This window comes from Ursus americanus, chromosome 22 (assembly GCF_024610735.1).
Source record: "Ursus americanus isolate L20-20 chromosome 22, mUrsAme1.1.p, whole genome shotgun sequence".
Taxonomy (NCBI): domain Eukaryota; kingdom Metazoa; phylum Chordata; class Mammalia; order Carnivora; family Ursidae; genus Ursus; species Ursus americanus.
This window is the reverse complement of record NC_142148.1, coordinates 18,177,781-18,464,155: the sequence shown is the minus strand read 5'-3', so window position 1 is coordinate 18,464,155 and position 286,375 is coordinate 18,177,781. Positions and strand designations below refer to the sequence as shown.

Sequence of the window (286,375 nt, the reverse complement as noted above, 5' to 3'; positions counted from 1 at the left end):
CAAAGATGTCCAAATTCCTAACTGTTCTAGAAAAAAAAATGTTTTTTAGGATACCTGTAAGCTCATTAAATCATTTCACCTGGAAAAGAAGTTTAAAGTTCTGTGTATTTCCCGTTATCTTTCTGTATCAGACAAGAGTATTACATGAGATTTAGAAAAGTAGTTTTCAAGTTTTCCTGAACAGGTAGATTTGTCAGTGACTAGAAGTGTTCATGTTCTGTTCAAGAGATCATGTGACAATAGCTAATTCAAGTTATTTGCTTGAAATGGTTTAAATCCTTGAACTGAATTGCCTGAAATAAAGAGTGTAAAATCACCATCTTCATAAATTTGAAGAACTAAAATCTTAGAAATTAGACTCAGTACTTAAAGTCCTGCAAAACTAATTTTGTGGAGTAGTTTAAATATATTACTATTGTTACTGCTTCCAGGCCATGAAGTGTCTTGATATGAAAGCTGTTAAACTCCTCAGAGAAGGGTTCAGAGTATGTAGTGGTATTACTTATAGTGTTTTGAATATGGAAAAGTAATAGAGACTAATGTTAGACTGAACATGCCTTATTCTTATAATCAGTGCGTTTTCACAAGAATGAATGCAATGTCACTAGTTCTTGCTGTTTAACATCAGAAATGAAGAAGCAAGAGTCTCTCAGGGAATTGATCTTATCTCAGGATCTATTTCTTAATTTTTCATGGTTCCAGTTAACCAGGAAAGAAAACAAAAGCAGGGAGGAGGAACATAAGTTGTCTAGTCTTTGTAACTGCTGGCTTGTTATACTTGACTTCAGGCAGAAAGCTCTCTAAGGCCAGACCTCCCCCCGCCGCAGCTCTGAGCGGTCTCCCAGTTAGTGCCCTATGTGCATGTTCCGCTGGTGGTGGTTTGACCATAATTACTAATTTTTTCCCCTTAAAAATCAAATCCCTCCTTTCTCCCTTGAATATAGTGTGATATAAAAATAGGCACTTAAGCAGAATTTTATAGTCCTTTACAAATGTTAACACCTTCCTAATCTCAGAATGTCAGGAAAGTTGTCTGTTAGCAGAAGTATACTTGTTTGCTCTGTAGAAAATCGGATTCTAGTTGGACAAACAAGCCAAAATTTTTCCTCTTACAGTCTTGAAAATACTATAGAACTTCTTTAGGACTGGAGCTAACCTGTGGAATTGTTAGATGTCAGATAGAGTTTGTATTGAGCTCAGGTTTTTAGGGCAATAGTTTAAGGTTACGGCAAGGTATGATTCAATTGGGTCCATAAGTGGCTGAAAACAGTAGGAGTGTTGGTACAAGACTACCAGAGTTTTAAGCAGAATCCATACTGGTGGCACATAATGTAAATATGCATGCCAGTGGGTGCTATTGTACAAAAGAGAAGATAACTTTGTTAAGTGCACTTATTGAAAACTTGATTAAAAATTTAAAAATGTCCTTCTGCAGCAACTCTGTTTCCCAGAAATAAAGTTCAGTGTGTATTTTTCTCCCATAAGTCTATAGTCCTGTTTTGTTCTGTTCAGGTATTCCTTTCTTCTCTGGAGTACCTCCTAGTCTTTAGAATTTGGTACGGTTTGGATAAGTATGCCTGGTACTTCTCCATTTTACTACCTATTTAGGAAGGCACTGATATTGTAAACTCCTTCAGGATTAGCAACATCTCAGAGCCTATTTCCGTATTAAAGGCATAGTTATGGATGTTCCCCTTCCATTTTCCTGCGTCTGTCTACAGTCACCACTTAATCCCAGGTCAGAAGCAACCACTTTTCTCTGGCTTTGAGCTTCTCTCGCCCTCTTCTTCCAATTTTTTATTCTGGACTGGAAAAATTAACATGTTTTGCTTATTTACTAGGAAGTGTAAAAAGAACACTATCTCATCCTGTATGGGTAGTACGATGCTTTCCACAAATGTTTAAATTGTGAAATGGGAACCCCTCTCTTTCTAGCTCATTAGCTGGTTGAAAATCAAGTGAGAAAAAGTGAGAGCTTTATACTAAGTTTTCTTTCTTTCTTTTCTTTCTTTCGTTTTTTAAGTAATCGCCACACCCAGCATGGGTCTCTAACTCACAACCTTGCAATCAAGAGTCACATGCTGCACCAACTGAGCTGGCCAGGGGCCCCTACACTAAGTTTTCTTTGTTCTCAAACTAATCTGCTTAAGAATCACCTGGGAGCACTTGGTAAAAATACATATTCCTAGGCCTCTTAAGTTTATTCTTTAGTGGCACGGGCAGAGAAATCTTTTTTTTTTTTTTTTTTTTTTAAAAGAGCGAGAGCACTTAGGGATGGGAAGGGGCAGAGGGAGAGAGAGAGAGACTCTTAAGCAGGCTCCATACTAGGCGTGGAGGGGCTTGATCTGATAGCACAACCAGAGCCAAAATCAAGAGTCGGACACTCAACCGACTGAGCCACCCAGCTGCCCCAGATATCTGCATTTTTAAATATTTATTTAACAGCCCTCGATGATTCTGATTAATACAGCTGACCACAAATTATCTTTAGAGAAATTGATCCGTCTGGACTTTACTATCTTACTTGACTAAGATGTATGTTTTGCTTTGTTTGGTTAAGGTATTCCATTGGTTAAGCTATTAAGTTTATGGTTGATTTTGTTTTTGTTTTGGAAGGACCAGAGCAGTGTTTTTCAGTATATGTTTATAGAAGCTTGATATTTATCCTCAATATCTTCTACCTTTCAATGAGTATTTGCCTAAATAGTAGAGATGGTTAACTGCTTTTGCAGCTCTTTTACTATGTATCTCATCAGAATCCTAATCCTTTCTCCTCCTTCATGTTTAGCAAGCCATTATTTGATCCTGATGTCATCTTTTAGGATTGGGTGACTAAGCAGAGCACAAAGAGCAAGAGGTTGTTTTCATACTGATATCCCTACAATGGTTAAGGCAGAGCATTAGAAGGTAAGTGGAGGTATTGGCACAGTTTAAAATGTGGGATGCTGAAGATCTTATCTATGGCAGTCACTACCTTTAGATTAAGTTAGTCTTTAGCTACTGATGGCACTGATTGACAGGGGAGGATTCGAATGGAGCAGTGGTTCCTGAACTGTGTTTTCCTGATCAGCATTGTCTGAGAACTTGTTGGAAATGCAAATTCTTGGTCTCATCCGGACCTCCTGGCCCAAACTCTGGGAGTGGGGCTTAGTCAGCTAGGTTTTAACAAGTCAACCAAGGTGATGTGATGCACACTAAGTTTCAGAACCAGTGGAATAAATAAGATTTGAAGTTCACCTTTTCCTGTTGAGCCTCACATTTTTATTTTATTTTTTAATATTAATTTTTTTCGAGCCTCACTTTTTTTAGTAGGAATGAAAGACCGTGGACAAAAAGTTCACTTGCTTACCATTGAAATGCAGACTTCAGAACTAGATAAACTTGGTTAGCTGGGTGTCCCTAAGCAAGTCACAACTCTGATCCTAGTTTCTCATCTGTAAAAGTAGAAGGATAATAGCTATCTCAGAGTCATATAAAAGAGCCCCTAAGAATATCTGGTAGTACTGTACCCCAAGGTCAAATAATTGATGAGAATAAGATAAATTGATCAAAATAAGCTTCTGGTCAATTTTTTAGTCCTGACATTCATATGAAACTTAGAACTAGTTTTGTAGTAATTCAACCTCTTAAGCAGTATTCCTTGTTTTGTAGTTTTTGTATTTGTTTTTTTACAAGGCCCATGGCTAGGCCTCAGTACTTGTTCAAATACTTACTCTTCATTACAGTTTTGAAGTTGGAGTAATTCATAATTGGAGTATAAAAAGTAGCCTGTTAAATGAATTGCATTAGAAAGGCTTCTGAAGAACATTTGTGTGTTCAGGCTTACTCTTTCTCCAGCTAGTTGCCCAGAGAATGGCCTGTGCATTTCAAGTACCATCAGTAGTGATAAATCAAAACAAAGAGGGCCCCTTAGTTGAACTGGTAATAGGATGCATGAAACAGTGCATCAACACCCTTGACTCCTGTATGGGCAGACAAGTTGTAGACTTTGGGGCATTTTGAGGCCCATGCTCTGTTGAAAACAAGGGCAGCTTAGGCTGAGCTGTGGATTTCTATGTAGCATAGACAGGAGGTTTGTAGTCACTTTCACTATTTCCCAGGCATTAAGGGCTCACTTAATAGAAACAAAGGAGGACAAGCCTGCAGGAATGGGCCTGTCCTAATTGAGTTGGCCTGGGAAGGTACATTTTCAGGTTAGACAAGTCCTTTTTCCCTTTTAAGTTTTGCCTCCTGGGAAAGAAGAAACATTTTCAGTCAGGGATGTCCTTGTGAAAACATGACTCACTGCAGAAGAGTATATGAAATATAAATGCCCATTTTAGGGGTTTTGTAACTGGTTAATTACTCTCAGAGTAAAACATTCTAACTTCGTCTTGTATTTAGAGAACAAAGGTGAGTTCGTTAAATGGGATTTGCCATACTTCTGGCACCTAAAATAATTGCTCTACTAGGTTTGACTTACACCTCAGTGGACTAATACCTTAGTTGCAGTGTTCTCTGGGAAGCACTCTTTGAGGCTCTGATTCTCCAGGGACTATGTGCAGAAGTGGCCTGCTTTTGAGATGGCCATTTTAGCCAGGAAAACTTTTGGCCAGCCTTGAGGAATTACACAGCATTGTACCTTGCCATGTAGGGAAAAGGTCCTGGACTGGCCTCCAGCAGGGGAGTTGGTGGTGGGGTGGGGAGTTAGGACGAGGGAAGTCTTACTCCTGGCTTTGCCAGTTGTGACCAGAGTGAATCATGCAACATGGTGCCTCATGCTGTCCCAGCCAGTGAAAGGAAGATGTTGACCTGGATCCAAGCTTTTCAGTCACTGCTGTCCTGGTAGAACTTTCTATCATGATAGAAATGTTCTGTATCTGTGCTGTCCTATGTGGTGGCTGCTAGCCAAATGAGACTTGAGCTCTTGAAATGTGGCTAGTGTGACCAAAGAACTTAAAATGTTTATTTTACTTAAAGTAGCTACATGTGGCTAGTGGCTACTATAATTGGACAGCATAGCTCTAGATAAAATTTAGATGAGAATAGAGAGATTTAGGTTTAGATTTTGCTTGGAATATGGGTGCTTGGGGCACTTGGAACTTAAAAATTCAAAAGAGGTGTGAATTTGTGAGTCTGAATAACAGTCTTCCTTCTGTATATCTACATTGCCTTACCTGGATGACCTGCTAAGAGGACTTATGACTGGATGCACAGCTGTGTTTTTAAGAGCAGGTGGAAGTTTAGACAGTTCTCCATTTTACTTGACCCCTTTAGTATTGCACAAAGGTGAACATTTAAGGTCCTTTGGATTGAGTAAATTGTCATTTTATCTCGCAACTCTAGAAGATAAAGTATCATGTCTATTTTGTAGTTGACAAAACAGATTAACTTAAATTTATATACACCTTTATGGATCATTATCCTTTAAAATGATTGGGATTTGTCTACATTTGAAATTGCAAGTTTTTAGCATGTTGCTATAACAAGAGGTTTGTATTTGTTAAATTGTAGTCAATAAGTGAATGTCTGACTATAAGTGGAAGAAAATCTAAAATTGTGTAGGCAGGGGCTCCTGGCTGTCTGTCTATAGAGCATGGGACTCTTGATACTGGTGTTGTCAGTTTGAGGCCCACGTTGGGGGTAGAGTTTACTTAAAAAAAAAAATTGTATAGGCAAACAAACAGCACCCAAGAGATTAACTCACCCCAAAGTGTTGCTTACAGTAAGAGCAGATCAGAACTCAGTTTCTACAGCCTAACTGGGGTCTTCCTCTAATTTGCATGCTCATAGTGAATGTCGACTGCATCTCACTTAAAAGTACTCTGGTCCACAGTTAGACAGTATTAGTCTAATCGCCCAAAATGGGACTGTAGCCTTGGCTACTGTGAGGACCACCGACATAGTGGACATGTGAAGTCTCAGAGAATAACTTGGATGAATTGCTTTAAGACCAGGAACGGATCCATTTTGCTCCAGCTTTAGCTTCAAATTATGGTCATTTATTTTAGAGGTGAGAAGAGGAAGTGGACTAGGCATGAAATAAATAGCAGATAATTTGAACATTTACTCTTTCCACTTTACTTTTGAAGAAACTGAGATTCAAGGCTTTATAGTTGTATGAAAACCACAGAGCTGGAAGACTAATCTAGGCCTGTCTGATGCCACATCCTGAGTTCTTAAAGGTGACACAAAACAAGGTAAAGGGAAACCTGGGTGACTCAGTTGCCTCCTGAGAATTCTGGGCTATAGCGGAGCTACCCATGTAGTTATCAGACTAAAGGCTGTCAGAGTACTCACCTTCATTTACAGTGGATCTTTACCAGACTATTATCATTGACTAGCAGGCTCTGCTGAAATGTATGTATGTATGAGAGAGAGAGAGCGCGTACAAGTAGGGGGAGTGGCAGGCAGAGGGAGAAGCAGGCTCCCTCCTGAGCAGGGAGCCTGAGGCAGGACTCAGTCCCAGGACTCTGGGATCATGACCTGAGCGGAAGGCAGATGCTTAACCGAGTGAGCCACCCTGAGCTACCCAGGCGTCCCTCTGCTGAAATTTGAACTAATGTGTAATCCTTTCCCTATTAAGGAACGTCTGCCTGCCTGTGTAGAAAAGACCTGAGAGTAATTTATTTTTTAGCAGTTCAGCTTGTACTTGGAGCCAGTTATTCCAGAAATCAGTAAAACCTCCTTTTATCTGAGTACCCAAGGAAAAGGATCTTGTTAACCAAGGATTAAGTAGACCCTCCCACCCCCTTATTTTAGAAGGATCTCTGAAGCCTGCTCATTTACAAAGGAATTTCATCAGAGTTGGTTAGCAGTATGTGAACAACTATGATGTTGTTCCCACCTCAAGGGGGATAAATAACAAATTTAACTAGCTTGCTGCTTAAGAAGCAGAAATAGCAGTGGGCTCATCATTGGCCTCCCCTTCAGAGTATCATTCATGCGATTTACTTTATCTAGTTAAGCAGAGTAGGAGTAGATTTTAACTACTTTTAAATTGTGTTGATTAATGACCATTCATGGGCTCTTTAAAGGAAGGAGAATGGTGGGAGCTGGGCTTAGTGTGAATATCGTTTAGGAGAAAGCTTAGGAATTAGAGAGGAGCCACAGGTAAAGTTAAAGCAGGGAGGGTATTTACTTACACACTGAGCTTGAGAAAGGCACCTCTTCCCAGGGTACATTGGGGTTCGTTTCAAAAAGAATGTTGTTAAATACACCAGAAACTAATGTTATATGTCAGTTATACCTCAGTTTGAGAAAAAAAAAAAAAAGGTTATTTCATGACACAGGGAAATTATATGAAACTCAAATTTCACTGTCCATAACTAAAATTTTATTGCAGTGTAGCCATGCTCATTCCTTTACGTATCATCTGTGGCTGCTTTTGTGCTACAGTGGCTGTTGAGTTCCTGCTGCAAAAATCGAATGGGCTGTAAAGCCTAAACTACTTACTACCTGTCCCTTTACAGAAATATGTTGCTGACCCTTGGGTTGGTGAGTAGGGCCAGTTGCTCACCTGACTGAGTGGCGCTTGTATGTGTCACAGGAAGCTCACAAGACTCTTCATATTACTTGGTAGCCTGGATCTCCCAAAGGAATCTGTGTAAGCCAAGTGTCAAAAGTTTACTGTGAGCTTGCAATTTCATTAAGTCTTAATCCATTTTTTTCTTACTCATTTTCCCAACAGAGTCCTACTAGCTGGACTCAAGTTACCTGTCTCTAAGCATGGCTCTGCCCACTATTGTCCAAACAACAAAGAAAATTTATATTCTAAAGAACTTGACTACCCTACTCCTTATCTAAGCTGTGTTACCCCTTATGTAGTTCTTCCTTCTTCCTCTCAAACAGGGGCTGTTAGAGTAGCAGGTGAAAATAACCTCTTTACTTCCTCAATTGTAGAGACTCAATATTCTCAGCTGTACAAAATAAATAAATAAAGTCCCCAGGGACTGACTCAGCACCTTGTGCCTGTCTTTTAAAGGAATGGAGGAGACCCAGTTGAAATAGAAAGTGGAAATAAAATCAGTAGCATGCCCATTATTGCAGGTGGCTGGTATTTGGTATTAATTATTGCTCAAAGGACCAAGAAACAACAAGGCAGAGTTTTTCAAACTGATTCTGGGCAGTATAGATTATAGTCACCTGGAGAGTTTGTGTTAAAATATACATATCTGGGGATGATCTAAGTCCCAGGTGTCAGGAAAATTTAAGAACCACTGGTCTCAAGCATTTAAATTTTTTCTTTTTACCTTAATCTGTTTCAACTTTGAACTAAAGCAACTTTTTTTCCCTAAAGATTTTATTTGAGAGGGGGGCAGAGGGAGAGGAAGGGAATCCTCAAGCAGACTCCCCACTGAGCTCAGAACCTAAGGCGGGGCTCGATTCAGGGCTCGATCTCAGGACCCCGAATCGGATTCTCAGGAATCTGAAGCCGACTGAGAGTGGAGCCCAACGCAGGGCTTGATCCCGCAATGTTGAGATCATTTCTTGAGCTGAAACCAAGAGCCAGACGTTTAACCGACTGAGCCACTCAGGCACCCTGAATAAAACAATTCTTAGAGGTCATAGGATTCTTTTGACTAGAAGTGTAGGCGTCAGTAGAGGTCATTTTGCAGATTGGAAAACAGACCAGAGTAGAGAAATAAATTAAGGACCCCATTAGGACACTGCATAAAAGACTCAGAATTGCTCTAAGGAATTGACTTTTAAAATATGTGGTTTAGTTCTGGCATAATAATATAACAGTGAGCAGTCTGTTCTGGACCCTAATTGTGTCTACAAACTATAGCTCAGAAGACCTTATATTTAATTAGGTAACATATATTTTTTTGAAGACAATTTGGTGGTCCCATCACTGAAATATGAGTTCTTTTTAAAAATGTTAATGTAATTCATTAGTCCCTGGGAATGAGAACCAGAGGAAGGGAGGAAGATGAACTTGAATTTAAGGAGCATAATGGAAGGAATAGGATGGGAGAGAAGGTTGTAAAATAAGTTAAAATAGGGTGCATAGACAGGAAGAGGCTGAAAAGACAGATTAAGGTAATTGTAGTGTTGTAAAAGCATAAAAGAAGTCCAAGAAATTTAAATGCGGAAGTTGACTGACTGGAAGAGAAAACATCCTCTGACCATTTAACCCTTTTGTGTGTGTGTGGGACTGAGCCCTAAAGCAAACCAGTTGGCTGTCTTTTCATGACAAGGTCCTTTAAAGACAATGTCTGGTCACTACTCTCACAGAGTTGCTGATGTTTAAGAACGATGGTGGGTTCTCTTAAGGATTTTTAAGTCAATCTGTAGCATTTCTTCTGAACATGTAGACACTTGGAAAAATGTTGTGACAGTTTTTGAAAATTAGAAATTGTGTTGCACAGCTGATAAAAATGAAAATTCTGGGCTTCTGCCTTTGAGCAATTCTGTGTTTTTCTAATGCAGTGTACTTCTAAGTTTCTGATGAAGTTTTTACCAAACAGTTGGTAAAATAGCAATTTGCAAAATAATTGGCAAGTTTCATTTGATTAAGTTTGACCCTTTTACTTGGCCTCCATAATTTATTATGAAGTTCTTCTCTAGCTGCAACATATTAAAGTCTGATCCTGGAACTTCACAGAGCTGTTAGGGAGACCCTTTTGCCTCTTCCCTTTCCACAGTTACTCATTTAATAGCTGCTGCTGTTGGGAAGGATTAGGGTGTTTATTATGCCCTTTATGGAACTTTATGAGGGCAGAGACTTGGTATTGTTCACTGTTGTATTCCCACACCTAGAACAATACCTGACACAGAGTTAACAGTCAATAAATATTCGAATGAATGAATATTATGAACCCCAGCTTCCTCGAGGGAAGAAGAAATACACTTCCATCTGCCATCTTCTCAGCTGGAGCTGGTTTTTGTTTTATCAGCTTGAGAGTACTAGCCCTTAAAAGGGGAACCCCATTAGTGTCAATAATAAATGAGTCTGTGACAAGAGGTCTTATTTATATATAGTACACATTCGGGGAGAACAAATGATAATTTCGACTTTAAAAATTGGAAATGTTACTAGTCCCTTCCCTCATTCTTGATTTTTTTAGAACTGAGTCCTACCAGCGTTTTTCTTGTAAATTCCAGAGCTCTTTGAGCTTTTGTCCTGCTTACTTTGAAATTCTACTATGACCTGGAATTTTGGAAATGTGCTCATTGAGAATCTCTATAAAATAGTGATAAGGACTCTTCTGGGGGCTACAGATTGAAATCGCCCACCATTAGGATGGATCACGGTTTCCTAGATTGAAACCGATCACAACTGGTAAAGTCCAAATTTAGACAGCTGTGGTGGGGGAAATGAAGGGTAGAATTCTTGCATCCCTCAATCAGTTTCCCTTCTAGTGGGCTTTCAGGCTTCCTAACTGCTTTTAGTTTGGCATTGAGTTCCTGGGGAGATTCACACACCCCTGATACTGACCGCACTCCCGAATGCCAGTCTTTATCACCAAAACCAGCTTGTTATCTGTCCTAGACAAAAACAGTCTTTAAAGTGTGAGAACATACTGGGCATAGAGTGTTAAGTAGGAGTGTTGATTCTGTTCAGACTCCAGCTTCTGGGGATGTGGTATCCATGGGTTTGAAAGTCAGAGAGTAAGGAGAAGATGCAAGGATTTATCCTAGTAAATGTGATTTAATAAATGAGCAGCAGGTGATGAGTATCTTCTTTAGAAATTAATTTCTTCACCCAGCGCTTTCACCCAAATGGTTCCCGTGCTCACCTTCCTCATGCAATGGTTGTGTATTTCTTTTCTTTTTTTTTTTAAGATTTTATTTTTATTTATTTGACAGAGATAGAGACAGCCAGCGAGAGAGGGAACGCAAGCAGGGGGAGTGCGAGAGGAAGAAGCAGGCTCATAGCGGAGGAGCCTGATGTGGGGCTCGATCCCATAACGCCGGGATCACGCCCTGAGCCGAAGGCAGACGCTTAACCGCTGTGCCACCCAGGTGCCCCCTGGTTGTGTATTTCTGTGTCAAAGATGAGCACAGGTTATCTTTGACAAAGTTGCCTCCTTGGGGAAGGCAGGCAGCTTTTGGTGGATAACTATTCCTTACCCCCATCCTTCATACACTTGATGACTATCTTTGGAGGAGAACCCCATCATATTACACAGCTGTTTTAAGTCTCAAAACTTGTCATCAAAGGTCACTGTAAATGACGTCTGGCTCAAAGCATGGCACAGAGCTCTTCTTTTATACCAGAAAATTCTCTGCTTTTGTTTACAAGGAAGCAGAGGATTCTTCTCTTCTGCGCTTATCTGATTACTCTAATAGTTTAGGAGAATGGTGTAGTGGCAGAATGCTTTAAGATCACGGAATAAAATGATCGGTAATCTTTGCCAATTCCATAGCCTCTTCTCTAAGTGTAAATGTTTATGCTGGGGTTGAATAACAATTACATTAGAGACCGTGCTTGGCAATACTGTAAACCACCTTGATTGCAGCTAAACTAATGCAAATGTTTCTATGGGAGTGGTGTTAACTGGTGTTATCAGTGCATCCCTTAAAACTTGTAGGTAGGTTTTTTTAGGCTTCTGGGTGTAGGATTGTTAGAGCAAGCCAGTTGCATTTATTCTTAAGTGCTTTTCTTTCCTGTATCTGTAGACAGGTAAGAAAATTAGATAGCCTTTTATTCGTCATTGGCTTGGGCAAGGTGAATTGGCACGGTTGCTGCTTTAAATGCACGTATAGAACCTGAACTCTGAGTTATTTGGAATGATTGGGTAGGCTTGATTTAGTTCTATGTAAGTTAATCATGAAGAGGGTTCAGTAATAGTTGTACTTTGTTGACAGTTTGTAATTTTGTGGAGATGAGCCAGGAATTCCATTACAACCATACACAAGGATTTTGACTGCCTTTTGAAAGAAAATTCCTTAGGGTCACTTAAATATTCTGAGCCCCAGTTTCTTCATCCATAAGAGAGGTGAGTTTACTGAGGTCACAGGTATCTAAGTTGATGAACAGAGATTTGAAGCTCTAAATCAGTGACTTGTGCTGCCTTCTTATAGACCCAGTAGTTAAGGGACTTTTATCCAGGGTCATACAATAAGTGAACAAGGACTCGAATCGGGTATTTTTCACTGTGTTGTTCGAGCTTCCTTCAGAAGTCTTTTCCAGCATTCTGTGCTACTCTGTAATGTCTGTAATTGGCATTAGGGTTTAGCCGTGATCTTTCGTGCTAACTGCATCATTCTTGAACATATTTTTTTATTTTTATTTTTTAAAGATTTTATTTATTTGAGAGAGAGAGCACGCAGGGGAGAGTGCATGAGCAGGGGAGAGGGGCAGAGGGAGAGGGAGAAGCGGACTCCCCGTTGAGCAGGGAGCCCGATGCAGGGCTTGATCCCAGGACCCCATGATCATGACCCGAACTGAAGCAGCCAGTTAACCGACGGAGCCACCCAGGCGCCCCATTCTTTAACATATTTAACAAAGTGTTTTGGTTTCTTTTTTCATATACTGTGTGTATGTATCTGGTTTCCCTAGTAGGGAGTGAACCCTTCATCTTATGCCTGGTTTGACACTGATTTGGCTACTTAGAGCTGACTCTGTACCTGGTTTCCAAACCTGCAGCTTCATTGTGAGCCTGGGATTAGGCTAGCTTTTAGGGAGTTTATAACAGTTGGATTGAGTTTTGTTGGATTTATTTGATACTGAAGTTTCTTACTCCTAGGTGTTTTGTTTCCATTCTCTCTAAGTTGAGGATTAGGACTCTAAAGCTACAAGAGGTAGGAGTGCATCTATAGCCTTTTTTAAGAAACTGCTTTTGGGACACATGGCTTTCGAGAGGCAAATTATATATAATGCTGGGATTTTTTTTTTTTTCTTTCTTTCTTAGATTTATTCATTTGACAGAGAGAGCGCGCACAAGCAGGGGGAGCAGCAGGCAGAGGGATCGAGCTGGGTGGGGAGCCTGCTTTGGGGCTTGATCCTAGGACCCCGAGATCATGATCTGAGCTGAAGGCAGACAATTAACTGAGCCACCCAGGCACCTCAGGATCTTATTTTTTAATATGTCCCTTGCAAGAATCTAGTCTACCATTTCCTAGCTGGCAGAAAGTGTATCTCAGTTAATTTTGCTCAATCATGAGAAGATGAGATTTTCAGCAAAAAAAAATCAAACCATAAATAGTAATTGACAGTTGACTTTAATTGCCCATCTGCCAAGAATGCCCTCTCCTACTTTGCTAATTCCTTCTTTGCCTTTGGTAAGACTTAGCTTAAACACTACTTCCTTCAGGGAGCCTGTGTTCACTCCTCACTGCCCTCTTGGACCCAGGCTCTTTATTTCTTCTTGTTCTCTGGTGGAATCAGGCTGTTTCCCCTCATCGTTCTACTTTTTACTTTACAAAAAGAGGCATTAAGCTTAGATTCAGTTATTTTTACTCTTAAGACTCTTTTCAAAATGTCCATAAATTAAGTAATTCTGCTTTACTATCCTTTCGGAAAAATAGCAGGAGGGCAGAAAAGTAGAAAATTCTGCCCTTGTATAAGAAATGAAGGTCCTGACACCTATATGTTTCATGAATAGACATTTGGGGAATGTCTATTACCTTTATAAAAAGTGTGTGTAGTTTCTGAATACAGGAGTGTCGTGATGCAATGAAAACCGTTACTTTAATGTTAATCATTTGACGTTTGAGATTTTGGGGTTAGGAAAGGAATTTTAATCCATTTCAGCAAGTCTCAAATTCAGAAAGGTTTCTTCTCGGGGCGCCTGGGTGGCACAGCGGTTAAGCGTCTGCCTTCGGCTCAGGGCGTGATCCCGGCGCTATGGGATCGAGCCCCACATCAGGCTCCTCCTCTATGAGCCTGCTTCTTCCTCTCCCACTCCCCCTGCTTGTGTTCCCTCTCTCGCTGGCTGTCTCTGTCGAATAAATAAATAAAAAATCTTTAAAAAAAAAAAAAAAAGGTTTCTTCTCTGTTGACTTAATTTTTCTCGCCTTCACGTATGCATAGAGCAGCATAAATTTTCTGCCTTGGAAGTGTATCTTCAGACTGAATTCCTACGTATGGATTGCTGGGTCATCAAAAGAGATTGTGTTTGTTAGTTTGTTAGACAGTGCCAAATTCCCCCTCCACAGGGGTTATATGAACTATATGAATGTTCTCAGTTTGTTGAGAGAGGCAAAAATGTGTCTCACATTTGAAATTGGCACCACCCAGAGTTGTGGAAACCAGAGATGACCCATGAGGCATACTACCTCACAGAGAGTATGCACTTAGTGGGAGATAGCTATTACTCTTTTGTCTTTTGTGAAATGATGCTATTTCCTTATCGTAAGAGTGGTAAGAAAATTGAGTAAAACAGTGTTTCTAAGTACTCTAGCATGGTTCTAGCATATAAATTAGTGCCCCTTTTCTCTTGAGTGCCTTGGGCCATGGTTGTTTGGCTTCATATCGTAATTACCCTGCTGGATTGTCAGCTCTGTGAGGGTTGAGTTCACGTCTGATGAGTCTTTAGCAGGGCACTTTGGATTTAAGAAGATACGAAAAACAGTTGTAAACTGAATTAACCCTAAGAATATAATTCTGAATCCAGTAGTAAAAGATTTCCTTTTCTTTTGCACATTAACCGGCAAGTCCTTATGTTATGCTAGCAGCAGTTTTTCCTGAGAATACGTCCTGAGAAAACACAGATGCTTTCCTCTCTTGTCATTTGGAAGTCTCTTTACTTAAAATCTTTATTAACCTCAAGGAACACATTAGATAAGAATAACAAAAGATGTTCCTATTCTAGCTATTCATTTACCTACTTATCCTTATGGAGTAACTTCAATTAAGTTAGAGTGAAAGGAATTCGTTGTTATATGTCTTCTGTTTTCTTAGGGCTGCCTTATTTCAGGGGTCTTCTCCCATGTCTTCATCTCAAATTTTTTAATGCATGCATTTGGAACAGTTGTCAGGTTATTAGGTGACCTGAATTCACAATGAATGAGGTTTTCTGCTGATTTTATATGCAGTAGCTGCATCTTTCATTTCTAATCTATCAGTCAAGTTCAACACAGTTCTTTTTGACTTAACAGATGCTTGAAGTGGCAAGATCCTTTCTCCAAAACATTTTTTTAAAAGATTTTATTTATTTATTCGACAGAGATAGAGACAGCCAGCGAGAGAGGGAACACAAGCAGGGGGAGTGGGAGAGGAGGAAGCAGGCTCACAGCAGAAGAGCCTGATGTGGGGCTCGATCCCATAACTCCGGGATCACGCCCTGAGCCGAAGGCAGACGCTTAACCGCTGTGCCACCCAGGCGCCCCTCTCCAAAACATTTTAACAGTCTAATCTTAGATGAATTCCAGTTAAGGGGAAAGGGTACATACTTACTTGAAGTAATCTTTAAGGCCATTCATCTACTGTCTATAAATATTTTTACTGTGAGGGATATAGATCAGTTTGCTCTTATTGGCTTCACTTTCTCACTTACTGGCTTCTCTCTTGACCAGCATCTTTAGTCAGATGTTCTACTGTTGTCTTAACTGTACAATCTATGACTTCAGTTAGCTTCATCATTTCTCCAGTCTTTTCCTCCTCTCCCCCATCTTTGTTCTGCACAGCTTCCTGTGTCTGCGAAAGTACCTTGTTCCGCTAATCACTTGGACCCAAACACTTTGAGTCTTCTTTGATTCTTCCTCTGAATTTATTTATTATACACAACCAGTTTATGGAGTTCCTGGAAGACTGCTTAAAAAACCGGTAGCTAGGGGTGCCTGGGTGGCTCAGTCGTGAAGCATCTGCCTTCTGGCTCAGGGTGTGACCCGAGGGTCCTGGGATCGAGCCCCGCATCGGGCTTCCTGCTCCACTGGGAGCCTGCTTCTTCCTCTCCCACTCCCCCTGCTTGTGTTCCCTCTCTTGCTGGCTGTCTCTCTCTCTCTGTCAAATAAATTTTAAAAACCCAAAAATCCGGTAGCTAGTTATTTTGCTTTTACCTTTCTACCCACATTGCCCTTCAATTAATCTTCCTTAAGTATGGCTTTTATTTTGTTCTGTTTTTGCTTGAAGTGGCTCCTGTCATCCTTAGAGTAGGAAACCTTGCTCTTGGGTTAATGTTATCTACCAAACTTTATCTTTCTCTTCCTGCTCCTTAACGCAAATCCTCTCTTGGACTAAGCTAGTCTTTTCCTTGTTGTATCCTTATGTAATAAGAAAAAATAGGGATTGGAAGGGAAGAAGCTTAAAGATAGCGTTTAGCTTTTTGTTATTAAAAGCTTCAAACATGAACAGCCGTAGAGAGAGTAAAATAATGAACTCCCTGTATGTCTTATACGTATACCCCACTTCTGCCCCACTTTTTGCCAATCTTGTTTTATCTTTCTCCATATCCCCCAGATTTTTTCCGGGGGGGGGGAGGTTCTGAGGATATTTTAAAGCAAATTCCAGACATCATTCACCTGGAAGTACTTCTGTATGCATCTGTAGGGGTTATTTCTCTATCAGTTTACCCTAGTGTAGATCATCTCTACATTTCTCTGTCAGTTGGTAATTTCATTTGTTTATATGATGTTGGTGTTCTGTAGTCACCCCATTTTGTTTTACTTGTCATTTCTTCTTAGAGGACTGAGCCTGCCGTGGAGCTATACTATGGCCATTCAGATATTTGAAGTTGTGATATATTAAACTTTTTGGTACCTGTCACATCACACATAGCACAGTTTGAGCATATGACAGACATGTACTACCTTCTTTTGAAATTAAGGGCACTTGGGATTCACATCTTTGACCTAGGTCATATTTGTATCCCTGGAATTAGTCAGCTACAGCCTTAAGTTTCTTACCAGACATTTTGGTTTTGAGTTTTTAGATTAGCATTTGCTTTAAAAGACTTGGGGACCTGGCTCTAAAATCAGTTTTGAAATTTTGTGCCCTTAAAAAGAGAAGGTTAGAGACTAGGTATCTGAAACCTACCTGAAATTACTTTCAGTTCATCTTTTACTTATTAACCTTTTTCTTTAAGTTTAAATGCTTTTTAGTGAATTAAACTGCCTTTTCCTTATATACACATGTAGTTGTCAAATCTTTGATAAGTCTTGGTGATTTTTTAAAATAACTTATTTTTTATTGTAAAAGTGATTCATCATGGGGGAAAAGTTGGAAAACAAGGCAGAGTATACACACAAAATCTCAGTTTGCTCATAAATTTACCACCCACAGATAACTACTTTTAACATTTGGGTGTCTGTCTTCTAGTCTTTTTCATATTGTTTGTTTATGTGTTTGTTGAATTATGCACAGAGCAATTAAAAAAAATTATGTCCCTGCCATACTCTTGGGCCATAATAGCAGATCCTGATGTTCTGTTTCTTATTTGTTAAATCTGACCTATAAACAAATTCAAATAACACAGATTTCATTCCAGGTTGTAGAGATAGTGGCTATGTTTTGTTATTATTATGGTTAAGTCCTTAGTTTGGGGCATATGTCATATAGGTATATATTACTGTCAAGTGAACAGGGGCCACCACCTTTGTGTATTGGATTGACTTAGCATTTTACAATTCTAGACTTGAGACTTTTAGAAGTTAGAGGATTCTCTATGCTACATGGAAGATTGGGTTCAAGTCCTGATTTTTTTTTTTTTTTTGACACCATATGATTTTATTTTTCCCAACTCTGTGGGATGAAAATTTCTTATAGCTAGGGACATGGTCATCAAATTTTTGTTTCCTTAGGGTCTGGCACAGAATAGATGCTTAGTGGATTATGTCAAATGTGACTTTTTTTTGCTGTGAGCCAGGAAAGGGATGAGTACATACACTACCTATACATTTTTATTAGTTATCTGTTGTTACACAAAACGTGTTACCTCAAAGTTCACAGCTTAAAACAACAAACACTTGTTTTCTCATATAGTTTCTGTGAGCCAGAAATCCAGGAACAGCTTCGCTGGGTGATTTTGGCTTAGGGTCTGTCATGAGATTGCAGTTGTCCAAAGACTTTACCTGAAACTGGAGGACCTACTTCCAAGATGGTTTACTTATATGGCAGTTTCTCACCACATGGGCCTCTCCACTAGGGCTGCTTGAGTGTCCTAACAGTATGGCACCTGGCTTCCCCCAGAGCAAGGAGAAAGATCCAGGGCCTTTTATGACCTGGTGGCAGAAGTCACATACTGACATTTCCATCTTACCCTGTTTTTTTAGGAATGAGTTTCTAAGTCTAGCCTGTACTCAGAGAAAAGAAGATTAGGCCATACATCTTGGACAGAGGAATATCAAAGTATCTGTTGGACTGTTAGATTTTAAAACCATCACACATGTGTTGGGTATATAAACTTCCAGTTGATTTATATTCAACATTGGGGTGACCCTCAGCTCAGTGAGCCACATTTTTAATAGGCTCTTGGGATAATTGTGATACACAATAAATTTGAGAGTCACCAACATAAATACGTGGACAGAGAGACCATGTTCATGGATCAAAAGACACAACGTTTTGATGTCATTTTTCTCCAAATTGTCCTATGAACACAAACTTCCCAGCTGGCTTTTCTTCTTTTTGGAAATTGGCAAACTGAATCTAAAACTTCTATGAAATGCAGAAGACACAGAATAGCCAAAACAGTTTTGAAAAAGAACAAGACTAAAGTAGTCTTATAACCTGATTTCAGAACTAACTGTGAAGCTATAGTAATCAAAATAGTGTGTGTTTGTGTATGGGTAGAATAGAGTCCAGAAATAGACTTGCGATAATGTGGCCACTCCATTTTCAGTAGATAGGCCAAAACAATTCAGTGGGAGAAAAGGGCCATCTTTTCAAAAAATGGTGCTACAATTGGACATCTTTATAAATTAAAAAAATGTACCCTATCCTTTACTTCTGTAAAACTCACAGTATTTTTTGTGAACAAAAATTCATAATATATATATCTAACAAAAAAATTATAATTACAGTGTATAAAGAACTCTTACTAAACTCAGTAATAAGACAAATATTTTAAAAATGAGCAAAAGATTCAGAGATATGTGATCAAAGAAGAGTGGCCAATAAGCAAATGGAAAGATGCCCATTATTTAATTAGGAAACTGGATTAAAACAGCAGTGAGATAGCACTACATACCTGCTAGAATGGCTGAAATTAAAGATTGATAATACAAGGTGTTAGAGTATTTATAGCAGTTGGAAATCTAACGCATTTTGGTGGGAATGTATCATAGTACAACCAGTACAACCATTTTGGAAAACAGTTTGGCAGTTTTGTATAAAGTTAAAGTTACACTTACCAAATGACCCAGTGATTTCACTACTAGGTATGTACCAAAAAGAAATGAAAACGTGTCTACACAAAGACTTGTATCTGAATGTTCATAGCAGATTTATTCATAATAACCAATGCCTAGAAACGACTCAAATGTATGTCAACAAGTGAGTGGATAAGTAAATTGCAGTATATCCATAACAGTGGGATTCTACTCAGCTGTAAAATCTTAACCAACTACTGATACATCCAGCAGCATGGATGAATGTCAAAAATAACATGCTAAGAAGTCAGACACAAGAGTGAATCCTGTAGGATTTCATTTATATAAAGCTTTGGGCATAATCTAATCTACAGTGCTAGCAAATTATTGGTTGCTTTGTGTGGGGGTGAAAAATTGGGATTGACTGGGGATGGCATAAGGGAAACTTTCTCGGGTGATGTATCTTTGAAATGTATATATTTTACTGCATAGAAATTATACTTTATTATAGTTGATTAAGAAACATATCTCTTAGGGTGCCTGGGTGGCTCAGTCCACTAGGCGTCTGCCTTCGGCTCAGGTCATGATCCCAGTGTCCTGGGATTGAGCCCCGCATCGGGCTCCCTGCTCAGCGGGGAGCCTGCTTCTCCCTCTCCCTCTGCCTCTCCCCCTGCTTGTGTTTGCTCATGTTCTCTCTCTGTCAAATAAATAATAAATAAAATCTTTTAAAAATAAATAAATAAAAACATATCTTTTTAAAAAATATCTCGAGGTTTGGATTTTTCCAGAACTTACATAGATAACCATTTGACCTTGAGAGTCAGTGTTCAAGATTTATCCTTTTGTATCATTTATGATTTAGTCTCAGTAGTACCAGATCTAGGGAGAAGAATGCTAAACTATTGCTTCCTTTTACAGTAGAATTAATTCCCTTTTCCCCTTCATGTTTGTAACACTTGTCTTGGTTTTATTTTTATTTTATTTTTTTAAAGACTTTATTTATTTATTCGACAGAGATCGAGACAGCCAGTGAGAGAGGGAACACAAGCAGGGGGAGTGGGAGAGCAAGAAGCAGGCTCATAGCGGAGGAGCCTGATGTGGGGCTCGATCCCATAATGCCGGGATCACGCCCTGAGCCGAAGGCAGACGCTTAACAGCTGTGCCACCCAGGCGCCCCTGTCTTGGTTTTAGAGGCAGGGTAACGGAATGCCTTGTCTGAGCAGCTTTGTGAAACCTTTCCATCCAGTGAAATGTGCTCTTATGGCTACCTTGCCGTTTGAGTCCTGTGCTTTTTGACCAGCTTGTCAAGGTAGGTGAGCAGGAGATAGCTCATGACTCCTCTTAACTGACTCATCTCTTACGGTTGCAGATTCTCATAAACACAAAGATAAACACAAAGATCGAGAACACCGGCACAAAGAGCACAAGAAAGACAAGGAGAAGGACCGAGAAAAGTCCAAACACAGCAACAGGTAAGGGTTAAACCAGCAAGTCCCTCATCATTTGGCAGTGGGTTGACTGGCTTGGCTCACCTGGAATAGGACTGAACTTGAGACACAGGTAAATAGCATGGATAGCAGAGTCTGTATTTGATTCCAGAGTTGCTAAGAGTATAAACTTGATAATTCAGGCCTTACTGGGGATGTTGTTGTTCAGAACAAGATGTACAAAGCAAGTATGATTAATTTTCCTTCAATATGTAGCTCATTAAAAATAAAATTGGTGGGGGGAGGCGCCTGGTGGCTCAGTTGCTTAAGCATCTACCTTCAGCTCAGATCATGATCTCAGGGCTCCCTGCTCTGCAGGGAGTCTGCTTCTCCTTCTCCCTCTGCTCTTCTCCCCACTCATGCTTTCTCACTCTTTCTCAAATAAATAAAATTTTTTAAAAAAGTAAAATGGGGGGGGGGCCACCTGGGTGGCTTAGTTGGTTTAGGGTCTGACACTTGATTTCATCTCAGGTCATGATTTCAGGATTGTGAGATTGAGCCCCGCTTTGGGCTCTGTGCTGGGCATGGAGCCTGCTTAAGATTCTCTCTCTCCTTCTTTCTCTGCCTGTCTCCCTCTCAAAAAAATACATATATATAATTTTTAACTAAGTCAGCTGTGGATTGATTGTAACACATGATATCCATTGAACTTGCCTTGAGAAAAGATGACTGGATTGGTGACTGGATATATGTATATATTTTTATTCTTTCTGTACTTTAGTGGGTATAAATTAAAAATTCTTACCTTGGGCTTCTATGATCTTTGAGCCCCTAAAATCATAGGCAAAAAGTTGGGTATATGAGATTTTTCTGGAGAGAGCATTCTTAGTTTCATCAGATTATCAGAAGTGTTCAGCTCTCACAGAAGCTAATGACCACCAATATAAATGAAACTCAGTAGTGCTGCCCTGGGATTCAGGCCTCAGAAAGATGTTTTCTTCTTTGTTTTGCTCCCATTTTTTGCTGCAGGAAGCAAGTGGTTAAACCCAAAGACTTAGGGTATCTTTGGATATGGGACCCCTTGTTGAAAATAAGGACTTAATGCTTCCATTTTGAGTTAAAGGCGGTTGTTGGGGAGAATGCTATCTGTTATCCCCAGAGTGGCCTAAGTTTTGTTAAAAGGGAATGTAAAGATTAGTCTTGCATTTGAACAAGTGCCTCCAGCCTAGAGTCTCTTAGAACTGCTTCATTAGCTTGGCTTATTGTCTACAGACAAGTTAAAAGTGAGAATTGCTTTCTAAGTCTGTTCTTTTTATGAACCATTAAAAATTTTAAGATATTTCTAATGAATTCTTTTTATGAATAAGTCTTTATGAATCATTAAAATAACCAGATTTTCTCTAGTGGGGACATTACTTTATGTATCATCTACCACTCCTGTGTCTTTTTTCCCCTCACCACTCACTCATTTCTTACGACTCTATCATCTAGTTTTCATTTTCATTACTCTGGTGAATTTAATGCCAGTAGTTGAAACCAGTCTCAGTTCACATGTATCTTTTCTTCTCCAGTTTATAGTTCTTCAGCCCATATTCATATCTACCAAAGTAGATTTGAGAGTAAAGAATATTGCCAAGAATAAAGAAGTTCATTTCATAAAGATAAAAAGGAACCAGTTAGGAGGACATAACAATTATAAATGTTTATATACTAATATCAGAGCCTTAAAATACATGAAGTAAAAACTGATAGAACTACAGAGAGAAATAGACAATTTATATTTACAGTCAAATTTTACTGCCTCTTTCTCAATTGACAGTATAAGCAAGAGAAAATCATTACGATGTAGAAGACTTGAACATCACCAACTAACTTGATTTGAATGAAATTTATAAAATATTCCACTCAGCAACAGCAGAATACGGATTTTTGGCACATGGAACATTTGCCTCGATACTCCATATTCTGGGCCCAGCCCTCCTCCTTAAAACCACTTGCCTTGCTTTTCATGCCTCTGTCCTTTTCCACCTTTCTGGCCACCTTTCTCATCTCTTCCTTACAGTGCACATAGCAGTTCTCTGTCTTTGGGTCTTTCTTTCTGCTACCTCTCTTGCCATTGACACTTCTCTCATATTCCATATCCAGTCTCGTGGAACTTCTCAGTTCCTCAAACACAACATGTTTTCTGATACCCCCAGGCCTTTAAACATGCTATTACTGGTTCTGGAGTACTCTGTTGCCCTCTTAATATCATCCTTTTTGTTGCAGCTTAGACTTGACTTCTTTTAGGTGTCCTTTCTGCCCACCCCCTCATATTGAGTGACACTTCTGTGTGTTCTCTGGCACCTTGAATATATTCTTATCATAGTAATTGCCAAGTTGCATTGGTGTTGTGATTATCTCTTTACTTCTCTGTATTCCTCTTTAGACTTTTAAGGTCTCTGAGAGCAGAGTTGAAGTCTGTTTCATTCATTTTACATTCTCAAGGCTTAGTATGGTATCTGGCAGATACCTGGCACTTAACTAATCTGTATGTATTAAATAAGTGAGTGGATGACCTGTGGGTACACTAATTACCATCTTCTGTCTTCTTTTCATGTAGTCTTAATGTACAGGATTGTTTCCCTTGGCCATCCCATTTTGCAAACAAGTTTTTACTGTTTTTGGTAAAATATACATAACGTGTTTTGCTGGGGTTTTTGTTGTTTTGTTTTGTTTGTTTGCCATTTTGAAGTGGCATTAAGTATATTCACGGTATTGTACAACCATCACCAGTGTTCATCTTCAGAAGTATTTTCATCATCCCAAATAGTCTCCGAGCCCGTTAAACAATACCTTCCCATTCTCCTCCCACCCCCCCCCCCCCATCCCTTGGCACCTTCTAGTCTACTTTCTGTCTCCATGAATTTACCTCTTCTAGTATCTCATGTAAGTGGTATCACAAAATATTTATCCTTTTTGTGTCTGGCTTATTTCCCTTAATCTTAAGGTTTTCAAGGTTTATCCACGTTGGCGCATATCAGGATTCCATTCCTCTTTTATGGCTGAATAATACTCCCATTGTGTGTCTACACCACATTTAAAAAATCTCTTGGTGTGTTGACGGATCTGTGGGTTGTTTCCATCTTTTGGCTATCATGAATAACACTGCTTTGAACATGGGTGTGCAAGTATTTGCGTCTCTGCTTTCAATTCTTTGGTTAAATACTTAGGAGTAGAATTGCTGGATCATGTCAAACAAGTACTTTTATTCTGCCTGCCATGTTTATCCTGTGCTGGTTGATGTGAAGTACCAAAAAAAATGAGGTAATCTTTGACCATGAAGAACTTCATCACCCGAGGAAAATGCTTATAAAGAAATGCTAATTTCTGTGTTGTCATGAATCTGTCCAAAAAAAAACTTTACAAAAAATAAAGGCTAATATTTAAAACATAAACTTTTAAATTTCTCTGGCACATCTGATTTCACCAACCAAAAAAAAAAATTTTTTTTTTAAAGATTTTATTTATTTATTTGACAGAGAGACAGCCAGCAAGAGAGGGAACACAAGCAGGGGGAGTGGGAGAGGAAGAAGCAGGCTCCCAGTGGAGGAGTCTGATGCGGGGCTCGATCCCATAACGCCAGGATCACGCCCTGAGCGGAAGGCAGACGCTTAACGACTGAGCCACCCGGGTGCCCCTCACCAACCAAAATTTATCATTCTGAGAGAAAAGATTAGGTAGAAGTGGTGTAAAAGGCTTTGGGATATCAGTTAGGTCCTGCTCTGTTTTACCAAAAATAAAGGATATGGTTTTGGTGTCATTTTTCTTGGAAGGTCCCATTGTAGCTTAATCACCTTCATCTAGAAGAAAGCCTCATCCTGGTCCATCAGCTTAGGTTAGGTTCCCGCATATTCCCGCATATGAATACACGCTTCAGAGGGGACCTAGGGGAGTCAGTAAAAAAGTCAGTATAAAAGCTCTTTAACTGTGAACTGTTTCACAAATACTAGGAGGTGGTATTTTGTACCTTTATCAAGCATACTTTTCTAAGATTATAGCATAGGCAAATGCAGGAATTTGTTCTAACACAATTTTGTGCCTTTTAGTATTTTCTTCATTTCTAATCAGAATACTTAAGAAATAATAACCTGTTTGCCAAGAGGCATTGGAAAAACCTGGCCTGGGTTGCTGTTTACACATGACTAAGTCTAGCCCTGAATCTCTAATTCACATGTGAGTAAGTTTAAGACAGTTTAACCAGATGATGTGTTGTAAACAGACTTTCAAATACTTCCTGTTTTGACCTCTACTGATATTGCAACAAACAAGTGTATTGGTTATATATCTATATTTCAATACAATCCTATACACTGTGTTCCTTTTTAAGTGACTTCTGATCTTCTAGTAGTTTTGGGCTTCTTCATTTTCCTTCTGTAGCAGATTAAAGAAACTTTGACCATTGTTCAGTCACCCCTGAGGAGCCCACGATATTTAAGGTTTAATATGTTCTCTTAAAAAAATGCTTATTTTTAGAGGCACCTGTGTAGCTCAGTGTGTTAAGTGTCTTACATCGATTCAGGGCGTGATCCTGGAGTACCAGGATTAAGCGGTGTGTCAGGCTCCCTGCTCAGGGGAGTCTGCTTCTCTGTCTCCCTCTGTTCCTCCCCCCACTCATGCTCTCTCTTTCTCTCAAATTAAATAAAGTCTTTTTTAAAAAAAATGCTTCATCTTATTCCAGTATTTGCTGATCAATCTGGCATGATTTTGTTGTTATTACAAGAAAACAGGTTTTATACTAATGTGTTTCCATGTCTTTCCTCCTCTGCTAGTATATTAGCATCAATCATTTCTCAGGCTACACTTAGGACACAAATCCAGGAGGCTTCTTTCTCCCACATAGTAACATGTGCTGCATACTTAGAATGTCAGAGAATGGGAAACTAACCTTTCTGCTGAGAGAGAATGGGATATGGACCCATCCCTCAAGAGATCCCATCTTATTCAGATACTTTCTCCTGTATTGTTCTTACTTAAGGTACAAAATAAGGGAGAGGGTATTAAAAGATCATTCTGTCTTATCTCTCTGTGTGGTCAGGAGTCCGAAGTGACATACCTGAAGTCACATGGTGGTGTGTTAGCAGAGCAAGGATGAGAGACCAGGGCTTCTGAGTTGTTGTCTGTTTTTCTCCACTGCGTTATTCCTTTCAGTAAAAAGAAAAAAATCTTCCCTAAGAAAGGTTAGTTGTGTAGCTAAACTGTGTAAATGCAAGCACCTCCTTCTCATATGCATGTAGTTGGCAGCTCAGATGTTAAAATGCCAGATCCTTTCAGGCACTGCCTGTTTCTCTTCGGGCCCTGAGTCCCTGAAGGTTTTGGCAATAGTTTCATTAAATTCTGACCCCGTGAAAACCCCATCTCTGACTATTGCCTTTTTGGCCTGTAATATTGCAGGAAGAGTTTCCAAAGTCAAATAAAAACAATTTTTTCTAGTATTTGACATTGCTTCTTTCTGTTAGCATTAATATCTAGTACTTCAGGTCCTTTTAAAAAATACATAAAGCCTCCCAAACGAAACAAAAGGAATATTCTTTCTAGATGCTTAGGAATCACTGGGCTTCGCTTGTAGGATCTTACCAGATACTTTTCTTGAAAAGTTGCATTCTTAGCCATAAATTATCTTCAGTACTAAACCTTATATAAACAACATTATTAAAAGCAATTGTGGGGAGGTTGGTTTTAGAAATAAAGGACTTCATATGTGAAAAACAAGATTCTTCCTGCTGGTCCCCCCCCCCCCCCCCCCGCTAGTTTTTGACTGTGTGTCTCTTGCCAGTTGTAAGCCTGGCACTCAGGCTGGAGTGACAAATGTGTGGAAAGCCAGGGAAGACAGAAAAGCACTGCTGTGAAATAGTAAGGGAAGTGCTTTTCCAGCCATGTCGGCAGTGCTAATCTGTGCAGTCAGTGCGAGAAACGTCTGAGGATAAGGATGCTTTTGGTTTCTGCTTTCCTTTCAGTTCCAAATTCTACCTGAATTAGAATTGAGAGAATGTAGGATCCTAGGAAAATGCACTGGAATTAAGCAGCCAGTTCTCAGGGGAAGTTTTTCTTAATAGAACCAAATTTAAAAGACATTTTTGCTCCCTTATTTGTGAGCTATTTGCCCAAGCCTTTCATTTATCTGCACATCCCTATATCAACGTGTCTGGGGGGAGAAATGGACAGTTAACCTGAGCAGGTAGAGAAGTTGGGTAGTTTAGAAAGGAGGAAACTAAGTACCATCACCATTCACGTGGGACTCAAAGTGATATAGTGAAAAGCACACAAAAATAGAAGTTGAGAGGCCAGGTATTATCATTTACTAACTGTGTCCTATATTTTGCTAGTTGTGTGTCCTAGTTCAAGCCGTTTAACTTCTGGGTCTCGTTTTCTGTTTTGGTCAGGTGTTGATAGCAGTATTGGTCTGGTCCAGCTTTTGTTTGTTGGGGAGAGTTCAGTGGAATTATGCAGATGAAAGCTCTTTGGAAACAGTAACATACTAAATAATTGAAATGATGGTGGTGGTAATTACCATAAATCCTAGTAGAGTATTATTCAGATAAATTAGAGCTGCCAATTTTGGTAATCTTTTAATCTAATTTAGTAGTTACTTATTGATAACATCCAATTTGGAGCCCTAGTTTTCAGTTATATCTAGCTGTATTATATTGAACTATACTCTTTTTTTTTTTTTTTTTTTTAAAGAGTTCACGGTAGAAAGGGTATTTGAGCCGGCCACTGGAAGATAGTTAAGATCTTGACAAGGGAAGGTGATGGCTAGAAAGATGGCATTTCCAGACAGTGAGAAAAGCAATACAAAAACATGGACACTCTGTAATGTACTTTGCTCTGGGAAGAATCCAGTTAGGTGGACCCAGGGTTAACGGAAGGTGGGATAGAATATGGGGCCCAAAAAAGCAGGTCGAGGCAAAACTATTAAATGTTACTTCACAAAGTTGGGACTTGAATCTGAAGGGAGCAAGAAGCCATTGAAAATAATTGAGAAAGGGAGATGGAGGACTTACCCACCAACGGCATGAGGGGTCTATAAATAATTTCTAAAATTCCATTCCACTCGAAGTTTTCATAATTCTTGTGATTTTGTTTAGTAACCTGTAATGGTGATGTGCATTAGGAAATCTTCATTTCTTAGAGCCTTTCAGGAACTGACTGTTGCGTTCTTTTCCCAGAGACAACTTTTGAATTTACCTAGAATTTTTAATTTAGCAAATGTTATTTAAGCCATAATTGCCTGCTTTTCTTGAAGGGGCCATGAATCTCTCCTCCCTCCACAGCTTGAAAGCTCTTGAACCTCTTCCGTAGGAATCCCCTGTGATCCCATTGGTTTGGACCCTGCTAGGCTCTGCTGCCCTGAGGAGTGGGCCAGTAGCGGGATGTTATTCTCTTAGCCATTAGTGGCTAAGTCTTATTCTCAGAAGATAGAAAGCCTCCTTCTGTCTCTGGCAGTGTTTCTTTTTTGTTTTTTTGAGAAGTCATGTAACAGAATAGTCGAGTGCATGACTCTGGAGCTAGGTTGCCTGAGCTTAAATCCTTGTTACCGCTCATTAGAGGTATTTCCTTGGATGAGTTACTTAACCTTTCTTGTGTCTGTTTCCACATCTGTAAAATGAAGATACTAATACTTACCTCAGAGTTTTGTTACGAGGATTTTAAACTATTTAGAAGAGTGTGTGACACTTAATGCTATTCAAATATCTGTTAAGTATTTTTTTTTATTGGTGATAGAGGACAAGACTTTGTTTTCCTTAATAGATTTAAATGGTTTCCCACAGCCAATATCCTAGCTTCCCAGAATATCAGACACAGGTTTGTTGTTGTTGTTGTTTTTCCCCTAAAGGGGTAGCAAGTGCCTTCCTAGGCCAAAAGGAGAATACTTTTTCCTCCTAGCTTCCTACTGCCATCTCCCTACTTCTACACTCTTGCCTCATGTCTTACAGGAACCCTGGTCAACCTTCTTTGTTTGCTCAGCCTCAGCAGAAGTCACAGACCAGAGGTTTCACTATCACTTTAAAAATAGCACAGGTTACCTTTTTCCTCAGTGGAATTTAGCTAAATGAAGCATAAGACAGGCATGAATACTCTGGAGATGTGGCTTTGAATCTTTCCATTTGTTCTCTTTGGCATTGACTTTTGCTTGTCCAGGCTCTGCTAGTGTGGTGGATCTTATTCCCAGACAGACTTGAGCCCTGAGCCAAGAAGTCAGCTCCTGAACCTGGCCAATAGTTGATATTTTCTCTCCCAGAGTTCTAACAGTGAAACTCATATTTCATCCAAAAATGTGACCATTGCAGAGGTTCTAGGAATGCTACTATTTGTATTTTGGCCTTCAGTGTATCCCAGACTACACTCATTCTTAAAATGTATTTCTTCTTCTCCTTCTTCTCCTCCTCCTCCTCCTCCTCCTCCTCCTCCTCCTCCTCCTCCTTCTTCTTCTTCTTCTTCTTCTTCTTCTTCTTCTTCTTCTTCTTCTTTTTTTTTAAGATTTTATCTATTTGAGAGAGAGTGAGTGAGAGAGACAGAGCATGAGCAGAGTGGGGGGAGGGTAGAAGTCAACTCCCCGCTGAGCAGGGAGCCTGACAGAGGGCTTTATCCCAGGACCCTGGGATCATAACCTGAGCTAAAGGCAGATGCTTAACCATCGAGCCACCAGGCACCTCAAAATATATTTTTTCTTCAGATATTTGGGTTTCTTCCTGTGGGTGGTAGTAAGCTTTCTTCTGGTTTATTCTTCTTCTGTAGCCCCACTGAAGCTTTTCTAGTGCTTCAGTCATCTGTGCACTGCCTCTGAACTGGCCAGTATTGTAGCCTTCAGTTGTACTGAAGCTTATTTTGTGACTTTCACATATTGTGTCTATTATGTATGGAAAAGTGGCAGGATCAGTATAAAGAAGAGGGTAACATCTCTTAAAACAAACAGTCAACATACGAACTCCTCTTCTACCTTGGTCAGACTTTATGTCAATTCGTTATCAGTGGAAAAGATGCTGCTCTTTAAGCCACCATGAAAGTCAAACTAGTTTTAAGCCTTTTGGAAAAAGAGGTACACTTTAGGAAATCTCGAATGATGATGATGAGTCCATCTAACTGATCACAGATTGGCTCTATTTTCTACCACTGGCCAAATCCTGCCTCTAACCTTCCATGGTGCACAGCCTTAGACATGGTTCTGTGTCACAGGACTTTGTCCCCCAAATGCATTTGCTACTTACTTGAGGTAGATTTTCTAGGAAAGACTGACATTGGGTCTTGCTCTTTGCCAGCCCTCCTGCTAGTATGGGAGTTATGGATGAGGGGGTAAGACTCCCAGTACTCTGTGCTCTATTTCTGGAGGCAGGGACAGGAACGCATTTGACAAGTACACTTGTTAGTATCGTGTTCAGGACTTCATAAACCCAGTTAAGTCTACAGTGGGATGCCTTGTGCCACAAGATGTCCTCAGTCCTGAATCATCTGAACTCGCTTAGTATATAAAAATCCATACCTGCTCTCTTTTATCTGAACAGTTGGGAATAGAGGAGAGTGGTTTCCTTTGGAAAGGCACATTGATAGTTCCATCTCATTCTGGTCTCTGATTAATTATGACCTATAAAAGGGTTACTACTCTAGCAGGAACTTTGAATTTCCTGAATAGATTTCTCTCTGGTTAGTAGGCAGAGGAAGTATGATTGACTTTTTTCACTTTCCTGGGGGTGGCCTGGGTACTGTGTCATTGCTTTGTCATTTGCTGACTTCTTCCCTGATCTCTGTTTGGTGTGATAATGAACAGCAAAGCTGAAAACTCGAGGGCTGTGTATGTACTTACAATGCTGTGTATACAGGTAGGTGCCCCAGAAGGCCAGAAAGCCAGTTGCTAGTGAAGCAGACCAATGTTCTTTCTAGGAATTGCTTTCATTGAGAAAGAGAATGGGGGAAGGTAGAACAGAGAGGAAGATCGAGCATTCCTAAACTTAGATTCCTGAATCAACCGTGTATAGTTTCATGGGAAGACAAAATAAGGAGCAGCTATCCCAAAGGGTTTATCATTTCAGATATCCAAGATCTTTGTTCTAGAAAGTTTATACTTGATGGTAAAATAAAGTTTTGACCTTATATGTCAAATCTCAGACTTGCCATGCATTTGTCTCCAACACCAGTCTACTTTAAGTGGTAGGTATCAGTTTCATGGACATGTGATGGTACTGATTTAGCAGAAAGTGCTCTGAACTTGGAGATGGAAATACTGAGTTAAATCCAAATGCCAGCTTCCCTTCTTTCTAACATTGTAACTTTGAATTAGACTTTGAACCACTGTTTCTAAATCGGTCTAAGGGGACAATAAAATCTTCCTCACAAGAGTGTTGTGAGGATTGAATGGAATAATGTATATAAAAACACCAAGCACAATGCTTTCTTATAAAGTGGGAGTCTTTCTTACTGTTTATGTGGGGAGGTATTTATCCATCAGTATTGTGGATGTAATTGTTCCAAATTGTGTAGATGACCATTAATTCCTTCTACAATTAATGTTTAAAATGCACAATGCTTGTGTAATGGAATAGTAAGCTCACACACCTTACTGGTAATAGGATTTCATACATGTAAGCTATGATCTCATATGTGTAAACTCCTGAAGAATCCGTTGGAATCTCGGCAACTTTGCTGTTTCATCAGTCATTCTAAAGCTGGAGAGTTTAATGAGAACTGGAAATAAGCGTGCTAATGAAGTTGGGAGCCATTTTTCTACAAAGTACAGGATAATTTTTTGGTAAAACATTGCATTTTGGTAAAAACAGATTACCAGAATACGCTGAGTGGAGAGTGACATTGTAATTGTACTGAGAACAAGAAGCCTGGTGGGAAACTTGGTGCTGGAACTAGGCGCAGCCGTCATGAGTTAACAGGAAAAGTTTGCTTATGGAGAAACCTGTTCTTCATTATGTGGCACATCTAAATAATGTCCTAATAAGAGCAACATAGAGGGAGGAGTATAGAAACAAGGGAAAGTGGGCATTGTTTTCTTTCCATCTGACAGTTCCTGAATCTTCCTAAACCTGTAGTCCTTTTTCTTCTAGTCCCTCTGTCCTCCTGCTTCTGCTTATTACCCAAATGCCTATCTTGAGTTGAGACTCTTTTCGTGCACAGAGATGTATGTGACAGCAGATGCTTTTCTGATCTAGGTTCTGTGGCTCTCACGTAACTGGTTGCCATCATTTGTTTCTCCCTTTTTTGCCTTTGATGTGCCCAGGTGTGCTGGCGAAATGTCTTTAGAACAAACTCCATGAGATAGACATAGCCTTATGAGCTCATTGCTGGTAAAATCTACTTTTTCTGGGCTGAAGGCTAAATGTGACAGATGGGAAATGCAATCTGTGGTGGCGGGAAAGGCAGGAACCGATGCTGACGATTGGCCTGTCTCTGTCAGCTGGGGTTGCTGCCAGCTCTCCTGCGTCTGGGGTGGGCTCCCCAGTTCATAGCATTTGAATTCAAGTCCCTTTTGTTAACTTGTGGAATATGTCGGTTGGTGCAGTGGACAGGTTCCTAAACTGCCTGCCCAGTGCACTGAAGAAAACAGTTCTCCAGTGTTCTGCCACCCTAAACTATAGCTTGTGATTTTTGCTTATTGCCTCTTTAGTCTTTGTCCACATGCACACTTTTATATGGTTGCAGTCCCTTTATATATTCCCGTTCCTCCATGCATGGCCATAAACATTGTCCATATATATTCATAGGGCTCACAAAGTGTAGCATAAGAGCTATGTAATTAGATACATCACAGGTTCCCCATTTTGTTCCTTACTAAGGTTGTATCTCCTTTCTTGGTGGTTTTTGTTTGTTTGTTCTTACTTGTTTTTTGTTATGGAAAACATCAAAATGAACATCATTTGTAATGTTATTTTCCAAAGAAATTTCCAGGAGCTAGATCCTGGGGTATGAGCCTTTTTAATGGCTCTTGCTTTCTAATGTCATATTTAGTTTTCCAGAGGAGTAGTGCCTTTACAGTGCTTACCAGTATGTCCACAAACCCCTTTAAAAGCAAGGCTTTTAAACCTTTAGCGCAGGACATGTCTTTACTTTTAGCTAGGTCTTTTCTTATTGTGAAGGAAGGACCAAGCAGGGTTTATAAGCGCCATCTAGAAGTAACTAGCTTTTCCTAGTTAAAGCTAGCAGGAAACATCTACTGTGTTGTTGGGCTGTTCACTGCGCAGAGCCACCAAATGCATTTTTTGTGTGTGAATTGTTTTTATTTTCTCACATCAGATTTGAAAGCTCAGTTTAGAGCTTTCATCCGTCATAGTTTTTGCTGGTAGAATGTTGTAGAAACAGTGGGCTTACTGTATATTCTTAGTCACTTAAAAAAAAGTCCTGGTATGTTTAGAATGACTACGTTTCTCTATTTGGTTCCTTTGCTCCTTCAAAAAAAATAAAAACATCAAACAAGATAAAGTCCAGTTGCCAAGAGCCTCTACTTGAACCTCTCTGTCAGTACTGTTTATTTAAAGCATTGTAAGTTTCCATGGTTTCATGTTATCCTAGGCTATCTTGTGAGTTGATCTTGTGAAATAAACCCTTGTGGTCCCTACTCTGGGCTAACTCTTTGTGTCTTTTTTTTTTTTTTTTAATTTTTTAAAACTTTTTACAGCGAACATAAAGATTCTGAAAAGAAACACAAAGAGAAGGAGAAAACCAAACACAAAGATGGAAGTTCAGAAAAGCATAAAGACAAACATAAAGACAGAGACAAGGAAAAACGAAAGGAGGAAAAGGTACAGAATTTTCCAGTGGGGAAGGAAGAGCTGTGGGTTTCACTTTTCATTTTCTTTATCTTTAAAAGCAAGTAATAAAAGTACCCTCACTGCACAGTAAGATCTCTTGGCCTTTGAGTGAAAAGGTCTCTGTCAGGAGACTTCAGCATCAGTCATAAACTATGAAAACCAAAGCCCTTTACCACTGGATTTCACAAGACCAGATCTATCCATATCATTATCTTACTTTAAATGGCAAATGGGTAAATTAAGAATGTAAGGTTTCTAGAAATGCCATTGTTCTTTTATGGGGAAAATTCTGGTTTTGGGAGAAGGCCTAGGGCCATGTTGGTCTTCTGTTGAATGAGGTCCTTCCTGAGTGGAAACTTAGTGATGCTGGTGCTTTTGTGGCTTTTGGTTCCAGCATAACTAGTATAAGCCTTCTCAAAATCTCTAGGCTCATCTGGCGACAAATGAGGGGTATGGTGTGTAGACTTTAAAAAAAAATCGTTTTGAGGCACCTGGCTGGCTCAGTCAGAAGAGCCTGTGTGATTCTTGATCTCAGGGTCATGAGTTTGAGCCCCAAGTTGGGTGTGGACGTTGCTTACATAAATAAAAAACTTTAAAAGTTTTTTAATCTTAAATAGAAAAATAAAAATAAAAAAATATTTTTAGTTTCTAAGAAAGTGATTTTGGTACTTGATAAATTCAGGCAATATGAAATAGGGAATATGATGAAAATTACACCTTCCTTGGGGCGCCTGGGTGGCTCAGTCAGTTAAGCATCTGACTCTTGATCTCAGCTCAGGTCTTGATCTCAGGGTCGTGAGTTAAAAAAGAAAAGAAAAGGAAATTACACCTTCCTTTTACCCCTTGCTCATTGTCCTTTATCTTTCTCTTTCTGGAGGTAGCCACTATACTGACTATTTTTTTGTATTCTTCCAGAGATACCATATGTGTGTGTGTGTGTGTGTGTGTGTGTACATGCATGTGCATACATATATATGTGTATCCTTTTGTATGTCTGAAGATTTTTGAAAGACCAAGTGTCTGGGAAAGGAGGGGGAATGTGAGTGTACTTTGCCTAAATCAGAGAAGGCAGGAAACAGACTATTCCGTTTTGTTTTGTTTTTTATTTTCTCTGCACTACCAAGGGCAAGTCCTTGAGAGATAGAGTATATTTATTGGGGGGGGGGGGGACCTGCCATCATTTAAAGGTAAAAAGCTGCCATTTTGAGGGGAAACACTTCTCAGTAAATTGGATGATTCACCCTGAAGAACTGTAAAAAACGAGTCTTAGGAAAATGTGAAGACCTTTGCTTCACTTGTTCAGTTTTGCTAATAATACGAGTAAGTCTGCAATCAAGATGTTCCAAGAATTGAGGCCAGATGTTCTCAAATGAGAGAGAGGCTTTTTCTTTAGTCCCTTCAAGGTACTAATCAGTTACTATTATTTTCAGGTTAGAGCCTCTGGGGATGCAAAAATAAAAAAGGAGAAGGAAAATGGCTTCTCTAGGTAAGACTCTTCTACCTTGACTGCTCTTTCTCTTGGCCAGCTGTGCATGTTGTAGTGTTGTCTGAACTTACCTAAAATGTACTGACCTGGCCACCTCTAGGTTTCCATGGAGGTTTGCAGTGAGAGGACTTGGTCTAAGCTAATTTGCCCATCTCTGAAGTGTCATTTAGTGAAACTGACCAGCACATTTCCCAGAAGGCTATTTTGAGTGGAGAAGATTGACAGGAAGAAATTTCTAGAATTCAGATACAATTTACATACCAGAAATTTCACCCTTTAAAAGTGTACAGTTTATTGGTTTTTAGTGAATTCACAAGGTTGTACTACCTTGCCCTACCCTACTCTTAATTTCAGAACATTTTCATCTCTCCCAAAAGAAACATCATAGTCAGTAGTAATTATGGAGTATCCTGAAAAACCCTATTTTGAATTCCTCCTTAGTAATACAATATTCCTTCCCCCATCTGCCCCCCCAACGTAATCCACAGTTTTGCTTTCTGTGGTTTCGTTTAGCCATGGTCAGCCACGGTCAGGAAGTAGGTGATCTTCCTTCTGACATTGTCAGAAGGTCGGTAGTAGCTTAATGCTATGCCACAATGCCTGTGTCATTCACCTCACTTCATCTCATCACGTAGGCATTTATCACACATCACAACAAGAAGGGTGAGTACAGTACAATAAAATATTTTGAGTGAGGAAGGGACCATGTTCTCATAAATTTTATTATAGTGTATTGTTCTGTTTTTATTATTAATCTCTTGCTATTCCTGATTTATAAATTAAACTTAACCATAAGTTTGTATGTATAGGAATAATTATGGTATATATATAGGGTTCAGTACTTCTCATAGTTCCAAGCATCCGCTGGAGGTCTTGGAATATATGCCCTGCGGAAAAAGGGTGACTACTGTATTCTGAGGCTCATCTATAGTCTATAGAAGCTTACTTGGTCTACGTTTTAGGGATACGTGTAGAGTTGAGTAGAAATACATGATCTCTTTTCAAGAAGAGGAAAATGCATACAATCCAGAGGTCAGTTTTTCTGTACTATTTTTGCCATTTTGATTGTTTTCCTCATCTGCCTCAACTCCCTAAAAAAACCCCAGTTTCATAAGTTTATGTTCATATATTTTCACTTGCTCCATTGAATGACAGGATGGATTTCCTAGGAGATGTTGGAGGGGTTTGCATATTGACTAGAATAAAGTGTTGGGGTGTTTTGCTTCCTTGAAAATCTGAACTATCAGTTTCATTTGGGAACATTTTTTAAAATTCTGCCATGTACTCTGAGTCCCTTGACTAGGAGAAATAGGTGCCCTCTTCAGGCATGTTTTGTAACTGTTTTAGGAATGCGGAATAATACAATTTAAGAAGCATTAGAGCTGCAAACTACCCTAGGTGTTCTGATTTCTTAGATAAAGTGAGTACAGGGTGGCTATTTTCTGCCAAGAGACCGCCTCGGACTTTTATAAACTAACACTAAGGTATGAATAGACTTTATGGACTTGTGTGTCGTCCAGGATTCAGTTTCAGACTTTCCACGTTAGAAGATCAGGAATGCAGTCTTCCAGGCACGGGTCTCTGTATTCCCTTTGCTGGACTGCTTGCTAGCTTTTGCATGTTTGTCTTTGTAGACAATCCAGATTTTACTGGGCGGAACACAGTTTTCTGATAAATTGTTTTAGAAGTTCTTCCTTCAGGCCTAGTAACTCTTCCCACATGTTAACTTCACCCATGACAGTACTAGGATCTAACATTTACTTAACTAGTTGGGTCAGTGGCACTGTTGCTTTCCTTCTGGTACAAAGAGTTTGGAGATACTGGACTCGATGCTTTGCTAGTGATTTCCATGGTAAGGGGAAGCAGCTATAGAGATTGGCATTTGAGGAATGTGCAGAAGTAAGAAAAGCTAATCTCTTTAAACATTCAGATTCTGAGTCAAGCAAAGGGATCCAGTATGCTTAGGGAGTTTGGGGGGTGGTGGCATTGAAACCCCACAAATATCTTGACTGTTCTTGGCAGCTGAATCTGGATGCTTATCCTTTGGACCCCATAGAGACGGACAGTTTCATGTTGGGAGGCATTCTCTGTACTGAGTTATTTAGCTTCATAGGTGCTTCTGGCTGTGAATGGTGAGGTTCTGCCTAGATGTGTCAGGCCAGGGAACATCCCAAGGCTGCGATGATTGCTGGTCCCATGGGTTTTTGTTTTTGTTCTTTTCCTCCACTTGTTCCTTCCTCTTTCTGGTTCAAAATAGTTGTCTAACAGAATGATCTTTTTATATTCATAAGGCAAAACGTCTTAATAAAAATAGGGCAAGGCACTCTTCTGTGTATAAAGTAAGTAAACCAAGGGAGGAAGTTGAACAATGACTAGACTTGGTTTGGAACGGCTTCAGTTTGTTTATGGCCTCTTCTCTCATTTAGCATATGCCCTTCTTTTGTTGTAATGTCAGCTTAGTTATTTTCCCATGTAACTAAGGTTAGTTTCCATTAGAACTTTGAAGTTCAAGTTTGGGAAATAAATTTTTATTCCCTTCCATATAAAAGCTATATTTAGCTTTTGGAGTACTAAAATAGTCAGTTTGGATCATTTGAGGATTTAGATACATAGTAGATCCCTTGAGGATTTAGATATATAGTAGATCCCTCCTGCAAGGTGAGGGAACAATTTAAGTTTGTTCCTGTTGTGGGTTGGGTGGTGCTGGCAAAGGCAGCTAAGATACAATAGAAAAGAATACTGATTTAGATTAAGGAGTCCTGATCCCAGATCTTGATATTGCCTGTTCATCTATAAAGTGAGGACAGTACTGTCTACTTCACGGGGTTTTAGTGAGATATTAAGTGAAAAGAAGTGCTTAGAGAAAACCTTTATAATGTGTACAAATGCATGCTGTTAATCCTTATATTAGCTCCTTCTCAGTGAGATGATTTATTCCTACTTTAGATTATTTAACATAATGTAGATGTTCCCAAACTCATTAGTTTTTTTTTCCTCTTTAGTCCACCACGAATTAAAGATGAACCTGAAGATGATGGCTATTTTGCTCCTCATAAAGAGGACATAAAGCCTTTAAAGAGACCTCGAGAAGAGGATGAGTGAGTATTTTTTTTTCTTTGATTTTTGAAAACAAAAAGGATTTGTTTAAAGAATAAATGTGATGTAGGTCTCTCCAGTACACAGAAAAACTGCATTAATTGACTTCAGTCATTTGGAATTTGTGATTAATGGACTGGGCAACGTATTTATCTTTGACTTATGAGATGCAGGGTTTGCTAAGCAAATAAGTCGTGTATCTGAGGCTTAGATGGAGAATATACATTTTTATTATTTTTTCATATTAAAAAGGTAATGCCTGTTTATTATAAGAATTTCAAATAATACAGAATTCATAAAGAATATTTAAATTATTTAAGTTGCCTTAAATTTATTATCACCTACCACAGATAATTTTTCACTGTTAAAGCAATTTTTCCTAGCATCTGTGCCTGCCAGTGAATCCTAAGTGATGGTTCAGTGTATAGAGATAATAAAATTGCTCTTATGACAGTTATTTGAGGCTTATGTGTACCTCTTTCTCAGATTCCGTGAGGTTAAGTTCTATTCCTTATGTTCAATCTTGTATAGCTTATTATGCTTCAGGAATCTACAGAGGATTTATGGTAGAAAGTGGATGAAAGAGAGGAAATACTTGGTGAACTCATTTGTATTCATTTAGAATGCATACAGTATTTCTTTCCTCCCCTTTCCAGCCGAATATTATTTGTGGTAGCCATTGTTGCACTGGGCATTTGGTTCCCAGACTTTCATCTTCTGGTGGTGTCTGTTCCCATAGATAGCCTTCCACTCCCCTTCTCTTCTAGGCCTGTGTATAGTCTGAATTGTTTGTTTTGTTCTGTGTAGGACTATAACTGTTGGTCCTTGGTCAGGCCATCTTTCTCCATTCCTGTTCTGACTGTAGAATGTCCGCTCAAGAATAATGGTCATACCTGCATTGGAAGCCTCTAAGAGGAGTTTTGGAGATCGTGATCTTGTTGGTGAAAAGTACTATGTCAAAGTTGTGTTAATTGCATATTCGTATTCCCCTTTGTAGTGCCGATTATAAACCTAAGAAAATTAAAACAGAAGATATCAAGAAAGAGAAGAAACGAAAACTGGAAGAAGAAGAGGTTAGTACAGAGACTGTGGCCCTTGGAGGCTTGGGTTTGGCGTAGGGAGTCTTCCGTAAAATAACTTTTGAAGGCAGATGAGTTTTAGGGAATGTATTGGTCTGTGGTAGAGGAAACGGTGAGAAAAACTCGTAGATGTGTAATGGTGGCCGTGGCACTGAGTTTTAAGATCTCTCTTAGCCTTCCAAGGTGTCTACCCATAGTGCTGCTGCCAGCTGATGTTTTTGGAGAAACTACACCATTTTCATACATGCAGAGGAAGTGTTAACAAGAAATAATACTTTGGCTTTCAACCTGGAAGAGTTTTCCCTAAGATTGTTTTTTAGCACTCATATCTAGCAATGCTTGCTCATCACTCACTTTGGGTAACTGTGTGTTTAAAGTCCTTTAATTGGGTGCCCCTTGGACATATGATGAAACCCAAGCTCTTTACCACATACCACAACTCCTCCCAGTCTGACCTCTGCATCTGGTGCCTTCCTTCATCTTGTGCCTCTTCTCTAAATTAGCTTGTTCAGCCACACTGGCCTCCTTTGTTTCTTTTCCACACTGGATTCTTCTGTGCTTCAGAGCTTTATGTGGCACATGCTGTTCCCTCTGTCTGGAACACACATGCTCTTCCTCCCTTCTGGCTTATCACCTTCCTTAAAATCTCAGCTCAACTCAAGTACTTTTCTAGGGGCTCTATTTTATGGTTGTGGTAGGTTTAAAAATACAATAATATGATTCCTTTTGACACTTGCTGTTTCTTGTACTAAAGAGTTGTTAGCAAGTAATTCAAGAGAGGGATGTCAGAAATTCACAGGAGTCTTAATCTTGCACTCTCCTAAGAGAAGGGGTTGAGTGAGTTCTTAGCTCTTGTGGTGCATTTGTGGTTAGCCTCGGTCATGGGTAAAGTGGATTCACAAATATTAAGTCAATAGCTCATCGAAATATGAGAAGTAAAGATAGTGATAGTAGGGAGCAGTGAGTTTTAAGGGTATTGCAGTAGTAGTAAGAGTGATAATAACAAAATCAAATGTAATAGATGCTTACCATGTGCCAAACACTATTAATGCTTTATATGAATCATTTCATTTAATCCTTACAACAGCCATTAAGAGGTAAATATTGCTACTGTCTATTCTCTGCATTTTATAGATGCAGAAGCTGAGGTATAGAGAGGCTGAGATCGTTTGCCTGAAGTCACACAACTACTAAGTAGTAAAGTCAGGATTTGATCCCGTGTAGTCTGATGCCGGAACCAGTGTCCTAGCTACATGTTATTCTGTCTCCTGTGTGATTTTGCTGATCTTTTAACTCCTCAGGAAGGAAGAGGGTCTTTAATGAAATCACATTAAGACTATTAATGAAGGGGTACCTGGGTGGCTCAGTCAGTTGAGTGTCTGCCTTTGGCTCGTGTCATGATCCTAGGGTTCTGGGGTCGAGCCCATGTTGGGCTCCCTGCTCAGTGGGGAGCCTGCTTCTCCCTCTCCCTCTGCTTGTGCTCTCTCACTCTGTCAAATAAATAAATAAAATCTTTAAAGATATATATTAATGAGTAGGTGAGCCATAGAGAGATGGTCAGGTCCTAGATTTAGAGAACTGGTTTTTCTGACAACTAGTCTGTTCTTGGCAGTTCCAGTTTATGAGCACCAACTCAAGGAGTTAAGAGTAAAACATAAAAACTCCAGTTTTATGTAGATGATCAGTACAGACTAGTCAGTAAAGAAGTGTAAAACTTCAGCTTTCCATGCTTTCTGTATGCCCTTAAGCCTTTGTTCCGTTAATGTAAAATACTACCTTTCTCTGAGTTCGGAAGAGTTAGTAATAACTATTTTAAACCATTTGGGAAAAAAGGACACTTTTTTTTTTTTTTTTTCTTTTCAGCAGCCCTCTCCCTGCAGGGGGGAAAAATGCAAGCTGAAAGACTTAGAATTAATACACGGTCTTCTTATGGCTGGGACCCTAGATGGCGGGAGCAGTCCTGAAACTTCACTCACTGGCTATGGTTTTTTTTCATTTCTGGGAATTGTTCTGAAGTTTCTCAGTGACTGATTATCCCATTTTGAGGCTTGAAAATATACAGTGTAGCCAGTAGTTTCCTGATGGGACCATCTGTATGCCTGTTCAGAAGCTGTTCAGAGAGAATGTCTTAACTGAATAACATTTCCCTTTCCTGTGGTGTGTTTCAGGCTAAATAGTAAACATTATCTGAATTAATATGATTCTCTAGTACTTTCTTCTCCCCAAAATACTTGTATATTGGTATTCTCCGTTCCTATTTTAAAATATGTTTAATATTGTAGTCATTCCCTTCCTTCTACCCCAAAGATCATTTGCTTTAAAGTCCTGAGTTATCTGGATTGCTGTCCTGTCATGTAGTCCTAGAATGTTTTTATATTCCAGTCATTCCCATGAGTCACACTATGATTTTTCTGGTAAACTTGGGCTCTCTTCATGGTCAGTAGCAACTATATGACCTTGTTTGAACAGGTGAACAAGCTTCCGTTTCAGAGTTTTACTTGATTATAACTGCATATGTCAAATCAAAGTGTTTATATAAAGGTCTTTCAAGCTCTGCCATTCTGTCACTGATTTTAAGATGACTCAAAACCACTTTTCATAGCTATATAAAACTTGTTGAATAAAAAGTGATCTTGGATAGTTAAGACAAAGGAAAATATTCTTTAAAAGAGTTTATATCATGTGCGGCAGGACCCCCACTTGTTGAATAGCACATTTTTGTCTGGATGTACGTGTTTCGAGATTTATCTCCTATGTTAATTATATTTGTGCCACAATGACAGCTCATGTGGGGTCATAGTTCAAAGAAGATCCATAAAGAAATACTATCATAGGAATTGGTAATTATTTTAGGACCTCCTCAGCACTTGTTTACTGCTTCCTGACTTTGTGTATGCAAGCAACAGTGATAGGAAGTATTCCCCCACAGCCTTTCTCAGATTCAGTCAGGAATTTCCTTTCAAATTATATATCCTGTAAATACAAGGTCTCCTGTTCCCATTATTTGATGGTGTTCGAAGAGGTTTAAAGATGAATAGATCTAAAAACAAGTGAGGATAATACACTGGGATTACTCTCTATAACAGTGCTTTCCCAAACATTCCTCTGAGGCTAAAAAAATATATAATTTCCCAGGCTCTTCCCATGCAAAATGAGTGTTTTTAACTACTTTCTCAGGTAATCATTTGTCAGGGAGTTTTGGGAAATACTGCCCTAGAGAAAAAGACCAATAAATTTTCACTCCTCTGTCAAGTTTGAGAGCATTAGATTTTAAGAACCTCTCCAGTTTTAATATTCTGTGATTCCAGTTTTTCTTCCTAATGGCCCCTCAAAACTAACTTATATGTGGTTGGTACTTACTTAATTGCTTTCTTACCATGTTTCTTTGTAGGACGGTAAATTGAAAAAACCCAAGAATAAAGAGAAAGATAAAGATAAAAAAGTTCCTGAGCCAGATAGCAAGAAAAAGAAGCCGAAGAAAGAAGAGGAACAGAAGTGGAAATGGTAACATCGCAGCACTGGGTTACAGTGTCAGCTCTCGGATTCCACAGCCTATTTAAACAAGAGTGTTATTAAAATTTAATAGCCTGATGTTTGGAGGAGGAGGGAAGTACTTAAAAAATCTCTCCAGAATAACAACATTCTGAAATAAGTTTTCCAGTTCATAGTGAGAAGGCTAACTAGCTCTCAGCCTATTGGATCTAAAAACTAGGTCCTGCCCTGTTGAACAGAATGAACTATGGAAGTAAACTGCATGTGTCTGTAGGAATATGAAGAAAGTTGCATTTGAAATGATAGGGAATGGGGCGACTGGGTGGCTCAGTCGTTAAGCGTCTGCCTTCAGCTCCGGGTGTGATCCCAGGGTTCTGGGATCGAGCCCCGCATCAGGCTCCCTGCTCGGCGGGAAGCCTGCTTCTCCCTCTCCCACTCCCCCTGTTTGTGTTCCCTCTCTCACTGGCTGTCTCTCTCTGTGTCAAATAAATAAAATCTTAATAAATAAATAAATAAATAAATAAATAAATAAATAAATAAATAAATAAAATGATAGGGAAAAAATTAAAAAATGACAGGGAAAAGACGGATTATTTTATAAATCCTGTTCAGGAGACTGCCTATTTGTTTAAAAAAATAACCTCCACAAGAAAATCTGGATGAATATTTTAAAATTGTGGAATAATGAAGACCTTTGAGGCAGGACATGTGACCAGAGCCATAAGGAAAAGATTTACAAAAGATTTACAAAATCGATACATCAAAATTAAAGTGTTGTATGTGGCAAACAAACTCATGCCATTAAAAAAAAAAAGGGAAAATATTTGCACTACAGAGGGCTAAGATTCTTAATGTGAAAAAAAGGTCTTTTAAAAATGAAAAGAACAGTCCTAGAAAAGTGATCAGTAAACATCTTAAAATATGGGCAAAGAAAAATGCCAAGAAAATAATGAATGATAAATCATTTTGTGTAATGTCTCTTAGATTAGGAAACATTAATGAATATCAGAATATCTAGAGTTGTGACTGAGAAAACAGGTGTCCTCACTGGGAGTGAAGATTCAGTCTTTATGGAGGAGACTAGCAATAGCAGGTTACTTTTGAGATGTGTGTGTAGGTGGGAAATTTTGTTTTTTATTTAATAAATTCTGGTGTTTGGAATTTTGAAATTAAGTATTTTTAATACTGGTACTTCTTAAAACTTTGTATGATTTAACTACTGTACCAATTATACATGATTTGTATTTGTGTTGAAAAGAGTCAAATGATCCAGAGGTGTGTAAGTTAGAAAAAAATGATTTCTTTTTCCAATTCCCATTTTTAACCTTTTCAGCTTTGAGGTAACCACTATTCATAGTTTGGTATGTAGACTTCCAGACCCATTTGTGTGCATTTACTCTGTGGCTTTTATAATTTAGAACAGTAATCTCCCCAGCATAGCATGCCTGAGAAAAAGGGAGAAATCAGTGACCAGGGAGGGGTCTGAGAGGAGCAGAGCTGCAGTGGCAGAAGTGCTCAACCAAGTTATGTAATTGGCATTGTTGATGTGACACATATGGGGTTAAAATGAAAGTGTGGAAAAGGAAAATCACAGAGCAAAGGAATCCTGGGCCTTTCCAAAGCAGAATCAGGAAACAAAAGGAGGGGCGCCTGGGTGGCACAGCGGTTAAGCGTCTGCCTTCGGCTCAGGGCGTGATCCCGGCGCTATGGGATTGAGCCCCACATCAGACTCTTCTGCTATGAGCCTGCTTCTTCCTCTCCCACTCCCCCTGCTTGTGTTCCCTCTCTCGCTGGCTGTCTCTATCTCTGTCGAATAAAATAAATAAAATCTTTAAAAAAAAAAAAAAAAAGGAAACAAAAGGATAAGTTTTTATTTTCTTGTTCTTCCCTCCCCCCCCCCATTTTTTCCTTTGGAACTAATCAAAGGTTTTCAGAGATAGAATATTCACCTTTAATAAAACAAAATTTTTTAAAGATTTACTTATTTATTTTTAGGAAGAGCGGGGGGAGGAGCAGAGGGAGAGGTGGGAGAGAGAGAATTTCAAGCAGGCTCCCCACCAAGTGCGGAGCTCGACACAAGGCTCAATCTCATGACCCTGAGATCATGGCCTGAGCTGAAGTCAAGAGTCGGACGCTCAACCAACCGAGCCACCCAGGTACCCCTCAAACAATTTTTGAAGATAAAATGAAATGCCCCCCTCCTTTTTTGTTTTGAGAGGGAGAGCAGAACCAGAAGGAGAGAGAGAATCCTAAGCAGGTTCCTGTTAAGGAGCCTGTCGTGGGGCTCCATCTCATGACTCTGAGATGATGACCTTGAGCCAAAATCAAGAGTCAGATGCTTAACTGAGCCACCCAGGCACCCCAAGATAAAATGAAATGATTATGTAAATTAGGGGGTATTAGAGGAGTCATGAGAATGGTGGGTTAGTAATTCATCAGTCTTTTATGTCTGGCAGGGTTCTTTGGTGGGTGCTCAATAAGTGTTTGTTGAATGAACAAGATTATTTCCTTATCAACACTAGCTCCCTACTGTCTTCTCTTTCTTCGGAGCCTTGGCTCTTGTCGGACCCTGAAGCAGATATACTCTTATCCTGGTCCAGCCTTGTGTGGAATTAGATACCCTGGAAGGGTCTAATAAAGTAATTTTGCTTCTGTGATTGAAATCCTTATCAGTGTTGCCACACATTAATTCTGAGAGACCATAACCTTTGATTTTTATTCTTATTTTAGTTTAAGTGGGATTGGTTAGTCTTTAAAGATGATTGGTTTGGTGGGGGGGTCAGCAGTCTTTTCTACAGCCTCCAATGCATGCTATCCTCAAGTCTGATTGTTAAATTTTGTGCTTTCTTAAGCACGTTGCTTGATGGCACACTGTAAGTTTTTATAAGTAGAGAACAAGAATGATCATCCTCTTAGCTGGTAGCTTGCCCTTTCTTCCTGTCATGGTAGGCTGCCTGCTGTACTCTGAAGTCAGTGGTCCAGTTCTCAGTGACTGCCACTGACAGCCTAGTCAGGGAGTGAAGTGGCATGGCAGATAGTCTCATTTTTTTAATTATTCCTCTTGCTCTCCCACTAAAAGAGACATACTTCATCAGTTTGGCAAACATGCAGATCTTTTGCTGCCCTCCAAAGTCTACAGATTTGTTAATGTTGCCAAAAAGAAACCAGCAAAACTTTGATCTTTATCTCCTCTTTGGTAATTGTGGAGAAGTGAAAATGGTTCAGATCCCATCTGGGTTTCTTTATTGTATCACATTTCCCCCATAGAAACAGTGTTAAAATTATTGGTGGTATGCTCAGGCTTGTGGGAAAACTTTATTAACCGAGATCCCCATTTTCATTGTAGGTGTGTGGAGTTTTAGGTTGGCCTTGAGTTAAATATACTTTTGTGTCAGGGCTGACCAGTTGGAACAGAAGTCCCATGTTTATTCTTCACACAAAGACTTAGAACCTGGGGAATTCGTTGCTGGGATTAGGTGACTTTTAAACAGAGGTTTCAGTCTCTTTTGGCAAAGGCAAAATGCTGTAAGAGGTTAGGGTTATAATGTAAGGAATTAGTGTTGAAACACCAGGACTCTCAAAAGCAATTATTAATAGTGATAAGAAATTTATGGGATATGGATTGATACTCTTCTCAAACCAGAGAAACTGTCCTTGATTCTAGAGATTAGCTCCAGGAAAGCTATAGTATGTGAGCTTTATTTCTGAATTTAAAAAATCTTAAATATGCATTTTACAGTGTATTGTGAGGTGCTTATTAACTGCAAAGGAACTTGATTTCAAACAGCATATGGATGTTTACCTTCCTCTCTTACACCAGTTTCTAGCACTCTCCACCTTCCCCTTTTCGAGCATATTTTACTGTCAAGTTGAAAACTGTCTTGAATTCATAAGCCTGCCATAGAGAAGTCATTTTGGTGTCTAAGTACATGTTTTTCTTAATTTTGCTGGTGAGCCATTGATGCAGGCTTAAAAGAGCAACACTACTGTTTTTATTTGTATAGTAATAGTTGTTGATCCAATGATATCAGCCTCTTGAAGGATACTTTCTGTTTTAACTGAAGTTTAGTGTTAAGGGATTGAATTTATTTTAATTAAGTGGTAAGGAAGTTACTGTGAGTCCTCAGGATTAACATGTTGGAATAGGAAGAATTATAAAAACAGTTTGGAGTCTTAATTAAAAACCACTGGAGTTGATGAAGAATGGAACCAAGTCCTAGTATAAGGGAAAACAAGGTGCTCTGCACCTCCTCACATTTACTTTGTGACTGCTTCACATAGGTTTCTTGTAGCACATACGTGCCTACACACATCATACATACAGATACACATACATGTGAATTTTCTCTGATTTGGAGTATAATAGACTCTGGGATTTGGATGGGTCCCTGCATCTAGGCCTTTCCTATGGCGGTATCTAGTTGGGAGATCCTTCCAGTTTCATACGTAGAGTGGTAGGTTGGTTACTGAGGATAATGCTCCTTCTAGATTTAAGATTTTGTTAAATCTTGACTTGGAGGTTTTTTTTTTTCTAATTATTTTTAATTGTTGTAAAACATAAAAACATTGAATTTATCATATTAACCATCTTTAAGTGGGCGGTTAAGTGTATTAAGTACATTCACATCGTTGTCTGACCCTTACCACTACCATCCATCTCCAGAACTCTCTTCATCTTATAAAACTGAAACTCTGTTAAATGGCAACTCTCCCTCATTCCCCTTTCCCCTCGACCCTGGTAACTACCCTTCTGCTTTTTGTCTCTGTGAATTTGATTACTTTACATACCTCATGTAAGTGAAAATATACAGCATGTGGCCTTTTGTGACTGGCTTATTTCGCTTAAGAAAATGTCCCCTGTCCTCCAGGTTCATCCAGAATTTCCTTCTTTTCTAAGGCTGAATAATATTTCATTGTATGGAGAGACCACATTTTGTTTATCCATTCATCTATTGATAGATATTTAGATTGTTTCAACCTTTGAACAATTGTAAATAGTGCTGCTATGAACATTGGAGAATAAGTATTTGTTTAAATACCTGCTTTCAGTTGTTTTGGTTATATTCCTAGGAGTGAAATAGCTGGATCATATGGTAGTTCTGTGTTGCACTTTCCAGCAGTCATTCACTGTACTGATTTCCACAGTGGCTGTGGTTTACATTCTCGCCAACGGTGCATAAGGGTTCTAATTCCTCCACATCATAGTCAACACTTGTTATTTCCTGGTCTGTTTTGTTTTTATAATAGTCATCCTAATAGGTGTGTGCGGTATCTCATAGTTTTGATTTATATTTCCTAATGATTGGTAATTGAGCATTTTTTTCAGATGCTACCTGACCATTTGTATATCTTTGGGGAAATGTGTATTTGAGTCCTTTGCCGGTTTTTAAAATCGGGTCGGTTCTTTTGTGGTTGAGTTGTAGTTCTTTATTCTAGATGTTAGTCCTTTATCAGATATATGCTTTGCAAATCTTTTCTCTCATTTGTGGGTTGCTTCATCACTCTTATGTCCTTTGATGTACAGTTTTTAACTTTGTAGTCCAGTTGATCTTTTTCTTTTGTCACCTGTGCTTTTGGTGTCTTGTCTAAGAAATCATTGCTAAATGCAAAGTCATGAAGCTTTTGCACTGTGTTTTCTTTTAAGAGTTTCATAGTTTTAGCCTTTGTGTTTGGGTCTCTGATCCATTTTATTTTTTTATATAGTGTAAGGTAAGGGCCCAGCTTTATTCTTCTGCATGTGAATATCTAGTTTTCCCAATACCACTTGTTGAAGAGATTCCTTGGTCCATTGAATGGTCTTCGCACCCTTATCAAAATCATTTGACCATCTATGTTGACTTTGTTTTTATAGTGATGCTCTTATTATAGCATTTTGATATGTATAATTTTATTTAACATTTCTGAACTTTGTTTAAAACATTGGAGTTAGAAAAAAAGTATTGGAGTTAAAAGATGATAGGAAGTAATAGAATATGCATAATTAGCCTTTAGAAGGTTTCTATAGAACTTTAGGGCTTTTAATTTTAAAGTAGAAATAGAAGATTAGAATCTGTGAAGTTTTAAAATACCCTGTCTGTAAGACAGCTGACTCACAAAAAGAAAATGGCGGTGATGATGAGAAGGTCTGTCTAATTCCAAAAAAGAGAAAGACTTAGAGACATGTCAGCCAGTTGCAGTGCATGATCCTTAATTGGATCCTGGCCTATAAAATACATTTTGAATGTAATTCAGAAATTTTTAATACGGTCTAGGTATTAGAATGATGCTAATTTTTTTGGATGCGATAATAGTATTGTAGTTCTGTAACAGAATATCCTTATTTTTACAGACATTTGCTGAACTATTTAGAGGTGAGGTATCATATCTGCAATGTACATTGCTGAAATGGTTCAGCAAAAGATAGGAAACTTAGCATAATATTAACAATTGTTGAATGTAAGTGGTGGGTATATGGTGTTCCTTTTATTTGTCTTTGTTTTTCTGTATGTCTAATCATTTTTAAAGTAGAAAGGTTTTTTAAAACCTGTTTCCACAAAACTTTACATTCACTTACCAGGGTCTGCTAGATAGCTTTAGCTAACCCATAAGTACCCTAAACTCAGTATACCCCAACCGAACTATTATTTCCCCAGTCTTCTGTTGTATTATGTACTTTCTTATAGGTTTGTTTTTCCCCTACCTTCACCTGCCATCTCCATTCCCAGGAGGCCTTTTTCTATGTATCAGCAGCTAAATAATGCCTCTGCCATGTATACCATTGAGGTAAAACAGCTGTTTCCATTTCCATATCCCCCAGTTTTTGCTAAGCTCCTTGAGTGGGGATCCCTTGTATCCAGTCTTAGAACTGAACTGTTGAACTGTATTTTCCTGCATTCACCTGAGTATTCCATTTTATTTGTTGTGAGTGTTGGATTTTTCAAAGTGAAGAATAATGGTAATTTTGATCAGGCCTTGATGGGGCCCAGAGTTATTCTAGAGCACCAATCAATTGAGCAGATTAATTATTTGGGCATTTATTAGGTGATCACTAAATGAGGTTATACTTTTTCTTTTAAAGGTGGGAAGAAGAGCGCTATCCTGAAGGCATCAAGTGGAAATTCCTAGAACATAAAGGCCCTGTATTTGCTCCACCATATGAGCCTCTTCCAGAGAGTGTCAAGTTTTACTATGATGGTGAGTTGTTCCAAGGTTGTCTAACTCTTGGCCAAGAAAAGAGTCTGCTTCTATTTAGGAATAGAGAATGAGGAAGGATCTTGTGCTATATAATCCTTTCTGTTTATTTCATTTTGTTTTATTGTCCTTGTGTGGTTTGGGGGAAGGGTCATCAGGTGTTTACTTAACTCTTAAAGGCCTGTTTGGTGATGAAGAAGTACCTTGAGAAAGAGGCTGTTAATGTCTTAACTGCGTGGTCCCAAAAATGTCCATCTACGTAGGTCACAGTACTTGGTCCCCGTAGTTAAATGTTTTTATCTGAACTCCATTTCTGAGGAGCTACTCTTTGTAAGATTTATTAGAAGAGCCTTACTTGAATGGTAGTATTTTACTTCAGCGATAAAATGTAAGCTGACAAGCTGTTCATGATGAGAAATAGTACTAGTATTTGGTTGAAGATTAATTAGCCCTCAGCTTCTAGGTAGGTAGGGCTGGTAAGTGTCTGTCTCTAATTGTATGTGTAGCACAACACTATGTCTTTATGTGCAGTCCAATTTTATGGGCTGCTGTGAAGCAGCACCCTGCCTGGTTCTCTTAGAACACTCAGAATTGTCCATTAACTGCCATTGGTATTTTTGTCCTTGAGTAGAAGAATCTAAGAGTCTGTCTTGGGTGCTTTTAAACCAAGTGGTCTGCTGACCAAACTTTGAGAAATACTGGGCAGGAAAACTGCTGAAAGGCATCAGTGGTGAACACTTAAGAGAGTTCTGGTGCATCTCTTTTTCCACCAGCAGTGACCTTAGGGCCACAGATACTTACAGATAAAGGCAGTAGTTTATACTGAAAGGTTGGGTCTTGCACATGGACATGTCAAACTTGGCAAGCTGTAATTCATTTTTTTAAAACGCTGTTTATTCAGTGTGCCTGTGTTTGACATCAAGACCCAGCAGTGGACAATACTGACGAATCCCTGATTGCATGGCCTTAATGACAAATGCTTGCATCAGATAAACATTCTGACTAGTGTTGACCATAGCACACAGGACAAGAGTTCTATTAGCCCTTGTAGTTGGTCATTCCTGGGATGCTCAACTATGACTCCAAACCCAAACTCCAATGAGGAAGAAGAGCCTAGAACCTTGAAGAAGACAATCCTGAAAGTCCATGTATTCTGTAGCTCAAGTCTAGGTTTACCAAGAGCTTTAGAAAGCTCAACTAGTAAAGCCCCACTTTGAGGTTCAAAATGATTTGAAGGAAAGCTAGATTCTCTAGTCTCTGGGTTCTCTCTCTCTCTCTTTTTATTTTTAAAAAGAATTTTATTTGTTTTAGAGTGAGAGGAGGGGGAGGGGCAAAGGGAGAGGGGAGAAAGAATCCCTAGCAGACTCCACACTGAGCACAGAGCCTGCGCAAGGCTCAATTTTACGACTCTGAGACCACAACCTGGGCCGAAACCAGGAGTCGGACACCTAACCAACTGAGCCACCCAGGCACCCCTGGGTGTTTCTTTTCAAGATGAGAAGCCAAGCGCTGAAACAGGCATCACTGGTCACTATGGTCCCTTCCTCCACTCTTGCTCAGTGCTCCATTATAGGAACTCCAGCTATATCATTTCCTCAGTAGGGTTTCTTACTGGGATTTCTTCCCTTTGCTTGTGTAAACTCCCACTCTGTAGTAAGTCAGGATGTTGTATTTGAATTATTAGTCCAAATTGATACTATAAGTCCTGCCTGCTCTCTAGGAAAGAGAGTGCTCAGACTCCTTTGGACCTGCGGGGGAGGTGGGGCACAGGCTGGCTGAAGCAGTGACTTGTCTCTGCTGAGAACTTCCAGTTTCCAGCTCTGACTCAGCAGTTTCTTCTTCCTGGAGCTCAGTCTTTTCCATAAAGTGCTCCCATTGCCAGGAACCTTCAAGTCATTCTCCCACCACTCTGCTGCTGGGGGAGCTGTCATTTCCTCTTTTGACGGCTCATGTAAAACAGGAGGCATCAAAATTGCTTCCTCTATTGGTACAGAATTCAGTAAAATTGCCCAAAGAGTCTCCATTTTTTTGTTTTTCAAATATTTGTTGATACCAGTTTATATAAGCCAAAAAGACCCAAGAACAGTTAAATTCTTTCTTGCCTTTTATTTTATTTCATTTATTTTATTTTTAAAGACTTAAATGTTTTCCTTTATATTAGAAAGAAGGATGTTACAACTTTACTGGCAACTCTAGTTCAGACCTGAGTTGGGGAGATCCAAAGAAGTGCAGGAAACCCTTGAAAGCTAATAACCCTATCCTCCCCAAAGTGTCTTCTTGCAAAGGCAGGAGCTTGGTGTGGGGGTTGAAAGGGGAAAGTGGCGCCACCTGTTGGCCATTTGAGTTACGGATTTCAAGCAGGTTCTTCCTGACTACCCTGACAATTTCAATTTTGTGCCACAATTCCCTTCATCCCTGCAATTAGGGATGATAACTTCCCAACCATCATGAAATCTTCTGAGTTTTGAAATGAGTGGATTTCTGGTTAAGTTTTAGTTTTCTATAATGAAAGTGAAAATCCTTGGTGAATTATTAGTACCTATTTAATAGTAAGGCAGTAGAATGGTGTTTAACCTCATTTTAGGTACAAATTATTATGCCATGGATTAGTTCCAGATGGTGTTGTAAAGTTAGATAGTCAAGAAAAAATGGAAATTGGCCCTAAGAGTACTATTAAAAATATTCTATTTGAAAAGTAGAGTAAACTCCCAAGTACTTTCCTTTATTGCTTTATTACTAATTAGCTATACACAAAACCCCTAGGCCGCATTCAGATTTACTTTAGAAGTTAGGAGTTTTCATTGTGTAACATCAGGATTCCTTTAGAACAGCTTTTACTAACATGTACACACTACCAAGAACCCCAGTCATCCCTTGTGATCTGTATGAGTCTTACTTCCCTGAAAGAGGCAACCTCATAGTGCCTATATTCCAGAGCAACCATCTCAAACTCTGCTATGCACATGAGCCACCTGGAGGTCTCTTAAAATGCACTTGCTGAATCTGTAGATCTGGGGTGGGGCCTGAGATTCTGCATTTCTTTTTTTTAAGGTTTGTTTGCTTATTTATTTGAGAGACTGAGAGCGTGGGTGGGGAGGGGCAGTGGCGGAGTCTTAAGCAGACTTCCCACTGAGCATGGAGCCTAAGGCGCAGGGCTCCATCTCAGGACCCTGAGATCACGACCTGAGCTGAAACTGAGAGCCGGATGCCCAACTGATTACGCCACTCACGTGCCCCAAAGATTCTGCATTTCTGACAACTCCCACGTGATGCCAATGCTGCTGGTCTGTGAACCACACTTTAAGTACAAAAGTTCTAGAGGAAGGTCTTATTTAGATTTTTCATGTGGGATATCTGGGCTTGCCTGCTATGGATATATATTATTTTATTCATATTCCACCCACCTAACTTCGAAGAAGAAAGATGCCTATTTCTTTTCCCCACAATTCCTTTCTTCCACTCTCTGCCCTATCCCTTCCTCCCCTTCTTGAACAGAGGCTGCTTAGCTTAGCAGTGGCAGGAGTCCCTCTGAGGATTTGATTTTTAAAAACCATTGAAGAGGTGTAAAGGACCCTGCTTGCTGAAAGGAAAAGGAAGAGTGGCTGGGCCTCCCCCAGCTCATCCCTGTCCTGAGCAGGCACCTGGGAACAGTTTACTGGCATAGTCTCCAAAGAATGACCCAGGTAAATATCTGCTAAAGAGAAGGAGAATTCATACAACTAGATATAAATCAGTGTATTGTCTTTGTTGTTGTTGTTGCCATGTGTCACCAGACCTTTGTGTACCTTGGGAAAGGAAAACCATCAGTTAGAAGACTTCTCCAGAGCTCAGTATTTATACGCAAAACATGAATTATACACCTCAATTTTTGGAACCGCTTTTTCCTCTAGGTAAAGTCATGAAGCTGAGCCCCAAAGCAGAAGAAGTAGCTACCTTCTTTGCAAAAATGCTCGACCATGAATATACTACTAAGGAAATATTTAGGAAAAATTTCTTTAAAGACTGGAGAAAGGTATTGTAGCCCATGTATTAATATCCTAGCACCTTGCAGAAGTATTAATCAAGTACTAAATTAATAAACTGTAACTTTACAAAAAATTCCGTGGTGTAAAATTTGAGCTTTATGAATTTTACTGTATTTAAAGGTTTTTTTCCCCCTATTCATTCACTATAATATATAGGGTTTCTATCCAACAAGGATACTTATATTTCTTTCTTCTCACACTCTCATATGGCTGCAGGAGGAAGTTTATTAGGCCAAACAAAAAAACCTTAGCCCTGGCTGAGCAGAGGAAAGTTTGTCTCTGCAGGACTGCCTGTCCTCTGTCTGCTGTTGCAAAGAGACATGTTAATGTGATGTCCCGTTCCCTTTTGATTCATTCTTACTTGCTTTTGGTACTTTCTGCTCTTGAAATCACATTTCCTACATCTGTCTAGGTGATTTTAAACAATCTCATTCTCAATTTGGATTATGTGGACAGAGGCTGAGCTGAAGCTTACCTTCTGAATAGCTCTGGAAATAACATTTAATAAGTGAGTAGAGCAGGGATAATGTTTCTAAGAGAGAATGAGTATGGAAATATTTCTCTCATTACTAAAGCAAATGATATATATTCATGTTTCTCCAACTGTGGGATACATATGCTTGCGGATGTGGCAGGGTGTAAGGAGCCCAAGAAATTACAAAAGAGTTCCATACCTTTTTCAAGGAAAAATCATGTAGAGCATTTTTCTATTAAATATTTTATAATAGAACAAAGTAATAAAGTTATGTTTCTTTTTTTTCAAAACTCATGAATTTAGATGGACTGACTACCTCTTTAGACACCTTTGGCTGAAAAAAATGGTGCTTTGCTGTAATCACAAAGAAACCTATGGGGTAAATTGTGTATTTACCTTCTTCTTCTGTCTCCCCCCCCCCTTTTTTTTGACTAGGAAATGACTAATGAAGAGAAGAATATTATCACCAACCTAAGCAAATGTGATTTTACCCAGATGAGCCAGTATTTCAAAGCCCAGACAGAAGCTCGGAAACAGATGAGCAAGGAAGAGAAACTGGTACTACAGAATTTCTTAAACCTCTGGAGAACTTTGGAATAGTGTTTAGTTCATCTTATTTTCTTCTTGGTTTTTACAATACAGATTTTACTTTAGTAATTTCACATGGCTCTATACTAAAGATTTAGGATTCTTGGCCTAGTGAAGTTTAAATTTTCTTAAGGGTTTTACATAGACTAAAAATTGTGTATAATAGTCACTTTATTTAATGGCTCAACGTAAGAACCTGGTGCTCTTGTGACCTAAAATCCAGTCCATAACTCCAGTAATATAGTATTTAAAGATGGGCAGACCGATGCAGTGGCTCCTGGATTTTAGGGTTTTAAGACAGCAACAATAATACTGCCTGTGTACCTCCCTGTTCTTGGTCTCTTTTACCCTGCAATCTAGCCATGCTCATCCATCTCCATCTCCACTCCAGAAGGATCTTTCCAGTATCCAGTGGGATGTCATTTTCTTCTAGGGTACCTGTAGGCAAACTATAGGCTGCCTATTTTTATTAAAAAGTTGTATTGGAACACAACCACATCTACTTGTTTACATATCATCTATGGCTGCTTTCATGTGACAGTGGCAGAGTTGAGTAGTTCCAACAGAGACTGTATAGCCCTCAAGCCTAAAATATTTTCTATCTAGAAAAGGTTTGCCAACTTTTGTTACAGAGAAATCCAGGCTAGAGTTTCTTTGTCTTGTCTGTGTCCTTTTTTTTCCCCCCAGGCTGGAGGTCCAGAAGTAATGGATTTTAAGGAATTTTAAAACTCTAAAGTTTCAGTACTTTAAGGGACTTGCATGTTTATGCAATTTAGGCCTTTGTATTCATTCTATAATTCATTGTTTGATGGTGCCAACTTAGCTGTAGTTTAAAAATTATGAGTTACTATAAGAATGATAATTGCATCAGACTTTTCAGTCTCAGTTTAGTCTTCTCAATATTCCAAATTAGTGAAACTTGGTTTATTCTTTACTTCAGGGGTGTTTTAAAACTTAAAAACCACTTTGGAGGGGCGCCTGGGTGGCACAGCGGTTAAGCGTCTGCCTTTGGCTCAGGGCGTGATCCCGGCGTTATGGGATCGAGCCCCACATCAGACTCCTCCACTGTGAGCCTGCTTCTTCCTCTCCCACTCCCCCTGCTTGTGTTCCCTCTCTCGCTGGCTGTCTCTATCTCTGTCGAATAAATAAATAAAATCTTTTAAAAAAAAAAAAACGCTTTGGAGCTTTGTTCTTGCAAATAGCTATCCAAAGATAGGGAGGTTTCACAAGTATCACCTCGTCAGAGCCCTGGCCAAGGACACCTGCTGCCAGCAAGTTCTGAATCTGTTCCTACCCACAAGGCAGCAAGACTTAGTTAAATTGAATTTCTTAAGTGTAATATGAAGTCAGAGTCAGCAGAGGGTAAGGAGGCTCCATGTTCCACTCCCACACTTTTTTTTGGAGCAAGGATCGCAAAGTACACAATGTATGTACCCATATACCTAGGAAAGAATCTGTGACAGGTATGTTTCAGCTTGAAAGACCATCTGAAATGCTGTTCAACTAAATGTGTCTGGAACCTATTAGAAAATATGGAGATGGGGCGCCTGGGTGGCACAGCGGTTAAGCATCTGCCTTCGGCTCAGGGCGTGATCCCAGCGTTATGGGATCGAGCCCCACATCAGGCTCCTCCGCTGTGAGCCTGCTTCTTCCTCTCCCACTCCCCCTGCTTGTATTCCCACTCTCGCTGGCTGTCTCTATCTCTGTCAAATAAATAAATAAAATCTTTAAAAAAAAAAAGAAAAGAAAATATGGAGATGTTCTTTATGAGTCCTGTCATAGATTCTTCCCCATCTGCCATTCTGACACTACTCAACAAAATGATGTTAATTGTTTAAGTTATATTTAAAAATACCTAGGTAACGTGTTCTCACACATAAATCCTTTAAAATAAGAAAATCAGCTTTGAATCTGTAGTTGGATCAGTCCTCAAAGGTAGATATTTTGGGGAATTTTATTGTACTTAAAGTTTGAAAACTTTATTAGAGGTTATCCTTATTGCATTCCTCTCTTTTTCAAAAAAAATTTTTAAGAAGTTTAAGTAATCTCTGCACACAGCGTGGGGCTCAAACTCATGACCCTGGGATGAGGAGTCATATATGCTCTTCCAGCTGAGCCCGCCAGATACCCACATTTGCATTTATTTGTTAGTGATTTTTTTAGACTTTTCTGTACCTTGAACTGTTCTCTAATAAGAGATAAAATATGAATAGGGAACAGCAATTTGAGCCCATTTTGAGTACTTCCTTGCTGTGTTCCAGAAAATCAAAGAGGAGAATGAAAAATTACTGAAAGAATATGGCTTCTGTATTATGGATAACCACAGAGAGAGGATTGCCAACTTCAAGATAGAACCTCCTGGGCTTTTCCGTGGCCGTGGCAACCACCCCAAGATGGGCATGCTGAAGAGACGGATCATGCCTGAGGATATCATCATCAATTGTAGCAAGTGAGCACAGTTCGTTGTTTGGGCCAGAAATCAAGGTTGGAGGGGGTTCCTTTGTTCTTGGGAGTACTGTTGCTGGGATTGTTCCACAGGCTACACAGAGCTGTTGGGAACAACGTGGTATCTCCATGTACAGATCTCCAAGTACTTCTCAGTTACTGACTGGTGATGAGGAGGAAACATGGGAAATACATGCTCAACAGATTATCCACTTTAGATCACGAAAAGTGAAACTGTCCCTTGCTTCTCCTCATTTCACTGCCCTCCTGCTTTGTTATTTCCACAGAGATGCCAAGGTTCCTTCTCCTCCTACAGGACATAAATGGAAAGAGGTCCGACATGATAACAAGGTTACTTGGCTGGTCTCCTGGACAGAGAACATCCAAGGTTCCATTAAGTACATCATGCTGAACCCCAGTTCACGAATCAAGGTAAGGGGTAGCTAAGAGCTACACCTGTTAGTGGGGCTGATCTCTTGTTGAAATGTAGTGTTCTTGGTCTCTAGAATCACTGTGACAAATTACAAACTCTCCAGAAAGCATCTTCATGCTTAGCATTATCTGGTGACCTTCCTAAGAAATATCCATTTTCTGCATCACATTATAGTTGGATTCATTTATTAATTCACAAATATTTACTGAGATTCCAGTATGTGCCTGGCACAGTGTATGCATGATGTTAGGAATTGTGTTGGTTAACAAAACAGATGCAGTCCCTGCCTTCATGTTGCTTACTGTCTGGTGGTTGGAGTGTGATAAAGAATACAATAAACGTGGGGCACCTGAGTGGCATAGTCAGTTGAGTGTCCAACTCTGCGCTCAGCGCGGAATCTGCTTGGGACTCTATCTCTCTGAAAAAATCTTCTTAAAAAAAAAAAAAGAATGCAGTAAATGTAAATTGGCCTCTATAGCTTTCTTCCTTACCTTTCTTGGCTCTGAGGAAGGGAACATGATTGCTCTAAATCCAGAAGTTGTAAAATCTAGAGTCTTACTTACTTCTGGCTTCCCAGGATTTCATCTGGGTAGGTTCTGCCAGGAGTAAATGGGATGATGTGTGTGAAAGCACATTGTAAACTGTTGTATACCCATGTGTTGCTGTTTATTACTACTATTATTGAAAGGGGAAAGCTGTCTTGGAAGGGCACTCAAGTTCTTATTAGCCTGCTAGGCATATCCTGCTTGGGAGAGTCCCATGAACTTCCTACCTCATATGTACTATGGAAATGTGCATAGCAACCTAAAAGAGAAATGAGCTCAAAAGAAAACAGCCAAGGAATTAGTTCTTTGTAGACTATGACTGTTAACATGCAGGGGACTGGGACTTAAAGACCTTGGTTTTTATTTTGTATTTTTATTGGTTTTATTTTTAAAAACCAAAAATCTTGGTTTTTAGGTTATTAAATACCTGTTAAGACATGAAAGCTGCACCTCAAAAGGCTGTGTCTTGTCGACACTAAACTACACATTCTCTTAACTTAGAGTTCTTTGTTCTAATATGAAAAAGACCAACTCTGTATTTTCTGGCATTCAGTTAGAAATGTCACTTTTTCGGGGCGCCTGGGTAGCGCAGTCGTTAAGGCGTCTGCCTTCGGCTCAGGGCGTGATCCCGGCGTACCGGGATCGAGTCCCACATCGGGCTCCTCCGCTGGGAGCCTGCTTCTTCCTCTCCCACTCCCCCTGCTGTGTTCCCTCTCTCGCTGGCTGTCTCTCTGTCACATAAATAAATAAAATCTTTAAAAAAAAAAAAAAAAAAAAAAAAAAAAGAAATGTCACTTTTTCTAGTTTAGAGTAAGTATGGAATCAGAGAGAAAATCTTTATGAGCAGAAGTCCTCTAAAGAAATGTCCTCTTCTTCAGAAATAAAGGTGGATGAACAGTGGTTTTAGCTCTCACAGAACTCCTAGGCTAGTGGGCAAATTGGGTAAGAATTCAATTGTATTAGAAGAAAGGTAAGCATTAAGTATTTTTAGATAAATACAGCAGTTATTCCCAGCACTTAGAGATCAGGAATAACTTTATGAAGGAAATTAGATTACAGTTAGATCTTAAAAAGAGAGAGGTATTCCAAACAGCATTGTGTCATTACGGACAGAGAGGGAGAAGTATAAAAAGGAGTAACAAGAATTAGCAAGTGGTGATGTTTGCACAACATTGTAAATGTGCTATAAATGTCACTAATGGTAAATTTTACGTGTATTTTACACAAAGAAAAAAAAAACAAAATAATGGATATTAGATTACTTGTAAGTGTTTTCACCTAAGTTGACATTGGATTATCTTAGCAACCGTACCAGATACACTAATGCCACTGTTTTATAGATAAATTTGGTCTCTGAGAAGCCAGAAAACTTGCCTACAACCCAGTAGTTAGTAACTCTGACTTAGATCTTTAGCCTCTTGGTGCCTTCCTGTGATACTCTAATGCCAAATTGTGGCCAGCCTTAAGCGTCGTGCTATAAAGAGTCTGGCCCATATTCTGCGTCTGGTGGAGAACCATTGAAGGGCTTTGAACAGAGGAGTGTCTTGAACATAATAACCCCATTTCCGCAAGATTCACAGGCTTTATATGCATTCGTACCAGTAAACATAAACTCTTGTAGATGATGCAAAGGAAAAGTGCAGGGTACCATTTGAGAGTATACCAGGGTATCTGATTTGGCCTTGGGTTCAGGGAAGGCCTTTCTGAGGAAATAACATTTAAGATAAGACTTACAAGATGATTAGGATTTATCCATGGAAAGGAGAGGGGAATGGGTGTTCCAAAGAAAATAGCCTTTTGAAATCCCTGAGGTGAGAAAGAGTTTCGTGGTCTTGAGGACTGAAAGAAGGGCAGTGTAGTTGAAGTACAGTGAGCAAGAAAGGGGCATGAGGAGGAGGTTAGAGGGAGAAGCAGGCCAGATCTTCAGACTCTTCCTTAAAATTGTTTATATTATCCTAAATCCAATAGGATGGTACTGGGTTCTAACAAGGGGAACAATACCAGATTTGTGTTTTAGAAACCTGTGACGTAACTGATCATTCTGAGTGCTAAACTCTATGGCGATTGGATAGGACACACACCAGAAATAGGGATATCAATAGGATGCTGTTATAGTCCTCTAGGAAGCGAATGGTGATGGCTTGGACAAGATGATGTCGGTGCGGGTGGAGAGAGGTGAACAGATTCCAAATACATGTATGCTGCATTCTCTTACACCTGGGATTTAACTTGATTGTAGGAGAGCCTCCAAGGGTTGACATCTTTGTTGTTGATAGGCCAGGTGGAGGACCTCCAGGGCCTGAGAGCCACCAATTTATTCTTGACAATATCCAGATAACTCCCATATACTGTAGGGATTTGTGCAGGTTTTTGAATGGTGGTTATGGTAATGAACCCAGAAGACATGCACATGTAGGCCCTGCCTAGAATTTTATACCCAAGACAGGGAATCTTCTCAGCCGGGTTGGGATCCTAAGAGTCATGAAGATGGTTAAAGACTTGGGAAGTCATTCTTACTGTTAAGAGAAAAAGAAATGTGATTTCTTCAGCTTTTGCCAGTACTTGTTGGCTGTTTCCTGCTCAGCAGAGCAGTAGGAACTTCAGAGGTCAGGATCTGACAGTGCTTTGAATAGTCTTTAAATGCACTGCCAGCAGGAGAAGCATTCTATCCATAAAAATAGGGGGTTAAAAGCATTAGGGCTTTTATTTTTTATGAAATATTTCAAATACATAGGAAAAGATAACAATACAGAGAAAGCTCATGCCCACCATCTGGCTGTGTCAAACTTTAACATCATGTCCTATTTATTCAGTTACTTCATTTTGTAAGAATATTCTGATAAACATAGCTGAAGCCCCCTATGTATTGTTCACCTCCTTCCCTGAAGGTTACTCTAACGAACTTAAGGTTTTCATTCTTGTATATATTTTTGTATTAAATTGGGTATGTTACTGAGATCATTCTACAACTTACTTATTTCACTCGGCTTTGGTTTTGATATTTTTATCTTGACATATACTTCTAATATATGTTTTATTTGCTAGATGGTGTTCTGTTTTATAAAAAAAACTTATTTTGTCAAGAGACATTTAGGGTTGTTTACAGTATTTTGTAATGAACACTGCTGGAATAAATGCATCTATCTTCCTTGTATATATGGATGAAAATTTCCCTTAAGGATTCTGCATTACATATTTTCAAATTGTTCTCTAAAGTGCCTTACGAGTTTACATCACCACTATTCCCCCAACAGTATGCACACGTTTCTGTCTTCATATCCTTGCCAACATTTCTAAAGTTTTGCTTTTTGCATTTGGATCTTTGATCTACTAGAATGTATTTTTGTGTATGGTATGAGATTGAGCTCTAATATATTTTTTCAAATGAATAACCAGTTGTCCCAGAACTATTTAGTTATATTACCCTCTCTGTTTATATATCACATTTCTACATATATGTCAGTCTGTTTATGGGCTCTCTGTCCTGTTTAATTTGTTTGTCTATTTCTTCTTCAATAGCATACTGTCCTAACTGTTGTAGCTTTACTGACTAGGACAGATTTCCTTCATCTCATTCTTCAGAATTGTCTTGGCTGTTCTTGGCTCTCTGCTATTTTGCATTCATTTTGAGATAAATTTGTCACGTTCTAATAAAGACTATTGAGATTTTTATTGTATTGAATTTATAAATTAATAGGGGGGAAATTGACATTATTGAGTCTTCCAGTCTGTGAACATGTTATACTTCTCCATTAATTCATGTCTTTGAGTACACCAGCTAGTATTGCTTTATGATTTTCTCCATAGTTTTACATATTCTTAAAACGTTTTTTTCTTAGAACCCTTATAGTTTTTAGTGCTTATATTGAATGTGATTTTCTTTCTACTACACTTCTACTATTACTAGAGTGGTAATGCTGTTGATTTTTCAATATTGAGTTTGTATCTGACAACATTGCTGAGCTCTTACTCTAGAAGTGCCTGTGTCTTTTGGATTTTCTATATAGACAAGTAAATCACCTGTAAATCATTTCCACTCTTATACCTCCCTCTTTTTTTTTTTTTTTTTTTTTAAGAGAGGGAGGGAGGGAGATAGGTGGAGGTAGGGGCAAAGGGAGAGGGGGAGAGAAAAATCTCAAGGAGAGTCCTCACTGAGGGAAGAGCCTGACACAGGGCTCAGTTTCAGGAACCTGAGATCATGACTTGAGCTGAAATCGAGAATTGGATGCTCAACCAGCTGAGCCACCCAGATGTCCCTGTATCTCATAGGGACATCTTTTGCTTCAGGTTTTACTTTTTATTTTAAAAGAACCCACAGTCATCCATAAAACCCTAATCCTTTCTCCAGTTAGCAGTTGTCACAATGAGATATTTGATAAATTTCTGTACTCAGTACCTTCCCTTTAGGTTTACTTTTCTTGTTGAAGCACACTGCTCACTGTTTGTTTAGTGAGGATCTATAGGTAGCAAATTCTCCCTTTGTTTCACTGAAAATTTCATTTTCATCCTCATAATGTATCTTTTCTCCAGTAAAGAGTGTATCTTTATTATTTTGTTTCTCACTGTGGATATATTTGTATAGATACTTAGAGACTATGAGTCAGACAACTAATGTATTTTAACCTGTAAACTTTTGACTGGGAGGTAGTTTTTGTCCATGTATCATTCCGTTTTGCTTTTTGCTCTCCATTTCTCTGCTTCTTCCTCCTAGGAGTCTTCTAGCCCTGTTCAACCCAAGCTAACACAGGCGCCCTGGCTTTAGCTCTCCTCATCTTGCTTGGAGCACTTTCATTGCTATATGTTTGGAACAACGTAAGGATTAAAGCATGATTTCACTTACCTGATCTGACCCAAAAGTCTATAAAGATAAGTTTTTGTAGTAGAGAGTGAAGGGTGGTAATTGGTGGTTTTACTTCCTGGCAGACTTTAGATCCAAAACATGGAAGACTACTGTCCTGGGGCTTTGTTCTATACCTTTCTGCTCAGCCTCCAGAGACTTCTCCTATTCTAAGATTCTTTGCTTGCTTTTCTGTCTATATTTTACTTATTCACTTCCCCCATGTAATATTATTGTACCATTGTACCCCATCTCTGCTCCATTAAGAAATTTAGCATCAAATATGATGTGACTTAGAGATTTTTGATAATTTGAAAAATTGGGTAATCAAGAGTTAAAAAAAAAAAAAAGAAAAGAAAGCACAACTGAAGTGTCCCTTTAATGTCCCCCTTTCTGGAAGCTTGGATTCCTTGCAGTCAGAGCTGGGTTTATAGTACAGGTAGCCTCACAGGTCATTGAAAGGATCAGGACTTTTGAGAGCATAGGAATGTGTGCTCCAGGTAAAGACTATCCTGAACTCAAGACTATCCTGAACTCATTCACATTTTTCTGGCTTATCCTGGTTTGTTCTACTTTATTCAGACATCTTCTTGCAGGTGTTTCCATTCCCTTCCTCTTCCACTCTGTACTTGGGCCCACAGAATCTGAAATAGCAGGAAAATGGCAGTCAGCCTTCTGGAACCAGTAGTTTCAACAAAGCTCTCTGATTCCAGATAAACCATAGATCCAGAGGTTACAAAACAACTGTATGTTAAAGGTACTCAACTGTTAAGTCCAGCCCACTGCCAAGGTTGGAAACATTATGTAGTCTCATAACCTGTAACGTAACGTTTAGTAAAAGTGAGGTTCTTCAACCAGTCTTAACTTTACAAATAAAATTTGTCCTTTTTTTCTTTAAATGAAGTACAACAAACTTCAGAATCTGTTGTCGATATTACATTGCATTCAGTGCTACTAAAATATTCTTAGGGTGAAATACCCATTTCTGCCTTTTCTCTCTTTAGAGCTTATAATTCTGTGAGGTTTTGGAGATGTATATACCAACAACCTTTTAAATGTAACCATCTGGTTGTTGAAGGGCTGGATTGAGAAAATGTCCTTTTAAAACTATATATGCTTAGGAAGCTCTTGATTTTGGTGTTTTATTAGAAAGAGAAAATAAGACATATGCTTATTTTTTAAAAATTCTGAGCCTGACTTCTTCTGCAAAATTCTAAAGTATAAGAAATAAAACACTAGAACTTCTAGATGATATCATGGTAGAACATTTTCATGACCTTGGTGTAGATTTCTTAGGACACAAAATAAACACTAATGGTAAAAAAAACAATTGACAGAGTGGAGTTCATTAAAATTAAAAACTTACATTCAACAGAGGACACTGTTAAAGACAGGCTGGGAGAGAATATTGGCAGCATGTATATCTGACAGAAAACTTGTATCCAGAATACACAAAGGATTCTATAACTCAATAATAAAAGACAAAAATCCCCCGTAAAAAAGTGAAAGACTGGAACAGATGTTTACAAGATAGAGGAATGGCCATTTTTATAAATAAGCACATGACAGAGCTGTCAACGTCACTATCAGTGGAATGCAGATTTAAACCACAATGAGATGCTAATTCCAGTTCTAGGTATTTTTGCCCCAAATCAAATTGAAAACTTATGCCCACAAAAAGACATGTACAAGAATGCTTATAGCAGCACTATATTTGTGCAAGTCTCAAACTGGAAACATTATAGGGGTCCATCAACGGAATAAACACATGGTCTCATTAGAGACATTAGGGATAGTTATAGATGACACCATATATACCATCAGTTGAAAGGAGTGAACTGATAAATGCAGCAACATGGATGCATCTTTTTTTTTTTTTTTTAAGATTTTATTTCTATAAGAGAGTGCTGGGGGAGGGGCAGAGGGAGAGAGAGAATCTCAAGCAGACTCCACGCTGAGTGTGGAGCCCGACATAGGGCTCAATCGCACAACCCTGAGATCATGACCTGAGCCTAAATCGAGTCGGACACTCAACCAACTGAGCCACCCAGGGACGCCAACATGGATGAATCTTAAAAACATGGTGAGAAACCCAGACACACGAGTCTATACTATATGATTCCATTTATATAATACTCTAAACTAGGCAAAACCAATCTATGATGATAGAAATCAGATTAAAGGAACAGTGGTTATTTAGTCGGTGATTAACTGGGAAGGGGCATGAGGGAACTTTCTCGAATGATAGAGAATATTCTCTGTCTTGATGGGGTAGGGTTACATGGGTTATGAATTGTCAAAACTGATCAGACTGTATGCTTAAATCCGTATGACATAAAATCTTTTTTAAAAGATTTATTCAGAATGGAAAATGAATAGGAAATAGTGGAATAAAAAAAAAAAACAAAAAACAAAAAAAAAAAAGGAAATAGTGGAATAAAATGCACTACTTATATCTGGAAAAGAATTTAAATATATAAAGACCTCTATATATCAGCAATAAAAAGACAGACTTTTTAAAAATGGGCATGTTTGAAAAGCTGGTTGGATTTTCTCTTAAACATGGTATTATTATATAGGGCCAGTTTGTTGTATCTTTTGTTTAAATGATAGATGTTTGGAGTTCAGAATGCCAGTCACCCCTTATTTGGTATTTTACACAATGGTGAGCCTAGCATTGGGTGTAGAGACTACTTAAAAAAAAAAAAATCAATCAATCTTAAAAAAAAAAAAAAGAGCCACTTAAGAATATTGGCAAATGTCATTCCCCAAGACAAATCTCTGAGAGAGGATTAGAGAGTAGGATTTCGCTCATCTCCCACTTTGTATCCTGAATCCAGATCCTGACCCCATTTACCCACCGTGCTTAATGAGTAAGCAGTTATATTAGAAACAGAAAATATGGTAAGCCCGCTAATTAGAAAAAAAAAAAAATCATTCAAAGAATGTCCTTTTTAACTAAACCAAATTAGATTCTATCCAGTTTGGATAGGGGAAGATGGGAAGGGCCTAAAGGCAGTCCCCCTATAGTAGTCACCTTGTTTTACTGAGTTGGTTTTGATGAAGACCTTGTCTGGAAGACTGAAATGGGTATTTTATCTTCTAGTAGTCTGAGAAAGCTTGTTCAAGTGCACTTAACTGTCTGGATTCTGTTTAGAGAAACTGAAGGCAGCAGGGATAAGCGTACTTCCTGGAGGCCAGCCTTCCCCTATACCTAGACAAGGTGGCTTCTGCCCCTGGCCCCATCTCTGTATCCTTATTTGAGAGAATCCTGGGTCCTTGTGTCAAGAGCCCAGCCAGCCGGTGAAGAAAAGTTGGTTTTGTGGTATCCTCTGTGAATGATTTATTTGTTGGGTTTTTCTAAACCTTGTTTCCAGTGGCATGACTAAGGAACTGTGCAATTTGGGACTTTGAAGACTTGGAGTCAGGCTTTGGTAGGCCTGTGTGCTTTAGTGATGACCAAGAGCCCACTCCTGAGCTAGAGACTGTAATACTGAAGATTAGTCTTTCTTGTCTAATCTTGCATGTGTGTGTGTATGGGGGGGGCATGATTGTCATGGAAATTTATTATTGACTTGTACATGAGGACAGCTGGTATCACACCTTTCTCTTCACCCTCTTAAATATCAATATGTACTTAGAAAAAAATCAGTGAGAAATTTTCAGTTTCCCATTGTCAGGAAATAGAACTTAGATATTTCTTCTTAGATATTGTGTCACCAACTGCTAAATCGCCCACCCACAGCAACAAGTAGTTACTGAACCTCTTGTTTTGTAGCCAAACAAGTACATACAACTTGGCCACACACAGTTGTGGGAGAGTGCTGATGAATCCTTAGCGTACCAGGGTAAGCTTGCATTTCTGAGCCTTGTTAGATCTAAAAGTAGAAGGTATTTCTTGGTTTCACATAGCCCACTTTCCTGCATGCTCAGAAGGCTAGTTACCTTGACCACAGTTCTTATGCTTCAAGGACCACATGTCCCGTGTCAGGTGGGAACTAGGCACATGTGGGTAGAAATCACTACCCCTTTCTCTTGTTGTGGTTGGGGGAATTAAGAGCTGAGATTCTTGGGTTCTTAAATTCCATCCCTCTATTCATGTCATATACTCTTGTTTTAGGCCTTAGAATACTCCCTGCCCCTTTTGGGATTTCATGAATTTTTTTTTTTTCCTTTCTTACCTTTCGCACTTAACATTAGTATCAGTCCTTGCTTGTGAATCTGTTTCCATTCAACATGGTAGGAGAAATAATCTTCTGTCACTGTTGATTAGATTCAGTCATTTCATACCATTTTAAAAATACTTCATTGGCATTAGAATCAGTTTTTAAACCTTGTAGCAAAAACTCTAATGTTAAAAAAAAAAAAAAAAGTCTTCCCAGTAACTGTTTCCCTCAATCTAATCAAGAATACTTTTAAATGCAGAAGTTAGAAAATGGTGAATAATTACCACTGTTCCTGGAAGTCTTTGTGTTTCTTAGTAATTATGTGTTGTCATCTTTGGTTCTGCTTTCCCTGACAGTCCATCAAACTGAATGGTTGTCTTGGATTTAATGAAATTCAGTCCTAGCAGAAAACTGCTATTGGGTCACAGACTCCACAGCAGAGTAGTGATGCTGATATGGGAATGGGGATGTTTATAGCCTTTGTATTGACAGAAGTCACTTTTTGGATGTGCCATGTGGGCTTTTCCCAAGAATATAAACATTTTACAGAATGAAAGCCAGAAGCTTTCTTAGCGATTAGACAGGAGCCATTTGGGCTTGACAGTGAAAGGGGACAGCATGAGTTCTCATCAGGTTAGATGCTCTAAAATTTCTCTTCAGTACTCTTCTTTTTCTGCCTTGCTTCAGCTCAGGTTCCTTCTTTTTGGTTCAGAGCTCTGAACTTAGATATTCAAAGTCTATTTTTCCTCTGCTGTCCCTAAGCAATCCACATTTGGGGTTGGGTCTTTGCAGGGTGAGAAAGACTGGCAGAAATATGAGACCGCTCGGCGACTGAAGAAGTGCGTGGACAAGATCCGGAACCAGTATCGAGAAGACTGGAAGTCCAAAGAAATGAAAGTCCGGCAGAGAGCTGTAGCTCTGTACTTCATCGACAAGGTGAGCATCTTCCTGTCACATTGCCTGATATGTTCAGCTTATCAAAGATGTTGGGATTGTTTACTCCTCCAGGCCTTGTGTTAGAACTGGAGAAGCACCAGTCTCTGGTCCAGTAAGGAAGGTGGAGGCATTCGGAGTCTGCTGCTGTCCGAATCTGAATCTGCCAGAAATACTATGATGTTTTCAAACTCTTTTTGACTATAAGCCACCAAAAAAAATTTATTTTACATCGTGACCCAATAGACATAAATATATTTGTATTTATGTGTAACTGAAATAGAAGTTGCACAAAACAATGTTTAGCCTTTCTTTGAGTGATAAATTCTGACATTTTAAATTCTGTTTCTTGTTTTTTTTTAAAGGATGATTTATAACCCTTAAAATTGGTTAAACAATCCATTAATGTATCACAACTACAGTTTGAAGGACAATGTTCTAGAGGAGATCAGTTTGTCAGTACCTTTTTGAAGATTTTGGGTTTTTTCCCAGTTTTGCTCTGCTTAGCACAAATTCTGAATTGTCTCAAAAATTGAGCAAAATTAAGAGACTATTGAGTTTGATTACCCAGAATGGGAATACTCCTTCGATTTTTTGCTTTATTTAAAAAAAAAAAAAAATTCTGCCTTTCCTCCATCCCCATTTGAGAGAACAGAGGAGGGAGAAGCTTGGTTTTCTGAGAAAGGATAATATCACTATGATTCTCCATACTTCATTTTATAGAGGAAGAAGCAACGGTGTAGAGTCCAGAATTCCCAAGCCTTGCAGACTGATGCTCTGTCTCCAGAGAGAGTTGGGAGACTTCTGGTTCGGGTTTCTTAGATCCTATGAGATTTAAGTTATTTCATTTGCTGTCATTTTTCCATCTCTCCCTGGACAGCTTGCTCTGAGAGCAGGCAATGAGAAGGAGGAAGGAGAAACAGCGGACACTGTGGGTTGCTGCTCACTTCGTGTGGAGCATATCAATCTGCACCCAGAGTTGGATGGTCAGGAATACGTGGTAGAGTTTGACTTCCTTGGGAAGGACTCAATCAGATACTATAACAAAGTCCCTGTTGAGAAACGAGTAAGTTACTGTGGCCTTTGCTCTCTGACCTTTTTTTTTTTCTTTCTTTCATTCATTCAACATTTATTGAGTGCTCTTTGTATGCTCTTCACTTTGCTGGACACTAGGAAAATGATTTGAAAGAGAGGGGAGAGGTGTTGTTGGATGTCCCATGACATCTCCCTTTAGTCCCTCTCCCTCACCCACCACCGCATGCTACACCTTCCTGGAGATGGGGGTGCCATGTCCTATAGTAATATTCAACAGAACATGCTGTAGAGAGTTGGCCCTCATGGCAAATTTCAGCATAAGATTTAACTCACCTTATTGTAATGATTCAACCACGTTTCAGTACCCCATGGTCATGTTGCACATTGTCATTTTCATAGCTTTGCTTCAACCTCTCCCCAACTCTTGACTGAGAACAGTAGCCCTTTCGTCCCCAGATCTCTGAGCCCATGGCCAAAGAGGGCACTGCAGCTCCATGTTTCCCCCCGAGTATTGGGCTTGAACCAGAGACCTACAGGGTGCCAGGCCTCCATAATCCAGCCCTTTAACAGTCTGATGTTTAATCAGTCATTAGGTTTTGCTAGCTGTGGCAGTGGTCCATACTAAACAAGGCTAAAGAGACATGACAACTAAATGAAATACCTCACCTTAGATTGGGTTCCATCCTGGGGAGGTAGAGGACATCATTAGGTCAGCTGACCAAATTGGAATGTGAACAGTAGATTATAAAGTATATATGCATGTAAATTTATGAAGCTGCTAAGTACTGTATGTATGTAAGGGAGTATCTATATAGAAATTCTTAGGAAATACATGAGATATTTAGGGGTAAAGGGCTATATATAATACAAGTAACCATAAATGGTTCAGGACGAATAGCTACGTGTAAACACACACGTATGTAGAGGGAAGTGAGGCAGACATGTACTGTGCAAAGTGAATGATGTGTAAAATATTAATGATTGGTGAACCTGGTAAAGGATGTGGGTGTGCCTTGGGCTTTTTTATTTTCAAGTTTTTGTAAACTTGCAATTATTTCCAAAGTAAAGACTTTTTAAATAATAGGTTCTACTTATTTCTTTTAGGTTTTTAAGAACTTACAGCTATTTATGGAGAACAAACAGCCTGAGGATGATCTTTTTGATAGACTCAATGTGAGTGGACAGAGTGCACTGGGTTGAAGGAGGGGCCCAGCCAGAGCCTCCTCACAAGCTCCTAAAGGAGAGGTTTGCCTGGGGGTGACTTGGACTCTCCCTTCAGTCTGTCCTGTGGCATCCTATATACACTCTTCCTCCCGTAGGCACACAGTGAATCCATGACCAAAGCCCTGAGACAGGGGGACAAACCCTGCCTTTTATTCTCTTGTGGCTCTTGCAGAGTCTTCTCTTGGCTGGATGCCCAGCCATTGCCGCTGGAGACTGAAGGCCTCTCCCTGATATCTTATCAGGGAAAATCTTAATAGGGAAGGACAACATTGCTTTATTGGCCTGCTTAAGATTAAAGTACTTCATATAGGGAGGTATCATGCAAGCCTATGTTTTGGAATTCTTTTCTCTCTCTCTCTCTCTCTCTCTCTCTCTCTCTCTTTTTTTTTTTTTTTGTGACTTCCCACTGGCAGGGCCGTAAACTTGGCAAAATTGAGATTACACTGGCATAAATGTCCTAGAGCTCGCCAGAAGGGTCAGAGTGGTATGGCTTTTGCCTAAATCCCAGTATCCTCTCTGTGCTTTGTCTCCTCCAGACTGGTATTCTAAATAAGCATCTTCAAGATCTCATGGAGGGCTTGACAGCCAAGGTATTCCGTACCTACAATGCCTCCATCACGCTACAGCAACAGTTAAAAGAACTCACAGCCCGTAAGTACTGCTTGGCCAGACGGGCCTGCACCCTTCCTGGTATGTCCATTGCCCTTGCTCAGTTAAATCCTAGATCTATTCTGCTTTTTCCCCTTAACTTTATGACTGGAAACTTTTCCTTCCATACCTCTAATAGAGAGCCGAGGCTTAGTTGTATAAACATAAAGTCAATGCAGTTTCCCTCTTCCTACCCCAACTTCAAAATTAATCTTCATGGAATGCCGACAGAAGCTTTCTATCTGCTTTGAAAATGCTTACATTTGATGTTTTATATGTGTGTTATTTGAAAACTCACAGGTGAAGACATAGTGCTATGATGTTTGGTTAAATTGGAGAGAATAAGGTTGTCATGGTTATTTTTTAAAAATAGGAGCACATCCTTCCCCTGAGGTTTCTGTCACTTTTCCTTCTTAAGATAGTATGTAATATTCTCCTAAAAACTAGGTGCAGAAGGTACAACCAAGATCCACAGGTTTTTTTCCTAGAGCCCAGTCATTGGTAAATTCCCCCTGTCCTCTGTAAGTATGTCAAATGGCCTTAGAATATGAGCTGGAAAATCCAAAGAGGATATTTTGAGAGTCAGTATTTTAGGGTGGGATAAAAGATGCCATGTGACATAAGTAAAATATTCCTCATGCTTTTAAGTTTTCTTTGTAAAACAGATAAACTGCCTTGTGGTTTTAAAATGTAAAACTTGTGATCCTTTTGTCTTACCCTCCTCTACAGACCTTTTCTGTCCCAATTCCACATTTTCTTCAGGTTACATTGGGTGGCTAGGTGGGGGAGGCAGCCTTTGAGACAAACAGAAGATGACTCTTGACTCTCAGGTTTTGACCTTGTGTCTTGGGAGAACTGGATCATCAGAGTGAGATGAGGGCCAGCAAAGTCATGAGGGAGAAGCGTCGGGGAAGCATGTTGTGTATTCTTCTCATGTATACATACTGACTCTTTTACCCTCCTGTTCTTTCTTCACAGCGGATGAGAACATCCCAGCAAAGATCCTATCTTACAACCGTGCCAACCGAGCTGTTGCAATTCTTTGTAACCATCAGAGGGCACCGCCCAAAACTTTTGAGAAGTCCATGATGAACTTGCAGTCTAAGGTACTGCAGGTCTGGATGGAGGGGTAGCAAAATTCAGGGAACCCCATCTGCTGTGGACAGATAATCTGCAAACTGGAGGCCTTCTGGGCTGGGATATGAGGAGGCCAGTTCTAGGTCTGTTCTGGAAGACAGTCCATGCTAAAGAGAAACAAATGGAAATATTCTAGGAGTTATCCCCATCAAGATACTGAGTATCAGTACCCATTGTTTAGGAAGTCTCCATTCTGTGAACAGAAGTCGTGCACTGGCCACTTCCTGTTTTGAAAAACTAAGTTTGATGTACCCTCTTTGAAATATTGCTAATTATTGTCCTTATTATAAATGAGGATAATGGATATAGAGTCTTTACAATTCCTTGCCATAGCCCAGAAATACAACTATTTCCAAATTAGATTGTTTCAAGTCGAAAAGATGATGAAACAGTGATCTTTAATTGCCCCCTTATCCTGGCACAACTATTTTTATTTCTACACATTCCACATGAATCATATTTTTATGTAGCTCATCATCAAATGTCTGTTGAATACTGGCTTTGTGCCAGAGTTGCTGCCCTAGAGGGAGAGACTGACATGCAAACAAGTAGATGCTGTTCCTCCTCCATGTGCCCTCCTCCCTATGACTCTGCCTGGTACTGCACTTGTTGTAAGCCACAAGGCACTAAACATTTGGGTGGTTGGTATTTCTGTGTTAGCAATAGCTACATAACTAACCTATTCCAGTGCACTAACTCGCAATAGAATTTGCAGTATTTCACTCTAGAGCAGACACCCAGGGTCACAAAGGACCAATTATTTTGGAATATACTTAACCAAATACATTTTAAAAAGTCTGTGATGTGCTTCCTTATTAAGTAAGATCTTAAGGTGGGTCTGATAATGACTGTAAATTTCAGGCATAGTAATGAATACGTGAATGATACTTCAAGGTTTCTGCCATAATTACAGTGATACGGAAATATCTCTACATATATTGGTGGTGAAATCTTAGGTACTACTGGTGTTACTGTGGTTTGTTGCCCACACTCATAATTGAAGAAGAAATGGTGACTTTCAAATAGAGGTTAGTGAACTTACAGATGTAATTCTTTCTATCCACATTCACAGAATTCTGTACTAGGACAAATGGAGTTAAAAATGGCTACTATACAGTGAGGCTACATACACATTTCCAGGTCCACCATGTTTTCCTTCTATTGAAATTTCTTTAAGAGAAATACCCTGTAGTAGTACATCTGGGTCAAAAAATATCCACAAGCTGCAGTTCATGCTACAGGAGCCATCTGGTTTTCCTGAAGGGATGCATATGTGCACAGTAAATGAATATACACCCCTAGACCTCTCCGATCCTTAGACCATATGGTTGGCAGGCAAAGAACCCTATAGGCCACCCTTCCTAGCAGCTCCCATTTGCTGCAACTCTATTAAATGGTCATCTGGTATCATTTATTCTCCCCATGTTATTATTCCAAGCCAGAAATAAAAAGCATGAATATTCAGGTGCTGTTTACCCAATTCAGACTACCCCTCCCTGGAGCATGAGGAGTTATTTTGTTGATCTTACTCTGGAACCACTGTTTGGGCAGCCCAGGCTGCCTGCCAGACGAGCCCTCCAAGCCCAGGAACCCTCTCCTGTGTGCCCACAAAGCAAACACACGCCCCTGTTTGCCAAGTGAATCAATGGAGTCTTTGATGCTTTGAGAGAATTTGAAACAGCCTGCCAATTTAGCATCCACAGAAATGGTTAAAAGATTGTGGTTTGTTACATTTCTAGCCTGAGAAGAATCTGGCTAGTGGTGTCTGTGATGCTTTTGTATATAGAATCCATTTCTTCAGCTTGACTTTGGACAACATAGATGTTGGAAGTAAGCCATTTATAGTAAAATGCATTTAATGATTCTCTCACAATGGTGGCCTCTGTTTCTAGTCTTGGGCTGTCTGTGTATACCTAACAGACAATTCTAGGCTGAGAGTAACAGCCCAATGTGTGTTGAATCAGGCAAGTATTTATTTACTCTGCAGAGGTTCCCTTGACCTCGCAGGTTAGCAAGGCAATAGCACGTCTGAGGTTCTGCCCCCAGCAGCATGAGCTTGACTGTTTCGGGCTCTGGTTTCATGGTGTTGCCTGCTGCTGTGCTTAAGCAGGAACTAAGAACTTGGGTTTTCCAGAGGTATTTCAAGGGTTCTATAAGCAAGAAAGGCTGGAGTTGCCCTTGTTTTCTTCCTTTATAGAAAGTGCTCCATAGCTAAAAATGTTTTCAGACCTCTGTTTCTGAGTGATAACTACTTCAGTTTCCTTGCCATCTCAGCTCTCTCTTCTTTTAAAAACAGAATGCTAAAGCCAAGGCATGCCATGTATAGGTTTGAACAGATTGGCTGAGCTGTTTGCTTCCTGAGTATTTCAGTTGCCATTTTAAGTCCCTTAGGTATTCTCTTCAGTGCATCCTTTTTTTCTTGAGAAGCTGGCGGCTCCTTCCCAGAGTACTGGCAGAAGCTGAGGAATGAGCTACGTTCAGTAGCTGTAAGGATCCTGTCTCAGCTTCATAAAGAGTTCTCTCGTGTAGTATTCTTAGAATGAAGGCTACACCCTGGCACAGGATCCATTCGATAAACAGCTTTCATTTGTAGCCCTCCTCCCAGGTGTCCTATGACTGAAAGATTAGCACGTTCCCAGTCCTGACAGGTTCTTTAGCCTGAGCTTCTGGATTGAGGGGGTCCTGGGTCACTGCCTATAGAAGGATCACTTATTTCTTGAGGGGTCAGTGAAAAACATAAATGGCCAAATAGCAGTCAAATTCAGCAGTCACTGGACATCTGCCCTGTGCCTTCAAGAAGCCACCGCTGGGGGTTTTTACTTGGCACGCCACTCTGCCTGCCTAGTGGACACAACTTCTGGTTTCATCTCTGGTGGGGCCTGCCTTTTTTTCTCTCTGGGCTGTCTGGGCTGATTTTCTTAAACCTTACTGTTTTTCCTCACCTAGATTGATGCCAAGAAGGAACAGTTAGCAGATGCCCGGAGAGACCTGAAAAGTGCTAAGGCTGATGCCAAGGTCCTGAAGGATGCAAAGACCAAGAAGTATGTACCTAGTGTTGTGCAAAGCTGGGGCTTGGTTGACAGAAAAGTGGGGACAGTATCAGAGGCCTTGGGGCCCCAGCCTGTCTAGGATTTCTGAGTGGTGTCTTTTGGAAATCTCTGTATTTAGGGCTTTCCTGCTTTTGCTGCCCCTGCATGGCAGGGTGGGGTTGCAGTGTTCTTGTCCAGAGGCTAGGCCTGGTTCTTGAATGACTTCCATTCTTCCAGGGTGGTAGAGTCAAAGAAGAAGGCTGTGCAGAGACTGGAGGAGCAGTTAATGAAACTCGAAGTGCAGGCCACAGACCGAGAAGAGAATAAACAAATTGCTTTGGGAACCTCCAAACTCAATTATCTGGACCCGAGGATCACAGTGGCTTGGTAAGCACTGAGCCCTTCTTGAGTCCCAGCTGCTGGCTTGAAAAGGGTGGTGGAGTGGGGGAGGGGTGAGGAAGGGGGTTCAAGAGCATTGTGGGCCTTCGCATGCCATTCCTGCACTTCACACTTTAAATCCTTTGGGAAACCCTTGCCTTTCTACTATGCATACTACAGATGCACTAGAACATCCTGAATGACCCTAAATGGTCAGTAATGTTATACTGCCTTGGAATGTATGTCTGTTTTTAAAAGGCATTTGCAGCCCCTACCTCTATGGAACTTTAGGACAAGAATGGGAATTCTTAGCCCTTATTAAAGGAAAGCTATAAAAGAGCCCATCTGTCTACACTTGAACAAAACTTTTCAGTAAAATTTTTTTAAAAGTGAAGGAGGAAAGGAACAAGCAGGAAAAAAAAAAATGAGAATATAGATCTCAGCAACCTACAGAGTTAGAGGAAGCTTATAACAAAGGCTGATAAATTCTCTATTTGTGTCCCCTCTTGCCTCACAGTCCTAGAATGACATCCAAGATAAGTGGCTTTTACTTTTTTGAAGATGCTTATTGAGTTCTAGGTGTGGGTGGAAGAATCCATCTCAGTGGCACCTGCTCCTCTGGGTCAGGGGTTCCACCCGACTCTTGCACCCTTTTTACTCTCTTTGCCCTGTTGGGTGCTAGAGGTTGGGTTAGCTTGAGGGGCAGTATGCTCAGTGGTTAAGAGCATGGACTCAAGCCAGACAGCTTGGGTTCAGTTTTAGCTCCATGCTCTAGCTGCATGAGAATGTAAGCAAACTGCTCAGCTCCTTCTCTTGGTTTTTTCACGTGTACCTTTTTCATTAGTGCATCTGTAGGAGCATCTACTTTGTTAGAGGTCATTCTCATGATTTAAATGAGCACGTGATGCTCTTAGAATATGTCCAGCATACTCTTAAAATTCATTCTCACCAGATGGACATGAAGTGGGAGGCACATTCAAGCCCTCTACCCTGGGTCTGGGCTGTTGCTACCTGAGACACTAATCCTCCTCTTTCTCCTTTGTGTGCAGGTGCAAGAAGTGGGGGGTCCCAATTGAGAAAATTTACAACAAAACCCAGCGGGAGAAGTTTGCCTGGGCTATCGACATGGCTGATGAGGACTACGAGTTCTAGCCAGTCTTGAGGGGCAGGGTTCTGTGAAAAGGAACAGTGTGGTTTGGGGAAGATGGATAAACTGTGAGCCTTGCTTACCCTCACACCTGAGGGAGAGAGGCGGCAAGTCTTAACAAACCAACATCTTTGAGAAAAGATAAACCTGGAGATATTATAAGGGAGAGCTGAGCCAGTTGTCCTATGGACAACTTATTTAAAAATATTTCAGATATCAAAATTCTAGCTGTATGATTTGTTTTGAATTTTGTTTTTATTTTCAAGAGAGCAAGTGGATGGGAATTTGTCAGAGTTCTGCCAGGCAAATTCACTGTTTCACTGAAGCATTTGGATTCTCTTAGCTACTGTATACGAAGTCCGATTATATTGGTGCGTTTTTACAGTTAGGGTTTTGCAATAACTTCTATATTTTAATAGAAATGAATTCCTAAACTCCCTCCCCTTTCCCCCATTTCAGGAATTTAAAATTAAGTAGAACAAAAACCCAGCGCACCTGTTAGTGAGAGTTGTCACTATCTATTGTCATGGGAATCAATTTTCATTAAACTTGAAGCAGTCGTGACATCGGCAGTGTTTTGGTTCAGACACCTATTCACAGAAAAGCATGATGGGAAAATATTTCCTGACTTGAGTGTTCCTTTTTAAATGTGAATTTTTATTTCTTTTTAATTATTTTAAAATATTTAAACCTTTTTCTTGATCTTAAAGATCGTGTAGATTGGGGTTGGGGAGGGATGAGGGGTTGAGTGAGTCTAAAGATAATGAAATAATCAGTGACTGAAACCATTTTCCCATCATCCTTTGTTCTGAGCATTCTCTGTACCCTTCAGGTATCCATCTTTTTCATTTTAAACCCAGTCTTTCACTTGAAAGATTTTATTGTGTAAAAAGTTCCACAAGTCAATAATTTAGAGGAAAATGAGTATTTGGTCCAAAAAAGGAAAAATAATCAAGAATTTAGGGCTTTTATTTTTTCTTTTGTAATTGTGTAAAAAATGGAAAAAAAAACATAAAAAGCAGAATTTTAATGTGAAGACATTTTTTGCTATAATCATTAGTTTTAGAGGCATTGTTAGTTTAGCGTGTGTGCAGAATCCATTTCCCACATCTTTCCTCAAGTATCTTCTATTTTTATCATGAATTCCCTTTTAATCAACTGTAGGTTATTTAAAATAAATTCCTACAACTTAACGGAAACCTAGTGTCTGCTTTTCTGTTACCCCCAGGGTCCCAGGCCTGACCGGGGCTACAGGGCTGGGACTCTGTGTGGGATGTGGTCTCACTGTTCAGCTCAGCAAGGGTGGCTCCCTCCCCAGGAGCTGGGGCTGGGCTGGGCCTGGAAGGGGCTGCATCTGTCCTGCTGTGGATGTGGGTCAGAGGGGAGCCAAAGTCCACATCCTCTAATAAAAGCAGGCCCAGGAAGTGAGGGAGGATATAGAAAATCTATAAGAACAGGTGGGGTACAATTCCGTGGAGCCTAGGGTAGGTAATGTTTATTGAGCAAGATGGAACGCATGTATTTGGGAGGCAGATTCTCCACTTCCATGTGTGCTGGCCAGAAGCAGCAGGGAGCTGGTTTGGGTTTGCTTGTGTGGCTAAGCTTACAGTCAGGAAGGCAGGAATTCAGGGAACTAAGCCAATTTCTAATCCAGTACTCACTGGATCCCAGAAGCCCAAATGTAGACTCCCTGTGTTGACTGGTTAATTGAAAAAGAGAGTGGTCTAAGACCACTCCCCAGGGCTCCTGTACCCATGTTGGTAGGGTCCATTCAAAAATGGTGAGTGGGTGAAGGGTGAGTTATCCTGGCCAAACGGAGCAGGAAGGCCAGTGGTCAGAATTGGTCACTTAGCCCTAGGCCCTCTGACTTGCTAGCATGCACAGGTATGTTCTGGGAGGAGAGCCATCTCCTTGATGGTCTCTTAACTCCCTGGGGCTGGGGGCTGGGCTGGTGCTGGCCCACTGAAGAGAACCCTGGAAGGTCCTGCATTTCATTGGCCAGTGAGGGAGGGAGCATTCATGCCAGGGAATAAAGGAGGTTATGTAGCCATCAGTGCTTTGGAGCAAATTACAGCCAAGTTTTGTAAATTCTGTGGTGTTGAGGTAGCTAAACCATTGAACATAAAGAATGGCAACACAGAGGCTCTTGAAATGATACACTTCATGGCTGGGGGGTGGGTGATGAGAATTTGGACCTGAGGTTTGGGACCTGAGCAGGACTGTCCACAACCAGGGGACAACCCTTGGTCCAGAACTAGAAATTAGGGACAGGAGGCCTTGGAGGCATAAGATTTTACTGATGAGGAGAAACTCATGCCTACCTTTCCCAGCAGGGATCTTCCTACAAATCCTCTGAGGGCAGGGGCACGGCAACTAGATCCTGGTCAAGAATGATTGTGAAGGGCACTCTTGGTGGTGGCAGACCTGGGAGAGCAGAGGATGGGAAGCTGACCTGGCCAGTGGGGATGAGGAAAGAGGTTGGACAGGTAGGTGACGGCCAGATGGGACAGGCCCTGAAAAATGCTTGAGCACGGAGCTAGGAGAAACCCACCCCTCGCTTACTCCTCCAGTAGGTTGGTTCCCTCCTCACACTTCCAGCCTTGTCCAGAAGCAGAAGCCTGATATGTAGAGTCTGAAAAACTCCTAAGGGGCTCTTCTGTGATGTTCAAGTCCAGCTGTGGGCAAATCAGGATGGCTTCCATGTGCCAGGTATCTGGGGGCTTGCTTGGCTCCTCTTTCCCTTACCCCCTGCATCTGCTCAGCAGCTCCCGTCCATTCTCTTGTCAAATCCACCTTAGGCCTATGTCACATTTAAAAAATGAAAAAAAAAAGTCTCACAACTCCCAGCTGTTCCCAGCCACTACCCCTCCGTCTCCCATTTTACATAGAAGTGCCTGGAGTGAGTCATCCGCCCTTCCGGGTCATGCCTCCACCCACTGCAACCAGCTTCTATCCCACCTTGACCCCGAATCCCCCCTCCATTCTGACCACAGTCACCAAAGAAGTGTGACCAAACCAATAAATGGGCTCTGCATTGTGTATCTTTAAGGTCTTTTTGGCACTAGACACTTAACCACTCTTCCATTTAATAGCTCTATTGAAAACACTTGACCTATCATAAAATCCACCCATTCCAAGTGTATTTTTAGTAACTACTGAGGGCTATGGCCATCACCATAAATCCGTTTTAGTATATCATCCTCCCCAGTAAGATCCCTTGTGCCCACTTCAAGTTAATCCCCACTCCCACCTCCAGCCTCCACTAATCTACTTTCTCTATAAATTTATGTTCTCTGGTGGACATCACACACAAATGGAGTGGTACAACATGTGAGTACTCCCCTCTCCAAGCACGTCTCTCTAGTTTCCATGATGGCACCCTCTCCTGGGTTTACTCCTGTCTCTCTCAGGCTGCTGCGTCTTGGTCATTTCCCCTCTCAGGTCCTGGCTGCTGTGGCTCTCTCCTCTGCACAGAAGAATTGGGCCTAGTGGATTTCATTTGCACAGAGGGCGACGGCTCCCAGACCTCCACCTCCAGACTAGACCCCTTTCCTGAGCTCCAGACCCATGCTGGAGCTGCAGGGGAGGTCCCCAAGCTACTCAATCTCAAATCTCTGGAACTGAGCTCAGGACCAACTACTCTGCAGCCACTGGGCTATTTCACATCTCAGGGAAAGGCACCACCATTCACTCTGCCCCTTGCTCCTTTCTTTCTCTTACCTCCACATCCAGTAAATTACCAACTCTGAAATCACCTCCTAAATGCTGTATACACCAAATATAGGTATTTCTCCCACAAAAATCTTCATAAAATTTTTTTTACTCAAAAAAGAGTTTACTTACATTTCAGTCTTTACAAAATCCCTCATATAACGGGATGCTCTCTCACCTTGTTTTGAACCAAAAAGCACTTTTTGGAAAAAAGACATTACCCTGAAATGACCTCAGTCAAGCTAGTTTTGGACGATTATAAGTAGTCCCCTGACAAAATCAGTAAACGAAGCAAAGAAATTTACCACAGACTTAGTAATTATTTCTCACAATCCCAAGTATTACATATAAACAAGCCTCTTAAAGGACACTAATAGCAAGACAGCATTGTTTTTTTTTAGGCTTGGTAATGGTATGAAGATCTATCTATCTATCTATCTATACACATACACACTTAAAATTTGTGTCAAAATAATATGGAAGGGGTTAGTGGGTGGAGTTTGACATGAAACAAGAGTGCCCATCAATTCATAATTGAAGCTGGCTGATGGGTACAAGGAAGTTCACTGTACTCTCTTGTCTACACTTACATACATTTGAAATTTTCCATAAAATTTTTAATGCAATACAGTAAGTAGTTATTATGCAGGTCATTAATATATACCTATGGGAGAAATGAAAAGAAAGCTGTTTTAATGTCACAAAAGATAATTATGCTTAGATTAAAATTTCTAGTAATAGCATCACATACTGACTCGAAAAGTATTTTCAACAACACGAATGAGTCTCAAAAACATAATGAACATAGACCACGGTTACATACTCCTTGATTCCATTTATGTGAAATTCTAGAATAGGCAAAAACTACTCTGGAGTGATGGAAAGTACGTTAGTGATTGCTGGACGGGAGGGCAGGGGAGACTGACTACAAAAGGGGCACTGAGAAACCAGGGTGATGGAAATGTTCTGTACCTTGATTGGGTAGAGGTTACATGAGGGCATACATTCGTCAAAGCTCACCATTTTTTTTTTTAATATGTAAGTTATTCCTCAGTCAAGCCAATTTTTCAAAAGTACTCAAACAATTTAGAAAGCAGTGAAGGTGATGTGCCTTCAGAAATTATATTAGATGACTCAAAGTAGCTCACCTGGTGACAACTACATAGAAATCAAATATTCATAGAGAGTTCGAACATAAGTTTATTACCGCAAATGTGAGAGCGGGGAAAAATAAATATTCATAAATTAATATACTGTTTTAAATAATATGTGATTTAGTATATGTTTACATAACTAAATAAACTGTTATATTGGCCATCTGAATCATGCGTCTCTAAAAATGTTTCTATTTTAGTTGTAAAGAAGCCGCAGAACATCTGGAACGTCCTTATTGCAAAAACAAGTGATCACCTTATACTGGGAGTTGCCATATCTTCAGGCATATACATGATCTCTCACTTAACCTCTACCATCACATCTCTTCTCAGTGCTCCATGGGCCCTTCTTGCACTGAATTGTCATCTGTTGACAAATGTCTGTTGGCATTTCTCTACCCGCAAGTGAAGTGAGAACTTGGTCTGATTCATCTCCACTGTCTTACTACCGTAGAGGAGCATCAGGAGAGTTTGTTAGAAGAACAGAAGAGAAAGCAGAAAAACAGCAGGTCAGCCTGGGTCCGGGCCAGTGGCTAGCAAGGGCTTGCCCCCTCTCTTATTAAAGTGAAGCAATTACAGGATCCCTGCCACCTCCCTGAACAAGGTACATCTGGGGCCCACTCTTAAGAGCCCATCAGCAAAGGGGAAGTAGAGTCTGCAGAGAGAGCAGAGTTCTTGCAGTGGCTGGGGCAGGCCTGGTTTTGCCTTGAGTGACAGAAAACATGAGGCTCTGGAGGGGCTGAGTGTCCATCCCAGGTCCAGAGGGAAGCAGGAAAACAGGACCTAAAAAGCGTGTTGAACATTCCTGGGGCGCCTGGGTGGCTCAGTCATTCAAGCGTCTGACTTCAGCTTCAGGCCATGGGATCAAGCCCCACGTTGGGCTCTCCACTATCGGGGAGTCTGCCCCTCCCCATGCTCGTTCTTTCTCTCTCTTTCAAATAAATAAAATCTTAAAAAAAAAAAAAGCAGCAGCAGCAGCATGAGATCCAACAACTAAGTTGGAGCCATAGATAGATATTGGGGCCAGATGTTAAGAGCCTGAACTGCAGGTTGTGGGGTGGAGCTCAAGGTGCAGTGAGGTGAGTATTAAGTACCAGCTGTGTACGGAGGTACAGGTTAGCCTGCTCAAACTCAGATGAGCTGGTCAGTCACCTAACATTAAGAAACTACCAAACAAAAATTTTAAAGAACAGTTTTAAAGAAAAAAGATAAAGTTTTATGTGAGTAAACAAGACTATAAGTCTATAACTCTGCCTTTCAGTTGTGGAAGGGGCTTCATTGAACTGTACTTTTATATTATCCCTTCTATATTCATGCAGGGTCATTACGGGGAACAAATGAAAACTGCATATCTGTTGGGAACGTTCTCCTCTATCTCAATCAAATAAGTGTCCATATGAGAAACTTCTTTTATAATTTAACCCCAAGACAATTTTTCTCCCCCAGGGAATCAGTTAACAGAATAAGAAGTTTTTGCTTTGGCTACCAGGAAGTTCAGCCACATTTGATTCTCAGTAACAGCAGTCGTGTTAACCCATACTAACTACATTATATTCCTCCTTCTTATAGTAGCCTATTCCAATTCTACAGTGCAATATTTTTGTCCTTTGTTTTAAATACTCTAAACCTTTTTAAAGGACTGGAAAGGAATACATATGAGGCGGGCACAGCAATGAGCCACTGAGATTCTCCTTCAAGGAAGCCCCTGTTGCCCCAACTTCTGGGAGACCTGTCAGCCCTCAGAGATCGCCTCAGTTCCAGAAAGCCACGTGACTGAGGCTGTGCTCTTCCCAGGGCTGATTGAAGTGGGATTACGCAGGCCCAGCCATTTCAAGCCAACACCAGACAACAGCGCTCCCTGGCAGTTGGCTGAGGCTGTCGCCAGGACTGCATCACAGTTTAACTTCTCCCTTGGCCCTCTCCTGTTTCCTTCTCTCTCTTCCACAGTGTTGATCCCAACAGCCCTCCCTATCAAGCATTCTACACACTACCCTCTGCCACAGAGTCTGCTTCCCAAAGAACCTAATCTGTGACATTTAACCAAATACAGATGGCCCCTGATTTATGATAGTTTGACTCACGATTTTTCAGCTCAACGATGATGCAAAAGTGATATGCGTTCAGTAGAAACTGTACTTTGGATTTTGATCTTTTCCTGGTTAGCCATATGCAGTGCGATCCTCTCTTGTGATGCTGGGCAGCGACCATGACTCCCAATCAGCTATGTAATTAAGAAGGTAAATAACCCATACACTTACAACCACTCTGCACCCGTACAACCATTCTGTTTTTCACTACAGTATTCAGCAAATTACATGAGACATTCGACACTTTATTATAGAACAGGCTTTGTGTTAGGTGATTTTGCCCAACTGTAGGCTAATGTTAGTATTCTGAGTACATTTAAGGTAGGCTAGGCTAAGCTATGATGTTCAGTAGGTCAGGCACAGTAAATGCATTTTCGACTTACTGTATTTTCAACTTATGATGGGTTTATTGGGATGTAACCCCATCATAAAGCAAGGAAGATCTATAACTAAAAATAGAAAACACGTCAGGTAGGGGTATTACGGAAAGGGGTGAGAATACACAACAAAATAGTTCATACCTACACGGGAGGCAACATTAGCATTGACTCTGGAGCCAGGCTGCCTGAGTTTGAATCCCATCTCTCAGCTGTGTGTCCACGTCTTTTAATCTATCTGTGCCTCAGTTTTTCCATCTGTAGATTGGAAATAATAAAAATACTTATCTCATAGTGCTGTAATAAGTAAATGAGCAATGTGGGTAAAGCAGTTATATAGGACTTACTATATGCCAAGTGCTGTTCTAAGTGTTCGGTAAATAAACACCTATGAAGTCAGGGCCAGAGGGGCATCTGAGCTGGGACCCTTACCCAGAATCCAGACACACCTGGTATGGTGTGGGCTGCGGCATGTTGAAGCACGAGTGCTGACAGAAATAGACCCAAGCAGGGCTAGCCTGGGTGATGTCAGGGCGTGTGTCTTGTGTGGGTTCTGGGCTGCTCCCTCCAAGCCAGCGCAGCTGCACGCTTTGCCAGTAACACCCACGTACCCATATATATGCTGAGCTGGGGGAAGCCCAAACCAGCCACACCCTCTGCATGCCCTGCTTTTCCTGAATCTCTTTTGGTGGAGGGAGGCACCTGAGGCCTGAGATGTGAGCTCAGAAGTCCCAGGAGGAAATGGGGCCTTTTTTCTGATTAAGGGCCTGGCAGCAGACTGAAAATATGAGCTCCTGTTGACAGAGATTTCTGGAACCCCTGGGGGCCTGGCCCTGGAGGCAAAAGCAAAAGCAAGGAAGCATGGTCTGTGTGCTAGGAAGCTCTCAGAAAATGGAGAAACAGAGATTTTAAAAGTGTATCACAGCCTGCAGGCTGCCCAAGTCAGCACAAGAAGCTCAACGAGGACTGTAGCACTTAGGAGGCGGTGCCCAGGACAAATGGACAAGATCAGATAAGCAGGCAGAGGCCCCACTCAGTCCCCACCTGTTTTCCTGGCTTCATACCTGCCGTGCCCCCCCTCGATTAGTAAACTTTAGCCTTCTTAGTCCTACACTCATTAAGCTCTTTCTGGCCTGAGGGCCTTTGTACATGTTGTTACCTCTGACTGGAAAGTACTTTCCTCCAACCCACCTCTAATAATTCACCTGGCCAGCTACTCACATCCTGTAGACCGCTGCTGAGTCCTAGAGAGGCCTTCCTCTTCTACTAAGAGAGAGTGAAAGTAAGTGTCCCTCATGTTTTATCTCGTAGCCCTCTGTGCTCTTCCTTCCTACCTGCCATCCTGTCCCTACATCACACTGTTTATCTGTTTAATGTCTGAATTCCTGGAGGGTTGGTGCTGGATTTCTCTTTCTCTACGAACCCAGGGTACTAAGGCCCAGCACAGGGCAGCTCAGGGGCAGCACCACTTTAAGCCCAAGGCAGCCCAAGCCATACTCTATGAGCACTCACGTTCTGTGAAAGTTCCCTGTGCCCAGGGCCAGCCATGCTCAGGGCCTCCCCTCACCTGTACTGACTAGCCAGCTAGCCTCTGTGCCCACTGACTGCTGACCACCAGGACCTACTTAAGGCTCTCTTATAAAGCAAAAAAATGCATGGACTCATGACAGACCTGAGTTCAAATTCCCACTTGTTACTTATGTGGTCTTGGGGCAAGTTGTAGAACTTATCTGAATCTCAGGTTCCTTTCCTCATCAGTAAATTGGGGACAATGATCCCCAATTAGAAGGTAATTATGAGGGGGGCACCTGGGTGGCTCAGTCGTTAGGCGTCTGCCTTCAGCTCAGGGTGTGATCCCAGCATTCTGGGATCGAGCCCCGCATCAGGCTCCTGCCCTGGGAGCCTGCTTCTTCCTCTCTCCCACTCCCCCTGCTCATGTTCCCTCTCTCACTGGCTGTCTCTTTCTGTCAAATAAAATAAATAAATAAATAAATAAATAAATAAATAAATAAATAAATAAATAAAGTAATTATGAGGATCAGGTGTGACCACACCTGTAAGCCTTGTAGCGCTAGGGCAGGCACTGGGTCAACTCTAGTGCCCTCCCTCCCACTTTAAAGGGTGGGCACTAGGTGGCAGTCCATCTCAATCAGTCCACCTCCCCCAGGTGGCTGAAGCCTACAAAATTTCTCAGCTTCATGCTGGATTCTCAGCTTCCTAGGGGCCACACTTGAGGGAATCTAAACACAAACCCACACAAGTTACCACTGCAGCAAGACAAAGTCAGAGGCAGCCCCAGACAGTAGTCACCACCCAGCTGGGTAGGTTGTCTGAGCACACACTCATATACTCACAAATTCCAGAAACTTGGATCTTTTTCTGGCATCAGCTGTGTGCTCTGCTGGGCCTCTGGCCTCTGAAGTTGCCTTGCTTTGCTTGACTCGACATCTGTCAGACCGGCTCCACTGTGACCACAGGTGTCTTCCGTTTGTGACCAGGGCAGCTACGCTGCAGGGGCAAGCCTACGGAATGGCTTCAGGAAGACAGAGTGAATTATTCAAGTAACCACTAAAAGGCCTTGTGGCTGGAGCATGGAGAGTGAAGGGGAGGTAGTACAGACAAACTGGGAGAGAGAAAAAGGGGCCTGACTATACAGGACCAGTTGGGATCGGAGGGAGTATGGATGTTAAGTGCAATAGGAAGTCATGATGGGTTTGAGGCCAGAGGTAGGGGATTGCGATTTAATTTCTTTTCAAAGATTAAAGCATGAAGAATAGATGCAGTCAAGATCAGGAAGAGTAAATAGTCTGGATGAGAAAAGATGGACGTCAGGCTTGTGGGTGAAGTGGAGATAGTCAACGGTAGAGCAAACAGGCCTTGCTAGATTTGCTGGGTGGTTGAGGCCGACAGAGGAATCAAGGCTACCTCCAAGGGTTTTGGCCCAAGCACCTTAGAAGACTTAGTGCCGGGTTCCGAGAAAGTGGACACTGTGGGAAGAGCAGTTTGAGGAGGGAGGTGAGACGCTCGTGGTAAGTGGGGGCGTGGAACCGACAGTGGGATGAAGGGGAGATACAGATTTGGCGCTACGGATGCCTGGGTCTGGGGGTGAAGCCACGCGAAAGGTCGGGTCGCCTTAGGAACTAGCTCAGGACCCAGCCCAGAGGAAGAGAAGCTTCTGGGACCGACCGAAAGGCAGCGGCCTGTGAGGCAGGAGGAAAACACAGGGAGTTGGGCCACGAAAACCAAAGCTCCGGAGAGCATTTGCAAGAGGGGCGCGTGGAGGCGGAGCGTGAGATGGGGCGGGCAGTGGCTGATGAGAAGCCACAGAGATGGAGGCCACCGGGGGCCACACGTCTAAAGGCCCTACAGGGGACGCTTAGGCCTGGGGGCTTCTCCGAATGACGGGTCCGTAGAAGGCCACACTGGCCGCAGGGGATGGACGGACAGGGGTCGGGCCGTCGCAGGAGCGGCCTGAGGGCCAGCCCTGCGCAGCCGAAAGGGAGGGGCGGGACAGGCCTGCTGTCCATCAGAGCCCGCCGGCCAATCCGCAGGCTGCTCCGCCCCCGCCCCTCCCCGGAGAAGGCGCTCAGAGGACCCGCCTCCGCCACCGCCGCCGCCGCTGCCGCCGCCGCGGGTGTGAGGCGGCCGGGCCTGGCCTGGCTGGCTTCCTCCGCCGGGCAGCCCGCCCAGGTAACCGGGTTTGGCCGGCGGGCCTGGGGGCGCTCTGCACCCTCGCCTCTTCTCCCGGCCGCCGCGCGGGGAGCCGGGTTGAGGAAAGGGCTGCGGCTGGGCCTGTGCGGGACAGTGGGCTGGGCGGCCGCCTGTGCGTGTGCGACTGACTGACGGGCCGGCGCGGGGCTGCCGCGCGTGACGGGGTCGCTCGGGGCAGCGTGAGGAAGCTCTGCGGGACGGAGAAACGGGCTGGTTGACCGCGAGCGGCGCGCGCGCTCCTGCCGCCAATCGGCCCCGCGCCCCCGCCCGGGGCCTGTCCGGGGGTCGCGGGGCGCAGGCGCGGCGGGCGGCGGGCGGGGGTCCTCTCCACCGGCGCGCGGGCGCCTTTGTTCCCGGCGCGCGGGCCGGGGCGGGGCCTGCAGAGCCGCCCCGCCCCCCGCTCAGGCCCCGCCCCGTCTCCGCCCGCAGGACCCGCCGCCGGGCCCGCTCGCCGGCCGCCTCAGCCGCCGCCGCCTGCTCCCGCCGGCCGGGCCTGCGCCGCCGCCGTCGCCGCCGCCGTTCCCCCCCCTCCACTTCCACCCCCAGTGCAGAAGCCATGGCGGGCGCCGCGTCCCCCTGCGCCAATGGCTGCGCGCCCGGCGCGCCCTCGGACGCCGAGGTGCTGCACCTCTGCCGCAGCCTCGAGGTGGGCACCGTCATGACTTTGTTCTACTCCAAGAAGTCGCAGCGGCCGGAGCGGAAGACCTTCCAGGTCAAGCTGGAGACGCGGCAGATCACGTGGAGCCGTGGCGCCGACAAGATCGAGGGGGCCAGTAAGTGCGCCCCCTCCCCGGGGCCCGCTGCGCGCGGGGGCCGCGGGAGTCCGCGGTCGGCTCCCGCGCGCCCCGGCCGCTGCTGGAGTGACTTGGGTAAACTTTCGGGCCCTCCCCCACAGCCTCCGGGCCCGCCCCCGCTTCGGCCCCGGTGGTCACCGGGGGCGGGGGGCATCCGGGTCCTCAGTCACCTGACAGGACACCCCCTCCCCCGGCCCAGGGGGGAGTGTTCCAGGCGCTTTGCCCAGAGGCCTAAAACTCATAGCCGGTTGGAGACCGGCGGCGCAAATATCGGGTTCCCCCTGCCCCGGGTGTGGTGTTGACCCAGGCGAGGGAAGCCCAGGCTGCGTCAGCCCACCCAGCCCCAGAATCCGGAGCCAGACCAGACGGTCACCACCCACCACCTTTTATACCAAGAGTACTCCTGGTGAAACTTTCTGGGCCCCCGGGTTGGGCTCCATTTGCAAAGGAATCTTTGGGTTCCCTGAGTAGAACTTAGATGTTGGGGTAGGGTTGGTTTTGGATCAGAGCCAGACCTACTCTTCTCTCGGGGAGAGGGTGGAAGGTGGTCCTGTTTGGTTTGGAAAAGCCAGAGAGAAGGCAGTGGTTTTTTCCCGCTGCCGCTTTTGTCTTGAAGCTGAATTTTAGAGGTCTGCGTGGGTGGGCAGACATTCAGAGCCAAGACAGGGACTCTTGGTAAAGGGGTCAGGCTCCCCTTGCCCTTGGAAGCACATTCTCAAGACGTTGGCCCAGAAAGGCCAGCCTCAGTGCCTTGGAGTCAGGTACTTTGTTCAAGAGTGTGCAGCCGATTTGGGGTCTAGCCCTATGTGTCCTGCACCCTGTGTCCAATGGCTGCAGGGAGCCGGGAGTAGCTACTTTTGGTTTCCTGCCTCTTTGCCTTTTCAGGCTTGAGCTTGGTTGCTTTGGGACAGGTCTCAGTTGGGAGGAGGGAGTTGGGGGATTTTGAAAAACCCAGATCTTTCAGTGTTATGACACTTAGTTCATGCCTGTGCTGTGGCCAGATGGGCACCCAGCTCTGCCCTCCATACCCCCCACCTTCAAGTGTGAGAGGTAGTGTGTCTGCAACCCTAGCTTGTGGGTTGCTTCCTGTAAGGACTCCCCTAGAGACTGGTGTTAGAGCCAGAGCCAGAAGCAGGTCCATGTGGAGGAGGGGGGTCAGGAAGTGACACCCCCAAGGGAGGGTCCTACAGACCTCCTTGGGTATGGTATGTATATGTGTAGATGGGCGAGGAGATTGGGAGGAAGGAAAGTCTTGTGGTGAGGCAGCCATCCTTGACTACAAACTCCAGATCTGATACAGCTGCTGAACTTAGAAATGGCAGCTGCCTTTCTCTGTGCCTCCATCAGCCCTGTCAGCTATGGAGAAAATTTTAGCGATTTGAGAGGCTGGATTCCAAAGTTGTGGAAGGACAGACATTGCAGGGACCCAGATAGTCCTGGGGACATCACCCAGGCATCAAGACTCCAGGCACAGCCCCTTCCTTGCTTTTATGGTGCTCCCTGTGCTCTGCTCAGTTGGTGGCACTGGCCGGCGGTGGAACGATAGAGATTTCCTGGGTAACTAACAGGCTGCACTTCAAACCATGCATGTGATCAACAGGCGGTAAGTGCAGCACTGTGGTTGAAGGCAAGGCTGGATTCGAAGCCCATATATTAGTTGTGGGCCAGTTACTCATCTAGCCAGTTATTTTCTCTGAGCTTAGTTTCCTTATCTGTAAAACAGGAGTGGTAATGTATACATTATATATGGTTGCTCTGGAGATTAAATGAGAATTATCCTAAAACCTGTAGCACAGTGCCTGATACATTGTAAACATTTAATAAATGTAAGCTGTTTTTAATAACAATAGAAATAATAGACTATGACTGCCCTCCATCCTGGACTGTGAATGTTGAGGGAGGTGGAGTATGGCTGTAGGAGAGCCTGAGGGTATAGAAAGGGAGGAGGATGGGAACCAAGTTCACATTTCACTTAGATCACTACCCGGAAAAAGGGAGGAAATGGTTTTGTTTTGCTTCAACCCATCTCCTCACCGACCTACCTATCATATATAGAACAGTACCTGACAAAGTAGAATTTGTGGAGTAAATCTGTGGAGATTTGCACACCTGACTCCCGGGTGTAACTATCTTGTTTGTAAATTGGGGCCTGAACAGGAGGGAGGGGTGTGGAGAGAGAAGAGTCTAGTCCATAGTGTCTCAGGTCTTCAGGGGATGGTGACAGGAATGCAGAGGACCCGATGGCCCCAGCTAGAGAAGTACATATTCAGTGATCTCGTCAGCTGGGGGTGTAGGCAAAGATATAGGAGCCTTGGCCCTTTGATTTTGGAGGTCCAGATTAAAAGGCTGAGTGAAAATGCTAGTAGATGCTTGTGTAGGGTTCACACCTTATTGATGGGTGCTGATCCCTGCAGCTCCCCTCTACAGGCTCTGAGGAAGCTTGGGCTGCCAGCTGTGTCCCCTGCCGTCTGGCCTTTTCCTGCTGACTCTGTCAGGGTTCTCCGTAGTGCTTGTAGCCTGGCCAAGGAGAGAGGCACTTCTGCCCCCAGGGTGTCTGTGGACCCAAAGGAGGGGTGCCGTGGTTCAATGAAAATGCACAGCACTCGTGGGACAGGCCTCATTCTGACCTGACTCTGTGCCTTCTCACTTTGCCCCTTGTGAAATGGGGCTGACACGTGCTGATTTCTAGGGTAGTAGTTGGGCTCAAAAGAGGGGTGGGGAAGTGCTTTGGTACTAGTTGTCATGGTGATGTGACAGGAACCAGGTTGATGTTTGGCTTTTTATGTTGCAGATACTGACATGAATACAAAGCAATTACAGACTTCCTGCTGAGTGCTACAGAGACTTTTCATCATATTTTCTTGGCTGTTTTCTTGGCTAATCTTCACAAGGGTCCTGAGTGGGGGGGCTGTGTCTGGAGTCCCACCCCATTTTACAGATGAGGAAATGGAAAATACAGGGAGTGAATTGTGCCATGGGGTGATAGTGCTAGTATGTGACAGTCTCCGCTGGACCCAGCTCTGCAATCATTGGCTGGCCATCCCAAGAGGACTCTCAGCCCCAGGGTTGTGCTGCCGGTGCACCTGCCTCAGGCCCCTTACCCAGTTGCTCCTCTAAGGAGAAATTTTTGTGCCTAGACCTGCATTATAGACCCTCCGCTCCTCTAGGTTCTGGCTCCACACTCTTCCTTCTGATGCTTTTCTGGGGTGAGCACGTTCAGTCAAGGGTCATTGTAGGCAGCACGGCCTGGGTGGAAGCTCCTTGGAGAGCTCTGAGTGACAGCCATGCTCATCTGCGCGGACTTGTGGAGCCTCATGCTTCCACTTTGATTCTTCCCTACTCTTCTACATGCTAGGCCTCCTTAGGTGGTGAATGAAAACAGGTCCTTGCCCTCAGGGAAACAGATGATGATAATTCCTAGTCGTACCTTTGATAGGGTGGGGAGGTGGTGGCAGAAGAGAGCAAACTGCTCAGACAAGGCAGTCAGGCTCAGAGAGGAGGTGATATTGGGACCAGTTGTCTGGGGCTTGACCTCTGTGTCTGTCAGGCTGGTGAGGAGACAGACCACGAGGCTTGCTCTGCTAACTGGGCCCAAGGTGCCTGAGGTAGGCAGGCTGGGTGTCGTGGGGGTTTTCTTTGTACTGGTTGATTGCTCCCAGTGGGAAAGGGGCAAGAACACGTGTCCGGATCTCCAGAGCTAGCCATCCCTGCCTATGTGTTTCCTGTCTGACTGTAGTTTTTCCAGGGGAAGTCAGACCTCTTAGTGTTTCCTCAACGCCCAAGGCTTACCCTGATGTGTGGGTTTCCAGACCAGCTCTGCCAGGCCCCCCGTCCAGCTGGGGCTCTCTCTTTCCTGTGAACCTAGGAAAGGGGCCTGTTTCACAGATGACTGGAGAAGCTGAGCACACCCAACATTGCCCCTCCTCCATACACACCTCCAGCTGAGGAGAGTCCTAGGAGAAGTGGGGGTACAGTTGGAGGAGGGATATGTTCTTGTACACCTTGTGGAGTGCTTTGTTCTCCACAAAGCTCTGTGTGAGAGTGTTTGTGGATGCCATGCTTCCCTGTTTGGGGGAGAGTGTTGTCTTTGAGAACAGTATAGTAACAGGTAACAAGATTCTAGGCAGAGCCAGGGATAAGGAATGGCCGTGAGCAGTCGTTGGTAATTGACCCACTGGAGGTTTGTGGCTTTAGACTCAGTCCGATTTGGGTTCAAGAGACCGTGTGTGTGTGTGTGTGTGTGTGTGTGTGTGTGTGTGTGTACACGTGTGTGTAGGTGCACACATATGCACAGATGCATAGGCTTGAGTCACTGGTCAGAGATCTTGGCCACTAACCTTGTTTTGTGCAGCCTCTTGGAATGAGGGACATTTATTCAATAAATATTGTTTGAACACCTCTTATTTGCCCAGTGCTAGGCACTAAGGGTGAGTAAGACATGGACTGTGCCATTGAGGAACTCCCACATTCCTAGAAGAGACAGAATTGGGAACGTGTAATTATAACCGTGTGTGCTATGTACCATAATAAAGGTCTATACCAAGAGCTCTGTGAGTGCAGAGTAGCAAGCTCTGCTTAGTGAGCTGGGGTTGTGACAGAAGAGAGCCAGGAAAGGCTTCTGGGGGTGGGGGGTGACCTGTGAGCTGTGCCTTGACTGACGGAAGAACTTGCCTGTGCTTGGGTTGAGCACGGGGGATCCCTGTGCAGGGGTCAGTTATGCGTTTAATGTGGTAGAGGTAAGGCTGGGGCTGGTTGGGAGCAGTTTAGGGAGAGCCACAGGGTGCCATGCTCTTGGGTTTTGCTCCGTCCTGTCAGCACAGGCTGAAGTGAGGCTGTCTTGTGTTTTATCTCCGAGAGGTTGAGGGAAACCAGTAGAGCGACTGCAGTTTGCCGGAGAGAGCTGATGAGCGGGGGCAAGACTTCCTCTTGAGGCCAGGTAGGGACGCAGCAGCGGTGGAGGGCTAGGGGCTGGGGCTGGGGGGATGAGCCAGTGGAGCACAGTGTTTTAACATTTGGATTCTGAAGTCACACTGCCTGGGTTGTGCCACTTACTTGCTCTGTGACCTTGAGTGTGTGACTGGGCTCTTTGTCTGCAAAAGGGGGACATAGTAACAAACCGCATTTGTCTCATAAGGGTTTTGTGAAGATTTGAGGCAGATCTTCATAGAGTGCTTCACAGGGAGTGTGGTGCAGTGGGAGCTCTGACGAGGAGGATGAGGATTATGTTCCCCGGGAGGACCCAGGAGTGGAAGGGAGCCGATGTACCCATCCTATTGAGGGGCTGGAGCCTGACCACCAAGCCCTTTGATTGGGAGATGAGGAGCCCACCCATTTTCTCGCTCCAGGCTCTCAGCAGCCCCGCTGTTGTTGGGGCTCTTTCCTGCTGCTGACTTTTGCAAGGTGACAGAGCAGTTGGCTGAAAGCAGCTGCTGTGGTATCATATTAGCCTATTTCTGTGTGCCTTGTGCCGATAAATGCTATCTGAGCACATCGATTTGGAGACCCCTTTCTTCTGGGAAGTGCTTTAATGCTCCCCCCTCAGTATGATAGGGCCTGTCTCTACCTCTCCTGTCACTATTCCTGTCGGTCTTCATTAACTCATGGCATCTCTTCCTATTCAGTGTCCTTTCCTCTGATGTGGCTTCAAAGAGGTCAGAGATGGATAAGCTAGAGGGGGAAAGTGAGACCCAGTGTTGCAAAGTCCTGATATTAGGGGATAGGAGACTTTTCCCCCCTCTCTCTATTCCCTTAGAATTGGAGAAGTCAGTGGGGACTTGGAGGAGAGTCATGGGAGAAATGGAGGTGGGGTAGGAGGAGGGGACTGAGCTGGTGCTCTGTGCAGAGTGCTTTGTTCAGAGAGGCATGGTGCCCATGCTTCTTTGAGAGCAGTATAGTAACAGATGACAAGACTAGGCAGAGCCAAGGTGGTGAGTGGCCTCAAGCGGCTGTTGATGCTTGGACACTGTATGACTGAAAATTTATGGCTAGAATCAGATTTGGGTTCAAGTCTCAGCTCTTCCTGTGATCTTGGACAAGTAACTTTGACCTATGTGAAGCTGGTTTTCAATTGTACAAGTAATTTCTTCCTCACAGAGCTGTATATTAAAATAGTCAAATGAGGTTGTGTATGAGAGTAAGAGATTTTATGTGAAAGTGCTCTGCACAGCATTTGGCACTTGTGGGCACTTAATAAGTATTTGTTTCCTTTGCTTTTGCCTTAGCTAACTATAGAGCTCCAGTTCTTTCCCCCGCCAGGTGTGGCCACTGGTGGCTGCTCTGACAGCCTGGGCTGGAAGTCTGTTTCCTGCTTGTTTTCTTTGTTCCCTCCCTGAGTCTGTACACTGAGGACTGGAGCATGAGGAGAATTGGTATTTCCCTAGTGCAGCAGAGTTCATGGAGCATAGTCTCACTTGTGGTATTGTTTGAGTGCCCCCACAGCTCCGTGAACCGAGGGAGGGCAAGAATGGTTAGCTCTCTCTTAGAGATGAGAAACCAAGGCCCCAAGGGTAAGGTCACACAGCAAGTTCATGGCAATGCTGGGATCAGAGCCTAGGATCTCTGATTCCCACTACAGTATTCAGTTATTTTTCCACTCTTCAGAAAATGACAAGAAGATAGACTGTTCTGTAGGACCGGCATGTTTTCTTATGTGGACAGAGTGATCTGATCTCCAGTCTTCCCTCTGGCCAGATGTGCTGTTTGACCAGCCCAGGCTTCTGTCCATGGACAAATTGAATTTAGACCCTCCATCTGGATTATCTGCTGCCTTCCTCTTGCCATGGCACCCCCATCAAGATGCTTTCCTGTGCTCTTGCTGGGGGTGAAGATAGCAGGTGATCTGAGGTAGGAGGACAGAAGAGCCCTGCTCTGACCTGTTGTGACTGGCTCATGATGATGACTGCACCTGAGCCTCTGCAAGGAGACGGGGACCTGGAGCTCCATGCTCTAGGTACTCTGAGAAGAGCTTCTCCAGGACCTTGATGACAAGCTCAAGTGCATACATTCATCCCATGTGTTTCTTCATTTGCCCGTGTTTACTGTGGGCAAGCCGCTGTGTGTTAGGCCTGCTAAGCTGAACGTGAGAACTGCAACCTCTGGCTTGTTCCAGTGATAGTAGGTGTCTACCCTGGTGTGCTTTATCACTATAGCTACTCTTTCCTTAAAACAACAGTGAAAAGCCCCCAAACTCCGGCCTTCTTGGGCCTTGTGGCACACTGAACAAGCAGGATGCCACTGTGCTACCCTGGCTTTGGACTCTGGCATTGCTGATGTGCCAAGCACCGTGGAGTCCAGTAAAAAACGTAAAGGTTAAGATAGGTATAGCCAAACAGGACATCAGCAACCAGACAGAAAAAATAATTACAGGGCCTGGGGAGTGCTGTGGAGGAACCAGAGGCCGTTCTGTCAGTCAGGAGAGGTGAGGGGGCTCTGATAATGAGCAATCCAGATCTCTTTCAGTTGCAGACAACAACTAAGGCTCATTTTTAACTTATACTACATCTGTGTGACCACGACAAGCCACTGTGCTTGGTTCTGGAGAATGGCTTCAGTGGCTCTGGGTCCACCTCCTGGTGCAGGGCCCAAACACTGGGCAAACTAGGCTGGAGAGGGCTTCGGACAACAGGCTGGGGAGGAATTCATTTCCGTTGCTTGGCGTGGGCAGTGTTGCGGGTGGCTCTGCTGTTGTGGCAGACAGACTGCTGCCCGCGTGACTGGGCTCTCTGTAATAGGTACCTTTGTGTTCAGACTTGAGGTATTCTATCTGTGCCCCTGCCTAATTGTCATCTCCCTGCTGTGCCCCTCCTTGAGCTGCCCCTGAGCGTAGTCTGTTGAGGCCACGGCTTTCCTGCTCTCAGCCCCGAGGTAGAGCCTCTCGTTGCCTCCTCATAGCTGCTCCCAGAGCTCTTTTGCTGGGTATGCTGGTGCCTCCACAGGGAGCCTTCAGGAGAAGGGAAGAAGGAGGGAGGGAGACAAGTGTGGGAGACGGGTCTTCTGTGACTACTCTGGGGTTGGGGCCATGGAGTTGGTTACTTTGGGGGAGTCTGTGGTCCTAAGAGATAGGGCTCTGAGAATCTCTGCTTGCTGTCCTCATTTAGCTCTTAACATTCTCCCTCCTCTCCTTATAACACTAGTTCCTTTTGAGGTGGTGCTTGGCTAGCCTTTAAGAGGCTGCAGTGGCCGTGTGCCCAGGCACAAGTACTAGCTCTCTCCCCCACTCATCACCTCCTAGGAACTGGGCCCATCCTGGGGGAAGCAGGGAGGGCTCCTTTTTATAGCCACATGTAGGCTTTGTGTATAGGCTCTGCTGCTTCCTTCCGGGCCCTTCCCGGTGTTGGCGGGTGGCCTTGGCTTCAGCAGGACTCAGGATGCAGAATAAATGGGCGGGGCTTTCTCCTGCAGAAGACTGGCATCTCCTTTTCTGAGCCCATGCTTGGCACAGAGGAGGCTGGGTTAGCAAGCAAGAAAAGGAGGTGGCTCGATCTTTGATCCTGGGAAGCTTGCACTCTAGAACATACAGAATACCATGAAAGCCCAGAGGCAGCAGGAGACAGTTGTGCCTAAAGTATTGTAGGCTGAACCTAAGGGTCCAGACACAATCAGCTTCCTTTCTGTTGCAGCCCATCCTGCCCTTGTGGAGTCCCTCCCCCTGCTGCCTGGCAAGCCAGCATTGGTTAGAGAATCTGTACAGAGGCTGTGAGGTGCCTGGGAGCAAGGCGTGGGCATGGTGAAGAGTGGGTGGTCTGACGGAAGCTCCAAGCCCTGGCAGTGAACACTGACCAGACTGGTGAGGGGCTGGGCCACATTAGGTTTGACCACTTGTTTGTGTGAGATCTAATTCTAACTCAGTAGGGGTGGGCCGTTCACTTTGGGGTTGGCTTCCTGTTTTCTTGGACACCTGGGGCTATGGCTGAGCTGAAATGTCCTGAGGGAAGTAGTTGTTTAAGGGATGCTCCCAGGTCACAGTGTCCTTGGCTTGGCCTTGTCCGTGGGGGGGAGTAGGGCATTGACCACACTCGGCTTCTGGCTGTGAAGCTGTGAGTATGTGGTGGGTGAATTTTAGCCCCATGGGACTGAGTGACTTCAGCCCCAGGCCCCAAGAGTACGGGCCAAGTTCATAGAGTGACTAATCCTGGGAAGGAGAGCAGGAGCTGGCCACAGGTCCCAAAGGCTTTTCAGCCTACTTGGGGGCAGGAGGTCAGCTGGGAGGTTGGGTAGTGATGGGGTGTGGGGGCTCTGCAGACCACTCTTCCCACCCCTCCACCCCCCCCCGCCCCCGTTCCAGCTGATGGCCCTCCCCTGTTGGGAGGCAATTCTCCTCTTCCTACCCTAATCACTCTACCTGAAGCAGTAATTGAGTATAATGCGCCTGTGGCCTTTCTTGGGAACTCTTAGCATACCCACCGAGAAGGTTAGAAAGGGTAGCATATGTCACTTTGTCAAGGATTTTACTAGGGGCCTCTTGAGGCTAGCAGTGAAATACAGAGAATATCCCCTGTAGTGACAGCGGAATGCCTGGAGCCTGGACCATTTTCACGAGGCTGTCCTCCTGGGCCCTGGTGTAAGAATTGGCCCACACTGGAAGGGTGAGGCTCTGTAGGCTAGAGTGCGTGGCAGCAAGGAGCCTGTTAGGGGAGGTGAGGCCAGAAAGTGTCTTAAGAGGCTACAACTAGGAAATTAAAATCAGGATTGGAAGTCCTAAGGTAGCCATTCCTCTTGACAGGGGAGGCAACTTTGAAGAGTCCTAGCTGGGCTTCCTGGGGAGGCAGTGAGTTCCCAATCATCTTGGAGTGAGGTCAGAGGCTAGATCATACATCAGGGCCTTGCCTGCCTGGGAAGCAAAAGGAGGACAAGGAAAATGCCTTGGCTTGGGCTGGCATGGCCCGGAGGGAGTGTGGCCAGATGCTGAGGAGAGGCTGGGCCCAGCAGCTCTGGAATGGGAGAGGCCTAGTGGGGTGCACAGAAGAGGATGTCTGAGCCAACAGACCTTGCCTTCATGACTTCCTTCATTGCTTAGCACATCTCCAGACTCCTGGTCAAGGTTGACTCTGCTGGGGGTCTAAGGGTTGGCCCCAAACCTCCCTCCCTTCCCCCGAGGAGGAGCAGGGTGTGTGGTGGTGGTAACATGGAAACCAAAGAGGTGGGGAGCCAGGGCTGGCATGGGGCTCCACAAGGAGCTCTGCAGAGGAGGCCTCTGCTGTCCGCCTCCCACTTCAGCCTTCCCTTAGATCTCTAGCCAGAAGCTCCTATTGTTTCTTTGGGGGGAGGGGCAGATTTTCCTAATGCATTCTATTTCCTGCAGGCCCTGGAGCCTTAAAGCTGACAGGCATGGTCCATGCCCTCAAGGAGCTCACACTCCATTGGAGAAGATGTCAGGCAGATAGCTTTAAAATACACACAAGGTTCCCACTCATCTAAGTGCTTAGTAAACATGTTTGTGACAAATAAAGCCAGTATTGGGACTTGTCTAGGGATTAGGTTGGGGATAGTGAGAGAAAAGGAGGTGCTAAGGATGGTTCTAAAGTTTCTAGTTTATGTACCTATTGGGAGGTTATGCTGTTAGCTGATCTAAGAGGTGTGGCAGGAGACGTGGGTTTTGGTGAGAGAAGTGTTGAAGAGTATGTTTGAGGGAATGGGTTTGGTTTGAGGGGTTGACTTTGAGGTGTTTTTGAGGCAAGCGGGTGCAGGTGGCAAGTAGGCAGGTGGACCGAAGGACCTGAAGCTTAGAGGTGGGGATGCATTGTTTATAAGAGGAGGCAGTGGAATCTGTGGGCATTGATGACTGACCGGGAGGAGGTAGAGCATTAGGGGAAGAGAGGACTTTGGCCTCAGCCTTGACAAAGGCCAGCATGTAATGCGGATAGGCCTGAAGCCCAAGAAGAAGGGGGAAACCAGGAGAAGTCCTGACGGAGAAGCCAAGGGCAGAGCTTCAAGCCAAGGGAGGGTGTGGTCAACCATGTAGATTGCTCTGAGGGAGTCAGGAAAGAGGAGGATGGAAAAGTGATTTTATAGTCAGTGTTCTTGTTCCCCAGGTAGCCTAAATATACTTGGGCGGGGGGGGGGCATGCGCACTTCATTGAACTTTTGAGGTCCTGGACACTTCTGGGAGCTGGCCTTCCTGGGTCCTCAGCCTCTTCTGTAGCTGGGGGCCAGGCACACACAAGACATCTAGAAAAAACTTGGGAAGCCTCAGCCTTCAGTGGAGGCAGAGGTCTGAGTGCATAGGACCTCTGCCCTGGGGGCTGACCCATGAACTATCTGGGGAGTTATTTAGGCCTGGGCAGCAAAGTTGGGACAAGACCTTGTCCATACTTCAGCTTTTCCCCATTGTGGGAAAGGCCCGCTATAGGCCCAGTGTCCTTCCCCCTCTTCCATGAAAGTGAATGCCTCCCCCCGCCCCACCTAAAAACCAAACTGCTCCACTGATGTCTTAGCTTCCATGATCCCCTCTGCCTGACATGCGCTGTCAGCCCTCCAGACCTGACTTCTGCAGAGCAATCTGAGAAATCCCAAGGAGCGCTGCTCACTTTCTCTGTGCTCCCAGCACCACAGACATCTCCCTGTTGTTCCATCTTTGCACGACCTCATAGTTATCTACTTCCCCATCTGTTTCCTCCACCAGCCAGGGGCTTTTCTGAAGGACTGGAACTCAAGTGCCGTATTCATCTCTGTTTACCCAGGACCCAACCCGGGGCCTGACACTGAGGAGATAGGTGCCTAATATGTGTTTGATTAGATGATGGAATGAATGAACAAGGTAATAGGCAACTGCTAAGCTCTCTCCCAGCTTTGAGTTCTCTGGGTGGGGCCTCCTTTCCCTTCCTTCCTTTGGGGCCTGGGCATGCTGTTCCCACCTCTAAAATGGGTGGGTTTAGTCTAGCGTCCTAGGCAAGAGGGCCGCCTGCCTGGGTGGTATGAAGGCTCTGGGGCCATGCAGAAGGTCCCAGTTCTGCCATGAACCACCATGTGACCATGACAAGACCCTTTGGAACCTCCATTTTCTCATTGCTCCAAAGAGGAGATTCATCTAGAATCTAGATTATAGATGATTCATGTGCTGGCAAGGATCCTTTACAGCTGTAACCTGAAGCAGTTAGTACATACGGGTTCAAGGTCCCATGTAGGAGGACCCCACAGACCTCCATCCAGCTGTCCGAATGGCCTTTTCCTGTTTATCAAGGTGGGAGAGGGCCAGATGCCCGGTCAGGCCTGGCTGCTCTTCTCGGTCAGGTGTTTAGGGAGCAGTGACTGATGGAACTCCAGCCAGAAGCACATGCTGAGCTCTGCCCCCATACACCCTGGGAAGGGACTGTGGCCTCTCTCCCCTGTTGCTACGCAGGAATGGTAAAGAGATAAGCCCCATTCTCACCTTTTCTTTATTGCATGACCCTCTGACCCCAAGTCTCCCAGCCTCCAACCTTGTCTATAAAATGGGGATAGATAGCTATCTACCCCTCTGCTTGTGACTTCCTCTCTGGTGGGATCTGGGAGCTGCTTCTGATGCTTTCTGTTGGGAGATGCTCTCTGCCTCAGAACAGAGAGGGGAATGGGGGCGGGGGGACGACTCTCACTCCTTCCAGAGGCCTTGGGCAGCATAGGAACTGCTGGCCCATCCGATGCCCGTGGTTCCAGCTGTGTTAGGTCCTTTTGCCACCTGTGCCTAGGTTCTGTCCTTTCCTCTCCTTGAGTCACCTCCGTCTTTCCCTTCAGAGGTCTGAGGGCTCTATAAAAGCTGTATCTTCTAGTTGGTACAGCTACTCTGGGGGCAGAGCCCCCTTGTCTTTGGCTCCCCTGAAGGGGGCTCTGGGGTGCAGTGCCGGCCCTACCCTTGGGGCACTGTGCAGGAACCTGTGTGTAAGATGGTGGGAGTAGAGGGCCAGGAATTGGCCACAGAGCATTGCTTCCCTTTGTGGCTTCCTTTCTCCCTGTTGGCATCCTTTGAGGGAGAAGGCTCAGCTCCATTTGTGCTCCCTTGCCCTGGGCGTGTAGTCTTTGGAGGGTGATGAAAGGTGGCTGACTTCAGGGGTGGGGGCAGCTGGGAATGGCCCGTCTGTTTATCCCAGGCTGTGCTTGGAGAGGGTTATGAGGAGAGCATCTTGGGGGAAGTTTTTTTGTTTGTTTGTTTTGTTTTTTTAAGATTTTATTTTTAAGTAATTCCTACACCCAACATGGGGCTCAAACTCATAACCCCAAGATCAGGAGCCACATGCTCTACCAAATAAGCCAAGTGCCCCATTTGGGGGAAGATTTGCACACCTCTCCTGACCCCTGGGACTCTCTCTTCTGCATCTCCTGGTGGCCTTGGCTTAGAGCCAAGCAGGGCAGGGTGCTGAGGGAGCCCCGCCTTTTCTGCTCCTCAAAGCTCCATGAACTTTCCATGGTTCCCACCAGCTGCAGGAACCTTTGTGCAGGGACTTCCCAGTGTTTCCAGAGTGCCCTGGCCCCCAGAGGCCATGCCCCCACCCCCATGCCCCAACTATGACTGGTCTTTCTTTTTTCTATCCCCAGAGTAAACCTCACCAACTTTTGCATTTGCATATTTGTTGTAGCTCCTCAGCTTTGTTGACCTACTGCACCACCTCTTCCAGGAAGCCATCCCTGATACCATCTTTGAGCCTCTGTGGCCTTTGCTGCCTTTGTTAGATAATGAACTCTGGAATCTAACTCTTGTGTTCATTCCTGCTCCTTAGCACTCTGTATACATTTTGAAGCCTCGCTAGGACCTGAATTTGGGGAACGGAGAGAAGAGTTGAATGTAGCTTCTTCCTTCAAGAGTTAGCTCATAGGCCAGTGACCTAGATCCCTGGAAGCACTAGACAATGTGACAAGAGTGGCAGAGCACCAGCTACGCCACTGGCCTGGGCCTGGCACTTGTAGAGGCTTGGAGGGAGGGGCATAGGCTGAGAGCTGATGGGCTGCGGTCCTTGTAGCTCATTGCCTTGATTGGACTTGGCCTTTTGAGGAGGGCTGGGCTTTCCGCACTTTCCCCCAGTGCCCTTTGCAGGGCTGGGCACCTGGGCCTAAGGGGATCTGGGGGTTCACATCCCATGAGTTTGGGGTAATGAAAACCCCCAGATGGGAAGGACCTGTTCAGGTAACATTCACTTACCTCTTTCAAGCTCTCTAGTTAAAAGACAAAACAAAATGCTTCATGTTTACCATGATTTGAAATTTTTTTTAATTGCAAAATGTATGTGCATGTATTTCTGTATGGTAACTTCTGCCGTTTACATCGGTTAGCTTACGTACTTTGTAAAAGAAAAAAAATGCTCTCTTGAGAAAAATATTTCGGTGAAAGCATGTTTCATGTCCAGAAATTTGTGATATGTGCCACTTCCTTCTGGTTTTTTGTTGTGCTGCTGGTGGTGTTCTTGGTTCTATTGTTCATTTGCGGGGAGGTTAATTTTCAGTATATCCTCCTGTCTCTTTCTGGTGAGATCACTTTGGTGTCTCTTCCTGACATCTCATAGTCGCTCAGTGAAGAAGGGGCCAAGAGTGGTGATCCTCTTTTGCAGATGGGGGAAATGAGGCTCAGAGGTGAGGCTGTGCCTCCCACTTGCCTTGCCAGTGCTTGGTGCTCATGGGTCTTCTCTGTACATCCTCCTTGCCTGGTGGGTGGTTAATTGGCCAGTAGGTTTGAAGGACCTCTGTCTGTGTAGGGCTGTTTGGAAGGTGGCTTCACTGGTGACAGGGGATGCTAGGATACTGGTTCCTGACCAAGAAGTTTGGGTCTAATTTAGAATCTTGGATTTGATGCTGGGCTCCCTTCTATCCCTTCCGGGGCCTGCCATAGTCAGAGTCTGCTATGGGGCAGGATTGGCTGACTCTCATGAACCATACTCATTAAGGTACCCTGGAAGAGGCTTGGTGCCCCACCCTCGCTTACCTCCTTTCTCTTCCCTGGGGGGAACTCTGCCTGGTCTCCAGGAATGCTGCCTGTCTGCACCGCCCTGCCATGGCTGTCCTGGTGCACTGGGCTGGAGGATGACTGGTTACGGCACTTGTGGCTCAGCCCGATGTCTGGGAGGGGTTGGGGAGCAGGATTCTAAAACCAGAAGCAGCCCTATCCTTGGAAGGACCTAACATAGACAAGTCCTGTAGGGTCATTGTCTTCAGTCCCTTCCCAGACTGCAGACTGGCTGGCTGCCATTGAGCTTGTCCCTTTCATGGCACGCTCTCCTCAGCCAGTGGAGTAGGTGCTGTCCCAGGCTTGGGGACCTACTTTCCTGCAAAGGCAAGTTCTGAGCTGGCCCTGAGAGCAGCAGCAGTACTCTTTGTTGCTGTCTAGGTGCCTGCCTCCCAAAGTGCTTGGGATCAATTATGTGGCTCAGATGAGGAAACTAAAGCTCTTAAAGGGAAAGCGACCCTCCATTACTGGTACATCCCGAAGGCAGTTGCTCTCCAGGCCTGACTGACCCGGTCACTCTGCTTTGAGTAATTGCTGATCTCTAGTTTCCATGGTCTCCGGCAAGGAGCCTATCCCTGGGCTAAGAGAGGAGACAAGGGAGGGTTTCCTTGCCTGGTCCTGGAAGCTTTGGTTTTGCAAATTTGGTCTTGTGGCATTCTGCCTCAATGCTTAGAGCTGGCCCTTGCCACCAAGCAATGGGCATGTTTTCTTCCGCATAAAAATCAAAACAAAGCAATCCAAGGTTGGCAATCCAAGGTTGGGGGTGGTCAAGGCAGGCCGGGCTTGACTCTGTGAATATCTTTATGTCTGTTTGCATGTGAATGGTTAATGGCTGTCCCACCCCTAACGAAAACCTTCACTTGATTCATGACCTGCCAGAGAGGCCTACCTATATGCTTGGAAATAGGATTTGAAAATTGATCTTTGTGATTTCAGTCTGTTAGTCTCCCATTCTAATACCCCACCCTTTGTGAGGTGGTGGGGTGCACATGCCTCAGACTCCTGATGAGTGTGCAGGTGGGGTGCTGTGGCCGCAGCTGGCCTGGTGCTGCAGGCTCAGGAAGCTGCCTCTGGCTTAGAGCATATCTGCACGCACTGATCTGAACTCTGGCCCCAGGAACCCCACTCCTCCGTGGTGCCCCATCCCTGTGAGACCCCTTTTTGAGTTAGGGAAATGGCTGCTTGGATTCTTTCCCTTGGGCCAAGGCAGCTACGGCCTAGCTTAACCTCTCCTAGGTTTGGGCCCAACCCCAGCAAAGCCCTGGCAGGTGGCTGCAGTTGTCCCCCATGCTGCTTGTCTCTCTGGGCCTCGAGTTGATGCACTAGGCACACAGGCCAGGAGTCTCTCTCCTTCAGACATCACTGGGATCGTTGGTTCCTGACAAGGTCCTTTCTGCCACCCTGTGGGGTAAGAGGAATTCCTAGTTTACTAATGGGGAAACGGAGGCCAAAAGAGTGAGGGCCTGCCTAGGTCTGCACAGCTAGGATTTAAGACCTGCGTGGTTCTCCTCTGCTAGGCATGGGCAGCCTTTAGGAAGGGGAATGGTCAGGGCAGGCTTCCTGAAGGAGTGGGAGGGGACAGGTTGCCACCAGAACCCCCAGGCTTCTGCCCAGAGCACCAGGCAGCCTGGCCATCAGAAGGTCCTCAGCCCTCAGAGCTGGCCTGTGATGCCAGTCCCTGGCCCAGCATGGGTACTCCCTCATTACCCCGAAGCCTCTTGAGGAGGGCTGGTCTCTGTATCTTTATGAGAGTGTGTGGGTGATTAAATGCCCAGGCAGCTTATCTTGTCACCGTGTACCATGGCCATGCTTGGCATGGTGATACTCATGCCATTCCTGAAGTGTGGGCCTCAGGGACCCGGTCCTTGGAGGAATGAACACACCATGCCTCTGGATGGGCCAAGCTGGCTGGGTGGTGGCTGATGGAACCCTAGGCCCTCTGAGGCTGGAGTGAGTTTGAAGATGGCCCTTTGTCATTGGTGAAGCCGTACACTCTTCTGCTACACAGGAGGCTAGCCTGGCCCCCTGTTTGTGGGATCCCGTCCTTGTCCCTTAGAGAGTTCCCCTTTCTCACTTCCCTGTCTCCAGCCTAGCAAGGACCTCTCAGTACCCTGGCTTTTCTTTTCCCCAGTGTTCCTTGAACGTTGTTTTCCCATGGTTCTGAGTGGGGGATGAGTGCTGGGTCATGGGTCTCTGGGAACAGGGTGCTACTCTCCTGCTCCTCTAACCAGTTCTCCTCTCTTCCCAAAGCTCCCAGGTCCTGGGAGGGTCTCTGTCCCTGCCCTTCCTGTCCCATTGCAGTTCTGACCCAGACGGCTGGGGTGGCTTGGCCTCCCCCTCCCTGCAGCTGGGGCAGAGGCCATGCCTGTCCCAGGGAGTCTCCTCCCCTGATGGCAGTCCCTGGGGGACCAGCCCTGGCTCTCTCGGGAAAGGGGACCCTTCTGTGTTTGCCTCCCAGACAAGGAGGATGGGAAGTGGGGTTGGGAGGTGGCACAGGAAATGACTTTTAAGAACATAGTAGAGCGTCTCACCCTGGCGTCATGTCCTTTCAGCCTGCTGTTGGCTTGATGCACTTGGAGGGCATCACGAACAGGCTGGCACTTCCTTATGGAGTGGGGGTGGGAGGGGTGTCCAAGGGACCAGGTGTGGCCAAGCAGGACTTTGGGAAGCTTGGACACCTGGCCTGGAGCTGCTCTGTGCCTGTGTAGGATTCCTGTGTTGGGCAGGAGCCCAATCAGCCTCCAGCCTGATCTCAGAATGTGCCCAGGAGCACAGGGCAGGCCAGAGGTTCTCCCTGGGGCCTGCTGGTGCCTTGGGGTGTGTGTGCGTGTGTGTGCATGTGTGTGTGTGCGTGTGCACACGCACGTGCACGGGGCTACACGTGTCCGGCCTTACGTTTTGAACTGACCCTCTAGCTGCCCGCCAAGCAGTAGCCACGTCATGGGCTACTTCTGACCGTGGGCAGGCCACTGAGAGGAAGGGCGCAGGCTCTGGAGCTCTCTGACCCTGGCCTAGATGCATTTGTGTTTGTGAGGTTGTGTGCCTGTGTGAGAGGTGTGGGAGGGGATGACAGCAGCTCAACGCCGGAAAAGCACACTGGTTTCTGTTTCAAAGGGCAGGGTTTGTGGTTATTCTGCAGTTTCTGATCTGGGCATTTCCCCTGTTCAGCTCCTCCTTCCATCCTTGGAAACTATCTTCTCAGGCTAGATTTTTGTGACTCAGTTCCCCCCACCCTCTCTGTTTCTACCTGAGTGTAACTCATTTTTAAAACTCCACTGGCATTTTGTGGCCCCTCCCCCCACCTTTGTGCCTGCTTTTTTCATTTGCTCTTTCAGTCCTTCAGCAAGTACCACATGGGCGAATGTTCACACACCTAGTGTCAGGAGGAGTCAAGGGCATGATGACTGCAGGAGGGCACTTTTGAGTTGGGTCTTTGGTGGGAGAGAATGGAGCCTGGGAGGTAGGCAGTCCACCCTGGGGACCTGGATGAAACAGGGGGACAGGAAGCACTGGCTGTTCTTGTCCTCAGTCCAGCTTAGTTTAGATGGAACAGAGAGGATAGGAGGGAAGAAGCTGGGGGTGTGGATCACTGAGCCTCACCAGGAGGGGCCTGAAGGCCATAGAAGGAGCATGTTCTCCTTAGTGAGCAACCACAGGAGGGATCAGAACAGTGTTACAAGGATTCTGAAAACTTTAAGGGTGGCTCATTGGTAAGGAGGATGGGTGGGGGCAGGGCTGCTGGCTGGGAAGGCAGGGCTTTTTCAGTGGGAGAACCAGGCCTGAGGATTTGATGAAGGCAAGGGAGAGGGGAGAGTGGGGTCCAGTTAGAACCAGGAATGCTGTGCGGGAATCTGGGGCTGGGATTAGAAGCAGTGCCTCTGTTTGAGGTGGGACAGATGGGGGACTGCTGTGGCTGGAAGGGGTAGGAAGAGCACCTGGGGATTTGGGACATTCTGGCCAGAGTGGTGTACAGTTTGGACTGGGAGGGCTCTGGGATGGACGCTAGCCAAGCAATGTGCTGGCACTGCTCCTGGCTTGAGATCTTCCGGGCCAGTCTGGGTTGAGAGCATTAGAAGGGGCTCTGGTGCCAACGGGGTACTCAGGGAGAGTCCTCTCTGGTCACTCAGCCAGGCTTCTTCTGTTGGAACAACTCCCTAAATCTGTCTCTTTATCTGACTTGGAAAGTCTGCCCCCGTCCAGGATCCCAGCCAGCACCGGGGGATCCTGTGGGTGCTTGCTGCACGGTGCTCGGGCCCTCTCCTGGCCTGGGGTCAGAACTTGTGCCCCTAGCATATTATGGTGAGGGAGCAGAGGGAGGGAGCCTGCATTGAATGAACGCGCATCTGCCGTATACAGGGCCGGGCACTTCTGGCTTTTGGGACTTTGGATCTTACTAGCACCCTCACCGTTACTGTCACCTGCGTTAACAGACGCAGGAGTGGGGTCAGAGCAGTTGTCACTGTGCTGAGGTCACACAGCTGACGGGAGTTAGAGCTCAGATTCTGGTCCAGGCAGTCTGGTCCCAGAGTCCATGCGTGTTTTTTCTACCACCCTGCCTTCTGGAGAAACTCAGTCAAGCCCTTGACTTTATACTCGGTAAAACTGAGAGTAGGAGAAGTTGAACGAATCACTCAGTGCCATCTCCCTTGTTAGTGGCTGAGGCAGGTCGTCTGGCATTCAGTCCTGTGTGCTTCCCTGATCCGTGCTGTGTGAGGGCAGGGGAGCACATGCAGGCCGTTTGACAGCCAGGGTGGGGAAACATTCCTTTGGGTAGCCGCTGCCTGGGGAGAACAGGCCCTGCTGAGACTTGCTTGGGGATGTCTTTGGGGTGGTGGGCCATTTCAGGGGTGCGTCAGTTCTCTGGGCCTGACCCCTCATTCCTCCCATGGATCCCGAGACATACTTGGGTCTGCCTCGCCCTACCCTGGGCTTTACAATTTGGTTTGTGTACTTTGTGTCAGGAAATGGTCCTCACAGAACAGCCTTTGGCCCTCCCCAGTTCTCTCTCTAGAGTCCAGCTTTTTTCCAGGTCAGAGTGACCTACCCACATTCTCAGCAAGGGAAGGTACACAGGATGGGGCTCCCTGCTCCCCCAGACAGCTCAGCTTCTAGCAGAGGTCTGTCCTCAGACTCAGCCTAGCCCTCTTTTATCACCCAGTAGGACTGTGAGTACTCTTGGCTCTGCCCCTTGACGAGGTGTCTCTCTTTGTGGTCCCTTCCTAAGGGGGAGTGAGGAAACCAGGCTGCCCTCATTTCAGCACTGACTCAGAGACCCCAGCCTGACCCTGGTCTCTTTACCTTCCTAGTTGACATTCGCGAAATCAAGGAGATCCGCCCAGGGAAGACCTCACGGGATTTTGATCGCTACCAAGAGGACCCTGCTTTCCGACCAGACCAGTCACACTGCTTTGTCATCCTGTATGGGATGGAATTCCGCCTGAAGACCCTGAGCCTGCAAGGTAGAAGTCAAGGGGCTGGAGGAGGTAGGGGGTAGTGTGGGGACAAATATCTACTGGCTTCTGGTTCAGCAGGAAGTATATGTCCTCAGCTCAGCTCTTTACCCCTTGCTCACAGCTACGTCTGAGGATGAAGTAAACATGTGGATCAGGGGTTTAACCTGGTTGATGGAGGATACATTGCAGGCAGCCACGCCTCTGCAGATCGAGAGGTAAGGAACCCCTCCCCCCGCCCCGACATGGTTAGGGTTAGGGGCATTAGGTTCTAGGGAGCAGCGGCAAGGACACAGGCCTTTGTGTGCCCAGGCACTGCCTAGTGACCTCCCCAGACCTACTCCGGCTGGAGGAGTGGTTCTCACTTCAGGCTTCTCTCCCTCCAGGTGGCTGCGGAAGCAGTTCTACTCGGTGGATCGGAATCGTGAGGATCGGTAGGTATTGGGCTGTGGCTCTAGCCCAGCCGGGGTGTTGGGGCAGTCAGAACAGTAGCCATGCCCTGAGCAGCTGCCTGGAGAGCCAGAGGGTCTGGGGGCCTGCCTCTAGTAGGGCTGGGGGGCAGGGAAGTGGTTCTGGCACAGGTAACTTCCTGCAGAAAGTCCTCTGAGGCCTTGGTGCAGACTGGCTCTGGGTGTCCTGTAGAGAAGGTGAGGGTACCCGTAGTGTGAGTGTGTGCCTTGAAGCTCACAGCTTTGAGGCCATTTTATGACAGCCAGAGGGGCCAGGGAGAGATGGGGGACAGAGGTCAGTTCATGGTGAGGGCTTCTGATGGCTGCCGTGAAAGAGCTAGAACACCACAGAGGGTTTTGAAAGGAAGTATCCCGTGACCTGACTTCAGTTGCACAGGACTGCCGGCCTCCGCTGGAGAGTCCAGGGCGGGGCAGCACCGGGGAGCTTGTGCGGGGAGCTGCTTCTGCATTCTGGCTGGAAGATGAGAGGGTTTGGCTCAGGGTGGAGGGTGGTAGCAAGTGGTCGGATTTGGACTCTACTGCATTTTGAAGGTAAGAGTCCGATAGAATTTCCTAGCATTGATTGTGGTATGTGAGAGAAAGAGAGGAGTCTAGAGCAACAGTAAGCTTTTAGGCTGGAACATCTGGATAGGTGGAGTTGCCATTGACTAAGATGGGGAAGGCCATGGGAAGAGAACATTTGCGGGAGCTTAGGGGTACGTTTGGGCCGTGTTCAGTTTTATGATGCCTTTAGACATCCAGCTAGAGGTGTTGCATTGGCAGGTGGGTAGAATGAGTTTAAGGGAGAAGTTGGGGGGGGAGATGTTACCTTGGGAGCATAGAGCTGTTCCTTCCATAAGCCATGAGGCTGTAGATCACCTGAGAAGCATAGCAAGAAAAGGGAAGAGGGCCAGCGGCTGATCCCAGGCCACTTGGACACTGGGGATCAGGGAGGTGAGGAGGAGCTAGCCAGGGGAAATAGTAGCTTGTGAGGTAAGAGAAAAACCTGGAGTTTTGGAAGCTTGGGGAGGAGGGAACGGTTAGCTGTGCCAGGTGTTATCAGGTGTGTTGACAAAGAGGTGCCCTTGGATTTGATAGCACACAGGTTGTTGGTGACCTTGAGGAGTGGGGAAGGGGGTTCAGGGAAGGAAAGGGAGCATGGATGGCTCCTTCACGGTGCTGTGAAGGAGAGCAGAGAAGGGAGTGGTAGCTCGAGAGGGCGGCAGCGTCAAGACAGGTGTTTGGTGGGACGGATAATAGCTTGCTGGCAATGCTGATGGCAGAGAGTCAAGAGAGAGTTTGGTGATGCAGCAAGCTTCCTAACCTACAAAGCGAGGACCCTGACCGCCTCCCTGCTGGACGCCTGGGGGTCAGATGGGCCAGCACCTGCAGAGCCAGCACCTGCCGAACCACACTTGCCCAACCACACTTGCCAGTAGCAGCCGGGACCACACAGTACAGGGCTGAATCCTGGAAGGGTGTTTTGGTGCTGCCTGCCAGACTCTTGGGCAGGAGGAGGAGGGTGCCCACCTTCTCCTCCCTGACACCAGCCTCTAGGAGAGAAGGCCTCCCTTTCCCCCTTTTCCATCCTTTTGCCAGGCTCAGCAGTGTCCCCTAGTCTCACATCCTGGGCAGGGCACCGTTGGAGTGCGGGGACACTCCCTGCCAGACCCCAGGAGGTTGCCCAGTTATCAGCAGTGCTATTGCTGAGCAGGACCCCCTCTGGCCACCACCCTTTCAGTGCTGGGTGCTGAGACACAAAGTGCCAGCATTCCAGGGTGGCTGGTCAGGAATCCCCACCAAGCTGCCCCCAGGGTGTATGTGAGTGAGTTGTGCGGGGCCTGGAGGCTCAGCCGGGGAAGGCTACTTCCTGTGTCTGGGTGAGCCCACAGCCCCTAGGATGGCTGGGGGGCCAGAGGTATAGTATAGTCTTGAGTGCTGAGACCTAAAGATTGCCTCCCCTCCCCCATGCCTGACCCACTTCACTGAGCCTGCTCACTCCAATCTTGCCAGAATCATGGCCTTTTTCTTTGCTTAGATGAGGAAACTGAGCCCTAGAGAAAGGAGGGGACTTCCCTTGGTCACCCAAGGGTTCTCATTTAGCCTCACCTCAGGACTCCAGGTGCCGGGGTAGTGTTTACCTGTCCAGCCCCAGGTGGACTCAGCCCACAAGTCGGAGGTCATGAGAGGTTGGCTGAGGCCACTGGGGATGTCCCTGTTTCCTCAGTATATCAGCCAAGGACCTGAAGAACATGCTGTCCCAGGTCAACTACCGGGTCCCCAACATGCGCTTCCTCCGAGAGCGTCTGACGGTAAGGACCTCCCGGGCCATCCGCAGGCAGTGGGGGCAGCCTGGGAGCCCCTGGCCGTGGGCCTGACCAGAGTCCCGCCCCGTGCCATGTAGGACCTGGAGCAGCGCAGCAGTGACATCACCTACGGGCAGTTTGCTCAGCTGTACCGCAGCCTCATGTACAGCGCCCAGAAGACGGTGCATGAGCCACCTGCCCTCCCACGGCCCCTGCCCCTGCTCTCCCGCCCCAGCCCCAACCCTGCTTGTCTCAGCCCCACTGCCTGGCTTGAGGGCTTTCGGGTGCCATTTCTCCGGCTCTTCTCCTCTTGAGGCCTACCCCTATCTGTTGCCCCAGCCTTTCTTCCTGAAAGCCCTTTTCCCATGTGGCCTGTCAGGAGCTCTCGCTCTGACCAGCTTCTGTCTCCTGCAGATGGACCTCCCCTTCTTGGAAGCCAGTGCCCTGAGGTTTGGTTTGAAGTGGGGTGGTGGGGTTCTCCCTGGGGCCTCCTGCATCTCTGCCTGGTGACTCCTGGTACAAATAGGAGGCAGTGGGAGGGGGTGTGCCATGCTGGACCCTTTTGGGCTACGGTGCTGGTTGGGAGCTGGGCTCTGCCTTCTAAGGGCCGCTCATTGTCTACGGGCTGCGCCAGCCACCTGGCTGCCAGGTGCTCCCCTTCTTTCCCACAGGGCTGGGGAGCGGCCAGAGCTCTGTCGTGTGTCCCTTCCTGAGTTCCAGCAGTTCCTCCTCGAGTACCAGGGGGTACGGCTGGGTTGGACTGGGCCAGGGTGCCTGGCTGAGGGGGGTTGGGCTCATCACTGGCGGCCTCTCATGTGCCCCTCCCCAACCCACTCCCACCAGGAGCTGTGGGCTGTTGACCGGCTTCAGGTGCAGGAGTTCATGCTCAGCTTCCTTCGAGACCCCTTGCGAGAAATTGAAGAGCCATACTTCTCCCTGGATGAGGTAAGCCCACCTTTCACACCCCTCCGTCAGAATGCGGGGCGCTGACCAGAACCCCACCCGCATCCCAGGAGCCAGATTCTCCTTAGGGCTACCAAGTTGTTCCTTCGCACTGTCCATCTTGCCCATCGCGATGACCCTGAGCACCCTCTCTTTCCCACCACAGCCATGCCAGTGGGCTGGGGTAGTGGCTCACTCTGTCTTTCCTTTCCTTCTTGTTCCTGGACAGTTTGTCACCTTCCTGTTCTCGAAAGAGAACAGTGTGTGGAACTCGCAGCTGGATGCAGTGTGCCCAGATACCATGAACAATCCTCTCTCCCACTACTGGATCTCTTCCTCCCACAACACGTGAGTGACTCCCTCAGCCCCACCTGGCCCACCCTTAGGAGGGAGGCACTCACCCAACCACCCCTGCCCCTCCTTCCTTGTCCAGGTACCTGACCGGGGACCAGTTCTCCAGCGAGTCCTCCCTAGAAGCCTACGCTCGCTGCCTGCGGATGGGCTGTCGCTGCATTGAGTGTGCGTGGGGGCCGGGGCTGGGGGAGTAAGTTGGGGGGGCCCGCCGTCTTAACTATGATCATGTTCCTCCCCAGTGGACTGCTGGGACGGCCCAGATGGGATGCCAGTCATTTACCATGGACACACCCTTACCACCAAGATCAAGTTCTCGGACGTTCTGCACACCATCAAGGAGCATGCCTTCGTGGCCTCAGAGTGAGTCAGAGGGAGGGGAGGAGGGTGGGGGTCAGCTTGGCTCCAGCTCTCTCCTGGGACAGAGGGTCCCCTCCAATGCCCTGTCCCCACTCCCCCTGTTTTTTTATCTTTGCCTTCTTGGCCTCCCCCCCTTTCTTACTGCTTGCTTGAGCCATTCTTCCGAAGCTCCTTCCTGTTTCCTGCACCCTCAGCCCCCCTCTTCGTGGGTTCTTTCTAGCCTTTGGAACAAACTAAAGCTCTACCGAACCTCAAAAAATACTTCCTTCCAGCGGCCAGGGCCAGCATCTTCTCTGGCCAGCCCGCCTCTAGACAGGGCCCCCAGGCCCTTGGTTCCTAACACCTTTTCTGAGGGACTGTTTGGACTGAGTGTTGACCCCTCAAAATTGTAAGGTCTCTCTCACTGCACTGGTCCCCTACCCTGCAGGTACCCGGTCATCCTGTCCATCGAGGACCACTGCAGCATTGCTCAGCAGAGAAATATGGCACAGTATTTCAAGAAGGTGCTTGGGGACACACTCCTTACCAAGCCCGTGGACATCGCTGCCGACGGGCTCCCCTCGCCCAACCAGCTCAAGAGGAAGATCCTCATCAAGGTAACGGCGGGGGCCCCACACTTCCTAGCACCCTCCCAGGCCACGGCTCCTGCTGGCGGTCTCAGCCTGGGTGAGGAGGTGGGGGCGGTGCGACTGGGCTGGCGCTGCCACATCCCGGCCTGTCCCCGTAGCACAAGAAGCTGGCGGAGGGCAGCGCCTACGAAGAGGTGCCTACGTCGGTGATGTACTCCGAGAATGATATCAGCAACTCCATCAAGAATGGCATCCTCTACCTGGAGGACCCCGTGAACCATGTGAGGGCCGGGCCGGGCTGAGCATGGCGGGCCCGGTGGGAGGAGGCCTCCGTTCACAGGCCCTGCTTCGGTCTCTCCCAGGAATGGTACCCCCACTACTTCGTTCTGACCAGCAGCAAGATCTACTACTCTGAGGAGACCAGCAGCGACCAGGGCAATGAGGATGAGGAGGAGCCCAAGGAGGTGAGGGGCCAGCCCAGGGCTGGGGGCCGGGCTGGGGTCAGAGTCACTGAGTGTCTTTGCTGTTGCCCTCCCCCCACAGGCCAGTGGCAGCACAGAGCTGCACTCCAGTGAGAAGTGGTTCCATGGGAAGCTCGGGGCGGGACGGGACGGACGGCACATCGCTGAGCGCCTGCTCACCGAGTACTGCATCGAGACCGGGGCCCCTGATGGCTCCTTCCTCGTGCGGGAGAGCGAGACCTTCGTGGGCGACTACACCCTCTCTTTCTGGTAACCCACTCCCAGCGAGTGTGCTGCGCTCCGATGTGCGCCCCCCGCCCCGAGACCACCACAGTCTGTAGTCGGTCTCTTACAGGCTCTCACACGCACACGCGCACATACTTTTCTGGGTGCTTTGAAGCTGTCCTGTGGGTCTGCCCAGCCCTTGAGCTCCTCAGGCGCCTCGCCTGGGCTGGAGCACAGCATTCAGGGCCACGCCTGCTTCTCACCACCTCCCCGTCTTCCCGTAGGAGGAACGGAAAAGTCCAGCACTGCCGGATCCACTCCCGGCAGGACGCTGGGGCCCCCAAGTTCTTCTTGACAGACAACTTGGTCTTTGACTCACTCTATGACCTCATCACGCACTACCAGCAGGTGCCCCTGCGCTGCAACGAATTTGAGATGCGCCTCTCAGAGCCTGTCCCGCAGACGAATGCCCACGAGAGCAAAGAGTGAGGGAGGGGCCAGGGGCCAGGTGCCGGGTGGGGACCTGAGTGGTGGTGGCCAGGGCTTGACTCGGGCCCGTCCTCAGGTGGTACCACGCCAGCCTGACCAGAGCTCAGGCTGAGCACATGCTGATGCGTGTCCCCCGGGATGGGGCCTTCCTGGTGAGAAAACGGAATGAGCCCAACTCCTACGCCATCTCCTTCCGGTGAGGGCTGCGGCCTTGGGGTGCTCTAGGTGGTGCGGGGCCACGCCTGAGTCTGGGCCGCCCTGACCCCGTGTGACTGTTCTGTTAAGGGCCGAGGGCAAGATCAAGCATTGCCGCGTCCAGCAGGAGGGCCAGACGGTGATGCTGGGCAACTCGGAGTTTGACAGCCTCGTGGACCTCATCAGCTACTATGAGAAGCACCCGCTGTACCGCAAGATGAAGCTGCGCTACCCCATCAACGAGGAGGCGCTAGAGAAGATCGGCACCGCTGTGAGGGCCCGGTGCTTGCGGCGGGCGGCGTGGCGGCAGTGACCCTGGCCTAGCTGCTGGGCGGTCGTGGGACAGTCCGGCTGTATGAGACACAGAAGCCAGGGATATTGTAGGAGATCCTGGACGGGTCCCTCTGCCCGGCTGGGCGCCACGGTATAGGTGCCGGGACAGTGTCCTGGAGGGACTGTTATCTACGAGGATGTGTCTGTAAGGATGAGTGTGCGTTAGGTGAAGAGGTTAGAGGTGGGCGTCTAAGCAGAGCGCCCCTGCGAGCTGGGGGGTGGGGTGAGGAGGCCCTGGAGCTCACACAGGGAATGGTAGGCCCAAGGCCAGAGGCTTCCCCAGCTGGGCATGGACTAGACTCACTAGGGCAGAGGGGAGAGTTGGCTATAGAAGTGTGGCTGTGGAGGGAAGAGGCACGGGGGTAAGACAAGTGAGGTGGAAGGCTGCACAGATGGCATTGGGGGCAGGAAGGGCTTGGGATTGGGACCATGGCCTTGGACAGAAGGAAGGCATCTAGGATGGGAGGTCCACTTGAGACTTATCATCAGTGAGCATGGGTGTCCAAGGAGAGGACTACACACACTGGGGCCCGGCGCTGGGCTGGTGGATTGGCGTGTGTGGGGAAGGGAGGGAGCCGCTGGGCTAGAAAGTTGAGTGCGTGGCACCTGCGGGACTCCACTGCAGACAGCTGGGCAGCAGTTTGGGCCTTTGGGAACAGAGAGGTTTCAGAATCATGAGGTGGGTGTAAGAAGGTGGAGAGAGGGGAGGGCTAGGCCGTGCCCACAGGTCTCAGATGCTGGTGGACCCGACGCCAGGGAAGGGGCAGACTTGGCCTTGTGAGGCAGGACACGTGGGCCTGCCGCACCGATCGGAGGCACAGGGAAGCCGGTAGTCCTCCCCAGGTGTTAACAGATCCCATTTGGTCCTATTCCCAGGAGCCTGACTATGGAGCCTTGTATGAGGGACGCAACCCTGGCTTCTACGTGGAGGCAAATCCTATGCCGACTTTCAAGGTATAGCATGAGGCCTCTGGGCACAGGAAGCAGGCGAGGGTCCTCAGCTGCTCAGGGCTTGCATTTCTCTGCTCAGAGGCCCATCTGTGGTCGTTGTGGAGAAGTGGTGCTTGTGGTTTTCCGAGGCCTGAGAGGTTGTGAGAGACGTGTGGTTTGTGTATGACCACAGCTCTCCTGGGGCCGACCCCCTCCCAGACCTTGTCCCTGGGGGGTCCACACTGACCCTTCCAGATTGCCCCCCAGGGTAACTCCCGTTTCCTCCCTGGGTGGCAGCAGGGCAGGGGCAGGCCACACTGGCCAGAAAACTTTGTTCTTTGCTACTCAGTCCCTCACCTCGTGAAGATCTGTCAGAGAGCATCTTCCTCTTTTTGCTTTTTTCTCCAAGGAGTAAAGGAGTTGTGCCCTATTCCTCAGCCCCTTCGCTCAGCAGCCAGGGAGCCTGGGAAGAAGGTTCTTTTTTCCTACTTTCCAGATGAGGAATGATGGGGTCCCAGCCATGCCCATAGGCTTTCAGGTCCCAGGGGAGGCACTCGGGGCACCTACAGAGATACTGTCCTACCTGGCCTGCCAGCCCTGACCCCTGGGGACAGATTCAAGGTTTTCCCTGAGGCCCAGGCTGGGGCGCTTGCAGGGTTCCACCTGGACTCCCAGGAGTCTCACTGGCAGAGGCCCTGGGTCTGCCCTCCGTCCCATCTGCCCTGGAGTCTCCTGTAGGGCCCGTGGTGAGGACTGTGGCTGAATGGGTTGCCCCAGGTCAGGAGAGTGGCGAGGAGGGACTACCTGCTCTAAGCGGCGCTTCCCCCCTGCAGTGTGCGGTCAAAGCCCTCTTTGACTACAAGGCCCAGAGGGAGGACGAGCTGACGTTCACAAAGAGCGCCATCATCCAGAACGTGGAGAAGCAAGAAGGCGGCTGGTAAGCCCGGTCCCCGGAATCAGAGCCTGTGGGGTGTGTGGCAGGCCAGGAGGTGAGGACCCCGCATGCACTGCCGCCACCGCACGGCCGTGGGACGTCTGTCCCGCACGGGCACCGGCAGTGCTGGCTGCAGCCTGGGTTCCGTGTGGGGCCTTGACAAGGGCTCCCCTCCTTGTAGGAGTTTGGGGTGGTTGTTGGGGTCAGCACCATGTGGCTTCCACAGGTGGCGGGGGGACTACGGGGGGAAGAAGCAGCTGTGGTTCCCGTCAAACTACGTGGAGGAGATGGTCAGCCCTGCATCCCTGGAGCCGGAGAGGGAGGTGAGCACGGAGCCATGGTGGTGGGACACGCCAGCCACACACACTGTCAGGGTGCCTGTGCACGCACGGCCCCCATCATCTGTGGTCCACTCACACCCACTGTGGGGCCGTGGTTTCCAGGACACGTACTGTGTTTGTGTTGTCCTGTGTATGCTCGTGAGATGTGTTGTTGCATGCACACAGACCGCCCGTCCCACGCATGCGTACAGCAGATAAGCTGACGAGCCCATGGGCTTTGCTTTCCACAGCACTTGGACGAGAACAGCCCCCTGGGGGACTTGCTCCGGGGGGTCTTGGATGTGCCGGCTTGTCAGATTGGTGAGCCCCCATCCCGTTTTCCAGCCCACCGTTCCTTAGGGTCAGGCTGTCCTTTGTGGCTCTCAGTGTGTGCCGCGGGAAGAAGCCAAAGGCTGCCCTCACTCTGAGCTCTCCCTGTGCTTCGATTCCCCCTTGACGCCCTGGGCTCCTGTCTTCACCTCCAGCTTTGAGCCCTGCATGCTCACCCGGAGCCAGGCATTGTGGGAGACGCAGATGGCTTGCTGACCTCCACAGTCCTCATAGGCGGGGTCCCAGGGTGTGCCTGGCGTGGAGACAGGGTGGGGCAGGGCAGGGGACACAGGGGAGACAGACCCAGGTTTGAGCCCGGGCCCACCTCTCCCAGCAGTGACTTCTCTCAGAGCCGTGGCGTCCTCTGCTGGAACATGGGTCTGGCCGAGCAGCCCTGTCCCCCTTGCGATGTGTGGGAGGGAGGACAGGTTGGGGGTGGACGCTGAGCCAGCGCCTGGGTTGTGTTGTCTGAGACGCAGAAACATCTTGCCAGCTCTGTTCTCTCGCTCTCCCAGCCATCCGTCCTGAGGGCAAGAACAGCCGGCTCTTCGTCTTCTCCATCAGCATGGCTTCAGTGGCGCACTGGTCCTTGGACGTCGCTGCTGACTCACAGGAGGAGCTGCAGGACTGGGTGAAGAAGATCCGAGAAGTGGCCCAGACGGCAGATGCCAGGGTGAGAGGCGTCTGTGGGGGCGAAGGGGGGCGCGTTGGCAGCCTGTGAGCCTTTTGGGGGTGAGGCCTGCGGCACCAAGCCCACTTGTAGGCCGGGAGCTGCGGGAAACACACGGAGCCAGCCCCGTGGCTCCATCAGTGCTGAGTTGGAGATCGCCGGAGACACCCCCGTGGGTCTGCCTGGCAGTCACTTGCATATACAAGGGCAGAGGCCACGGAAGTCCTGGGCTGGAAGCCGGAGGAATGAGTGGTGTGGAGTGGGAGGGGGGCTTCACTTTGAGGGTGTGGGTGGCCGGGGGAGCAGCCAGGAAGGGCAGGCCAGAGAAGCGGGAAGCAGCCAGGGTGGATGGGGTCTGATGCGTTGTGGGGCTGTGGAGGTACTGACAGGCACGCTAAGAACCTGAAAGTGCCCATTGGTTTTGTCAGCAGCAAACGGCCCTGGGGCCACTATTAGGAACCATAGCAGTGTGGTGGCCAGGGTTGGGTGGCAGTGGGCATCGGGGAGTACGGAGTGGCAAAGGCGGTGCTCCTCTACGGGGCCAGAGCCCGGGCAGGCTTTCACACTGACTGCTGAAGGAGCCAGCGGGGAGGGGAGGAGGGAGGCCTCTTCCACGGAGCTGGGGGAGTGGAGAGGAAAGTATGCGTAAGGGTTAAGGGAATTCGTGGGATGGCCATTCCCCTGGTGGTTGGTGTGGGGTAGAAGGCTAGAATACTACAGGACTGTGGCTGCTTCAGAAAACCCGTACCCACGAGCCCCACAGAGAATGGAAGGTGCTGAGGATTTTACTGGCAGACCCACCGGTTGAGGGATGGATTCTGGGGTCTGGGCTGAAAGAGGGAGTGAGTGTAGGAGCCCCAGATGGAAGAAAGTGGGCCTCCGGGGGGATGAGGACAAGACAGGGCACACTTGTGAGTGGCTGTGGTGGGTAGGTGGCTGCGCTGGGGTTGGGGGAGCTGAAGCGGTGAGGTTCTTAGGGCTGGGAGGTGGGGGGAACCATCCTCAGGGTACCAAAGACTGAGCCATAGGCCTGCGTCCCACTGAAGTCACAGGAAGCTGCCTTTTTGCCAGGGGAGGCGGGGTACCCGATGGTCACAAAGCATCAGTGGAGAGCACAGCCAGCCCCAGGACTCTGAGCTGTCACTGAGGCATGGGTGGTGGTGAGGATCCCACCCTCCAAGAGTCTCGGAGGGCAAGTGTGGCCTTCAGGGCAGAGAAGAAATATGATTCTGGAATGGGCCTTGGGGACAGAGGGCCCTTGTTTACTGTCCAGTGGGGTCTGGAAGATGCAGGGGGCAGGGAAGGGCCCGGAGAGCACCTGCGGTGTGGGTGCACCCTTCTGCCGGGCAGGGGCTCCAGCCTGGGGTTACAGGCTGTGTGTGTCACCAGCTCACGGAGGGGAAGATGATGGAGCGCAGGAAGAAGATTGCCCTGGAGCTCTCCGAGCTGGTTGTCTACTGTCGGCCTGTTCCCTTCGATGAAGAGAGTAAGGACTGAGGCCCTGGCAGGGTGGGTTTTGGGTACCCTCCCTGGCAGGTGGAAGAGGGAACAGCATTTTATTCCTTTATATGGGGTTTGGGGGAACTGCCTGGGAGGGTGGGCTGACTCTGTAAGCATTCTCCCTGTTTGGCCCAGAGATTGGCACAGAACGTGCCTGCTACCGGGACATGTCGTCCTTTCCGGAAACCAAGGCTGAGAAATACGTGAACAAGGCCAAAGGCAAGAAGTTCCTCCAGTACAACCGCCTGCAGCTCTCCCGCATCTACCCCAAGGGCCAGCGGCTAGACTCCTCCAATTACGACCCCTTGCCCATGTGGATCTGCGGCAGTCAGCTGGTGGCCCTCAACTTCCAGACGCCAGGTGAGGAGCTGCCCTGTGGGGCGGGGCGGGGGCTCTGCTGGGCCGTTGGGCTGGAGTCCACCGTGCCTTGGCTCTTCCAGACAAGCCTATGCAGATGAACCAGGCGCTCTTCATGGCCGGCGGCCACTGCGGCTACGTGCTGCAGCCCAGCACCATGCGGGATGAGGCCTTTGACCCCTTTGACAAGAGCAGCCTCCGAGGCCTAGAGCCATATGCCATCTGCATTGAGGTGCGTGGTGCACACATACGGGCTTCAGGGTGGGTGGGGGTCGCTCTGCCGGGGCTCCTTTCCAGAGTCAAGGATCGGGTGTCCGTGTGACTGGGGTGGGAGGGGGCACTGGCCTGTTACTGAGCTTGAGGAAGGTGTCACCGTCCTCTGAGGCAGGAAGGCAGCTGCCAGCTCCACCGCGGGGCCGGGCCCAGAGCGGGGAAGGCCCGAGGCAGGTGGGCTACACGTGGCCTGTTCTCAGCACTGAAGAGTCAGACCGTCCAGTGAGGCCAAGCCGTGGGTAGCCGCTGCCTGGCAGGACAGGGAGGTGGTGCTGGTGGCGAGCCAGCCGCAGGGGCCAGCGAGAATGGGGCTTGAGAGTGAGTGACCCCTGCGCCCAGCTCTGTTTTGGAACCGGTCCCGAGCAGCTGGGCGGTGAGGGCGCCAAGGAGCCGTGCTGTGGGCTTCAGGGTGGGTGGGGTGAGGAGAGCATAGCGTGAGCACTTGCTCCTTCTCCGAGAAGAGATTGCTGTTTTTTTTCCCTGTGGGGAAGTCTTAATTAAAAGATGTCCGTGTTAGAACAGACGTGGATTTAATGAGGTAGATGGGAAAACTCCCGTGAAGTCTAAAGCGAAGATTTCCCACGCCACTGCTCTTAACAGCTCTGATGCTGGGAGCCATTCAGCGGGTCCAGCAGAGGGCGCAGTGCCTCCACTGCATAGTGAGGACTGGGAAGGAGCTAGAACAGTCCCCAGCCCATCTTGGCCTGCCTTCCAGGTGCTGGGGGCCCGGCACCTGCCAAAGAATGGCCGAGGCATCGTGTGTCCTTTTGTGGAGATTGAGGTGGCCGGAGCGGAATATGACAGCATCAAGCAGAAGACAGAGTTTGTGGGTAGGTCTGCCTTCCCCGCTTGTCATGCCCTGAAGGCCCTTCCACACCGGCGACCCTGTCCTCTCAAGGCGGTGGCCTGAGGCCTTTTGCCCTGACTTTCGCAGTGGACAATGGACTGAACCCTGTGTGGCCTGCCAAGCCCTTCCACTTCCAGATCAGTAACCCGGAATTCGCCTTTTTGCGCTTTGTGGTGTATGAGGAAGACATGTTTAGTGACCAGAACTTCTTGGCTCAGGCTACCTTCCCGGTGAAAGGCCTGAAGACAGGTGAGGACCCTTCCTAGAGACAGTACCTGGGAGTGTGGGGGACGTGGGGGGTGGGCCCCCCGCTCGGCTCCCGCCCAGGCTGAGGGCCAAGCCTCCCTCCTCCTAGGATACAGAGCTGTGCCTTTGAAGAACAACTACAGTGAGGACTTGGAGCTGGCCTCCCTGCTCGTCAAGATCGATGTTTTCCCTGCCAAGGTAACCATAGCGGGGGCGGGGGGCGGGCGGGCTACAGCCTTACAAGGTCCCAGGGAGGCACTGACCGCTCGTGCACTGCTCTTGTTGAAGCAGGAGAACGGGGACCTCAGTCCCTTCAGTATGTCTCTGCGGGAGCGGGGCTCCGATACCTCAGGCCAGCTGTTTCATGGCCGGGCCCGGGAAGGTTCCTTTGAAGCCCGCTACCAGCAGCCATTTGAGGACTTTCGTATCTCCCAGGAGCAGCTGGCAGACCATTTTGACAGTCGGGAACGGAGGTGAGGGGATGGAGCATGGGTGGCATATCGGAGAGAGGGGAAGGGGAGGTTGCGGCCCCTTCTGTGTCCTTCTCTTGCTCCTGGGTAGAAGTTTTCCTTGTCTGGCTTTCCTTGTCTTGGGCTGTTCCACTGGGCCCGCGAGGCCCCACTCCTGGTAAGGACACTCTCTTCTGTCCAGGGCCCCACGAAGGACTCGGGTCAACGGAGACAACCGCCTCTAGTCGTGCGCCAGCCTCGTTGAGAGCAGCAGGTGCCGCGTGCCTCATGGAGCGCCGTGAGCTGGGTGCTTGGGAAGTGGCCTGTGGAGGCAGCCATCCTAGCCCCGAGGCCTGGAGCCTGGATTCCAGCAGTGACTGCTAGACAAAACCAAGCCATTAATGAGATGTATTACTGTTTGGGGCCTCCATGCCCCAGCTCTGGGTGAAGGCAAAAACTGTACTGTGTCTCGAATTAATTAAGCACACACATCTGGTCCTGACTTCGGGAGATGGAGCCTTCCGTCTGTGGGGCCAGGACCATGGCTGCAGCGCCTTGGAGAGAGAGGCTTCTCAGCCCGCGGCACGGGAGGCTCCGAGGAACCGCTGACCTTCCTGAGAGCAGCAGCAGCAGCCTCGCTGGGCCAGGGAAACAATCCCAAGTTTACATTGTCCTGTAGCTTTAAAACCCCAGCCGGGCAGGGGCGGGGGTAGGGTGGCCCTGGAGCCAGGGAGGGCGGAGGAGCGCAGGACCCGCCGGGAGAGGGGCTCTGCCTGCTCGAGGAAGAGGACACAGCACAAGGGCACGCTGCCCATGGCCGGGAACACCGCCCAGCCTGCAACCTACAGGGGATCGTGCTAGTAACAGCAGCAGTGGTGGGCCGTGGAGGGTTACCCTGCCGGCCCCGTGTGAGGGTGCCCGAGGAGGCCGAGCCCCAGGGCGCCGCCTGGAGGAGGGACAGCGGCACCTCAGGACCTTGGGAGGAGGAGGCCCTGGACACCCTGTGCCACCGTGGGCCACACTGCCTGCCTGCTACCCGAAGCCCGGGGGGTGGCAGCCCACGGTGGATGCTCTGGATGTGCACCTGAAGTCCGGACCCGCTCACTGGGGTGAGCTGCACAGCGGCTCCTGCCACGTGGTCAGCGAGGGCGTGCCTTGCCCCTACGCAGAGGCCACTGCCAGGCAGAGAGCCTAACAGCAAGATCGACGCACGGGAGGCCTTTGTCGGAGACGGGTGCAGCGGGGCCGGGATGGAGGAGCAAGTAGCGGGCCATAGTGGGGATTTTCCCCAGTGCGTTCAGGAAACTCCCGCACACACGGACATGCCTCCTTCGGGGCGCCCTCCAGCAGGCCGGCTAGGGGACCCCCTCCGCCCGCCCCCTAGTTCAGACTGAAGACCACTGTCCCTGTTGCAGCAGCAGACCTGGGATCGGAGCCTGCAGACAGCACAGCAGAAGGATGCCGAGATGATCCTGAGTGTTCATTAAACCAGTTGAAAGTCCTGTTACTGGGCATCTGTGGTGTTGGAGATGGAATTTTAAAGGTTATTTTTTGCACACCCTGTTTCTCACTATCTTCATTATTTCACGTAGGTGTATGATTTTCTAGGTCTTCCACTTCTAACCAGAAAGCTGCTTGGTTGGGAGGTTGGGGAGCAAAATGAATGAACTTGTCTGTGCACTGTGGCAGAACTGTTATTTTTATGGATTTTACAGCTCAACTAACAGTGTTACTTTTTCAAGATTTATATATTTATATACTCTTAAGAAAAACCACTGAGCCGTTAAAGCCTTGTTATTATTCGATCCTAATAGTGATTCCGTTTTCTATAGCTTACTCTTAGGGTAGAAGGTAAATTATTTAACATTCTATTAAACTTTCCATATCATGGATTGTAAACCGAAGGAAATTATACAATTTCTGAGAAAATGTATTGGTTTATTTAAACTAATTCCCAGGTTGTCTTTGCAAGTATGACTTTACAATCTTGTCCATAGCAAACACATCTATATCTGGTTGCCAACATTTGGTTTATAATTTAAATATTAACAAAAATCTTAAATTTCATTAGAAAAGCCTTCCTTCTGAAAAGGACTTAACCGTAATTTTCTTCTCAGTAGGATCGTCACTAACTTACTCCTGCCCCTCACCTTTGGAGGGAAGCCTTGGGGCAGAACCCAGAGGAGGGGGGGGGGGGAGAGGGCTGGCTGCGACCTGCCCCGTGGGGACGGTTGGACTACAGACGGTGAGGCTGTTGGGAATGGGGTAGGTGGGGGCGGGAAGAGAAGAAACAGCAAAGCCCATTCTGATGGCAGGTGGTTTTTTGGTTTGAAGGCAAAGACGACTCCGTATCCTCCCCTCAGGAATGAAAGAGGGTGAGGGAGTTGCGTGCTTTGTGGTCGGTGCAGGGGCAGCTGCTGCTGTCTAGCTGGTGCAAAGACCCCAGAGAGGAGAAGGAAGAGGCTGGGCAGGGAGCCCCACTCAAGGACAGAGGCGCCTCGCAGCACAGCCCGCACTCCGCACACGCAAGCCCGCCGCCTGCATCTGGGCTTGGAATCGGCCATCCGCTGGCTGTGCAGGCCTCTTCGAGGTCTGACTGCCAAATAAACCGTTCCCACGTCCCTTTGTGGGCTCTTTTGGGGGTGCTCAGGAGAGCAGGTTGTCTGGAGACTTGTTAACTTTGGGCCATTTGCGGGGTGGTGAGTCTGCAGTGGAAGTTGGGGGAGGAGGTCTCAGTTTTCGGCAACTTCCAGGCCAAGCAGATCTCCCCTCCCCTGGGCTACGAGGTGGGGTGAGGCCACCCACTCCTCTGGCTCTTCTGCAGAGGGTATGTTGGGGACGAGAGTGGCCACCGGCCTGCCCGTGAGCGAGCCTGGGTTTCCGCAGCCTGCCAGCTCTGGTGGTGAGCGGGAAGCAACCTGAGCCCCCTCCCAGCCCACAGAAGCCTCTCCTTCCACAGCGCAGCGTTCAGAAGTAGGGTGAAAAGCCTCGACAGCTTGCACAACCCAATCTCTGCACAGACCTGGTTGAAAAGGCCATGCCCTTACCTTCCCCGTGGTCTGTGCCGGTGTAGACCAGAAATGACCCACGTAAGCACGGTTGCCTGCCTGGTGGGTGCATGGGGACAGGCCTAAAAAGCCAGTCCAGGAGCCTGAAAAGATCTGTCACTGAAAAGATGCAGGTAAGTGTAATCAGTTGGTTCTTAAAATGGTAATTAGTACACCCCTGGTGTGAGAATACACATACCACACAAAGCATGGTGAGACCAAGACTTTTAAGTCCAGTCCAAGGCTGATGAAGAGTTACAGGTTCCAAGCATCCCTCTCCTGTATGACAAGTCAGAGCACAAAGACCTAACAGTTGCCAAGTTTACAGATCGCAGGCCAGTCCTGGTTGACCGTAGGTCCCTCTGAGCACCACCCACCTGGAGAACTGGGATCAGTTTAGGATAGTTCTCGTCCACTGAGAAGCTTCGACAGCCAGCATCAGAGCCCCTCCTGCTCAGGTTCTGGCTGGCCCCCTGGCTCCCTTCTAGAGCTGCTCAGACCTACTCAGACAGGATGGTCCTTTCCCCGCAGAGAAGGTGGCAGGCGGGAGTTAACCTGGACTTCCCTGAGCCATGTTTTCCTGCTCCAGATTCTTGTGGCCAGGAGAGAGTTTTTCTGATCTATGAAGGACGAGGTTCTGCACTGGTCTTTTGGGTAGGGGCCATCTGTCATCACAGGACATGCGTGGCTTGTTGGTGTTGGCCATTTTTAGTTTAATCAGAACATAAGTTTATTTACTGAACGAGTGTCTTTCTGGAGTGTGACTTGGGGAAGAACAGCTCTGAAGTCCTTACGGTGGCTTCACAGACCTGAGGCATGCCTGTCCCCCCGCCACACCCCCTCGACACTGCCTTTGCTTTTCCTTGCCAATGCCTTGATCTCTCTCTCATCCTAGCAGAAAACGTGACAACCCTCAGTTATGCAAATGCACGGATCAGTTTCACCTCCATTTCCTCCAGACCTGACCTCATCGATTGCCCAGGGAGGCCCCACTAGCAGGTGAGGTGAAGGGAGACCCTCACTCAAGCCTGAAGGTCTGGGCCTAGGGTGGGTAGTTGCCTCACTGTGCATGCAGGCCCTGTCCCTGCAGTGGGACAGCTCGGGCTGGCACTGCCTCCCACCCACTGGGTTAGGCGTCACCTGGGAAGCTTCCGAAAAATACCAGTACCCAGAGCCCTGTTTTCCAAAAGCTGCATGAGCCAAATGAGCAGTCAGGGTTGAGACCCACCAGTTTGGGCAGAGGACACCCAAAAAAGGGCCAGGGAGAGGAAGTCCACGGTGCCAGGGCCAAAGACAAGCAGTGGATGGCTCCCTGCAGGGCCCCTCTCCTACTGTCTCCAACGGGAACTCCCGCCTAGTTGGTAGAGCAGGGACAAGGAGACTGCACTCCCCAGGGGCAGGCCTGGACTTGGCGGCCAGCGGACGAGTGCACAGAGCACTGCCTGCGAGGCCAGCGGTTTGCTGAAGCCCCTGCAGAGAGAGCAGTCAGGCCGGGAACCCCTCTCTCAAGGCTGCCCGACGCCGAGGCCAGTGTGATTCACAAGGATCTGTGGCCGTGAGCAGAGGACACAAGCACCCCCCCTCCTGACCAGGCACATCCCGACCACCACACCTGAAGGCTGGGGCTGGTTCAAAACTCAGTCGTCTTTCCTTTTGAGCCCGTCTCTCACCACTGCTGTTCTTTTGAAGGGAGAAACCACTACAACCAGTATGAGGTTATCCCACCAAACTAGTCCATGGAACAAAATAAGGTCCTGCCTCCTCACATTTCAGTTCAGGAGACGAAGCCCTGTCTCAGCCTGAGAATCCTCACCGGGTCTTCCTCTGAGAATCCCCAGGGGACTTACGCCCAGCAGTCAGGCAGGGGTTCTGTTTCCCGCCTCAGGCACGGCAGCCGCCCTGCAGAAGCTCCCGGCAACCCCTGCTCACTTGTCCTGCCCACTCTGTCCACAGCTGTGAACCAAGAAGCCCCCCCCCGCCCGCCTGAGTGCGCGCCCACCCTGGGGGTTCGGCTGACTGGCCTCAGGGCTCCACACCAGGCTGGTCCAGCTCTCAAGGACTCGCTTTACATGCGACACAGAGCTGCTTTCCCAAGGCTTACGCTGGCCTCCAGAAGGGCCAAGTCAGGGACAGGCCCTGGTGTCCACCCGGGACAAGAACTGCCTTGGTATGTCTCTGCCCCAGGTGATACTATCTGTGGGCTCCTTTTTTCCTGTCACAGGCCCTCAGGGTCACCCCAACAAGATGCAATTGCTCTGAATCTTAGAAATGAGGCTTTTAACATTCCTTCGAGGCCCCCGGGTCCTTATGCGTATTCCCCAGTCACTCCTTAGCAAACAGGACAAGCTCTGCTTCTGAGTACTCCTTTCATGGGGAAAAATGGGGAAAGGAAGGACTTGCCAGCATCCTCTCACCAGACACCTGAAGACTCCAGGTCTGACTCATCTCCCTTTGTCTATGTAACGTGATTTCTAAAAACAGCACAGTTCCGTCACGTAGAAGCCAATCCCGTGGACACAGCGGTGTGGGAGATGGCGAGTGGAACTTTCCTGAAGTGGCCAAAGGGAACGGCCTTGCTCATCCATCCAAGTTTAAGGTCAGGCTTGCCCACTAAATAAATCAGCAGATGTGAAGTGTTTTTAGTTTTTCGGGCTCCCCCACAAAACAAAGTCAGCAGATGTGAAATGTATTTATGTTTTTTATTTAAGAACAATCAAAAAATCTGAAGTACCATTTCGGCCCATATCAAATTGTATAAGCAGTTTGGCCCTGCTCCCTCATCCAAATCCAGATACAAAATCTAAGAAATGTGCAATTTGCATCTTAGAAATAGCAGCATCCCCACAGGGGACCTCATGCGGCCTGGAGACTCAGCCCAGAGAGGGCAGCCCACTCCCCTGCCTCGGCACAGCCACCCCAAAGGCAAGGTACGTCTTTCTGTTCAAAAGACTTAGCCCCGGGTACAGAATTCCCACTCCATCCAGGCCTGACCCACAGAGTACGCCCCTCGGTTTGGTCTCACACCTGGCGGCCGCAGGGGGTCAGCGGGTAGGGACCCTCCGTGTAGTTCGGTAAAGTTTCCACTTGCCTCTGGTCAAACAGGGCAGTCGCCCCTTAGCACCGGGAAGACCCCGTCTCTCCGGCGTCTCTGGGAGACAGGAGGCGCGCCAGGGCAAACTGCTCGCCAGCCTTCCCGGCCCTCCCGCCGCACCGCACGCCAGCAGGGAAGTGGGTGGAAGAAAACCTGCAGGAATCGGGCCCATCAGGAAGGACTCCGCAGCGGCGACCACCTCCCTGACCTCCACGCAGACTGCGCTGGGTAAACCGGCACGGAACAGTGGCCCCAGGGGAGACACAAAGGTGTTTTCTTTGTCATAACAATTACGACATTCTGGTCCTCCTTACACAGCTGAACGACCGGTGGCCCAGAAGCACCTCAGGAACTCCTCTGCACAGGGCACCCCCTGTCCCCTGGCACTCACCCGGTCTCACTGGGTGCCTGCTGACCATGCTGGGGCTCCCGCCCGGCCAGCAAGTCAAGCAAATGGCCAGAACGAGACGGCCGCATGGGCAGGAACCAAGGATGAGCGACAATCTCTCTCTTTAAACCCACATTACAGAACAGCCACCACAGCGGGGAGATTCCTACCCTCCGCCGGGGCACCAGCCCTGGGGTCTGACCCTGCGGAAAGACCACACGCTTGCAGCTTTCTATATTCAGTGACTCCCAACAGCCTCTACCCTGGACAATTCACCTTCGGCTCCAGCCGAACACCTGAAATACTTCTCCATCACCCATTCACGTGGGAAGGAAGAGCAGTCGTAGAGCGTCAGCCCCGAAGAGCAACTAATACTCAAGGGCCCGCAGCAGAGCCGGGCTCCGGAGGAAGACGCACTCACGGCAGGTCCACGCTCGGACTCTCGGGCACCCTGGCTTGCCCCCTGCCCCCAGCGGACAGCAGGAAAGACACTCAGCACAAGAGAAAGCCCTGAAAAGCCCTGCTCGCGGTACTCACCTCTCCCTCTGCCTCCAGCCTGAGCAGCCACAAGGGCCAGGTTCTGAGGGCTGCGGAAGCCTTGGGGCTGGGGACAGCAAAGCAGGAGCCATATGTTCTTTGTGGATCCTGGCAGTCCTGCCAACCAAAAGATAGGGTTTTTAACAATCGAGGCAGCAGGTGCTTGCTGCCACCCTTGTCCGTGTGGTGACCAGGGCCTGCTGGGCCGTGCCAGATGCTGGGTTTCCGCCCCTGCTGCGGCCTTGGGCAGAGAGAATGGCTGCTTCCTGCCGGATCCAGGCTGTCAGGTCTCCAGTCTGGTGAGGGACTGGGACCCCGTTCAAAGGAGAGGCCAGGTTAGCGGCCAGTCTTGACAAGAGCACTCAGGACTGAAAAACAGAAAAGCAGGCTCTGGATCCCCCCTAGGACCAAATGCTCTGAGCCCTTTACCTCTGTCTCGCGTGCACTTGCTGGGTCAGCTCAGAGCAGCCCCTTCCCAGGACGACCCGGTGCCTGGAACACCACGCAGACTGGGGCAGAAACAAACTCCAGCCGAGGCCTCTCTGTTCTGTCTGGACGTTGAGCTGGCCTGGGTAGCCAGCCAAGCGGCACCCACAGTTGTCACTTCCACAGTCACTCGGCCCAAATAAAAACCCATCACTTTGAGGAGAAGTTGCCTCCAGACTCCTCAGCCCTGGTGTTGCCCAGCTTGACTGTCACAAACGGCCAGAGAAACAGCATGATGGCTACCTCAGACCGAAGTCAGGCTGGGGGTGGGGACCATTCGGGAGGCTCGGGCTCCCCACTCCCCGCTTTCTCAGAGCAGGTGCTCCCCCAGCCACGCAGAGATGGCCCCCAGGGTGTAGGCAGGAAGGCTAGGCGGGCCTGTGCTCCTCAGGAAAGAGAACAAAGGAAGCGGAGTCAGGAGACCTGGAGACAGGGCTCCAGATGGCAGTGAGGACAGCGCGGCCCGTCAGCCTCCGGCCCAGGCAGCTGTTGGCTCTGCCGGGAAGTTAGTTGTGTGGGTCCTCACCCACCTTCTCCAGCATTCCACTGAGCCTTGCACATTGATGGGATAAAGGAAAATTTAAACTTAATACAAAAGGTGGGTCAAACCAATAACCCACCCCAGATAAACTCTGAGCAAGGAAAAAGGGGAAAAAGTAGAAAAAGCCCAAATTCCAGGTTTGGTTTGGCTTCATGCTTTCTTCTTAGCCAGTTCTCCTCTCCTACAAAGTGCCTTTATCTGCTGGGGCTGTGATCTTTACACCGACAAAGCGGCTCCAATGCAGGGGTTTCGGTCCGAGCGAGAAGAGAAGAGGAAGACGAGGCAGCTGTGCGAGGGGGTGCGGAGAGCGTGAGCACCCAGCCTCCATGGAAGGCAGCCTGACACAGATGTCTCAGAGCAAGAGGGGAGAGGGAGGGGACACAGGACCTGTCCCTGGGCCACTGACTGAGCAGGATGAAGAGCGACATCTCAGCCTGGAAAACACGCTGCAACTTCCTGGTGGGAGAGCCTCCCCCGGCCACCGCCGCCCAGCTCCCACACCCGTGTTCTGCACAACAGGGGGCAGGGCCTCAGGTCGAGGCGCTCTGGTCCACCGGGACAGCTGCCAGTCACTCGGCCGGGCCAGGAGCTCTAAGTCACATGGTGCTACCAAACCCCAAATGCCAACAGGGCCATCCAGCCAGGCCACTCGATGTCAGGAACCCGAGACTCCTGAAAATGAGGACTCTGCTCTCAAATCAAAAAGCGCCTTCATAGTCAAGAATTAAAATAAGTAATCAAAATATGCAAAGTATATGTATCATAAATCCCGATTTCCCTTATCAGAATGGTGATCTGGTTTCACCCATTACAACTGAATCTACGACCCCATGTAAAAAATATAATAAACCAAACACGTGCCAGACATAGGCGACAAGAAACACGGAAACACTTTACTATCTCTGACGAGTGCAAGTGCACAGAGAAGAGGGGAAAGCCGAGGCACCTTACACAACAGGCCTTTCTTCGGGAGAGACTAACCCCCCCCTCAGCTCTGCAGCCCACAGACCGGCTTCTACTGGAGGCAGCATCACAGACACCTCGCGATGGCGCGCACAACCACGGGGATCTGTCTTGTGACAGGACACAGGGCTGACTGCTGGGGTCCCCTAGCCCCATGCCTTCCGGGCTGGGGTGGGTCTCTGCCACGTTGGCTGTGTTCCCCAAGCACCCAGAGCCCCGGACACCGGCTTGCCGAGCCCGCCATCTCTCTCGCCATCAGCTGTGATGGGGATTCTTATGAGCGTGAGGCTCCAACCCCCGCCATTCGCTCCGGTCCAAGACCACAGGACGGAGGAGGGACCGTCTAGGCTGCCGCGCTCCTCACCTGGGCAGTCTTGCCATTCGTGGGCGGGGCTAGCAGCCGGAGGACGACCCGCCCGGGCGGGCAGGCCTATAGCTTCTCCACCTTCTAAAGACAGGCTCGTGCCAAGGCTGGGTCACTATGTCCTGCGTGAACTTGTCCACCACGTAATTTATTTTTTGTGTTGCTGTTTGGGTTGTAAATGAATATGAATACAAATTAAATAACCAAGAAAATCCTCTCTAAAGCCCTTTGGCCCGCGTGGCTCTGGGAGTGAGGCCGGCAGGCTGGCGTCTCCGGCACTCGGATGGATGGTTTCCGGCCGGGCCGCCTCAGCTGCGCCCTGGGTACGGCGTTCCCTCCGACACAGGCTCCTTCCCCCGCAGCCACGTGCCGTGAGCTCCCTCGCGCGTGGGCCCCAGGTGGACACTTCATCAGTAAAGGATCAGATGAGTGCTGTAGCTACGTGTATATATGAATTAATCCGCACGTACATGAACACTAAAGGAAAAATTCCAGGTGTCTGTTCTCGGAAGGAAGGCACGCGCTCACCGCCGGCAATTCTGCCCACGAGGTCTTTGGGGCTAAACAGCTTTACACTCAAATGGAAAGGACACAAACACAGGGCGCAGAACTTGCCAAGTACTCACACATCACGTTTGAAACAATTCAGAGGTGGTCCCTACTGGGCCTGGGAGAGCAGGAGAAGACACTTTAATAGAATAGGGGCTCAAGGGCTTTTGGTTTCCAGAGAAAGCCCAGGAGAAGGCAGAAGGTGCCACCGCCATCTTCGTCCTTGGAGCCAAGCCAGCAAGGTGCCCCCCCCCCCAGTTCAGTTCCCAGGTGGGGCCGGGAAGAAGGACAGCGCCTACCCCACCACCACTCCGTCATGCCCAAAGCCCCTGTCCTCTCTCTGGGGCCGCCTCTTGCTGTTCTGCCAGCCGGGGCCCCGGAGGCACACGCTCACAAGGCCTTGGTGCTTGGGGAAGTAGGTGGTCTCTGGGGGGTGAGTGGAGCTGCCGGGGACGTGATTTCTGCCCGCCCTACCTTCGCCCGCTGCTCTTAGAACAGCCAGTTTTGGGGAAAAAGGGATTTACCAAGTAGTACAGCTTTGTAAGCAAGTTTCCCAGTGTTTCAAAAGCACCTTTTCCTGTGATTTTTCTCAATTAAAAAACAATGGTATGAGGATTAGGCTAAAGTAGACAGAGATCTTGTTTCCAAATCTGGGGATATAAATGCAGAACTTAAGAAACACCCTCACAAGGACCTGTCCGCTGATGCCCAGCACCCATCCAGGCCCTTGGCGCGGGGGCCATGAGCACTCTGGTTGTCCAGCCAGGAACCCCTACCTGCAGGTCTCTGTGCTGAGGACCACCCCAGCTCTGACAGCTCCTGGCTCCCCGGATCCCAGAGCGCTCGCTCTTACTCCCGGCTGAGCACGGGTCTTCCCTCCCAGACCACCGGCAGCCTTGAAGGGAGTGTGGGTCAAGGGCTCCGAAGACCACAGCAGCCAGAGTCACATGCTGGGGCCATGCACTTCTATGTTCAGCCCCTCCCATTCCTTTTCTTAATTTTCCTCTCACTCTCAACACATCTAGATTGAAAAACAACAACAAAAACGTGGGCACATCAGTCAGTACATCAGGCTTAACAACAAATGCTTCTCGAAGTTGATCTGATAACTGAAAAGTTCTGGTCCATGATTCAAACTCCCAAGAACAAGCAGAATGGCTGGAACCACTTAAGAGCACGGTGAGCATAACACTACCAGGTGAGCAGTCCGTTCTCAGACCGCAGGTAACTGGGCGGGCGCCCACCCCTTCGCCCCCAGGGCAGGGCAAGGCAAGGCAGGGCGGGGCGGGCAGGCCCCGGTGTGGCCGCCCCTGCGGCAGACGCCTGGGAAAACGTACCACCTTCCTTGAGGAGCATGCAGGGGGCGCCTAGGCCTTCAGCCCCCGTTCTGCGCGTGCAGAGAACAGACACAGGGCATTTTTGGAGATGATGTAAGACAACGTACTGCTGGCTAACCAAAGTTTCTATGTAATGAAAGTGTTTATAATCTGATGTTTTATTAAACGTGTATAGGCGGATTTATAGGTTAAAAACTTGATTCCGTGTCTATGAATATGAAATCTGAACTATTTTATCCACTGGAAGGCAAAGGAAAGGTCCTACACGGTGGGAGGAAGAACTGACAAGCACTCTACTCTCCCCGCTGGCGGGCTCGGTGGTGGCAGGCCGGGGGTGGCAGGCCGGGGGTGGCGGCAGGGTCCGGGCTGGCGGCGGGGCCCCCAGAAGCTCTGGTGCATGCCCGCTGGTGGCGGCGGCGGCAGCGAGCACGGGAACAGCACGTGGCAGCGGAGAGTCGGGTTGAGCCCTTCCACGTGGCAGGCGGCATCCCGGACTGGCCAGTCCTTCAGAGTAATCAATTCAAATTCAGTCTGTTTCTGAGGAGAAAACACAGGCCTGTCACCCTCACAACAGCTGCCACCTGTACAGCCCCCGCCACCCCACAGCCTGGTCCTCGCCATGCTAGGCTGGTGGCGCTGGCTCTGGGGCCCTCTTAATGCCAGGAGCCGTGCCTTCCTGCCAGCCGCTCGCCCACCCTGTCGCCCGAGGGACCGGGAAGCAGGGCGTGCTGGGTAAGGACGGGAGGTGGGCTGCACTGGGTGGGGCCTGCAGACCCTCCAACCCACCCGCGCCACTGAACCCCAGGCCGCTGCTGCCCTGGAGCCCTGTCCTCACCCGCCTCCTCCTGCCCTTCCCCACCAGCTCTCCAGAATCCGTGCTCTAACACGACAGCGGCGGGGGCTGGCGTCCACATCCTACCGCTGTCCTCTACCCCTGCGCTCGATGGAATGGGGCTGTTGGGAGGCCCGTGGTCCGTGATGCTCACCGACATGGCCCTTGCACGGAGGCTGGCCGTGGAGAAGCCAAGTACAGACACACAGACAAGCCCTTCCTGAACCCAAGTGGTATCTGCTTCAGACAGAGAGGAGGAGGCCACAGGGCCACGCCTGCTTTGTCCCACTGGGCACATCACACTTGGCCAAGCAGTGTATTTAGGAGCAGGGGGCAGTGCTTGTGACTCAAACCCACTCATCCCACCTCCAGGTTAGCTTTTTCTTTTTAATTGTGATAAAACATACGTAACATAAAAGCTACTCTTTGAGCCGGTTTTGAATGTACAACTAAATGGCTTTAAATACATATGTAAGGTTGTGTAACCACCACCCTACTTCCAGTTACCCAAGAATATACTTCAGTGAAATTTTAATTTAAACAAACAGAAAAAGAAATTAGTTTGCTGTAGTTGCCAGCAAGCTGGGGGTGGGCATTCCCCAGGGGCACACCCAGTGCTGGAGACGGTGCCTGACGCCACTAGCCCTGCAAAGCCAGTCCCGTTCCCTGGAGCCCCCCACCGCCTGTGAGGGCCTCACTCTCTCCTGGGGGCCTGGAGGAAAACAGGTCAAGTCTGTAAATATCAGCCCCAAAACCAACTTCTAAGGGTCCCCAAATCGGAGAACCTGAGAATCCAGACACGTGCTCAATTTCCACGGGCTCCTGGCCACCCTGTGATGAGGCCTCTAAGGAGGCAAACACCCAAGGATGAGGAGGGAAAGGGGAGGCTGGGAACCCGGGGCTCAGGACCCAATACCAACAACATGACTTGTCTGTGGCTTTAAAAGTATCTTCGATAAATTATCTTCTAAAGTTTTCTTTCAAGTGCTAATACCAGGGATATGATCCAGAGAAACTGAGGAATGAAACTCAAGCTTTTGATTACATATATGTCTGAGAGGGAAGATGATTTTCCACTTCCCCAAATCAGAAAGAGCAATAAATGCAAATTACAGGACTTTCACCATTTAAATAAAAGCACTTCCCACGTCTAGGGGCAATCCAAGCCCCTCTTTCCTTTTGCGGAAAGTCTAATTTCCTCAACAGTCCTGTTGCTCTCTCCTACCCAGGGGTTGTGGTTCTGTCTGACTCTGATGGCACTTTGACCTCTTCTCCCACTGCTAAGAAATGGCTAGAAAAGCTTGCATCCTTGTAGGCCCACTATGTTCCTTCCCCTAACGACACAGGAAGGTCATATTCCTATTATGCTCTAATGGCTTCTGCTACCAGGTGCCCCCTGAAGCAGCTGGCCGCTTGGTCCTGCTGCCAGGGAACTTAGGGACAGCAGCCACCCCCGTGGCCCGTCGGGGCCCCCACCCACCCCACGGCGGATGGCCCCGGCCCCCGTGGACTCCTTACCCAGCTGAAGTCCAGCCTGGGGACTCGGGGCGTCAAAGGGCTCTGAGCTGGCCTCAGGGGCACCGGGTTCCCACGACTCACTGTTTTCCGACACTTCCGAATACACGTCCCCTGTCCCTTTGTGAACGACTGCAGGCTCACCGGCGCCCTGGTCCTCACCACCCGTGTCTGCCACAGCCCGGGTCTCCTCGCCCATCTTCTCCGCAAACCACTGCTTGACCTGCTGGGGGCTCATCTGGGTCCTGTCGCAGAGGCTCTGCAGGTCCTCCTCGCGCAGCGTCCTGTGCACCAGGTAATAGTCCTGCAGCAGCTCCCGGTTGCCAGGGGTGACGACCAGCAGCCCCGGAGGGAAGTTGCCCCGCTTGTAGTCTTCGTACCACTTGAGCTGGCCGTTCTTCAGGGCGTACCTGCTGTCGCCGAACCAGCGCACCACCTCGGGCCGTGGCAGGCCGGTCTGGGCCATGATGGCGTCGTAGTCCTGGGTGCTGGGCCACCGCGTCTGCACGAAGAGCTGGCGCAGCAGGTGCCGCTGCTGGGCGGTCTTCTTGCAGCTCGCCTTGCCGGGGGGCTGCTCGGCCGGCTTGCCGGGCCCGTCGTCTTCGGGCTCGCAGGCGCCCGGCCCCGGGAGCTCGCTCCTGCCGCTGGCCTCGGTGACCCGCAGGTTCTTGAGGTTGATCTTGATGGGGCTGACCTTGCGCTCCGCCAGCACGTGGCCGCTGAGCCCTTCCAGGGTGCCGTCCTCGCCGGGGACCCTCAGGTCCACCGCCAGCTCGTCTTCTGCGGCCTCGTCCTCGGCGGCCGCCGCCTCCTCGGGGGCAGCACCCTCGTCGGCCCCCTTGGGGTCCTCGGCGCTCACTCTCTTCCGCCTCTCCGAGAACCAGCTGTCGATCTCCCTCCGGGTCATCTTGGTTTCAGTCCTCAGGCGGTCCAGCTCCTCATCCGGAGGGAGGGGGTTTTGTGCAAAACTGCTCTCCAGGGCTCTGAGCTGCTCAGGGGCTCGTTCCTTGTACTTGGTGGGCGTGAAGTCGGGGGTCTGGTGCCAGGCCTGGCGTCTGGCAGATGGCGGGGCGGCCAGGGCGGCAGCCGGCGGCACGCAGGGCCCCTCGGGGGCCTTGGCGGACGACGACGGGGAGAAGGGCGCCTCGGGCCCGGGGTCGAGGACGATGGCGCCGGGGTCGCCGGGCAGCACGGCCCTGGAGCCCTTCAGGTTCCGGCAGTGGTACCTGCGGTCGCTGAACCACTTGCGCACCTCCCTGGTGCTGAGACCGGTCACTTTGGTCAGATGCTCCACCTCGCTCTGCCCCGGGAACTGGTTCCGACAGAAGCTTCCTTTCAGGGCGGACAGCTGTTCGTGAGACTTCTTGTTCTTGTAGATGCTGGCGTCCAGGAAGGCCTGGGAGGTGATGCTGGGGCACGCCGTGAGCAGCGACTGCGCCGCGTTGACCACCTTCACCGCCGACGCGGTGTTGGCGCACACGGTGTTCACGGGCGCCACGGCGGGCGGCTTGGGCACCGACGTGACGGCGGGCGTCAGGGACGAGCTGGGCGCCTGCAGCCCGTTGGCCATCAGCGGCTGAGTGACCAGCAGGCCCCCCGCCGTGCCCTCCGGCTGCCCCACCACGTGGCCCGGGAGGGCGGCCTGGATGAGGTGCTGGACGCCGCCGGCATTGGCGACCAGGGGCGTGTTGAGGACGGTGATCGTGGGCTGGGGTACGGACTGAATGACAGTATTGAACATCTTTTTCCGGGCGTCCTCGATCTCCTCGGGGGACCAGCTGATGCCCTGCTTCAGCCTCTGCGCTGTGAACCAGATCTTGAGCTGTTCTTCTGGGTACTTGGTGACCACAGTCAAATAGCAGAGCTCGGCCTTGGTCGGGTAGGGGAACTTGTGGAACGAGTTCTTCAGAAAGCTGTTGGAGTCCATGGCCGCGTTGTAGGTGGGGATGCTGCTCAGGGGGATCATCACCTTGGGGAGGGACTTGGCCGTGGGCAGCGGCTGGTGGCCGTGGTGCTGGGCGTGCACGGGGGGCGGCTGCTGCAGGGGGAGGAACTGCGCTATGCCGGCCGGCAGAACCGGCACGGCTCCCAGCAGAGGCCCGTTGGCCGCATGCGGCCCTTTTGCCGAGTTGGAGGCCGGCTGACTGACTGGAACCGCCCCATTGACAAAGGGGTGGTCCCCCTCCTTCGCCTCCGTCTCCCCGGCTGATGGGTTTGGTAAGGCCGTGTCACCCACAGGCTGACTGGGGATGTTCTCCTTGAGTGTATGAATTTTTTTGGCTTCAGCTTTGCCTTTCATTATCTTCATGATTGGAGTTTTGGTAATGATGATTTCGGCCTGTCCGTCGGTCCCTTCGGCGTTGGGCTCACTCGATAGATCGGGAGTGCAGGTGCTCTCGGGGACACTCTGCTCCACGACCACATGATTGTCCGGCTTGGCCACATTCCACACAAAGCTGGCTTCCCCCGAGTGACACTTGGCATTGTGCAGAGAAAGCCCCTCAGGAGTTTTTGCCAGAAAATTGCATTCACTGCATACAAAAGTTGGATCCTTATTAAAGTCTGTGTGCTCTGAGTTCATATGTCCCACAAATTGGGTTATATCCTGGGATCTGAAATCACAGTATTTGCAGGAATACGAATAGCCGTCCAAAGTGCTCCGGTGCCCGTTGGCCAGGGCGGTGCCATCGGTACTGCTGGACGTCTGGGCAGCCTCGCCGCTGCTGGCAGGCACTTCAGGGGGCGGCTCCTGCTGGGGTCCTTCGGGTAAAGCCTCGGCGGGCTGGGCCTCTGCACTGGCTTCCTGCAGCACCACGGTCTTCACGGGGATCATGCACGGGGTGGTGGATTTCCTCTTGCTGGCCATGGTGACAATCACTCTGGCCGATCAGGGGGTGAGAGCTTGTCCCATCAAGGGCCTCACAGTGTAAGTTCCAGCTGCTCCATGTGGGCCAAAGAAACAGTTTCCAAGGACAGTTTTTTCAGTTGTTTGCAGAAAGCAAGTTTTTCCTATTAAACCTAAGGAGGAAGAAAAAAAATGATTATGATCTCTTAAGCTCTGCCTGTGTCCTTCCAGATACCGAGATGCGCCCCGCAGCTTGCTTTCTATCATTGGGGCCTTTTCTCAAGAAGTTCACCACAGCTTGAGTGCAGAGCCCCCCAAACACCAACAAAGCAGTGCCCTGAAGAATGACCTGGGGACGTTCTTGTTGATAGACTGAAGCCATGTGTTTTGTTTTGTATTTCCCTCTGTATTCTTGTATTAAGTAACTCAGATTCAAAAACCAAGCAACAACAGTAACAACAAAATAATCCTCTTTTGGATCTCCAAATTAATTCTGACCATGTCAGAGTGAGAACAAAACATCCTAGTGTAATTCTTGTTTAAATGTTTGGGCCAACAAGGGTTTTTCTTTTCATAGCCTTCCCACATATGAGAGCAAAACGCCGCCTCTGCCTCTCCCAAGTCAGGCCCAGAGGCCAAAGTCAGCTGCAGTGTGTGAAGTGGGGGGTGGGGTGTCTGGCCGCCACAGGAGCTGGGCCTCCCCCTGGGGTCTTTCCCTGCCTGCTGCCCTATCACACCCACTCCTGGCCACGTTAGAGGGGTCGCCTTAGAGTTACCGGCTATACCCCGGACCACTGTCCCTCAGGCAGAGCCCCAGGTCAGGGGTGCAGGGGGTTCACAGACCCAGTTTGTGGCGCCTCAACCTGTGTCCTCACCCTGGGTGGGCATTCCGCACGTGACCTAATACTGTGGCGCCTTTACTTTATTGTTCCTTAAAAAACAAACAAAACAAACAAAACTTTAAAATCTTTGATCCATTTGAAATTTATTTCAGACACTGGGGTGACTGGTTTATTTACATGTAAAATATATTCTTTCATGAGATGCCATGAGAAAAGTGTTTCTTGGTCCCCATTATTAACACAGCATCACCATAATCATCATTACCTTTCTTTTAGCAAACTGTAATGCTAATAATGACTAAAACAGTAATTCTAATTCCAAAATCACGTTATCATCAGTGTTTAGATTTGATATCAAAATGTGAAAAGAATTAAAATATGTCTATTCAAGTTCTTAAATACACAAACTATTTTTCTGTTTGTAAGTCTCACTCTGATGATGATGGCGACAGAAAATCATCCCTACCACAAGAACAGCTGCGGTGGGTACAGGGAAACACACCAGGCCTAACCACTCGTCACCTTTTCTCACTGATCTGAAATGTTAGGCACACATTTTTTTTTTTAATTTTTAACTGGAAAGATAAAATAAAAATATTAAATGAAATGGAAGAAAATAAAACCACCTATAATTTTGTATACCCTTCCTCCCAGTCCAAATATCTTCAAATATCTTATACATATATTAGTCATACTGGGCACATACTTGTGTTTTGTTTTTTATTGAAGATTCCATCATAAACATTTTCATTAAATAAGCTGCATAATGATAATATTCAACAGCTGCCTCATAATGTCGCACTATGAGCATAATCACCCTCCACCGCTACTGACCAGGCGTCCAGGGTTCCACTCTCACAGGTGACAGGGAAACAACCTCTGAGCATATAGGATGTATTTCTTCTATGAAATTATTTCCTGAGGCTAAATGCGCAGAAATGGATTTACCAGCTCAACGAGTATCAACATTTCTAAGACCCTCTATATATTACTGGCAGACATTTTAAACCAAGTGCTGCACGATTCCAAACCAGGAAAACTAACAATAATGCAGTTATGTATCCAGTGAGCAAATGGGATTTTCAGATAAGTCACCGACGACACCAAATAGAATATCTGAAAGTACAAGTGATGTGAGAAAAAACAGGTGAGCTGGACTCCATCAAAGCAAAAATAGCTGTGTTTCAAAGGCCACCATCACAAAAGTAAAAAAGACCACTCACAGAAGGGGAGTTTATTTGCAAATCATGTATCTGATAAGGGGCTTGAATCCAGATATATAAAGAATGCTTACAACTCAACAATAAAAAGACAAATAACCCAATTAAAAAATAGGTAAAAGATTTAAATAGATATTTTTCCAAAGATGATCTACAACTGGCCGATGAGCATATACGAAAGTGCTCAACATCATTCGTCTTTAGGGAAATGCAAACCCAAACCACTTCACACCCACCAGGACGGCTGCCATCACGAGGACAAATAATAAGGACACGCGCGGGCGAAGATGGGGTGAAATCAGAGCTTCCCCCGTGGCCGGTGAGATGTGTGTAAAGGCATGGCTGCTTTGTCGATCAGTTTGGCGGTTCTTCCGAAAGTCGAATACAGAGTTACCACAAGACCCAGTGAGTCCAGTGCTACGTATACGCACAAAAGAAGTAAAAACATATTCACACAAACACTTGTACTCAGATATTCATGACGTCATCATAATAGCTAAACGGTAGAACCCCCTCAATGTGCGTCAACAGATGGACGAATAGACAAAATCTGGCACGGCCAGATAATGGAGGACTATTCAGCCATCAAAAGGAATGAAGTACCATTACACGCTACAACACAGATGGAAACATGCTCGCTGCAAGTAGGTGGCCCCAAAATGCCACCTATTCTACGACCGCATTTGTATGAAATGCCCAGAAGAGTACATCCATAAGGACGGAAAGGAGATTAGTGGTTGTCAAGGGCTGAGGCGGGGGGAGAGACTGGGGAGTGACTGCTAATGGGAACAAGGTTTCTTTTGGGGTGATGGAATGTTCTTAGCCGTGATGATTGCAAAAAACCTGTGAATATGCTAAAACCATTAAAAGGTCAAAGCCGAGAGGGGCAGAGGACAGAGCGCTAACACGATCAGTTCTGTACAAGAGGGCATCCTTCCCGCTTCTGAGGTCTCTATACAGGGGACGTCATTTATTGGCGATACTGCCTGATGTACCCTGGGTAGGATTGATTTCTGCCCTGGGTAGAGGTGAACGGCAGTGGTCGTGAACAGAAGGGTGGAGAGGAGAGAGGGTAGAGAACACAGAGCTGCCAGCTAAAAGTAGCACCAGCACCAACGAAGAGCCCTGTGCTCTCCCGAGGAGGGGGGGACAGCAGAATTCAGGAGCAGGAGCGTGCAGGGCCCCGCCGAGAGGGCACCGACATCGAAGTGCCACCACTGAGGTCTGGGATGGGGTTGGGCTTCGCCGAGGAAGCATTCAATCACGTTCCTGGTATTTACTTGCAAAGGCTTGGAAAAGTGGACAACATAAAGATGGACTTGATTTGGGGGAAAATCCCCATGTCATGCAAAATTAAGTCTCAAAGTAGCCTCAGGCTGTCACTCAAGCCAATGATCAAGGAGAGTGGCACTCCCAGTGATGGTCTGAGTGGGTCAGTGGTCGATGCAGACGGCAACTGACAATAACAGTCATGGGGGTAGTGGCCGCCACTGCCAACGTGTAGTGTTCAGTGCGGGAGGGCGCTCTGCACGCACATCTGCTCAGCTCGCTCCCCCCACCAACCCTGGAGCACCAACTATTCTCATTCCCGTTTTCCAGACAAGACAGGCAAGGCTCAGAGAGGTAGGGCACCTGCCTGAAGGGCACACAGCTAGGCAGCCGCAGAGGCTGCACAGGGCCCGGCAGTCCGGCTCCAGGGCCTGCAGTCCTAACTGCTCCACTCACGGAGCTCTCTGAGTAACAACATTGCTGGAATAAGGTTGCAGGACTTTCCAAAGTGATCTTTTCCTCCTCGATATTTATTAGAAAATTTCCAAACTACGACAAAGTTGAAAGAATTCTTCAGTGAAAACCCATCTACCTGTCACCTGGATGCTTACCAGGGGCCTATTTTTAGTAACATTACCCATTTAGGTAAGTTTGGGTTTCTTTGTCATACACTTTAAAAAGGGTATCCAATAAAAGGGGTACTTAAAGGGTAAAGCCCCAATTATCTAGAAATCCATTCGTCCAGAAGACCTTCATGGACCAGCTCTGACAAATGAGATCTTAATCACCATGTGGAAACACGCTGTTTCCTAAATCAAGCTCTGAGTGACGTGGGCTGATACACATGCAAGGTTTTATGCTGCCAAGATTCACAGAGAAGGTCCAGATGACAACTGTATGTTCATCATTCTTTATATAATCTTTTCTATACTCTGTCTTATAAACCTTTTAGTGAAGAAATAAGAACAACAGCATATAACTTTAAAAAATCTGTCTTTGGGAATTGAGAGAGAGTTGTTCAATTCACTAAATTAGCAAAGTTGTAGCTAATGACCACTACATTTCAACACTACAAAATATACATGTGGAGCTTGAAAAAATATGAGTTTATAGATCGAATTCATAAAGATAAGAACTTTTTTGTTTTAATTCTGAGGAAGGAACTGGAAGGACAGTAAGCTCAACAGGAAGACTCCAATGTTTAGAAATGCGACTCTGGGCAAACTCTCTCCCAAGTCTGGCTGCAGGCCTCCTGAACAGCCCCCGAGTTATCAGTAAAAACAGGGATCATGGGAGCAGCTGACAGAGTTACAGGAACATAACCACAGTGAGAGACTGTAACACGTACTGTGGTTTTGAAAGATCAAGTAGACAACAACACTGGAGGCAGAGAACGTGACTATACTGGAGGCTGGTCTGACAGAATATAATCGAACATTCTACAGTAATCAGCTTCATATTTTGGGGATACAGTATACTTTATTGATGGCACATGACAAGGCAGGGCTCCCTAAGCTCCTCCCCGTCCTCAGGCATCTGGGATGGAAACTGTGTTGAAGTCGGGGATTCTCAGTGTGGGGGGGCCCCAAGATTTCCTGGGCTACCCTGAGGACCGATCTGTCTCCTGGGACTTTAGCAGTGACACCCACAGTCCTCCAACTTCATATGCTTTTAAAAAGTCATGGAACAGGGGTGCCTGGGTGGCACAGCGGTTAAGCGTCTGCCTTCGGCTCAGGGCGTGATCCCAGCGTTATGGGATCGAGCCCCACATCAGGCTCCTCCGCTAGGAGCCTGCTTCTTCCTCTCCCACTCCCCCTGCTTGTGTTCCCTCTCTCGCTGGCTGTCTCTATCTCTGTCGAATGAATAAATAAAATCTTTAAAAAAATATATTATAAAAAAAAGTCATGGAACATATTCAGAAGTTGATCATGTGATATAGTAGACTTTGTGTAAATCTCGACTGATTTCAAAACAAAAAACCTGCAGGTAACATTCCCTTTTTTAAAAAAAACTGCTAGCAACATAAATTTACATTGAAATTTATCTTTTTTACTTTCTCTTTCAAATTATGCTCTTTATGCAGAAATTTCTCTTAGAGGGCCTCAGAGGGGAGGGGGTGGGGGAATGGGATAGACTGGTGATAGGTAGTAAGGAGGGCACGTATTGCATGGTGCACTGGGTGTTATACACAACTAATGAATCATCGAACTTTACATCGGAAACCGGGGATGTACTGTATGGTGACTAACATAATAAAAAATCATTAAAAAAAAAAAAAGTGGACCACAAATTTGGCCATTAGCTGTTAAAAAAAAAAAATTTCTCTCAGAAACAATGAAGAAAAGTGAAAATCCAACCTACTCACCCCAAAGATAGCCAGTGCTGTAACAATCTAGTGTCCATTATTTCAAATACGTTTTCTAGGCACAGATTACTATAACCACTTTGTTTAAAAAAAAAAACAGAAAAGCGAGTTGTATTTTTACACTCCGTTCTGCTCATTTTCCTCCCATGACAATGGCAAGAGTGTCAGAGTCTACAGTTTGTCTCACTCTTTTAAACAATGTTCTAATTTACTGACGCAGCATGAATTACGTCACCAATCTAGCTGCTAGCAGACGTTTGCGTTTCTCCAGTTTTTAAACTATTAGAAGCAATGGCTCAATAACTGTCCCTGCATATATTTTTGTGCCTTTGAAATTTTCTGAAATTCTGAATGTCATTTTTTTTTTTAAAGATTTTATTTATTTATTTGACAGAGAGAGACAGCCAGCGAGAGAGGGAACACAAGCAGGGGGAGTGGGAGAGGAAGAAGCAGGCTCCCAGTTGAGCAGCGAGCCCGATGCGGGGCTCGATCCCAGTACCCTGGGATCACTCCCCGAGCCGAAGGCAGACGCTTAACGACTGAGCCACCCAGGCGCCTCTGAAATTCTGAATTTCTTACAAAAATTTCTGACCAGGGGGTGCCTGGGTGGCTCAGTTGGTAAAGCATCCAACTCCTGGTCTCAGCTCAGGTCTTGATCTCTGGGTCATGAGTTCAGGCCCCACATGGAGCTCCCATGGAGTTTACTTAAAAATAAAACAAAACAAAACAAGAATTTCTGACTAGTAAAATATTGTTAGTAAAATACAAAGTTCCCCGGGGCGTCTGGGTGGCTCAGTCGGTTAAGCGTCTGCCTTCGGCTCAGGTCATGATCTCAGGGTCCTGGGATCGAGCCCTGCGTTGGGCTCCTGGCTGAGCCGGGAGCCTGTTTCTCCTCTCCCTCTGCTGCTCCCCCTGCTTGTACCCATGCTCGCTTGCTCTCTGTCAAATAAATAAATAAAATCTTAAAAAAACAAGCAAACACAGTTGCCCTCCAAATCGATGCTGATTTTCACTCTCACCACCATAGAATGAGAGTGCCCTCACTACCACTGCATATTATTACTATTTCTAGTCTCTCTTAATTTGGTACATAAAAAACCGGTCACTACTGTTTTAACTTACATCTCTTTATAGGCATGGCCAAGACTCTTCACTTATCACTGACATTTGGTAATAAATTATTTTTATCCATTTTTCTATGGGATTTGGAGAGTCCGCCATCTATTCTTTTAATTCCGGAATGGTTAACACACAGTGCTCTCTTAGTTTCCGGGTATAATACCGTGATTCAACAGCTCCTTATAGGACTCGATGCTCATCAGAGCTCACTCCCAATCGTTTTCCCCATCCTCCCGCCCACCTCCCTTCTGGTAACCGTCAGTTTATTCTCTATAGGTAAGAGTCTGTTTTTTTGGTTTGTCTTTTTTTTCCCTTTGTTTTATGCCTTACATTCCACATGCGAGTGAAATCATACGGTATTTGCCTTTCTCTGACTTATTTTGCTTAGCATTGCAGAGTCCTCTGTATATTAAGGAAAGTGGCTCATCTGTCACAGATGAAGCTGTGGTTTAGACCAAGATTGCAAGAGTATCTTCAATATTAGGAAATTTCTTTTCTTTCTTTTTCTTTTTTTTCTTTTTCTTTTTTTTTTTTTTTTTACTATTTTTTTCAAGATTTATTTGACAGAGAAAGCACATGCATGTGTGTGAGCACACAAGTAGGGGGAGCGAGAGAGGGAGAAGCAGGCTCCCCACTGAGCAGGGCGCCTGATACGGGGCTTGATCCCAGGACCCTGAGATCATGACCCGAGCCAAAGGGAGACACTTCACTGACTGAGCCACCTAGGTGCCCCGGTATTAGGAAATTTCTAAAAAAAATTAATTTCATTAATAAAGGAGAAAAACCAAAATAGCATTTAATAAGATTCTACCCTCAATTTTTTATTGTGGTGAAAACCATGTAATATAAAATTTACCATCTCAACTACTTTTAAGTGTACGATACAGTAAACTATATGCACTTTTGTTGTGCAACCAGTCTTGAGAACTCCTCTTCTTCTGCAAAACTGAAATTGTATACCCACTGAACAACAACGGGTCCCCTTTTCCCCCTTCCCTAACTCCTGGCAACCACCATTCTACTTTCTACTTCTACGAGTCCAACAACTTTAGATACTTCAAAAGGAGAAGCATGCAGAATCTGTCTTTGTGTGACTGGCTTATTTCACTTGGCATAATGTCCTCAAAGTTCATCCATGTTATATTATGTGACAGGATTTCCTTCCTCCTTAAGGCTGAATAACATTCCATTGTACATATATACCACATTTCTTTATCCATTCATCTGTTGAAGAATATTTAGGCTGCTTTCATGTTTTGCCCATTGTGAATAATGCTGCTATGCACATGTGTATACAAATATCTCTTCAACTCCATGCTTTTGTTACTTTGGGATATATACCCTGAAATAGGTTTGCTGGACATGCAGTAATTCTATTTTTGATTTTCTAAGAAACCTTCATAATATTTTCCATAGCAGTTACACCATTTTACATTCCTAGTGCAATGAATTTCTCCACATGTTTGTCAACACTTACTATTTTCTGTTTGGGAGTTTTTTGTTGGTGGCCATCTTAATGGGTATGAGGTGACATCTCACTTTTTTGATTTGCATTTCTCTAATGATTAGTGATGCTGGGCATCTTTTCATATACTTGGCCATTTGTATAGCTTCCTTGGAGAAATGTCTATTCAAGTTCTTTGTTCATTTTTCAATCAGGTTATTTATTTTAGTGTTGTAGGAATTCTTTATATATTCTAGATACCAATCCTTTCTCAGACACATGGTTTGCAAATATTTCCTCCTATCCCATAGGTCACCTTTTCATTCTGTTGATTGTTTCCTTTGAGGAGCAGAAGGTTTTAAGTTTGGTATAGTTCCATTTGTCTACTTTTGCCTTCGTTCCCTGTGCTTTTCATCTCATACCCAAGAAATCATTGCCAAGCCAATGTCATGAAGCTTTTCCCTTATGTTTTCTTCTTGAAATTTTATAGTTTCAGCTTTTATGTTTGGGTCTTTAATCTGTTTTAATTTTTGTATACCTTGTGAGGTAATGGTCCAACGTCATTCTTTTTCATATGGAGGTCCAGTTTTTCCTGTACCATTTGTTGAGGGGACTATGCTTTCTCCATTGTGTAGCCTTGGCACACCTGTTAGAAATCATGGGAACCTATATGCAAGAGTTTACTTCTGGGCTCTCTATTCTGTCCCATAGGTCTACGTCCATCTTTATGTCAGTATCATACCATTTTGCTCACCGTAGCTTTGTAATATATTTTGAAATCAGGATTTGTTAAACCTCTAGCTTTGCTTTCCTTTCTCAAGATTGTTTTGGCTATTCAGGGTCCTTTGAGATTCTATATGAATTTTAGGATTTTTTACCTGTGTTTCTTAAAAAAAAAAAAAAAAGCCATTAGGCTTTTTAATAGAAATTGCATTGAATGTGTAGCTGGCTTTGAGTAGCATGGGCATTTTAACAATATTAATTCTTCTAATCCATGAACAAGAGATGTCTTCCTTTCCATTTGTGCCTTCTTTAATCTCGTTAGGCACAGTTTTGCAGTTTTTAGTATACAAGTCTTTTAATTCCCTAAGTTAATTATTTTATTCTTTTGATGCTGTTGTAAATGAGACTGTTTTCCTCTTTGGATTTTTCACTGTCAGTATACAGAAACATAACTGATTTTTGCATGTTGATTTTGTGTCCTGTAACTTCACTGAATTCTTTTGTTTTGACATTTACTTTTGTGGAATCTTAACATGGTTTTCTACATATATGATCATGTCATCTGTGAAGAGAGTTAATTTGACTTCTTCCTTTCCAAGTTGGATGACTTTTTTTTTTTTCGACTAATTGCTCTAAGATTTCCAGTAGTATGCTGAAATAGAAGAGGTGCGAGTGGGCATCCTTGACTTGCTCCTGATCTTAAAGGAAAAGCTTTCAGTTTTTCACCATTAAGCATAATGTTAGCTGTGGGCTTTTCATACATGGCCTTTATTATGTTGAGGTAATCACCTTCCCAGTTTGTTGAGTGTTATCATGAAAGGATGTCTTTTTTTTTTTTTTAAGATTTTATTTATTTGACAGAGAGAGAGTGAGAGCCAGAGAGCACAAGCGGGGGGGAATGTCAGAAGAAGGAGAAGCAGGCTCCCCGCTGAGCAGGGAGCCCAATGCAGGGCTTGATCCCAGGACTCTGGGATCATAACCTGAGCCAAAGGCAGATGCTTAACTGACTGAGCCACCCAGATACCCCAAAAGGATGTCTAATCTAATCAAGTGCTTTTTCTACACCAATTGAGATAATCATATGGTTCTGGTCCTTCAGTCTGTTAATGTGGTGTATTACATTGATTTTCATATGTAGAACCATCCTTGCATTCCAGATATAATCCCACTTGGTTATGGTGCATAATCCTTTTAATGTCATATTGAATTTGATTTACTAATATTTTGTTGAGCACTTTTGTTATCAATGGTCATCAGGGATATGGTCAGTAGCTTTCATGTAGTATCTTTAGTTTTAGTATCAGGGTAATACTGACCTATAAAATGAGTTTGGAAGTGTTCTCTTCAATTTTCAGAAGACTTTGAGAAGGTTTGGTGTTAATCATTTTTTAAATTTTTGGTAGAAATCTCCATTGAAGCTGGTCCTGGGCTTGTTGATTACTGATTCAATCTCCTTACTAGTTATAAGTCTGACCAGATTTTTAATTTCTTCATGATTTAGTCTTGGTAGGTTGTATGTTTCTGGGAATGTATCCATTTCTTCTAGGTTATCCAATGTGTTGGCATGTAATTGTTCATAACGGTCTCCTATGATCCTTTTTATTTTTGTGGCATCAGTTGTACTGTCTTCTCCTTATTTCTGGTGTTTGTCATTGGGTCTCCTCTCTTTTTTTCTTAGTCTGGCTAAGGGTGTGTTGATTTTTTTTTTTAAAGGGTGTGTGAATTTTGTTGATTTTTTAAGAAAATGAACTCTGTTTCATCAATTTTTTTCTATTCTGTATTTTATTTTTCTTTAATCTTTGTTATTCCCTTCCTTCTGCTAACTTTGGGTTTAGTTTGTTCTTCTTTTTCTAGTTCCTTGAGGTATATTGTTAGGTTGCAATTCGAGATCTTCCTTTTTTTAAATGCAGGCATTTATGACTATAAATGACCCTCTTAATACTGCTTTTGCTGCATCCGTAAGTTTGGGTATGTTGTGTTTTCGTTTTCATTTATTTCAAGATATTTTCCAATTTCCCTTGTGATTTCTTCTTTGACCCATTGGTCGTTCAAGAGTGTGTTGTTTCCGGGTGCCTGGGTGGCTCAGTCGTTAAGCATCTGCCTTCGGCGCAGGGCATGATCCCAGAGTCCTGGGATCGAGCCCTGAATCGGGCTCCCTGCTCCACTGGGAGCCTGCTTCTTCCTCTCCCACTCCCCCTGCTTGCGTTCCCTCTCTTGCTGGCTGTCTCTCTCTCTGTCAAATAAATAAATAAAATCTTTAAAAAAAAAAAAAGTGTGTGTTGTTTCATTTCCACATATTTGTGGATTTTTCAGTTTTCTTTTTCCTATTGATTCCTTGTTTCATTTAATTGTATTTGGAAAAGACATTTGGTAAAATCTCAATCTTCTTAAATTTGCTATGACTTTGATTTGTGTCCTAATATGTGATCTTGCCCAGAGAATGTTCCAGGTATGCGTGAGAAGAAGGTGCACGTTCTGTTGCTGTTCAGTGGAGTGTTCTGTGTATGTCTCTTAGGTCTACCTGGTCTATAGTGTTGTTCATGTCTAAACTCTCCTTTTTGAAAAGATTTAGCAAATGAAGGAAATGAAGGAAAAAAGACGGAAATGTTCTTAGATAAAGGATTTCTACTAGAAACCCCAACAAACATTACACCTAATAGTGAAACATTCAAGTCAGGAAGAAGATAAGAATTCCCACTATCATTATTTAACATTGTAATGGGATCCTAGATAGTCAAATATGAGTTTTTAAAATGTGAGAGACAAACAGTTGAAAAAAAAGAGAAATGAGACAAATTGGTGTTATTTGCATATGAGGAGACTGTCTAGTGAGAAAATCTCCTGAAAAACTATTGTAACTAATAAGAGGATGGGGTAGGATGATGAGACACATTTGCAACACACACACACACACACACATGAATCATTAACTTTCCCATATGCCAAAAATAAATCGATTAGAGAAGGAAATAGGGGGCGGGGGTGGGGAGAAGAGCCCGTTCACATTAACAACCAAATGTGGAAAAGATCTCAGAATAAACCTTTGTAAGACATGTGAAAAATCTATATGACAATAACTACAAAACTTCAGTAAGAACAAAAAAAGAAGAGCTAAATAAATGGAAAGTCACAGAACATTCCTGGAAGCAAAGATTCAGAATTACGTAGATGTCAGTCCTCCCTAGGTTAATCTCTAAATTCAGTACAATTACAATCACAATCAAAATGCCACCAGGTAGAGCAAGTATTGTAAAATGTTAATGGTAAAATCTAGGTGGTGAGTATATGGATGTTCACTATAAAATTATTTCAATTTTTCTGTATGTTTGAAATTTTTTATTAAAAAATGTTTGAGGAATTGCCATCAGGATTTTTTATGGAATTTGACAAGCTAAATCTGAAATTCCTCTGGAAGCGGAAAAAGCACAAAACAGCTTTAAAAGTTTTCAAACAGCTGTTTAGAGGAACTTGCTTTACCAGACAGCAAAACATATGTTAAAGCTTGAGTAATTAAAATAATGTATTATCAGCATAAGAAATGGTAAACGAATGGACGGATCATCCAGCTACACTTTGCATATATGGGATTTTCAGAGTATGAAAGCAGTGCTATTTTTTTTAAAGATTTTATTCATTTATTTGACAGAGACACAGCCAGTGAGAGGGGGAACACAGTGAGAGGGGGAGTGGGAGAGGAAGAAGCAGGCTCCCAGAGGATGAGCCTGACATGGGGCTCGATCCTAGAACGCCGGGATCACGCCCTGAGCCAAAGGCAGATGCTTAATGACTGAGCCACCCAGGCGCCCCAAAGCAGTGCTATTTTTAAATCAGTTAGGAAAGACAAATTAATAAGTATAAGGACCACTAAGTTCAATCCTAACTCACATTTTAAAGAACAATAATTTCCAGGTGAATTTAACAGAGAAATATAACAAGCAAAATTGCAAGCATATTAGAAAAAATATAGTAAAAAACAAGTTTTGCTGAAAAATTCTTCCTGTGCAAGACTGAACACCTAGAAACTGCAAAAGAAAAGGTTGATTGATTTGACTTCATAAATGCTACAGATTTTTGAATACTACAGGAAACCATTAATAACGCTTAGACACAAGTCCTTGGGCTCAGGTCATGATCTCAGGGTTGTGAGATCAAGCCTCATGTCGACTCAGTAGGGAGTCTGCTTGGGATTCCCTTTCTCCCTCTGCCCCTCCCCCTGCTCTCAGGCTCCTTGCTCTCTTTCTCTCTAAATAAATGAATCTTTAAAAAAAAAAAAAAAAAAAAAAGAGGCTCTTCTCCCTTCCTCACAGATTGGCAAAAATCAGAAAAAGAGACCTGGCCATATTCATGCACCACTGGTGAGAGTATAAGTTGGTGAAATTTTTATGGAGGTGAATGTATTTATTATTATTATTTTTAAAGATTTTACTTGTTTGACAGAGAGAGCATGAGAGCACAAGCACAGAGAGTAGCAGAGGGAGAGGGAGAAGCAGGATCCCCACTGAGCAGGGCGCCCAACGCAGGGTTCGATCCCAAGGATGCTGGAATCATGACCTAAGACAAAGGCAGATGCTTAAGTGACTGAGCTACCCAGGTGCCCTTATGGAGGTCAATTTAGCAATAGCCATCAAAACCTGAAAAGGCCTCTCCTTTTATCTAGCCATTTTCCTTTGAAGAACCCACACAATCTGATAAAGTACAGAAAAACAGGCACATGATTGCAAAGATATCCATCAGGTCATTCACTGCATCAGTTCATAGCACAAACAATGTCCGTTAGTTGGGTGGTGATAAAACAAACCACAGAACCAGCACTAGGAAAAGAAATGTAGCCATTTTTTTTAAAAGATTTTATTTATCTATTTGCCAGAGAGACAGCACATACACAAGAGTACAAGCAGGGGGAGTGGCAGGCAGAGGGAAGAAACAGGCCCCCCGATGAGCAAGGAGCCCACCTCCACAGGACCCAGGAATCATGACCTGAGCCAAAGGCAGATGCTTAACCGACCAACTGACCGAGCCACCCAAGCATCCTGAAATGCAGCCATTTAAAAGGATAAACTCATGCGTACTGATGCAAATACATTTTCAAGACTTTTTAAGATTTTATTTTATTTATTTATTTAATTTGAGAGAGAGAGAGAGAGAGCACGCGCATGCGTGAGCAGGGAGGGGGCAGAGGGAGAGGGAGAAGCAGACTTCCCACTGAGCAGGGAGCTGGACAGGGGTCTCAATCCCAAGACCCTGGGATCCTGACCTCAGCCAAAGGCAGATGCTTAAGCAGCTGAGCCACTCAGGCGCCCCTCCAAGACATATTTAATAAACTATGTAATGTGCTGCATAATAAAATATATTTCATTGTATAAAGAACAAACTACGTAGACTTGTATTTGCTTGAACAGAAACCACATTTAAAAGAATGAAGAAGAGGCGTTCCTGGGTGTCTCAGCCAACTGAGCGACCAACTCGGTTTCGGCTGGGGTCGTGATCTCGGGGTTGTGAGATCGAGCCCCACAATGGGCTCCATGCTAAGCATGGCACCTGCTTAGGATTCTCGCTCTTCCTCTCCCTCTGCCCACCCCCTTGGGTGCACACTTTCTCTCAAATAAATAATAAATAAAAGAACAAAGAATAAATACCAATCCATTAAATAGTGTGTGACTTTATTAGGAAGGAGAAGAACATTAACCATTTTTTAAAAATTTTATGCTTTCTACATTGTTTGAATTTGTTACAGTCATACATAGCTTTTAATTAAAAACTATTGATCAGAATTACACTACGTAAAATTAATAGTGCCAGTGAGCAGTACACCCCGCAAATGGAGTGGCCAGCACACGGGGCGGCTGTGAGTTGCTCTCATTTAGAGCTGGGAGGTTCAGTGTGACATGAACCATCTTGTGCGCGCAGGACGGGTGCCCAGGCTTTGTCAAAATGGAGCCCCCACCTGGTATCACTATCTTATCATTTACTTGGCAACCTTGCCTTGTGGAAGTCCTTCAAATGGAACAATAGATGATAACTGCCATGGATTTACCTGTACCAGGGAGGTGGAGGGAATGTGACCACTCACTGTTTTCAAATAGCAGTTTCAATCCATCAACAGATTTGACCACTTTGCAGAGCCGCTGATACCCTGAAATCCACAAAGGCACAAATAGAGGCAGAATCCTTGGAAATGCAGACTTTGGACACCTAAAAATACCCTACTTACAAGTACCCTAAATAACACACATTTGTGTGAAGTTGCACACAGTACCTGCAAAAAATCAGTGACACCCCCCCCCCGCCCGACCCCATGCACCAGAAGTGTCAAAAAGTTGTTCTGGGGCCAGATGTGCAAACAAAACAGAACACCAAGCAGGTTCTCACACGAATGCAGTCAGGGCTATAAGTGATGGAATGTGTGAATACCTTTCAGAATCACGGTTTGGCATAGTCAAGTGGTCCCAACAGTGGGGATCAGAGGCTGGCACTGTGAACCATTGCCATAAACTCCGAATTAAATCAATGGGTTCAATCTCAGTATACCGCTGCAGTATAAGATAACACCACACACAGGAGGATCAATTTGCACCGATGGCGCCACAGCCATGCTGGAAAGAAAGGCTGAGAAATTTCCACGGCCAACTAGGAAACTAGATTTCCTACAATTTTATTGAAGTGCTTCATAGCCTGCAAAGTGCTTTCATTTCTTTTGATCCATCCCCATAGACTCCTGAGTTGCTTATTATTACCCCTCCCCCAATCTGAGCATTGAAGAGCTGTGAGCAAGAATGTGGAGGTGACATGACCAATATCACACAGCAGATTTATGGATGAGCCTGATATCCTATTAAATCCTATGTTGTTTTTTAGGCCACATTCACTCTGAATACCAACTGAATAATAAACCCACTACCTATAATTAGTTTTACATTATTCATTATTTTGAGCCTACTTACAGAGGGCTCAAAGGTTTTACAAGCTGATTTATTCCAGTGTTATTATTTTTTTTAATTACAATGACTTGACAGGGCTACCATGATCCTTAATATGTGTAACATTCTACACTGTCAGAAGAGGGGCTGCATTATTTGCTCTTATGTATGACTAGAGAGTTCTGTTACAGCCAGGCCAAGTGATTAGACCAAGTCAGTCATCAGGAATCTATAACAAAAAGAACACAAGGAAACCGTCCATCCTCAGGAATGTGTGTGGGCAGGACCTTGGCAGGCCAGCAGATCTGCTGGCTACAATTACCAGGTTTTGCTGAAATAAAGAAAGGAGTTACAAAGAATTCAAGCCTGTTTCTAAGCCACAATCCTCAAGTGTCAAAGCAACGCCAAGCCCAGCGCTGGCCTCATTTTACTCTCTGGATATGTAAGGGTCACAATACTTTCTGCATTTAGTAATCACCCTTCAGCTGAGGGCTCAGGGCCAGAGCTCTCTACTTGTTTTCCCCCCTCAAACAATTCTTGTTTCTGTCACAGAAATAGCCTGCTCCAGTCAGATGTTATCACCTCTTTGGTGAACACTAATTTATTCTTTCTCAAGCTCAGAAAGGTGATTATAATATAAATACAGAGTAATCAGAATTAAAGGGATTTTAGAGACCACACATTTCAACCACTCATCTTTGCATGAATCATCTTGAAAATATCACTAAATGGGGCACCTGGGTGGCACAGCGGTTGAGCGTCTGCCTTCGGCTCAGGGCGTGATCCCGGCGTTCTGGGATCGAGCCCCACGTCAGGCTGCTCCGCTGTGAGCCTGCTTCTTCCTCTCCCACTCCCCCTGCTTGTGTTCCCTCTCTCGCTGGCTGTCTCTATCTCTTTCAAATAAATAAATAAAATCTTTAAAAAATATATATCACTAACTGGTTAGGAAAGCCTATGCTTGAATACTTCCAGAGACAGGAAGGTCAGCACCTACTGAAGTTGAAGAGATGTTGGGAATGGCTCCCTGCAGTAGCAAAGACAGACATCCTACTTGGAGGTTTCGCTAAGTTTTTCACTCAAAAATAGTTGAGGACTTACTCTGTGCTAAGTACCACGTGCTAGATACGGGTTATATGAACATTTTTAGAAAGATGCCACCCCTGCTCTCAAGAAGCTCATTGTCTGCTGTGACGAAGAGGCTCCCCACTGGTATCCTGGAGCTTGCTCTCCTTCTGGACACACTGGATTTCCCTGCTCACCGAGGACACATACAAGCAATGGAACGCAGGCGAGCGTGCCCTCTCCAGGAGAAAGCTTTAAGAGAAAGTACATGCTTTGCCTATCTACTCTCTGGCCCGCACCTGGCAGTGCTCCACTGTGGCTATTCTGTTAGTGTAAAGTGAGAACAAAAGCTGACCCACAACGTACATATAGTGCGAGCCTGAAATAACCTTTGCTGTTTGAAGCCACAGCAGGTTTTGGAGTTGCTTGTTAGTACACATAATCCAGCCCATCCTGACTGATACACAGGATAAGGGAAGCCTGACAAGCAAGCAAGCAAAACCAAACAAAAAGCCAAGTTCCGTAGTCGAGGCATACACAAGATTCAGTGAGGGTGGGGGAAAAGCCAGACTGCCAATCGAACTTATCTGGAGGACTTGGCTAAGGCTTCACAGAAGAGTCAGCCTTTGAATTAGAAGTTCACAGATGCGCAGAAACTGTCAAGAAACGAGTGTTCCAGACAGGGAACCCTCTGTGGAGTCACAGAGGGAAGAGAAAACATGGCGTGTTTGGAGAGCCACCAGGACCTTGCTTTTGCTGGCATCTGCAGTCTGAATGGGGTGGGTTTACCATGAAACTGAGGAAGCAGAAGCTTTGGGGACCTCACCGGCATGGGCACCTTCAATGGCCTGTATCTATATTTTTTATAAATTTATGCTTCTATTCTTCATATTTCTATATTCTTTATACTTTTATTCTAGGGCCTCCCACCTAAGGTTCAGGTTCCACAAAAGCTAGATGTGCTCTGGATGGGGCAGAGGGGAATAAGGAAGTGATTACTAATCTATTAATTTTCCACGTGACACCTTTTCAACATCTGAAACAAGGAATCATGCTCCCTAGCAGTCTTTTCCCCCAAGCCACCCATCCTTGTTCCCGTACTTCGTGTCACGGGCTGGAACGTCTGCACCACCCCACTGCTCGTCTCCGAATACGGTCTTGTTTGTTTACAGCCTTCTTAGGAGCTACCCCGAATCTAAATCGAATCCTCCAGATGTAGTCTGCATATATTTATCACTTTCCTTAATGGCATTTCTTGTGTCATACTTAATCCTTCCATAAAAGATGTTACCCAAATGATGCCAGAGTATTTATACTGTGAGCTTCCTCAGAAAAATATGGATCAGTACTCTTGGCTTTAATTCACATCACCAGTACCAAAATACACTTGTTTGATTTAGTTTAGGTTTGACAGACTCTGAGGAACAAGTCTGGCAAGGAAAAAAGAGACAGTTAATTCATTTAACAGAAAAGAGAGATTGTTAATTCATTTAACAACTGTTTACTAAGCACCTACCCTGTGTCAGGCACTGCTCTACACGCTACAATATGGGTAAGATCAAAAAAAAGAAGAAGAAGAAAAAAGAAAAAGAAAAGGAAAGAAAAGGAAAGGAAAGATAAGATATAAAAAATTTCTGCCTTTCTGGAGTTCACATTCTAGTTGGGAGGGGGAAGACAATAAATCAAATAAGTAAATGAAATTGTGTGTTAAAAAGTAACAAGTGCAATGGAGAAAAATAAAGCAGGGAAGGGGGGAAGTCCACACTGGGTGGGGAGGGGATGAAGTCGCAATGTTAAACTGGGTGTTTGGATTGGCCTCACTGAGAATGTGACATTGGAGCAGAGACTTGGAGGTGAGGAAGTGAGCCATCTGGCTGTGTGGGAAGAGCATTCTAGGCAGAGGCACAAGCTGGCGCACGGACCTTGAAGTGGGAATGTGCCCAGCTGATTCAAAGGACAGCAAGGAGGCCAGTAAGGCTGGGTGGGAATAGTCAAGAAAGCAGGAGGAGATGGTCAAAAAGGTGAGGAGGCGCACTGTGCAGAGCCCAGTGACGACCTGGTTTTTCTGAGGCCGCAGAGCCCTGAGGAGTGCTTGGAACAGAGAGGGCTGACAGGATCCAACTTGCGTGCCACAGGACGCCTCTGCTGGCCGTGTTGAGAACAGACGGCAGGAAGAACAAGTGGAGGAGGAGGAAACCTGTCAGGAGGTTATGCCAGCAATCCGGGCAGGAGAGGACAACAGTGGGGACCGGGATGGCACAGATGGGAGGCAAAGAGAAGTGGCTGGATGCTAAATACATTTGGAAAGTAGAGCTGACAAGATCTCCTAAAGGACTGGATGGAGTGTGTGGACACTGAATGCATAGCAATCACGGAGGCCTCTGAGGTTTTTGACCCGAGCGACTAGAAGGATGGCATTGCCATCAACCAAGGTAAGTTTGAACCTACAAAAAGCAAAAGCTAGTCTGTGCTCAGACTGGAAGGTCCCTGTCTAGGTGAAAAACTGGATGGAGCTGGTTTGGTCAGAAGCATTTTAGATAAATAATGGGTCAGGCTGCCAATGAGCGGCAAGGCTGTGCAAGGCCAGTGTTCCCAGTGAAAAGACTTTTCTCTGTGCCAAAGCCTGCTCTAACCCACACAGAAACCGCAGAAAGCAGGGGGAAGGCAGAGGAGGGGAGGGAGGTCAGGGGTCAGGGACTGGGGACAGGAGGTGGCTGGGAGCAAACCTAGGATACCTTGAGAGGCAGCTCGTCAGAACCTGTGCCCTTGGAAGTGCGGGACAGCTCCTTCCAAAGTTAAACTTTCTGTTACTTGCATCCTAAATTTTGTTTCAAGTACAAAAGTAAATTACTCTATTAAATTTAAAACTAAAAATTTTAAAAAACAATATAAATGGTTTGTTCTGGATGTGGTTTTACTTCTAAATTACATTTGTTTTGCTTTAATTGAATTTTTCCAGTGTGGGCCAGAGAGTTTACAGGCTAAACAGCTTGCAGGACAGTGAGCCTGCTTGAACCTCTCAAGAACATTCATTTAAAAGAGAACTCTCTGGCTCTCCCCAGTGGATACGATGCTCCTCCTCCCCCTTCAGGCTCAGTCTACACTGATGACTTTGTTCAGCCGCCTCACTACAAAGCCCAGCAAGATCCTTTTTTTTTTTTTTAAGATTTTTTATTTATTTATTTGACAGAGATAGAGACAGCCAGCGAGAGAGGGAACACAAGCAGGGGAGTGGGAGAGGAAGAAGCAGGCTCCCAGCGGAGGAGCCCGATGTGGGACTCGATCCCGGAACGCTGGGATCACGCCCTGAGCCCAAGGCAGACGCCTAACAACTGTGTTACCCAGGCGCCCCAAGCCCAGCAAGATCTTGCACAGGAGAAAAGATGCCAGTCTCACTCAGAGTAAGAGAAATACTAATTAAAATCACTTAGATTCTCTTTTTTTCGTTTACTTTGGAAAAGCTCAGGACATTTGATGATATACTGACCTGGCAAGGGTTTGATGAAATAAGGGACTCACACTCTGCTTACAGGAGTGAAAACTGGTAAAACCTCTACAATATAACAATAGCTAACAAAATTACAAATGCTCGTTCCCTTTGATTCAGCCAGTCTGCCTCGAGGAACACAGCCTCCGGATATGCTTGTACGTGTGTGCAGTAATGTATGTATAAGGTAATCCACTGTCAACGCTGTAATAGCACAGGAGTGGAAATAACCTCATTGTCCACAAAAAGGGGAACAGAATAATATGCACCTGTGAAAAAGAATGAGGGAGCACTTTTCATACTACTATTACTTACTCTTCAAGATACCTTGATCATGTTATTTTTTTAAAAAGCAAAGTGAGGGGCGCCTGGGTGGCACGGCGGTTAAGTGTCTGCCTTCGGCTCAGGGCGTGATCCCGGAGTTCTGGGATCGAGCCCCACGTCAGGCTCTTCCTCTATGAGCCTGCTTCTTCCTCTCCCACTCCCCCTGCTTGTGTTCCCTCTCTCACTGGCTGTCTCTATCTCTGTCAAATAAATAAATAAAATCTTTAAAAAAAAAAAATAAAAAGCAAAGTGAGAAAGAAAAAAATAGACATGTGCTTATGTGTGTATATATGTATATGTGTATATGTATGTACAGTGTGTGTATATATATGTACAATAGTGTATATATGTGCATGTGTATATATGTACACAATGTATACATATATACACACAGACCTGTATGTACATATACACACTATACACACACACACTTAAAATATCTCTAGACAATACATGAGAAACTAGTAACCCTGGCTGCCTCTGGAAAGGGGAACAAGGAGTCAGGGAAGCTCTTCCCTGTGAACCCTTTTAAACATTCAACAATGTGCGGGGTGCCTGGGAGGCTAGGTCAGTTAAGCGTCTGCCTCCAGCTCAGGTCATAATCCTGAGGTTCTGGGATGGACCACCATGTTGGGCTCCCTGCCCGGGGGGGGGGGAGGGGGAGTCTGCTTCTCACCCCCCCACTCTCTCTCAAATAAAACCTTTAAAAAATGCTCAACAATGTGAATGTGCTATGTATTCAAAACAAAAAATTAAAATCTGAATTAATATATAAATGGAAAAAAGCACATTCCCCAAAGTGTGTGGGTTGTTACAAATAGCAACAAGTGAAAAAATGAGTGGCTAATGGGGTTAGGGCAGAGGACAAGAACACAGACGGGCTTTTGGTTGAACTTCTGCAGTGGTGTACATGGCCACCTCATCTACAGCTAAATATAATAATTACATTTAAATATATTCTATTGCCTCCAGCTTAAAGCCATAGTTCTAAAGTAACTTAGAAACATCCAAGACAAAGGAATGGAACAATACATATGGACAATATATGCAGAGCAACCTCTTTCCCAATTAAAAACTCCTATAGCAACCTGTTACCCAGTCTCCATTTGAGTATGTCTGTGGTCCGGGACTCCATGCTCACTGATAACCATTCATTGCAAAGCTCTCATTTCTTAGGCCTGATTACCAGGTTTTAGATCTGCCTTTTGAATGGACACAGAACAAGTGAACACTCTCCACTTTGTGACCAACCTCTTGGTCCACCTATCAGCCTTCACACACTGGAGATGGTCATTCCCCGCTTTGGCCCTCGCCTCTGCAGTGTAAGTATCCCAAACTCATTCCACACTTTTTCTAGTCACCTGCTCATTGGATACATTCTAATTTGTCCATGGCGCTCTCAAAATGTGGCAGTTAGAGCTGAACAAGCATTCAAGATGTAGCTCAATCAGAAGAGAAATAAACAGAAGCAGTTTTGTAATTATTCGACTACCACTACCAACTAGTACCACCAGAAATCTATCTAGGAGATGTTCTCTTGCTTTTTCTCCCCCGTACAGATGAGGAATTTGAGACCCTGAGAGGTGAAGTGGGCCAGTGGGACAAGGGAACACTGCTAGAATTTGTCATGACTGGGATCCTTTCATCATAGGCCATTCTACAATCCTGAGAAAGGAGTTCTGGGCTTTCTTCCCCTTTGCCTCTTTCAATTCTACTTTCTGTCCTTTATTGTAGCCATGTTATCTGGGATCATAGCTTTGCGGCTCTTGCAGATTCGAGAGGGTCTTGGTGGTAGTGGCATGCCTCTCTCCCTTCTCTGAGAATCACAGCCCTTGTAAGATCATCTCTGAACACCCTTTTAAGTGTCTAAGTCAGTTCCCAATCTCCCTGCTGTAGAGTCCTCCATTACAGCACCCTATTTCCTTTGTAACATTCATCAGAATTTGTCACTGCATCTGCATCTGTTTCCATCGTTTCCTGCTTTTCTGTCTCTCACCCCAGCTAGGCTCTAAGTTCTGTGAGGTCAGGGCCTATCTCCACAGTATCCTTAGCATCCAGCATAGGGCCTGGCACACAGGAATGATTTTCAGTGAACGAATGGCTGAAGAAATGGGAGCTGAGAATGCAGTTAAGAATCTAATATCGGACAGAACTGAGCTTGTCCCAAAGCCCTGCCAGCATGACCTGTGCATTCCTGGGCAAATGATTTCATTCCTCATCATCTGACTCCTCGCTGGTAAATGGAGACAGTGATGCCTACCTCACAGGGCTGACGTGCTGCTCAGTGAATGGATTCGGAGGGTATGAAAGGCTACAGCGTGCCTCCGGGTACGCAGCGAACATTTGGCAAGTCACAGTGACCGCAACGGCTGCTGCTGCTCTGACCCTCCCACCTCCCACAGGAGCCGGCCACGGGAGGGTGACAGTTAAGTGTGACGGCAATAGGTATATCAGTTGTTTTATCTGGCTTGGTTTTTTTCATTATGGTAAAAAAATAGCATAAAATTTACCATCTTAACCATTTTTTTAAAAGATTTTATTTATTTATTTGACAGAGAGAGACAGCCAGCGAGAGAGGGAACACAAGCAGGGGGAGTGGGAGAGGAAGAAGCAGGCTCCCAGCGGAGAAGCCTGATGTGGGGCTCGATCCCGGAACGCTGGGATCACGCCCTGAGCCGAAGGCAGACGCTTAACCGCTGTGCCACCCAGGCGCCCCCATCTTAACCATTTTTAAGTGTACTGTACAGTAGTGTCAACTATATGGACACTGCTGTGCAACAGATCTCCAGAATTCTATTCATCTTGCAAAATCGAAACTCTATATCCACTGAACAACTTCCTTTTCCCCCCACCCCCAGCCCCTGGCAACCATCATTCTACTTTCTGTTTCCAAGAGTCTGACTACTTTAATACTCATATAAGTGGAACTATGCAGTATTTGTGTTTCTGTGATTGGCTTATTTACTCATAATAATGTCCTCAAGGTTTATCATCTATGTTGTACCATGTAACAGGATCTCATTTCTTTTTTTCCTTTTGTTTTTGGTGTTTTGTTTTGTTTTTTAGATTTTTTTTATTTATCTGAGAGAGGGGGATCCCTTTCCTTTTTAAGGCTGAATAATATTCCATTGTATGTAGAGCCCACATTTTCTGTATCCACTCATCTGTCGATGGCTATTCAGGAGGCTTCTACCTTCTGGCTATTGTGAATAATGCCGCTGCGAACGTGGGTGTGCAAATAGCTCTTTGAGACCCTGCTTGCAATTCTCTTGGATACGGAGATCACTTTTTTAAAAGCTCTTCACAGTCCAGTGATGCTGGCACCACAGCAGCAGTCACCGCCGCCACATCGGCCTTCACCGGCAGCTTTTGTTCACCACACGCCCTTCTGCCTAAGCTCGCTCCCCGGTCCTTTCTGATGTCCTCCAGATGCCCCTATTTTTAAGTGAATTTGACAGGTCAAACTTCAGATCTACTTCCTTGTCAAAAAGGGAGGGAAGCTAAGTCAACTTTTCCTTCACCCTCTCTGTTGGAAAATCTCCGGGGCCCTCGTCCAGAGTAGGGCAGTCCCCCAAGGCCTAGCAGAGCAGAGCCGCAGGAGCCTGGGGCCCAGCCCCTGGAATGAGATGGGACTGTGGTGCTGCCTCAGTTGGCCCAGGACAGTTTTAATACGTTCACTTCATGAGTAATGTTTTGAATGTAGTATCTCATCAGGAAGTTATCAGTTTCCCTTGACACATAAGATTAAATAACCTTCACCAGGTTTATCAGTCTTGTGACCTAGACCAGGGTAGTTTCACATAAATCCACCTCCGATCTTACAATGCCCAATCAGAAGAACCAACTGCATTTGATCGACAAGTTCCACATTTTCCTGGAACTCCTCAGGGTCACAGTCACTTTCAAGTTATTGTCCTGAAGGGCAGCAGAACACAGGTGTTGAGAGCCAGATAGAAGACGCATTCGGGGCCTTCTGCGGGCTCTTGGAGCTGTCTTGAGGAACCTTTGGGTGCTGAGGTCACACAGGGGTAAGGAGGAGAGATAGGTCTCAGCACCTGAGCCTTCTCTAGTCTATAAAGCAATAAAGTCAATGACAAATCATGAAAATAAGAGCGGCCGTGACTGTGCAAATATAAAACTCCAACAATTACTTATTCACAACTCTTGTCAATCCAGGAATAATGTACACACATCTCCCTATTCCCATCTCAACCCTCTTCCTACGGTACATGAGCGCACACAAGCACACTCACCACTGACACACTCAGGAGAGTGTTTGGGGACATTTAACTTCTGATACAAACTAGTAAGCATATTTATGTTCGTTCCATGAGATTTCCAGAGCCTAAATCAAAAGTTTCTAAGAACTTCTCTTGGTGGCATAGATGAGAACTGATGTGATGTGCCTACCATCATAAATTTGGTAAAAGCTGTATTTGTTTACCCATTTTTTAAGGGCTACTTTAATACTACATGTTGGTTTGGTGGTGGTGTTTCTTTGACAATCTGGGACAATGAAATTTCATCTGACTTTACTTAAAATACCACTTAACTCTCGTAAGAATAGAAATCATCCCTTTAATTGGCCCTCTCCCATCCTCTCTCCTCCCCCGCAGAGCCAGCCTCCACCATCCCGCTTATTCAACTTCCTTGCTCAGTCAGTCTTTGGCACACTGCAGGCTCCATTCCCTCCTCCCATTCTGCCCAAACTACTTGCACCAAGGTCATCGGTCAAGTGGCTCTTTCCAACTTCTCAGCCAGTCTCAAAGTCATTCAGGACCCAAAGGAGGTTAAGACCCACGCCTCTACAAGCCCTTCAAAAGGCAACAAACCCCCTGGTCCAGGACTTTGCAATCTCCTATACCCAAGTGACATCCAAATCACCCTTGCCAGCTCTAAACTATCCGCCAAGCTCCAAATCCATCACTTCCAACTGCCATTGGTCCCTATAGGTCTTTATTTTTTCATTTCATTTATTTTTTTTAAGTAGGCTCCACACCCAGCATGGAGCCCAATACTCACAATCCTGAGATCAAGACCTGAGCTGAAATCAAGAGTCAGAAGGCTCAACCGACTGAGCCACCCAGGAGCCCCAATCCCTGTAGGTATTTAAAAACTATACACTTAGTTTCTGCCTTCCCTTACCTTGGCATTCACCCTTCAAAAGAAACAAAACAAAATAAGCAAAAAATGCAGCCATCATGTTTTACTGTCTAGATCTTCACCTTCTCACCATCCGTCCAGATTTCCAGGCAAGAGATCTGATCTCCAAATCACTCCTGCATCCTTTATGCAGCCCTCTCCCATCTTCCCCTGTCAAATCCTGTAAATCTGGGAATGTTTCAGATCGGACCTCTTGTCTACATCCTTGTGAAACACAGTCCAATGCTTAAGGGCTTAAGCTCTTGAGCCAGACGGGCCTGGTTTACGTCCTGATTCTGCTACCCATGAATTTTGGTAACCTAAGCAAGGTGTTTGTGTCTTCTGTGTTTCCATTTCCTTCTTAGTGGAAGTGATAGCCTCAATCTCTCAGAGTTGCTGCAAGAATAAAGACAGAGGTGTAAGGGGTACCATATTATGCCTGTCACCCAGCAAGAGCACCATAAACAGTGGCTACTGGCATCATCTTTGTGTCTTTTACTGTCATTCAGTCCCCTGTCTGTGCTGGCTGGGAGTTCAAAACAACCCTTCAAGCTTCCAGCCCTTAGTTGTCTCTCCCCTTCTAACATCCTTAAAAACAAGTCTGTTCATGTCACTCCTTGGTTTAAAGAATGTCTGCCGGCTTCTTGCGTCCAGTCAGAAGATTCTGCACGTAACGCTGCTTGATACTGTAGCCACTAGTACATGTGGCTATTCAGCACATCAGCTGTGGCTGGTCCAAACTGAGATGTATTATAAGCGTAATACACACTGGATTTTAAGACATAGGAAGAAAAGGAATGTAAAATATCTCATTAATAGATTTTTAAGTACAACAGAGTTCTTTATTTAAAGCAGTGACAGAACAAATGCTGATCTAGTATCTTTTAAATCACCTTTAAGCTACCTTTTTGAGGGGCACCTGGGTGGCTCAGTCCTTAAGCGTCTGCCTTCGGCTCAGGTCAGGATCCCAGAGTCCTGGGATCAAGTCCCACCCCCCCACCCCCCGCTCAGTGAGGGGCCTGCTTCTCCCCGTCCCTCTGCCTACTGCTCCCCCTACTTGTGCTCTCTCTCTCCCAAATAAATAAATAAAATCTTAAAAAAAACAAACAAAAAAAACTACCTTTTTGAATCAATATAGTTTTTGGTAGCTTCTTTTTTTTTTTTTTTTAAAGATTTTATTTATTTATTTGACAGAGATAGCCGGCGAGAGAGGGAACACAAGCAGGGGGAGTGGGAGAGGAAGAAGCAGGCTCGTAAGAGAGGAGCCTGATGTGGGGCTCGATCCCATAACGCCGGGATCACGCCCTGAGCCGAAGGCAGGCGCTTAACCGCTGCGCCACCCAGGCGCCCCCGGTAGCTTCTTATTTTTCTTAGTCCCTTTATTCATGGCTATTTTCTTCTTCTCTTTTCCCATTTGAAATGTTCATGGACGGCCTCAGAATTACATCCCTTTTTGGAAGGAGGTGGAGTTTTAAAAAAAATATTGTGGTAAAATACACATAACGTGAAATTTACCATCTTAATGATTTTTCAGTGTACAGTGGCATTAAGGACATTCCCATTGTGATGTAATCATCACCACCATCCACCTCCAGAACTCTTTTCATCTTGCAAAACAGAAACTCTGTTTCCATTAAAGACTAACTCCTCGTTCCCCTCCCCCTCGCCCCTGGAAGCCATCATTCTGCTATCTCTATGAATCTGACTACTGTAGGCACCTCATATAAGTGGAATCACACAGTATTTGTCCTTTTGTTACTGGCTTATTCTACTTAGCATAATGTCTTCGAGGTTCATCCATCTGTCAGAATTCTTTGTAAGGCTGAATAATATTCCCTTGTATATATATTGATCCATTTTATTTACCCATTCATCCACCCATGGACATTTGAGTTGCTTCCATCTTCTGACTATTGTGACTAATGCTGCTATGAACATGGGTATAGCTCTTTGAGTCCTTGCTTTCAATTCTTTGGGGCATATACACAGAAGTGGAATTGCTGTGTCATACAGTAATTCAACGTTCAACTTTTTGAGTAACTACCATATTGTTTTCCACAGCAGCTGCTTTTTTTTTTTTCTTATAGTAGCCATCCTAATGGGTATAAAGTAGTATCTTGTATTTTTGATTTGCGTTTCTCCAATGATTAGTGATGTTGGGCATCTTTTCATGTGCTTTTTGGCCATGTACATAAATTCTTTGGAGAAATGTCTACTCAAGTACTTTGCTCATTTTAAAACAGGTTTTGTTTTTGTTGTTGTTGAGTTGTAGGAGTTCTTTCTATATTCTAGATATTGACCCCTTATCAGATACATAATTCACAAATACTTTCTTCCACTCCATGGGTTGACTTCCACTCTGTTGAATATGTCCTTTGAAGCAGAGAAGTTTTTCATTTTGATGTAGCACAGCTTACCTATTTTTTCTTTTATTGGCTGTGCTTTGGGTGATATATCCAAGAAATCACTGCCAAATCCATGCCATAAGCTTTTCCTCTATGTTTTCTTCTAAGACTTTTATAGTTTCAGCTCTTACATTTAGGCCTCTGATCCATTTTAAGTTAATTTTTGTATATGGTGTAAGGTAAGGGTCCACCATCATTCTTATGTGGATATTCAATCTTCCCAGCACCATTTGTTAAAAAGACTGTCCCTTTTCCTATTAAATGGTCTTGGCATTCTTGTAAAAAATCATTTGACTGTATGCGTGAGGGTTTATTTCTGGACTTTCTATTCTATTCCATTGGTCTATATGTCATCATCAATAATTTTTAATATTAAGTACATGTTGAAACAATACTTTGGATATATTGGGTTCAATACATTCTTAAAATTAATTGCATCTCTTTTTATTTCTCCAATGTGGTTCCTAAAACATTTTATTTTTTTAAGATTTTTTAATTTATTTATTCGACAGAGATAGAGACAGCCAGAGAGAGAGAGAGGGAACACAGTCAGGGGGAGTGGGAGAGGAAGAAGCAGGCTCATAGCGGAGGAGCCCGATGTGGGGTTCCATCCCATAACACCGGGATCACGCCCTGAGCCGAAGGCAGACACTCAACCACTGTGCCACCCAGGCGCCCCACTAAAACATTTTAAATCACACATGTGGCTTGCATTATATTTCCATTGGGCAGTGCTGCTCTCAGTGCTCTGAACTTGGGCCACCAGGCAATGTGGAAGGCAACAGGTGACACCATGGGATTAAATGATAGTCTGCAAGCTCCCTTCCTTTTGTGTTTATCATTACAGACAGCTCAAAAAATTATCTTAAATGCAATAAACTAGGCTAGGGGAGAAAAAGATAGACTTATTCACAAGCTAAAATTTGTGTTCTAAGTTAAATCAGCACCTTAGTAATATTTATAAAGTGTGTCACAATTAAGAGGTAGTAAACCAGCCCCCTAATGGTTAGCAGATCCTGAATGGCTTGGAAATGTGGAGGCTAGCTACAGAAACTGGATGGTTAAAACCACCACATTCTGTATCCATTAGCTGACAGCCCAGATCCCACCAGAACAGAGGCACTGGAACTGAGCCTTTGATGTCGTTTCCACAGAAAGCCACCAAAATGATTAAAGGGTTGGAAAATGAGATTTATAGGGAATGGCCACAGGAACAGAGACAATGCTGCCTAGACAAGAGAAAAGGCCGAAGGGTGACTTAATAGCCATCTTCAATCATTGTTATTACACAGATGATGGTGACCAGATGGTCTCCATTTCCACCAAAAAAAAAAAAAAACAAAAACAAAAACAAAAAAAACCCACTGAAAATGGACTTAAGCTGCAGCGTAACAAAAGCTGTCTAGTTTTAAAGAAAGAACTTAACAGCTACAAAATAGCAGTAGATAGCAAAGCTGACCCAGAATGTCTGCGATGTGGCTACTTCCAAATGCCTTTAATTATGCTAAGAGAGCAGCAAATGGGTGGGGTACGTTTAGGCCTTCAACAATCTTTTGTTGAGGGCAAATCCTCAGCGGGTTAATCTTCAAACATACAACCTTAGAAACGAAAAAGAAAGACGTGAAATTGAAACACAGCACCCTCTGGTGTACATAACTATCTCTCAGTCAAGGAGGCTTCTTGACATGCAACAGTATTTCTCAAAATACAAGGTCCAAACCAGGAAAGAGCCAAGAGAAACTTACACCAGGCTAGTCCTGTTCATTTAATCGCTACTTCCATCTTTCTCCAGCACCCACTGTGACACTTCCCCTTTGGGAACCAAGAAGACTCGGACACAGGCAGCCTCAGCTTCTCTGAACATTAATCATGGCCATCTCCTAATCAACTTTTGAACGAACTCAGACTTTGATATATCAGCTGGCACACAAACATTTCATTATGAGGCACGGCAATGCTTTCTACCAGATCAAGTGAATCTTGCCCTGCACTCAAGAGGACATTAAATGAAGAAGTCAGGGAACGCTCTTCCAACGTGTGCCCCTGAGCTGTCACGGTGTACACGGCCCTTCGTTAACAATCTACATCTCATGAACGCCAACAGGCCACTTTTTACACCCTCCTAGGCTATATGCTCCCAAACTTTCTGCATGTCCCTTCCTTTATTTGCAAGTACAAAAGATATTCTACCATAGCTTCAGTCCTCTTGGTGCTGGGCAGGAACTTCATTTACATGACACACATACTTCATTCATGTGGCTCATTTCTACAAAGCAGCTGGTATATTCTAGATGAAGAAAACACAGTCCAAGATTCACAGCCCAGTGGGGGAGACAGAGAGATACAGGTGTAAAGTTGAAGCTGAAAGCTGTAAGTGTGAACAGAGGTCAGGAGAAAGGCAGTGGAAACACCAGAGAACTATCTGAACGTTCCTCACGACATCGGATTAGAACCTACACCCTGTGGGAGCAGGGCTTAAAGGGTGAGAAGACATCCCCCAGTCATGTCCCCACTGGGAGAACAGGGCCACGTAACACGCTTTCCCTTTTATCTCAAAGGTCTCCTTGAGGACGTGAGAAATGCACCTGACAAGCTGACCTCTACACATCACACGAAACACATACCTAAGCAGCAACAAACAAACAAAAACGATGCAGACTGGGCACTGGCCTGATGGAGGTGTGAGCAGGCCAGAATGGAGAGCGCTGGGAGGCAAGGGGCCCGCCTGGCTGGGAAGCTCCTGTCCAACAAGCCAGCAGCCTTGTTCGTGCCCATTTCCCTTGCAGCACTGGCAACGATGTGCTGTAACTGTGGAACCAGCTCCCTCCCCCAGGAGACTGTGAGCTGAGGCAAGGGCTGTATCTTATCAATTTGCCTCTATCACTCAGCACAGACCGAGCTGAAGCCAAACCTGATGAGTAAACTAATTCATCCACATGCATGATTAGGATGTAATGAGCAGAGCCCTGGACCTATAATCCCAAACACCTTCCGCTGTCTAGTTCACCTTGTTCTGTTCTTCCTCATAAGCCACTCATCCTCACCTGGTTTGTGTTTTCCTATCCTTTCATTTTACCCTCCTAAAGCAACCCCTATCCTCACACTGAGGTCCCCAGGTAAGAGTGACCTATGTCAAACTGAAAAACAACCAAGCCAAAGAAGTACCAGAAAACTGGCTTCTCGAGCTCTCCAAAGAATGAGCGAGTACTGCATCGCGAGGGAAAAGAGAAACCCAACCCGATTACAGTGTAAAAATAGGTCAGTGTTGAATACAGCCCTTCGGGTTACTGGCAGCAAGCCCCTTTTGCTTCTGACTCCAGTGTCACAAGAAAGTGGCTGCACAGTCTTAGAATAAGGGCTCCACAGCCAACTGGCGGTCTCAACCTGGCCTTCTAGACGCAGCACACCGGGCCAGGCCAATACTGGGGAGCTCAGCAAGCCTACGTCACTGCTGACATGAAATACCAGAGTTGGTAAGTTTTGTTTTGTTTTGAACAAATTAGGAGACAAGTCAAGGTCGTCCTTATGTTAAGTCTGTCCCCCTGCATTCAGCTATACTTTATTTAATAGGAAAGACATGAATAGGGTTCAGCTAGCTCACTTACACCTTTGCTGGGCCAACAGCAGCCTCTTCCATGAGAGATTTATAGTTATGAATTATCACAATGTTCTACTTGCAACAAATTCTGAGTGTGTACCTGTGTGTGCATGGCTGGGAGCAGTGTCAAAATTTTGGTTCTATGTCAAAAAAACCAATGTATATTGCTAAAAAAAAAAAAAAAAGCTAAGAATTACTGGTCAAGAATCTATGGCAAAATAAGGTAAAGAAAAGAGCATCTGAGGAATAGCAAAGAGCATATTTCATAACAGCAGTGATTGACGTCTATCAAATGCAAGGTTCAGAGTGCTCTTCTGGTAGGGTAATTCTAAGAGTTTCCAGAATAATCCACTGATATATTCTTCTATAAAAATAGTCCTGGCTCATATAGTATCTGGTGTACATGTCTTTTCAAAGAACTTCAAGATCTGAGGTAAGGGCTTTGCACTGGACCACCGGCCTCAGCAATGATGATATGTACACAGTGGGCATCTACTAAACACACTGGTTACAGGACTTCATCTGCAGTGTCCTGCTTTACTGGCAAAAAAAGGGGGGCTATAATTATAAGCATTCCCATCCAAGACCCAATTTGTTGCATGAGATTGAACTTCAGTTCAGTTCCCTTGATACTAAAGCCTCAGTACCCAGTATTTGTCTGTGTGTAGAGCAGACAGGTGCAGGGCCTGAAAAGCTGAACTGAATCTTAATGTAGACACCTAAATTAGATTAATAAGAATTTATATCTCAACTATTTCTAACAAAGGTTGAGATAACAAGACTAAATAGAAGGAGATAAAGGGTGATAAAGGATTCAGAGAAGGAACTAGAGAAAGAAAGGGAGGGAGGGAGGAAGAAGGAAACATCCAAACGATGCCTTCTCTACCAACAAACATTTTTGCAGAAATTTACATGATGCTTTTAGACTCTGTTCAATGTGAAAACACAATAGAAACTTATATCATCCATTTTCCTTTGTATTTCATTATTCGAAATCTTCAGGTAAATTTGAAAAATATTAATATATAGGCAAAACATTTCCTTAATTTGCAGAAAACATAAGCATTTCCCAAAATGGAGCACTCTAACACCTGCACCCCTTCCTCCAAGGTAGTGTCTTGGTCCACAGATTAGAATTACTAATACATACAAAATTAAAGGAATTTTATCTACTAAGTGCCATTTGGATTAAGTAATTCATTACAAGTAATGAAATCCACCAAATCAAATGGCTTACATCATGAAGGGGTTTTAATGGCAAGTGTACTGCAAAGTCCAGAGGCTGGGCTTGGTTCCATTGCTCTACAACGAAAACAAGGACCTGCCTTCTTTCTCTCGACTTTGTTAGCTGCGTCCTGGGAGTAGGTTCCCTAAGTGAAGGCAAGATGGCTATGGCAGTCTCAGGCTTCATGCCCCACACCATCCAGGAGGACACAGAGGACTGGCTTTGGCAAGGCCTCTCAAAACACTGAGGAGCCTTTTTACCAAATCCTCAGCAAACATTCTAATGGCCTGAACTGGGTCACATGCCCAGCATTGAACCCTGGCACTGACTGCCACTGTGGCAACGTGCAGGGGGTTTACACAGTCAAAACCTACCCCTGGAGCTAAGGGTGGGACTGATCCCCCTCTACTGGAAGACAAAAACAAATATTGTCCGGGGTGTACTGTATGGTGACTAACATAATAAAATAAAAAATCATTATAAATAAATAAAAAAAAAAAACAAGGGAAAAAAAAAACAAATATTGTCTCTTTGCCACGGAAGGGAGTGGGGTAGTAGAAGAGATGCTGGGGGGACAGGGACAATTACAATGTTCTCCACCTTTCACCTGTCACTGTATTTGACCTGGAGATCCCTAGCATCAAGGGCAAGCATGGAAATGCATTTTGAGTGAACTTTATTATTTAACAAAGATGGACATCCACTCTTACATGGAGACAAAGTCTCTTGGAGGTAGACTCAAGGAGAAACATGTTTCAGAACTCTTTGTAAGGGGAAATGGGTAATGGTGAGGACGCAGGCTGCATTTGGAAAGATACCATAAAACACACTCAGACAGCCATTCTTTACATTGATCCTCTAAAAGGCAGAGGACATGCCAGTAAACCCTAACCAAGCAAAGGTTAGAGATGAAATGGTCTAGACGTTTTCCATTCAAATGATCCAACCGACTGCAAAGAGTAGGGACTGACTTACCTTAGACTCCTCCTCATATATCAAATTTTTAAAAATGAGCTAAAACAATTTTAAAACATGACTGCTAGAGTTTTTAAGTTATTGTCATTATCAGATTATCCCCTTGAGCATGTGTTTATACACAGATGCATGTCCCTGTCACATTTTTCAAATAAAAAATATTTGAATGCTATGAGATGCTCAGCTCCATGCTAAGAAATATGGAGAATTCAAATCCACAACGTCTCTGCCCTCAGGGAGAACCACCATTACCAACGACGACCAAATAAAATTCCTCTGTCAGGCACTGTGCCAACTGCTTCACATTTATTTCCTCATTTAATTTAATCCTCACAATAACCCTATGAACTAAGTATCATCAATCAATTCACCAAGTTGAGAAACCAAAGTTAGATAGCTAAGGAATTTCGCTCAGGTCACACAAGCAACAGGCAACAGCTGGGATTCCAATCCAGGTCTTCCTGATTCCAAAACTATGTTCTTACCCTATGGCACATCTGGTTGGCAAGAAAACAGTTACCAACACCCCTTAAGAGTGAACAGTACAAGACAGTATATTAAAGTGAAGAGCTAAGTCCTGGGTTGCAGCATTAAGTGACCCAGGATTCGGAAGAAACCAAAGAAGGCACATCGTGTGAGGAGGAGCCACCATCAGCTGCTGTTAGTTGTGTGAGCCCTGCTGATGTCCAGCTGATCACACATCATCGACCCCCCGGACTCTGACTCGTGACCTACTCATGTAATATTTCTGGATTATTTAACCACTGATAAAAATGGATGGCCAATGGCATTTCTGCAGGCGTTAGGACATTTTATAGCTATTGCCGAGGACGGAATCAGATCTTTCTTTGATATGCACGGGCTTCTTTCTCTGTTCTAGAGATAAGGCCATATACAGAAGTAAGTCTGAAATTCTCTGGGCAAATACTAGATAGTATTTCCACTGTTTGGGTATTTAGATGGTTTTTATAACCCTAGCCCAAGGAGTATATGAAAATTGCCTTTGCACACGGGATCAATTGTCCCTAACCTCTTAGCACTGTGGAAAAAGGTAAATGTAACCTAACGTCTGAACAAAATGTACTACTACCTCCTCTGTACTGGTCTCCATGTACCAGAAAGTCATGGGAGTAAGTGGATGGATGCGGTGTCCCTCTCATGCCTCAGCAGCCTCCTTACAGGCAGCTGACCTGCTTAACTCAGGTCAGGGTGACCTCCCTACCTTCAGGGTACGGTTCTAGGGCCCCAGCATTCCAAGAGAGAGAAATAGCTCCTTATCAAACAGTGGGGAGTCAGAAACTAGTGACGCAGTGGAAATAGGTGAAAATTTCAACACTCTGGTGCTTCCACAATGAAAGGCTGTGCTACCAGCCCAGCGCCAGCAGGGCTTCTACTCATCCTCATTGGTGTAATGGTGAGGGGCTACCTGGAATTACGATTGCTGCTATCAAGGCAATGGGAAACAATTCTGTTTTCAGGGTCACATCAGAGACCTTGGATTCATTCTTCAGTTTCAGCCCACATTTGACTGACTACTGTGTACCAGGCTGTGCTAACATCTCCTCACGGCCTCAAACAATTGGGAAACGGACATTATACTGATCTTACCTGTGTGCAAGCTGAAGCTCAAGTTATGTCTATTGTCACAGAGCTGGAATGTTACAGTTAGGTATCAGACTGAATCTCCTCATGCCAAGTCCAGTGTTCGGTCCGTGTTGTGTCACAGACTCTCCTAGTGCACAAGATTTGGGCCTTGAGATATTATCATTCTATAAACTGGAGTTTGGATGGTCATCCTCATTATGACCAAGCTCTTACTGTGCCCTCAAAAGAGAAAGAATAAGCCACGCTGAAGGGGACTTTCAAAAGGCTAAGGGTGGTTAGGTGTTGCAATGAACAGACTTACGCAGTCTGGAAACCTGAAGGTGAGGGCCAACTCTGACTGGAGCCGGGACGGAGAAAAACTTCGGAGGGGTAAGGCCACCTGCCAGGGAGGAGGAGCTCTTGAGGCTAACAACAGATTCCAAGCATAGACACAGAGGCAGACGAGCACAGAGAAACTCTGTGGTAGGACACCAGAGTGGCTCGGTCGGTTAAACATCTGCCTTCAGCTCAGGTCATGATCCCAGGGTCCTGGGATGGAGCCCCACATCAGGCTCCCTGCTCAGCGGGTAGCCTGCTTCTCCCTCTCCCTCTGCTCCTTCCCCTCCCCCTGCTCATGCTCCTGCTCTCTCTCAAATAAATAAATAAATAAATAAATCTAAAACAAAAAAAAAAAAGAAAGAAAAGAAACTCGTGTGGGAAATTCCTTAGATCAGGTCTTCTCAAACTTGGTATTGACATTTTAGACCAGGTAACTCTCTGTTTTAGGGGGCTGTCCTGTGTATTGTAGGATATTTAGCAATGTCCCTGACCTTTACCGGCTAGGTGCTATGGCACCTCCCACCTGCCTCCTTGTGACAATCAAAAAGGTCTGCAGATATACAATGGAATATTACTCAGCCATCAGAAAGAACGATCACCCAACATTGGCAGCAACATGGACGGGTCTGGAGGAGATTATGCTAAGTGAAATAAGTCAAGCAGAGAAAGACAATTATCATATGGTTTCACTCATTTGTGGAACATAAGGAATAGCAGGGAGATTGGCAGGAGAAGGAAGGGAAGAATGAAGGGGGGGTAAGCAGAAGGGGGAATGAACCATGAGAGACTATGGACTCTGGGAAACAAACTGAGGGTTTCAGGGTTGGGGGTGGGGGACTGGGATAGGCCGGTGATGGGTATTAAGGAGGGCACGTATTGCATGGAGCACTGGGTGTTATACGCAAACAATGAATCATGGAACACGACATCAAAAACTAATGATGTACTGTATGATGAATAACATAACATAATAAAAAATTTTTTAAAAAGGTCTACAGACATTGCCAGTCATGCCCTGCCAAGAACCATGGCCTTAGATGAAGGTGTGGCAGCCACTGGGGCCTGGCTGCATGTGGGGGCTGGAGACTAGGAAGGGGAGCCATGAACCACAAAGGAAAGGAAGCAGATATCCCCAGTGTCGTCTCATCAACTCCCCCAGGTATGGACTCTGACAACATTCAGACAAATGGAGCCAAATGTGATCCCACCATGGGGTCCCTTTGAAGAATGCCCAGCAGGACCCTGGCTGGGAGTAGAAGGTCTGCAGGAGGAGAAAAAGGATTCTAGATCTAGGCAACTTGGCAAGGGCAAATCCTCACTCCTCTCTCCTTTCAGTAACCTGGAGCAAGAGAGGAAGACCCACGGAAGAGGATTTAAGAGGACCTGGATGAGGAGAAACGTTGGTGTGTGATGTGGCTATGACCACAATGTTTGCTGTGCCTTCACCAGCCATCTGTCCCGCCCGCACTCTTCCCCCTTGAGCTGTGGCCGCCCAGACAAGGCAAAAGCAACTGGGATACCCACTTCTGGGAGACAGGGAGGAAACAGGAGAAGGGAGCACTGTGGATGGGAGAATCCCAAGGTAAGAGAGAGAGAAAGAGCTCATGAAGGGGACAGTGTTTCTCAGTAAGGAGAAAAAGTAGACCTGGTCTGGGGGTCTGAGGAAAGGAAAGAGGCAGAGAAAGGAACATTACAAAAGGCCCACAGAGTGCCAGTTCTGGGTAAGGCACATCCATGGGCTACCACATTCGATTTTCATGGCATCACGTAATACCAGTGAACAGTGTGGGTGTTATCTTTTTATGGTGGAGGAAAGTGAGGTGCAGGGAGGCAACCGATGTGTCTTGGTTCACAGACTGTGGGCCTCCCCACCTGACCAGAGGCCCCAGGCATGGTTGGCGGCTTCTTCCACGCTGGGCCTCCTCCTCTCAGCTCCAGGGCCCATAGCCTCTTGCTCCGCGTGAGCCGATACTGCCTGTCTGTCTGTTCCACTAGACTAGATGGTCAGGGGCTGTGTTTTGGGTTCTGTGTCTCCAGCATTTCCTTATGTGCCAGGTACAGGCCCTAGAGTTGTGGAGAAGCAAGCAAGAGCTAACGCAAGGCAGACAGAGAACCCGCTGCGGCCCAGCGGTGTGAATTTACAGCCCAACTAATGAGCACACCCGCTTACATAAGGGTTTCTCCTGCTATGCTATGTTCGGCAGCCACTTGAGGAAAGAAGGGCTGGCTTTTCCTGTGCTATATATAATCTCTGTTTTGGCAGGGGAGCATGCTACAGTTCTACAGCTCAGTCACATCAGATATTAATTTTTTCTTAAAAATCCAGCAATTTTCTTTTGCTAGTGATGCCACAAATGCATAATACAGACTTAGCTTCACATTTCTATATTTCCCCCACATTTTGAGCATTTTTCTATCTCAACAACATTCTTTATTTCTGGTTCCACTTTGAGAAGGAAAAAAAAAAAAAGGGTGAAATGAGATGCTGAAGAGACAGCTTGCAACAGTCCATAATTACAGTCTTTGATGCTGGAACCTCAAGGCTCCAGTCCTAAATGGGACAGTATTTTCCTCTGGTAACTAACTAGGGGCTGATCCATTAACCAAGAATATAGTTCTGATACAGACCAAGCTAGGTTTGTTTTTGGTTCTTTCCCATCTGCCTCCCAGGTCTTTTTTTTTTTTTTTTTTAAGAGTTATTTATTTATTTATCTGACAGAGATAGAGACAGCCAGCGAGAGAGGGAACACAAGCAGGGGGAGTGGGAGAGGAAGAAGCAGGCTCATAGCGGAGGAGCCTGATGTGGGGCTCGATCCCAGACCGCCGGGATCACGCCCTGAGCCGAAGGCAGACGCTCAACGACTGAGCCACCCAGGCGCCCCATGCCTCCCAGGTCTTAACCCTCAGATCCAGGACTCATGACTGTAGAATCAGTATTTCACAGACAGGATCATTCATTCACCCTGGCACTTGACTGAAGATGGCTTTTACCTAGTAAACCTCTCCTTCAGCTCTAATATGGTCACCTGAGAAATGTTCTCTGAAATCTTTAAAAGCATACATTTACTAAAAATGACCATATCAGCTTTATGTTAGTCCTAAAAGTTTCTCTAATTACTGAAAGCCATAGTTTACTATTCTAATATGAGCTGTTATATATACACACTCACTTGAACATTATACAATTACATTTCCTTTAGGATATTCAGTTATTTATACTTTTGGGCCTTCCCCCATACCAATTCTTCCAAAATGGTGAGATTTTAAGGAATAAAATCATGTATTCTTTTTTTTTTTTAAGATTTTATTTTATTTATTTGTCAGAGAGAGAGACGGAGAGAGAGCACACGCAGGGGGAGCAGTAGGCAGAGGGAGAAGCAGACTCCCCGCTGAGCAAGGAGCCCAATGTGGGACTTGATTCCAGGACCTTGAGATCATGACCCGAGCTGAAAGCAGACGCTTCACTGACTGAGCAACCCAGGCGCCCCTCACATTTGCCTTTCCAAAACACAGTGCTCTTCACCTTCAGTGATGTCCCAGAGGCCAGAGTCCACCCACACAGCCTGGGGGCCTGGTCCTTTCTTGTCTGGTCCAACCCGTTCTTCCTGAGCTCATGCTTCCTCACAAACCCACAGCTTCCCACTCCAACTCTGCCAGGGCCACCCGTGGCTTCAAGCCCTGACACAGCCCCCACGGCCTACAGTATAAACTCCAAAGCGCTTCACGTGGCATTTGAGACACACTATCTGGTCCCTGTCCCTCTCCAGTTCCGTGGTCCACCACTGTTTTCCCTCCTCATACTTCGTACCCAAGCAATTCTACTCACAGTACGTGGACACCCACGCTGTCTCGTCACTGTTCAACCTCACGTGCTCTCCTCCCGTTGCCCACTACACCCTTCTCCTCTCATCTACGTGGCAAACTTCTAGACAACCTACACACGGCACTCGAATGAAGCCAAGTCTGCCAGGTAATGACTCTGTCTTGTACAGTTTTGTTACTGCAGCTGCCACGCTGTCATCGTTTTTCACGTTTTCGTGTAACTCGCTAGCGCACTATAAAATGTCTTCCTTGGACGATGGATCCAGGACTCAGTGTGTCGCACAGAGCAGTCACTCAGGAAATGTTTGTGTTGTTAGAAGAGGCTTTCAACCTAGACCTAGGGGGAAGATCAACTCAAGTGCAGGGCTTACGTGCTCCAAAGGCAGTCTGCGACTCAGAGGGCAGGCAAAGGGAGAGTCCAACATTTCAAATGTTGGTGACCGCCAGAGTTCAGATAAAGAAGCCCCAAAGAAGTTACAACTCTCACATGCCCATTACATTTACCTAGACCTTGTGTAACTCAAAACTGTATTTTTCTCCCCAAAGTCTCATTCTTTTATAAAGTTCCCTGCTCTGTGGAATGATCGTGGGCAATCGTTTTTGCAGTTTTTGGCGATGCCAGTTTATGGCTATGTTTTTCTGTTCACTGAACTGGCTCATTTCTTCAGGAGAACAAACTGTTCTGCACTGAAGCAGGAATTGGCTGGGTTCTAACAAAAAGATTTTTCCCCCCTGACAGTGTTTTTGCAAAAGACCCAAGTCAATTTATAGCCAAGTAACAAAAGGTCAGAAAGGTTAGTCAAGCAATGGGCGTAATTCCTGTGTGTCACAGCCAATAAAGGAAATGGGTGGGAATAAATAGTATGCAATTTTAACCTGAAATTATTTGTGCAAAACTATTATGGTAAACTATACAAAGGGACCCGTGGCTTCTAATATAAAGGATTTCCCACTCTGATTTTTTTTAAGGCACATTTTACTGTGGAAGAACTGAGATGACCTCAAATCCCAAATTCACAAGTGGAAAATGTCAAAAAAATTTTCACTAATTTACAAAAAAACAAAACAAAAACATGGCCATTGTTTTGCAGCTCTGAAACAGAAATGTTCACATAAAAATTAAGTATCTCATAGTTAGATCACAATTAGACACCACTGTATGGCTGAATTTAATACAAAATCTTTTCCAAAAGAGAGACAAAATCAACCAAGATGACAGGCTAGGGAAAGGCTCTACAAAGCCAATAGTTTGTCTGTTTTAATCACGCTAGAAGTGTGACAAACTACTGCATTATTCAGGGAGCATAAGAACAACAACAGTAAGAAATGCCTGCTTTTAAAGCAGACAAAAAGAACTGACATCACCAGCCAAGCAAGCGGACGACAGATGAGTAACAGCCTGTGCTGCGCGGCCAGCCAGGCCCAGGCCTGCGGGTCTGTGCGCTAAGGAAGCCTTTCGGATTTCCAGGCTATTGGAAGCCAGCCCCCTCTGTCATGATGTCTACAGAACTCACACTTTAAAACCATTGAATAATTCAAAAAACAAATGGTTAAATAGAACACCATCACAGTTAAGACGGTGTAAATGATTTCTCCCCCAACCTCCCTGCTAAGTACAACTATAAACCCTAGAAATTAACATGACAGGCTACCAAAGGAGAAGTTCAAAAGGTAGAAAAAGGAAGACCAATAGTGACCCCAGGACTGGAGGACCAACACAGCAGCAGAGCACCTAATGACTGCCACCCACCCCCAGTTCAACAGAAGAAGGTGGCCAAGACCCAGTGTTTCCCAAGCCCCAACCTAAGAACAGAAGGCAATCCAGGTAGACTCATCCTTTCCCATTAGAGAATGGGAGTTCTGCTGGCAGCACCAACAAAGATACATCAGAGCCCACTGACAATCAAACAGTCTTGGGAAGCACTCTCCCTCCCTGCAGGGCCCCAGGAGGTACTGTTCATCCCAGCAGGAGAGAGACTCCTTACCCCCACCTAGAGGCTCCAGACAGCATGGCCTGGGGGAAATTCCCTCCATTAGATAGCACCAGCAGGGACCAGTGAGAGCCCCAGCTGCACCAGATAAACCAAGGAGACCAAAATCGTAAAAACAAAGGCTCTAAAAAGAAACTGTCAGTGGAACCATAACACACAAAAGTAGATCCCAACTTGTGTGCCAAACCTAACTAGGGTGACTGCCCGGTGAATGAAAAGATTAAATAGGACCCAGAGTCTCCTAACATAATAGACAAAACGTCCAGAAGAGAACTGAAAATCACCCATTATACCAAGAATCAGGTAAATCACAACTTGAATGAGAAAAGATAACCAACTGACACCAATACCAAGATGAATCTGATGCTGGAATTAGCTTACAAAGGACTTTTAAGCAGCCATCATAAAAATGCTTCAATAAGCAATCACAAATTCTCCTGAAACAAATTAAAAAATAGAAAATTTCATCAAAGAAATAGAAGTTATAAAGAATCAAATGAAAATGACAAAACAGCCCAGAAGAGGAAATTCTTCTATTTTAAATTGCCAAGTTGGTATCAATTTAACGCCCCCATTTCCCTTTTTCAAAGTCTTTTCCTAACTTTATCCAGAAGCCCTATGATAACCTTCCTACCACAAAAGGCCCAATCCTTTTTCTGGTATTTCAAGTTAGAAACCCTCAAAGTAATCTTCAATTCTTCCTTACCCTTTACTTCTACATCCAGTCTATTATTATAAAGGAGATTCAACAAAGAATGCAGATGGTAGCAGATATAATGATTTCAGACCTCCCATTAGATACTTACAATTTATAATATTTAAAATTCTTTTACTAAATATTACCTTTGCTCTTTTGTAACACAACTAACAAAGGAACTCTGTTAAAGTCAAAGTTGAAATCTCTGACCAAGACTCTTTCCTTTATAATATACTTGCTTACATCATAAATCCCAACTCTACCACTTTGTCGCTTTGGGCAAAATTCTTAATCTTTTGTGCTTCAGTTTCCTCATCTGTTAATAAAAAGGGGGGGCATCTAGTACCTCTCTCTCTCAAAATAATGCCATAGGAAGATCAAAGGCGGCTTAAAGGGGAGGGGGGCAGGAACTGGATGATCTGGGACTTGAAGGCAGAAAAGGGCAGAGAAAGCTTGGTGATGCAAAAGTATGAGGTACACATAGCCTACTAAGGCGTAACAGAAGTTATGTAGGGGTGGGTTGGAAAATTTGTGGCTGGAAAGGGATCAGGATCAGATGGTGGAAAGCTCTGCTGATGAATGTAGACTTTGTTCTGCAAAAAATACTTTGAAAAAAATGACCATTTATGTGCTCTACCGGGTTAGTAGAGGTGAGCCCTCCCCATTAATTGTCAACCAGTCTGCTGCGTCTTTGCAACGTTCTTCATTTGAACACATTATAAACCTCTAGCTTTTATGATTTTTCTATTTACAAGGCTTTAAAGCTTGCCTGCTTCCTCATGACCAAGGAGAGTCTTTCATCTACATATGCTTCCAGAGGACTGCTTGGGTTTGGCCATCTCTACGTGGATGGGTTTTCAAGCCCATTTTGGTCTTAGCAGCAAACAGTGAGGCAATATCCTCAGAGAACACCAGGGTACTAATTGATACCTTCGGACCCGTGACTCTGTGTAAGTCTGGTTCGGATTTTTGTTTTTCCTTAGATGTAGTATCTTGCACTGACTAATTTTCTGCCCACTTGGCCTCATATAAATTTCAGAAATATCTCCCATCCACATAGCTTTAGAAAGGTCTGGGAAATTCGACACATTACAGAATGAGCCTAAGGCTCAACATGGTGGCAGGCCACCATTCTCATTTACCCACTCAGAGAGGGTGGACTGAACTCCAAGCTTGCTTCCTATTCTTAAGCCAGTTTCTACCCAGGACGAAATTGTTTCTCTAACCTGTGATGGCTTTTTATTGAAAAGAAAATGATATAAGGAGAACAAAGAAAACTTTGGTAACGAATCTTGTCAAAGTTTTCTTTTTTTAGTTTTAGCTAATTTTAGACTTATAGAAAAGTTGCAGGAATAGCAGAGTTTCCATATATCCCTCACCCAGCTTCCCCTGAATGTTAACATCTTACATCGACCTAGTGTATTGAACACAACCAGGACATTAACACCGGTACAATACTATAAACCAAAAATCTTTTTCAAATTACACAAGCTTTTTTCTACTAATGTTCTTTTTCTGCCCCAGGATCCTATCTAGAATGCCTACTCTATGTAGTCATTTCTTAGTCTACTGCAGTCTGTGACAGAACCTTGATCTTTCCTTGTCATTTGTGTCCTTGACACTTCTTAAGAATATTTACCAGTTATTTTAGGGGTGCCTGGGTGGCTCAGTCAGTTAGGCATCTGACTTTGGCTCAGGTCATGATCTCAGGGTCCTGGGAGCAAGCCCTCCTGCATCTGGCTCCGAGCTTAACAGGGAGTCTGCTTCTCCCTCTCCCTCTGCCCCTCTCCCAGCTTGTGCTCGCTCTCTCTCTCTCTCAAATGAATAAAATCTTAAAAAAAAAAAAAAAGAATATTTATCAGTTACTTCATTGAACACCCTTTGATTTGGGTTTGACTGGTGTTTTCTCCTGGTTACACTGAGGTTATGCATTTTTTTAGTTTTTATTTTAATTCCAGTTAGTTAACACAGTGTTGTATTAGTTTCAGGGGTACAAGATAGTAATCTGACACTTCCATACATCGCCCTGTGCTCATCGTGACAAATGCACTGCTTAAGTCCCTTTCCCTCACTTATTTCACCCACGACCCCTGAGGTTATGCATTTCTGACAAAAATACCACAGAAATGATGTTGTGTTCTCCTTAGTGCATCACATTATAGGGTTCATGATGTCAATATGTCCTATTACTGGTGATTGTTGACCTTGATCATTTGGTTAAGGTGGTTTCTCTGCTACGAAATTACTACCTTTTCTTTCCTTATAACTAAAATAAACATTCTGAGAATTTATTTTAGATGACGCAACTTCTGTCTTAAGGGACTGTCTCCCTCATTCACAAGTTGGCTTACTTTCCTTAAAAACTCTAGGAGATTAGTTGATATGATTTCACCTTATTATTTCTGTCATGAAAACACTTAGCTATTGCTCTTTGTTCAAGGAGTTATGTTTTTCTTCTGCTTATAAAAACATAGCAGGAAAATCGGTAGGAGAAGGAAGGGAAGAATGAAGGGGGGGGGTAAACAGAAGGGGGAATGAACCATGAGAGACTATGGACTCTGAGAAACAAACTGAGGGCGTCAGAGGGGAGGGAGGTGGGGGACTGGGATAGGCCAGTGATGGGTATTAAGGAGGGCACATATTGCACGGTGCACTGGGTGTTATATGCAAATAATGAATCATGGAACACTACATCAAAAACTAAGGATATACTGTATGGTGACTAACATAACATAATAAAAAATTATTATTAAAAAAAAAAAAAAGACAAAATGTCCACACTTTTCTCAGACGTAACACACCTGAAACTCAAGATGATTTAAATTGAATAAATTTAATTCTATACTCACAAAAAAAATAAAAAATAAAAGAAAAAAATAAAAGCACACTGTCGTTGTAAAAAAAAAAAAACCATCATGGAGAGCTCATAACCATATTTTCAGAGATTGATACTTGTTATGCACTAAACGTTTGTGTTCACCCCAAAATTCATGTTGAAATTCTAACTCCCAATGTAACGGTATTGGGAGGCAGGGCCTTGGGAGGTGATTAGGTCATCAAAGTGGAGATCTCCTGAATAGGATTAGTGCCCTCACAGTGGGGACCTCTGAGAGCTCTCTCTCCTCCCCACCATATGAGGATAAAACAAGAAAAAAGCCACCCGCAACCCAAAAGAGGGCTCTCACTACAACCTGACCATGCTGGTACCTTATCTCAACTTCTGCCGGTGAGAACTGTGAGGAATAAATTCCTGTTGTTTATAAGCCACTGAGTCTGTGGTATTTTGTTACAGCGGCCTGAGCTAAGACAGCATTATAGTTTAGCTATATAATTATATTTATATTAATTATATAAGTATTAATTATATAATACATTAATATATTTATTAATATATATTATAGATAACATATAAATATATAACAATATAATAATAAATATATTAATATAAATATAATATTCCAATGAAACTTTTCTCCTCTTTTAACACCACTGAAGTTGGATACCATGGACTAAAATCTCAACCCTACCACGGACTTCAGGCAAGTCACTTACTTTTGTGTGCTGGTTGGCCAGCATCTGTTATTTGCAGATGGGGTAAGCAAAATTAAATAACAATTTTTTGGAAGAGCTAGTCAGTAAGATAGAAATAAAAATTTTATAGCATGTATTTAAATGAAAGCAATCCAACACTGCCACGGGGAGGGTGAGGTCACACAGTGGACATCTGCAACTCCAGATGCCACATCTGGACCAAGGTTAAAGTTGTTCATTGCTGAATTCCTTAAAAACTTGGGGGAACGCTACCTGGCTCCCAGAATTGACCTGTTTCTAGTTTTTCGAGTAAGGCTCCAATAGTCTATACATTTATCACTTATCTGTGTGGTCCGCATGACAATCAGGAACAGGTCATCTCTCCTATCTTCCCACAGGACAGTGGCAGCAGCAATAACAAGAGCAGCTAACAAGTGGAGCACGCACGACGTGCAGTGGACACTGTCCGCCCGCAGCACTTCAGGTACACTAGCTCATTTACTCCTCAGCACAACCCTTGGCAGAAGGTATTATTACTGCCTCCAGTTATAGGCGAAGAAACTAAGGCAAAAAAGGCTAAGTAACTCCCAAGGTCACTCAGCTGGCTAGTAGCTGGGAGAGACAGGATTTGAACCCAGGCAAGTCTAGTTCCACAGCACATGCGCTTAGCACTAGGCTCTCCTGCTGTCAAAGAGTACGAGAACAAGTTATCATCCAGAAGAGAGGCACAGACCATGAATTAGAATTCTGGACAAAGCTGAAATGGACAAAAGATTCAAATGACAGAAGAAAACCACTTCCAGAATGGAGAGGCCTCAGAGAAGAAACAAGGAGGAATTCCCAGGATCTCACACAATCAGCGATCAAAGAGGGTCACTGTGCAGAAGGAAAGAGAAAAGAGAAAATAAGAACTCCAAGAAAGCAAGTTAAACAAGCAGATTATGTGAAAGGGAATCCAGCAGAGTTTTGATTTTTTTTTTTTTTTTTGGCAGCAGAAAGCCCAGAAATAAGGCAATGTAAGATATAAGACCTCAAAGAAAAAAAAAAAAAGATGAACAAATCAAAATGCTTCAAGCTGTCATCTGTAAACAAACAAAATGATGCCACCCCACAGACCAGGTGTCCTGTCACTCCTCTGCCACTGAGCCATCTCCCAAAACAGCCACCTGCATTTCCTCAGCCCCTCCTGACTCCAGAGTGAGCTGACTTAGGAACTCTGTGGGAACTGGGCATGCTCACATCGCTACCAGTTCTCTAACTGAGAAAACCAGGGGCTCGGTTTCTTATCCCACTGGACCTCTGGGTGGCCACTGCTGGCCATTGCCCCTTGTTGGAAATCATCTCTTCCACACGGCTCTTGTCTACTTCTTCCCTGCCTCCTCCTCTAGCATCAATTTGGCATTCTGGTCTGATTTGCAATCCCATTGACTAGCTTAGTAACGATGCCTTGGCGCCTTAGTTTTCTGGCCCACAAAGTAGAGTAGCAATAATTTCCATACACAGGCTATAGAGAAGATAAGAGCGGCCATCTGAAAAAGCTCTTACCACCCTGTGTGGGACATGTACTACAGTGCTTAGTACGTCTCAATCTCCTGCACATAAAGAACTAGTCCTTGCCCAAAGACCACCTAACCCCTTTTATTTTCTGTCTACATGGTCCACCTGTGGGTTCATGTCTGTTCTCATGACTCTGACCGTGTCCCACCCCTTTATCTCTAGCCTTTACATCAAACCCCTGACTTTCTGACCCATGTTTCCAACTGCCCCTAGATATGTTTCCCTAGATCTCTTCAGGGGTTCTTAAATTCAACAAATCCTAAAATAAACTCTTCTTTGTCTCTCTCCAAATGAGTCTCTGCAATCCCCTCAGCACCCTTTACCCCACTCCATAAGTTGGCTAATATTTCCACCACCGTTATCACCTTCCCTAAAACAAACCAACAAACCTCTCAGTCATCCTCTCATTCCCAATCTCACCTGAGACAGATACTTTTTTAGACACTGCTTCAAAACACCTCATGTTCTCTTCTCCATCACCACTGCTGCCAACTTGTTCAAACTCCCATCACCTCTTACCTGGATGACTGCCAGAGCCGCTTAACTGACTTCCTGCAGTCCGGGCTTCACACCATAGCCAGGTATCTTCCTAAAAACAAACCTGAGCATGGTACCCCCTGCTTTAAAGCCTCTGTGATGCAGCCCACGGGATCCAAACGGAAACTTGTTGGTCAAGCACTCGAGGTGCTTCACAATGTGGCCCAACGTCCCTTTGTTCAGCCTCACCTGCAGTTAGACTTTGAGGAACTTGGGCGCCTTCAGGCCCTAGCCCTTTTGCTTTATCCTCTATCTCACAAAGCTGAACTGGTACAGAAGCTGCAGCTCCCAGGACGCCTTCACTGACTCACTAAACGTGACTCCCTCCCTCCTTCCTCTGTGTCTCCAGGACACCTGACACATCACATCTTTTGCCATTGTTACTTTGCATGCGTGCCACCTCCTCAACCAGAAAGGGGACCTTGAAGGCAGGGTCAGAGCCGCCCTTCTCTTCGGCTCTCCTGCACCTACCTCAGCGTCCACCCAGCTCAGAGTGATGCTCAGTGGTCATGAGCTAACGGAAGTCGGGAAGAGCAAAATACTTATTAGGACCAGGCTGAAGCCCAGAAGAATGAGTACAGCTCAAAGAACAAATGTAAAGTGTGAAAGGAAAAAATAAGGGGGTAGATAAGGAATAGGGAGAGGGGATGCCAAAACAGGGAGAAACCGAGTTTCCTTTTATGGAAGGAAAGAAAAGTTCCTGCTTTTGCTTTGATGATAGTAAATAAATATAGAAACAAAAGTTATTTCTGGCACTAAGAAAACTCAAAAGATTGGTCACCTTTAAAATTTGTTTAAAAGTTGAAAGGAAAGAAAAAACATTTCCCCAAAACAGAAGATGTAACAGAAAAGAGACAACTAAGAAATATAAAAATCAAGAAACAATTTATATATAGAAAATATAACAAATGCAGCAGCAACCGTGAATTAAAGAGGATAAATTTAGATGTAAGTCATAGATTCTTCAAGATTGGTTGAACAGAAGACAAAATCCAACAATAGTCTGCTTGAAAGAGATAAGCTCTGAAATGACATTAATGAAGTTAGAAAATATTACAAAATCACCACACAAGCTATCTATGGACAATGAAAAGAACAGAAGACAAACACTGCTTTGAGTATTGTCAAGAAACAAAAATAAAAACAAAGCACACACCTAGTAACATTGAGAAACAACCAAAAAAACCTAGAGAAACATTTTTTTTTTAAAGAAAGTAGTTATTTTGAAAGCAAAAACCAAAATACTTTGGAAGGAACCTTAAGAAATGGACAGGAGTTGCTGCCTAGGAGAGGGAATTGCCTGCTGTGGAATAGGAGTAGGAAAACGATTCTTCACTGCCTCTTTTTTACTTTAAAAGTTTTATGTTTCTTTTTTTTTTTTTTTTTAAGATTTTGTTTATTTATTCGACAGAGATAGAGACAGCCAGCGAGAGAGGGAACACAAGCAGGGGAGTGGGAGAGGAAGAAGCAGGCTCATAGCGGAGGAGCCTGATGTGGGGCTCGATCCCATAACGCCGGGATCACGCCCTGAGCCGAAGGCAGACGCTTAACCGCTGTGCCACCCAGGCGCCCCATAAAAGTTTTATGTTTCTACTAAAAGTTTCTGTGAAGAGACTAAAAGTGATACTATGGTAAGTTTAATTTTTTTTAAAAAGAAAGGCATGAAGTTGGAACAACCGGACATAAAGAAAGGCAATAAAATTGTAGGGTAGTAGGTTGTGTTTATTAAATTTGGAGGGGCACCTGGGTGGCTCAGTCAGTTAAACATCTGACCTTTGATCGCAAGGTCATGGTCACACAGGGCATGGTGCCTACTTTTAAAAAAAACTAAATAAATGGATTTTCTGTTAAAAATGTAAAATTCTAGGGGCATCATTTGTAACAACATGGATGGACCTAGAGGGTATAATGCTAAGTGAAATAAGTTAGAGAAAGACCAATACCATATGATTTCACTCATATTTTCAATTTAAGAAACAAAACAAATGGACAAAGAAAAAGCGAGACAAACAAACAAAAAAAAAACCCAGACCCTTAATTATAAAGAACAAACAGATGGTCACCAGAGGGGAGGTGGATGAGGGGGATGGGTGAAATAGGTGATGGGGATTACGAGCACACTTATCATGATGATCACTGAGTAATGTATAGAATTGTCGAGCTGTAGGATACACCTGAAACTGATATAACACTGTATGTTAATTATACTGGAATTTTAAAAAATTATTAAAGAAATAAAAAACAAAATTCTGATGCTTATGCTTCACCCTAAATTGTCTCAGAATCCCTGGGGGTGTGACCAGGCATTAGTATTTTATAAAGCTTCTGAGATGATTCTAGGGTACAGCCAAGTACAGATACTGCCGGCACATGCTTATATGTTTAATTATCTAAATATCTAAGAAAATACAATGCAAAAAGTGTAGCTGTTGGAGATATTCGCAAATGGGAAGAGAAAGATTGCTATAAGGGGACAGGAGTTCAAAAGAAGAAACCTGAAAGGGGATATAATTACCTACTGTGCAAATGTCTCCAATACAACGCAATTTAGGCAAAGAAGCAGGCAGTTGCCCAAGTTATTGGAGGGGGACATGACACACGGCCACAAGAAAATAATGGCAGCAAGAGGTAGTTAGTCTCTGCTCGAGTGCTACTGAGGACAGGAAGCATGACTGAGGATTCAACAGAGGCTGAGATGGAACAGGATTACTGCATACCTGGACGAGGTTAGATGTGGGATGAATTCCTAGAAATGCAATTGCAGAGTCAAATGGTATGTACCTTAAAAGCGAAAGGTCCATTTTAAACGATCTTAAAGGTGAAACAGAAAAAGCATGATGTGTAAAATAAATAAAACATCATACTTGATAGGTAGGAGCAGAGCAGGCCAAATGAGCTCAGCTGGAGCGAGGCAAGATGGCTCAGGGTTACCAGGTAGTAAGTGCAGAGACTAACGTAACAGAGAATTCCTAGTGATTCCAATTTGGCTTTGCCCTTCCTATTAACTTTGTCCCCTCAGCAGAAACCTAAAGGAGAAAGAGGGCAGGAGCCATGTGGCTATCTGAGAGGAAAAGATTTTTTTTTAAGATTTTATTTATTTATTTGACAGAGAGAGAGTGAGCACGACCAGGTGAACGGGAGAAGGAGAAGCAGACTCCCCGTAGAGTAGAGAGCCCAATGCAGGACTCGATCCCAGGACTCTGAGAGCATGACCTGAGCCTAAGGTTTAATCCACTGAGCCACCCAGGCACCTTGGAAAAGACTTTTTTTTTTAAGATTTTATTTATTTATTTTAGAGAGAGAGACCAAGTGTGAGTGGCAGGGAGGGGTAGAGGGAGAGGAAATCTCAAGCAGACTCCACATGGAGCCCAAAGTGGGGCCCGATCCCACAACCCCTAGATCATGACCTGAGCTGAAATCAAGAGTAAGACACTTAACTGACAGAGCCACCCAGGTGCCCCTGAGAAGAAAAGATTTGAGGTAGGAGCATTTCTGGATTGACTGGGAAAGCAAGGAGACCAGTGTGGCTAGAACAGTTGGTGTGAAGGTGAGCACTAGAAAATCTGTATAAAGTTCACTTGTGAATATGCTTGTCTTATGCCATTTCTAGCTTAGAGGATTCACATACAAGGCCACTAAACTTGTTTTTACTCAGCCTACAACTCAAAGTTAAAGAATGAGCACGCTGGAAGGTATCATATCTAACAGCAGCCTTGCGGCAATTCACCGTAAGGCAGGAAGTTCCAGAAGCTACAATAGTAGAAACATATCCACGGACTGTGTGGCCCCAGACTTGTGGAGGAGTGATGCTGCCATGGAGTTGTCTAGGTCAGGATGATGTGCACAGAACTTCCAGCATCATGTACCACCAATGGCTCTGACTCCATTTCTTCCTTCTTTCTTTCCAAAAATTTCTACTCAGCACATTGAAGAAAAGTTCTTAATTTTATAGTGAAAAATAATGCAATAGATTTCCTTCGCTTAAAAAGCTTTAACAACAGCAGGAACAACAACAAAACCCCAAAGTCTAAGCACAGCTAAGTGGCTTAATAACAGAATAAATCGAGTTCACAGCTCAATAAATAAATAAATGACCCTAAAAAACCTTAAGTAGGGCACATCTACTTGAACAAGTGAAGGCTAGGTCTATTTACATTGATTATTTGCCAGTCTGCTTTGTCTTTAGTATTACATTCAACATTGAAAAATGCTTCCTATTCCAGAGGGCAGCCTGAGCGTATGGCTTGGAAAACTGGTATTCAAACGAGGGTTCTAGTTGTTCAAGTCAGTCATTTAATAAAACGAAAGTTTAAGTCTCACACTCGGACTAAAAGTTGGTCTCAGACTAAACCTGCACATTACAGACACAATACGCTACTCAACTTCTGTAACCCAGCAGTCAGCCTAAGATATAACAAGTTCCATCACGTGATCTAAGAAATCACCTGAAGTGTATATTCAATGCAGATTTTTAGATTAATCAATAAAAAGAAGAATCATTTGATCAAAGAGCTCAGCAATAAAAATGGAGGGAGGAGAAAATAAAGAATGTTTATCAACAATGGAGGACTAAATTTAGCTCTGAAGACTTAGGTGTTAGAAGTCCTGGTATCTGATATGGCAGGAAACTTGTTAAAATTCAGAAGCATACTGTTTACCCAGGAAATATGCTGCTTCCTCCCTTCATTGGTCTCTCCAGTTTCTCCCTTCGTTTCTCGCAGCCCCGTATGCATCTGGAAAGGTCCACTCCTTGCTTCTGCAGCTGCAGTTCAGTCCTGAGAAAGAAGCAGCATACCATCACTTTATGAGAAGAGATAAAGTACCTTCTAGGAAGCAGAGTTATCCAAGCTCATCAATCTCCTTTCCTAATTCATTTCCACCACAACTATACACAATAGAAAAACCAAGGCCGGGGGAGGAGAGGAAGGAGAGTAAAAAGGAGTTGTACAAATACAAACTAGCAATTTGAAACTATAAAAATGCTAGTAGAGACTGAAAGAATATAAATGGAAATAAGGCAAACTCAATTCTCTCTGATAATAGATCAGAACAAGATGTTTCATAAAATATGTAATTTTAGATGATTCATAAAATCAGTAATTTTAACACTCTTTCCACCAATGAGTTCTCCTGTCCCTCCTGAAGCTAAGTTTGAGATGGCTTAACAGAGATGAAAAAATTAACCAACGTGTGGCCTTACAACTCCAAGAATGCACACCATTAAGAATGTGCTGTTTTCTGATGCTCTTCCATTCAAAGCCCTGGGGCTTTCCTGGCATGGATTTTAGTGATACAGAAAATGGTCTAGACTGTGAGTTCAGGCCAAGGAACCATGTTATCACCATCTTTGTTTCTGACCCTTACCCCGATGTTGTCCTACTCTGCCTAGTGCCAACGATAGGCACACAGTAACTCTCAGCGAATGCATGAGACAGCAATGAAGTGTTTTTAACAAACCACTAGAGACGTTTCATGTAATTTTAAAATTTCTCGGGAAACAGTTGAAAAATCATTGCTTTTGAATTATTTCTTTCTTTCCCAAAGCATTCTCTTTGGTTGAGATGCCCATTAGCAGTAGAGTGGCCCTAAAGTGAGTATACCAGAGGCTCACAGAACTTCTGATAGAACAGTGCATTGGCACACAAGAGAGGGTCAGAACTAGAAGTGTCTGTTAATGTAAACAAGTCTGCCCCCACCAAAGCAGCTCCTACTCATCTTCCACCATTATTCTTCGGTCTTTAATGTTCAGATCTCGAGCTTTTACTCTGTGTCAGACACTGTTCTAAGAGCTTCAACTACATTAACTCATTCAATCTTTATAACACCCGTATGCCACAGATTTCATTATTCTAATTGCCTAGGTGAGGAAACTAAGGCACAGAAATGTTCAGTAAATTGTGCAAGGAAATGCACTATATGCTGCTGTTCAAAGGCGGGGTCCCCAGGCCAACAGAAACCCACGGTAAGCAGCGGCGTCCTCTGCACACCTCACTTTCTTCTACTGCTCATGGGAGAGTAGCACCATGTCCAGTTAAATTTGCTCTTGTGGGAAATTTTCCTAATTAATAATTTATTGAAAAACTTAACTTTGAATTCTCCACAACTTAAAAACCGATCTCTTATTTTAAAACGTTATCCAGTGAACATAACAAAAAGGACACCTTCCGGGATTCATATCTGGGATGCAAGCGTGGTTCAACATTTGCAAATCGATCATCGTGATACATCATATCAACAAGAAAAGACTCAGGAACCATATGATCCTCTCAATTGATGCAGAAAACGCATTTGACAAAATACAGCATCCTTTCCTGATTAAAACCCTTCAGAGTGTAGGGATAGAGGGTACATTCCTCAATCTCATAAAAGCCATCTATGAAAAGCCTACAGCAAATATCATTCTCAATGGGGAAAAGCTGGAAGCCTTTCCCTTAAGATCAGGAACACGACAAGGATGCCCACTCTCGCCACTATTATTCAACATAGTACTAGAAGTCCTGGCAACAGCAATCAGACAACAAAAAGGGATCAAAGGTATCCAAATCGGCAAAGAAGAAGTCAAAATGTCTCTCTTCACAGATGACATGATACTCTATATGGAAAACCCAAAAGAATCCACGCCCAAACTATTAGAAGTTATAGAGCAATTCAGTAATGTGGCGGGATACAAAATCAATGCTCAGAAATCAGTTGCATTTCTATGCACGAATAATGAGACTGAAGAAAGAGAAATTAGGGAATCCATCCCATTTACAATAGCACCAAAAACCATACGTTACCTTGGAATTAACTTAACCAGAGACGTAAAGAACCTATATTCTAGAAACTATAAATCACTCTCAAAAGACACTGAGGAAGACACAAAAAGATGGAAAAATATTCCATGCTCATGGATCGGAATAATTAACATAGTTAAAATGTCCATGCTACCCAGAGCAATCTACACTTTCAACGCTATCCCAATCAAAATACCGATGACATTTTTCAAAGAACTGGAACAAATAGTCCTTAAATTTGTATGGAACCAGAAAAGGCGACGAATCGCCAAGGAACTGTTGAAAAGGAAAAACAAAACTGGGGGCATCACAATGCCAGATTTCGAGCTGTACTACAAAGCTGTGATCACAAAGACAGCATGGTACTGGCACAAAAACAGACACATAGACCAATGGAACAGAATAGAGAACCCAGAAATGGACCCTCGGCTCTTTGGGCAACTAATCTTTGATAAAGCAGGAAAAAGCATCCAGTGGAAAAAAGACAGTCTCTTCAATAAATGGTGCTGGGAAAATTGGACAGCTACATGCAAAAAGAATGAAACTTGACCACTCTCTCACACCATACACAAAAATAAACTCCAAATGGATGAAAGACCTCGATGTGAGACAGGAATCCATCAAAATCCTAGAGGAGAACATGGGCAGCAACCTATACGACATCGGCCAAAGCAACCTTTTTCATGACACATCTCCAAAGGCAAGAGAAACAAAAGATAAAATGAACTTGTGGGACTTCATCAAGATAAAAAGCTTCTGCACAGCCAAGGAAAGAGTCAAAAAAACTTAGAGGCAGCCCATGGAATGGGAGAATATATTTGCAAATGACACTACAGATAAAAGACTGGTATCCAAGATCTACAAAGAACTTCTCAAACTCAATACACGAGAAACAAACAAATAAATCAAAAAATGGGCAGAAGATATGAACAGACACTTTTCCAATGAAGACATACAAATGGCTAACAGACACATGAAAAAATGTTCAAAATCATTAGCCATCAGGGAAATTCAAATCAAAACCACACTAAGATACCACCTTACGCCAGTCAGAATAGCAAAAATTGACAAGGCAAGAAACAACAATTGCTGGAGAGGATGAGGAGAAAGGGGATCCCTCCTACATTGTTGGTGGGAATGCAAGTTGGTACAGCCACTCTGGGAAACAGTGTGGAGGTCCCTTAAAAAGTTAAAAATTGAGCTACCCTATGACCCAGCCATTGCACTACTGGGTATTTACCCCAAAGATACAGACGTAGTGAGAGAGGGGCCATACGCACCCCAATGTTCATAGCAGCATTGTCCACAATAGCCAAATCGTGGAAGGAACCGAGATGCCCTTCAACAGATGAATGGATTAAGAAGTTGTGGTCCATATATACAATGGAATATTACTCAGCTATCGGAAAGAACAAGTTCTCAACATTTGCTGCAACATGGACGGCACTGGAGGAGATAATGTTAAGTGAAATAAGTCAAGCAGAGAAAGACAATTATCATATGATTTCTCTCATCTATGGAACATAAGAACTAGGAAGATCGGTAGGGGAAGAAAGGGATAAAGAAAGGGGGGGTAATCAGAAGGGGGAATGAAGCATGAGAGACTATGGACTATGAGAAACAAACTGAGCGCTTCGGGGGGGTGGGGGAATGGGATAGACTGGTGATGGGTAGTAAGGAGGGCACGTATTGCACGGTACACTGGGTGTTATACGCAACTAATGAATCATCGAACTTTACATCAGAAACCAGGGATGTACTGTATGGTGACTAACATAATAAAAAAACATTAAAATAAAAAAAAAAGGACACCTTCCTAATTTTGTGGAAGTCAAAAGCAATAATTATTATAAGCTGAATACTCACATTTACCCACAACTTCAGCTTATATTTATTCCAGATGCTTTGCTATGCTTACCAGATCCCTTCTAACTTTGAAATCACCAAGCCCTTGCTCAAACAAGGCATTTATTCTTTCACACTCTAGCTTGAGTGGGACACGATGCTAATGGTGCCAAAAGCTGTGGGTTCTATCCACTACAAACCAGTTAGCTTTGTTTGCTTCATGTCCACAAACTCTTAGCCTGGATGGCACATTCTGGATCCTATAAGAAATCAGGTGGGAGTGTGCAAGACAACTAGCATAAATACATCTGCTGGAGAAACAAGTCCACAAATAACACAGGGGCAGAAGGAGAACTATGGGACAGAAGCACCAATTTCATTATAAAGAAAAACTTTATGATAATTGGCAAAGCACTTCTGCGTTTCTGAGAAGCTCTTCTCAATGCCAGATATTTTGCCATAAAGTCCTTCATTCAAAAAACAAAAAAGTCATAAAATAAGAAACTTAAGATTTTTAGTTTTTGCACCAGCTCTGCTTGATTGACCTGAAAACAGAACTTCCTTATACCTGACACCAATTGCACTGGCAATAAAAAACATATGTGATGGTTGATGATTTCAGAAATTGTCACAAAAATCTCTAGCAGTGCAGCACAGCAAACCACTAGAAAAATCTTATTGCAATTGCATGTACATAGCTTAGCTTCTTTTTTTATTATTATTCATTTGAGAGAGACAGAGAGATTGCGCGAGAGCAGGAGCATGGGGGAGGGTCAAAGAGAGAGGGAGAAGCAGGGAGCCCGCCCCAGGGCTTGATCCCAGGACCCCGGGATCATGACCCAAGCTGAAGGAAGACACTTAACTGACTGAGCTACCCAGGCACTCCTCTTTTAAAATTACTCTTAATTTTCATAAAACCAAAAGCTGTTCCATCTCCAAATAATATAAAGTTATTTTAAACACAGTTTTTCAAGTTAAATGAAGAAACTAACCAACATTAGTCCACATCATATTTTAAAACAACCCAAGGACCATTCTAGGAGTTTTACCAGCTTCTACAAATAAAAATGGAAAAGCAAAACTATATTTCTTAATTGTTAATTTAGAAGGAAACCCACTTGGGATCATCCGCCTTCAAGTTTTCCTGCCCACAGCTGGAAAGAACTTTCCCAGTGGACAAATGCTGTAAAGCACATGGGTTCCAGTAGTCACAAGGTAACTATGACAGCAAAGCCACAGTTATTTATGAGATCATAAAAACGGTATGATGTCATTTTAAAAAATTCATATAATATAAAATCAACCATTTTAAAGTGTACAATTCAGTGGCATTTAGTATATTCACAATATTGCACAACCGTCACCTCTACTGGTTCCAAAGCATTTCAGTCATCCCAAATTGAAACCTTGTACTCACTAAATAGTCACTGCCACCCCCCTGCCCCAGTCCCTGGCAACCACTAATACGCTTTATGTTCTTACGGATTTACCTATTCTGGCTATTTCACGCAAGTGTAAATCACACAAAAGGTGACCTTTTATGTCTGCCTCCTTTTACTTAGCATGATGTGTTGAGGTTCTTCTATATTGTAGCATACAACACTACTTTATTCCTTTTTAAGACTGAAAAATATCCCATTGTATGGATATATCACATTTTGCTCATTCATCCACTGATGGACATTTGGGTTGTTTTCACCTTTCCCTACTGTGAATAGTGCTACTATGAACATTTGTGTACAAGTATTTGTTTGAATATAGATCTTCAATTACTTGAGCGTATATACCTAGAAGCAGAATTGCTGGGTCATATGGTAATTCTATATTTCACTCTTTGAGGAATTGCCAAACTGTTTTTCATAGTGGCTACATCATTTTCCATTCTTACCAACAAAGCGTGAGGGTTCCAATTTTTCCACATCCTCACCAACACTTCTTTTCTGTTTATCATAGCCATCCTTATAGGCATGGAATGGTACCTCGCTGTGGTTTTTTATTGGCATTTCTCTAATGACCAATGATGTTGAACAACTTTTCATAGGTGTGTTGGCCGTTTTTATATCTTCTTTGGAGAACTGCCCAATTAACTCTTCGCCCATATTTCAACTGGGTTGTTGGTCTTTTTATTGTTGAGTTGTAAGAGCTTTTAATATATTATGAATACTAGAGCACCCATTAGATTTGCAAATGTCCTCTCCAATTCCCTAGATTTTCTTGCTACTTTCTTAATAGTGTCCTTTGATGCACAAAAGTTTTAAATTTTGATGGAGTCCAATTTAGCTATTTTTTTCTTTTGCTGCTTGAACTTTTGGTGTCATTTCTAAGAATCCATTACCAAATCCAAGGTCATGAAGATTTGCCCTTATGTCTTCTCCTAAGAGTTTTGGATGTTACAATTAGGTCTTTGATCCATTTGGAGTTACTTGTAGTATATAGTGTGAGGTTGGGATCCAACTTCATTATTTAGCATGTCAATGTCCAGTTGTCCCAGCACTATTTGTTGAAGAGATTGTCCTTTCCCCTATTGATTGGTCTTGGTACCCTCATCAAAACTCAACTGACTATAGATGTATGGGTCTACTTATGGATTCTCAGTTCCATTCCATTGACCTACAGGTCTATCCTTATGCCAGTACCACATTGTTTTATTGTAGCTTTTTTAAAATTGGAAAGTATGATTCCTCCATTATCTTTCTTTTGTAAGATTGTTTTGACTATGCAGAGTCCCTTGCAATTCTATCTGAATTTTAGGATCAACTTCTCCATTTCTGCAAATAAGGCTGCCAGGATTTTGGTAGAAACTGCACTGAATCTGTAGATCACTTTGGGTAGTACTGCCATCTTTATAATATCAACTCTTCCAATCCATGAAGATATTCCATAATATCTTTCTGTTCTATGATGTAATTTTAACTTAAAATGTTCATGATAAGGTAATGCAATAACTTCCTTTAGTTGTCTCTATCTCTACAGTAATCTATTAACACCCTAGAGTAACTCACAAATATGAAATTTACACTTGCCATAGAGAGCCCAATATTCATATTCCAGAGAAGGAGTGTCAATTATTCAGGGTCTTATTGTTTTCTTTTGCCTACAGAAAAGGCAAGAACAAGGATTTTCATTTCCCTCACTTAAAATTAATTTTCATCATTTTTAATTCCTAGTAGAGGAATTTATACACAGGAACCTTGGATGTTCACTGATAAGTTAATAGGCTTCATTAGAATGGTATCATGAACTTTCTTCCATAGAGTTCAAATCCCAAAAAACTGATTATGAAATATTAACGACTTTGCCAAAGCATGTGCTCAAACAAACTTGGTTATTTAGACCTTAAAGACTGGTAGGGAGAGGAGAAAGACTCCAAAAGTCTTTTCTCTAAATTTTTTTTTGCTAAAACCTATGACAATACAATTGTTTGAAGTTATAAATGTAACTTGGGCCGGACACAATGTGTTCTTTCCTTTTTTTTTTTTTTTAACAGATTTTATTTATTTGAGAGAAAGAGAGACCACAAGCTGGGGGGAGGGGCAGAGAGAGCAGGGAAGCAGACTCCCCACTGAGCAGGGAGCCCGACACAGGGCTTGATCCCAGGACCCCAAGATCATGACCCGAGCCAAAGGCAGACGCTTAACCAACTGAGCCACCCAGGCGCCCCTGTTCTTTGCTCTTATTTCAAAATTATAACTGAAGATAACATAGCAACCCAGGAAAAATTACTGTGGCTTTTTCTAAGACTACTCACTAATTTCAAGGAAATTACATATCCCGCACAAGTAAAGGTCATCATAAGACCAGTAGATGATTAATCTGATGGGCAGGGTCGCTTCAATTCCCATGTTTGGTGTCAAGTTTTCAAAGCTTCAATTTACACCTCCTCTCAATATATGGGTCACATGGGACTCATGGTCCATGGTGATCCCAGAAATATCAAAAAGAATTTTAAGAATCAAACCAGAAAATTCTGGGTTTTTTTAAGATTTTATTTATTTGACAGAGAACGAGAGCACAAGCAGGGGAAGCAGAAGGAGAGGGAGAAGCAGGCTCCCCACCAAGCAGGAAGCCCAATGCAGGGCTCGAACCCAGGACCCTGGGATCATGACCTGAGCTGAAGGCAGACGCTTAACTACCTGAGCCACCCAGGTGCCCCTTCTATCTGGTTTTTAAATAAACAACTAGCAACCAAATCCTGGGGAAAAGACACCCAATTCCATGTATTTTGTCATCTATAATGAAATCAAAGGCAATAAAAATATCTTCTGGCAGGTGCTCAGGGTCAGTGCCTTGGCAGGGAATGTTAGCTAATGCAAAAGTTAGAAAGTCTGATATTTGTTTTGTTTTTTAACCAGAGAGTTTAAGTTGAAGAGGGCAAGGAAAAAGGAGGCAAGGAAAAAAAATAGACCTGAACAAGAAATGAGGGGCAGAAGATAATCAGATAAGAACCTGACACAGTGAGGTAGCAGACAGACAACAGCCCAGGGAGGGGGAAAGCTGGCCTCCCCTACAGGGAGTAGACTCCTTGCTGGCTCAATCTGCTGCCAAGTGTCAGAGGACCTTTTCAGCACAGTTACCAGCAAAGCTGGTCAGTATAACATCCGTGATTGACTCACCACCCTTTGTGGCAAGAGTTTTGCCATAAATTCTTCTATAACATGGCAGGTGGAGGGCACCCTGTCCTTTGGTTCTGCCACTGCCTAATGAGGGCCCCCACAATATCCCATCCTCTAAGAGTGTTTTCAGCAAGCTAACTGAATAACTGTATTTCTCCCTCCACACTTCCTCAGCTCTGTTTGCACTGTTAACCTGAACTCTGTGTCAAGATTCAGGAGACAGATGGATAAAGGGGCAGTGCCCGAGGAAATGAGACAAAGGCCATATTCCCCTTGGTTGGTGATGGCACAGAGGGAATGAACTCTACAAGGAATGAGATTAGGGGAGGAGGTGCTGTGTCCTATTCCGTCAAAGAGATACACATCCTGGACCTCTCAAATCTAGAACTCACAATTCCTGTTCTTGGGTAATACACTGAATAACTGCATGTATGATGGCCACTTGAGTCTGGGGAGGGGGTTCTTCTAGTTATCAGACCATGTGCCCCCAAGAAGTCGTGGGTTTTTTACATAGTTCATATTAGAAGAGCAGTCATAGGCTACACAGCAAGTGCTTCGAGTCCTGCTGGAGCTCCTTACACCAGAAGCCCCACAAGAAGGAAGTCCAGATGGGCACTCGGGCGACACTTGCTGCAGGGCCAGCTGGGGTGAGGAAGCACCCCACCCCACTCTCAGTGTGGTCAGTGCTCAGCATTCTGAGTAACCTCAAACAGCTGCTGTGATTTGGTCTCAATGTGGTAGTGGCTCTCTTGCTCCCTGATGGATGCTCTGAGCTCTTTCACTGCTTAGCTTCCCCCCCCCCCTTTCTGTAAAAGGAGCTTTCAGTCAATCTGCAGGCCTGCCATTCTGTGCCCAGGAGCTGAACTCCTGAGGCATCTGCCTTGGACTTGTCTGGCTTCTTGAGTTTTGTTCTCTGCTCCCTTTGTGGTGGTCTTAGTTACAAGCTCCTTGAAACAAGCTCTTAACTGCAGGGCAAATGCCTGGTCTCCAAGCACCTCTAGACAGGAAAAGAGTAGCAGGGTGGCATGCTGGGGTTTATAAGATAGCTACAAACTAACCATCCCTGATTTTAAACTAGTTCAAACTTTGGACACATCCTACATGTCTGTCAACATGAGCATGGATAAACAAATTGTGGGATTCATTAAAAAAAAAAATCCAGGGGCACCTGGGTGGCTCAGTCGTTAAGCGTCTGCCTTCAGCTCAGATGCGTGATCCCAGGGATCTGGGATCGAGCCCCGCGTTGGGCGACAGCCCCGTATGGGGCTCGCTGCTCCACTGGGAGCCTGCTTCCTCCTCTCCCACTCCCCCTGCTTGTGTTCCCTCTCTCACTGGCTGGCTGTCAAATAAATAAAATTTAAAATTTTTTTTTAAAAATCCATTGCACAATATGGATGAATCTCAAAACCATGTTAAGCAAAAGAAGCTAGACATAAAAGAATATACCACATGATTCTATTTACATGGAGTTCTAGAAAAAGTGTAATTAATCTATGGTGGTAAAAATCAGAATAAAGATTACCTTTGGATGGTGAAGACTGACAAGAAGGGAGCATGAGGAAAATTTTCCATAGTGACAAAAAGAATCTACATGTTGATTGGGGTGGTATTTATATGGGTACAAACATTTGTCGAAATTGGACTCTATATTTAAAATCCACACATTTTGCTGTATGTCAATGATATCTCAATTTTTAGAAATAAAAAAGCTAAAAATTCTTCATAAAAAATGGCAAAAAGAGAGTTTTCCATTATGTTGCATTTATGTGACTGACCATAGAAGAAGATATTTGAAGGACTCAAATATACTTTACACAAAAGAAAGATAAATCTCTTTAAAGTAGTGTAGAGGGATGCCTGGGTGGCTCAGTTAAGCGTCTGCCTTCAGTTCAGGTCTTGATCCCAGGGCACTGGGATCGAGTCCCACATCTGGCTCCTTGCAGGGAGCTTGCCTGTGCATGCACGCACTCGCTCACCCTCTCTCTCTCTCTCTCTCTCTCTGACAAATAAAGTCTTTTTGAAAAAAATAAAGTAGTATAGAAATTTGTCATTGTGGGGCGCCTGGGTAGCGCAGTCGTTAAAGCGTCTGCCTTCTGCTCAGGGCGTGATCCTGGCATTCCGGGATCGAGTCCCACATCAGGCTCCTCCGCTGGGAGCCTGCTTCTTCCTCTCCCACTCCCCCTGCTGTGTTCCCTCTCTCGCTGGCTGTCTCTGTCACATAAATAAATAAAATCTTTAAAAAAAAAAAGAAAAAAAGAAATTTGTCATTGTATACATTTAATTCTTAAGATGAATTACATAAAGAGTTCCCTCAAATTTCCTTACTCTAACATCCAAGTTAAATATTTTAAGCATGCTTTAAGAACAGAGAGTATGGTGTAAAGAATGAAAAGACTAATTTGATATTTTTTAATGCGTGAAAAAATTTCCACTGATTATAAGAACAACACACATTCAATATAGGAAAACTGAAAAATACTGAAGAATAGGGGCAGAAAACTCACATAATCCAAATAAGTATAAAGAAGAAAATTAGAAGTCATCTGAAAAATACCAACTACCCAGAGATAAGCACTGTCAACATTTTGAGATACATACAATTGTAATCAAATTGGGATCACAGTGTACATATTCTTACTTTTTTGCCACTTAAATATATGGAACAGGCATTTTCATGTCACTGAGCATTCTTCCCATTTTTTATTAGGTTAAATATTTTTGTGTGATCATTGGCCTTTCCTATTTCTCTGTGAGACAACTTGGCAATTTAAAAATATTTTTTTCTTATTATAACATACTTACTGTAAAAATTTGGAAAATACAAAAGAGCATAAGAATATAGGGGGAAACCTCACATAATCCAAGTTGTAAAAACAATTACTGTTCATTTTTACTTCTCTTTGCACATATGTTCTTCTTACAAAATTGATATTCTGGATAAATCTGTTTTAGAGTATATCTTTTCTTTTTTCATTTAGCATCCTTAAAAACCACATGACATTTCCCCTATGTCATTAAAGTCTAAATATTTATTTAATTTTAAAGATTTTTATTTATTTATTTGACAGAGAGAGATACACAGCAAGAGAGGGAACACAAGCAGGGGGAGCAGGAGAGGGAGAAGCAGGCTTCCCGCTGAGCAGGGAGCCCGATGCGGGGCTCGATCCCAAGACCCTGGGATCACGCCCTGAGCTGAAGGCAGACACTTAACGACTGAGCCACCCAGGCACCCCTAAATATTTATTTTTGTTAACTTCATTTTTTTCGTAGAATTTTGTTAGCTGCAGGGACGTATGTAATTTAACAACTGTTTAGTGTCAGGCACTTGAACATGTTCTTTGTGGCTTTGTTTTTATTTACTTTATAATGTGGAGATAAACATCTCTGTATATAAATTAGTGTCTTAACCTATGATTATTTCCTTGGGTTAGATTGCACTTAAATCCCTGGGTTAAAAAGTATGAACCTTGGGGCGCCTGGGTGGCACAGCGGTTGAGCATCTGCCTTCAGCTCAGGGCGTGATCCCGGCGTTCTGGGATCGAGCCCCACATCAGGCTCCTCCACTAGGAGCCTGCTTCTTTCTCTCCCACTCCCCCTGCTTGTGTTCCCTCTCTCGCTGGCTGTCTCTATCTCTGTCAAATAAATAAATAAAATCTTTAAAAAAAAAAAGTATGAACCTTTTTTTTTTTTAATAGGCTCCATGCTAGCCTTGAACTCACGACCCTGATCAAGACCTGATCTAAGAGAGAGAGTTGGACCCTTAACCCACAAGTATGAACATTTTTAAGGCCCATATTGCCAAACTGCATTGATAATTATATCAATTTGCATCCCATAAACAGTATATAAGAATGTCTGTACTCCCACACCCTTGCTGGCATTAAATTCTCTCCTTCTCTGCCTCTTACACATACACTCCCACACCTCCACACCTCATAAACTCCCCACCACACCTCCCACCATAACTACCCTCCCCAACACACCTTGCTCATTTGATATGTGAAAATGGTATTTTACAACTTTAAATGCATTTTTCACTAATGGAATGAAGTTGTTTTTCATTTGGCTAAACCACTAGCTCCCCATCTCTGATGAGTCTGCTTAATCCTTTGTATATGTGACACTTTGCAGAGGTAACCAAAAAGTGTTTGGGGACTTCTGGTTAATGACAAATAATGGAGCATTAGAACGTACTTCTCCCCTTCCTTAAAATGACAAATATAAAAGACTATATAATTATTTATTATAGCAGTAAGAATATATGTTATAAAAATCACAGCAGCACAGGATAAACTGGAAAGATGCCATCAGGAGAACAGTGAGGAATTCTGCTCCCTGCCCCACAAGCCATCAGAACTGAATGGTGGCAAGTGCTAACCACCAATGGAACCTTCAACTTGAATCAAGCAAAAGACTTCCAAAAATGTGATTGTGCCCAAGAGAACCATGGGGGGAAAAAAACCCCAAATTCAGAGACAGTGGAAGCTGGATGTGGAAGTGGACACTGAAGTGGACCAGGGACTGTCAGGAGAGTAAATAAAGATCTGTAGAACAGCTGCATCCCCCAATGTTCTCAGGAAGGCTAAGCTATGAGAAGAGCTCTCTATAATAAAGATGGGGATCAGCAGTAGGGGACCACCCACCTAAAGGCTAGGACTGGAGACAGAAGAAATAGCACCACAAATGACAAGACATCCATCCACCCAAAACCCTGGGCAATATCCCAGACACTGAGCAGTACCAGGGTTCCTGTACTCTGAATTTACCCCTAGAAGAAAAATTTCCATCTAGGCTGAGGGAACCTGCTGCAGTTGCTACTCTGATCACACAACCAGGGTTCTCAACCAAAGCTGCACATTAGAATCATCTGGGGAGCTTTCAAAAATACCAATTGAGGGGCCCCAGGGTGGCTCAGTTGGTTAAGCATCTGACTTTGGCTCAGGTTGCCATCTCAGGGTCCTGAGATGGAGCCCCACATCACAACGCATGGAGTTCCCAGCTCAGCGGGGAGTCTGCTTGTCTCCCTTCCTCTGCCCCTCCCTCTGCTTTTGCGTGCGTGCTCTCTCTCTCAAATAAAGAAATAAAATCTTTTAAAAATGCAAATTGACATGCACACGGCCAACAGGTTTGTGAAAAGATACTCAATAATTATTGGGGAAAGGCAAACCAAAACCACAATGAGATATCACCTCACATCTGTTATAATGGTTATTATCAAAAAGGCAAGAAATAACGAGTGTTGGTGATGTGGAGAAAAGGGAACCCTGTGTACTACAGGTGGTAATGTAATTTGGTACAGCCACTATGGAAATAGTATGGAGGTTCCTCAAAAAATTAAAAATAGAACTACCATATAATCTAGCAATTGCAGTTCTGTGTATTTATCCGAAGAAAACAAAAACACTAACTCCAAAAGATATCTGCCTGGCCATGTTCACTGCAGCATTATTCACAATAGCCAAGATATGGGAACAACCTCAGTGTTCACTGATGGATGAATGGATAAAGAAAATTTAGTGTATATATACACAATGGAATATTTTTCAACCATACAAAAGAATGAAATCCTGCCATTTGAGACAACATACATGGACTTTGAAGGCACTTTGCTAAGTGAAATAACTCAGAGAGGAAAGGACACTTAGATGTGACAGGAATCCCACTTATATGTGGAATCTTAAAAAAAAAAAAAAAAAAGCAGCTCATAGATACAGAGAACAGATTGGTGATTGCCAGAGGCAGGGGGTAGGGGGCAGCAGGGATAAAGGATGGGTGAAATGAATGTAAAATGAAACGGGGGAGAAGCTGAAAGAGAAGGCACAAGGTGACTGCAGAAGTTTTGGGTGACAGTGACCTGCATTAGGGTACCTCCACTGGCACTGGAGACAGGTTTCCTATGTTGGGGGTAAGATCAGCAGGCCTTCTGGTAGAATGGGCATGAAGGACGGAGTTATAAGGATAACTCCCAGGTTAAGGACTTTAACAACTAAGTTCTTGAAGGTACCATTTTACCAAGATGAGGAAGACTAGAGATCAGCAAGTTGTCAAAAAATATGAAATGCCCTCCGGTGCTTTTCCTCTGGACAGATTTTTCATTTAAATTCTAGTTCCTATGATATGCTGCAAACACCAAGGGCAATCACATAATTTCTCTCTCATCTTCCCTACCAAGTTACAATCTTCCTCCAGTACATATTTTTATGCATATTTAACACTGTAGGATCAATGCCTCAGAGGTCAGTAGACACAATTAGGCTCTCCATGCTTCTAATGAGGTCCACCTCTAAATGAGAGCCAAACATCAATTCTAGAAACCTAGGCCCATTACACTCAGTAAAGCTGGGGAAACAAGAAACCTAATAAAATGTATAGTGTCTTGTGACTACTTTTCACAAGATAATTATTTTGAGCAACCCTTGACTGGTATAAGTCAGAACACTCAAAATTCAGTGCCTCACCTATAAAGATACTTCACAACTCTTTAGATGTCCCATCTGTGTGTGTGTGTGTGTGTGTGTGTGTGATTTTCTAATATCCTGGAAATGAGCTCTCCCCACACCTGCATCTGTCCAGCTGTGCTTCCCAAAGTCCATAATACAGAGCTTCAGTTATGCATTAACGATGCAGTTGAAGGACTTCCTATAAAAGATTACCCACCACCACAGGGCAAAGGCAAGTACATCCCCTCGGGAGGCCATCATGGAATATTACTCTATGGTCTCTGTGAATCAAAAACATAAGCAATTGCATTCTCCAATCTCCAAGATAAATTCTGTTCAGAACACAGCTTCTCTAGGAACAGTATACAGAAAGTCAGAGAAAAAGGTCTTAGGTGGGAAAGGGGTAAGGAGAGAGGTAAAAGGACAAACTTTACCCCTCTATACTTGCATATATTTTGGCTGTTACAGGTGTGTGTGTGTGTGTGTGTGTGCTTCTGTATTACTCACATAACACAAAAGAAAAAAGGAGAAAGATTACATAAAACGACCACTTCTCAAACCTTTATAATAGAAAAGTTAGTTTCTCCAAAGTAATGAGAAATCTGTACTTGCTTCATGTTACAATTACTGAATAAGTAATGATTACATAATTACTTTAAAAGAAATACAGCTGTTGATAAGTGAATTCTAAATTAATAAGTGAATTCTATATCATTCATTTTGGTACTTACAAGGCACCAAGCACAGGGCCATCCTAGACTATTTCTAGACCACTCACTTCCCTTGCTCACCTCCTCTGATCCAACTGCTTCAAATCCCACTCTGCCAACAATCCCCAAAGCCAGCTTTCTCTCAAGCACAGAGCCGGCCGCCTACCAGATATCTGCTCTTGGATGGCCCACTGCCTCCCAAGCTCAACATGTCCCAAATCCGAATCATCACCTCCTTCAGACCTGATCCATTTCCTTTATTTCATGTTTGACTGCAACTTTAGAGCCACTCATTCATGAACTTGAAATCTCCATAACGGTAGTGACTTTTTGCTCAGTGCTATCATCCCTTTTGCCTAGAACAGTGACTGGCACACAACACACAATAAATATTTGTTGCACAAATGGTTAAAACTGTATGTTATAATGTTAATCATAAACTCAGAAAACTAAAAAGATCTTGGGATATTTCCCTAGCCAATGCCAAAGTTTACTAAAAAGGTGATACGCTGGAGGTCCATAGGCAGAAACTGGACTGCAGAAAACAAGTTACAGCTGGCCAGAATGTTACCTGGAAAAAATAAAACCAGCCAACCAATCTGCATTTACAGAGAGGGCCCAAAAGTTTCCCATAGGTAACTACGACTCCTATTTTAAAACAGACAAATTCCTACTTTATATTATAGGCCCTTGACCCCTAGGCTATCTCCATCACCAGAGGTGTTGGGCATAGGCTGGGGCATTTTTGCACTGTAAGGGTGACTATTCTAAATTATCCTTAAAGCCCCTTTGAATTTCAGGACTCTATATACTTTTATTTAACTATATATACTTAGTAATTATTTAACATTAAGGTGTTAAATTGAATAGATAACAAATATTTGGAAAGTTGTAAGAAGAAATCAATGCATTTTTAGACATGCTAAATAATGGAACCTAACAAATATTCCTGAATATATAACCATTATCAATCATCACCAGGCCACTGGTGAATAACTTAGTTTCAATTGTGTTGTTTAACGTAACTGTGTTTCCAATTTCAAGTTCATGAGTGACTGGCTTCAAAGTCACAGTCAAACAGAGAGGAAATAAAGGAGCTCCCTGTTTTATTTCAAATCTGAATTTAAAGGGCTGCTTACATCATCACATGGTTACAGATCAGTGTCCTTCAGTACATATCGTTTTATTCATGAAGAAGACACCTGTCTTCCTTTGGGTAACATATCAAGGATAAGATTTTGTTGTACCAATAAAAGTATTGGATATATCTACAAAACATCCAGCATTCTGCATTTTCCTTTCAGCAGTTTTAAAAATGTTATTTAGTAGTCACATTGTAGACACAATCCAGGGTACTGGAAAGCTTTTTGTCCCCTAAATTACAAATCCCATAGGGAAATGACCCTGTCTTACTTATTCACTGCTATTTTTCTGGTGCCTAGCAGTATGTCTGACAGATACTAGGTGGTCAATAAAAATTTGTTGATCAAATAATGAAATTTCATTATGTAAATCTTCACCTCTATCCTCCATTTGTAATGATAGCAAAAGACATACCTATAGACTAAAAACTAATATGAAGTCCAAACACATTTTGAGCAAAGGCAACATCTGAACAAGTAAGAGGGTTACAAGATGACCCATTTGAAAGAAAAGTACTCATATGTTTGACAAAGTTCTGTTATGGTTGTTGGAAAATCTGCTAAATCTGTAGTCACAACTTTGAGTATTATTAAGCTACTAAAACTCCATAGCCTTCCTTTGAAAAGACTGTAAGTCTAAAAAGAAGTAGAGGATAAAAACAGTTTGCTTTGTTGTATGCTGGTTACGTGCCAGGTACTGTGCTTGGCACCTTACATGTTTATTTCAGCTAATGTTCACAAACACCCTATGAAACAGATGTTTGTTATCTCCACGTTACTGATGAGAAATCAGACACAGAGAGGCAAAGGAACCTGCCTTAGGTCACACAGTGGCAAGGCAGGGGTTTCAACCCAGAGTATTGCTGTTGTTTTGTTTTGTTTTTTAAGATTTATTTATTTGAGAGAGTGCCCACGCACGCTTGTGCACAATATACACACGAACAGTGGGAGCAGCTGAGGGAGAGGGAGAGAGAGAGAATCTCAAGCAGACTCCCCACTGAGTGCAGAGCCAGCTGCAGGGCTTGATCCCACGACCCTGAGATCATAACCTGAGCTGAAATCAAGAGTCAGACACTTAACTGACTGAGCCACCCAGACACCCCCAACCCAGAGTACTACTCTTAACCACTTGGCTATGCTTACAAAACCAAAGTTTCTCCTCCAGTCATAAAATTGCCAGGGCAGTTGCGAGGTCCAAATGAGCATGTGGAAAAGTGGTTACGGGCACTCAGTAAATATTAATTACCATCTCCTTTCCCATATCTCCTCTCCCCCTTTTTTCATCTAGAGACCTCCCAACCTGACTCCTTAGGCAATGCTCCCTAAGTTGTAATAAAGATACACAGTGATGCAATAATTTGCCTCCTCCCTGCCTACAAATTTGGAGAACTTCAGGATATTTTGAAGAATTTGTGGTATTGTTTGATGCAAGCCACCGAAAAGGAATTAAATATATTATTCATAATTGGGAAAGTTAAATACACTGCCTCAGATCATACAGTTAGTAAGAGGCAGAATTGAGATTTGAACCCAGGTTTGTTTTTTTTTTCTTCCTCCATGTAGTGCTCCTTCCACTATTAAAAGGGGAATCATATAACCACAAGGTGGGCTACCCATAAGAAAAAGGGAAGATCAGAGAATAAAATTCACATAAAACTTTAAGAATATGTGGAAATGGATTTGAAATTCTGCCAGAGAAAGGCAAAACTAGAATAATACAAATGACTTTGCAGACGAAGGGTTATAGCAGCATATGTTGTACTAAACCAAGTTAGTACAGGTTTGGAAAGGCTGGCTGAAACAATTTTTTAAAATTATCTTCTCTTCTGGGATGCCTGGGTGGCTCGGTTAAGTGTCTGTTTTCAGCTCGGGTCATGATCCCATGATTCTGAGATCGAGTCTCGCACTGGGCTCCTTGCACTGTAAGGACCCTGCTTCTCCCTCTGCCTGCCACTCCCCCTGCTTGTGTGCTCTCTCTCTGACAAGTACATAAATAAAATCTTTAAAAAATAAAATATCTTCTCTTCTAACCAAAGATACAAGAATTATGATAGAAAGGACTACATTTTTCTATGAACTTAGCAAGCACAGAGCATAAGTACCACGTGAAAGCTGTGATTATATAAAAACAATATTTAAAATATATGTTCCAAACAATTTTCATACGGACCACCAATTAAAAGTAAAGCATGAGTCTTAAAAGACATTTTTGAGCAATCAGGAAATTTTTAATATACTGAGTATTAGATTATGATATTGCTATATTTAGGTTAATGGCACAATAGTTGTGGGTTTAAGTTCTACTTATTCAACCCTCATCATCACTTTTCAAGCTGGATTGAATATGGGCATCGTTGCTTATTTTTTACTGAAAATAAAGTAGCCCAATTATTATCAGTGTCGAGGCTTAATTTTTGTTGGTGTTGTCTTTCTCTTCTCATTGGGATTTTCCTAATTTAATGTCTAGTAACAGTACTCAACTTTTTGTAACATATTTGGAAGACATGGTCTTTACTATTTAGGAGTCAGAATTATCTAAACATATTAATCAACAGTGGCTAAGTAGTCAACTCTTCAGAGACTGGCAACATTTGTTTTTTTGTTGTTATTTTAACAGGGCTAGAGTCAAATTGTGTTTCATGTTTGGAATGAAAACTTATTTATATTCGCCTAATTAAATTGTGGACATACCATAAAAGCTTCAGTTATGCACCAGAATAGGTTCAAAATATTCAGTAAAGGACATATTGGAGATTAACATTAAATTCATCCAGAAAAGTCCACTGCTTAGTGCTGGTAATGTTCTGCTTCTTGATCTGGGTGCTGGTTATACAGGTTCATTCAGTTTGTGAAAATTCACCAGCCTCTAAATTTATGTTCATTTTTCCCTATGTATATTACATTTCAATAAAAAGCCTGTAAAAAAATTTTCTCTGTTAAGTTACATACCAAAGTGTCACAGATAAAATGACAAGATATCTGGAATTTGCTCTACAAGATCAGAAGAGGGGGGTGGGTGTATGGCAGTGGGTAAGGAAGAGGATGAAGAAGGATGGGGAATAAGTGAAACTAGATTATAAAGATGATTATATGGTTGAGATTATGTGATGGGTTCATGAAGGTTTACAATACATATTTGAAAATTACTATAATGAAAACAATTGTTAAAAGGAAGGCATGATTGTCGCTGCAACTGTGCTTGCGTGTGAGCAGCTGAAAGAACAGGGAGATCGGGTTGACCATGAAAATCCATCATCATGGAAAGGGAGGAAATTAATGGGTGAACTACAGCAGCAATGTCACTCCTAACCTGTCCCCCATATGCTCAAATGATGAACTCAGGGCTTAAGGGCTTTGAGGGTGTAGGGAGAGAGGTTTTTTTAATACTCAGTGGTTAGAATACTTTCCAGGGTGGAGGCTACACTTACCTATATTCAAAACAAAAAGAAAAGATGGTCTACGCAGGTAAAATTTAAGTGTGTGTGTGTGTGTGTGTGTGTGTGTGTGTATTGTGATAACTGCAGCAATCAAGCTATAAATTGCCATGACTAGGGCACTGGGTAGAATGCACTTTGAAAGTGACTCTAACATCCTCTCTCCTCAAGAACACTGTATCCCAAAGGCCGGCTCAGGAAAGAATGCTCCTCAGTTTCTAAGCACAACCTTTGAGCTCAGAAGGTGCTTAACCTGCGGAATGATTCAAAGCAAAGCTTCTCTTTCAAGAACTTTAGCAAAACACTTCCTTCTATTCATCCTACAGCTTTGAGGAAATAAGAGCCTACCTCACAAAGAGGTAGGGAATCTCTAATGCAGAGACACACCCTGAGCAGATCACACTGAGCTCTACAAAATAAGCAAGGGTAAATGCCTTTGTCATTCAAATTTTAACATAATAATCATCTCTTAAAATGCCCCCCCAAAAGTCTTGGACATACTGTTCTCTGCTTTGTACAAAAGGCAAAAGAAAAGCACCTGTCCCCTAAGCTAAAAGATCAAAAGCTTGGAGAAAAGGGGGATCAGATGCTCACGACCTCCCCAACCCGAGTTCTACGGAACTCACTTGCTAATCTACCCCTGAAAGGCTGCCAGCTGCATGAGAATCTTTCAGTTCAGGGATTTCAGTTCAGTAATTTCAACAATGCATCCATTTTCTCCAAATTCCAATAGAGTTAAAAAAAAAATTGGACGCTCCTTAACATTTCTTATAAAAGAATTTTATCAGTAACACTATACTTTCTAACCAATGTTTAAAAAACTATCTATTTACTTTCTCTTTGGGTAACTTTCTGGTATACGAAAGTATGCCAGATAAATAATTTTTAAAATGTGTTCAGTATACATGATCACTTTATCAAATGTCCAGATAGCAAGAAACTTGAAAACTTGCTCAATATGTTGGTTATGCTGGAACAAAGCATCCAATTACACGTGCATGGAGAGGCACACAACCACTTGGACGCTGGTGGAATAGTACCACTCTTGTTTTCCTCACTTACCTAGTGAGGTAAGAGACAAACCTCTGGGTATGGGGTCAAGTAACTGCATCAGAGAGTATCTGTTGGGGGCTTTGATGGGTACAACACAGCTATCCAGACACTGAAGGATTTGTTTTCATGAACAACTCCAAAAACCTTGCCTCACTACTTCAGTATGGCCTGATAGACCCACAGCATCAGCATCACCTTGCAACTCAAGAGAAAGATGGAATCTCAGGTTACACAAAGACCTATTGAATCAGAAACTGCATTTTAACCAAATTCCCAGATAAACTGTATGCATACCACAGTTTGAAAAGCCTGGGATTAGGGGATTACTGTCAATTCGAAGGAAGGTTTCCACAGAGCTCTTCTGTGGGCCACCCCTGTTCCTCATTTTTACTGATGATTCACATAAGGATATTGAAGAGCCCTCATCAAATCCCAAGTGACACTAATCTAGAAGGAAACACTCAACTGCAGAAGCACCTCTTAGAAGAAACCAGGCTTGACAGCAGATCACATGAAAAGATATAAACAACTAGGGATTTGCTAAAGGGGGAAAAAAAAGTAATGCCCACTTGAATGTTATTACTGCAAATCAGACCGCTTCTGGAGAACTGGCTGCCAATCTGGCCACATATTCTAACAGAATAAATGACAGCAAACTGTGACCACAGACAATGGTGAGAAACTGACTGAGAGGGAAAATGCTCTAGAAATTCTATCATGGGGAATGGCTGAACTGGAGAAAATTAAACCTGAAGAGGTGACTAGGCGGGGACATGATGGTTATATTCGTATATTTGAAAGACTGTCTTGAGATATTTCATTCTACAAATGTGTTTTCGAGCATCTGCTATGTGCCAGGAACTATGTCAGAAGCTAAGGATGCAGAGAGCAAAACTCAGAACTGATCTCTGATTTTCTCAAGTTTCCTGACCAGTGGAAGAAACGTGACTGTTGCTCGAGAAAGCAGAACTACCGTTCATGGAAGGCAAGTAGAAGGGTAATGGAACCATACAAAGAAGCCCTTCTGGCCAGTGGGCTCCTGCTTTGCAAAGGAGTGGACACGCAGAAGTGGCTGAGCAGGGTGGGTTAGGGAGGGGACGACCCCCTCCCAGAGAAGAGCCCAGGGGACTGCCAGGCCAATGCTAATATTCCAGGGCTTCAGGATAACTGGGAACGATATCATCAATCAAATACAAGATCTGTTCAGAATTACACTGCATTCAATTTACCCAAGAACAAAATTTTTTTAAAGCTTAATCACGACTTAGGGTTTCAGCTAAATTTTGTATGTAAACATCAATGATATCTAATTTCTCCTTTAGTAATAATTTTTAAAACATAGGACTTAATAAAAAATCCACATTAACATTTTAAGTGACAACCTTGCTTAATGACTCATTTTAATTATAATCTTGATTCACACAGTAACCTCTAAAACTACCACATTTAATGTTCTCTGATTTACCTTCGGAGTTGCTCATCTCACTTCTGAGAAATTATCCTAAAAATATAACAATTCCTTTCCCTCTGCCAGAAAGAACAAAAGAGGGAGGGGTGGGAAACTAGTGCATGAAGATGCAAATGAGCAATGTTTATAAAGAAAAATAATAAATAAACCAATGTTCAACAAAATTGCCAATCTGTTTCATGACATGAAGCAGGGCAAATAAATAATAATAACCAATAAGTAGGAGAATATTTAAGGTAAACTGATAAGCTATTATAAATAATTATGAAAGTTATACAGCAACACGGAAACACAGTCATAATGACAAGAAAACAATATAAACTTGTACAATTCCAGCCACATAAAATTTACGCATGTGTGCAACAAAAACTAGGGGAAAAAAGAAAAATTTAAAGTTTATTTACTAGTGTGTTAGAATTCCTCTTCCTTTTACTTAAAATTTCTTTTTTTTTTTTTTTTTTTTTTTTTTTTTTTTTTTTTTTTTTTTTTTTTTTACTTAAAATTTCTACTTCAGAGTTCTCCTGGGGCGCCTGGGTGGCGCCAGTCTGTTAAGCATCCAACTCTTGATTTCGGCCCAGGTCATGATGTCAGGGTCATGAGATGGAGCCCCGTGTTGGGCTCTGTGCTCAGCAGAGAGTACTTGAGACTCTCTCTCCCTCTGCCCCTCCTCTCCCTCCCCCACCAAAATAAATAAATAAATAAATAAATAAATAAATAAATAAATAAATAAAAATAAAATCTCTACTTCACTGTTGACTATTCAAAAAAATACTTTTACAATGACTGTATCCGGAATTAAAATAATTTTAACTCATAAGTGTAATAATTTATACATCAGGGGCACCTGGGTGGCACAACCAGTTAAGTGTCGACTCTTGGTTTTGGCTCAGGTCTGATTTCAGGGTTGTGAGATCGAGCCCCACGTGGGGCTCCATGCTCAGTGCACAATTTGCTTTAGTTTCTCTCTCCGCCCCTCCCCCCGCACTCTCTCACCCTCACTGAAATAAATAAATCTTTAAAAAAATAATTTATACATGAGCAAGAAATGAAATAACAAAGGTGACACATAGTCTGTGTTCAATTGATCCTTTGTCTTTTATAAAGCTATTTAAGTTCATAAACAAAAGCAAAAGATAATGAGGTTCATGTTATGAAAAGGGCTCAACAGTTGTGACAAGTAAAAAGGACTTTGTACAGCAGCCGCCCGTGAACTTCGGGTAAAAGCAAAACTAAATTTCTGGATTCTATTTTGCTTTTCACCTTATTTGATCTCACTTAACATCATTCATGCCAAGTTGAGTTTTTTTCCTCTTTTTTTTTTTTTCCCTTCTCTTCAAGTTCACAGATGTGAAGAAAAAACATACACCCTTCTTTTACAGTCCTCCCCTGTTCTCCCAGCAATGCCATGAACTGTGGCTTTCTGGAGTGGGCTGCAGGCAGTCAGATGTGAAGGATATCTGGCTACCATCTGTCACCACAGGGATCACCAGGACTGGACTGACTTAGGGCCAAGAGATCTGGGTTCAAATTTTCCACATCTATAACACAGAAATAATACTACTTACCCCAAAAAGGTGATTGTGTCATGAGAAAGTCCCTAGCACGTGGTGATGCTCAAGAAATGCCTACCTCGTACTTTTTTCCCCACCTTCCACTACACATACATATAGGCCACAGACACAGACCATCAGTCCCTAAACCCTTAGGGCCCTGTGAATTGGGGGAGAAGTTCTAGGCAGACCCATATTTCAATTCCTCAGTCCAAGCAGTTAATGAGTCCAGTTTTATCCCAAGTTAATAATGGTGTCCAAGTCACCAATCTCTTGGGGGCTGGGGGAAAGAGTAGCCTCCCAAAGTCCCGTCCTTCCAACTGTGCCACTGTTTCAAGTGTGGAGTTGGGAAACAAGGCACAAGAACTGAATCTCCAATACCAATTTTAACCTCTGAAAGAGTAGGAAAAGAACAGGGAGTAATCAACTCCCCGCCCCGAATCCTGCCTTTCTCTCTCTCCCAACTCCCAGGAAATGAGGACACTGAGGCCCACAGAGGGTGCATAAGGCAGAGCCAGGACTGAATACAGGTATTTGCCTGCCAGCCTAACTTTAACTCCAACAGCCATACTCTCTCCCATCTGGTCTGTGCTGGCCAGTCGCCCAAAGGCAAATCAAAGGTTTAGTTCTAGCCCACCATGATGGCATTACACTTCTATTGGTTTAAGACGGTCATACGGGATCTGGAGGGGCACCAGAGACCACCCGAGACCAAAGAATTCTTAGACGTTTAATCTCGTTTTGTTGGGTCTCGAGACCTATAACTAAGGACCTCAGGTTTACTGTAAGCACCCACCAGGTGTAGAGCACTCTTCTAAGTGCCCTGGTGAGTTGCAAAGAACAATCCAATTCTTTTTTTTCAAAATTTACACTTTTTTTTTTTTTTAAGATTTTATTTATTTATGTGACAGAGAGACAGCCAGCGAGAGAGGGAACACAGCAGGGGGAGTGGGAGAGGAAGAAGCAGGCTCATAGCAGAGGAGCCCAATGTGGGACTCGATCCCGGTACGCCGGGATCACGCCCTGAGCCGAAGGCAGACGCTTTAATGACTGCGCTACCCAGGCGCCCCAAAATTTACACTTTAACTAAGAAAAACAGAGAGCTAACTATGAGGCACAGGAGAAGGGCACTGCATACACACAGAGCTTTGCCTAGCAAAAAGATGCTGGAGAAGCTGTAGAGTGGCGTATTACGAGCTCAAGGTCTGGGGCACGCTGAAACATGGGAAAATTGGGCAAGTCTCACTTTTATAAGCCTCAGTTTCTTCATCATTAACATGAGGTCAGTAATAACATCTAGTATTAGTGTATCTTTATAACCAGGGTTGTTACATTAAACTAAATGGTATGCATAGCAGTCCTTGGCACAGTGGTTGGCACACGACGAGGACTCAGCCAATGCTCGCTTTTATTATCAGAGCCAGATGAAGTTGCTTACCTCTTCTGTAGCTAGAAATCAACTTCTGTGGCCTTACTGGCATTGCAACTGCACCCCAGTACTTAAAAGCCTTTGTTTTCTTTTAGGGGGAAATATTACAACATTACCAAATGTAACAAAATGCTTTATGGTTAAGACCACGGAGATAAAAGAAATCCATTAATTAGACATTTTAGAACTTCCACTCAGAGGTGGGTTTCAGCTGAGAGTAAATTCAACAAGAGACAGAGCCACCAGAAAAAACCAACAAAACCTTGGGATGATCTATTAGAATCAAGGTACGTACAGCAAGGAGCATCCCGAGAACCCAGCTATCACAGTCTGGAGGGGAAAGGCCTGGGGGATGAAAGTGATGATAGCTGTCCTCACACACTTGAAGGGTTGTATATGTTGCATACGGTGGGGAAAAACGAAATAAACCCGATGGGTCAAAGGTCACAAGACAGATTATAGATAGCTTCCTGTGAGGAAGAATCTTCTTGGGCTAACAGAGAAATCCCCCACATGAGAAGGGGAGTTGGCATCTCACCAGGGGGCATACTGGAAAAGCCTATTTTACTTCCTGAGAGTCCGCAATCCCAATGTCTTGTTTGGACACCAGAAGTAAACATGTCCGGAATCAATAGAGTACGGCTCGTGCGTAAGCACTGCTCATCCCAACAACAAGAAACTCTTGAGAGAGTAAGATGCGGACTCAAATTCAGTCCACCATTAAATATACTTAAGCAGCCTTATTTCATCTGAGAGATGTCTACAGTTAAAAACAAATGACAACAACCCCATAGTGTTCTTTCTTAAAAACCAGTCTGCTCCACACTACATCAACAAGGCACAAGTACAACCTGTAGCACTGCTCTGAGTAATCGAACCAAAAGTCACAGTCAAAGGCATCTCTGCCTTTTGCTCAAGTCAGGTTGGGAAAACTGAACACTGCAAAAAATCAAAAAAGATTCTAAAAATCAAGCCGCTGGGAAAAAAGTGACTCAACATTTTATTTTCTTTGTTCTACCTGCCAAAGGAAAAAAAAGCATAAAGTGGGTTTGGAACCGAGAGAAAGACAAAAAGAACTCAGAAGGGTAGCAGACGACATTTGGAGGAAGTGAGAGTTTTGTGGCCTTACCCACCTTGCGGAAACGGCAAGGCTGTGACTCGCGTGCCTGAGTGTGCACCATCGTCTGTGCCCATGTGTCCTTTTTCATTCACACGGTGAGCTGGTTAGCAGGGGGGAGGGGATCAAGGCAGAAGCTGGTCTTTCATTCACCCTAGTTGCTGCCTTCGAAGGCTATCGCAATTCAGCCGGGGAACTTTAGTGCTCATCACCACAAGAGGCGACTGTAACGTCAAACCCAGAACTGTGGAATCACAAAATACGAGGCACATAATGACAATTTTTGAAGTGGGAGCAAGGGTGTGGGAAACCAAATTTCTAGGCAGTGCAGGTCTTTGGAAACTCTTCTGAAGCAATTCATATTCTTAAATTCTCAGATTTCTTCTCCTTTCAGAAGATGGAGATAATTACTAATTCTGAATTAATTCCTTCTGCTCACAGAAGATATTATACTAGAATTCATAGCCCTGAGACCCAGTGAGGAATGACCGCTCTACTAACGGACATACAATCAGGTGTAGATTCCTTCATTACAAAGTGTGGCTTTCACCTAAACTGCAGAAAGCAATCTTTGTCCTAGATCGCGGGGCCTTTAGTTGTAATCCTAGCCTTCCAGCATGATTAGGCTGGGGAGACAAATAAGTAAGCAGGGTGCTAAGTGCTATCACATCCACTTTACGCTCCAGGAGAAATGGAAAAGGAGGAGAAGCAACACCTAACCCCGCCTGAGGGGTCAGGAAAGGCTTCCTGGAGGAGGGGGCACCTGAGATGAAGCTAGAAGGCAAGTAGGCATTGGTGTGATGAAAGAGGGCAGGGCTCTCTCTATTCAGAGAGGCACAGAGGAAACCCAGGAGGACCAAGGTCAGAAGCCTGGGGAATGCTATCATTTCAGGGCTGGGCTGAGGAGATGGAGGACAACAAAGAGGTCACAGGATGAGGAACCGGAGAGACAAGGGGCTAAAGGAGAAGAGCATTCCAAGGCAGGAATAGCTCACAGTGTGACTGCATGCTAATCAAGCCAGACAAGACAGCTAAAGGCTTGGACTTGGCTAACCATAGAGGGCCATGCCCTTTGCCCAAGACATTTCAAGGAAGTGACAGTGACAGAAGCCAAAGCACAGAGGTTGAGTTGAGGAGGTAAGGAAGCAGACACTGTGGATAAGGCTACGTTCAGGAAGCATGGCTAAGAACAGGGAGTGAGCCAACAGGAAATACAGGATCTAATTTTCCTTACCAGCCTGAACCTCTGCTTGGAGCTCCAGACTCACTTCTACTAAATTTCTCCTCTTCCCTCACCCACTACGTTCAATATGCACCATGGCTTCCCCTCTGCCCATTCTCCACAACAGCGAGACAGTCTTTTTTAAACTCGAAATTGGACCATCCTTCCCCTCCACCCCGTTGCCCCAAACCGGTCAAAATGTACAATGGCTTCCCACTGCCCTTAGAATAAAATCTTAACTCCTTGCTGTGGCCTAACATTCTTGTATGATGTGGGCCCCCACTTTCCTCTCTAGCATCTTTGTAGGCAAATCCCCCTGCTGCTTGCCATAGACTGACCTGACCTCCTGTCAGCCCCCAAACCCTGTAAGCACAGTGCAACTTCAGGATCTTCGCTCAGGCTGCTCCCTCTGCCTGGAATGCTCTTGTCTCTCCTGCCCTCCTCCAACTGAAGCAGCCAAAAGGTGAATCACTCATAAAAGGAGTGGCCAACACAGAGGTCCTCCTCTACCCCGTGCCCAGGGCTTCACCTCCAACCAACCGCAGAGTCCAGCTTTTCCAGCTCCCAGCCAGGGGCTTTGATGTTGGGGAGTCAAGTTGGAGCTCATTTCTCTGCTGCTTATTAGTTGTGCGGCTTTTGTCAAGGCGCCACCTCATCAGTTTTCTCATCTTGAAAAAGGTAAACAGTGTCTGCACCACCAGCTGTTAGGAAGCTCATCTCAGAAGGTGTATAAACACCCCAATTCTCACCCACGTCCCCTGATCTGGGGGTTTCTCTCCCACCTTTGCAGCACTGGCCTTCCCCAGGAACCAGTCCTAGGCTTCTCAGCCCTTCCCACGCTGTCCATGAAGGCAGGAGGAGCTGCCTGTCTGTTCTGTCCTAGTGCTACACAGGGCTGCCTCATGCTTCTCAGAGCCCCTGCCACCACTCCACACACGTGAAAACCCACACACTCCAAATTCACCTCCCACCCAGGAAATGCCTCTCTCAGCCCTCTCTCTTTTGGCCTTGGTCACCAGCTCCCATCCTAAGCCTGCTACATAAAAGCCTCCCGGACAGTCATCCACATTTTCTCTTCCCCCACTCTGCTGGTGGGATGTGGACACTCAGGGCAACCTTGCAAACCCTGGTTTGGAGATGGCAGAGGATCCGTCAGTCTGGGCCCCTCCACTCCTGCAGCTGACTGGATTTGAAATGGGCATGAAAATGTCGACTGTTTAAAGCCACTGAGATTCCAGCAGGAATCTATCTGCTACAGGAGCTAGCATGTCTCTACGTAATACAGGCTGAATTTAGATAACTGGACAGAATGCGGAGGGCTCTAGTGGTAATGAACATTTATACAAAAGCCTGGAGCTAGGGTTACTCATGGCCTCATGACACCAGCTCCATTTATATAGTACTTATCCTCTTCATAGTACTTTAAATTACATTTTCTCCTCTGACACAACTATCACCATCATCGCTTACTATTGTCATAATGAACAGTTTACAAATGAAGAAACAGACCTAGAGAATGTAAGCTGTGTCCAAGGCCCCATAGCTAGCAAATGTGGGGGCAAGACTGGACCACAGGACTCCTGACTCCACATCCCATGGCATCTTCCCTACAGCCCCCAGTCTCTCTAAGCCTCATCCTAGTGCTACGGCAGAAACACTCGCGGCTGAAATACAAGGGCGCTGGAATGACACAGAAAAGGTAGGCAGCCTGGCAGAAGTAGTTAAAGGCAGATTGTGGAGGACTGTACGAACATCAGACTGCAGAGCTTAACTTCCATTCAAGAGACAATGCGGAGCAATAATCAGCCTCTACTTCAAGCCCCACGGCAATCACTTTATACCTTCGCTCCTGTCTTCAGAGACCTTACTGCACCAGCTCATCCCAGCTATCAGTCGTTGCCAAAGGTCCACTTCGCAAAGAACATAGAAGCTTTGATGAGGGCAAAACTTCTTTTTTTTTTTATAATTTTTATTTTGTTATATTAGTCACCATACAGCACATCCCCAGTTTGTGATGCAATGTTCCATGATTCATTATTTGCGTATAACACCCAGTGCACCATGCAATATGTGCCCTCTTTAATACCCATCACCGGCCTATCCCAATCCCCCCCCTTCCGAAGCCTTCAGTTTGTTTCCCAGAGTCCATAGTCTCTCATGGTTCATTCCCCCTTCTGTTTACCCCTCCTTCATTCTTCCCTTCCTTCTCCTACCAATCTTCCTATTTCTTATGTTCCATAAATGAGTGAAACCACATAATTGTCTTTCTCTGCTTGACTTATTTCACTTAGCATTATCTCCTCCAGTCCCATCCATGTTGCTGCAAATGTTGTGTAATCGTTTTCTGACGGCTGAGCAAAACTTCTAGTCTTCTACCTTCTGTAGACATATCTGAACCCCCAAACAGCCTTACCTCTTTGCATACAGAGTGAAAGAGGCACCCCTCCTGCCCCTGCAATATTACTGACATCCCCATGCCTGTCCCCCTACCCCTGGAGGAGTACTTGAGCAAGAACATGACCTTTCTCCCCTTGATCTCTGCCTTCTTCCTCTCTTCTAGTTCCATCTCTTCAGTCTCTGAACACACTAGAGCCCCTCTCATCCTAAAATCATCCTTTCCCACAGCCCCTTATCCTCACACTTCATAAGTGAGCTCCTTGAAGAAACAGGAGCAGGAAACATGCATCTCCACTTCACCACCATGGATTCTCTGTTCCACCCACTGTAATGCATTATGACACTGAAACAGTCATGTCTAATAATACCTCCCAGGAGCTAAGTTCAGTGGACATATACCAACACTTCTCTTGACCTTGAGGTGCTTGACAGTGCTGCACTCCCTCCCTGAAATTCCCCTCTGCCTTGATTTCCACAACCCCACTCTCTCCTGGGTATCCTCCTCTCTGTCTACTCCCTTTCTTGGCATCCTTCATTGACTCCTCTTTCTCTGCCTCTCCTCTAAATGTTGGTTTTTTCCTGAGGTTCCGTCTTGGTACCTCCTCTTACCTGACATACTCTATGTTTGAAATCATCTACAAACATAGCTTCAACTGACAGATACAAGCTGGTAACTTCAGTGGTCTGCAGTCCAGACCACTCAGGTGAGTTCTCCTCGACGTCACTACATCTGCCTGTGGATATCTCCATGTAGATTCCACGAGCACCTCAAACACAACATGGCTAAAACCACACTAAGCATTTTGTTTACCCCACTTGTTCTTCCTCTTTCTGCATCAATAATGACAGGATTTGTTAAGTACTGTATCAGTCTGGGTTCTCCAGAGAAACAGAACCAATAGGATACATGCATGTATGTGTGTTAAGTATACACACACGTGCAGAAATTAAGAGATTTAAGGAACTGGTTCACACAACTGTAGGAACTGGCAAGTCTGAAATCTGTAGGAAAGGCCAGGAGGCTGGAAATTCAGACAAGAATTAATGCTGTAGTCTTGGGCTCACTCCCCACTCAAACAGCAAGAGAGTCTGGCCCTCTCACCTCTACATCCCCGGCACACTACACATAGCAGAAGCTCAGTAATTGGTGGTGAACGGCTAACCAAGCATAAAGTGAAATGCTATTAAGTGAGAATGGGACCAAAAGATGTGGAGGGCTCTGCATTTTAATGAGAAAGAATCCAGAAACTTGAATAAGGCTGTACTATAAATCAAAATACAGCCCTTCTGAGACATTCATTTGCCAGAATTACCTGACCACTACACCTACGACTGAATGAGAATCATCACACAGACAGAAGCACATCCATTCCAATCCTTTGCCTGAATGTCTCAACATCTCTGTTAAGTAGACATGGCAAAGAAAAGGCACATTTTACAACTAAATTGAGGTTCTGAAAGACTAAGGTCTTACCTAGGTTACTACAGGAAATACCTACAAGGAAAGGTCTTAGTTCTTCAGGGATATATGTAGGAGAAGGGACCATAAACAACAGAAAGACAAAAAGGAATCATACAGTTCAAAAGGGATGATTTTGGATTTAGGATTTAGGGTGCTTATCTGCCTAAATCTGTAAAAACTAAAGATATTTTCTATAATTTACAAATGATACTTTTATTTTAATTATTGTTCAGAGAAACTTTTGTCTTTCTACTCTGTAAGTCAATGGTATGTATTAGACTATTAGTATTATCACACAGCCATTGTTGGAGTAATAAATTTCTGGTTAGATAGTAAATATCTAGGAGTACTGTTTTCTGAAACAACGCCAGTATGTATTAAATCTACAGTTCATGAGGGATGGCTAAATAGCCTATATTAACCCCAGGCACCAAAAAATAGCTAGTTTTCTGATTATTTAAAAGCATTAAAATTAGTGAGATACTAGTAATATTCAGTCCAAGTATTACACTTGGGGATTTTCTGAGCGTACATGGCATTCTCTGAAGCCACAGAGTAGTGGAAACCCTCCGTTAGCCATTCCTATTAGACAAAGCGGGGACTGATTTCCCCCACCTATATTTGCAGATATTGTAACATGACCTTCTCAAAGTTTTCTATGTAGTGTCATTTATTATAAAACTCTTATAAACCTTGTTAAAAGATTTTTTTTATTACAGTTGACAGAAAAGAGAGTCAAATGCCTAAGGTCACGTCACTGGTAAATGGCAAAAGCAGGACTACACACCAGGTCTTTCTGCCTCCAGGCTTATAGTTATCTATAAATCTATCAGAGCTTCCCAGCCATGGAGCCACCAAACCGTACGTGGCATGAGGCCAGAGAAAGACCATGTGTAACCGCTCCCCACTGGTGTCCAGCACAGAACCTGATACACGGGAGGCACACAGTAAGTACATGATTGGGGAGTGACTGGTTTCATTTTCTGAGAGTTGCTTTAGTCACTGCATGGTAAAATATTAAGGAATGGTAATGGTAATGGCATGGTAAAATATTAAGGAAATAGCTTTTAAAATGCTACTGGCATTATCACGAATAAACAAAGAAAATACTATTTTTTTCAAAACCATATATGCTGATTTCCAAAAAGATCAGCATTCTGAGCCAGGGCCCCATTTCAGCACAAAAGGTAGCAAATGGTATGTTTTCAACTTCGTGGGAAATTAAGTGTCGAACTGACAGGGCAAGGAGAAGACTGAAAATTCAGTCTTACGTGGGGAAAGGAAAAACTGACGGCAAGGTCTCAGACCTAACAATGACCGTTTGCAAGGCCGCCACAGTGGTCCAGTTGTAGGTAACCTACCACGGCAAGAAATGAGCTTGCCAAAGGAGTGAGGATTCACCCAAATGGACACACATCAGCCACAGAGCCTTCACTCTGTGGCAGAAATATGTAGCTTTGAGGCAGACCAAGCCCAGAAACAACACACACAGAGAACTGGAGCAGGTAGAGCCATTCTGTAAAACTCTCTGTGCTTAGTTAGCCACGCTAAGAACAAGGGAGAAAGAGGAGGAGCTGGCCTCCTTCAGTTCATTATGGCCCCAGCCCAGAAGGCTCTCCTGCCCTCATTGCCAACCATTCCCAAGAAAGACATTCAGAAATGAGACGGTGAGTATTCGAGAGGTCTCCTAACATGGCCGACTATTCCTTTCCTATAAAGGCCTCACCAACCGCACTTAGAGCTCCTTCTTCCCCCAAATCCTAAACCATATACCTAAACATATACCTTCCATTATCACTCTGGTTTTCTGTTTACCACCATAGCAGTGTATTTCCAATTCTTTTGGAATTTGAGACATCCACTACGATCCCAAGATTATTTTTAAGGGCTTCCATAAAAGCCCTTCTCCACCATACATTCCTTAATACTTCATACTTAATTACAAAGACAAGTTACCCCAAATAATTAAGGAGTGAGGCATTCTGGATGAGTGAAAGTTAATTCGTTAAGCACCAAAGTATCTCTGTAGTCTCGCTAAGATAAATGATGCCTTAGTAAACAGAAAATATCAAATGTAAGTTCCAAATTCCATCCAACCTTCAAGACCCTGTCTGAATAAAACACTCCCTGAAAGCACCCTCCCATCCCCTCTCACCACTTCCACTCACCACCAGAAATAATCTCTTTCATCTGTGATCCTACATTTTTTTATTATACCTCCTTTGCAGCATGCAGCATAGACTTCTTGAGGTCAGAGATTTAAATGCATCTTTTAAAAAATGTTTGAGGGGCACCTGGGTAGCTCAGTCGTTAAGCGTCTGCCTTCGGCTCAGGGCGTGATCCCGGCGTTCTGGGATCGAGCCCCATATCAGGCTCCTCCGCTGGGAGCCTGCTTCTTCCTCTCCCACTCCCCCTGCTTGTGTTCCCTCTCTAGCTGGCTGTGTCTCTCTCTGTCGAATAAATAAATAAAATCTTTTAAAAAAAAATGTTTGAAAACAGAGACCTTTCTTAACCCCATGCTGCCTAGTTCACAGCAGGCATACAAACACTTCACCAACTGAGTATGCTTAGTGATTGAAACATTATAAAGAGTACCATAATACAGCAGAGCCTTCATAATACAACAGAATTCAGGGGTTCCTGAGCTGTGTAGGGCAGATAAGTGAGATATTAAAATACTATTGTTAAAATATTCATTGGCCTCTGTTCAATACTTCTCAGCTTTAGAAGATGTTTTTCTAAGAGGGAAAAATATTCTGAATTTCCTTTTTTTTTCCTAAATGGAATTACTTTTTAAAAAATCTCAACTTGCAAATGGAAAGTTCTGGTTGAATTGGCATTACTAAACCTCCATTGCCACATTTTCTAGGTCTCAAGCCATGCATTCAAGTGGCTCCCTGTAGTTCACCAAGGAGATGAGGCAGTAAGCGGAAGGATGTAGTAAGTGACAGGAATATAACCAAGATGTTATGCCATGTTTGGCACCCAGTTCAGCAGTTTGAAAGCCAGGCTCGTCAGTACCAGCCGTGCTAAACGGAAATAAGAAATGGAACACATGATAGAGTAAATCAAGTTTTCAGCTCGAGGTCCATAGCAACCACTTCCAGCAAGGCTGACAGCATTCTTTTCCCGCAGCTTTAGTGTTTGGGTATGACAAACCAGGCTGGAAGTAAAGTTTAAATATTCTAAACACTGCAGCTCAAACTCAAACCTCCTTACTAGCAACAGGGGACTCTAAATGGTCAGCCAAGAATGGCTAACTCTAAGTTGCCTCTCAGCAGCTATTCTTTTGCAGGAGTCCTCTTCCTTGTCATGAAAAGGAACAGAATTTTCTTGGTGAAAAAACAGAGAATGGGGTGGCAGGGCTGCTGTCATCGTGGTATTAAGTATCTAATCATGTATGCAGCCCCTTGCGGATAATCACCACTCTGGTCTTTAGCTCGTCAATGAGTAAATGTTTTAGTTCCATATCTTCAGAGACAGAAACGTGCCACATAAGTCAATTTTAAGCATAACTGAAGCACTACAACATGCTAGCTTAGGACAGAAAGCGTTCTAAGTTTCATTACTTCCTTCTCAGCCTTCAGAACTAACCAAACCATAACCTAACCTATTCCCGTTGAATAGGACAATTATAATTAATTAATGTATTCAGGGACCACTGAGGCAAACAGGACTGTTTCTTCTACAATGAATTCCCCCAAACTGCTGTACTTTGAATTATTTTGTACAGCGTTTCCATCTCTGTCATCACCACCTGTCTCTTCTTGCTGGGACCAGTGTGTTTGCCTCTAACGGTGGGTCCCTTAATTCACTGCTTCTGGTATCAGACCAGCCTGGAGAGCTAAGCTATTAAGAGTCACGGGCCAACGCTCACTCCCACCAGCCTCACCTCCTTCATACCCAGGCAGTCACCTTTCAGACCCCACGAACTTAAACACTACAGCTGTGTTCCTCAAACTTGCCTAATTATAAAGATTTACCAGGTATGTGTGTGGCAACGGGAGAGTTTAAAACCTACATTCTCAGTCCCCTCTCCTATAAATTCTAATTCAGTGGACCCAGGATGGGGGGCCCTGAAATCTGTATTTCTTTAACACACAGCCTTGATTTTCATGACCAAGTTTAGAAACACATTCAACATGTCATGGGTGCTGCCCACTTGAATTGGGATTCCTTCTGAAGCATAATGAACTGGGCCAAGGCAGACTTCTTCCAGAGAGACCTGGCAACCAATCAAGTTGCCAGGTCATTGCTCTTCCACTGTCCTCAGGCAAAATCCCCTGATATTCTGAAGCTCCTTCAGGCTAGCCATACACCTCTTCTCTTGCTGGTACTTCATTCACTGAAGACTTGGCACACCTTCCTTCTCTCCACCCCAGATGTCCTGCCATCCCTGTGATGGGTTTTCTGATCACATGGATGACCCAAACAATTCTCCAGCCTCTCCGTTACTTAACCTCCTTGACTTCGCTCATCTTCACTGAGTTCACTTCATTTCAGCCATTTGTGTCTGTGGCAAAACCCAGGAGCCCATCATGTCCAGTAATTAACTGCTCCAGCTCTGAAATCTTCCACTCATATGTCCCTGTCTAACCATATCCTCCTATTACTCCATCACTCCAATACACCCACTCCTTAACTTCATCAGTACCTCTGGTCCTTTCCTCCTCCTCATCCAGCCTAAAAACCCTTACCTGTCATGTTAATCACTCCCTGGCCAATACCCTCAGATCCTCTGCCCCACCATCCTTCTGCCAGCAAACCTCAGCCCTAGCTCAATCCAACTATATGCCTTCTGTGCTCCTAAAACCAGGCAGCTGAATGCTACTGACACCCCAATCCATCCATGGTCTCCTACCTGAAACTGTCAGGAAATCATGGACATTGCCCCAAGTTCACTCTTCCTGACTTTAATTATATGTCAAATCTCCTTGCTTTCCCTCTGACCTCTTCCCACTTAATCTTAGCAGACAACCTCACCCTCTAATTCATAGAGTTGTTGGAAGCCCCAAATGAGCACTTGATCCTAAGCCACCCCACCAGAAAATTCAACTGTGCCCCGATATCTGTTTTAAGATTTTATTTATTTTAGAGGGGGTGAGGGGCAGAGGGAAAGAGACTATCCCAAGCAGACTGAGCCTGACACGGGGCTCAATCCCACGACTCTTGAGATCATGACCTGAGCTGAAATCAAGAGTTGACGCTTAACTGAGTAAGCCACCCAGGCGCCCCCGGTGAGTATTTTTCTGATACAAGAGAAAAAACTAGCCAGACTCTCAAAAATGGCCAGCCTCTCAAAAGATCTATCCAGAGAACCTGAGAATCTTTCTTAAGATGAAAAGGAGTTTAAAAAGAAGAAAACTATCTTACCTCAAGCATTTAACAAGTTTGAATCCAAACATAAAGTTGCCATACATCAGTAGAATGATTATAAATCATAAGCCAAATAGTTAATTCTCTGATCATTTTTATAAATTCAAAGCCAGAGTCAGTGAAACAATACTGTTAGTTATGGTCTTTCACTCTTACCCAAACTCTAATTTGTTGATGGGGCTATAAGTCTTTTCCTGAGGGCTTTTTCCCCTCCTTAAAATATTAATAGCTAACATTCATTGGTTTTTTGTGTACAATTATGTTACTCACAATGACCCTATGAGATAAGAACTATTATTTTTCTCCATTTACAGCTGAAAAACAGACTTAGACATGTTAGGTAATTTGCCCAAAGGCTTACAGCTAGAAAGCAGCGAAGGCAAAATTAAAACAGAACTCAAACTAATCTATGTGCTTCGGCACAGTGATTTTTAACGAAACTTCCCAGGAAATGCAGCACCCTAATCCAATTTTGATACTCCAGTGTATGCTTAGAACCCTCAGACATTACTATTATGGCCTGTTTGACATTCATTCATCCCTACATTCACATCAGAAGGCAGTAATGAATAGGAGGAAAGTTTCTACAGTCAGATCACATAGATTCAAATCCTAGCTCCATCACTTTCTTAACTGTGTAACTTTAAAATTTATTCCTCTAAGTTCATTTTTTTCAACTAGGATGCAGAAATAATGTAATAATCACTGTCACATTAGTCAGTCCTCCCAGATATTTAAAGATAATACATGATCGCACTTAGCACTGGACCTGGCACATTGTAAGTCTCAAAAAAGGTTAGCCATTATAAAAACTAGTATTCAAAAGGTATTGAGGACCTGCACCCACTGGATTCAAGGCAGAGCACTGGGTGCCAGGACTGTGCCATAAACAGGCCAAGGCTGTCTCTGCCTTTGTAGGTCTTTCCGTCTCCTGGGGGAGCAGACAATAAAGAAGGAAACATATCAATGAGATACTAGAATTTTGGTGAAACACTAAGCAGGAAATGCACATGTACTAAGAGGGGACAATAGGGAGGAAGCTACTGTTCAAGGAGTGATCAGGAAAGGCCCTTCTAAGGGGGGACATTTTCGCTGAGTGCAAATCTTTCTATGAGAAGAATAGGGGAAGGGTGCCAGGCAGAGAGAAAGGCCTGTACAGAAGAGGAGGAGAACTGGCACATTAGAGGAACTGACAGTTCCAACCTGACAGAATGGCTGAGCGAGGAGCAGAGGTTGGAGAGGGAGACAGAGACCGAGCACTTCAGATTAAGAAGTGTGGGTGTGGGGGCGCCTGGGTGGCACAGCGGTTAGGCGTCTGCCTTCGGCTCAGGGCGTGATCCCGGCGTTCTGGGATCGAGCCCCACATCAGGCTCCTCTGCTATGAGCCTGCTTCTTCCTCTCCCACTCCCTCTGCTTGTGTTCCCTCTCTCGCTGGCTGTCTCTATCTCTGTCAAATAAATAAATAAAATCTTTAAAAAAAAAAAAAAAAAGAAGTGTGGGTGTGGGTCTAAGTGCAGTGGGAAGCCACTGCAGGCGGGTAATGTGATCTGGTTTGCTTTTTAGTAGCATCACTCCGGCAGCAATGGGGAAAGGGGTTAGAAGAAAGCAAGGGTGGAAGCCGGAAGACCAGATACAGGCAGGGGCAGTCATCCAGCTGAGAGGACAGTGGCTGGATTAGGATGGAGGGAAGGGAGGATTTGAGGTATTCTGGAGCCTTGGCCAACAGGCTGTGCTGATGGGTTGGATGTGGGGTGAAGAATTCAGAAGAATCAAAGACAATTTTCACGTGTTTGGCTTGAACAATGAGAGGACAATAAGGCCACAGAGAAGGCAGGGGGTGAAGATGGGAGTCAGGAATGAGGAATATAAATCCGGAAGTTGGAGAAGGAGATATTTTGGACATACAAAGTTTGAGATCATGGTGGGGCAGCAAGTAGAGATACCAGGAAGGCAGTGGGTAAAAATGCAAGACTAGAACCAGAGAAAGGTCCAGGAGAAAGTCTAACCAAGGGAGGGAATTAGCATTCAAAGGGTATTAAAGTCCTGGGAACAGATGAGATCATTTAGGGAGAGAATATGATGCGAGAAGGGAGGTAGCCAAGTGACAAAAGAGAAAAAAATAATAATAAATCAGGTTGGTGGGGGCCTGGATGGCTCAGTCAGTTAAATATCTGCCTTCGGCTCAGGTCATGATCTCAGGGTCCCGGGATCAAGCCCCAGATCAGGCTCCCTGCTCAGTGGGGAGCCTTCTCCTCCATCTCCCACTCCCCCTGCTTGTGCTCTCTCTCTCTCACTCTGTCAAATAAATAAAAATCTTTAAAAAAAAAAAAGAAGAAGAAGAAGAAGAAGGAGAAACTCAAGCAAGCAGGATGGTAATCTAAAACTGGACATGAGGGGCGCCTGGGTGGCACAGCGGTTAAGCATCTGTCTTCGGCTCAGGGCGTGATCCTGGCGTTATGGGATCGAGCCCCACATCAGGCTCCTCCGCTAGGAGCCTGCTTCTTCCTCTCCCACTCCCCCTGCTTGTGTTCCCTCTCTCGCTGGCTGTCTCTCTCTCTCTGTCAAATAAATAAATAAAATCTTTAAAAAAAAAAAAAAACTGGACATGATCATCGTGGTCACGTAGCCCATGCAAAACACAAAGAACTACCCTCACTGTGTGCTCAATAAATGCCTATGGAACAAATAAAAATAAATTCTTAATGCATTCCTTTTAGGCCTTTAAAGGAAAAATTTTCATTTAGGATTTTTCCCCAAGTTCTTATATTTTTGAGGCATAAGAAAAAACATTTTTGAAGGTCTCTGGATTGTATAAAAGGAATCCTTTTTCTTATGGGCAAAAAACAAGGATTTTTTTTCAAAATCTCACTAAAAAGTAGTCTATTTGAAATTCAAGCTTTTAAAAAAGCTTACACTCATGCTATAACCTTTCTGTAAAAATTCTACCCCAAGATACAATTTTTCCCATCCTTATAACGAAAATGCAATTATATGTTTTACTACAGATACCATTTCATCCTGAAAGATGAAACCGGTACTTTCAAACCGTTCAAGAGTCACATGAGAGATGTAAAATGCTCAAGAGATCAAGGATTTATTTTAAAATGTTAAAAAACAAAACTTAAGCATACCTGTGAGGCCATCCAAAAACTGATAACCAAGGAGTTGAAAAGGATAGAATTGCCAGGAAAATAAGTAAATATAACAGCTACTCCTCAAATGAAAACACATTAAAGCTGTAATTATATCTCTGGGTATCTGTTGACACAAAAAACTCACTACGCTCTTGAGGCTTACACTATCACTAAGAACTACCAAATTGAAATCACAGCTGTAAACATAACTGGGATACTTTATACTTTTCAAAGATTTCCAATGTGACACAAGGCATAATGTATAAAAAAGAAAGGCAGTAACATTTGCCAAAAATGTTTCTTCCCTCGATTGTTCAAGTTAGATCAAGACTGTAATTCTAAGACTATAAGCCTCACTTGTGAAATTCTTCTTCTCAGATATGGAAAGGAAAGGACTATCCTGACTTTTAACGGATTGTGATCCCACTTCAGGATAGACCTATCTAAAAGCCTAGGAGGCTACAGGAAGATCACAGGAATGGATGGATGATGAGCATTCACTCACTCACTCATTCATTCAACAAATGTTAAACACCTATAATGTGCCAGGTGCTGTTCTGAGTCCTAAGGACACATCAGTGAAAAAAGTCTCACATTTTTTAGTTAATGGGGGAAAAGAGACATAAACCAACAAATAAATATGTACTCACCAGTGGGAGTAAGTGCTATGAAGAAAAGTAAGGTTAAGGAGGTCTAGGGAGGACAGAGTAGTGGGGTGTATTTTACACAGAAGGGTCAGGAAAAGCCTGATAAGGTTACATCTGAGCAGAGACCTGAGGCGAGACCCATGATGTCCAGGGAACAGAGTTCTAGGCCGAAGAAATAGCGAACGCAAAGGCACTGAGGCTGGCATATGCCTCAGGTTTTTAAGGAATAGCAAAGTGATCTGTTTGGCAAAACTGGAAGTGAGAACAGGGAGGTATCCTAGTTAGCCGCGGCAAGGACTTCAGACTTGACTTTAAGGCGAGAAGCTACTGGAGCTCTCTAAGCAGAGGATCTGATTTATTTTTTTTTAAGTATCACAAAGGGAACACAAGTTCTTACTCATACACAAGTTTTGTGAGTAATAAATAGGTTAAACATGTACCTACAGAAGAGGAGACAATATCTCCAGCTGCAGAGTACTTTAAAGCTGCAAATCAGATTAAGCAAAGAATTATGTAAAATCACCACTGAATCCCTATGTCCATCATCCTCCTCTCATGTCTTTATGTACGAGGCATATATAATCTGTAAGATTTTACATAATCTATTTATAAGTAGGAAAAAAGCATATAATAAAACAATCTCCTAGTTTGGTAGCATTTTTGTAAGAAAAAATACTTCTACACCAGAACAAAAAACTAAAAGGATAACTAGCTAATTGTGGTTTCCTATCGTTTGTGGTATTACGGGTTTTTTCTCAAGCTTTTCTTTGTTTTTCTAGTTTAATGCTTTAAATGTGAATTACTTTTGTAATTTTTAATGTTACCTTTAAAAAAAAAACGCTCCTACCAGTAGACTGCTCTAATCTCAAGTCATACTTAAATACGAAAACAAACAAAACACGGAGAACATCTTCTCCAAAAGTTACCCCACTTCCATGCAATGTTTGCCTGTGAACGAAGCACTGCACAAATCAAGCGCTGCTCAATGTATCAAGGTCACAAAACCAACTTGGTTAATATGTTTATCATTACATAGTAGCTCTGTCCTCTACAGCAACTTTGATACCATTTTTCCAAGGCAGCAATAGAAGGGCCCTTTCATTAATTTCCTAAGACTCTTTGATACTACTTTGCTGCTTCTGGATTTTTCCACTGTATGTCTCTTAGAAACAAATTAAGCCCGAATAAGTTGTTCCAGCTAATGAAGTGCGCTTTTGGCTCTTTCCCCGTGGCTGAGAACTAGCCGGCAAAATACCAATTGTTTAAGGACGCGTTTTCTCTTCGTTTCTAAATACCGCGATGCTAAGTTTACTACAAATAAAGAACATCAACATAACAACGTACAAGTACACGTATAAATGGAAACTACTGTCGCCCCTTTTTAAACTGAAGATGTGTGGACTCTCATGAATAAATACTATGTGTTCACATGACACAGATAAAAACAGAAAGGAGTATGCCCTCCCTCCGCCTCTACCTAACCTCTCCTCCCCACCACAGAACTGTTTCTCCCAGGGCACAAGCCCAGGGCAATCACTGCTCAGAAATGCAAACCACGCAACTCAAAGTGACTCAAGCTCTGAAACACTTTCCACCTAAGCTCCCCATCCCACCCGCTCCTCAATCACTTCCGACAGGCTTCTCTGAATGGAAATCCCAAACTCCGCTCACACGCCACTCTCCGCATCCGGGAACCCGGGCCCCAGGGTGGGTGTTTTCGCGTGGGCAAATGAGGGTCCCGGGGTTCAGGCCTCTACTGTACCCCCAAGTGGCTGGAGTTCCCGGCTCAGCTGCCTCCTCGGCGGAGCTGGCGCTCTCCACGCCAGGGGCAGGGGCTGCCCCACGCCCGCAGCGGCCCGCTGCAGCCGGAGCGAGGGGCTCCCGGCCGCCCGGCATCCCCGCCCCGCCGCGCGCCCCCCTCGGGGCTCCCGGGCGCCCACACGGTCCCGCACCGCCGCACGGGGACACGCACCCTTGCGGGGTCGGCCGGGCGTCTGCGGGTGCCCCCCTCCCCTCCGCGCCCCCTGGCGCTCGCGTCGCGGCTGCGGCCCGCTGGGGCTACACCGAGCCCCAGGACGCCCCAGCCCCGGGCTAAGTGGGGGGGTGCTGACAGATGGGGCGAAGGCGGGGCTTCGGGGGGAAGGGGCGGAGCCTGAGCGCATGGGGGTGCTGGCGGCTGACAGAAAGAGCCGGGGCAGCGGGCGGGAGGGGCTGGCGGCCGCCGCGGGCAGGGCCGGGGGGTCAGGCGTGGCGGGAGGGAGCTCGCGCAGACACGGGGGGGTTGACAGGCAGAGAGACACACACACGGAGACTGACAGTCGCGGGGGCACGCGGGGCCGGCGGGCCGCGGCGGGCGCTCACCTGGCAGCAGCGGCGGCGGCGGCGGCGGCACCCGCGGCCGGGCCGCTCTCCCCGCGCTCCGGGCCTCCCTCCCGGCGGGCGGGCGGGCGGCCGGCGCAGGCCCCGCGGAGGCGGCGGCGACGCCGGAGCCTCGGACTGCTGGGCGGCGGGGACGCAGCTGCACCAACCGACTCTGGGCCGCTCGGCTCGGCTCGGCCGCGCTCGGAGCTGCTCGGCTCCGTTCGGCCCCGCTCGGCTCGGATGGGGGCGGGGCCCGAGGCCCCCCGCCCAGGTCGCCTCTTGCGCCCGGGGGGCGGGGCTTTAGTGCGGGCGCGAGCCCCCTGACGTCGCGGGGAGCGGACCTTGCCCCGGACGCATGCGCAGGCGTCGTCCCGCTTTTCCCCGCGTGTAGACTGAAGGGGGCGGGGAAGGAGGGCACAGGGGGCGGATGCTGCGGCCCCAGAGGTTCCCGGCTTTTGTGCTCCATATCCTGGTCTTTCTGGAGGACCACCTAAGGAAGGTCACACAAGGCTACTCTTTCGAAAGGATGTAGGCAGGGCAGGGATCCTGGTTTCCCAACAAGCATCGCCTGGGAGTTGGGTTTTTCTTTCATCCCACCAATGCTCCACTGCAGTTTTAATCTCTTCTGTTTCTGAACGACAACAACTTCTGATGGCTTTTTAACATTAAATCTTCAGGTACTTGAGAACTTGCCAGCATCAGTCCCTGCAGTTACAATAATGCTGTCCTTTCTTAACAGCTTCCATTGTGTCACCTGTAACACCCGGGATGGGGTTGGGCCCTTTTCTGGTTTTTTTCCCAGGTACCTGGTTGTCATGGAGCCTAACTCTATGGCAGATATGCTCAAAAAGTGATCCCCACCTTTAGAATCCGGTGATTAATACACAGCAAGAGCTCTGCAGTCTGACACATCTAGGTTGGCATCCCAGATCTGCATTATATTGACAGATTAATAATTGGCTGGGTGACTTTGGACATGCTATTTAATCTTTAATCCATAAAAGAGCAATGAAAATATTAGTAATTAAGCCAGGAGAAATGATTGAAAGATTTAAATGACAACACCCATTAAGCTTTCCATACACTGCCTGGTGTTCAACAAATAAAGCTGATTTTAACTTCAGGTTGCATTTTAACCTTCAGATTCTGAAAAACAGTGAACATATAAAGTATTGAGCAATATGTCAAACTTGACACGTCCAAAGCCAGACTCTCCAACTTGCCCTTCAATTTGCTCCTTTCAGTCTTCTCCAAATCAGTTAACATCAATTCCATCCTTCTGGTGGCTGAGACCAAACCTTGAAGTCATCCTTAATTCCTCTTTTTCTATCATCATATCCCACATATAATCCAGTAGCAAATACCTTTTAAATACCCTCATTTGCGCCCTTGTCATCTTTCTCCTGGAATATTGCAGTAACCTTCTACCTGCTCTCCGTGATTTCCCTCTCTTCTCAGAGAGCTTGTTCTCAAGAAGCCAGAAGGATTCTGTTAAAACCTAAGTCAAAACATATTTCTCCCCTTCTCTAAAGCCTCCAGTGCCTTCCCATCTCAGAGCAAAAACCAAAATTTTTTTGTCAAGGGCCCCCAAGAGTCTATTGTGACCTCCCCCCACCCAACACTCCTCCCATTCTCTAACTCCATCTCCTTGCACTCTACCCCTTCACTCCATTCCAGCCACACTAGCCTTCTTCCTGCTTCTGGAACATGCAGGCTCATCCCTACCTCAAGACCTTTGCATTTGATGTTTCATACCCCCAAGATATCAGAAAGGCATATGCCCCTACTCCAAATTTCAAAATTTTTCAAAAGTCACCGCCTCAGACTTACCCAGACCATTCTGCTAAAATATCAAGTCCCACGCCCCCCATCATTTTCTCTCTCCTCATCCTGCTTTACTTTTGCTTATAGCCCTTATGACCTGAATATCATCTGTAATGTTCTGAGAGCAGGGACTTGTGCTGTTCATCTGCAGTATCTGGAACATAGCCTGACATGGTTAGGTACTCACTATATATTTCCTGAATGAATAAGAGTATATATGGAGTATGTTGCTCAAATTTAACTTCATTTACTCAACAAACTTTTTGAGCATCTATGCCAATCCAGGTACTGTGGGCTGTGAAGGTAAACAAGGCATTCTCCCAACCAGTAAGGAACTCAGAATTTCAAATGAGACGGACATGTAAAGAAGTACTTCTGGAAGAAATATGGGGCACCTGAGTGACTCAGTCCGTTAAGCGTCTGCCTTCGGCTCAAGTTGTGATCCCAGCGTCCTGGGATCAGCAGGGAGCCTGCTTCTCTGTCTCCTGCTCTCCCTGCTTGTGTGCTCACTCACTCTCTCTCTGTCAAATAAGTAAATAAAATCCTAAACAACAACAACAAAAAAAAAAACCCACAAAAAAATGGAAGAAAATATGTAACGCTACACATACGTACTACCTGCTTTGGGAAGCAGAGAGAAGGACGTAATTAATACAATATAGGAGAGTGTAGAAAGTCTTCCCATAGGAGCCAACATTGGAGCTCAGTCTAAAGAAGTGAGGGAGGAGGAGGGACTCCAGGCAGAGGAAATACCATGCACTTAATAACTAGTGTTGGGAAGTATGTCTCAAATAGTATTTACCCAAGGAGACAAATTATTTTCCTTAAAAAAAAAAAAACCAAGCAGATTCCAGGTGAGCCCTATAATAACGTCACCTGAACTCACTCACATTCTGATGAGCTTTCTCAAGCAGGAAAGAAATTGCCAGAATATAGTTGATGCAATAGAATTGCCACCTGACCTCTGTTTTACTGGAATCAGCTATACCTGTCACCCTTTTTTTGTGTCGGGGTCTAAAGGCAAAGAACGTGTATCAGTTAGGAGTTTGCTGGCTGCAAGTACCACTATCCTCTCAGGCCAGTTAAAGAAAAATTAAGGGGAATTTATCTTAGGGCTTTTTAGGGGTCAAAGGGATGGGTCTCTCAGGCCAACAAGAACCCAGATGGACTTCCGGATGGATTGGAGGCAAGCAAGGGGTGCCAGTAAGACTCTCCCCACAAACTTGTTTCCTCTCCATCCAGGTAATACAATGGAAAAATATGTCTACCAACTACTCCCAAGTACATGATACAGTTCCAACTACATAGAGACTAATAATTCCTCATCATTCCAATCCCAAAATCTCAGAGAAGAGGCTCTAATTGACCCAGCCGTATCAGGTGTTTCCCCTCCCCTAGAACAATCATGACCAGCTTACAGGTCATGTAGTTCACCAGGAACGCACCTCTGTGGATCAAGACCACGAAAAAAGGGAATTGTTTTGAGTTGAGGAGGTATCTGAATAGAAGTTCCTTGTAGAACCATGAATTCCACTTAATGGCAAAACACCTGGGAGACATTTGATAGTCACACAGAAAGTGAATACTGAGCTTTCCTGATTTCTGCAAAGTAAGGAGGCCTCTTTTTACGTAGCAATCAAAACCATAAGGTATTCTTTTCCCGACAAAAAGTGGACAAAAACTGGGGTGGTTTCCATAAGCCCTGTGTTGTGGGTATTCCGATGGCCTCTGGTGGTCGTGGACATTAATGCTAGCCACCAAATATTTCTGCTGTGTTTCTCAGCCACATGATAGGATTGTATTTCCTTACGGCTTGGAGTCGGGGGTGGTCATGCCACTTGCTTTGGTCAATAATGTGTGAGTAGCTGTACTCCCAGGTCCAAACTTTAAGAGCTAGTAGGCAATTGTGTATGCTCTCTTTCCCTCAGCAACAATAGACAATGCTGAAGATGGTGATCGCTCCATCATTCTGGGTCCTGAAGGGAGGAGTCATTAAATAGTGGCCCCCGGGGGACTCACAGTACACATGTTGTAGCAGCAAGAAATAAACCTTGCTGTCGTAAAAAGACTGGGGCGTGTTTGCTACCCTAGCAAAACCCAGCCTATCCCAATAGATACGCCTTCTAACATCCAGGCTATCCCACTGCCCATTGTACAGCACGGAGGCAATTTGGGTGGGAAAGACCCCATTCCCCACATGTGGGTGTGGATTCTCTGCTAGGTCAGTGGAATTAGTCTCATCGACCTTGTACTGACTGCTTCAGGAATAGACCTATTACCCAGGCCTACAACCATCAGTATCCAATACTTGCCCCATCACAATCATTGAATAAAATCCTCACTATTTCCCTGGATGTCAGTGGGAAACCATTTGCTGCTGGCAAGGAATTTATGACCATGAAGAGAGTCAGCCTAAAGATGAAGCCCGCACATGAATAGAGAAAAGCAGAAGAAAGAGAAACAGAATCGGAGTGCTGATCAAGGCTTACCTGAACCAATAAAGTCAGGTAAATCAGTAAATTCCCCATATTATTGATTCTAATGTGAGTACTCGAAACCAAAAGCATTCCCACTATGGCTATCCTACCATATTCACTGCATAGTTCCGAGCAGTAGCCGGTGATACAGAATCACAAGGGGGAAAATGTCTGAACTTTGAACAATCACAGGAAGAGAAGCTGAAAATTCTGTGATTTATACACCAGCTCTTTCTCTAGAATAAGGTGTCACAGTGCAGACAGAGCACAGAAAAGGAACAGTAACCAGGTGAGAACCAAGGACTTGAAGGAGAAGAATCCTATAGAACCAGGATAGTGACCCCCTGGCTTAGTCAACACTACATAGTTCATTTCATAGAGAGGGTTCTATCACTCTCCATGAGCCTTCATGCTGCATTTATAAAGTCTGGAGTGAAAGAATCCAGGAGGCAGTTTCATGCAGTATGTACGTAGGATTTAACTTTGAAACTCCTGGGCTGGAATCCTGTCTCCCCACTTACTTGCTCTGTGAACTTGAGTAACTTACTTAAATCCCTAATGTAGTTATGACAGTTGAATGAGATACTCGTGTTACTATTAACATGGTGGATGATGAATCATAAGGACTCAATGGTTAAAAAGGATGTCCTGTTAATTTTTTTAAGAAAGGTTCTGGGATGCCTGGGTGGCTCAGTCATTAAGCTCAGGTCATGATCCCAGGGCCCTGCATCGGGCTTCCTGCTCAGCGGGAAGCCTGCTTCTCCCTCTCCCTCTGCTTGTGTTCCCTCTCTCGCTGTGTCTCTCTCTGTCAAATAAATAAAATCTTTAAAAAGTAAATAAATAAACGTTCTGAATCCAGTTACGTCAACTTATTGCTCTCGGGTCTAAAGCCACGATTCTTTGCTTAGCCCTGTGATATTGGAGCTGAATTCTGTAAACATTTCCTTTTTGCCAGTGGCACAATGTGAGACTCTGTCAGTAGAGAAGGTTGGAGAAATTAAAAAAAAAAAAAGCAGCATAAGGGGCTCCCTGGTTCAGAACCTTTGTGATTCCACTCTGCTCTTCTTGCTCCCATAGCACATGGTTGCCCATGGTCTAGGGAGACCCAGTGGTGCTCACCCTCCAGTGAGCTGTTCTGCCACCTGGATGGCCAGCTTCTGACCTGTAGCCTGTGGCCATCCATCAGATATCTCCACCATCCAGTGGCCTGGATTCCTGCTCTCTCCAACAAGGCCCAAATCTCACCTTGGGGGTGGGGGAGAGGCACTTGCAAGTTTGTTCTCTCCTTGGTCACTCCACCTCAGCCCTAGAGATAGTAGACGCTGTCTCTAGTTACTATGCCTATATTCTTTTTTTTTTAATAATGATTTTTTATTATATTATGTTAGTCACCATACAGTACATCCCCGGTTTTCGATGTAAGGCTCGATGATTCATTAGTTGTGTATAACACCCAGTGCACCATGCAATACGTGCCCTCCTTACTACCCATCACCGGTCTATCCCATTCCCCCACCCCCCTCCCCTCTGTAGCCCTCAGTTTGTTTCTCATAGTCCATAGTCTCTCATGTTTCATTCCCCCTTCTGATTACCCCCCCTTTCTTTATCCCTTTCTTCCCCTACTGATCATTCTAGTTCTTATGTTCCATAGATGAGAGAAATCATATGATAGTTGTCTTTCTCTGCTTGACTTATTTGACTAAGCATTATCTCCTCCAGTGCCGTCCATGTTGTAGCAAATGTTGAGAACTCATTCTTTCTGATTGCTGAGTAATATTCCATTGTATATATGGACCACAACTTCTTAATCCAGTCATCTGTTGCAGGGCATCTCGGCTCCTTCCACGATTTAGCTATTGTGGACATTGCTGCTATGAACATTGGGGTGCATATGGCCCTTATCTTCACTACGTCTGTATCTTTGGGGTAAACACCCAGTAGTGCAATGGCTGGATCATAGGGTAGCTCAATTTTTAACTTTTTAAGGGACCTCCACACGGTTTTCCAGAGTGGCTGTACCAACTTGCATTCCCACCAACAATGTAGGAGGGATCCCCTTTCTCCACATCCTCTCCAACAATTGTTGTTTCTTGCCTTGTCTATTTTTGCCATTCTAACTGTATGCCTATATTCTTTGGAGCTCTCTTTCTACCCTTTTAGGCACCCACCACCTTTCATCAGCTAATAATTCTTCATATTAAAGATTCCTTGTTCAAATTACTGGTGTGGTTTCTGCCTCCTGAGTGGCCCCAATTGCCAATTAGACAAGTTTCTGGGATTAAAAAGGAACTGGTTTGTGGGAGCAGATGGGGGGAATTCAATTGTGTGTATAACAGTATTTACAAAGTCATGACTTCATCCTCAAGAGAACACTGTAAGAAACATATAATGGTGTCCTGATGTCAGAGCCAGTCTTCTGCCTGTCCTTACAGTTGGGGTTCTGCTGGCCCAGCCCAGCCCAGGACCTGAGCCAGACATGATGGACAGGATCCTGAGGCCTATCACAAGGCGGGGCCGAGAGTCACATCTTGATTATAAATATGTAGTTTCTGTTGGACCAGAGATGAGTTTGAATGTCCATAAAACCCTCCCAGCTCAAGGCATTGTCTGTCCCCACCCACCACTCTTCCCCCAAAGGAAGCGTACTCTGCACCTACTATGTACGTACCCCTGCGTTAGGTTCTGAGTATGCAGCCCCGAATAAAACCAGAGACCTTCATGTAGCTTACAGTCTAGTAAGTGAGGCAGACATTGGTCAAATAATCAAAAAACATAAATCTTACACAGTGCATGGTACCGTGAAATCCACTAATAGGAGGCTTTGGCTCAAAGATGTTCAGGGAAATAGTTCGGGTAAATCTAAAGGGAAAAAATAGGGGTTAAATTAGACGTATTAGTCTCCTCGGGCTGCCATAACAAAACACCGTACACCAGGGAGCTTAAACAACAGAAATAAATTTTCTCACAGTTCTTGAGGCTGGAAGTCCAACATCAAAGTCCCAGCCAATTTGGGCTTTGGTGAGAGCTATCTTCCTGGCTTGCAGATGGCCGCTTTCTTGCTCTGTCCTCACATGACCTTTCCTCAGTATTTGTGCACAGGAAGAGAGGGAAAATGAGCTCTCTGGTGTCTCTTCTTACAAGGACACTAATTCTACTGGATCAGGGCCCTACCCTTATGACCTCAATTAATCTTAATTACTGCCTTCCTCCCAATAAAGCCACACTGGGGGGTTAGGGCTTCAACATATGAATTTGGGGGAATACATACATTTGGTCCATAACACTAGGCAAATAAGGCAAAGAAGAGTACTCCCTATAGAGAGAGCAGCACACACATAGGCCCTGTGGTCATCAAGATACGTGGTGGTTTAAACAAAGAAGAAGGAAAATGTACAATGAGGCAGATAATTGGAGGAGATAAGGTTGGAGAGGTGGCCAGTGGCCAGATCATGTACAGCCTTGAAGGTCATGGTAATAATTTAAGTCATATCCTAAAAGCAATGAAGCTTTACTGAAGTGAACGGAGTAGGGACAATATGCTGGGTGGAGACCAGAAAGAAAGGCTCAGAATAGACCCAGACAGAACAATAATGAAGCTGTCTGGGGTGTCTAGGCTCAGTCAAGACTACACAAGTGGTCACTGGCTAGCCTGGAGGAGTCCCTGGCCAGGAGGGTTGCCCAGGACCAGAGAAGAGAACCTGTTTCTGGCCCAGGGGGATTTATGACATGCAGCTTCTCTGCAGTCTTGGCTTCTCTCCTGCTGTAGACCCCATGCTTTCTACCACCTCAGCGAGGACAGACAGCTCTGTGACTGGTTCCATATCTCTAGCCCAGTCTGGCCCAGCTTGCCTTCCTCCTTTTCCCATACTGGACCACAGAACTAAAGTTCAACATGCTGTCCCCCTAACGAAGCAGACTGACCAGCAACTGCCCAGCCCTTCTCCAGACTCTTCAGTGTGACATTCAACCCCTGAGCCAACAAAACTCTTTACACTTGACTTTCATCTAGGATCCTGAAGAGCTTTAATTTAAGAGAAGATGTGAACTGGAAGTGATCCATTCCTTTCACAGATGGTTTCAAGTCATCTGAGTGGCCTAGATAATGTCAAGCTCCGAATACGGAGCAAAAGGATCCTAAACTGTTAGCATTCCTAGGGCCCAGGGGGGAAAAAAATCTCTTTGGCGCAGTATGTTAAGTGACCCACTCTTGGTTTTGGCTCAGGTCAAGATGTCAGGGTCATGAGATTGAACCTCACATCAGGCTCCACACTCAGTGCAGTCTGCTTCAGATTTTCTCTCTCCCTCTCTCTGCTCCTCCCACTTGTACTCTCTCTCAATCAAATAAATACATTTTTTTAAAGAAGATCTCTTTGGAAGAGGTTTACATCATTCTAATCTTAAAATGGTTTCTACAAACAATTTTTAAAATGCACTACAATGCCTAATGCACAGATGCAGCCAGACTTACAAGAAGACAAGACACCACAAGAGGAAACAAGTAAAACAACAAAGAAACAGACTCATGATGACCCCAAATACGGGAAATTATCAGAGACCAAAAAACAGCCAAACACAGTACATTCATGGAGAAAAAAGCCAAGCTTAGACAAATAAAAATCATGAGACACCACTTCACAATCATTAGGATGGTTATTATCCAAAAAAGAAAAGAAAAAGAAAAAACCAGATGTTGGAGTAGATGCAGAGAAATTGGAACACTTGTGTGTTATTTGTGGGAACGTAAAATAGTGCAGCTGCTGTGGAAAACAGTATGATGGCTCCTCAAAAAAATTAAACATAGAACTACCACATATACCAAAACTTCTACTTCTAGGTATATATCAAAAAGAACTGAAAGCAGGAACTTAGAACAGACATTTGTATACCCTTGTTCGTAGCAGCAGTATTCACAATAGCTAAAAGGTGGAAGCAACCCAAATGTCCATCGATAGATGAATGGAAAAACAAAATGTGGTGTATACACACAGTAGACTATTATTCAGCCTTGGGGCGTGGGTGGCTCAGTTGGTTAAGCAGCTGGCTCTTGATTTTAGCTCAGGTCACGATTTCAGAGTTGTGAGATCGAGCCCCACATCCAGCTGCAAGCTCAGCAGGCATTCCACTTCTCTCCTCCCTCTCCCTCTGCCTCTGCCCCTCCCCAAGCTCACACGCACTCTCTCTCTCTCTCTTAAATAAATACTTTTAAAAAAATAAAGAATATTATTCACGCTTAAAAAGAGAGAAAATTCTCGGGGTGCCTGAGTGGCTCAGTCGGTTAAGCACTAACTCTTGCTTTTGGCTCAGGTCATGATCTCAGGGTCGTGAGATAGAGCCCCACATTGGGCTCTGTGCTGGGTGTGGAGCCTGCTTAAGATTCTGTCTCCCTGTCCCTTCCCCCCCCCACCACCACCACATGGGCTCTCTCTCTCTAAAAAAAAGAGGGGGGGAATTCTGATACATGTTACAATATAGATGACCCTTAAGGACATAATGTTACATGAAATAAACCGGTCACAAAAGCACAAATAATGTATGACTCCATTTATATGAAGTACCTAGAATAGTTAAATTTACAGAGACAGAAAGCGGAATGGTGATTGCCAGGGACTGGGAGGAGGGATGAATGGGAAACTATTGTTTAATAACTTTTTTTTAAGTTTTCAGTGTTGCAAGAAAGAAAAAAACAGTTTTCAGTGTTGCCAGATGAAAAGAGTTCTGGAAACTGGTTGCACAAAAATGTGAATGTACTTAAGACTAGTAAACTGTACACTTAAAAACAGCTATGATGGCAAACGTTGTGTTTATTTTACAATATTGAAAAATCTAATGGAGAAGATAAAATGGAATAATAAAAAAAAAACTGGATCCAAAAGAAGAAAGAAAAAAAGGAAAATGGGAACAAAACCCAGATAGAACAAAAAGAAGGCAACAGGATTATAGATGTAAATGATTTGTAACCATATCTGCAATTATCTTAAATGTAAGTGGACTAAATATTCTAACAAAAAGAAAAAAGACCAACAGGGCAAATTTAAACAAAATACAAGACTCAACTATATGATGTTTATGACATACTTTAATATGAGGACATATAGGTTAAAAGATAAAGGGATGAAAATATTCTAGCTAAAATTTTAAATAAGAAGTAATATCTATCTTATGCAAATTCTCTCCAAAAATAGAGGGAACACTTCCCAACTTATTTTATAAGGTCAGCATAATTGTACCACCAAAACCTGGCTAGAATGTGACAAGAAAAAATATAGACCACTATCTCTCACGACCACCAATACAACAATCCTAAACAAAATGTTAGCAAATCAAATACAGCAACAAATTAAGAGGATAAGAAATCATAACCAAGTGGAGGTTATCTCAGGAATGCAAATTGGTTTAACATTAAAAAATCAACCAGCCACATTAACAGAATAAAAGGAAAAATAATTTGATTATCTGAATAGATGCTAAAAAAGCATTTGACAAAATTCAACACTTACAGCAAAAAACTCTTAGCAACCTAAAGATGGAAAACAACTTCCTCAATCTGATATAGGATGTACGGGAAAAAAACAGAGCCAACAGCATTCTTAATGGTAAAATAGTGAGCATTTTCCTCTCTAAAATCAGAAACAGAGCAAGAATATCAGTTATCACCACCTCTAATCAACATTTTATGAGATGTCCTAGCCAGGGCAATAAGGCAAGAAAAAAAAATGTCATAAAGAAAGGAAGGAAAAAAACAAAACTATCTTTCTTCAAAAATCACATGATTGTATAGGTAGAAAACCCTAAGGAATCTCAAATAACCTTTTAGAACCAATAAGTCAATGTCTTAGTCTGGCTGCTATAACAAAATATCACAAATTGGGTAGTTCATAAACAATAGAAATTTATTTTCCCCCATTTTGGAGGCTGACAGTCTGAGATCAGGCTGATACCATGGTCAGGTTCTGATGAAGGCCCTTTTCCAGGTTGCAAAACCAATATACCAAAGTTAACCTTACTTCTATATTCCAGCAAATGTCAGAAAATTGTTTTTTAAGAATAGTCAGAATAGGTTTGAAATAGCAAAAAAATACAAAGTACCTATAAATGGATCTAACAAAAGACATGGATGACCTCTATGGAGAAAACCATGAACATTTTAATAGACATTAAGGAATAATGAGAGAGAGAGCATGTTAATAGATTAGAAGACTCAATACTGTAAAGGTGTCATCCTCTTCAATTGGCTTATTGATTCAAAGAAATCCCAGTTGATTTTCACATGGCACTTGACAAGATCATTCTAATATAAAATTTATATGAAATTGCAGAAGGCCGAGAAGAGCTAAGGTCCTCCTGAAGAAGTACAAAGTAGAGAGGATTTATTCTATCAGCTAACAAAACTTATAATAAAGCTCTAATAATTAAGACAGTATGGTACTGGCATAAGAGTAGACAAAAACCAATGGACCGAAGAAAGACCCCCCCCCCAAAAAACAGATTAATGTTAGAGATAGCATTGCAGAACAGTGTGGGGAAATGATCTTTTGAATAAATGGTGTTGAGTCAATGGAATAGCCACATGGGAAAAATGGCATTGGGATCCCATCACACACCATACTCAAAAGCTAATTTCTATTAGATCATGGACTAAAATACAAAAGGTAAACCAATAAAGTGTTAGAAGATAACATTCAGTATCTTTATGATATCAAGGGAGGAAAAGGTTTCTTAAACAAGACTGGAAAAGCACTAACCCACAACTGAGAGACTGATCAATTGGACTTCTTTACAGTTAAGAACTTCTGTTCATCAAGAAACATCATTAGCCACAGAGGAGAAAGATTAACAACGCAAATAACTGGCAAAGGGTTTATATCCAGAATATACAAAAAACTACTATAAAGAAATAATGAAAAATACAGAGCAGTGGAAAAATGGGCAAGAACAGGGTCTTGGCTTCACAAAGAAAATCCAAATGGCCAATAAACGTATGAAAGGTGCTGAGCCTCATTAGTAATCAGGGCAATGAAGCGGAGAGAACACCTACTACAGACCCACCAGATGGCTAAAGTACAAAGTCTGATAGTATCCGTTGCTGGTGAAAACTGTTGGCAAATGCACAAAGGGAGCTCTATTGCTGGGGGGAGTGTACTTGTATAATCATTTTGGGAAACAGTTTGGCATTATTTAAGTTAAGCATAGGAATACCTATAACCCAGCAATTCTGCTCCAAAGTATATACCTAAGAGAAATCCAGGTAGACAGGTAGACATGTACAAAAATGTTCACAGCAGCATCATTTATAAGAGCCCCAAGTTGGAAACAACCCATATGTCAGCTGGTAGAAGGGATAAATTATGCTATATTCACTCAATGGAATGTTTTATATTGCACAAAAAATGAACCACACCTGCACACAACAACTTGGAAGACTCTTGAGTGAAAGAAGCTAGACACAAAATAACATCCACATTTAATGACTGTTTTTATATAAAACCCATAACCAGACAAAATTCAACATGCTCCCTGCCCCCACAATCTTCGCCCCTCCTGTACTCATGAGATATGTGAAGAATGGTAATAAAAGATGGATTTGCGGCTGAGTGGCTCAGTCGGTTAAGCATCTGCCTTCAGCTCAGGTCATGATCTGAGGACCCATGATTCCAGGGTCCTGGGATCAAGCCCCACATGGGACTCACTGCTCAGCGGGGAGTCTGCTCCTCCCTCTCCCTCTGCCCCTCTCCCGGCTCTCTTGTTCACTCTCTCTCAAATAAAGAAAGAAAGAAAGAAAATCTTAGAAAATAAATAAATAAAAGATGGATTTGCAGGGTCCCTGGCTGGCTCAGTCAGTGGAGCATGCAACTCTTGATCTCAGGGTCGTGATTTCAAGCCCCACATTGGGCGTAAAGATTACTTAAAAAAAAAAAAAAGATTTGCAAACAAGTTGGGGAATCACTCTTTTGTCTCCAGCCACAACCACCAACCTGCTGGAATATCTCCAGTCTGGAGGGATGATGAAAGACAATGGTCCTGGAGGTGGGCTGAAGGAAGTCATTGACACAGCTGTCTGATGTGGGGGTGGAGAACAAGAGTCAGGCACCCCTTATGTTGGGGTTCATTATGAGGACCTCAGTGACATTTTAATAAAGTCACTCAAAGATAAGGGACTATAATGATGAATTTCTAGTGTATTAAACCTTCATGGGAGACCTGGAGACCATGAAGTGGGACAAGAGTCATGGGCAATTTCTGAAATGCACAGTGCACTAGCCAAACAGGGCCAGGCTCTTTTTTGCAAGATTCCCAGCAATGAACATAATTTTGTGTTATGTGTATTCCTTTTCGGGATATCTAAACATTTTTCATTAGTACAACTATGGGATTATATGACACACTGTTGAACTTTTAAAAAACTTAACAACAGGTGTTAGACATCTGCCCATTTGAACCCGTATCGATCTACTTCTTACTTGGAGGTGATGGGTACGTTCATTATCTTGATGAGGTGGTGGTTTCATGGGTAATTTCACATGTCAAAACGCAAATCGTACACCTTAAATAGATGTGGTTTACTGTAGGTCAGTCCCACATCAATAAAATGAGGAGTGTTGGCGCTTTCAAGCTCTTGGACTGCTTTCCCCACTTAGCTCTGTAAGTTTCACCCACGCTGTAGGATCCACACCTATTTCATTACTTCTCAAAGCTGTGTGGAATTCCGAGGTAGGCGTCCACCGTGGTTTACTAGCTTCTTCCTTTAGCACTTCCCTTGCTTCCCGTTCACCCATGCCATGAGTAATGCTATTCTAAATACCTCCTCCTTGTTTTATGTGTATCTGAGCAAACTTCCAAAATACATCACAAAGAGCGAAACGGCTAACCTCTGTGCCTTATGCATACTTAATGGTACTGAGAACTACCTGCTTATCTTACAGAATGGCTAAGCAAGTTTCTATTCCTGCCAACTGGGCACGGAGAGTCCCCAGTCTTCACTAGGGTTTCTGACTCTTCACGCTGCACGGATGTCAGTGCCTCGTCCCTCCCTCCCCCTCATTTGGTATTGACTTCAAGGTCGCTGACGAATAATTCTTCAGGCCGTGGCACACGGCTGTGGCCATTCCCGCATGCTTAGCGGATGGAATTTCTCTCCATCTCCACTTGGTTTTTAATCATGTTTTTGGGGAAGGCTGCAGGTTCGAAAGGGGAGCTCTACAGCCCATCTTTCTGGGCACTCCCTGGCTGCCTTGAAAGGTCCCATCTACATGAAGGAACTGGGCCTTGGTGCTGGGGCCAGTGTTTTAAGCTGCAAGGAATGCAGTGACTCAGCTGGTCCTCAGGGACACCTCTGTGAACAAGGCTGAGGGAAGGAAGTCATTACACAGACAGCTGGGCTGTAAAAAACAAAAATACTCCACACACCAAACTCTACAGAGTAGTGTGGCTATGTGTCCCATGACTCAACGGGACTGCTTCTGCCACGTGGCACTCGGCTCAGGATATGTGGCACACAGCCCTCACCCGCTGCTGGCCGGCTGCTCCTCTGAGCTGCTTGGAAAGCTGGCTGGGTGGGGGCCCCAAGGAAACCTGTGACAGTCCTCCCCCCACCCTCTCCACTCTGCCCGTTTCTTCCCTCATCAGCTCCTTCCTCCTTCCTCCCTAGTCCTCTTGCCCTTGAACAAAACAAAAACAGGAATTTAGTACTTCACACCTGCTGGAGACGTGGCAGGGACACAGCGAGGTCAATACACTGGTACCCCGGGAAGGCCCTCCTGAGTCAGGCAGATGCCTGTGACAAGTCATACCACCTAGGCAGGGGCTGGAGTCCTGGGGAGAGAGGCCAGAAGGAGATGGGCCAGCGGCAGGGGATGGAGACCCTGAGTTAGAGGCAAGACCATCAGAGATGTGGACACTCACCCGCGAACGTTTCCCGGAGACCTACTATGTGTCAGACACTATTCTTGGAATATATCAGCAAAGACAGGTCTTGTCTTCATGGTCCTACATTCTCGTGGAGGGGGAGGCAAATGCCAAATACTATAAATAAGTAAAATATATAGCACATAAAAGGGTGGTTCATGGGCCTGGAAATGATTAGAACAAGAAAGGTGGATGGGGGGCGCCTGGGTGGCACAGTGGTTAAGCGTCTGCCTTCGGCTCGGGGCGTGATCCCGGCGTTATGGGATCGAGCCCCACATCAGGCTCCTCCACTATGAGCCTGCTTCTTCCTCTCCCACTCCCCCTGCTGTGTTCCCTCTCTCGCTGGCTGTCTCTATCTCTGTCGAATAAATAAATAAAATCTTAAAAAAAAAAAAAAAAAGAAAGGTGGATGGGAGTGGTCAGGGTAGAAAAGTGACACCTGAGTCATCTTGAGAGGCATGAGGAGTGAGCCATGAAGGTGTCTGGGGAAAGAGCACGGTGGGAACCTCCAGGGCAAAGAGGTGCTTGCGGATCCATGAGGTGGTGAATGGGCGGCTGTGGAGTCAGGGAGGGGGATGGAGTGGAAGACGAGGGTGGCGGTGGGAGGTGTGAGACTGGAGCCATGGGAGGCTTCTGAGCAGAGATCCAAGCAGAACGGATTTTGGGTTTAACAGCATCCCGCAGTCAGATGGCTTTGACCCCTGGGAGTATGGCGCAAAGGGAGTACAAAATGAAACTGCAAATCTTGCCAGAGACGTAGATTTTATGAAGGAATGAGCACGATGATGGCGAACAGCTCGAATCACACAAAGCACTGGCAAGTGAGGGCCTGTTTGTGTCAGGTCAGAAAAGGACAGTGACAGGGTAAGAGTTTCCAAAGAATGATTTAAGTCAGAGGTAAGTCTTTGGGAAAACCAGGAGAGCCCCAAAGTATTTTTGGATGGTCGTGCTTTTTAGAACGTACAAAGTTCCATGAAGGATGTCAGACCATGCAATCTATGCCCATCTCCCAAAGCATTTATTCTGTAGTCATTCTAAAAATTAGGATATGGTCACATGTATAAACCAAAATTTGTAGGTATAAGATAATAAAATTCTGTTCAGCATACCTTGAAGTATATGTCAATAACTGGTTTCCTTTTCTTCATATGTAACAATGGTTCCCACTAAGCCAGGTTGTAGTAAAGACTAAATAAGAGCATTGACTCGCTGACAGACGCAACTAATACTTATTGTAGATCTTCTTCCACGTGTCACGCACCAAGAGAGAATCTGGGGGCAAAGGGATGTGCAAAAGTGCCTTCATGAAGAGATAGCATTCATCAAATGGTTTATATAACTAAATGGTCACATAAAAGAGGAGGATGAAAAAGCACATTAAAAAAGAAAGAAGAGGCATATGATGCTACGAGAGCCTATGTCAGAGAGTTAACCTGGCCGGAAAGTGTATTAGTTAGTTACTGCTCCATAACGAGTCACTACCGACGTAGAGACTTTGAACAACATACATTTATTATCTCAGTTTCTGAGTCAGGAGTCTGGGCATGGCTTAGCTGGGTCTTCCACGCAAGGACTCCTAAGGCTATGAGCAAGGTGACAGTGGGACTATATTCTCACTTAGGGGCTCCCACTCCCTCCGGTTGTAGGCAGGATTCATTTTCTGGTGGCTGCAGGACTGAGAACCCTGACTTCTTGCTGGCTGTCCTCAGGAGGCTGCCATAGGTCCTCGAGACTGCCCACAGCTCCTTGCCTTGTGGGCTTCCTCAACATGGCCATTTACTTCATCAGGTCAGCAAGGAGAGTTTCCAGAGCTCGTTTGCTAGCCAGACTCTTATATAACATAGTCATGGGAGTGACATCCCATCACCTTTGGCATTTTCTATTGGTTAAAAGAAAGTCACAGGTCCCACTCACACTTAAGAGGAAGGGATTACACAAAGGCATGAACACAAGGAGGTGGGGATACAGGGGGTCACCTTAGAGTCTGTCTGCCACTGAAGGTTTCCCTGAGGAAGTAACAGTGGAGCTGGGAACTAAAAAATGAGTTGGCAGGACACCTGGGTGACTCGGTCAGTTAAGTGCCTGTCTTCGGTTCAGGTCATGATCCCGGAATCCTGGGACTGAGTTCCTCATCGGGCTCTCTGCTCAGTGCTCAGCAGAGAGCCTGCTTCTCCCTCTGCCTGCCATTCTGCCTGCTTGTGCTCTGTCTCTCTTTCTTTGACAAATAAATAAAATTTTAAAAAATAAATAAAAATAAAAAATGAGTTAGCATTAACTACATAAATAGAGGGCAGGGGGAGAACTGTCTAGGCAGAGAGAACAATGTAAGCAGGACAGTACAATAACACTCACAAAGGTTCTGGTACAATGACTAGCAGTGCTGTCGCCCTTGGGCTTAACAACCATCCATGGCTCCTCAATGCCCATGGTTTTGCCTGACATTCAAGGCCAGATGGGTCATCTCCTTGCATTCACTTTCTCTCTCCAGCATCTATGCCTCTACCCACCACTTCCACCCACTTAGACTGCCCTTGCCCTATTATATATACCCCATCTATATATAAATTCAGAGCCCCGCAGAAATGATCTTCGCTAAACAATATTTTTGAACGTCTATTTAAGTGGAGGGCACCATGCTAGACCCTTGTTGAATTGCAAAGCATAGGGAAACATGGTCCTGGATGCCAGATAGTGGGTGGGGGCAGAAGGTATACCCAAATAAAAAGAGGAAGAACAGGAGGTCCCCTGCTGAAGGTCAAGCCCACGGGGCAGCTAAGTCCTGCAGAAATTTTAGACAACAGAAAGTTCTACTTCATACAGTGGTTAATGATCTTTCAGTATTCTTCCCTAGGCTAGAAATTGCGAACGGATTATAAGGTTCAGCCAAACTGACGCTTTTTCGGGAAGGACAGTTGGAATCGGGAACTGCCCAGCCTCAGTCCACACTGCCAGGCAACCTGGCCAGGCCGGGTCAGTCCTCGGCTGGCAACAAAGGCTTCGTTGGCAGGAAGAGGGGATAGCCACGGAAGTGTCCTGTGCTCCAGCCCAGGAATCCCTGGCCACATCCAGGGCCTGTCCTTGAAAAGCTGGAAGAAGAGGCCCCAGTAGCTCCACGGCCTTTGCCACATCAGCAGGAAAAAGGGAACACGGGAGGCAAAAGCAACCCAGGACAGTAGCCCAGAGCCCGGCTTCCTCCAGCCAAGGATGGAGGGCGGAGCCCGAGGCAGGGGGTGGGGCCGGAAGCGGGGGCGGGGTCGGATGGTGGGTGGGGCCGGGCCCTGCTTCCCCAGTCCCGCCCCTCAGTCCCGGAAGGAGAGGACTTTGAGCTCGGCGACTCGGGTCTTGGAACTGAGCACCTGCCCTCTCCTGTGATTGGGGGTTGAGTCCCTGCAGACGCCTTGGAGAGCAGAAGAAGCCTGAATCTGGGGGTGGGGGAAGGCCTGGCACCCCCTTCATCTCTACCCTCCACCCTCATCTTCCCTAGTGCTCGCTCCACCTGGAAGCCAGAGGGCTTTTCTCAACACCCACTAAAGCTGTTTCCTTTGCTCTGAGGGCAGAGGACCCTCCCCCCAGTCTGATACCTCCTCCACCCCCCATTGTCTTCAACTTCAAGACTGAAGCACCCCCAGGTAGCTCTGCAGGGCCTTTGTACAAACTAGTCCCTACACCAGGAACATCATTCCCACCCTTCATCTAACTAATTACAACTTATTTTTCAAGCTCTGGTATCTACTAGGAAAGCCCTCCTTGACCCCTCCTATCCTGCTATGGGCTCCTGGGCGTGGCTCACCTAAGCCTAGTCATCTTACATTGCAATTGCCAGACTACCTGTCTGTCCTTTCTCTTCTCCCCACCACCCCAAGACTGTGGGGTCTCCGCAGCATCTCTAGTGCCTGGCCCTGCTCACTGAGATCATAAACACCCTGCCTGGCAGTCCTCTGCCATCCTCTAGACCTCTGCCTGGTGACAAACTCCTGCAGTCACTTCACCTCTTAGAGCAGCAGGTCTCAAAGTAGAGTGCATCAGAAACACCGACAGCGAGGGAGGTGGGGTATGTCTTATTAAAATACAGACAGCTGGGCCCTCCCTGAGTTTCTGATTCTTAGGTGCGGAATAGGGCCCGAGAGTTTGCTTTTCTAAAAAGGTCCCAGGTGCTGCTGCTGCTGCTGCTGCTGACACAGGAACCTCGTTTTAAGAATCACTGTGCTGGGGCATCAGTTTCTTTATCAATAAAATAGGATAACTTCTGTCTCTGTCATGTGAGGTTTTGTGAGAATCAAATAAAATCATGCAGATGAGGAACTAAGCATGGTGCCTGCACCCAGTAGGTGCTCAATAAGTGTTTGCAATTGCTGCTGGGAGTGGGAGGGACACATGCCATCAGAGAAAACATGAGCGGTAGAGGTAGGTCAGGGCCCAAGCAGGTCAGATGGGCTGGCAGAAGAGCAAGGCGCAGCACAGTAGCCAGGGAGTCCAGGTTGTGCTGTGGAGGCAGATGGGAGCCATGCACAGTTCTGGAGCAGGGTAGTGACAGATGTAAGCTAAATGTAGCAACATTGAGCAGGAGGCACAGCAGCAAATTCCCTGTGCTGGGTTTTCCTTGGCTGTTTGGCCAGGCATAGAGCTGCCAGATTTAGCAAATAAAAATGAAGGATATCCAATTAAATTTGAAGTTCAGATAAATAATGAATTTTTTTAGTATAATATAGGTCCCAAATTGCTGGGACATACTTACACTAAAATAAACTTTTGTTATTTATCTGAACTTCAAATTTAACTGGGTGTCCTTTATTTTTATTTGCTAAATCTGATAATCCTAGCCAGACATCAACTGCCTGCCCCAACCCCAAGCCTCCATACTGGAGGCAGCCAGCCACAGTTTCCTCTGCCTCACTCCCCCCCTTTCAATGACACCACCAGGAGTGACTGAGGAGCTGCCAAGACAAGTGGTCACCGGTGCAGGCCTGGGTGAGCAGGTCCTCCCACTTCATGCAAGGTTCGCCCAGCAAAGAAAGTGAGGCACAGTAAATAATCACTGGGTCTGTAATTTAATGAAGCACATAAGGTTACCAAGTCCCATAAAGAAGGAGGTGCCACCTGCACTTGTGGGTTACTCAAGAAACAAACAGATGTCAATGGTATGGGCCCACCTGGTGAGTGTACCCAGAGAGGAGAAAATAGCCTCTATCCTTAACCCCAGAAATGATCAACACAAGTGCTCAGACTGCTTGCATGCTCAACCTTGGAAACGGTTATATAAATGGCAAGCGAGAACGGGGCGGGGGGGGGGGGGGTGTCCCTGCCTCCTTCAGCTCACTTGGGCATTGGGATAAGTCATACTACCAGAGGCTGCCTCTGTCTCCCCCACCCCCATAATCACCAAATCCCAGATGATTCAAAGTTCCGGAAACAAGCCTGTTGGAAATCCAATTTCTGCAACAACCTTTAGAGCAACTTTTTTTTTTCTCTAACAAGGAACAATGAAAACAATATGCGCTCCATTTTTTTAAAATGTGATAAACATTACTGAACCCCTAGTGTGTGCCCTGTGCTGTGTTCAGCTGTTTAGCTCAGTTCTCAGCCTTGACTGCACATTGCAATCACCTGCAGATTTTCCAGGTGATCCCAGTACCCCAGGTAGCAGTATTTTCCCCAGGGCATGGTGGTTTCAACACACAGACAAGGTTGAGAACCACTGATGTAGTTCGTCCTGCTTAATCCTCACAATATGATATTGCAAGGTAGGTGTTATCTCTGTATTGCAGATGAGGAAATGGAGTTTCAAAGAGGTACGGTGACTGTGACCTGTGTAGTCATAATCTTGGACCTCTCCTTTCCTCCCAGGCTCCCTGGAGGGATTCCTATGTTCCGACGGTTAAATATCATGGGTATATATATAATGCTTCTGCAGATATGTTCACAGCGTGGCTGCCCTCGGGCCACCTTGAGGTAGCTCTGCTCCCAACAGGGCTCTTTGGAGATGCCAGACTGACACTAAATGACTTTTGCTGTTAGTGAGGACCCCTGAGGCCAGTCACGCCATCCAGGTTCTGGCATCTTGGGTCACAGAACAACGGCGGCCACCTCCCCCTCCCACCACCCAGGACCCTCTAAGCCTGGCTCTTTACAATTGCGCCCCCGCCCCAAGCTTTTCCTCGGCGCCCTCCCCCTTCACAGCAACCCCCTCACCTCCTGATTCTTCTCAGCGCATCTTCTTTGCAGGAGTCCTACGCCCACACAGGTTGTCAGGTCTCTGATCCAGGACAGGCCGCGAGCCACAGATCCGAAGGGAAAATCCATGCCCTAGCCGGAGTCCTCGCCCGTGGCTCGCGGGCCCACGGATTCTTCAGGCGTGGGCGCACCTGGGCTCACCTGTGCCCCTCCCGCGGCGCCTGCCGGCTCGGAGGACTGTGAGCTGGGCCAAAAGGCTGGTCACCGCCTGCCCTCTGCTGGCCGGTGGCAGTATTGAGCCCGCTGCCGCTCCACCGGTGCGTCAGATGGATGGAATGAAGGACAGGGCATTTATTGAGCTCCTGCTGTATGTCAGGCCCTGAACTGGGAGCTGGGGTGTAAGGATGAACGCGACCTGCTTTCACAAAGTTCAACTTCAAATAAGGAGACAGACAATAATCAAATAGTCATTCAAGCAAATATGAAATTACAACTGTGGGCTATGTGACGTAAAACGCGAGCCTCCTGTCCAGTAGACGCGGTGTAATGGCGGGGCGGGGAGACGGTCAGGAAAACTGCCCCTGAGAAGAGGAAGTGCCCCTCAAAGGGGCCAGGTGCCCCACAAAGTCATTTCACGTAATCCTGAAAATCCTACAAGGTGGCTATTCCCTTTGACAAAGCAGAAAACAAGCTCAGATTGGGGAAAACTTATCCAAGGTCACACAGAGAGCTGGAAGCAAAGCCAGGAGGGCCTAAATCGGCCCGATTCGAAGATCCCCGCTTTTCCTCTGCTCTTGGCGGTGGGACTGGTGGCAGGCCACCGGGACGTCCCATCTAGCAGTTTTAGGGCGCGGGGCGGGGCTGGGGTGGAGCCTGCGCGGGGCGGGGCCTCAACTCCGGCCCCGCCCAGCCTCTATGGGTGAAAGGGCGCCCTTGGGCGTGGGGACTGGGCGGAGGCGGGGTGTTTTCGGGGGGTGGAGCCTGGGCGGATTGGGGCCTGCAGACACCCGCCTTGGCTCATGGAAGGGGCGGAGCCGGGATCTGACCCGGTCCTAGAGGAGACGGAAGCTCCAACTGAGTGTGGGCCTGAGGACACTTACCGCTGACCCCGTGCACTCAGGCGGCGGCTCCGGGTCCCGGAGGTCCGGTGGGCAGCTCCCCAGGTAGGGCCTAACCCCGGCCTGAAAAGAGGTACCCCTTCCCCAGCCCTGCCCTGCCCCGCCCATCTGTCCTGCCATCTGACCCACGTTTCTTCCTGTCCGTGGGCCTGAGTCCATCCCTGGACATCAGAAGGTAGCTCAGGGGTGGAGGGGCTGGTCTCACTTCGTCCCCCTCCCTGGTCCAGCCGCTGCGAGTCCCCGGACATCAGAATATGGAATTAGAAGATAAGATGCCAAAATCTCTTAGGGGAGGCTGGCGCAGCTTCACCCCAGGCTCTGTGACCTTTGGGAGGTCACCCACCCTCTCTGGTACTGAGTGTCCTGTGTTGCAAAACAGGATCTGACCCTGCCTCACCCTGCGGAGATGGGGTGAGTCGCTTTCTCCCTTCCAGGGCTATAGGAATGCTTATCCTCCTGCTTCTTCTGGTGGTAGGTGGAGAGCTGCACCTTCACCCTTCCCCAGATCTGGGAGCCCTGAAAGGCTGAGAGCTCAGACCCTGCGGTGGAGCTGTGTGCTGGCCTGGGAGGCCTGTGGGTGTTCCCAGAGTGGGCTCTGAGGCTTGGATCAGAGCAGGACCCCATGCCCCCCAGAGACAGTACCATCTCCTACCTCAGTGGCTCTCTACCAAGAGCCACTTTGTTCCCTGGGGGACATCTGACAATGTTTGGAGACAATGTGATTGTCACAACTGGAGGGGGGGTAATACTAGTATCAGTGGTAGACACCAGGAATGCTGCCAGACATCCTACAACCCCCCCAACGCGAAGGATGACCCAGCCTCAGACGGCAAGGATGCTGAGGTTGGGAAACTGCTAGGTCAAGTTGAGCCTGTCACTACCCCACCCAGCTCTTTCCTCAGCGGGCAGATAGCTCGGGTCTGAACCTCCCCCTGGGCAGACCTTTGCCCCCTCCTGGTCTGCCCCTCCCATGCTTGCTCCTTTATTCCTGGAAACTTCTGGAGTCTTCTCTGGTTCTCCTGGGCACAGTAATCTAAAAACCTGCCCATCACGTGTCGGTCCTGGTCTGTCTGCCTTCCAAGACCTTTATTCACAGAATTTGGTGTGGTAGGAAGGAACCAAAGTGGGAATTTTCACCTAGCACATAGTAGGTGCTTTGCAGATAAACTGTATATTAAATTTGAATGCCATTTTCAGGGTCCAAAAAGCTTCATTTTATCCCAAGTTTTCATTTTAGCAATTCCAGTTGTACTTTATGTTTGTGAAGTTCTAGGTTTCTAATGAGCTCCCCCGTGATGCTGATGCTGCTGGGCCATGGGCCACATTTTGAGTGGCAAGGCATTGCACGGTTGTGCAGAGGTGGGCTGGGGCGGCTGCCCTCCCTGCAGACAACTGTGGTGTGGTTTGGGGACTGTGGAGTGACAGGAACCATGATATGGGGTCAGGAAACCAGGATACAAGTCATCACTCTCCCCGCCCCTCCCCATCTATGGCCTATGGATAAGTCACTTAACTTCTTTGAGGAGTGGTCTTGCATGGCAGGTGGTCCTCCAGGGGTTCTGATGCAGGGTCTGTGAGATGGGAGTGCCCTTGCAGGTGGAATGGCCTGGATCCTGGCAGCCAGAGGGGCAGTAGGCCATTGGCCTGGCCAGCAGGGAAGGGGCCATGAGCTGCCGCTGGCGGCATGGGCACCAAGCCAGCGTGGAAGCAGCTCTCATTATGGTCCTGGCTCTTCTCCACGGCTGCCACAGCCTTCTGCTTCTGGCTTACCCAGCTCTGCCTGGTGTGGGAAAGCTGGAGAGACCAGTCTGGCTGGGGGAAGGAGGGGCAGGTTTGATGGGGTAGGGGCCAGCCCAAGGCCTGAATGTGGGTCTCAGGGCCTGGCCAGCTGAGCCAGGGTCTCAGAAGTGGGAGTCAGGCCTGAGAACTGTGGCCTAGAGACACTTGGGGTCAGATTGTGGAGCTTGGATAGGATTCCCACCTGTTCCAGGGAAACTGGGAAGGAGTTTGGTATTTGGGGCCATAAAGTGGGAGGTCACTCTACCCCCAGCTATAGTAGATGCCATCTCTCAAGTATCCGACCCCAAGAATAGAGCTGGGCAGAACCTTAGGTACCTGGGGTACCCTACCCCTGGCTCTCCACAAATCAGCCACGATGGCACAGCAAGGCCCCTTCCAACTCCTAAGACCAGGAAGCAGTAAGACAGATGAAACTATTTCGCAGATGGAAGAACTGAGACTCTCTCCTCCCTACTTCCTGGAAGGAGATCAGCCTTTAGGGCTGTCACCCATTACCCAGCAGGTCCCTGGGCCTAATATATCGTGAGGCTGCCCCCCATCGCATCAGGGAGGGGTGCTGACCTGCCCCTGTTCTCACAGTTGGGCCAACCCAGTGGTTCACACTGAGGGGTCTGCAGCCACGCAGGCCCGGGTTTGAGTCCTGGCTCCTCTCCTTACTAGCTGTGGTCCTGGGCAAATCGCTCCGTCTCTGAGCCTCAGTGGCTTGTCTGTAAACAGCAATAATGACACCCGCTCGGCCAGCCTCGCAGGTTGTTGTGAAGATGGAATGAGCCCTGCCACTGAACACCATGGTCATTAACATTACTCATGGCATTTAGAGACGCAAAGCACCCCAGATCACCTCACCTGGTGCTCTCCTTTGACAGATGCAGAGATCGGCACTTGGAGAAGGAAGGCAGCTGCCTGGGGCCCCACAGCAGGTCGGTGGGCGAGCCGGGGCTAGAACCCACACCTGCAGGCACCCCTCCCATCCCACAGCTGCTGCCCATCTGCGAAGGCTCGCCTAGGGCGACACATGTAAGCCTGGGAAGACCTTTGCTCCCCACTCCTGGTCGGCCCCTCCCATGCTTGGGGACCTGGGGGTCCCGGGGGCCGGGCTGCAGAGCCTCCCCACTGAGGGAGGTGGACCCAAACTTTGTCCCAGCATGTCCTCCCTTTGCCAGCACCAGCCATGAACTACGTGGGGCAGCTGGCGGGGACGGTGTTGGGGACGATGAAGGACATATACCGAGGCCTGAACCCGGCCACACTGAGTGGTGGCATTGACGTGCTGGTGGTGAAGCAGGTGGACGGCTCCTTCCAATGCTCACCCTTCCACGTGCGCTTCGGCAAGCTGGGCGTCCTGAGGTCTCGGGAGAAGGTGGTGAGTGCTGGCCAGCCAGGGGCCGTGGCGGGGTGGGCTCTTAGAGCCAGGACAGCCACTGCAGTCCCAGGAGAGGGCCTAGACCCCCCTCAGGTGGGGATCTGTGCTCTGGGCAAGCTTCTGTTCTTTTGCATTGTATTTGAAAGTTTTGGGTGGGTTTGGGGGTTGGGTCCAGGAGGGTTCCCGTTTTCTTGTGAGGGCAGCACAGTGGGGCAGTCCCAGGGCCCCAGGCCACCGACGTGGCTCCAGCTTACTAAGATCTCACCTGTGCATTCTTCGTAAGTCCCTTCACCCGGGCAAATGGGTGCACACTCTCATCTTCCTGGTGCTGGAGGGGTGATTTGGGAGAATGAGAGAGGAGCTGATAACAGTGTCCCAGGGCCAGGGATGCAGGTGGCACTCAAAGGGTTAGCTTCTCTCCCTTCGGAAGGCTGCGCTGTCTTCTCTGGGCCCAGGCAAACATGACAGCTTTTTGTTAGCACTGAGGTTTGGAGTATGAAAAGACATTTGGTGGGCCCGAATCCCCTTCACGTTGGGGCCCCTGGGAACGTGCCAGAGTCCTAACAGGAAAGTGTCAGCTTGGGGTGCCCGGGTGGCACAGTCGTTAAGCATCTGCCTTCGGCTCAGAGCGTGATCCCAGCGTTCTGGGATCGAGCCCCACATCAGGCTCCTCTGCTGGGAGCCTGCTTCTTCCTCTCCCGCTCCCCCAGCTTGTGTTCCCTCTCTCACTGGCTGTCTCTCTCTCTGTCAAATAAATAAATAAAATAAAATAAAATAAAATAAAAAAAGGAGAGAGTCAGCTTATGGGGGACCGTATAGCTAGGTGGTAAAGAGCTGGGGCAGACTTCGTGGCTCACAGCCGTACTTGGCCACCTCCCGGTACATTACTTAACACCCCTGGGGGCTCGGTTTCCTCGTCTATCAAGTGGGGTAGTGATAGGAGCACAGTGTTGCTGGAAAGTTCTAGGGGAGAGTCCAGATAAAACTCTCCATTCAGTGCCTAGGAAATGGTCATGCGTACCACTGTTCATGTAGTCAGCAAGCGCTCCGGGGGTTGGGGACACAGCCGCGACAGGATGGCTCATGTCTTGTTCCAATGGGGTGTGACACAAGAGCACTGAGACAGTGGTGCATGCAAGGAAGCCCAGAGAATGGGGAAATGGGGGGGGGGGGCGGGGAGAACTCAGTGCAGCTTCTGTGCAAAGGGGAGCCTGAGCAGAGACCTTTAGGGTGGGCAGCCGGGCACACCAGGGGCTGGAGGGCAGGAGTTCCCGCAAGTGCAGCACTCCAGAGGGGCGGGGGGGCCCAGTAGACTAGAGTGTGGGGGTAAGGGACAATGGGGGGGACTTTGCGCCACCACACCCCTTTACAGGTAGACATCGAGATCAACGGGGAGCCTGTGGACTTACACATGAAGCTGGGGGACAGCGGGGAGGCCTTCTTCGTCCAGGGGCTGGAGAGCGATGACGTAAGTGCCTTGCGGCACGTGCCCGCTCTGGGCGGGACCTTGGGCCCTGTCACCGACGAGCCTGCCGCTGGGAACACCCTAGCAGCAAATCTATGTTGGGGGGAATCCCAGCATGCTGTTGGAGCCTAAGTAGAATGGGGAGGGGGGCAGCAGGAGTTGATTTCCTTCTCGGGGAAAGGTGGGGACAGTTTCTCAGAAGAGGACACTGGAGCTGGGCCCCTGGAAGGTGAAAAGGAAGCTTTCCCTGGGCGGCCCGAAAAGGAGGAGAGTGCTGTTGCATGGCTGAGGGGGGCGGGGGAGAGCATGAGACGGATTGTTCTGGATCTGGTGCTGGCTCGGTGCAGTTAGAACATGGAAGGGTGAGGTGAGGGATGAGGAGAGGGGTGTTTCAGAAGGGAGGCAGAGCCCAACACAAGTCAGCAGAGGTGTTTCAACAGTTTGAGCTTCACAAACTTTAATTAAGCCACTCTTCCTATGCTAGACACTGTGCAGTGGACCGGGATGAGGGGTCGCCACTGCCTGTAAAGAAGGCTCCCAGACCAGCCTGGGAGACAGACATATAAACAACAGATGATGGAATTATATAGTCACGGCAGTGAAGGGGGTTGGAACTGGGTCTGGGGTTAGTCAGGGCAAGCTTCCTGGAGGAGGTGATGTCTGGCTGAGTCTTAAAGGAAAAGTAGGTGTGGGCAGAGAAGATGAGTAGCCAAGGTCCAGGGTTCTACCTGGATGGTGTGGTTCATGTGGCACCCTGGCCTGCCACGAACTTCCAGGGGTACACGCAGCCCCTAGGACTGGGGCTGCTTCATCTCTGCGAGGGAGCTCGGATGCCAGCGGCACTTGTGAGGCCACGCTATTGCTGCCTCCGGCCAGCCTCCGTGCCTGTTTTCCTAAGCCCAAATGAGTTCACATCTGGGCCCTGGGACTCAGGCAGGGCTCAGAGCAATTGGGTGGCAAGGGTGGCCCCCCAGGCTATAGCCCCTGGTCTGTCCCACAGGAACACGTGCCTCCCCGTCTGTGCACATCACCCATCCTTTGTGGGGACCTGTCTGGGTTCCCCCCAGACTCCCAGCTGAGCACAGCCAGTGAGCCTGAGGCCATCACTGAGGGGGTGCCCTCCACGGGGCGCAAGAAGAGGCTTCGCAGGAGGAAGCCCAGGCGGAAGGAGGACACGGTGGCAGCCAATTCTAGTTCGGAGGAGCTAGAGACAGGCGCTGAGAGTGAACTGTCCCTGCTGGAAAAGCCAAGGCCAGAGCCCCCAGGGTGTGTGTGGACCAGATGGGGGGCTAAGGGTGTGGGGATACCATCCAGGGTTCAAGCACCATTTCTTCTGCTGATGCTGTGTGACCCTGGACAAGGGCCTTGACTTCTCTGGGCTTCACCTCCCCTAACCCCTGACGCCCAGGCACCCATGCCCGGTCCTGTCGGTGACCATTTATTTCCCTGCGGCCCCCTCAGCAGCATCCAGTCAGAAGGGGAGTCCTCACCGCAAGCCAGAGACATCTACCCCTACTCTGATGGCGAGTGCAGCCCCCAGGCCAGGTGAGAGTGTAGGTGGCCTGCAGGCAGGGACCCACGGCCAAGGTCTCAGAGTGGTTTCTATTTATATTTTCCTGATGAATAATGACATAGGACATGTTTAATATGTGTACCAGCCATTTCTACATCTCCTGTGCCAAGTGTTATTCAAGTCTTTGCCCATTTTTTTTTTTTTACTAGCCTGCCTCATTATTGTTGGTTTGTAGGAGTCCTCCGTATATTTATATATTCTGGATCCAACAGAGGCATAAATATGTATTACAAATATTTTTTTTTCCCCAGGCTGGGGTGGGCAGCGATGGGCAACAGGCTGGCTTGAGGGCCTCTAAGTTCTTGCTTCCCGCAGCCTCCCACCGGGTGGGCTCACGTCCCCTAAGAGTGACTCAGAGCTGGAGCTGCGGACCCCTGAGCCCAGCCCCCCGCGAGCTGAGTCCCACATACAGTGGGCCTGGGGGAGGCTGCCGAAGGTGAGTGCCTCCATGTCCGCCTCCCATCCCTGCCTTTCAGGGGCTCGGTGGTCCCCTGCGGGTCAGAAGTGCAGTGACGGAGACTTGGACCCCTGAGGTGTTGCGGGGTGTGGGAGACAGGCCTTGTGCTGGTTCACATCCCCTCCTTCCCAATTTGTTTGACCGAAGGTGGCCAAAGCAGAGTGGCCTGAGTCCTCGAAGGTCGCTGATGGCCAGGCTGGGGCAGCCCCTCTTCTTCAGGGAGAGCCCAGCACCCCCTCTGCTCCTGTGGCTGGTGTGGACCCTTCGGGACCCCTAATCCTGCAAGCAGGGGCTGATGCTGACCTTCCTCCTACCGACGTGGAGCCTCCCGCTCTGGGGGGCTCCCCTCACCCCACTCCTGAGAGGGAGACCAAGCTTCAGAGCTGCAGGCCTACCGGCCTGCCACCGCCCTCGAAATCATGGAGCTGGACCACCCTGGAGGGCCCGGTTTCCACCAGGCAGCCGGAGGGGGCCCCCAGGAGGAAAGGTGAGTGATGGTTGGCCCTCTCCCAGGGTTGTCGCTGGCCTCACATAACCCCTGGCTGGACTCTGGTGCTTCAAGCATGTTTTGAGCGCTTACTATGTGCCTGGCACTGTGCTTGGCAGCAGCCCTCACAGGCCCGCAGTCCAGTGAGGGAGCTAGATGAAGCGTGTGGCAGCAGGGAGAGCGTGCTGTGGGTGACACAGGACAGAACCACTGGTGGGGACGGAGCCTATTTAAACCATGTGGTCGGGGAAAGCCTCTCCGAGTGGGGGATGCGTGAGCTGAGACGCGAATGATGAAGGCCCAGCCAAGTGAGGATCACGGGAGGAGAGTTCTGGGCGGAGGGAAGAGCGTGTGTCAAGGCCCTGAAGTGGGAGAGAGGTTGCGTGTCTAGGAAGGGAGGCAGCTGTGCGCCTTGAGCAAGCGGGGCTGGGGGAGGAAGCCGGCAGGAGGAACAGATGCTGGGTCAGGGCTGGCGCGGGAGCTGGGGTTTCGCCGGAGAGCGTGGGAAGGGACTCGGGCTCACTGTCCAAATCAGTCGTCGCGGGCTATATATGGCTATGTGAAATGTAGTGAAAAATCACTGAAATTAAATAACATACACAATCCCGTTTCTCCATCGTGCCGCGTGTTCAGTGCGCTGATAGTGGCGTGTGGCTAGCGGTATTGGACAGGCAGGCGGGGGACATTTCTACCATCCCCAAAGTTCTAGGAGACAGCGCTGCTTGAGGGTGCTCAGAGACAAGGGGACACCCCCTGCTCATGCTACGAAGCACGTGTTAGGACTGTCGGTGTCCCCTCTGGCCTCAGGTTCCCTGAAGAGAAGCCAGCACCTGGGCCCCAGTGACATCTATCTGGACGACTTGCCCTCTCTGGATTCTGAGAATGCAGCCCTTTACTTCCCCCAGAGGTGCCTGGATGCCGGGTGCCAGGGTGTCTTGGGATTGGGGTATGGGTGGTCGGGGGTTGGCTACCAAGGGCCTGAGAGGGGTGGGCCCCTTCTCCAGCCTCCTTGTAGTCACATCACTGTGGGCCCCTCTGCCCCCAGTGACTGTGGACTGGGGCCCCGAAGGTGGAGTGAACCCAACAGCCAGAAGCCCCTGGGAGACCCCAACCCTGAGCAGGAGCCAGAACCCTCTCTGGACATGGTGGATATGGTAGCACTGTCCCTCTGTGGCGGGCTATCTGACAGTGGGGACATCTCCCTGGGTATGTCTGACCAAGGCCTGGGCCCTTCCGAGGATTGGCACTGGGGGTGGGGTGCAGCAGAGGTGGGAGGCGAGGCTGGGCGCCCTTGCGGTTCTCTGCCCTGTGGAGCCCCATGCAGCCAGCAAGGGTGGGGCATTCCCAAGGCCCTGCAAAGCAGCACTTACTGGTAAGCTGTGACTTACCCTGTGAACAGGGTGGCGAGTGCCTGGGGTGGGCACAGCAGATGCAAAACCCACAGGTAGGGAGGAGCCCTGCTGGGTCCCAGACCCAACCTGCAGGAGGTTTGAGTGGTAGAGTGTGGGGGAGCCAGGAGGCGCTGGGGCAGCAGGTCAGGTCAGACGTGTCAGCCTCACTCCTTACTCTCTGCGTCTGTGCCCAGAGAAGTTCAACCAGCACATCGTCTCCTACCAGGACCTCGTCCAAAACCCTGGCCTCCTTGAGCACCCAAACCTTGTGGTGAAAATCAATGAGAAGTGAGTACCAAGCTTGAGCCAGGCAGCCCCCGGGTCGCCCCACCCTCCACGGCCCTGTGGCTGCTGCAGCCCTGATGCCCTGTTCTGTCTCTCCAGGCATTATAACTGGGCTGTGGCTGCCCCCATGATCCTCTCCCTGCAAGCCTTCCAGAGAAACTTGCCCAAGGTAATGGTTAGAGCACCACCAGGCCTGCTGAGGAAAGTGGGCCCAGCCTTGCAGCCCTTGGCCAAGAAGTGGAAAGTGGGCAGAGATGGGCCTGGGGCTGACTGGCTGCAAGACCCACTCTGAGAAGGGCAACCGAGGGCCCCTGGAGCCTCGCCCCATGCATGCTGTGTGGACAAAGCCCGAGTCTGCCCTGGCTTCCTGGCATGGCTGAATCCTATCAGGGTTGGACTTGACTTTGAAAGAGCTCAGGGCATACCAGGAACGGGTAATAACTTTCCACAGGAGGCTTTTAGATCTGAGAGATGAGGCTTAGAGGCTTGGGGACGGAGGCCCCACTTCTTATCTTACCCTGAGCACCTCTCCAGGCTGGGCTGTGGGCATTGCTTGCTTTATTGGCGTGCATTTATTGAGTACCTGCTGTGTGCCAGGCACAGGCTGGGGACAGTCACACCCTCCTAGAAAGACAGTTAATCATAAGACTCAGCCAGATGAGTATAAAATTCAACCGCGTGTATTGGAAAGGAGAAGCTGGGGTGCTTTGAGAGGCTAAAATGGGGGTTTGCTGAGCAAGTGCCCCCTGGGCAGAGATCTGAAGGATGAGTAATCCATAAGCAGATGAGGGGCAGGGAACAGCATGTGCTGATGCTCAGAGGTGGGAAGGAACCCAGTCTTTTCAGTCCTTCCAGAACTTCCACCCTCACCGACCTGCACCTGCCCCTCCTACCCCACTGGCCCCCCGCCCTAATCTGGCCCATTAGACTCACCCAAGAGCATCACCAACCAGATGTTGACAGCTGGTGCCTCCCTTTGGTGACACTCGGCTCTATCCTCTGGCTGGCTCTGGGTCTGAGCTAGGACCAGAGCCCGTGGGAAGGAGGAGGGCTACTCTCCTGCTTGGCTCTCCTCACCTCCCCGAGACAGATCCACCACCTGAGGCCCCTGGGAGAATCCCCCAGCCTGTTTCCAGTGCAAGGGGGTACCCTGGCTGACCTACTTCCAGATCATGTCCTCCTGACTTGTGCTCACCATTGTCTGTAGGAAGCTGAAATGTCTCCTGGGTGGGCCTTGGCCTAAGCTCTCCTGGGCTCCCCCTGGCGCTCCTAGCACGAATCTAATCAGCATCTTCCCAAGGTCCTGTTGCCCCCACCAGACAGCAGTGGTAACACACAGAGAGGGAGGCCATGCTTGGGATAGAGTCACTGACCTTTGGGGTTGCCTGTGTTGTCTTGGAGGTTGAAGGGAGTACTGGCTGTAGACTGTTCTTCCTGCTGTCACTTGGTGGCGTCATGCAGACAGTACTAGATCCTGAGAAACTCCCACAGCACTGCCCTCAGCTACTCTAGTGGCAATACTGGCCCACAGGATCTGGAGGCCAGGCTGAGGCTGGGCTAGAGGTAGGGGGTCAAGGCTGGGGTAGAGTGGGGATTGGCAGGGATGGCCCTAGGTCTCCCGTGCTTAGTCCGTGAGTCATTAGCTTGGAGTCCCAGGATGGAGGCGAGTATGCTTCCTTAGCCTTCAGACGTTAACGGCACCTTGCTCTAGGGTCAGCCCCAGACTCTGGGTTCATGGCGGTGATGAAAGGTAGGTTTTTGTGGTGCAGGAAAAAATGCCATGGTCTTTATCTGCTCGCAGAGCACCGTGGACAAACTGGAAAAGGAGAAGATGCCCCGGAAGGGTGGACGGTGGTGGTTTTCCTGGCGACGCCGGGACTTCCCAGCCGAGGAGGTGAGTGGTCATGGTCAAAGGGCCTGGTCAGCGCAGGCAGGAGGCGGGGCTCACTGGATGTGTGTTCTTCCCATAGCGCCGAGCCCAGACGGAGAAAACCACAGCCAGGGAGCAGCAGGGGTGAGCTGGATCTCTTGGCTGGATCTCTGCAGCTGGAGCCGAGCCTCAGGAAGATCCCTGTGGGGGAGGGGTGGTGCCAGCACCTCTCCCCCAGCTATGGTTCTTTGTCACTACCCAATCACTTCTACACCCTTTCTTCTTCTTGAGAAATGTCCCCATTTCACAGATGGGAAAACTGAGGCCTAGAGCTACACCAAAAGTCCCACAGCTGGGAACTGGGAGAGCTGGAACGGGTGCCCAGACTCCTGGCCCAGACAAGGGACTACTGTCTTAAGGAGGGGCGGGGCTCCCCTCTTTGCCTGGGGCAGGCTGACCTTGCCTTTTTCACCTCTCAAGTGACCAGAACACCCAAGCTTGGGTGGGGGATGACCAAGGGCAGGTCAGCTGAAGCCAAAGGAGGTGGGGTGGGTAATAAACCCTAAGACGCACCCCTAGGTTTTACAGGTAAACATCTCCAAGGCTATCTTGGCTAGGCACTGAGGGCCAGGAGCCCTGGGTCTCCCTGCTCCAGCTCTGCTGACCCCTTTCTGGGTTTATACTGCTGGCCTGTGTCCTTATGTCTGCTACCCCTCTCCAAATGGGTGGCACCTGGGGGGGGAGTTCTGATCCTCTGGTGGGGGCAGGGACAAGCCCCAGGTTCCTTGTGGCCTGGGCTGAGGGGTGACCATCTACGAGGAGTGTAGGGTCTTGGCTGGGAAGAGTGGCCTGAGAGCCGGGGTGCCTGCAGGGAGAAGACTGATGTCCTGAGTAGTGAGGATGATGCCCCAGAGAGCCCTGTGATCCTGGAGGCCCCCTCTCTGTCACCCTCGCCTCCAGCCTACACTCCCACCTACAAGAAGTCCCTCCGCCTCTCCTCCAATCAGATCGTGAGTGTGTGCGTGGCTGTGTTCAGGGAGGGGGGCTGGGGCTGAGATAATATGACTCCGTGGAGCCTTGAGTTTACCAAAGCCCAGAATCCAATCCCTCGGCAGCCTCCCTAACAGCCTCTGCTTGAAAACCTCCAGGGTCAGGGGCTCACTTCTTTAGGCGCCAACCCATTTCTTTGTTGGATGCTCTTATGGGAAAAGCCTTCTCTAAAGCATCTGCCTTGGGTGGGTTGCCGACTCTGGGTCTGCTCTTGGAGGCCACGCTGAAGGATCAAAGGCTGACGACAGCCCCTCAGATTTTGGCCATCCCTGCCCCCAAGTCCTGTCTTTGAGCTTAGTCACTGGCCCCCAAGTGGGGCTCTCAGGGAGGTGCCCAGGCCGGGTAGCCCGGTACAGAGCAGCTACGGTACCCCTGTGTGACACCCACGCTGGGGTCAGCCAGGGCCCGATGGCCTTGGTCACCGGCTGGGCTCAGAGCTGCCCTGATCCTTCTCTTTGGACCAGGGACAAAGCTAGGTGTTTCTTTGGAGGGATGTCACAAGTACCCTAGCCTCAGGCAGGAGGCTACCTGTGAGGATTCTAGAGGCTACCTTCTATGGAGTGGGGTGTCTCCGTGCCAGGAGCAGTGCCAGGCTTAGGGCTGATCTGAGAAACCTGGGTGGGAGTCATGGACCAGGCTTTTCCTGTAAGCTTCATCCCCAAGGGGCAGGAAAGGAAGTTAGGGCTCCTGTGTGTGGGCCCTTGTGGGCCCCAGCCTGCACTCCCGCACTCCCTCACTCCCTGAGGCCTCCCTCTACCTGTACGGATGTGTCTGGGTGTGGCTGTCTCTGATGAATTCAGGCAGGTTCTCTGAGTTGGAAGGAAGAGGGGAATGAGAGGCCCGTGGGGATCAAAGACCATGGTTTGGGGTGGTGGGCAGTGGACACACCAGGCTGTGGCAGATCACAGCTTCCCCCCCTCTGCCCGGCCCCAGCGGCGCCTGAATCTGCAAGAAGGTGCGAATGATGTGGTCTTCAGTGTGACCACCCAGTACCAGGGCACCTGCCGCTGCAGGGCCACCATCTATCTGTGGAAATGGGACGACAAGGTGGTCATCTCGGACATCGACGGGACCATTACCAAGTGAGGCCTGGTTGGCCAGGGGAAAGAGGGAGGGCCTGGGACTGGCTTCCTCTGTGCTGGCGGAAGGGGGACGTCAAGAAAGGCCCTCCCCCCTCCCAGCGCACCGTCCTGGGGGCTGGAGGTGGTGGAACACGAGAGCTACGTGGGGCTGCCTCAGAGTGACCCCTCTTCTGTGGCTCTAGGTCGGACGCTCTGGGCCACATTCTGCCCCAGCTGGGGAAAGACTGGACACACCAGGGCATCACCAGTCTCTACCACAAAATCCATCTGTGAGTGCCTGGGTTGGGGCAGGGCCCCAGGGAGGGAGTGACAGGATGTCTGAGGCCACCACAGCCTTTGCCCCAGGAAGCCAGGCTTGGGGATGCATGAGGGGTTGAGCTCTCCCCGTGGACATGTCCCTGGATGGTCCTCCATTCTGTGAAACACATGTCTCCTGCGGTCTGGCATCTGAGTCTAACCGCTGGTCTTCATGCTGTAGGGGAGGGCTACAGACTTGCTCAAACCTTTGTCCATCCTGGTCCACCTGGGCCTCAGGATGCTGTCCGTGCCCTTCCTCCCTAGGACAGCTACTGAGGCCACCTCTCCCTGATGTTCTCCCTAAGTCCTCTCCCTGCAAAGTCCTCTGGGTTTGAAGTCCAGAGCCCCGGCGTTGGGCTGAGCTGGCCGAAGCCAAGGGAGTGGGGAGATGGGGGAACGGCTGCTCTCTGACGGCTCTGGGCCCCCGCCTCCAGAAACGGGTATAGGTTCCTGTACTGCTCGGCACGGGCCATCGGCATGGCGGACCTCACCAAGGCCTACCTCCAGTGGGTGAGCGAGCGGGGCTGTGGCCTCCCCAAGGGCCCCATCCTGCTGTCTCCCAGCAGCCTCTTCTCCGCCCTCCACAGGTAACCACGCCTACGGGATACAAGCCCAGGGGCCCTCGCGGGGAGTGACAGGCTCGCTGCCCGCTCGGGCCAGGCCCGCAGCAGGCCGGGCTTGGGTGTCTGTTAAGTCCCACCCGGTGTCACCTGACCCTGCCATCCTCTGATGGCTACCCCTCCTCGGTTCCCTTTCCTGCCTGTGGCCCCGGCTGTCCCAGGGAGGTGATTGAGAAGAAACCAGAGGTGTTCAAAATCGCCTGCCTGAGTGACATCCGGCAGCTGTTCCTGCCCAATGAACAGCCCTTCTATGCCGCCTTTGGGAACAGGCCCAACGTGAGTGTGTCCCCTCCCCATGGGCCAGGCCGCCTCCTCCCTGTCTCCCAGCCCACCGGCCCCTCCTTGTCCCCCACAGGATGTCACTGCCTATCGGCAGGTGGGCCTCCCTGAATCTCGAATCTTCACAGTCAACCCCCGGGGAGAGCTCATCCAGGAGCTCACGAAGAACCACAAATCCACGTGAGGCCAAACCCTGTCATGTGTCACCCATGCCCTCCCAAGTCCCCATGCCCCAGCCTCTCCCTGGCCTCGGTTCCACCCAGGGCTCCAGGGCGGGACGCGGTCGCTGCCTGATGTGATGGGGGCTGGGGCCGGGTGGCCGCTCGACTCTCAGTGCTGGCCCTGTTCTGCCCGCAGGTACGAACGGCTGGGTGAGGTGGTCGAGCTCCTGTTCCCACCTGTGGCCCGTGGCCCCAGCGCAGACCTGGCCCACCCTGAATTCAGCAACTTCTGCTACTGGCGGGAGCCGCTGGTTACTGTGGACCTCGATGCCCTGGCCTGAACCGGCCCCAGCTGCCCCCTCGTCCCTGGCCAGACCCAGAACTGACTGGGTGTCCCAGGGAATGGGAGGCTGGAAGCTGGCTGCCACGGGGCCAGTCCACTGAAGGGGAGGAGGGGGCTGAGGGCTGGTTGGCAGCCACAGAGACCCTTCCTCCTCCCTGTCCTGTCTCCTGCCTTCGCCTGCTGATCTGCAGGAGAGGGGGCGGCCGCTCCAGGCCTCAGCGTGGCTCTGCCCTGTAGCAATTAAATGATGGTCACCTGGGCCCTTGCAGGATTCTCTGTGCCCTTGACATCCTGTCCCTGTCACCCTGGTACACTGCCTCAACTCCTGATAGGACAGAGAGAAGAGGGAGGCCTGTGAGGCTTGAGACCTGTCCGCACAGGAAAGGGCTGGTGGCAGCAGTGGGGAGTGGTCGAGTAGCATCTGGCCAGCATGGGCGATACCCTCTGAAGCCAGACCCTTCCAAAAGCCTGGCCCCTTCCCACGGCTCTTGAGCCAGACTTCACTGCTCTCCCTTGTACCCCAGTATATCAGCACATCCCAACCCTGGAGGCTCAGACATCAAGGAATGGGGATTCCAGGGCAGCGCAAGGGCTGAGGGGGTATGGCTCCCACGTGGCCTCGCCTGTACCCAGCGGCTGAAGACACAGCCCCAAACCCTGCCAGGGCGGGTGGTGGTGACCTGCCCACCCTCCCTAGGCTTTGCCGGTCAATTCAGCACCCACACAGATGCCAAGCGAGCTCTTGCCTGAGGGGCTGTAGGAAGCCGGGCTGGCAGCCCACTGCAGCCTTCCAGCCTACTGTCCTTGGGGAAGAACATACCTTTAGGCGGGCTAAAAGCTTTAATCCAGGCCTGCCCTCCCCCAACAGCACCACAGTGGAGGGAAGAAACCAGAAGGCAGGGCTACAGAGACCTGGAACATAGCACAGGAAGGTCTGTGCTGCTGTGGGGAAACTGAGGCCAGGAGCCTCAGCAGAGACCGACATCAGGGTCTCTGGGAACTCTGAAGGCCAGATAAACACTGTGTTTTCAGGTTGTCTCTTGACGGTGTCAGACCTGAGTTACTCCCCACTTAGCGAACATCCAGGTAGGGCCGGGGTTTTGCTAGGATGCTGGAAACTAGGCCCGGAGCCCTTTTTCTCGCCTGGCTTTCTATTCAGAGTCTGGCCTCATTTAGGCCATGACATCTACTCTCTGGAGAGAGACCCTAACCTAAGAGGGTGGGCAGGATTTCCCCCCAGATGGAAGGGCGAGGAGGGTGTGGGGACCAGAGGCCCTGAGGCATCTTTGGGAAAGAGAAGAAAAAGGATAAATTGAGGGGGGTCTCTAAACAGATGGTCTGGACCTGGTCCTTTTCTCAGGGAACCTGCAGCTGCCTAAGTAAGCCCTCACCTGAGGGAGGGTCGAAAGAAATAAAAAGAACTCTCAGCTGAGTCTTCGTGTTTCTGTTCTGTCTGGAAGGCTGGGGGGAGCTGGAAACCTCTGGTCCTTGGTTCAGAAACTGTAACCACAAAGCTGCCAGGTGTGAGGACAGTGCCAGTGGGCGCCACCTTCCCGCAGAACTGAGCCCGGACGGCTAAGGAGGGAAGTCAAGGAGGCAAGGGAAGCAGAAGCCTCCACAGGCTGGGGGCTGTTTCCCGGGGACAAGGGGCGGTGTGGCCAGGTGACCGGACCTGCGGCTCTTCGTCCAGGTGCTGCCCTTGGTGTGTCCACAGAAGAGCAGTGTGCACACTGGACTGTGAGGTCACTCAGGTCTGCCCCGGCCTTCAGGCATGATGTCCCTGCCTTGACCATGATCCTGAATTGTCCAGTTGGCACGGCACTAAGTGTTAATATTCGTGGCTGAGACAGTTGTATGGAGCCGGACCAAGGCTATTCCTTCCGTGGCCTCTGAAGTGGCATCCACACTGGCCAGGGGAGGCTGGGAGGCACTGCTGGGAAGGCTGGGCTCTGGAGGGGCATCCCCAGGGTTGGCGGGATCCGGGGTTGGGTCCTGTCTGGCCCGTCTAATCGGCTGGCCGGGGCCGCGCCTGCTCGGCCAGCTGGGCCCGGCAATCCAGGAGGTCGTCCCGGAGGCGGGCGATGTCCTGTGCGTGCCGAGCCAGCGTGCGATTCAACTGGTCCACGTAGCCCCACAGGCCCTCCGTGGGCCCGAGCGACTCGGTGGGCAAGTGGTCCAGGCCTGCGGCCAGTCGGCCCAGCCTCCCACATGCACTCTCCACTTGAGCCACCCTCCGGTCGAAGTGGCCCACCACGTGCTGCAGTTCCTGGGCTGTGTCCTGGCAGCGGCTCAGCCCGCCGGCCACGTTGGCCACACCGGCCTTGAGTCGCTCCAGCTCCCCCCTCAGGCTCAGGACCTGCCTGTGGCCAGCCTGAAGCCGAGAGCCTTGGCTGCTGACCTGTTCCTGGATGGCGTGAACCTCGGCCTCCACTTTGCGTTCGCGCTCGTCCAGGGACGAGTTGGCAGCCAAGAAGGCATCAGAGTACTGGCTGACGGAGTCGCTGAGGCCCGTGAGTGACTTGCTCACGGAGTTCAGACTGACCTTGAGAAGGGTGATCTCGCCTTGAAGTGAGCTGCCCGTCGCTTCTGCCAGCTGCTCCTGGACCTCGGCCACAGTGCCATTGAGCTGCCGGAGCAGGGCGGCGTGGCCGGCCACCTGGCGGAGGAGGGCCTCGCTCCGGCTCTGCCAGGCCTTCACCTCAGCCGCGAGGTTGTCCAGGATGGCTGAGGTGGTGCTGGGGGTGCACGAGGTCTCCAGTGAGACCAGCCGTTGTTCCAACACCGCCAGCTCCGTCTGCACCTGGGGCCGGGCCGACCTGGCCGGCGGGGTGCTGTCGTGGCTTAGCTCGCCTGCCAGGGTCACCAGGCGCTCCTCTAGGCTCTGCACTCGCTCTTCCAGTGTGCTCCTGAAGCTGCCCGCCTCCCACCCCCCCCTCCTCCATCCCCAGGCAGCAGCCTCTCGCTCCACCCTCCGTCCCATTGAGCGTCTCCAGGCCCTCCAGGAGCCCGTCCACACCCCCGTCGAGCATGGCAGCGGAGAGCCGCTCGAGCTCATCCCTGGTGAGGGGCCCATGGCCCCTCTGGGCCTCGGTGACTGCCTGTAGGTTCCTCTCGAGGTTGTCCAGGCGGGCGCTGATCAAGGCCAGCCGGCTGCAGCAGCTGCTCCCGCCAGCCACGCTCAGACCCTGCAGCCTGGTGCCGAGCTGCGACAGCTCCCGGCGCAGGGCCAGCTCCCGACCGTCCAGGCTCTGGTGCAGCCGCTGGCTGGCCGCCTGGCCCTCCTGACACTGCTGCCGCACCTCCTGCACCCGCAGGTCGCAGGTACTCTGGACGCCTTGCAGCTTCTGCTCGAAGCCGTCCAGGAGGCTCCCCCAGAGCCGGTGCAGCCGTCGGTCCACGTACTCGTCCAGCAGCGCCAACGAGGTGAGCGGAGACGGACGGGCCTCCCGCAGCCGCTGCAGGTGAGCCTCGTGGCCGAGGGCCAGCCCGTGCACCTCGTCCAGCAGCTGCACCTTGGTCCGCAGCGTGTTGCTCACCTCTGTCACCTTGCTCAAGATCTCGTCAAGGGGAGGTGTGAGCGGCCCTCCGGCTCTGTCTCTGGGCTTCACGAACCCCTCCGAGATGACCCCGAAGCCCACAGGGGTGGCAGGAGCCCTTGGACTACCAGTCATCCTGTTGGGGTCCTCATGGCTGGCCACCATGCCACTGAGGGTACCATATGCTTGTGCCAGGCGCTGGACATCACCCTCCAGGCGTTCCAGCCGCTCACTGAACAGCCCCGGGCCTTTCCTTCCTGGGGAAGAGGAGGAGAGAAACCCTAGGGGCATCACTGGCCTGCCTCCCTCAACCTGTCCTGTTGCCAGGCCACCTGAGAGAGTTTCTGTTCTAAGCCGACCTTCCCACTGCGCGTATAGCTCTCTCAGCTTCGGGAGGGGCTCTGGGAGCTCGGTTCAAGCCGGCCTGGGTCAGCCCCCTCCCCACCACCCCCAAGAGACCTGATCACCTGGTAGGGTCTCCATGGGCAGACTCACCATAGGGACTGGGGGCCGCTCTGCTGGAAGAAGGGGGCCGGGGCCCTGGACCCAGCTGCCCTGAGGGTATCTGGGGCTCAGGCTCTGGCTGGGCTGGGGTGGCCCCGTGGTCGGTCAGGTGCTCGGGGCAGCCTTGTCCAGTGAGGCCAGGGCAGCACCGCCAGGCGAGGTCCGTCACTGTCTTGTAGCCGACCTTGTATCTGGGTCTGAGCACTGTGCGGTACCTGAGCCAGAGGGGGACAGGGCAGGCAGGGCCCTGTACTTGTGGGCTGAGGCTCCTGCCTCCTGGCATAAGATCTGGATTCTCTGCCCCCCTCCACACTGTCGCCAGAGTTTTTCCTTTTTCTGTGCATGAGGGGACAGGGCAGTGGGGTGGAGGCAGGACTTGCCGAGGGTCAGAGAAGGGCTAAGGAGCAGGTGCAGGTGAAGCCCCACCCCATCCTGTTTGCTTGGGGACAACACTAGCGGGGATTTAGCCCCAATGTCCCCAAGACCAATTTGCACAAGGGTAGCTCATGCTGCCATCAGAAATTCCACTCTGGCTTTGGCGGTACCTGGAAGAATCCTGACACAACCTCGGCCCTTCCCTATGGGTGTGCGAGGGGGTGCCATCCGGGAGCTGGGGTGGGCAGCCCTTCTCAGTGCGTTGGGGCCACTCTTGGCTCCCATCGGTCCCCTTAGTTCTCTCTACTCATTCCTAGCCCACTCTGGGAACTCAGCTCTGGCCACCCAGGCCGGTGGACGGCGCCTCTGATTCTGAGCACAGAAGGGAAGGCCCAGGGATGCAGGGCAGGGCTGGCCAGGGCCACTCCCTCCCCTGCTCAGCCAGGTACCTGTTCACTCACTGACACAATGGAGCAAACAGGATTGTTTTCAGACCTGCATTTGAACCTCCCCAAGTACAGACCTGTGCATCACACCTGTATGCCACCCCATAGACCCTCGCACAGCCCCGTCTGCCTGGCCTAAGCCCCAGCAACCTGGCTTCTGTCCCCTCACCCTTGGCCTGCCTTCTCCACAATCACCGCAGCCCTCCCTGGGTCTCCCCAGGGCCCCTCTGGCATCCGCCGTTGTCAGGGTGACCCTCTGCCCTCTCTGTTCACCTCCAGCCCTCTTTGCCTCTGCTGCTTCTTCTTTGCCTTGTTCCGTGTGTCTTCTGGGAACCTTCCCTTGGCTCCCCTGTGGGCCCTAACCGGAACCTGCCATGTCTCCTCCCTGGACCTCCCCAGCCAGCCTGCGTGGGAGCTGGGGTAATAGGCACTTCGGAATCCAAGGAGTTATATCCCCTTGTGGCGCTGGCTGCTGCCCTGGGAGGAAGGCAGGCCTGGGGCTTGTGCCCAGCAGTCCTGAGTGGGTGGGATGGGAGTGCACTCACGTGACTGTCCCGGGGCACTTGGGCCCCCATCCACACTGTCGGTACTCGGCCTTCACGTAGCTGTCTGCTCCCTCCTGTAGGATACAGGTCACGTTCCTGTGCACCACGTAGGCGCAGAGGGCTCTGCAAAGGGGGAACGGCATCCTTGGAATATCTGGCCTTGGCCAGGCCTGTTGAGGTGCCTATACCCACCCTCCCCAGCTGTGGGCCTCCCCAGGGGACCAGATCCCCATCTCTCTTCTGTCCCTTCTCCTGGTTCCTGGGAGACCACACTTCTCATTCTTCCTCCCCTGACTCCTTGGGAAATGCATGCCAACTTGTAGTTTCCAGCCACCCCCCCACCTCTTTGTTCCTGGTTTCTCACTCTGATCACTTCTTGTACTGCCTTCTCCAGGAAGCCTGCTCTGATGTGCCAGGCCTGCTGAATGTCAGCTGTGGGCTGAACACTCTCCCACAGTACAGTTCAGCCAGCACCCCAGGTAGAGCCCCTAACTCACCTGACTGGGGCCAGTTTCCAAGCCACTGGCTACTGAAGACCAGAAGCTGAGGCCCCCGCGAGGCAAGAGCCACCCTCACCGGTTACAAGGGCTGGGGAGGAGGCTGCCTGGCATAAGCCAGCCACCTGTGGGCGGCCATTGGGCTCTGGAGCCGCGACGCGCGCCCAGGACCCAGGCGCCCCAACCAGTTCTGTGGCCCAAACACGCTGGAGTTCCCAAGGGGTGGCGGGGGTCAGGCTGACGGCGGGAGGGGGCGGGCTGCAGGGCGCTGGGCTCCGTCTCCTACCTGGTGGGGCACGGGAGAGAAGGGGGGGCCGCGCGGGGGACATGCCTGGGGGAGTCCCGCGTGCGCCTCGCGCCGACGGCCCTCCCTCCTCTCCCTCCACCTGGTCCGCTGCGCCGGGAGTTTGCACACAGCGCAGCTGGAAAATGTTACTTCGCTGGAAAGGTTTCCGCGGGCACTGCCAGGTCCCAGCCGCCGCGCCAGGCCCCCTCGGCTTATTTTTCTTCGCCAGCCCCGCAGCCTCCCGGAGCGTGGGGCGCCTGCCCCGGGCCGGCGCTCGGCCTCGGGTGCCCGGAGCCCCCGTCTCCCGCGCGCGGTCGGGGCAGGTGGGAGCGCCTCCCGGACCCCATCCCTCCCGCTTCCCGCCGGGCGCGGCCCGCGCTTACTTGTGCGGCGCCGGGCGCAGCCGCGGGCGCCATCCCGTCGTGTAGAGGCTGTAGCGGGGGGCACCGGGCGGCGCGGGCCGCGCGACGAGCGGGGTGCCCTTGGCCTGAGCCCCCGAGAGCAGCGCCGCGACGGCGCACAGCCACACCGGCAGGCGGCGGCCCATCGCGGCCCGCGGCTCTCCACCTGGCCCCGCGCGGGGCCCCCGCCCGCCGTCCGCCCGCCGCGCCGCCCCCGCCGCTTGCCCTCCCGCCCGGGTCCCGCCGCCGCTCGCGGCCCCCGGAGCTCGCTGGCCCGGCCGCCTGGCGCTTCGCAGCGGCTGCGTCCCGCCGAGTGGCCGGCGCTGCTCGCGGCTGGGGCCGCGGAGGGGAGGCGGGAGGCGGGCTCTGCGCGGATTAGCATAAACTTGGGGCCGCGTCGCTCGCCTCCGCCGGCCCTCTCTCGGCCGCCAGCCCCCCGCCCCAGCTCCGAGCTGACGCCCGAGGGGCCGCCCGTAAGCGAGAGGTGAAGGAGGGAGCAGCCCCCCCGGGGGGGGGGGCAGGGGCACAGGCCGTCGCGCCCTGGGAGGCCACCAAACGCGCCGATCCGCCACCGCCGCCCGTGTGCGCGCGGCGAAGCAGAGCCAGACCCCTGGGGCGGGCGGCGACGCGGGGCTCCCGGGGAACGGCCCACCCGCGGGGCGCACGGCTCCTGAAAGCCCTGGCATTCCGGGAGGCCAAGGCCCAGGCTCTGCCGCTGGAATGACCCTGTTTGGGGGCGCACCAGCAACACCTCCGCAGCCACCGCCTTGGAATGGGCCCAGAAGGTCCTTGTTGGCTGGCTGTGCCTAGTCACACGGTCACTGTCTGGAGGTGACCAGGACAACTGCTAACTCTGTTGATCCCTTCCCGGGGCATCTTAACCTCTCCCTGCTCACTAACCCTCCGCTGCCCAGTCGGCGGCCAGGCCGTCCCTCTGGTTCCCTGGTGGGGTCCGTGCTCTCTGTCTCTCTTAGCTATGGGCTGCCCGGAGCCCCCGACACCCATCACCTCTCCAGCCAAGCGGCAGATGTTCTGCTTCTCTTTGTGTGACTAAAGCTCTTAGCCAGCTGGACCGCAGCACTGGCTCATTCGTAGCCTCCCGGCAAAGACAAGCTTTAGGTCTTTCTCACAAGGAGCTGCTGTTAAGGCAGGCTTCAGCCGTATTTCCCTTGTGAGACTGACCTATGGAACCCCAAGAGTTGGCCTTTACGGTCATTCTCATTCAACAGCATCTTGTTGACTTTCTAACCTGCAAAGAACTTCTTGAACCCCGATTCTGTCATCCCACAGGGTGGCATTTCTTCGTGGCTTCATCTCATCCACACAGGTGACCGCAGCCTTGTGACTTTACCCAAGTAGCTGATTGGAGTGTGGAAGACACAGAACTCCGAGGCATACGCAGAGAGACCTCTTCCAACCCGAGATGTGAACCCACACCCTCTGGGTAAAGTGACGATATAAGGGTGCTAAATGGGGACAGCTTTGAGACTCACATCTGTGCCCCCTGCTCGTTCCCAGCCATAGTGGCTAGTGGGTCCCTGGTGGAGGAAGCAGACACCTGACCAAAGTGGGCCGATTGTTCCCTTTCCTAGGCTTTGGAGCACAGGCTGAGGGGACCCAGCCTCCAGGTGGGGAATTTCCTGGTGCATTTCTTTGCTAGGGACTGCTTGCTGTGACAAATGACCACAAACGCAGTGGCTCGGAACAACAGAAGTTTACGCTCCCGCAATCCTGGAGTCTAGAAGTCTGCAATCCAGGGGTGGGCCAGGCCACACTCCCTCCAGGCTCTTGGGAGGAATTCTTTGCCTCTTCCAGCTTCTGCTGGCTGCAGCACTCCTTGGCTAGGAGCGGCACCCCTGCATTGTCTGCTCTGCCTTCACGTGGCTCCCTTAACTTGTGTGTCTACAGGGCCTTTGTCTCTGTGTCTCTGTAGCTTCTCCTCTTCTTAGAGCTTTTTTTTTTTTTTCTTTTTTTAAAAGATTTTATTTATTTATTTGACAGAGATAGAGACAGCCAGCAAGAGAGGAAACACAGCAGGGGGAGTGGGAGAGGAAGAAGCAGGCTCATAGTGGAGGAGCCTGATGTGGGGCTCGATCCCATAACGCCGGGATCACGCCCTGAGCCGAAGGCAGACGCTTAATGACTACGCCACCCAGGCGCCCCTGTGGCTTCTCCTCTTCTTATAAGGACACTGGTCATTGAATTTAGGGGCCCAATGTAAGCCAGTCTGACCTCATCTTAACTCATTACATCTGCAAGGAAAGATCATGTTCTAAGGTTCAAGATGGACGTGAATTTGGGGGAATACTCTTCAGTCCACGACAGGCTCCCTGAGGGCTGGTGAAGGGACAGACCCTGGCGTGCTGTAGCCATAGCTACATGGGGCTTATGGGAAGGCTAAGCAAGAGAGTTTGCCAGAGGAGAGCAGGGCTACGTCTAGGGGCCACGGTGTTCTGGGAGAGGTGTGGGAGGAGCCATTTGGTAATTGGCTTCCCCTGCCTGCTTCCAATGACCCACCTCACTCAAGCTAGCTCGAATGGGTTTCTGCTGCCTGGAAATGATGTCTAAGACAGCCTTTCATCCTCTGCCACAAATCCACTGAATGTGCTTTTACATTCTCCAGCCTTTAACAGAGATGTCCATCTGCTGGGGGGGGGGGCACGATACATGGTATCCATGACATGCTCTTGACCTTGTAATCACTGGATTCCCACTGCTCAGAAAGTGAGAGACATCTGGGTGAGACATGAACAGAGCTGGGCTTCTCACCCCGGGGCTGGGTTCTGACTGCCTGGCAGCGCTGCCCAGGAAGTTCTGGAAGAACCCCACCCCCTACCCCCACCCCACGCTACAGAAGCTGTGATCCTTTTCCAAGGGGCCCAGCCCTGCCTCTTGCTCCCTACCCAGCCCAGATGTGGGGCCCAAGACTCAGAGGGAGGAGGCTGGACCCTGTCTGAACTTGGAAAAGTCCACATAACAGGGGGCTGAAAGGACAGTTGGACCCCACTTCCCCCCTTCCCAGGTGGCTGACATCAAACACCCTCTTTAACTGGAACAGTTTCGGGAGCCAGCCCTGGGGCCCCATCCTGGAGGAGGCAGGTTGAGGGGAGGACATTGGCAGAGGAGATGTTCAGGGTCTTGGCGGGATCCAGTCCCGCCAGAGGCTGGGGTCTCCCCCGCAGATGATGAGACCACTTCGCATCTGCCAGACAGGAAACCTAGGGAAGGCAGAGACAGTGGAGGGAGGCAGTCGTGTCTCCACGCCCCCGGCCCCAACTCAGCCTGGAGTCTCTACACCTGGATGGAGGTGGCTGCGGGGCCACACACAGGATCCCAATTTCTGTTCACAGGGACACGCACGCCCATATGCAGACACATTCTGTCTCTCTCTCACACACACACCCCGCTTGCACACACACACGCAGAAGCATACTTCCCCAACCTTCACTAGCCCTTGGTGACAGAGGAGCCACGTCGCTCTTCAGGGACAATGGAGGGTGCCATCAGGAAGGCAAGATAACTCTGGACAGGTATAAGTGTAGCCTTGCGTTTAGGGTCCATCAGGGCGTGGCCCAGTGGGCAAACGTGGCAGCCTCCGCCAGACACTGCAGCCGCCCTCCTGCTTCCGTGGGCTTTCTGGGGCAGAGGGGAGGAACTGGTGTCTAGGGGTGGAGAAGATGGGAGAGGGGCAGAAATGCAGGCTTGCCTGGTGCTAAGGTCCCGCGTGACTCCGGGGCTTGGCATCCCGACCCCTGGAACGACCCTTCCCTACCTCCATGCATTTCTCTGAGGCCAAGGAGTTTCCTCTCCCGTCTCCGGGCTCCTCCCACCCGACCCAGGATGTTCTCGCTGCTTTATCCAGGCCCTCCACATGAGATCACGGAGAACTCCACCAAGTTTTATGGAACGTCGTTCCCCTAAAAGAGACAGGAATAGAAAGCACTGAAACGACCAGTTTTCTGGCACAAGCCCTTCTCACTACAGATGAGCCCCCTGCAACTGGGAGAAGCACCCTCCACCCCCCCAGGCAACTGGTGGGGGGACCGGCCCTAGGATACGCCTCCTGACTCCATCAGCCCTTTGTCCCTGCCCACCACCCCACCCCCTCTCCTTTCTTCTGAGTGTGCACACCCTCCCTACAAGGGGCCACCTTTGGAAGTTCTGTGCAGCAAGGATCTTTCCCTGGGGCTCACTCTCTCCCCAACATAAACATCAGCATGCTCAAAGCCCAATCGGTGTTTTGATTACACCCACACCACCAAAAACAGTCACTGTCAAGTCCATACGCATTTCTGGGGCAGGGGTTTGGGTGACCCCTTCTAGGGAGGCAGAAGCAGGGCCTCTCCAGGCCCCTGGGGGGTGGCTAGATGGCATACTTCAGGTGAGGGCCTGGGAGAGAAGCCAGAAATCTTGGAAATGGGACTCTATAAAGCCCGGGAGGACTTCTATTGAGTGAGAGTTGCTTAGAAGCAACTGAAAAATTGTACTGATGGGGCCTCCATGTGGACACATGCAAACCAGATGTAATCGTTATGCAAATTATATGCAAAATACATGCATGGGCCTCCCAACTATTGCAAATGCCAGATGTAGCCCCTGGGGACCCTGACGTTAGCTTAGCCCTGATGTGGGGCACAGAGATGGCCCTAGAGGTGCCAGTCTCTTATGGTGGGCAGGCAGGGCTTAGCTCCAAGGCGAATCACACACGGGGGGAAGGAACTAGGCAGGGAGTCACTCAGACCTGGGTTTGAATCCCAGCTTCTCCACTCATGAGTTGCTTAACCTTCATGGAGTCACTTCACCCCTTTGAAGCTCTGTCTTTCCATCTGTAAAATGGTAACTGTGAGTACTGAATGGGAACATTGGCTAAAGCTCCCATCTGCAGGGTCAGGGATCTACGGGACCCTTAGTGAGGGGGTAGGACTCAGAGTCCCTCCCTGGGGGAGGGGGTTGGATGTCTGGATTTCTTTCCACTCACTGAAATTGAGACTGCCATGGGCAGGACCTCCTCCTAGGACAACAGCGCAGCTGTGGGCTCGGGGAGGGTCAGTGCTGGATGGGCCAAGAACCCACAGTCTTCATTTCCTCAGAAATCTGTCAGAGGTCCCACTTGACCAGGGGGTATGGCAGATGCTATTGGTTCCCTGCCAGACCCCCTTTACCCAGCCTGTGCGCCATCATGTCCCCACTGTGGGCATGATGACTTCGAATGCTCACAGCCACCCGGACTGCAAATTGTCCCTGGCTGATGACAGCCATCTCCCCGGGAAGTTACACACCCTCCCCCCTCATAGCCAATGATGGGCTGCTACAGGGATACAAAAGACTGCTCTCCTCACCTCAGGGGGACAGCTCAGCAGTGCAGTCAGCTTCTAGAGCCCCTGGATCAGACCACATCTAGATGCCACCTGAGATCCCATTCTTGCTCTGCCCCCTCCTCCCCTCTCCTCCCCTTCCCTCTCCCTCACGTGTGTCTCCTGAGAGCCCTCCCTCGTAAACTGCATGGTCCTGAATCCCCATCTCCAGCTCTCCTGCTGGGGAACCTGACTCCAGACAGGAGACGGGCCTGCAAACAGAAAAGGACGATGCACGTGATACTGTTATGGTCAAGGACTCTCAGGAGCCATGGGGTCTTGAGGCCCAGGGAGACGTGTCTGGGATGGGGAGAAAGGGTCAGAGATGTCTCCCCAATCAAGCAATACTGCAGCTCACCTGTGGGGAGAAAGCATCCCAAGTGGTAGGCACAGCCCGCACAGGGCGTCGAGGTGGGAGATGGCCTGGTGTGTTTGGGGACTACCAAGATCTCTGGGGGGGGGGTGCAGGCCCCATGAAAGGTTGGCACAGGCCAGACAAGAGGAGCGTTGGATACTCCAGCGAAGAGTCTGGACTTAACACCAAGGTAACCCCACACACCAAACAGTCTTGAAAAACGTCCCCAGGCTGCTGCTACACAGAGCAGGCCCTGGAGGCAGGGTGCCAGGGAGGCCGCGTGCCAGGGAGGCCACGGCTGCAACCGTCAGCCACAGGGCTGACAAGGATCCGGTGGGGATGATGGGTGGATTTCAGAAGCTTTCAGGACAGAAAGCTGGCAGGCCCTGGTGGCTGATTTGGGGGCTATGCGTGTGGGAAGGGTCTAGAAGGTGCCAGGAAGAGGGGAGACAAAACATCAGGCCTGGGGAGGGGGTGACCGTGTGTGGTCAAGTGTGCGGAGAGAGGAGGGCTTAATGAGCTGCCCAGAACAGGGGTCTACGTCCCCGTGCCTGTTCCAAGGCAGCCACGGCCAGGCAGAGCCGGGACGGGGAGGCCTCCATGACGGCGGGTGCTAACTCCATGAGGGCTGGCACAGCCCGGGGATTCCAGGGGAGGCTGGGGACTGCTCCCTGCAAGGGTGGGGGGCCCACAGGGCCCTGGGAAGGGCTCACCCTGCTCTCCTCTAGCTCTTCTATTCATAAGCACGGGAGTAAAAACCACACAGGATTACCAGCTGGTAACAGAGGAGACGGGCATGCGCTGGGCCCAGGGAAGGCGGTTACTCTCCAGCAGGGTGGGGGCCAAGGGTGGGGAGGTAGGTCGTTGCCATGGCAAACTCATGCTTGGATAGGCAGAACCCGACCTCCACCCAGACAATGCCCTTATCTCAGACCTGCTCTGCCTTAATTCCTTAGTTCTCCAGGACATTGGCTGGGCACCCACTCGGGGCTAGCAGCACGGGCGGGTGGGCCCCAGGCTGAGCTCAAGGCACCCAAGACCAGGGCGCAGGGGGTGGGGGGGGCGCAGAGGTGGCTGTGAGTTGGTAGAAGTCCCAGGAGGGGTCAGGAAAGGGGCCTGGGGAGGGGAGGGGGCAAGGAGTGTGAGGGTGTTTGTGGGGTGCGGAGGGCCAGTGTGTAGGCTGAGGACTGGGGAGGTGTGCCCAGAGATGCTTGGACCTCACCCCGTGAGTCCTCACCTGCCAGTTCCTACACACCCCCGTCACCGTCTCTGCGTAGAGCCCCCCTCCCGACTGACAGTCCCTGATGGAGGGGACGTCTCCTGTCTGTGCTTGCTGAATGGTCAGCCATAGGTTTCAGTCACTCGGAAGCCATGAGGAGGATACACTGGGGAGGCTGGGGCAGGAAACAAGACAAGAGATGCTGTGAGGAGGGAGGGCAGGCATTTGGAAGAAGGGCTGCCAGGCTTTCATGGGCTGGCTGGAAAGATGGGTCAGGGCCAAGGTCACAGTGTGGACTCCCACCCCCGCAGGGTCCCACGCCTGTCTCCCCGCCCATCTCACACTTGGTGCTAGACCGTATATTTGGCATTTATTCGAAGGGCTCCCTGCCCTAGCCGGACGACTGATTCCCCAGAGCAGCCCACCCACCTGCTCTTGCCACCTACCATGGGACCCATGGGGTCTCCCCCAGCTCGAGCCTCTGCCGCCAGGGACTCCCACATTCC

General features: G+C 46.4%; 5 protein-coding genes across 14 annotated transcripts in view; 3 read left to right on the top strand and 2 right to left on the bottom strand.

Moving 5' to 3' along the window:
- Window positions 1–77,964, top strand: part of TOP1 (DNA topoisomerase I) — an 88,359-nt gene extending 10,395 nt beyond the window's left edge. The window contains exons 3-21 of the mRNA XM_045804624.2: window positions 20,549–20,651; window positions 33,265–33,388; window positions 34,828–34,883; window positions 37,886–37,981; window positions 38,977–39,052; window positions 42,450–42,562; window positions 49,608–49,723; window positions 53,611–53,732; window positions 54,656–54,778; window positions 57,070–57,257; window positions 57,541–57,685; window positions 68,027–68,170; window positions 69,048–69,233; window positions 70,307–70,375; window positions 70,963–71,077; window positions 72,053–72,180; window positions 75,158–75,252; window positions 75,478–75,627; window positions 76,668–77,964. Coding sequence (XP_045660580.1) covers window positions 20,549–20,651; window positions 33,265–33,388; window positions 34,828–34,883; window positions 37,886–37,981; window positions 38,977–39,052; window positions 42,450–42,562; window positions 49,608–49,723; window positions 53,611–53,732; window positions 54,656–54,778; window positions 57,070–57,257; window positions 57,541–57,685; window positions 68,027–68,170; window positions 69,048–69,233; window positions 70,307–70,375; window positions 70,963–71,077; window positions 72,053–72,180; window positions 75,158–75,252; window positions 75,478–75,627; window positions 76,668–76,770 — 2,252 coding nt within the window. The 3' untranslated portion in view covers window positions 76,771–77,964. The remainder of the gene's footprint in view (window positions 1–20,548; window positions 20,652–33,264; window positions 33,389–34,827; window positions 34,884–37,885; window positions 37,982–38,976; window positions 39,053–42,449; window positions 42,563–49,607; window positions 49,724–53,610; window positions 53,733–54,655; window positions 54,779–57,069; window positions 57,258–57,540; window positions 57,686–68,026; window positions 68,171–69,047; window positions 69,234–70,306; window positions 70,376–70,962; window positions 71,078–72,052; window positions 72,181–75,157; window positions 75,253–75,477; window positions 75,628–76,667) is intronic.
- A 9,738-nt stretch (window positions 77,965–87,702) lies between these two features.
- On the top strand, window positions 87,703–124,399 carry PLCG1 (phospholipase C gamma 1). 4 transcript variants are annotated; one of them, XM_045804626.2, is made up of 33 exons: window positions 87,703–87,784; window positions 88,235–88,578; window positions 108,811–108,963; window positions 109,079–109,172; window positions 109,341–109,388; window positions 111,631–111,715; window positions 111,808–111,891; window positions 112,124–112,158; window positions 112,381–112,453; window positions 112,553–112,654; window positions 112,881–112,999; window positions 113,085–113,170; window positions 113,245–113,365; window positions 113,790–113,958; window positions 114,090–114,212; window positions 114,294–114,395; window positions 114,475–114,662; window positions 114,902–115,102; window positions 115,183–115,302; window positions 115,392–115,572; window positions 116,511–116,588; window positions 117,398–117,501; window positions 117,725–117,821; window positions 118,070–118,139; window positions 118,664–118,821; window positions 120,208–120,304; window positions 120,454–120,678; window positions 120,759–120,907; window positions 121,664–121,778; window positions 121,883–122,044; window positions 122,151–122,239; window positions 122,333–122,514; window positions 122,693–124,399. In XM_045804626.2, exons 2-33 carry the CDS (start codon window positions 88,362–88,364, stop codon window positions 122,733–122,735), a joined length of 3,870 nt encoding a protein of 1,289 aa, XP_045660582.1. In that variant the 5' UTR covers window positions 87,703–87,784; window positions 88,235–88,361; the 3' UTR covers window positions 122,736–124,399. The 4 variants fall into 4 exon arrangements, with proteins under 4 accessions (XP_045660582.1, XP_045660581.1, XP_045660583.1 ...); XM_045804625.2 differs by having other exon boundaries at window positions 122,330–122,514; XM_045804627.2 differs by lacking the exons at window positions 87,703–87,784; window positions 88,235–88,578 and adding an exon at window positions 93,445–93,535 and having other exon boundaries at window positions 122,330–122,514.
- Window positions 124,400–134,152: 9,753 nt separating this feature from the next.
- On the bottom strand, window positions 134,153–256,845 carry ZHX3 (zinc fingers and homeoboxes 3). 5 transcript variants are annotated; one of them, XM_045804630.2, is made up of 4 exons: window positions 256,729–256,845; window positions 191,819–191,935; window positions 136,144–139,158; window positions 134,153–134,330 (listed from the first exon to the last, which is right to left on the bottom strand). In XM_045804630.2, exons 3-4 carry the CDS (start codon window positions 139,004–139,006, stop codon window positions 134,320–134,322), a joined length of 2,874 nt encoding a protein of 957 aa, XP_045660586.1. In that variant the 5' UTR covers window positions 139,007–139,158; window positions 191,819–191,935; window positions 256,729–256,845; the 3' UTR covers window positions 134,153–134,319. The 5 variants fall into 5 exon arrangements, with proteins under 5 accessions (XP_045660586.1, XP_087709706.1, XP_045660587.1 ...); XM_087853580.1 differs by lacking the exon at window positions 256,729–256,845 and adding an exon at window positions 235,337–235,577 and having other exon boundaries at window positions 136,225–139,158; XM_045804631.2 differs by lacking the exon at window positions 256,729–256,845 and adding an exon at window positions 235,337–235,575.
- Window positions 256,846–257,722: 877 nt separating this feature from the next.
- On the top strand, window positions 257,723–273,783 carry LPIN3 (lipin 3). Of its 3 annotated transcripts, none has more exons than XM_045804637.2 (21): window positions 257,723–257,873; window positions 260,495–260,645; window positions 260,792–260,991; window positions 262,364–262,459; window positions 263,457–263,722; window positions 263,921–264,001; window positions 264,345–264,465; window positions 264,634–264,973; window positions 265,781–265,880; window positions 266,019–266,179; window positions 266,559–266,652; window positions 266,749–266,818; window positions 268,451–268,543; window positions 268,620–268,663; window positions 269,391–269,529; window positions 270,503–270,651; window positions 270,834–270,920; window positions 271,383–271,535; window positions 271,730–271,844; window positions 271,924–272,027; window positions 272,205–273,783. In XM_045804637.2, exons 3-21 carry the CDS (start codon window positions 260,800–260,802, stop codon window positions 272,347–272,349), a joined length of 2,550 nt encoding a protein of 849 aa, XP_045660593.2. In that variant the 5' UTR covers window positions 257,723–257,873; window positions 260,495–260,645; window positions 260,792–260,799; the 3' UTR covers window positions 272,350–273,783. The 3 variants fall into 3 exon arrangements, with proteins under 3 accessions (XP_045660593.2, XP_045660592.2, XP_087709702.1); XM_045804636.2 differs by having other exon boundaries at window positions 263,918–264,001; XM_087853576.1 differs by lacking the exons at window positions 269,391–269,529; window positions 270,503–270,651 and having other exon boundaries at window positions 263,918–264,001.
- Window positions 273,784–273,928: 145 nt separating this feature from the next.
- EMILIN3 (elastin microfibril interfacer 3) lies at window positions 273,929–279,266 on the bottom strand. The gene is given in 5 exon segments (XM_045804639.2): window positions 273,929–275,283; window positions 275,285–276,144; window positions 276,383–276,606; window positions 277,758–277,880; window positions 278,924–279,266. Coding segments are annotated over 5 exon segments (2,298 nt in total). The 5' UTR covers window positions 279,088–279,266; the 3' UTR covers window positions 273,929–274,356.
- Window positions 279,267–286,375: the final 7,109 nt, after the last annotated feature.

Bases quoted from the DNA above. Each gene is read 5' to 3' on its own strand.
- ZHX3 (XM_045804630.2), bottom strand. From the start codon at position 139,006: ATGGCCAGCAAGAGGAAATCCACCACCCCGTGCATGATCCCCGTGAAG.
- LPIN3 (XM_045804636.2), top strand. From the start codon at position 260,800: ATGAACTACGTGGGGCAGCTGGCGGGGACGGTGTTGGGGACGATGAAG. The intron at 266,819-268,450 runs GTAATGGTTAGA...ATCTGCTCGCAG, and splicing joins TCCAGAGAAACTTGCCCAAG to AGCACCGTGGACAAACTGGA. The intron at 272,028-272,204 runs GTGAGGCCAAAC...TTCTGCCCGCAG, and splicing joins ACGAAGAACCACAAATCCAC to GTACGAACGGCTGGGTGAGG.
- PLCG1 (XM_045804625.2), top strand. From the start codon at position 88,362: ATGGCGGGCGCCGCGTCCCCCTGCGCCAATGGCTGCGCGCCCGGCGCG. The intron at 112,655-112,880 runs GTAAGCCCACCT...GTTCCTGGACAG, and splicing joins CATACTTCTCCCTGGATGAG to TTTGTCACCTTCCTGTTCTC. The intron at 120,305-120,453 runs GTAAGGACTGAG...TGTTTGGCCCAG, and splicing joins TGTTCCCTTCGATGAAGAGA to AGATTGGCACAGAACGTGCC.